Source organism: Podarcis erhardii (genome assembly GCF_964252035.2).
Source record: "Podarcis erhardii genome assembly, chromosome: Z".
Taxonomy (NCBI): domain Eukaryota; kingdom Metazoa; phylum Chordata; class Lepidosauria; order Squamata; family Lacertidae; genus Podarcis; species Podarcis erhardii.
The window spans coordinates 28,233,243-28,521,600 of record NC_138504.1 but is presented as its reverse complement, the minus strand read 5'-3'; the positions used below and the strand labels follow the sequence as shown (position 1 = coordinate 28,521,600).

The window sequence follows — 288,358 nt, the reverse complement described above, 5'->3', positions numbered from 1 at the left end:
TTTCTGGGTTAGCGGAGTCTGTAACCTGAAGCATCTGTAACCTGAAGCGTATGTAATCTGAGGTACCACTGTAGTAAATGTTGTTGGCAGACAATGACCGCTTTGAGAAGATGCGGCATTTGCATTTGCAAAGATTTATATCACATTGTATAGCAGAAGTTTAGTCCTGGGTCATGTTGCTCAGATTGCTGTGAGACCAGAATTAGCACAGGATTGTTGAATTTCTGGGTTTGTGATTCTGGTGATCCATTGTTGCTGGCGATAAGATGACTGTTGAGAGGTAATTTAGAGCTGAATGAGACCTTTAAAGAGCTGATTGTTGGGGGGAGAGAGAGAAAGAGAAATATAGACAACATGACAATGGGATACTGAAGTTGGATGCTGCGTTGCTCATTCATAAAATCCAAGCATGTCAGGGCAAAACTGCTCAAGGATGGCAACAAAGGCTTTTTATTGCCATGTGACATGACCACATGCCATTATAAGAATCCATTCCTGCAATTCCTGGGGAGTAAAAAAAATAAATCCCTTTGTTAATGATCCTGCTTTTAAAATAGTCTTTTGCTACTGGGTGGCCTGGGTAGCACATACACACTTCAGAAATGCTGTTCACAGTGTGCTGGCATTCATCACAGCCACTTTCCTAAGAGAAAGCTCCTCTTTACTATCACAGTGGCATACAATTGCATAACATAATGGATGGCATAATAACAGAAAGCTGTCAAGATCATGTTTGGAAATAGAACAAGGCATAAGTCCCACTTGTCTGGATGGAGGAGAGGGAGGGGGTATGTGAATCTGTGTAGACAGCAGCCTTCTTGTACAGAGGTGAATTGTACATTGGCTGCCCCACCCACTTTTGCCTCTAACTCTGCCCACCACTGGCATGCAGCCCCTAGATTGGTGCCTAGAAGGAAATGTGGCTCCAGGTGGAAAAAGCCCCTGACCCCTGGGTTACACTACTGCAGGGGGTTTCCCCTTTTTATTTCCTGTTTCTATGACAGCATTTGAGTCGCAGCTTTGCAGCACAATATATCTAACTGAGTTCAACGGTTCTACTCCCAGGGAACTGTGTGGAGGATTGTGTTTTCAGTCAATTAATTAATTGGCTAGGTTAATCAGTTAAAACATTTAATTGGACAAACTGTAACTGTCAAGTGCTATCTTGGAAGAGGCATCACCCCCATTTGAGTCAGAATGGAGCTGCAGTATGGGGTGGGTATCTGTGGGAGAAAGAGAGAGTGAGTTGCAGGGCGTAGTGGTTTCGGGTATTCATAGGGGATTCAGTGTGTGTGGAGCATACACACTGGAGCATGAAGGGGCTGCAGCATAGAGTAGGGTATTTGAGGGTATGGACAGAGGCGGATTTAGGGCTGAATAACCGGATCCCCTGCACAGGGTGTAAGGGACAAGGGAGTACCTTCTCATCTCCTTCCCAAAGCCTAGTAAGTACTGGGCTTTGAGAAGAAGCTGTGAGGGTTCTGACAGGTTCTAGAGTCCTCCTTCCTTCCCAAAGCCTAGTTAGTACTTGCCTAGCTTTGAGAAGGAGGGGGGGGGCTAGGACCCTGCTGGAGTCTCACATCTCCTTCCCAAAGCGGGCACCTCACTTAGCCAGCTTTGGGAAGGTGGCTTTGGGATGGCATGGGGGGGGCAATTTTGGTCTGCCCCAGGGCGCCATATTACCAAGGTCCACCCCTGGTGCATATGTGGTTGTGGGGTGCATTCTCCATGACCCTGTTGCAGGTTTCCAAATAAGCTGGTGTGCTTATCTAACAATTGCACAACACTATCTTATTACAGGGACATGGGTGGCGCTGTGGGTTAAACCACAGAGCCTAGGACTTGCTGATCAGAAGGTCGGTGGTTCGAATCCCCGTGACAGGGTGAGCTCCCGTTGCTTGGTCCCTGCCCTTGCCAACCTAGCAGTCCGAAAACACATCAAAGTGCAAGTAGATAAATAGGTACCGCTTTGGCGGGAAGGTAAACAGCATTTCCATGCGCTGCTCTGGTTCGCCAGAAGTGGCTTAGTCATGCTGGCCACATGACCCATAAGCTGTATGCCGGCTCCCTTGACCAATAAAGCGAGATGAGTGCCGCAACCTCAGAGTCGGTCACGACTGGACCTAATGGTCAGGGGTCCCTTTACCGCTTTACCTTACGATCTTATTCCATAACTGAATGACTAGGTTAGGGGTCAGCAAACTTTTTCAGCAGGGGACCAATCCACTGTCCCTCAGACCTTGTGGGGGACTGGAGTATATTTTGAAGAAGAAAAAATGAATGAATTCTTATGCCCCACAAATAACTCAGAGATGCATTTTAAATAAAAGGACATGTTCTATTCATATAAATATACCAGGCAGGCCCCACAAATAACCCAGAGATGCATTTTAAATAAAAGGACACATTTTACTCATGTAAAAACATGCTGATTCCCGGACCATATGCGGGCCGGATTTAGAAGGTGATTGGGCCAAATCCGGCCCCCGGGCCTTAGTTTGCCTACCCATGGAATAGGTTGTGGCACAGTAGTAGACAATGTACTTTGCATACAAACATTTAAGGTTTAACACACAGCATTTCCAGGAAGGGAAAGGCCCTGTCTTAAACCCTGGAGAGATGCTTTAGTGTACTGAACTAGATAGACCTATGTTTTGACTCAATTGAATAAAACTTTATTACGGACACAGACCAGCATAAGAGGAACATATGAATAAAATAGCAGTTAGGATTTAAACCGGTAATTGTTAAAGCAAATAAGAACAAAGAAACAAGCATAGGATAAAACATGTGAATAGGGACGCGGGTGGCGCTGTGGGTAAAAGCCTCAGCGCCTAGGACTTGCCGATCAAAAGGTCGGCGGTTCAAATCCCCGTGGTGGGGTGCGCTCCCGTCGCTCGGTCCCAGCGCCTGCCAACCTAGCAGTTCGAAAGCACCCCCGGGTGCAAGTAGATAAATAGGGACCGCTTACTAGCGGGAAGGTAAACGGCGTTCCGTGTGCTGCGCTGGCTCGCCAGATGCAGCTTGTCACGCTGGCCACGTGACCTGGAAGTGTCTGCGGACAGCGCTGGCTCCTGGCCTCTAGAGTGAGATGAGCGCACAACCCTAGAGTCTGTCAAGACTGGCCCGTACGGGCAGGGGTACCTTTACCTTTACCTAAAACATGTGAATACGAGATTAAACACAGATAGTTGATGAATAAGAATTGATAATTAAAACAGATACGAACTAAAAGACACGCAGTTAAAACAACTATAAGGGGTAGAGCTTAGGGGAATATTGGTCTTGCAATATGGGCCTTCAGTTTAGGACTGGTTTCTAGCACAAACCATCCTTGGGCGAATATCCATCATGGCAGCGCAAAATCTAGCAACTGAGTATGTAACATCTGGGTTTTCATCCTGGAGTAGTAGGGAGATGTTGAGTTGTTCTGTGCATTCTGGGAATTTGTGCAGGATAGGCAGGATAAACCTGGCTCGTATGTCTACATAGTACTGGCAATGGAAAAGGGCATGTTCTGTTGTTTCCTGCTGCCCGGAGCCCCTTGGGCATTTCCTCTCCTCATATGGTGTCTTCCTATAACGTCCTTCCTGAATGGCTGAGGGGAGGGCCTGACAACAGGCCAGAGTGAAAACCCTTCACTGTTTTGAGATTTCAAGGTTGGTTATATATGGCATTTGGGAGGTGAGGTATCTTCTGGTTTCACTGATTAGAAATTTTGGGGACCTAGCTAGGCCAGCTTGGCGTTCTGTGTCTTCCACATGCTGTTTAATGTTTCTTTTAGGTTGTTCATGCCCCATGTCAAGTAAAATCTCTGTGTTGAAGCCTAGAGTAGTGATTATATTTTTCACAGCTCGTTTCCATGTTGATTGGAAATCATCCTTAATAGTCAGGGGAGCAAGGCCGCTCAGGAAGAAATATAGTCTCAACCAGTAATTAAGAGTGGCAAGCCACACTCTGGCCTCAATTCTTATGGATCCAGTTTCAAGATGTATGGTAGCATTGGAGACATGTTTAGGCACTTGTAGAACACCATATAACAGCTGTGCAATCAATTTAGCCTCAAACAATTTGAGGGCTGCAGGTATATCGTGCCCACCTGAGGTACCTGAGGGTAGCATTTGTGCTTCTGTGGGCATTCCCTGCAATGTAGTCACCGTGGGCTTTTCTGCTTCCCGATGAATGTGGGGCTAGACCCAGGTATTTGAAGCAGGTGACCTGCTCGATCTTGTGCCCATTGATGAACCATGCAGTGGTTTGGGCCTCTTGGCAAAAACCACACTTTTGGTTTTCTGGTAATTGAGCTCCAATAGGCCCTCCTTGCAATATGCTGCCAGTGTTCTCAAGAGGATTGCTATGTCATCTGCATAAAGCAGCACCGGAATATGCTTTCCTGTGAGTTTTGGAGGGTGGAAATTCATATTGTGGAGGTGGGGAATCATATCAATTGTATAAAAATTGAATAAAGATGGGGCCAATATGCATCCTTGCTTGACTCCCTTCTCGGTCTCTATTGCGTTGGATAGATGTCTTGGGGGGAACAAGGCACTTTCAGCAAGGTCCCTTCATGTGCTGTGTGTATTAAATATAGCAAGTGTCTGTCAAGTGTGGAAGTCTCCAGTTTTCCCCATAGCTTTATTCTGGAGATGGAGTCGAAGGCTGCTCTGAAGTCGATGAAGGCCACATAGAGAGAGACAGTATTACTAGATGAGTACTTCTCTATTAGGTGTTGGAGAACTAAGCCTTGGTCAAAGGTTGAGCGTCCTTCTCTGAATCCCACTTGTTCATCTGCAAGTATATTTTCTTGTTGTAGCCAGTCTTGAAATTTCCATTGTAGGTCACTTGCATCCAGTTTACTTATTATGTTAAGAAGACTGATTGGTCTGCAGTTGGCAGGATCATCTTTCTTGCCTTTTTAATATCTTGGGAGAATGATTAGGAGTCCCCAGTCCTTGGGAATCATTTTCCTGAATAAAATTTTCACCAAAATTGGAAATATAGTATAAAAATGATTAAACAATGGAGTTAAAAGTGCCAAAGTGTGAATTCGCAGCACTTTCTAAGTTGCTGTTAACTACAGCATGGAGGGGGGCACAATTTGGAATTTGCAGGTTTGTAGACCCCTTGAAGTACCATAGGTTTTGGCGTATAAGATGACTTTTTAACTGTGGAAAATCCTCTAAAAAGTTGGGGCTTGTCTTATATGCCGGGTCTCCCCGCCACCCACTGCTGCTGCCCAGCGAAGCTGCTGAAGCTGCAGTGGGTTGTGGGCGGCAGGCTCCACTCCGCGCCAGAAGGAAGCCACCCAGCGAAGCCGGCTTAGCATCGCTGGGCAGCTTCACCAAGCAGCTTCCTCCTGGCGTGGAGCCCACCGCCTACAGCCGCTGCCCAGCGAAGCTGCCACGTATAAGACTGGTCATCTTATACGCCCAGTCGCCTAATACACCGGAATCTACAGTAAATCTTGTATGCCAAGTCTTATGTTATTGGCTATACAGTTGCTAATTTTTAATATATAAAATATAGGATTTTGAACTTTATTATGATGGAGCACCTTTTTTACCTTTATCTACCTACATACCAACTTAGTAATTATTTATTTTGCTGCTCACCTTAACTTAAAAAGGCACTTTGATATCTATATCTATATCATCTTTATCTATATTATTATTATTAAAATTTGTATACCGCCCTTCAGCCATGAATCTCAGAATGGTTCATAACTTAAAAATACAACATAGAAACACATAGCACCCCCTCCCCACATCCTTCAATAGGCAGGGAGTTCCAAAGGATAGGTGCCGCCACACTAATGGACCAAGTTCTTACAAAAATAGAAGGGTATTATGTGGCATCTGTTATAGTGCCAATTCCGCCAATTGAAGTGGTTGAGTGAGCACAGGTGGGGTAAGGCAATCTTGGAGATAAACTGGTTGCAAGTTGTTAAGAGCTTTATATACCAATAGTAACACCTAGAACCTGGCCTGGTAGAAAATTGGCAAACAATGCAGACCTCTGAGCACAGGTAATATATGCTGACAAGGTCTCACTTCTATCAGCAATTGTGGAGCAGCATTCTGCACTAACTGCAGCTTCCAGATCAAGCATGAGAGAAGCCCCGCATAAAGCATATTGCAGTAATCCAGTCTTGAAGTAAAGGTAAAGTAAAAGATAAAGGACCCCTGGATGGTTAAATCTAGTCAAAGGGGACTATGGAGTTGCGGCACTCATCTCTGCTTTCAGGCCAAGGGAGCTGGCATTTGTCCACAGATAGCTTTCTGGGTCATGTGGCCAGCATGACTAAACCACTTCTGGCACAACGGAACACCGTAATGGAAACCAGAGCACACGGAAACACTGTTTACCTTCCCACTGCAGCAGTACCTATTTATCTACTTGCACTGGTGTGCTTTTGAACTGCTAGGTTGGCAGGAGCTGAGACAAAGCAATGGGAGCTCACCCCATTGCACCAATTCGAACCGTTGACCTTCCAGTTGGCAAGCCCAAGAGGCTTGGTGGTTTAGACAACAGCGCCACCTGTGTCTTGAAGTAACCAGTGCATGAAGTGTGGCAAGGCTTTCGCAGTCCAGGAAACCAATCACAATTGGTGAGAGGAACGTCCAGTCACTGAGGCTACCTGAACCCCCCAGTGACAGGGCTTAATCCAGAAGCACACGCAAACTGAGAGCCTGCTCCTTCAGGGGAAGTGCAGTCCTGTGAAGTGTAGGCAACTGACCAATTTCTTGGATCTGAGAGCTACTCACCCACACTTCCTTTGTCTTGCCAGAATTCCAGCTCAGCTTGTTTTTACTCATCCATTTCACCATTGCATCCAGGGACTGCACAGCCTCTCCTGATTCAGATGTTATAGAGAAGTAGAGCTGACTGCAAATGACTGCTCCTGGTGACTTCATGAAGATAGCACTGGAGATAAGATAGATCCCTGTGGCACCCCATATTGTTGCCACCGGGGAGTGAGGGGGGAGCAAAAAGCACTCTACCGATGCTACTCTCTAGAGGCAAACCAGGCTCCCTTGCACCTTTGGCAAGGAGCTGTATCAGCCCCCCTCTCTGTCCTTTGGGTCCTTGGCTTTTTAATATGTAATGTTTTATTGTGCTTTTATATATGTTGGAAGCCGCCCAGAGTGACTGGAGCAACCCAGTCAGATGGAAAGGGTACTACTACTACTAACTGGCAAAGAACAGTATCATCACCCCTACATCCCTAGCAGAGTCCCATGCCTACCCATGCAGAGCAGCAAAAGAGTGGCCTGGGGAGCAGGCAGATGGGCTCCTAGTCACTCCTAGTCAAAGTGGAGCTGCTTTCTGGACTTAGTCCTGAAGGTAGGGTTGGAATTTATGTAATACAATGCCCACATTTCCTATTTCCTGGAACCAGTCCAGGAGGATACCATTTGATGGTATGGGATTGAATCTCACCCCAAAATAGTGACAGCTGACAAGTATACCTCACCTGCGCTTGGCATCGAGAGTATTCAAGCAGAGAGAGGAGGAACACAGAGGAATCAGCTGCAGATCTTGACAGTGCAAGTTCTGAAAGCAGAATGGACTTGCCATGGAGAGTTAATACAAACTCCTGGGCTTCACAGGGGGAATGTGCCTTTTGGAATGCAAAAATTACAGAAGCACCTCACCCCTTCCAAAAATAGTGTGAGCGCTTCATTTTTCTCTCCGCTATCAATGTTTTGAGTTCTTGACATTTAGCAATGCTAGGAGGCCTCCAGCAGTGCAGCTGCGCTTCTCACATGGTGAGTTGGAGAGAAATGCCTTTGGAAGGTGGTGCTGATGTTTATGGTTACAGAACCAAAACCTGATTTGAGTAATGGTGTGCAATCAATCAATTCTGCTTCAAGGAGCCACTGTGATTGCAATGGCAAATCTGAAAGGGCCCAGGCCATGTGTCTTGAGGACAGAAGGCTGGAGTCAGGGGCCCAGGGCAGAACCTGTACAGAGCTATGTTATACACTGGTAAGGATTAAAGCCCCTTCATGGATCACTGCCTTGCCGTGGCGAAGGGGCTCGAATAACTCAGAGAAGCTATGAGCTATGCCGTGCAGGGCCACCCAAGATGGACAGGTCATAGTGGAGAGTTTTGACCAAACGTGATCCATCTGGAGCAGGAACCAGCAAGCCACTCCAGTATCCCTGCCAAGAAAACTCCATGGACAAAGACAACAGGCATATAAAAGTTATGACGCTGGAAGATGAGCCCCTTAGGTCGGAAGGCGTCCAACATGCTACTGAGGAAAAGTGGAGGACAAGTACAAGTAGATTCAGAGCTGATGAAGCGGCTGGGCCAAAGCCGAAAGGATGCTCAGTTGCAGATATGCCTGGAAGCGAAAGGAAAGTCCAATGCTGTAAAGAAAAATATTGCATAGGAACCTGGAATGTAAGAACCATGAACCTTGGTAAGTTGGATGTGGTCAAAAATGAGATGGCAAGAATAAATATTGACATCCTGGGCATCAGTGAACTAAAATGGATGGGAATGGGCGAATTCAGTTCGGATGACCATCACATCTACTACTGTGGGCAAGAATCCCGTAAAAGAAATGGAGTGGCCCTCATAGTCAACAAAAGAGTGGCAAAAGCTGTACTGGGATGCAGTCTCAAAAATGATAGAATGATCTCGATACGAATCCAAGGCAGACCTTTTAACATCACAGTAATCCAAGTTTATGCACCAACCACTGGTGCTGAAGAAACTGAAATTGACCAATTCTATGAAGACTTACAACACCTTATAGAAATGACACCAAAGAAGGATGTTCTTCTCATTATAGGGGATTGGAATGCTAAAGTAGGGAGTCAAGAGATAAAAGGAACAACTGGCAAGTTTGGCCTTGGAGTTCAAAACGAAGCAGGGCAAAGGCTAATAGAGTTCTGCCAAGAGAACAAGCTGGTCATCACAAACACTCTTTTGCAACAACACAAGAGACGACTCTACACATGGACATCACCAGATGGGCAGCATCAAAATCAGATTGATTATATTCTCTGCAGCCAAAGATGGAGAAGCTCTATACAGTCAGCTAAAACAAGACCTGGAGCTGACTGTGGCTCAGATCATCAGCTTCTTATAGCAAAATTCAAGCTTAAACTGAAGAAAGTAGGAAAAACCACTGGGCCGGTAAGATACAATCTAAGTCAAATCCCTTATGAATAAACAGTGGAAGTGAGGAACAGGTTTAAGGATTTAGATTTGGTGGACAGAGTGCCTGAAGAACTATGGATGGAGGCTCGTAACATTATACAAGAGGCAGCAACTAAAACTATCCCAATGAAAAGGAAATGCAAGAAAGCAAAGTGGCTGTCCAACGAGGCCTTACAAATAGCGGAGGAGAGGAGGCAAGCAAAATGCGAGGGAGATAGTGAAAGATACAGGAAATTGAATGCAGGTTTCCAAAAAATAGCAAGCAGAGACAAGAAGGCCTTCTTAAACGAGAAATGCAAAGAAATAGAGGAAAACAATAGAATGGGAAAAACCAAAGATCTGTTCAAGAAAATTGGAGATATGAAAGGAACATTTCGTACAAAGATTTCCATAATAAAAGACAAAAGTGGAAAGGACCTAACAGAAGCAGAAGACATCAAGAAGAGGTGGCAAGAATACACAGAGGAACTATACCAGAAAGAAATGGATGTCTCGTATACCACAGGTAGTGGGGTTGCTGACCTTGAGCCAGACATCCTGGAGAGTGAAGTCAAATGGGCCTTAGAAAGCACTACTAATAACAAGGCCAGTAGAAGTGATGATATTCCAGCTGAACTATTTAAAATTTTAAAAGATGATGCTGTTAAGGTGCTACACTCAATATGCCAGCAAATTTGGAAAACTCAGCAGTGGCCAGAGGATTGGAGAAGATCAGTCTACATCCCAATCCCAAAGAAGGGCAGTGCCAAAGAATGCTCCAACTACTGCACAATTGCACTCATTTCACACGCTAGCAAGGTTATGCTTAAAATTCTACAAGGCAGGCTTAAGCAGTATGTGGACCAAGAACTCCCAGAAGTGCAAGCTGGATTTCGAAGGGGCAGAGGAACCAGAGACCAAATTGCAAACATGTGCTGGATTATGGAGAAAGCTAGAGAGTTCCAGGAAGACATCTACTTCTGCTTCATTGACTATGCAAAAGCCTTTGACTGTGTCGACCACAGCAAACTATGGAAAGTTCTTAAAGAAATGGGAGTGCCTGATCACCTCATCTGTCTCATGAGAAATCTCTATGTGGGACAAGAAGCTACAGTTAGAACTGGATATGGAACAACAGATTGGTTCAAAATTGGGAAAGGAGTACAGCAAGGCTGTATATTGTCTCCCTGGTTATTTAACTTATATGCAGAATTCATCATGCGAAAGGCTGGGCTGGATGAATCCCAAACCAGAATTAAGATTGCCGGAAGAAATATCAACAACCTCAGATATGCAGATGACACAACCTTGATGGCAGAAAGTGAGGAGGAATTAAAGAACCTTTTAATGAGGGTGAAAGAGGAGAGCGCAAAATATGGTCTGAAGCTCAACATCAAAAAAACGAAGATCATGGCCACTGGTCCCATCACCTCCAGGCAAATAGAAGGGGAAGAAATGGAGGCAGTGAGAGATTTTACTTTCTTGGGCTCCATGATCACTGCAGACGGTGACAGCACTCACGAAATTAAAAGACGCCTGCTCCTTGGGAGAAAGGCGATGGCAAAACTAGACAGGATCATTAAAAGCAGAGACATCACCTTACCAACAAAGGTCCGTGTAGTTAAAGCCATGTTTTTCCCAGTAGTGATGTATGGAAGTGAGAGCTGGACCATAAAGAAGGCTGATCGCCGAAGAATTGATGCTTTTGAATTATGGTGCTGGAGGAGACTCTTGAGAGTCCCGTGGACTGCAAGAAGATCAAACGTATCCATTCTTAAGGAAATCAGCCCTGAGTGTTCACTGGAAGGACAGATCGTGAAGCTGAGGCTCCAATACTTTGGCCACCTCATGAGAAGAGAAGACTCCCTGGAAAAGACCCTGATGTTGGGAAAGATGGAGGGCACAAGGAGAAGGGGACGACAGAGGACGAGATGGTTGGACAGTGTTCTCGAAGCTACAAACATGAGTCTGACCAAACTGTGGGAGGCAGTGGAAGATAGGAGTGCCTGGCGTGCTCTGGTCCATGGGGTCACGAAGAGTCGACTAAACAACAACAAGGATTAAGGTGACATGAAATTATGTCATGTTTTATTTTCAGCGTGGAACAATTATGGTTGTATTGTTTTTTTAAAGCCATTGCTGGGAGGGAGCTGTAGCTCATACACAGACTTACCATGAGTCTGGGTTCAATTCCTCACATTTCCAGTTATTATGGTAACAAGGAAACATCTCTGTCAGTCCCTAACTGTGGCCATTAAATCTCAAGCAACAATGTGTGTAGAAGGATGTGCTAGATGGCTAAAGAGACTACTGTTTCTCTCCGCTCTTCTGCCTTGTTGTTGTTGTTGTTGTTTAGTCGTTTAGTCGTGTCCGACTCTTCGTGACCCCATGGACCAGAGCACGCCAGGCACTCCCGTCTTCCACTGCCTCCTGAGTTTGGTCAAACTCATGCTGGTAGCTTCAAGAACACTGTCCAACCATCTCGTCCTCTGTCGTCCCCTTCTCCTTGTGCCCTCCATCTTTCCCAACATCAGGGTCTTTTCCAGGGAGTCTTCTCTTCTCATGAGGTGGCCAAAGTATTGGAGCCTCAGCTTCACGATCTGTCCTTCCAGTGGGCACTCAGGGCTGATTTCCTTCAGAATGGATAGGTTTGATCTTCTTGCAGTCCATGGGACTCTCAAGAGTCTCCTCCAGCACCATAATTCAAAAGCATCAATTCTTCGGTGATCAGCCTTCTTGATGGTCCAGCTCTCACTTCCATACATTACTACTGGGAAAACGATAGCTTTTACTATATGGATCTTTGTTGGCAAGGTCTCTACTTTTTAAGATGCTGTCTAGGTTTGCCATCGCCTTTCTCCCAAGGAGCAGGCGTCTTTTAATTTCGTGGCTGTTGTCACCATCTGCAGTGATCATGGAGCCCAAGAAAGTAAAATCTCTCACTGCCTTATCACTCTCTTCTGCCTTATCTTATGTCAAACTTGGTATGCCTAGATCAGTGTTGTATACACTGACTGGCAGCCTCTCTCCAGGTTCTCAGCCAGGAGAGTTGCAACGTAAATAATGCAGCCAAACATTAAGTAAGTTTGTAAATAGTTTAAAATTGATTACCTCCATTAGGTGTCTTCTCCTTGCCGTCTTTCCAGTGTACTGAATAAATATGTGCCATACTGTTTTAAAATAGTTTTTGGTCTTTGCGTCGCTGAACAGTGTTCCTGGGCTTTTAGAGTTAAGTAGCAGATGCTTTCATAGAATCATAGAAATTGTAAAGTTGAAAGGGAACCAAAGGGTCATCTAGTCCAACCCCCTGCCATGCAGGAATCTCAGCTAAAGCACCCCTGAAATATGACCATCAAACCTCTGTTTAAAAACATCCAACGAAGGACAGCCAACCACCTTCTGAAGGAGTCCATTCCACTGTCGAACAACTTATTGTCAGAAAGTTCTCCCTGATGTTAAGTTGGAATCTCCTTTCTTGTCATTCAATCCATTGATTTGACCCCATCCTCTAAAGCAGCAGAACACAAGCTTGTTCCATCTTCCATGTGACAGCCCTTTAGATATTTGAAGGTGACTATCTTTTCCAGTATGGTGTTGTTATATTTCCAACTGCAGACATGAAAAAGGTTAGTAGATCCTTAAACAGTAAATTCTTTAAAGGATAGATCCACCTTTACATGCAAATGGAATCAATTTTTTCTCCCATTCTCCCTATGTGCAAGTAAATCCCACTGAAGAACTTCTGAGTAAACATACAAAGGGCTGCACTTTTCAAGTTTCTAGTCCTCCCAGAGAAAGCCTCACATGGAAACGTAACTCTTTCCTTTTCACTCTCTTTAGCTGCAAGCGTTCTGGATGTGCATTCGCTCTATTCAGCCTTTGGGGAGCTAAAATAAAACCTGCCTTGATGTGATGCCTCTATTTATATGCACCCCTCTCTAGCTCCTTACCTCCCCCATCCTCTTTTTTTAGCATCTTGAATTGTCACAGTGAACCACACCCTATTTTAAATAGCATTTTTAATTGTGTGAGTATTTCTTATGGCTTTGCTGGTGGTGCCACATCTCCCCCCCCCGCCCGCCCCCGCCACTGCCGCCTCATTGGGAAAGCCACATATCAGGCCCTTTCAAAATGTTGCTTTCAAACTGAGTGGGAAGAATAGAGCTGTCAGGGCCTCCCTTTCAGCTCATGAGCTACCCTTTCTCCTTCTTAAATGTGGATGTAGCAAAGGAAAGCGACACTGACTGACTGGTGCTCACTGCCTCCCACCCCCCTTTTGCCAAGCAAGCACAGCCTCCTGGCACACCTATGGCACACAATAAAAGCCTAGCCACCTTTTAACAGGCTACCTGAACTGGGCTCCTTCGTGAGGAAAAAGCCATCTCAACTTGAACAGGTGACAATGAAACCCAGCTGCTTTTTACTTTTCCTTGAATGCACAAAAAAGGGAATTGATAGCCTTTTCATTTGTTTTGTTCCCAAGTGAACAAAAGAGCAGGCCAGGCTCCAGGTCAGGAGTCCCCATGTGCTTTACCAGCTCAACAGAGATGAGCTGCTTATCTATTTATTTATTGCAATTATATCCCACCTTTTTCTCTAAGGAGCTCAAGGTGTGGTATACACAGTTACCCCCCTTCTCATTTAATCCCCACAGCTACCCTGTAAAGTAGGTTAGGCTGCTAAGTAATGACTAGGCCATGGTCATCCAATGAGCTTTGTGGCCAAGTGGTAGATTTGAACCCTGCTCTTCCAGGTCCTAGCCCATCACTCTTAACTGCTGCACCACACGGGTTGCCTTTTCAAACAGCCCACCCCTATAAAGACGTCCTCAGGCATGAGGACCCCAAAGTGAGTTAAGTTGGGTTCAGATTTGTGCTCCATTCTTAAATTCTGAGTGACTCCAGAGTAGTTACTGTCATATCTCAAAGGGCTGTTGTGATGACAAAACAAGTTGCTCTGAGGCATGTTGTCAGTGTGTGGTGAAAGATACTTTGGGTACAAGTGGGATATGAACAGTGAGTTTTTTCTGGGGGTACACAGGGGTACACATACTCCTAAACATTTTGTGAATCTAAGTTTGCCCTCGTTGAGGAGCAGTATTTCAACATGAGTAGGAAAATGAGAACACCCCTAAACATTTTTTTTAAAGCACTGGATATGAATAATTTAAAATAAATATATAATATTGAGTCAAATTATTTACCTATCCAGGTCAGTATTGACTGGCAGTGGCTCTCTAGTCTAGGATCCTGGTAGAGGTCTTCCCCATCTCTATATGTGGGAGCTTTTTCACTGGACATGCCACAGGGTTGAGAACCTTGCAACCTTCAGAGCATGAGAAAGTAGATAAGAACTTTTGCAAAGCGCTGAGCTGTGCCACTGGCCCCCTTCCCAGGAAAGCTGACCTCTGTGCTTCTCTAACAGGGTCTCTCCGTCTTTGTACAAAAGCATTTCACCTTGCAACTTGCGCAGCATAATTGTTCTCTCTTGGAAGGGAACGTCATGAGCTAGAAGAAAATAAACAATGGGAGGTATTTTCTGCACAACGACACGGGCACATTGCACTGGCCACCAGGCATGAGACCTGATATTCTTGGAAAGCCTGATTGCATAGATGAGAGACCACCCACCCACACGTATGCTGTACTTTTTAAAAGTCGGTGATGCCCCAGTCTAACAGCACATCCCTAAATGGACTACATAATATCCCAGGTACAAATCAAATGAGTAGTACAAATCAAATGAGTAGTGAAGGCAGCATTTGTATCACAAGCAATCAGATGTAAGTGGGAACATGCTGCAAAATATTGCAGTGTGAAATGCTCCTGTTCAAGGATTCAGTCAGCAAGTTGCATCCTTTTCCAGGACACTCCATTCCATTTGTTCTCCTCATCCCCACCCAGAGTTTTCAATTTTTCCATGCAGACCAAGTATGCTTAAGTCTCATTGGGCATTTCTTTTAGAGTTGCTCTGTTAAGCCCCCCCCCCCCCCCGAAAAGATTAGTTTTGCAAGTTTGCAAGTTTGCAACAGAATCCAGCACTGATTGACTGGTGCCCTTGATATCAGCATGAGAACTCCTGCTCCAAGCTCACAGTGGTTTTGTATGGGGTGAATGAGAAGGAGGTTCCTTTTTATATTAATAGAGTGATTACTGAATAGAGAAATGGCTAAATATATAACTGCAATGCTTGAGGAAGGGAGGGATTAAAAAGCAACATCTGAAATATGGGTGAAGGGTAAGACTGATGCTGAATCAGAATTTGGCCCATGGTCATTTGCAAAGCAAGGCAGGTCCTGGGCCTCCACTACAGATGAGTCCGCTTAAAAATAAAATAAATCTATGGTACTATTGGCATGTAGTCATTAAGTCTCTCTTCAGCTGAGTTTATCACTTATCACAAGAAACCATTCATGTATAAGTGAAATATCACCCCCCCCCATATTTCCAAGGAGAATACAATGAGTAATCACTATAGCAACAAGCAATCTGCTTCTCTTTGGCAAGTGACTCATCACACACTATTACATCGATAGAACAAGGGTGATGGTGACAAGCTGCTCTGAAAGGGCAGATGACCTTTGGGTTTCTCTGGCTTGTTCCAGAACAGAGGGGAGGCAGGTGGCCTCACTCCTTTGCTCAGCAAGGTTACTAAAATACTGAGAAAGCTATTTGGGAACCTAGACATTTTGAGCATCGTAAAGTCTACATCTAAGGCTGGTTCGCAATGTTGCCCCACTTTTTGGAGAAAGACCAAACCAATAGATTTCAGTAAAGTTAGTTAGATAATTTGTATATTAAACCAGCATCCCACAACTTGGTGCCCTCCAGATGTTTTGAACTACAACTGGGTTACTTTGTGAGGCATGACCAAATATTTTATAAATAATAAAATAATTATAACTCCCATCGGGGGGGGGTGTGCTGGCTGGGGTTGATAAGAGTTGTACTCCATATCATTTGGTGGGCACTAGATTGGTGAAGGTAGTATTAAACAATTTACACTTTAACATGCTAATCCTCACTGTCAACCTTCAGACATTTATTGAAACTTTCTTATGCCAACACATTTATTCAGCCGTTTCCTTTATACAGTATCATCTATCTATCATCTATCTATCTATCTATCTATCTATCTATCTATCTATCTATCTATCTATCTATCTATCTCTATCATCTACCTACCTACCAACTTACCTACCTACCTACTTATCGATCATCTACCTACCTACCAACTTACCTACCTACTTATCTATCATCTATCTATCTATCTATCTATCTATCTATCTATCTATCTATCACCTATCTATCATCTATCTATTCATCATTCATCTAAGCCCATCATTCCTGGGATTATTTTGTACCGTTTTACTGTATTTTAAGACTCACACCACCTTAACTGGGTAGTTTATAACTACTGCTTATAGGACTGGAGGGGCTGGCTTGGATGATACATGTGGGTGTCAACCAAGCCTGTGATTTTGTATATCTAAGGTGGGAATTTGCCATAGAAGATATGGCTTAACTGGTGAAACCATTCTCTTTGTTAAGGTAACAACCCTGGTCAAATCTGCTGGACATCCATTTACATATCTAAAGAGTTGGTCAAGTATTGATGTGTTGCCATAGAAACAGAAGAAGAGAACAGAAGATGAGCCTACTAGATAAGGTTGATGGCCTATCTAGTCCAGCATCCTGTTCTCACAGTGGCCAACCACACGCCTGTGGGAAAACTGCATGCTGGACCTAAGAATGCTTGACCTCTCCAGTGGTTTCCAGCAACTGGTATTCAGAAGCATTGCTGCCTCCAACTGTGGAGGCAGAGCAAAGACATAATGGCTAGTACAGTGCTATCTTGTGTTACAGAGGGGATCCGTTCCAGAGGCCCGTCCGTAATGTGAAATGCCTGCAACTCGAAGCACTGCATCTGCGCAGGCGTGTGGTGCAATTTGGTGCTTCTGTGCATGTGCGAGGTGTGATTTAGCGCTTCTGTGCATGCGCGAGTGGTGACCCGTTCCGGGACTTCTGGGTTGCCGCGGGATGTAATGCGTAAAGATGCAACATGAAGTGGATGCAACATGAGGTATGACTGTAGATCAATAGCCCTCTCTCCTCTATGGATCTGTCTAATCTCCCAGGCCTAAGACATCTATGTTGGGGCCTTTGTTGCCTTCCATGGGAGCAAGTTCCATAGTTTAACTAGGTGCTGCATGAAGAAGTCCTTACTTTTATTTGTCCCTAATCTTCCAATATTTAGCTTCACTATCCACAAGTTCTGGTGTTAAGAACGAGAGAGAGAAAAATGCCTATCTACTTTCTCCATGCTAATCATAATTTTATAAACTTGTATCATGTCACATCTTATGTGTTTTTTCTCTAAACTAAAAAGTCCCAGATTGCTGGAAGTTTTCTTCATATGAGAGTCTCTCCATCCCCTTGATCACTTTGATTGCCATTTTCTGAACTGCTTCTAACTCTACAATATCCTTTGTGAGGTAAGGCGACCAGAACAGCACACAGTATTCCAAATGCAGTTGCAATGTAGATTTGTATAATGGCATTATAATGTCAGCAGTTTTATTCTCAGTTCCTTTCCCAATGATCCCTAGCATTGAATCTGCCTTTTTCATAGCTGCCACACACTGCATTGACATCTTCCTTAAACTACCTACTTGAGGTCTTCATCAATCTCCAAGGTCATGATGGGTTTAGCCAATGAATGATTTCACAGGTAGGTGGAGACACCCACCTGTCAATCACATAATGTCATTATGACACCACTAGATTGACAGGTGGGTTATCCCAGCCAGCCAGCAAAATTCCTTGGACAGATTTCCAAGCATTAGAGAACCACAATGCAAGGGGAGTTGGTATCCTTAGACTGAGGGGAGTGAGGGTTATCACACTGCAGGTGGCCCAGGGAAGTCCTGGCACACTGAAGGAGGCCAAGGAGGAGCAGGCAGTGGTGGTGGTGGAGCACGAGGAAGGCAACAAGGGAAGGATATAAGGAGTGGTGTGTTCCTTGGGGTGTGGGTCTGCTGCCCCTCCCAGACTGCCTCATGAGCAGCCAGCCCTGTGAAGAAGGAAAGGACTTGTCATTTAAACGGATTTATTGGACTGTGTGTGTCTATTCCTTTACTGACAAGTAAGGGTTAAATTCTAAATTAAGTTCCCAGTAGGAAATGGGCATGGATGGTGCAGTCAAATGTAGGCTTCTGTCTCTCTCTACCAAAGAACTGTGTTTCCCGGGGCAGATATCATTTCCCCACCACAGCCATGTCCAATACTACCAATACTACCAGCCATGTCCAATACTAGCAACTCCTTCTAAAAGCTCAGTCTTCCCTACCCCAGTTGGTTCTCCCCATGACTCTCCTGGCAAAGCTTCCCTGCATGATGTGGGATGAGACCCTACACTGCATCTCCCATAAGAGTGTGTGAGAAAGCCTGCAAGTAGGCTTCTCTTTTCTCTCTCAAATAACAGCTCTGGGAAAGCAAAGCTTCCCTGCATGATGTGGGATGAGACCCTACATTGCATCTCCCATAGGAGTGTGTGAGAAACCACTTGGATAAGGATGAACCTTGGGAAAAAGCTGCTGACCTTGGAACTGGGAGAGGGTGAGATAAAGTCTTTATTTTTGTGGTCCTCATCTCTGCCTGCCAAAGCAACACTGGGCATTGTTTAATTCCTACGCAGCACCTGCTTCCCAGGAGGAGAGGAACAAGGAAACCTGATCCTTGCAAAAGGGGTTCTTTCTCCTGCCCGACCCCCTTCTCCTTCACAGAGCAATGTAGGAAAATAATAGGTCTATTTCCTTTTGCAGCACACACCTTTTCCCAGAGAAACTGAGCAGGATTTACCCCTGCCTGTTACGTATCTGTTAAATGAGGGTTAAATCCTGCTGCTTCTAGCTGCCAGCATCTCTTCACTACTGGGAACAGGCAGCCACAACAGTGCAGAAGTGAGCTTCACTCCCTTCTCCCACCCATTATGTCACAAGTGCTGTTGGATGATTGATGGGTAGGTGTGGTTGGGGGGGAAATGGCCTAGTGGACCAAATTGGAAACCCTGGTGGGCCATGACTGGGCTATGGGCAAGAGGTTTCCCAGCCCAGCCTAGGGGTAGGAGAACAAAAGGACAGGAGCTTGTCTTTGTTTTAGTCTAGACTGAAGGTGGGAGCTAGAAAGACAGAAAGACTCATTCTTTGTGCCAAAACCAAAGCTAGAATTTTGGGGAACCCATTAGGAATTTAATATGGAAGCCATATCAGGGAATTGGGTGTGTCCAGCACTGGTGACAGCAGTGGGATTATGGTTCCTGGAGGAGGAAGTGTGAGCCTCTCCTTCCTAGATGACTTTCTAAACTATGTTGTTGTTGTTGTTTAGTCGTGTCCAACTCTTCGTGACCCCATGGACCAGAACATGCCAGGCACTCCTGTCTAAACTATAGAATGTGGCAAAAGCCATTGGTAGTTTCTGGATTTCTTAGGTGCTTTGGCAAATAGCACTGTCCTATATGTTATAACAGAGGGATGCGGGTGGCGCTGTGGGTTAAACCACAGAGCCTAGGACTTGCCAATCAGAGGGTTGGCGGTTCGAATCCCCATGACAGGGTGAGCTCCCGTTGCTCGGTCCCTGCTCCTGCCAACCTAGCAGTTCGAAAGCACGTCAAAGTGCAAGTAGATAAATAGGTACAGCTCTGGCGGGAAGGTAAACCGCGTTTCTGTGCACTGCTCTGGTTTGCCAGAAGCGGCTTAGTCATGCTGGCCACATGACCCGGAAGCTGTACGCCGGCTCCCTTGGCCAGTAAAGTGAGATGAGCGCTGCAACCCTAGAGTCAGCCACGACTGGACCTAATGGTCAGGGGTCCCTTTACCTTTACCCATATGTTATAACAACTTCTAAACTGCAGCTAACCAGTTTTTCCTGGCTCCTGAAAAATTCAGATAATGAACACCTGTTAAAATATCAGCACTGTTATCCATTTGACTCCAGAACAAATAGCACTTTCAGCACTGTAAGAATATGTTGCTGAAAGACATTGTTACGCCATCTACTAAAGACTCATTAGTGTGATTGTACTCGTATTTCAAGGCATGTTCATGAGCTGATTTAAATTGTTTGAAAGATTTAAATCCATGGTTGATGAATATAAATAAAACGAACATGAATATGTTTTAAGAGTATTGGTTGCTTGTGGAGCTGAAACAAACATTCACACAGAAGTTTTGAAATGTCTGGCTTTGCTACTCAAATTCTGAATGTGCAATGAATCTGTGAGTGTTTTAGAGTTAGGATGGACGAACTCAGGTTTCTCCTGGTTTCTCATTTGTCCACAATTTTGCATCACTATGCTCATCCTCATGATGATCTGTTATAGCTTATTAAATATTTATATCCTTTTGTTCCTAATACAGTGGTACCTCGGGTTAAGAACTTAATTCATTCTGGAGGTCTGTTCTTAACCTGAAACTGTTCTTAATCTGAGGTACCACTTTAGCTAATGGGGCCTCCTACTCCTGCCACACCGCTGGAGAACGATTTCGGTTCTCATCCTGAAACAAAGTTCTTAACCCGAGGTACTATTTCTGGGTTAGCGGAGTCTGTAATCTGAAGCATCTGTAACCTGAGGTACCACTGTAGTGTCCAAGGAAGCAAACAACAAAGCAGCAAAAGCAATATAAAACATTCAAAACTTTAAAAAAGAACTGTATGTACTTTTGAATTATAAACATATTTCTGCAAGCGGTCTGGTTGTTGGTTTTTTGGTATGTTAGGTTGACTAATGCGTGCCCTTCTAGACACACTTTCCGTAATAAATGCATTTTGTAACATAATTTCAGGTGGTTGGAAAATTGCATTGCAAATTCAGAGATGAGCACTTTTAAAAGTTTATCTGAGTTCTACTTCTCCTGGTAACTGCAAATTAGGTAGGTTTATATTAAGATGTGAACCAATCAAATTTCTACTCTATCCACACTTTGAACTTATTGACATTTCTTGATGGCTTTTCCTGAATCAAATAAGAACTCTTTCAATGTAATCATAGGTCAAATCCTGTCAAATCCTGAATAACAGGAAATGTCAATGTTAGATGTTGAGCTCAAATACTGTATTTAGTTGGAATACTCATAGGACATGCATCAGCAATGTTCTCAGAATGGCATATGAAAGGAGAAAATCACTTTTGAAAAACAAAAATTGCAAACTTTGTTTTAGGCCAAGCAAGGTATCACAAAATAGTGTGCAAACTTTGGCTTCTCCAGAACTTTTCATCAGAACTATCATGGTGGTAGTGGTGGTGGTGATGGCAGGGAGATAGACTGTTGCTGAAGCCATGGAGTTTGCATCTGGTCACAATCTTAAGATGGAATTTGAGACGAGGTAGTAAACATTCAAATTAGGCTATGTGGGTATTAGGTTGCAACAAGGCCTGTTGGGAACAAGAAGCATAATAGTGGCTGATTCCCCATCTTTGAAAAGATGTAACTAGGCTGTGGGGAAAACCAGTTCAGTTTGCATTTGAAGGCAAAGTTACCTGAATTGTGCTTTCTGAAGCATTATGCGAACCAAAATGCAGCCATCTTTCGAAATTTGCATTTCTTGAATTTTGCAGTGTGGTTCTCCAGCCAAATAATGTGTACAAAAAATATGTAAAGTGCTCATAAGAATGCACATATCACTGAAGATGCAAATATGTGCTTGTTAGACAAAGATGCATATAAAAAAAAATGTGTATATTGAAATAAATTCAGGCATAAATGTTGATGAATTTTCATGAGGACTCACTTAAACAACAACAGTCCCAAAGTGGTGTGAAAATTTGGAGAACTGAACTAAAGTTTGGTAGAAGTAGAAACTGAGAGAAGCCAAAATTGACAGATTTGCCAGTACCTATTTGTGACCTAGATCCGGCTCCATTTCTTGGCAAAATACATGGGAACCAGGAGAAACTAGGCAGATCTTATATCAGTGAAGGTGGAAATTGGTTTTACGTGGTGTGCTGGACAAAAAGCCAATAGAAACCAGATTGGGGAGCCTTACCTAGCAGCTGGAAGGACTGCTCCTTTGGAGCACCAAGTCCCACCTTCACGTAGCATGAAATACTCTTCCTCTAGTTTACAATCCCACTAGATCAACCTAACACCTCAGACAATTAAAAGACCTGCATAATTAAACAGCTTTCTGTGTTGCCCAAAGCAAAAAAAGGATGGTGCCAATAGCACTACTCAAGAGAGGGAATGCAAAGAGACGAGTAACACAATTTAAGAAGCTCTGCCTTCAGTCATCATTTGTCTCACTGCAGGATCTGGAGCAGGCTTTCAAGAGGTGGGTCTTAACAACTGAGTACACTCATAAGACAGCAGGCTGTTCAAGTAAACTGAGCCTTATTTGTGCATTCAAAAGAACTTATGAGAGCTCAAGCTGGTGAGGGAGGTGTCTAGACATACTTACCCCATCCCTCATTTTAGGAAGTGGGAATGAAGAGGGCTTGTAAGTACCTTTAGATGAATCCATTTACAAGGTGCCCCCCCCAAAGTAAGGTTACCAGATTTTTTTCAATGAATCTAGGGACACTTTTCAGCTTCAATGGATTTTGTATGGAGACTGATTTGTAAATCCGGGGAACTGTCCCCGGGAAATGGGGACGTCTGGTAACCTTACAATAAATAATTCTGCATTATCGGGGTTACTGTTCATGAGGAAGGCTTGTAAGCCAAATGTGCTTACAAGCCTCTTTCAGACCCTGTCACTTAACAATGGAAGGTTGGGAGTGAAATGGGCACACCTGGTGCAAGTGGGAGTGGTGAAGTGGTGCACCCCAGTTTAAACTCTCATTCATTATTTTAGATATGCATTTAATTAAATAAAGTACAATGCAAACTTGTTAAAATAAAATACAAACCATTGATATGCTGGAGCTCTGCAGCCTTGTTCTTTTGTAGCAGCATATTGAATAAAATTAAACCAAGCAGCAGAAAATTTGCCTGACTTCTAAATATGTCTCTATTCTCTCCATCTGATAGTGCAATTTCCCACTGAAATTAGATCTCATATTTGTTGAAACCAAAACAAGTAAATTAGCAACAAGGGATCACCAAAACCTGGTAATGGTCAACCTTGCTGCATTGATCAGATGAATAATATGGTCTTACCAGGTGAGATATTGGGGGTTTGCATCAAATTTGGACAGAAGAGCAATTTTTGAGTCTGGGGCTATAGTTTATTTTGCAATCAATTCTGGCTCGTGAAAGGTTTTAATACAGAAGTCTTTGGCCCAGGGGCACCATGTCCATGCACACTCATTAGTGGGCAGCATTGCAGCCAGACCCCAGGCCCACAAGTGATCCAACAAATGGTGATCCTTGGTCCCCACAGTTCCTCCAACAAGCTGTGTTATTTGTTTTAGAAACCCTACTTAGAAAAAGTGGATACATCAGTTGAGTGTTTTTAGAGGATTTTCACTAATTGTAATGAGGAGAGAAGGGGGGGGGGGATTTTGTCCCAAGACCATTCCCATGAAGTATTGCATATTTTTATATCAGGATTTAAAACTAAGGAGGTTTGAAGATATAAGGGAATATTATCAACTTAATGAAGTGTTGAAAAGAAGGGTTTTTCAAATAAAACCTCCCAGTTCAAAAGGGATTTGTTAGAAAATAAAATTAAATTAATTTCTAAAATGTATAAACTTTTATTAGAGTGGCAAACAAAAGACAAACAGGTTACATTGGTTATGATCCACTGGGCCAAGGATTTTGGTTATAGCACAGAATCAGCCATGTGGGAGAGACTATGGACAACAAAATTAAAATTTACAGCATGTTATACTCTGAAGGAGAATTGTATGAAAATGATGCATCGCTAGCAAATTAGCTAAGATGTACAAATCAAAGTCTAAAATGTGCTGGAAATGTAAAGAAAAAGAGGGTACTTTTTATCATATGTGGTGGTCATGTAAGATGATAAAAGACTTCTGGGAAATGATATATAACGAACTGGAAAAAATGTTGAAAAGAACTTTCCCTAAGAAACCAGAAACTTTTCTTTTAGATACCGTATTGGCCTGAATATAAGCCACACCTTTAAAATTCAGGGGGGGGAGGGGAGAGAATATCTGAATATAAGCTGCACCCTTAAAATTGGGTTACAGGCTGAAAATCGCTGAGGTTGGTAGAATTGTAACTCTGAGCCAGTTTAAGCCTTTGAACTTGCAAGCCCGCAAAATTTACCGTACAATCAGTAAATTCACAAATTGCTATTCAATCGCTACAATTCCGCAGGCACTCAAGCTTGCAAATCGGCAATAAAACATTTTTTGTTCCATTTTACTGTATGTCTGTTTCAGCAGCAATATTGTAAAAGCCAATTTTTGTAAGGTCGTGAATTTAAGCCGCACTTTAACTTTTCACAGTCAGAATTTGGAAAAAAAAGTGTGGCTTATATTTGGGCCAATACACTTGTATAGGACCAGAGATCCTGAAGGACCAGACGAGACTATTTTTGTATGTGACCACGGCTGTGCGGACTTAGCCCAGAAATGGAAAGATGGTACAACTCCGACCAAAGAAGAGTGGCAGACAAAATTGATGAACTATGCCGAGATAGCAAAACTCACAGGAAGAAATCGAAATCAGGAAGAGGAGGTCTTTAATAAAGCATGGGGAAAGTTTATAATTTATTTGAAAAGCTATTGTAAACAACTACATATATTGGTAGGATTGAAAGAAAACTTGTAGTAAAAAATTGAAGTATGGATTGACAAAGGATTTATAAAAATAGTTATCAAGTCAAGTACTTTATTACGGTCATAGACCAGCATAAACAAAACATATACATAGATAGTATAACAGTATGAATCCAGGCGAATAATTATTAAATAAATAGGGGCTAGAACCAAACGTAGATTTAAACATATACATAGAGTACTTAATTAAGGATAGACAATGGGTCTAAAAATTTATAAGAAAGATTAAAAGATTAAAAGATCAGTTAACACAGCTATATGGGTTGGGCTTCAGAAGTGCGGATCTAATAATATGGGCCTTCAGTTTAGGATTGAATTGTAGCATAGATCATTATTCGTCAAATATCTATCATGGCAGCGCAAATAGTTATAATAGAGTTATAAAAATAGTTATAATAGAGATGCAGAGGGGGGAATCATTATATTAAGATCCACAAGGGGGGGAGTCAGAAGCGATTATATGTTTATGTTTTTAATTCATTTGTTTATGTAAAATAGAAAATGCTATATATATATATATATATATGCAGGTTTTGGTGTCCTCGGGTGTCTTCCCGTGTAAAAGTTGGGGTGTCTAGGCGACGTTTCGATGAGGTCTCACTCGTCATCTTCAGGCTGGTGCTTTCGGCTTCTTGTTACTGGAACAGAGCAGGATCTCAGTGTTTGAGTTCCTATAAATACTGTAGAGGGGGTGTGGTGTATAGCCTCCAATGTTCTGGGCAGAGAGGAAAGCAAATATATATATATATCTACGAAAGCATATATATATATATATATATATATATATATATATATATATAGGTATATATAATGTTATGGGTTAAGGGGGCTGCTTGTGCGTAAATGGTTGAGCTCTAAACTCATGCAATCAGTTTCTAAACTCTCCCAGTCAGCGGAGCCATGGGTGCATGGCTACCTCAATCGCTGGCAGAATCCGTCAGTGGGCGTTTCCGGAATTTGCGCCAACATAAGAGTTCTTTGACGGAAACTCTCCTTCGGGATTCTTGGCGTGACAGTTTCCTGCGCAGAGTAGGCGTCCCCAGCGGAGGTCCTGAGCCTTCCGCGCTGTTCTCACTGGAAGCATCTAGGAGCCATCCCTCCGATTGAGTTTCTGCAGGAACTCTCCCTCTCCCCCTGCTGGTTCCTTCCTCCGCATCCGAGGGTCTCTTAGCCTCTGTGAGCCCTTCCACCACCTGACTCTCCGATGGCAGTTCCCTGACAATATATATATATATGAGAAGTATTGCATATTTTTCCTCCCTTAAGTCTTGAGCTTCTAAATTAAATAAGGAGCTCACTGAGGGTTGTAGCAAAATGCTATAAAACCTCCCAGACTCATGCTTTCTAGGTGAAGGACAAGAGTAGAAGAGGAAGAGCCTTTATAGTATCTTTTGTTTCTAAACATAATTTATCTGGAATTCAGATTACAACCCTACCATCACACCTCCATTGGAGTATTCCTGACATAAGTCTTGAAAAATGCTATTTATGATACTTCATATTCTATTTTATCCAGGGTCTTTTTTTCAGCCGGCACTTGCCGGAACTCAGTTCTAGCACCTCTCAGATGGGCACCATTGCTTTTTAAGATAACAAGATGTTCATGGTGAGTTCTAAGAGGGATGCAGGTACTGATCAGAAGGTCAGCGGTCCGAATCCCCGCGAGGGGGGAGCTCCCGTTGCTCGGTCCCTGCTCCTGCCAACCTAGCAGTTCGAAAGCACGTCAAAGTGCAAGTAGATAAATAGGTACTGCTCCGACGGGAAGGTAAACAGCATTTCCATGCGCTGCTCTGGTTCGCCAGAAGTGGCTTAGTCATGCTGGCCACATGACCCGGAAGCTGTATGCCGGCTCCCTCGGCCAATAAAGCGAGATGAGCACCGCAACCCAAGAGTCGGACATGACTGGACCTAATGGTCAGGGGTCCCTTTACCCTTTACAGTGGTCAAAACAAAATAAAAAAATTCCTTCCAGTAGCACCTTAAAGACCAACTGAGTTAGTTCTAGGTATGAGCTTTCGTGTGCATGCACACTTCTTCAGATACCATGCACACGAAAGCTCATACCTAGAACTAACTCAGTTGGTCTTTAAGGTGCTACTGGAAGGAATTTTTTTATTTTGTTTTGACCATGGCAGACCAACACGGCTACCTATCTGTAACCTTTACAGTGGGTTCTGGCACCTCTTTTTCTAGAAAAATAGCACTGATTTTATCCAAAACATGCTAAACCTTTGCATCAAGTCATTTTTAAACAAGTGCTTTGTAACGTTTCTGGCACTTTTACCCTTCTTTGGTTTAAGACAAAGATCTCTCTGTAGCCTTTCTATTTCTTCAGGCTGGAGGTTTATCTCAAGGAATAACCGATTTATCCAGGCAATGGAAGCAACTTGCAGGCTATACTCCCCAATTTTCTTTAGGTGACCCGTAGCCCTAATATTTAGGTGGCAATCCTGATCTTGAATGTTCTCCAACTGCAGTAATAGGCCGATTTGTGAAGGTTTCATTCCCTTAATGGAGGCTTTATTTTTCAAACTGAGCTCCATTGCTGCATTGGCTCTTTTAGATGTCTCTGTTATGCTGCTGGTTAATTTGACTGTCTTCCTTCAAAGAGGCATTTTGTCAAATACTGCGCCAACTCCTTGCTTATTTGAGATACCAAACCCAAATGATCATTGGATTTATGCAAGATCGCTGCTTCTGAAATACGGTATGTGCCCCTGGACAGAAAATTCTATCAGATATGATAGGCAGATAAAGTGAGAGATTTGCAGGGCTGGATATTACTGTGCATAAGGCAATGAAACAGTAGTAAGGTCATAAGAAGTCCTAATGGTGGTTGCCTGGAGATATTCAATCCAAAGCATAACACTTAGCTGGTTTGCTGTTCTTTCTTTTGTTTTGTATGATTTAATTATGTGCTTGAGTTTCTTTTCTGCTGGATGATGTATATACAATAATGTTTCCCTGGCTCAGAGATGGGGAGCTTGTGGTCTCCCAGCTGTTGTTCAACTCCAGCTCCTATCATTCCCAACCCACTGCCATACTGGCTGGGGCTGATGGGAGTTAGGATTTCAGTAACATCTAGAGGGCAGAGGTTATAGGTGATTTCCAATTATTTCTTACATCTGCTAAGACTTGCACACTAGTTGTTTGCAATGATTTTATCATTCTGAGTAGGTACTCTACACATTAATCTGAACACAGATAACTCTTTTAGAATACCTTGATAATCTCACCACAAAAGCAAATCTGTAAGAGGCAACTCACCCTCCAGGTGGCTCACTGCAACCTTTAAAAGCATTAGGCATGACAACTAAATCTGCAACAGTAAAAGCAGGAAGGAACAAACTCAACACACTACTGGTTATTCAATTCCAAAAGCCAGTTTTGAATAGCAACCTGCTGGAGACTTGCACTGTGATATTCGAGAAGAGGAAGTGCTCTGCTATAGTATCCTTGTTGTCTTAGGAAGACAAAGCCCATCACAGCAGCTAGTTTAGCAAGACCAAAACTGAACTTGTTCCAGAGCTTGACAAAAGTGCAACCTATCCTTTGGAATTACTGGAGTCCGTGGCAAGTGGTGAGAACTAGATTTTTTGAAGGGGAAGGAAAAAGGCACAGAAAAATGTTTGCATCGTGTCATACCCTCCAACTTTCCTCAGATGAAAATAGGGGCATTCTATTCTACACCAGTGTCCTTCCCTGCACCCCCCTATATATGCACACAGTTGATGGAATGCAAGGAAAGGGCTGACAGGCTGAGCTGTCTGAACAGCTTTTTCTAAAGGAGTATGTAACAATACCATACAGGCAAATGTCTTGGTTATATGCTTCTGATTGTGGAGGTGGGATATAGTCATCATGGCTAGTAGCCTTCAACAGCCCTCTTCTCCATGAATCTGTCCAGTCCTCTTCTAAAGACAACCAACTTGATGGCCAACACTGCCTCCTGTGCAAGTGAGGTCCATAGTTTATGTCCTGAATGAAGTACCTCATGGATTTGGGAAAGGTACTCACTATGTGAAGAGACCTTGCAATGGGTCTGCACAACTACCAGTAAGCAGCTGGAACCAGGAAAACTTTAAAAGCTGTATTTATTTGTGAACCATGGACCATCAACGCAGCAGGGCAGCTAGCACTTGCTACACAGGCAAGACTAAGAGCTTATCCACAGTTATCTCTCCTCTGCGCTTTTCAGGCAATTTAAAGCTCTGTGTTCAAATGCCCCCACCCACACTTTTGCTCTGGAGCTTTCCCTGTGAAAACCTGCTCTTTAAAGCTGAATCAGAACAAACAGCAATGCACAGAAACCTCAAATTTCTGTTTGTTGTGCTTCAGCTCTAAGGAGTTTAATCACTGCCCCCAGCCAGCATGCCACCAGAACTGGCAGAAATGATTCTTATGGCATTGGCTACTGCAGCCTCTTAACTCACAATCCCAGGAGATATGAGACACATAGACAAAAAAAATACTCAACCATGCTATCCAGGCCCAGCTTTGCCTCTTAAGAAATTGCCTCTTAAGAGTGAAATACTAGGCAGTACATATTTGTCCTGATTTGAGGCAGTCTCATATCTGTATGTATTTGCCACTCGGTTTGTGCATAGCCCCACCTACCCTGTATGAACCTGCCATGTGATTTGACATGTTTTACCTTAATGGCATGTCTTACGACAGTAGAGGCTACTAAGTCCAGGACCTCCCTACACTGTACTTCACCCAGTCTGTTTAAAAGGGATGAAAAATTCTACATTCTGTTTAAACACTTGGCAATCCCAAGAAACCAGAGTACAATACATTTAGAACTAGTGGGAACTGCCCGACACTGCCCAAAAATTTGTAGAAAACCACCACCAAATGTGGTTTTTTTAATGGATAGTGTAATTTGTGTTCAAAAAGTTGCTTTCTCCCCAGAGAAGCATTAGCTTCCAAACATGTGGGTCAAGTCCTGCTTTCTATTCTAGAAAAAAAGGTGTGGAAATCATTAATTTAATCAAAACCCGTGCTCTTAATAGAAGTTATGTGCAAAGAAACGGGTTGAACATAAAACTCTTATTACAGACACACAGAGATGAGACTGTTGTCACAAGGACAGTTGCTCACCAAGGCTATCCAACATTCAGCATGAAGTTTTGGAGAAATAAATGGTCAATGTAAAGTTTTTTGTTTGACAATCCATGGTGGCTTTCAAAGGTGGGGAGAGCCATTTCAGGCTAGACCTCCCCAAGGGGAGAAACCCAATCCAGGCATCAGTGCAGTGGGCACTACAAGTTGCCCTTACACTTGCCTACTGATGTATTATGTGCTAATGCCAGGCCTGAACATGCCTTCTAAGAGGCTGAGCTGTGAACCAGGAAGCTTCCATTTCAAATCTTACTTCTAGCTCTCTCATATGCAATATGGCTATATTACCAACATACCATATAACAAACAAGGGTAATCAGCATGGAACACTCCAGATATTCTGAACTATAACATATATCTTGTACTGGCATCAGTCAGGCACCTTTGTTATATCTGTTTTGGCACATACTAAAATCTCTGTTTGGGCAAATCTACCCAGACACGTAAAAGCTGCCATGAGCTTTAATTTCTAATTTTAAAAAACGGCTTTCACCTTTGCTAATTTTAATCTATACTTTTGTTTTGCCGTTTTGTCAACAACTTACAAGTTTTATTTACAGGTAAGCAATACACACATTGTGCTAAATAAATAAATAAAAATATATAACTGGCATGAGTCACTTTATCTCAGCACAGGGAGACCACACATACCACCTTTCAGAGGATAGAAATGGAATAAACATATCCCCTAGTCTAGCATTTAAATTCAATTTAAAAACAGCAACAACGCACATACATTTGAGGCATTTCACCTTCACCATACTCAATCTTTTATTGGAAACATTTCGGCAGTCATTTAATTATACAGAAGCAGCATCAAACCACTCTCTTCACAATAGAAACTGTAGCAAAAGTGCACTTTTAATCTATAGAATATATATCTCTTAATATTTTCTATTTCTTACAAGGCATTTTATTTGTAAAAGGATTATCACCAATTATACAAAATAGAAGTGGGTGGTCCTAAGTTCTGCCTTATGTTCTCCTACATTACTCTGCCATTTGCTGTTTAGTGCGTGCCTTCACACCTGTGACCTTCCTCTGAAGACCTACAAGATGACAGGCTTTACTTAACGGCCCCATTTTGGGTCTTTACGGGTGGATTTCTAGCCAAGAGAACATTCACTTGTAGAGCATTATCAAGAGCCAGTTGTCAAAGACTTATTTTATTAGTGATGACAACCTCTGAAGAAAAGATTACTTTTGCATATTTTGGCATTAATATATTAGGCAACATCAGTTTTCTCCCTGAAGTGGTTGAAGTGTGAATGCTGAAACCTGACAGTTTGTCCATTTTTAATTGCAGAATTTGTTGCTAGCAGAATTCTGCCGGGGAGACAACTGCGTAAGAAGACATTAAGAGAATGTGACGTGACGGCACATAATGGTTGTTGTTTTTTTTTGGGGGGGGGAGAACCAGAGCACAAGTTATGGAATTGCAATTAAGTAGATCTCCTCCTCCTTGACAGTGAGCATGATACGGAGGGCTGCTTTGGGACAAGCAGAGGTGGCTTTAATGTTACAACCAAATGGAAGGCTGAATCTCCACTTCCACTCATGTGTCCCAGTACAGAGTTCCATGTGCTCTAACGCTTACAAGGAGCTGCTGCGCATGTTTCCCATTGCTACAATGGAAGCAATCCTGATGTTTTTAGAGGACTGCTCAAAGTGTCTCCCCTCCACTTGAACATGCTGGGAAGCCATTTCAGGTGGGAATGTCAATTTAGGCACAACAAAGACTCCCCATAGCCAAAACTGGTCACTGGATCCTGGACCACCCCACCCAGGAGGCACAGTGGTGACCAATTCAGGTGGCAGAATAAACAGGGGCAGCAGATCTGGTAAACAGACACTAAGTGAAATTCAGTCTTCATGAGACAGCCTTGTTTTTCTGTTGAAGCAGCAGACAATCGAGAACTGGGCAATTATACATGGTCCTCAGCTTAAATTGGATACTTCTCAAGGCATCGGTACATGTTGACCTCAGTTATTTCTTCTTAAACTCCCGCTGTTTGCAAAACAAGGATGATTTGTTCATTAATTCTCAGAATTAGTGTTGCCTCTTAATAGGTATTTATAGAATGTAGATTCATTCCAAAAACTGCCTTTTTGTTTGTGTCTGTAGAGTTTGTTATACGGTGAAACAAACAACAAATATATCTATTTTCAGTAGAGGGCACTTTTGGCTTATATAAGAGCTCCAAGAAATACAATCAATTCATCTTACAGGTCCTCAAAAACTTCCATCTACTTTTTGCTCCCTTAGATTCTGCAATATTGCGGCTTTGAGTAGATAATACATTATAAAGCACATAAAAATAACATTTCAATAAGATTTTTTGGGGGGGGCGGAAACAAAGTGGGGATAAATGAAGAAGAAGAATAGTGTTGTTTGAAATCAAAATGATTTCAGAATGAAATCAAAATGATTTCCTTTGAGGAAATTCACAACACTATAGGAACAACTTTTTCTTTTTCTCTTGCCACACACAGAATTAAAGGCATGATATTTCCAATACAATTTAATCTGGCAGCAATCCTGTTTTGGGCCACCAACAGCAGTGAGCAACTTTCTGCAACTTACACCCTAAAACAGGTCTTGAGCTGACACTGAAGACTGAAATCATTCTGCTAGAATACAGAAAAAAACAGGAGAAATAGAAACCAAGGGACAGTCTCAGGCCATCAACCCTGAATGATGAACTAACTGTATAATACTACTGAAAAGCAAGAAAATATTTCCTTGGTTCTTGAATGTTCAAGCAGGCATATTTCAAATAGAGGTAACACAGATTTGGGAAGACAACAGGTATAAAATAACCCAGAAAGAAATCCAAAGCAAGATGCCTTCTTGCTAATGGCAGTTGTCGTCCTTGAGAAAATGTCCCAGTTTATGTCCTGGTGACGTCCTGTGGTCCTATGGCAACGATGAGGTATTGATTTTACTATTGCTACAATGTCCTATCTGAGCAGGGGCTTGATTCCTTTTCTGAAAACATGCAAGATGCTTCAGGGTTCACTGTCTTAGTGCCTTGATTCATAGAAGAGGATATATGCAGATTCTGAGTTTTTGGAACCGTCCGATGTTAATCCATAGAATTCTTCAATTGCTTTAGCATCAATTTTCTGCAATTTAAGACAACAAGAAGATTAAGGAGGGGGAAATAATATCACTACCTGTTGAATCTCACTTAGTGTGTCCCCCCCCCTTTAAATTCAGCAAAATATTTCTGGGAGGTGGTGGTCACAGAAAGACTGCATCAGAATTAAAAGACTTGGAAAATTCACTTGGATTATGCAACCAGCTATTTAATTTGGATTATTTGCCACACATTACCTCTAAGTATACTACAGAAGGACAAAAATTGTTCAAAAACAAATATTTCCTAGCCTAAAAAGGTACCACTGATTAATCAAGCAGGACTTTAATTAAAAAGGGGGCTCATTTTAAAATATAAAAGCTTTCAATTTCTATAGAAACTTAGAAAATCATCTTAGAAAAGCTACAGTGGTACCTCGGGTTAAGAACTTAATTCGTTCCAGAGGTCTGTTCTTAACCTGAAACTATTCTTAACCTGAGGTACCACTTTAGCTAAAGGGGCCTCCCGCTGCTGCCGCACAATTTCTGTTCTCATCCTGAAGCAAAGTTCTTAACCCAAGGTACTATTTCTGGGTTAGCGGAGTCTGTAACCTGAAGCGTCTGTAACATGAAGCGTATGTAACCCAAGGTACCACTGTATTTTGCTTTAGGCTATGGAACTCTTTGTAATTAGAGACCATGCATCCTTTCCCTCTTAAGATGGTCTATTACACTGGTCAACAACAAATTTGTTGTCTGCGTTTTTTCAGCTGATTTAGGATAAATCTGATGCGCTGAATCCAAAAATCACATTGGTTTTGCTCAATCAGGTCAAGTTTTTGAGCTATGGCCACATGTCTTTTTTTACGTTTTTGTTCACATGTACGCTTGTGTGGAGCATTTTAGAAGAAGTTGGTGGGGGTAAAATGCCTTGTCAAATAATTGTTTTGATTGGAAATGATTATTTTAATGACAAAAAGTATTCAGGTCCGATAGTTCTGGGTGATTATGTCGAAAAGGGATCAGTTTGAAGTCATAAAACCTCGAAATCTTCCATAAATTGGTCCAGCAAAGCATAAAGTTGGGGGATCAAAACTAAGTTAATGGGGCAGCCGCCCCACGAAGTATCCTGATCTTCAATCATCATGTCGTCCTGTAGCTCATTGTGATGAAATTCCAATGCCTATCTTCGGAGAACTTCCTAACATTAGTGACAAAGATGCCTCCAGTGTTGAAGGACATGAAGAAGAAGAAGTGGTTCTTGAAGAAGATGCTCCACATCCATTTTCCCAAAAGGAGTTGAATGATCTAGTTCGCGACCTGAGCTTGTCAAAGGACTCTGTCGAACTGTTGGCATCCAGATTGAAGGAAAAAAACCTCCTCTCTGACAGTGCTCGCATCAGCATCTTCCGCAACAGGCATCAAGAGTACCTCCATTTTTTCTCGGAAGTGAAGGACTTGGTGTACTGTGCAGATATTGCGCAGCTTCTGCTCAAGGTTGGAGTGCCACAGTATGAACCCAAAGATTGGAGACTGTTCATTGACAGCAGCAAGCAATCACTGAAATGTGTTCTGCTACACAACGGCAACCAGTTTGCCTCTATACCCCTGGCTCACTCGCGTACACTGAAGGAGAACTATGAAGCGGTGTAGTACGTGCTGGAGAAAATTGGTTATGATCAGCATAAGTGGTTTATTTGTGTTGACCTGAAGATGGTGAACTTTTTGTTGGGACAACAGTCTGCCTTCACCAAGTACCCATGTTTTCTGTGCATGTGGGATAGTAGGGACCGTGCTCAGCATTACATGAAGAAGGACTGGCATGTGCGGGAGGAATTGGTGCCTTGCAAAGAAGGGAACGTCATCAATGACCTTCTGGTGGACAGAGACAGAATACTCTTCCCACCGCTGCACAACAAGCTTGGCTTAATTAAGCAGTTCACCAAGGCTCTGGACAAGGATGGTGACTGCTTCATTTACTTGTGCCAGGCTTTTCCAGGATTGACCATGGAGAAGTTGAAAGCTGGCATCTTTGACGGTCCTCAGATCCATCAGCTCATCAGAGATGCAGAGTTCGGAAACTCAATGAACGAAGTGGAACTGGAAGCGTGGAAGGCATTTGTTCTGGTAGTGAAGAACTTTCTTGTCAACAATAAGGCCAGAAACTACGCAGAACTTGTCAACAACATGCTGACTGCTTTCAGAAACCTGGGCTGCAACATGAGCGACAAGATGCACTACCTATTTTCACATATGGACCGGTTTCCTGAGAACCTGGGTTCAATGAGTGACGAGCAGGGGGAGAGATTCCATCAGGACATGAAAGAGATGGAGACCAGGTATCAGGGTCGCTGGGACGCAGTCATGATGGCTGACTACTGTTGGACTCTGAAGAGAGACCTCCCTGCCGCTGAGCATTCCAGGAGTTCCAAGAAACAGAAGTTCAAGCCCTGAAGTTTGAAAAATGGTGAAGCAACATGCAATTTACGTGTACTTACCTTTATCAATGCCCACCATTCAGTTTACAGAAAACCTGACCTGATGGAGAGAAACGGATGCCATTTCCTGATTCAGCAGTGCAAAAATATCCTAAATCAGTTGTAAAAATCTAGACAACATTCAAAAAGTAAAAAATTGTTGCCCAGTGTTATCAACAGTAAATTGCATTAATTCTACCCTGTAGTTACTTACTGGCATTGTGACAGCTTATCTTTTCTTTTTTAAAAAACAAACAAAAAAACCACTGATTTTACTTTCATATGTTTTTTCCTGTAACCTGCTTGTTATTACAATTTAATTTAAAAATATTTCAAAATGTTAAACGAAATGCATTCCTTTAGATTCTCCATGTCATCGATGGGCAGGAGCCCGAGGAGTGGGGGCATGTGTGGGCAGAGGAGGCAGGTGGGAAGGATAATCTAAGGGGAGGGCCAGTGATTTGTGTGGTTCTGTGGAACCGGTGAGACAGCTGCCTGTGGCGGTAGAAGAGGGGAGTCTGGAGGAGGAGACTTCGCCACAGGAGGATTTATCACCAGTGCTAAATCCATTTCATTGATAAGGCCCATACAGTAATGGAAGGTAACATTTGGATGTATAGGTAAAAAAATAAGCAGACATTTAATTTATCATAGCTAGCACAGTTCTTCAGAAACTGGCAATTACTGGCAAAAACCCCAAAATATAAAGAAAACTGTTAGTATTGATCTACAGTGCAAAAGTAGATTTTGGGTTTGATGGATACAATCCAACAGCCCCCCTTTTTTGCACTGGGGTGGGGGTGGGCTGGATTGGGCAAATGGATGACTGGAAACCCCAGAAACAAGGTGTGTGAAGGGCCTGAGTTAGCCTGGGATGCACAGGACCCAGAGCAGCACATGATACAATCAAGACTCATCTGGGACTAAAAAACCGTGCCAGTTTCAGGTTCACAGCATTTTGTCTGCCTGCCCCGTTCCCTGCCTTCTGCCCTAGCACAAGAGGCAGACCTATGGATGTTATGGTGGCCCCATCTTTTCATCAAGCCCCATGGCTGCCAAACTGGGGTTTCCATTTCTGTCCAAATCTATGTTGTATTAATAAGTACCACCAATATTGAGTTAGAGATGGGTAGCCGTGTTGGTCTGCCATAGTCCAACTATGTACACGAAAGCTCATACCAAGAAATAACTTAGTTGGTCTTTAAGGTGCTACTGGAAGGAATTTTTTTATTTTGTTTTGACCAATATTGAGGTTTTATATTCTTAAAAGATGTGTTAAATAAACTTGGGAGCACTGTTTCTCATAGCCAACGCTATTCTTTATTAGACATATTAGGACCCGAAGGCACAGTCGGATCTCACCAACCAGTTCTGGGCACCACAGTATAAGGAGGATATTGACAAGCTGGAAGGTGTGCAGAGGAGGCAACCAAGATAACAAAAGGTCTGGAAACCAAGCCTTATGAGGAACGGTTGAGGGAATTGTGTATGTTTAGCCGGTAGGAGAGGAGATTGAGAGAGGGTATGATAGCAGTCTTCAAATATCTGAAGGGTTGTAATGTGGAAGATGGAATGAGCTGGTTTTCTGCTGCTCCAGAGGGTAGGACCCAAACCAATAGATTAAAATTAACACGAAATGAGATTCTGACTAAACCTTATTAAGAACTTTCTAACATTAAGAGCTGTTCAGTTGAACAGACTCCCTCGGAAGGTGGTGGGTTCTCCTTCCATGGAGGTTTTTAAATAAATGTTGGATGGCCATTCTGCTAGGGATACTGTAGCTGTGATTCCTGCATTGCAGGGGTTGTACTAGGTGACACTTCTATGATTCTTTGAAATGTTTGATTATGAAGGTGAAAAGGGATATGGGCATTTGGGACTTGCAATGACTACACCACAGGAGCAGACCTGTGATTCAGATCCTTGCCAACCTCCTGTTGAGCCAAAGCAAAAACAAGTCAAAGACTGGACAAAAACAGCAGAAGGCATAACCAGGCTCTCAGTGTCCTGAGTAATGGTGGAAGGCAGGCAACTGATACCAATGTCTGATTTAACAGAATCAACTGGGTAGCAGAGGATATGATATAAGCCATCCAACAAATTCAGGAGGAATCAGACAAGTCATGTCAGGAGATACTAGCAGGTGCTGGGAGGCAAGTTACTAGGGAGAAAAAGGGAGAAGGTGATTAAATAAAAATTGAGAGCACTCACAGAACATCACAAAGAAAAACAGAAAAGGCAGCTGGGAAAAGATGAGCCAACACAGGGCTCATAATACAGCAACAAGAAGTCATTACTCGAATTAAACCAATGACAGCTACTCAGATCCAGGCCCTAACCAGGAAAATAGAGCCACTGACAGAATGAACAGTCTTCTGACTCACATGGGCAGTGAGGCTGTGGAAAAGTCATGGTAGGTCTGCTGGGACTTTAAATGCACTAGCAGAGGCTAATGGTTCAATAGATCCATTGCACCCCTACCTGTTTGATACCAAGATAAGAATTCCTATGAAAAGTGGTTCAGGAGCCCAGCTATAGTAGTACTGGGGGAGCTGGATACAAGCTATTTCAATGCAATCCAGCAGAGACCAACTCAGATCCTGGATGGATATGTAGCCATCAATAAACCAGCAGCTGCAGTTACTGATTTGGTGACACATAAATCTGGGGAGAGAAACTGGGTTTCTGAGGACTCATACAGGCAGTGGTGGGAGGATTCTTCCATCCCATCCAGGCATTTGCCACTTTCAATGTGGAGCAGGATCCAGATGGTGACCCTAGAGCACCAAGGCTTGCCAACGACACCCTAACAGAAACTATAACACTGACAAAGAATACCTGTAGACACAGAATTCCATTTCTAAAAGAAAAAAGAGCAAGAACAGCTGTCCTCCAGAGTGATCTGATGACTCTCCCCAGTGGAAACCTCAGAAACCAACCTAGCCCCAGGACACTAGACTGGCAGCAACCCATGCCACAAATGTCAATGCGGAACCTAAGATAGGTAGGCAGGTGCCACGGCAAAGGGAAGGGTATACACTGTATTTATGGCTTGATGGAAGATGTGGAAGATGTGGTCCTGGAACGATATGGAGCCAGACCCATATAAGAGAAAAGAAAGGAGGCTAAGCTCTGTCTCTATGGGGTTATAGGCATCAGATCTAGAATACACTGTGGTCCCTGGGAGAAGACCTTTCCACAACCCATCAACCAACCAGCTGATTACCAATTCTGTAATAAAAATGAAGAACTGATAGGGGAAACCTGAGGGTCCCATAACCCTGACCAGTGGCTAAATTGCGGAGGCCTCCCCTCCCCACCCAACAATAAGCCACTTAATTAACCACACAGCTTGGTTGCAATATCTTTTCCTTTAAACAAACAGAACTTTCTCCACACATGAAAAAATCTTTCAGTCTAAGAAGTGAAAAGGAAATGGCTTCCAATTTTCATTGCCAGTCCTTTCAACAACAGTTCTTAAGAAAAAATAGCCAGAGCATGAAAACAACTTCTTCCTGTTTCCGCAGCTATTTTTCACAATCTGATAAACACTTTGACGCTGCTGGCGAAACTATTGGCTTCTGGAAGTGAAAACACATCAGTCTCATGGCAACCAACACCCTTATGTTCCTTGCCCTAATATCAAGAATACTGCAGGATCAATACTGTATTTTTGGAAAAGTTACATCTTCATAGCCTTGAAACTTAGAAGTACAAGTTCGGTGTTGACTCAGAGTGTCTTTTCTAAATGGCCTCCTTTGTCTCTCCGGTGGAAAGCAGTGAATAGTGACAGCACTCTGACCCATTGACTGCTATGTCTAGACATCAACAGATGTTGCTCCAATCAAACAGGGAAGAGAAAACATGATCTAGACCAGTGTTTCTCAACCTGTGGGTCCCCAGATGTTGTTGGACTACAACTCTCATCATTCCTAGCCAGCATGACCAGTGGTCAGGGATGATGGGAGTTGTAGTACAACAACATCTGGGGACCCACAGGTTGAGAACCGCTGATCTAGACAGTGGACAGTAAATGGGATCAATTTTGTCCAGTGCAGATGTAACATGGAACTGGAAAGGAACGAAAGGGTCCCTCCTTTTCCCCCACTCCAGGATGATCATCCTCTTTTATTCTGGATATTTAACTGGGATTTTGCACTACCTGTGCATCTATGTAAACCATTTTAAATGGAAGTCACAATTCCTTTGTAAATGAGAGATTGAACACATGCTTTGAAGTGGGTTTGCACACCATGGTTAGAAGAGACGTTTGAAATTATGCTGTGGCCTTTAACAAGGCAACCAACAGAGTGTAATAATTTAATCACTTTTCAATATCAACCACCTTCAAGTCAGGGCACATGTATCAGTTGACTTCAGTTGTTCCAGGACCTGCACTGAACCCCAACCTTCAAGATGGAACTTTATTAATTTTTGCCTCCCTTCTCCTTCCCTTCCCTATCCTGCTCTTTGCTTACTTATGAAGCCCATCCAGGACTTCTGCACTTGTTGCTATGCAAAAGCACCTGGTGGCAGATCTCTTAAGACTTCCTCCCCCCCTTTGAACCCTTATTCTTCTGTGACCATCAGTGGCAAAGAATGAGAAAACAACAGCAAAATAACCAACCACCAAAAGTGTTTACGGGACTGGTAAAAGCAGCTCACTTTTCACCAGTCAAGGTAAAACGCCTAAATAATGTGTCGTGACAATGACTTACATCCAAGACACCGTGAGAGTTATCACCAGAGTGTGAGAAGTTGGCGTAATATATAGACCTACCTCTACAATATCATCATCAAACAGCAACCAAAAACCATGACTCTTCACAATGGTGATGTAATGTCCACGGTTTGGACCACTGGAACAAAACAAAAATGTTGGTGCTGACCTTTAAAGCCCTGAACACCTTTAACCCTGTATATCTCAGTGTCCTGAAGGAACATTTCCACCTCCATTGGACACTGAGAACCAGCTCTGAGGGCCTTCTGACGGTTCCCTCCCTGTGAGAAGTGAGGTTATGGGGAACCAGGCAGAGGGCCTTCTCAGCAGTGGCACCCGCCCTGTGGAACGCCCTCCCATCAGATGTTAAATAAATAAACAACTATACAACTTCTAGAAGACATCTGAAGGCAGCCCTGTATAGGGAAGTTTTTAATGTTTTATGTTTTACTGTGATGTTTTAATTTGTTGGATGTCGCCCAAAGTGGCTAGGGCAACCCAGTCAGACAGGTGGTATATTAATATCATAAATTAATGGTAGTCACTGAAACCTACAGGTTTTTTTAAAAGTTTGTGCGAATACAGGATCCACACAGCAATGTAGGCCTAATTCTTAGCAACCTGGGAATCTGTGTCTGTGCTCTACCACTTCAAGCAGATGGCGGTTCACAAGACTGAACAGCCCTCCAAACGAAAACATATCATGTGCATGGCAAACTAGTCAGGGTAGAGGTTAGGCTGCAACCCTTCTCATTGGCATTTACTGTTCTTTGGGAAAGGGCTGTGTGACTCAACAGCAGCACACATGCTTTGGATGCTGCTGGCCCCTGACTCAACCCCTGGCCCCTGACACAACCCCCAGCATCTCCAGGCAGGGCTGAGAGGAACTCCTGAGCCACTGCCAGATAGTGCAGTCACTACTGAGCTAGACTGACCAACGGTCTGACCATGTCTAAGGTAGCCTCCTATGTGCAGGTAATGCTCCCTTTTGCCATTTTTAATTGGCTATCCTTGTTAACTCGGTGCTGATGAATTCTCACCAGGTGGCGCTGACTCCATGAAAATATAAACCTTTAAAAAAAATTGGTCAGACTATACTGCTTTAAATAATTTCATTGTTCCAATAATAGATTTTATTTCAATTTCCTTTTCAGAGAAGATGGGAGCAGCCTACACCTGGCTTCTACAAATAACTCAGCATTTCTAAACGATCAGTCGAAAACATTAATTCATGTATAATTTGTGCGCGCATCAAGCAAATGTCTTAAATTACTGTAGGGGGCGGCAGGGAGTGGGGGAAATCCAACAATAGTTTTTTGCTTTTTAAAAACAACTTGAGAACTCTTCCTTGATTGTACAAATGAGATGGAACACATTAAGCTACTGTAACATATAAAATAGTTATCAGTCATCTGTCACCTGCAGTCATGAGCAGCCATTCCCTAGTGAGCTACCCTCTGAGATGCAGACTTATTATTATTACTAGTATCACAACCACATTTATTACTTGCCCTTCACTAGCAGGGCCCAGGGTGGGTGACAACAATTTTAAAAATCAGTATTAAAAACAGTTAAAACAAACTACAAGCACAGGATTAGTGTGCATCCTGAAAACATACTTCTCAAGCCGTAGCAAAGAGGTGCCTCTTTCACATTTCCTGAAATCTGAAATTCCACAACTTAGGGGTTGCCAGAGGTGATGCCCTCTGCAGGGATACAACCGCCACCCCAAACTTCTGAGGGCAGTAGAACTACCAAGACAAACTACCAGGTATTCTGCTGATTTTACGCCTGGAGTAAGTCTGTAGGGAAGGAGGGGGTCATTTGGTGCCTAAGTCAATTAGTATTTCAAACACTAGTGTGAGCCCATTGAACTAGGCCTAGAAACAAACCTGCAGCCAATGCAGCTGTGTCAGAACAGGGGCTATATGAGTTCTATAGGGAAGCCCAGCCAGTAATCTGGCTGGAGCATTGTGAACCAGATGAAGTTTCTGAGTTGTCTTTAAGGGCATGTTGGAATAATCCAATCTGGAAGTTACTAGAGCATGGAGTACAGTGGTTAAGTCATCGCTGTCTAGAAGGGGCTGTAGTTGGCAAACCAGCCACAGCTGGAAGTAAGCATTCCTAGTCACTGAGGCCATCTGAGCCTCAAGTGATTATGTTGAATCCAGCAGTACACCCAAGCTACAGACCTGCTCCTTCCACGAAAGTGCAACCCTGTCCAGAGCAAGCCATCTTCCCACGTCCTTGACTTGAGAACTTGAGAACTTGGAACACATAACACATAACATCTCTGTCTTTTCAGGATAGTTTCTATTTCCTGGTCCACATCCAACCCACCAATACCTCCAAACACCAGTATAGCACCTCAGCCACCTCTCCTGACTCAGATGGGAGAGACAGATAGCGATGGGTGTCATCCACATATCCCTGCAAGAACCCTGCAAGATATCGCAGGAAAGCTCCCACAGTGTCAAACAGTAGCTTCCCATAGTTACTTTGTGGAAATGCCCCTGAAGATATGAGCAAAACTACTGAAGTACAGTGTGCTCAAGTCTCACTTTTTTGAGCCAATCCATCAACAATGTCACCAAACAGGGCAACTGAGGCAGTTTCAGAGCAAGACAGAAATGGATCCAGATATTCAGTCTCCTCAAAGCATGCCTGAAGCTGGACCAACACCACCCTCTCAAGTACCCTTGTCCCAAAAAGTGATATTTGTAAACAAGTACCGCCCCAGCGGGAAGGTAAACAGCATTTCCATGCACTGCTCTGGTTTTTCCAGAAGCGGCATAGTCATGCTGGCCACATGACCCAGAAAAACTGTCTTCAGACAAACGCTGGCTCCCTCAGCCAGTAAAGCGAGATGAGCGCCGCAACCCCAGAGTCGTCCGCAACTGGACTTAACTGTCAGGGGTCCTTTACCTTTTTAATGGTTGCTTAACACTTCCAGGTAGAGGGAGGTTCTAAGGAGGTTCTAAGGAAGTTCAGAGTGGGTGGTACCTCTCCCTCCTCAAATGAAGCACTGATCACTCCCTGGACCCACCTAGTCCATCTACTATGGCCAACTTTAAGAAGCCAAGATGGTCAAGGGGGTAGGTGGTCAACCACACTTCTTCAAGCTGGTCTTCATCCTCAGACATGCAGGTCACTAGAGTACAAAGACAACCTATGTGCTCCACAGCAATGGTGAGTACACTCAGGAGAGATCATGCTGATGGCTCCACATAAATCACCATTCCACAGTGTGATGAGAGTCCCAACATGTCAACTGGAAAATCCCCCAGAGCATTCAGGAATCCACCAGACTCCATAATTCTGAGGGTAGACCATCCTATGGGAAGTGCCATCAGCTGGTGAAGACAGGTACCAAAGAGCAGAAGCAGAATGAACAAGAGGGGGACTACTTTGCACAAGAGAAGAGAGGTGAAAGCTGGAGGAAGATTTCCTTTAAAATGTTTTGAGAGAAGGTTTGTAATAGAGAACATGCAAGAGACTCTTGTGTTCCTCCAGGTATTGCTGGACCACAACTCCCAGCCAACATGATCAGGGAACCAATTATCACAGGCGAATTATCTTGAATCTGTAGTTCCGCAACATCTGGAGGGCCACATTCTCCCCACCCCTGAAGTAAGAGAAAGCTTGAACAGACCAAAGACTCATGCAGTCCAGCACCTGTTCCTACAGCGGCCAAGCAAACGCTTATGGGAAGCCTACAAGCAGAACGTCTCCAAACAGACAGAGAACAGACAAATATTTCCCCAAAATACATAGCAAACGCTATATCACATGGTATGCATGTGATCTCTCATAGTTTACCTGCCGCAATGAATAACTACAGCCACAAGATCATACATCCTATCTGGGTTTGAAGCATCTCCTGAAGTGTTGAAGAGTCGAAGTTCCAAAGGAAAGACTACACGGTAGGAAAGTTTGGTATATCGATGCAGATGGTCTATGTATTTGAATCTTTTCAAGTGCAGAGAAAGAATCATGGGCAACTTTTTCACTCGCATCCTAGGTCCACAAAATAAGACCAAAAGAGAATGAGATGGTGAAGGGTGGAATCCATGTTATGAAATCACTCTGAATTCTAAGAAAGCTTGTTTAAAACAGTAAACATGGTAAATTATTCAAATAAATGGATAGCTTTTTCAATATTAGCAAATCTGAAACATTACTCAGTACCTCTTTTGTGCAACATTGGGAAGAATCAGTGCGGCTGTTTGCCAACCTGCTGCCCTCTAGATGTTTTGAACTACAACTCTCATCAGCCTCAGCCTACAAGCCCTCTTGTGCTGGCTGAGGTTGATGGAAGTTGGAGTGCAAAATATCTAGAGGGCACAAGGTTGGTGAAGGCTGAGAAAGAGCATTATGGAGCATCTGGACTCAAAGCAACTTCTTATATGGCCCAAAAGCATCCGTCTCTCATCACAACAAGGAAAGCAGAAGAAAGAATGAACTCTGCCTTTTGGCTCTGGCTGCTATTGACTAAGAAATAAGAACAATTGATTTTCTCCTGTATCCTTGAGAAAAGTAGGAGGCAAAAGTGGTAACACTTACTCTTACCCAACCATGCAAGTCAGATGGCTTTAATTTGTTTTTGCAGGTTATCAGTCGGCATTTTCCAAAAGGAGAAAATATTGAACAGAAGATATTTGATTGGCTCTGCTTCAAAACACAAAATATGTTCCTGCTTTGTATTGAGACATGACAGCTTTCTTTTACATAAGTCACACAGGATGAAGCTTATCAGGGTCGCAGCCTCCACATGTAAACCTTCAAACACTCTGCATCAAGAATACGAAGTTTTGTGCCTGCTGAATTCTGCAACTTGCTGAGTTCAGTCTCTTATTTTGCATAAATCATTCATCACCTTTTATAAAAACAGGTTTGAACAATTGGTTGAATCAGATTCTGAAAGTCATGCACAGAGCTTCTTCAGTGCACCCTCAACCAATGCCCGACTACTGGAAACTTAGTTTAGTCATCCTTCCACCACCTGAGATTTCAGCAGGCATAGTTTCAAGAAATCCATCACAAAAGTGGGGCACCCCACAAGCAAGCAAAAAAAGGGGGGTTCAGCGACAGAAAGTCTAGGGAATACAAATTGTTCCAAACTGCAGTTGCTTTGAAATAAGTGCTGCTTTGTAGCATGGAGAGTTCCCACCACCACCACCACCACCACCAAAGCAGTAAACATGCAATATTATGTTTGGTGTTTTTCTGTACTCATAGTATTGCAGCAGACACACCTGGCTCTCTATATAATGTATTGTCCCTAATTCAAACAAAAGAGAACTGTAACCAACCTATCTTATTTTTATTGAGAACCAGGGTGGTTTAATGATTAAAGTGCTGGACAAAGGAAGACACAGGTTCAGATTCCGAATGGACTTTTCTATCACTTTTTCTTATCCTAATCTACCACACAAGGCTATTGTAAGAACAAAAGGGGATGGAGAACCATGCCTACTGCCTTGAGCAGATTGGAGGGAAAGTGACATAAAAATACAACAATCAATAGCTTTTAGGCTTACCTCTTTTGCGCTTCCTGTTTGCTGCGACACTGCTCACAGTAGTATTTTTGATCACTGCACAGAGTCTCAGAATTACTGAATTTCCTGTAAAAATGGGAAGTTAAATCAGAGTTAGGGCAGTTAGGGCAATTAGCGAATCCCATTTTTCAAAAGCCAAAGCCATGGATCCCCTACTTTTGAAAATGTTGGTATCTCTGTCATAGTTTTTGTTATGTGAACAGCACTCAATGAGTCCCAGTGCAAAACCAGGATGTGAGTCTTCTGCACCTTGCTCCTGTGCAAATCATGTTACCCACACAAGAGCACAGCCCCCCAAAACAGGATGTTCCGGACAACTGACGGGTATGTGCCACAGGCCCCCTGGGTGGGTTACATGGACCACCAATTGGCAACCACTGAGTTAGCACATTCAGGCGTTTCACCACCAACCAAGAACTCCTGTTTGCTCATACCTCATACTGGGGAGCAGTTTACCTATGAGAGTGCCTTACCCCATTTGCACCCACTCAACCATTTCAATTGGTGGAACTGGCACTGTTTCAGGTGCCACATTAATACCTGCTCCGCATTTGTAAGCACTTAATAATAATAATAATAATAATAATAATAATAATAATAATAATTTATTATTTATACCCCACCATCAGACTGGGTTTCCTCAGCCACTCTGGGCAGCTTCCAACAGAATATTAAAAATACATTAAAATCTTTTAATGTGGCAGCACCTCCATTTTGGAACTCCCTGCCTATTGATATCAGGCAGGCGCCTGCACTGTACTCTTTTTGGCACCTGCCAGAAACACTTTTATTTAGACAAGCCTACCTAGATATTTAGAAAGGTGGTGCAAGTTTTGTTTTGAATTTATTCATAATTTTAATTTTTTGAAAGTTTTAAATTATTGTTGTTAATTCATTTTCATATTGTTTTGTTTTGTTTTGTTTTGTAAAACACATTGTTTTGTTTTACAATCAAGCAGTGTATAAATTTTATGAGATAAATAAAACTGTTTTTTTATTTATACTATAGAAAACTCAGGTTCATGGGAGAAAACTCACATCCCATCCGGCCCACAAACTGGACAGCCGGCAGGATGAGGCTGAAGCTTCCTCTGTCACATGATTTATTCTGTCACATGTTCCTAAGGCTCCATTCCTCGCATTTCTGCACCACAGGGATAGGGAACTTGTAACTCAAATCCCAGCAACTCCAATGAGAGCTGAGAATAAGATCTGTGGAAAACCACTACTAGTCTGCACAGGCGATAATGTGTTGGATGAGGGTAATGCTATCAATGGTGGAATGCTGGAAACCACAGAGTGCTGTCGCATTCATGTCCAGCCCTGTTACTCAACTCAGTAGAAGGCAGATGATCACCTGATTGACTGAACTGATATTGTGCCCTTCCTTCCAAAGGAGCCCCAGGTGACTTCCTATGTTCTCAAGGCTTCCCATTTCTAGCATAAGTGAACTTGCTCGTTTTCATCCCTTCATTGGTGTGATGTGAACAATGGGTTAAATGACAGTGCTTGGGCTCATGTCTGGAGGAAGCACATCCCCTAAGTCTGGATGCTCTGAGATAAGGGTGCTGAGTCATTCACCCTCCCATCGGTAGGTGCAGAGATGGATATAATAATCTCTAGCTTTCAGTATGTCTTGTGTATGTCCTGAGGTCCATGTTCTGTCCTGATGCTGTCAGGATCCAACTCTGAATCTGTGAGAGTCAAGAAAAGAGGCTGTGGTTTTTACATGGTGGTAGTGCTAGCGGATTTATCTGTACACATTATCTTTACTTCAAAGCCCAGAAGAACTTTATGTAGAAGATAGTACTGTTTCACTTTGCTTTGTACCTGGGGACTCTGGAAGCTGTTCTGCTGGAAGCAGGAAATCTCTGAAGATTCTGCTGGGGCTCTGTATGCTTTGCTGATACATCACACTGGCTGAGGTATGGTGAACTACCAAACTACCTCAAGGACTGCCTCTTCCCATATGAACCTACCCGGACCCTGAGATCATCCACTGAGGTCCTTCTTCAAGTGCCTCCTCCGCGAGAGGTCAGGAGGGTGGCAACACGAGAATGAGCCTTATCTGCAGTGGCTCCCCATCTATGGAATGCTCTCCCCAGGGAACCAGTTACAGATAGGTAGCCGTGTTGGTCTGCCATAGTCAAAACAAAATAAAAAAATTCCTTCCAGTAGCACCTTAAAGACCAACTAAGTTAGTTCTTGGTATGAGCTTTCGTGTGCATGCACACTTCTTCAGATACACCAAAACAGAAGTCACCAGACCCTTCTATATAGTGAGAAGGTGGGGAGGGGTATTACTCAGAAGGGTGGTGGGAATGGGTGATTGGCAGATAGCTGTGATGAGCCTGTTGACGACTCTTAACGGCTGCAATAGGTCTTACAGGAAAAAGCAAGGGGTGAGAAGGTGAAAAATGGCTTTGTCATGTATAATGAGATAAGAATCCAATGTCTTTGTTGAGACCAGGTCTCTCCATGGTTTTAAGTTTGGTAATAAGTTGCAATTCAGCAGCTTCTCTTTCCACTCTATTTCTGAAATTCCTTTGTAATAGAACAGCTACTTTGAGATCTTGTATAGAATGTCCTGAGAGATTGAAGTGTTCTCCTACTGGTTTCTCTGTCTTGTGATTCCTGATGTCAGATTTATGTCCGTTTATCCTTTGGCGTAAGGTTTGGCCTGTTTGTCCAATATAGAGAGCTGAAGGACACTGTTGGCATTTGATGGCATACACAATGTTAGACGATGAGTAATTAAATAGTCCCGAGATGGTATGTGTGATGTTGTTGGGGCCAGTAATGGTGTTGTCCGGGTGTATGTGGCAGCAAAGTTGGCATCTGGGTTTATTGCAGGCTCTGGTGCCAGTGTCCGTGTTAAGTCTGGTTGTAGTATTATTGTGGGTTAGGAGTTGTTTAAGATTGGGTGGCTGTCTGTAGGCAATGAAAGGTCTTCCTCCCAGAGCTTGAGAAAGAGAAGTTGCTGAATTGCAACTTATTACCAAACTTAAAACCATGGAGAGACCTGGTCTCAACAAAGACATTGGATTCTTATCTCATTATACATGACAAAGCCATTTTTCACCTTCTCACCCCTTGCTTTTTCCTGTAAGACCTATTGCAGCCGTTAAGAGTCTTCAACAGGCTCATCACAGCTATCTGCCAATCACCCATTCCCACCACCCTTCTGAGTGATACCCCTCCCCACCTTCTCACTATATAGAAGGGTCTGGTGACTTCTGTTTCAGTGTATCTGAAGAAGTGTGCATGCACACGAAAGCTCATACCTAGAACTAACTTAGTTGGTCTTTAAGGTGCTACTGGAAGGAATTTTTTTATTTTGTTTCTCCCCAGGGAAGTTCGCCTGGTGCCTTCACTATACACCTTTAGGAGGCAGGCAAAAATGTTCCTTTTCAACCAGGCCTTTGTCTGACTTGATCTACATCCTATACCCTTTTTAAAAATGCTGGCTCTTTGGGGCTTTTGTTTTTTATTGGGTTGTTGGTTTTGTTTTGATTTTATGTATTTGATATTTTATGCGAACCACCCTGAGACCTTCAGATATAGGGAAGTATAGAAATTAAATTAATACAATAAGAATAATAACTGACTTGCACAAGTCACCAACATGCTTGCTATGCGGACTCTGGCTTTTCTCCCCACTCCACCCATCTGTCAAAATTTAGAGGATATGTTCCTTGGGGAAGGATACAACTTTTTAATGACATCTCTCAGTAAAACAGTATTCATGGTGACCTCCAAACATTTTGGACTATGACTCCCATCAACTCCAGCGAGCACAACCATCGCCAAAACATCACTGGCAGTTTCTAAACAGAGGTTGGATTGTCACCTGCCAGGGATTTTTAAGCTGTAAATCCTGCACTGCAAGGGATTGGCTTAGACCCTTGGGGTCCCTTCTAACTCTTCAATTCTAGGATTCTATGATCCGGAGGTTAGCAAAAGGCTCCTGTAAAGTGTCATATATTGACAGCATTACACAAGTGCTTATCTGGGAAGCTCTTGAGGTGTTTGGGTTTTTTTAAAAAAAAAAAAATACCTCAAACAGTGTGTTATTGATGTATTTTGTTCCACATCAATTGAAAGGTCCAGAAAGTCCTCATCTTTGCTGCTAACCTTGAAAAGAAAAAAGAAAAAAAGAGGCAGGGTAAATGGAATAAAAATAAGCAAGTTTAGAAATGATAAAACGTAAGAAAAGTCTACTGGATCAGACCACTGGTCCATCTAGTCCAGCATCCTGTTCTCACAATGGCAAACCAAGTGTCTGTGGGAAATCTACAAACAGGATGTGAGCACAAAAGCACACTCCCCTCTTGCAGTTTCCAGCAACTGCTATTCAAAAGCATCACTGCTTCTGACTGTGGAGGCACAGCACAGCCACCATGGTTAGTAGTCATGTTTCAAGTTTAAGAAAGAAGACATCTTTAATACAGGCAACTTCCGGTTTAGGCATGTCGGAATAATGTGCAATCACGCAGACTGCCAAACCAATTGCACACTGCCAAACCTGGAGGTAGCCCCCAAACACCACAAAAACATCATGCAAAGGGACAGAGCGGGGGCAAGCGGGCTTATGCAAGCTCTGCCAATGCACGCAGAACCCCCGCACAGGATTGCCTATACTCAAATGGAAGTATGAGTAGGGGTGGCCACAGAAGCAATGAAAAGTGGTAGGAAGGGGAGAACCAAACAGGAGTACCCAAGAATCCTTGGCAATACTGCACAGAATGATGGACATGGCTCTTTGATCTCATGCAGTCAAGCATCATTTGACACGCAGCATCCTCTCGCACTCATAAATCAATACCACAGCTTATAATACAGATTCATATGCTATAGATCAGCTTTCCCCAACTTGACAGCCTCCAGATACTGACTGGGGCTGACGGAAGTTGTAATCTCAAACATCTGGAGGGCATTAGACTGAGGAAGGCAGCTATGGACCACTGGCTTTCTATTAATGGGTTGCAACCCCCAAATTAGTCATGACCTGACCTCAGTAGGGGCATACCAGTTCCACTAACATTTGTTTTTTTATTAATTTTTTCATCCTTATTTTTTTAAAGAGATAAACAGAAAGGCAGGGAAGAAAGGAAGGCAAGGAAGAAACAGACAACAAAATTATGTGACATAACTCCCCCTGCCCCCTGCAAACCCCAGGGATTGTAGCTTGCTCCCCTGCCCCCACACTACCATTCCTAGGGTTTTCCTGCAGAGAAGGAATGACTGTCAAACTGGTATGTCTGCAGTGAGAAATAAAGACAAGGAATAATTAAAAGATGCTAAAGATTCAATGATGAGCCCCATGGTGCCTCTTATTGCCTCTCTTCATATACTGGGGGACATGTTGGATCAATTGCTGGACTTCAACTCCCTTCATCCCTGACTAGTTCCCCTCCCCTGCTGTAATAAAACTTCCATGTTCAGAAGCTATTGTATTTTAAATCTGGTGCTCAAACAAACAAACAAACAAACAAACAAACCAGGAGGCGGGCTATTGCCCTCACAGCCTGATGTGGGCTTCCTAGAGGAATCTGTGTAGCCACAATGGGAAGCTGCAAATGGGTTCCAGTCTAAGATTCACATTGCTGGTTGGAGTTAAAGGTTTCAGGTCTGAAAAGGTTGAAGACTGCTGAAGATAAGAGCTTAAGAGGAGCTTGCTGGATCAGGCCAGGAACCCATCTAGTCCAGCATCCTATTCTCACAGTGGCCAGACAAGATTCTTGTGAGAAACCAGCAGGCAGGATCTAAGCACAAGAGCACAGTCGCCTCCTGTGTCTTCCAGCAGCTGGTATTCAGAAGCATTGCTACCTCTAACTGTGAAAGTAGAGCACAGCCATCATGGCTAATAGCCATCAATAGGCCTCTCCTCCATGAAACTGTCTATTCCTCTTTTAAACTCATCCATGCTGGTGATGATCACTGCCTCCTGTGTGAGTGAGTTCCATAGTTTAACTATGCACTGCATAGGAGTACTTCCTTTTATGTGTCCCGAATCTTCCAGATAGCTGCTCAGCCTCTTCTCAAAATAAGGGGCAGTTGCAGGCTACATGTTGTTTCATCCACTCAGAACACCTCCCCATATAAAATGACAAACTAAGCAGAACACTATTTGTCCAATCAGCAATTCCAGTGGTGCAAATGGAAGCCTTCTTTCCAGTGCAAAGGCATGTGCAACTTCCCCCATCCAATCCAGACAGGGACTGCAGCTGGGCATATTCAGGTTTAAACCCCTCCCCACTACTCCCTTGATTGGCTCTGAATTCAGCTCACCTGTGATTGCTATTTATATTTTTAAAAACAAACCATTCACACAACTGTTAATTGTGTGAGTGGGGTTATATTTAGTTTGGCCTTTGGAAAGCCTTGCATTGGCGACAGGCAATTGCCGCAGAACCAAATTTTCACAACCTGCGCCATGTCGGCTGAGAAGATCCCTTTAGAATGGAGCAGGTATCAAAACCAATGCTATTTTTAAAGCACATTAAGTTTAAAAGCCCACTCGAGATTCCCCCCTCTGCTTAGGACTTCACTTTTCCGAAATAGGTCAGGATTTAGAGAGCTATTTTAAGAGCCCCACACACGTGCGCATGTGCGCGCGCGCGCGCACACACACACACACACACACACACACTGCTTTGGAAGCTCATCTCTTGTTTTCAAAGGCAATTCACCATATAGCAGAAGGGACTCTTTGAGAAACACATCCAAAGTAAGTCATGTAGTTCCTTGGATGCAGGACATGCTGATTGACTGGATTTGTTCCAGGAAACGATGCAAATTAATGGCTGGCTGACTTAACTGGTTCCTATTTCAATCTTCTTCAGACTGAAATGCATCTTAAGAAGAGCCCTGCTGGATCAAGTGAAGTAGATTTTAACTTCAAACCTGTTTCCAAGAGTGATAAGGCAGATGTATCAAGAAAATCTCAAGTACGATGGCAAAAACCAGCAAAACTGATAACACTGACTGTTCCATATAGCTGCCATGGCTTACAGCCATTTGTCTACTCCAGCCTTTGCCCGCCTGGTGCCCTCCAGATATTTTGAACTACAATTCCCATCAGGGTATCGGCTGCAGCTGATAGGAGCTGCAATCCAAAACATCAACAAGGTATCAGGCTGTGATGAAGGCTGCTCTACTCCTTCAGTCTATGGGGAACTCACCTTAAATCTCCCCTGGTTATCTTAGACAGGTGACATCCACACCACACATTAAAGCACATGGCTCTCAGTTCCCAGAATCCCGGGAGCTGTGGTTTACTCTTAACAGATCTGAAATACAAAGCACCATTAACAAATGGCATTTTCCAAGCTTCTTCGCGGGGAGTCATACGCATGAAATGTGCTTTAAATGTATGGTGTGGATTACCTTAGATCCCCCCCCCAAAGTAGTCAACATAATCATACCTTCTTATTTGACTCATTTTTTCATTTCGTTAGCATACTAGCCATGAAGCTAAATATACAAGGCCTTTGCTGGAATACCTAAGACGTGCCACCAATCACCTAGCTTGATGGTCTTGGTGTTGCTGGGCTTCTGGAACCTGCTTTTTAAAAAATCACTCATCCTCCCAAGCTTTTGGAGTTATCTGATTGTTCAAGGTCTCTGTGTAGTTAATGGCCATTGCAAAGAAAGTTTGCTTGACACTTTTCTTTTAATTTTTTTGGCGGCTGCTGTGTTCCTTATTTTATTATACTGTGTTTTATTGTTTAGATGTAGCAATTGTTTTGTTTAAATATTATTTGTATCCCATTGTGGGATCCAGAATGAATGAAGAGCACACTTAAAATGTAATAAAACAGGTAAGACCAAAGTTATCACCATACTAGACTCCCCAGCATTTACCACAGGGATGGAGAATGTTTTTCAGCCTGAGGGCCATATTCTATTTGGGCAACCTTCTGGGGGCCACACGGCACTGGTGGGTGGTGCCAGAGGTGAAGAAGGCAAATAAACAGATGTGAATTTCTAGCATTCATCAGGCAAACATGCTAGGACACATTCTAGCAAAGCAAAAACACTCAAGGATGGTGAGAAGCAAGTCTGGTAATGGATGTGGCCTAGGAAGAGTTCTAAGGACCAGATGGAGAAGCCTGGAGGGCCAGATTTGCCCCCACTCCCCCAATGAGGTTCTTCACCTCTGATCCAATACTGACACATCACACTTCTTGCAAAACTGCTTTCCTACATCATTGTGGGACCTTGTGCCCCTTCTGTCTGGTATCCCATAACAGAGTAAATTATTGCAAACAACACACAATAAAAACCCCTCCTCTGTGATCGTGAGGAACCAAGAAGTGAAAAACAGGCATGCACAGGAGGTGGTAGCATAAGTCTGAATCACACCTCACCAAAGGAGAGTGTTACAGTCCAGTTACAGTCTCTCAGCCTAACCTACCAGGGTTGTTGTGAGGATAAAACTGGGAAGGGGAACCACGTATACCACCTTGAGCTCATTGAAGGAAAGGCAGGACAGAAATGAACAAAAAGAAAAGAAGTCATATTCTGAGTAGGCCCACTGAAATCAATGGACCAACATACTCTAATGGCTTATTGTTGGATAAGGAAGAGCTTTGGGGGATTTAAAGAACAACAACATACAGATTCACAGGTAAGACATCTGGTTTCATTGGTTAGTGTTCCCTGGAAGATTTCATGGACCCAAGTGCGGTCCACCTTCTCCCCTTTGCTTCTATTCCACAGCTTGCCATTTTGCTTTTCCTGCTTCTTCTCATCTCGTAGTAAGTCAGCAATCCTGTTCAGCAGGTAGTTCAGTAATTCATGTGCGTCCTGTTGCATGGTATTGTTGAAGAGTTCTGGCAATGAAGATGTGCAAGACAAACAAAAGGAAGGGTGATTAAAATGCTGTTAGGTCACTCGCAGCGTACAGTTTCAGTTACTTCCAATATGAAGTATGGTGGGGCAGAAGGGGGTGAAATGCACTGCGTAATACTGTTCCTCTTAATCGTGCCACATGATATTGGTGCTCCACTCTGCCTCATTAAGTCTGGAGAGTTATTTAGAGACTGACAATGGACACAAGGCTTAGGTAAGACACAGCTGACTGGCTGAGGCACAGAGCGCTTTTAAACTAAGCTGGATTGATTACTGCATTTATTTTTATACGCATATATTAGATCTAGCAGAGAAAGTGTGGATCCACTATGGAGATTCCCAGTACTAAGGCATATAAAGTCTTAAAGAACTTAGAAGCAGGATACCTAGCATACCACTTCCCCTCAGACATTCCTGGCCAATGGATAAGATCTTCAGACAAAGCCTTGCTGGCTATACTGAAGCCTCTGGGATGCTGCCCTATGACACCTAGGGAGTGGGTCTTCTTAGTACGGGCACCAACCTCCTGTACACCCTCCCAAGGGCAGAAGGTGGTGGACACAGTAGTTACTTTTAAATGCCTCTTGAAAACACACTCCCCTGTTTCAGCATTCAATATCCAGGCTGTACGCTATTCACAAAATTAGTAAAAGGGAACAAAGTATTAGAAGTTGCTATCTGTTGGCTGTTATCTCTTAATTTAGTTAATTTTGGCATCATTTTAGTTTTCCAGACTTCCATTAACCACTCTTTCAACACTGGATATGTACATTCATGCCATCCCTTCAGGATCATAAATTTCAGCACTTGTCAACAAGCGCCATATCAGCAGCTAATTTCCCATCTCAAATATCCAGGTAATGGGCAGGATCCAGGCTAAAGCAGCTGCACTAAAGTCCCACTTATTTCAACGAGGGACTAAGCCATGGCCATCTTGTCCCATTGATCTCAGCAGGATCTAAATTATAAATAGTTATAAACAGTTCTAACTTATGTTTTATTGTGGGTGTGCATTGGGAGGGGTGAATAACAAAGCATACTGGAGTGAACTGGCGAGTGGCTTCTTCTCTCCTGCAATAAGATCAGGGCCCCAACAAACCTCACATCACTCTGCTGTTTTTGGCCTTTTCTGTCCCATACATGTCCCATTCTTTCTTACAGATTTCTTTTTGTTATTGTAAATTGTTTTAAACTGTTCTTACAGTTGTGCTTTAATATTGTAACCTGCTCTGGGACAATAGGGTGAAGGGCGGGTACTTAACAACAACAACAACTTGTTTGTTTGTTTGTGGCTCTCTCCTCCTTGTTTAATCGCCACAACAACCCTAAGAGGTAAGTTTGGCTGAGAGGCAGTGACTGGCCCAAGGTGAGCTTCATGGTCAAATAAGGATTTGACCTCTGGTCTCCCAGATTCCAGTTCAACACTCAAACCAATACATTACCCTCTCTGCACCCCCCCCATCTCCATGTTCCTCTAGGAAGCAGCTCCCAAGCCACTAAAGTAACACCTGAAAGGCCCCCAAGGATGCATAACACTGAAGTGGACATGGAGATTTAAGAAGTCTAGTTACCGTTGTCTTTCTGCAGCTGGGAAATAAATTTCTTGGGAGGGATGACCCCCACCTTCATCTTTTGTGTGGCGATGTCGTTGAAAAGCTCTGAGAGGCATGTCAAAAGGGTTTCCTTTTTGTGCGGCTGGACCTTGTAAGCCAAAACCTTTTCCCGAAACGGACGACAAAAGTAAAGTGCCTGCAGAACAGAGTTGCAATAGCAGGTATTTCCAAACTAAATGAAAGAAAGCCGGGGGCAGGGGGAGAGAAAGAGAGCAAAAAAAAGAAGAATTTTTATTCAAGGTCTACTAAAATGGGGGGGGGGGGGTGAGGAGGCAAAAAGTACCTGAACTAGTTGCAGTGAAAGGGCATGAGGGAAATAAGCAGAGTATGACAGAGGCTGACTGTACAATGCATGTGATTTCATGAAATGGGATGGAGGCTAGCTTAAAATTATCTGTTTACCGGATTGCCCCGAAAATAAGCCGCACTTGCCCCCCAAATTCTGACTGTGAAAAGTTAAAGTGCAGCTTATATTCAGAACCGAGCGCTGCGCTCCCAGCTTCTGGCACTACTGCCCTGAATGGGGAGTTGGGGGTGGGGCAGCCGGCGCTGGCGCTGGCGCCGGCTTGGGGAGGTAGTACCAGGAGTTGGTAGTGCTGGAAGTCAGGCATGCAGCGTGCTCGGAATCGAGCACTGGCACCGGTGTGGGGAGCAGGGCGCCAAGGCCGGTCACCCCCCATTCAGGGCAGTAGTGCCAGGAGGTGGGCCACACCCGCAAATTTTAAAGGTGCGGCTTATTTGCGGGTATGATTTATATTTGGACCAATATGGTATTATAACCATTATTATAATTATATTTATTATAAGGCTTAGTTCTCCAACACCTAATAGAGAAGTACTCATCTAGTAATACTGTCTCTCTCTATGTGGCCTTCATCGACTTCAGAGCAGCCTTCGACTCCATCTCCAGAATAAAGCTATGGGGAAAACTGGAGACTTCCACACTTGACAGACACTTGCTATATTTAATACGCACAGCACATGAAGGGACCTTGCTGAAAGTGCCTTGTTCCCCCCAAGCCATCTATTCAACGCAATAGAGACCGAGAAGGGAGTCAAGCAAGGATGCATATTGGCCCCATCTTTATTCAATTTTTATACAATTGATATGATTCCCCACCTCCACAATATGAATTTCCACCCTCCAAAACTCACAGGAAAGCATATTCCAGTGCTGCTTTATGCAGATGACATAGTAATCCTCTTGAGAACACTGGCAGCATATTGCAAGGAGCATATTGCTCCGTCTTAAAGAGCAATGTGCCAAACACCCCTCATCTTGGAAATCCGTCATTGTCCTATTCTTCTATGCCTGACCTGGAGTCTTCAATCAGTGCGGCCCAGTCAGATGACTGTACATCCTCGTTCTCTGCTAGTCAACCTCTTTTGGTAGAACCTTATTTACCCGCAACCTCTTCAAGCCAACATATAAACGTCAAGGAAGCTACTGCGCAAAGAGACAGCTCAGGTCTTATTGAAGACCCTGCTGGCCACATCAATCAAATTACCACCCCTTCGATACCTTCGGCAATATCACGCCTGGTGCCGTCTCAGACCCTCGGCAATGCCTCTCCCACCAGTAACCAGAGTAATTGACTAGCATATAGTCCCTCTTTAAACTGCTTTAATGTGCTATCCTGGAATGTGGCGGGATGGTCGTCCAAACAGGATGGTGGGAATATGAAAGAGTTTTTAGCGAAATTCCAGATTATGGGTATACAAGAGACCTGGTGCCTAGAATCGTCACCTCCCCCATCCCTACTGGGCTATGACGCCTTTGTGATTCCTGCGACCAAAACACATTTGTATGGGCGCCCTAGTGGTGGCCTGGTAACATTTGTTGCGCAGGGCCTTCAACTTAATATCTCTCCTCTCTTTTGGTCAGAGAGTAATTCCATACAAACTTTACACATCACTAACAGCCCGGTTGGGGACTTCATATGTGTAAACTTGTACAATCCATCTACCTCCTCCCATTCTCATTCAAATCAGCTTTGGGAGGATTTAAGATTTATCCTCGATAAATCCATGGCTGAATTTCCAAAGTCAGAGATCCTTATAATGGGGGACTTTAATGCCAGAATCGGAGCAGATATAAGCTCATTCACCCATAAGTCGCAATTATTCATTGAAGAGGAGTGGTTTCCTACGTGGAATTCACATGATAAGACCATCAATAGGGCTGGCATCATACTACTGGAGTTTACCATAAACTGCGGGCTCCGCAGCTTGCATGGCACACCCAAAGACTGGTCCGGGAGATTCTATACTTTTCTAGGATCGAGAGGGGCAAGCGTTATAGACTACATCTGGTCCTCCTCGGCACTTAATGATAAGGCATATTGTTTCAATGTGTTTAATAGAACCGAAAGTGACCACCTCCCAATCGCCATCTCCTTCCTCCACACACAGCTGGGGCTTCCCAGCTCACTCCACCTTCAGGACCCACTGATCTTAGCCCCCGGACGTAAGAAGTGGGATACCTATCTGGAGCAAGACATAAAAGTCCTCCTAAATTCCCCTGAGATCCTAGCCTTGAAAGCTCAGCTGTTAACAATGAATGTGAATCATTTCTCAACTTTTCAGCAAATTCTAGCCTACTTGCTTCCTTCTCTCACGAAACCTCCCCATGCGATTCCAACCTGGAAGAATCAAACTTGGTTCGACCAAGAATGCAAACAGTGCAGAAGTTGGCTTAGATCTCTTCAGTCTGATTTGAAATCAGACAGCACCCAGAGCAAAATCAGGGAGGTAGCCCAATTCCGTTCATACTACAAGAAGCTGCTTCAACATAAGAAATTGCTCTTTGCGAAAGAACGCTGGACGGCGCTGTCAGTGGCCATTAAAACCCGTGACGACAAGAAATTCTGGAACTTAATTAATGCAGGTTTAAGACCCCACTCATTCATCGTTAATAACATCACAGCAGCCAGTTGGCACTCTCACTTTGCTCAGCTGTATTCTGCCCCAGATCCAGTAGTAAACGTAGTCTCTATTCTACCAGCATCTGCCTTGCCCACCTGGGAACCAGTTTCCCCAGAGAGATGTTTACAACTAATCAGCATGCTTTCAGGGGATAAATCCCCGGGGGAGGATATGATACCACCGGAGGTATTTCTATCGAACCAGACGTGGTGGGCCCCTATTTTAGCATCTCTCTTTACCACTATTAATGCTACTCTTAAGATCCCATCTAACTGGAAACAGAGCATAGTCATCCCAATACATAAAAAAGGGGACCCACAAGATCCGCGTAACTATCGACCTATCAGCCTGCTGGATATCTCATACAAGGTTTATTCTAGATTCTTGCTAGAGAAATTAATCGAGTGGGCAGAAGAAACAAAGCTATTCCACCCGGAACAGGCTGGCTTCCGTAAAGGTCATAGTACATCTGGCCAATGTCTTGTTCTATTTACCCTGATTGATAAATACCTAAACAGGTTCAACTGCAAACTACACGCGGCTTTTGTGGACCTGACCTCCGCTTTCGACTCCATCCCTAGAGATAGGCTATGGCAGAAGCTTAGTTACACCAACATAGATAAGAGGCTCCTCCACCTTCTTATGGAAATTCACAATGATATATCGGCCAGAGTAAAATTTGGCCCTCTGGGAGCCCTTTCTGATTCTTTCCCTCTGAATAAAGGGGTCAAACAGGGCTGCCTCTTGGCCCCTTTTCTATTTAATTTCTACATCAATGACATCGTTACAACCATGAAGGCCCTAAACCAATCTGCCCCCTCTTTACAACAGCTCAAGATCCCCATATTACTCTACGCGGACGACATGGTGATACTGTCTTTAACCAAGCAGGGCTTAAACAACATGCTCAGAGGGCTCATGACATATTGTGATACCAACTCCCTCAAAATCAATTTCGCCAAAACCAAAATTCTTACTTTTGGCACGAAAACTCGGAAGCCATTCTGGAATTTTGAGGGCCACTCTATTGAATATTGTTCAGCATTCAAGTATTTGGGTATCACTTTTCAGTATGGGCTTAGCTGGTCAGCTCACCTAAATATGTCCATCCTGGCTGCCCGTAGAACCATCAAAGCTTTGGAGAAATTCTTCTATGCAAAAGGCGGCCAGTTGGTTCCACCAATCAGAAAAGCATTTATCAGCAAAGTCCTCCCGATGCTACTGTATGGGGTTGAAATCTGGGGGTGGAATTTAAAAACACTACAACGGCTCGAGATTCTATAAAACTCCTTTGCACGAAAGGTACTGGGTCTCCCCAAGGGCTCGGTTGCTGCACAGTTAAGAACAGAACTGGGCCTCCCCTCCATTGTTGCGAGAGCCCACATTAGAATTATTAGTTTTTATTGTAAATTAATCAAAGCCCCAGGTTCCCTTTTAGCCAGGCAAGCCTTTTTAACTTGTTCTCACAGCAATAAATGGTCCAAGGCCATGGAGACTATTACTGCATGCTACTTCCTCCCAGATCTGGACATGCTGTCAGCTTGGGATCAACATAAAATCCAGGCCTGGATTCTTACTAGAAACGAGGCCATGGACCGGGCACAGTCCACCACAGCTCGCCTCTCCATGTGGCTCCCTAAAGTGAAAGTGGTAAGATCACTTGCCAACTACTTGATAGACCTGACGGAGCCCAATTTGAGATGAGCGTTTACCATGGCCCGTTTCCATTCTATACCCACGGCCTTCCTGCAGGGGATTTACTCTAAGACCCCTATTACTCAGCGTCCATGTCCATGCACAATGAATGAAGTAGAGGACTTCATACATTTCTTTTTCTACTGCCCTATTTATGAGCTAATAAGAACTAAGCTCCTCCTCTTGATCCCGTCCACCATCACATCTAAGGAAGACTGTTTGAAATCACTTCTTGTGGACGCAAATCCCCAAGTTATACGTGGGGTGGCAATCTTTATAGTGCAGGCCTTGAAACTCAGGGCTACTCTGACGGGGTAGTGTGTCCTAGACCTGGACCTGTCTTAATTCTTTTATTACCTTTTTAACCTAATGTCCCGAGCCTATTTTGGGGCCATTATATGCTTTATATACATTCACAGTAATATCGCTTTGAATTTTGTTTGGTTGTTTGTCTCTAGCATTTTTATTTTTATTTTTTATTTTATTTTTTTTATCCTGCTATGGCTGTATGCTAATGCAATAAAGGTTTGATTGATTGATTGCAAGGAGGGCCTATTGGAGCTCAATTACCAGAAAACCAAAATTGTGGTTTTTGCCAAGAGGCCCAAACCACTGCATGGTTCATCAATGGGCACAAGATCGAGCAGGTCACCTGCTTCAAATACCTGGGTCTAGCCCCACATTCATCGGGAAGCAGAAAAGCCCACGGTGACTATATTGCAGGGAATGCCCACAGAAGCACAAATGCTATCCTCAGGTACCTCAGGTGGACACGATATACCTGCAGCCCTCAAATTGTTTGAGGCTAAATTAATTGCACAGCTGTTATATGGTGCTCTACAAGTGCCTAAACATGTCTCCAGTGCTACCATACGTCTTGAAACTGGATCCATAAGAATTGAGGCAAGAGTGTGGCTTGCCACTCTTAATTACTGGTTGAGACTATATTTCTTCCTGAGCGGCCTTGCTCCCCTGACTATTAAGGATGATTTCCAACCAACATGGAAACGAGCTGTGAAAAATATAATAACTACTCTAGGCTTCAACACAGAGATTTTACTTGACATGGGGCATGAACAACCTAAAAGAAACATTAAACAGCATGTGGAAGACACAGAACGCCAAGCTGGCCTAGCCAGCTCCCCAAAATTTCTAATTAGTGAAACCAGAAGATACCTCACCTCCCAAATGCCATACAGTCATACCTCGGGTTACAGCTGCTTCAGGCTGCGTTTTTTCGGGTTGCGGACCGCCAAAACCCAGAAGTACCAGAATGGGTTACTTCCGAGTTTCGGCGGTTGCGCATGCGCAGAATCGCAACCTGCGCGTCCACTGTATATAACCAACCTTGAAATCTCAAAACAGTGAAGGGTTTTCACTCTGTCTTGTTGTCAGGCCCTCCCCTCAGCCATTCAGGAAGGACGTTATAGGAAGACACCATATGAGGAGAGGAAATGCCCATGGGGCTCCGGGCAGCAGGAAACAACAGAACATGCCCTTTTCCATTGCCAGTACTATGTAGACATACGAGCCAGGTTTATCCTGCCTATCCTGCACAAATTCCCAGAATGCACAGAACAACTCAACATCTCCCTACTACTCCAGGATGAAAACCCAGATGTTACATACTCAGTTGCTAGATTTTGCGCTGCCATGATGGATATTCGCCCAAGGATGGTTTGTGCTAGAAACCAGTCCTAAACTGAAGGCCCATATTGCAAGACCAATATTCCCCTAAGCTCTACCCCTTATAGGTGTTTTAACTGTGTGTCTTTTAGTTCGTATCTGTTTTAATTAACAATCCTTATTCATCAACTATTTTATTCATATGTTTCTCTTATACTGACCTGTGACTGTAATAAAGTTTATTCATTCATTCAATCTTCGTTTTTAGAAATAAAAAAATGTTATCCTCAGGTATAACATGTTATTTTTTTATTTAGGCCATGGATCCCTTAGCAATGACAGACTACGTGTCCTCCTCCTCTTGGTACTCACTTAGTAAATCACATAACTGTATCCTATAATTTTTTTCCTGGAAATTGTGACAACTTACTTTTAAAAAACAGTTTTTCTTTATCCCCACCCCCCAAAACCGATTCATTACTAAAATTCAATAAAATATATATTTCGAAAAACAGGAGGGGGATTTGGGGGGGGGGAGGCAGCTTTGTTTTGGCAGCAAATGTTCTTGCTACCTATTATTCCCCTCCCTGAATGCCCCTTGTAACAATGCAACATGATTGCGCAACAATATTCCAAGGGGGGGGGAATGGGGGGGTTAAGTGTGGGTAGTAGCTCCCATAATGAAACCAGCAACAATAGAAAAGGTAAAGGGTGCAGCTGTGTGTGTAGCTTCAACCCCCTCCACAATTTCAAACCAAGAATTCTCAAGAGAACTTTTGGCTCCGGTCTAAAATTAGATATCCTGTGATCTTGAAAATAGTTCCATAACAGCTGAGCAAGTGGGGAATAAACATTTTTGCTAGCATCGGAAAGGCTAACCTGATTGCACAGATTGTGGCAAAGCACCTGGTTTGTGGGCAGAAAGTCACAAGTCACAATCTCTTCTCTCCCACCAGCTGAAGGAGGTAGAATAACAGAATCACAGAACTGGATGGGAACCCAAGGTCAACTAGTCAAATCCGCTGAAGGGGCAGGGAAAAAAGAGAGCCCTGCTAGCCAGTGTAGAAGCAACTGCTGGCTAAATGGACTTATGGCTTGACTGTATAATTCAGTCTCATATGCACACTCTCAGAGGAGGAGGAGAACTCAGAAATAAATAGCACATACTGTGGAAACAAAGTCATTGGTGCAACATTTAAAATTGCTAGCTCTGTTAAACAAGTTGTGTTTCCCGTTTTGGTCAGCCTTCCTCAACCTGATACACTTATAAGATTTAAAACGAGGAATTCTAGCGTAACTTGTAGAGGCTTGGGTGAAGACAACTCCCCCCCGCCCCTTGTAAAGCCTTGTGATGTGGTTTGGCAGAGAAGGGGAAAAAACAATTGTCCTGCTAGATGCCGCTCAAGAGGGAGCAGACGCAATGCTTTTGCCGTGGGTTAAGACTAGTAAGCAGCTAGCTGGCTTGTGGGGAGGGCAAAGATTGTGGTTTCTGACACACAGTGGTACCGCTGAGAATACCCACCTCTCACCCCGAAACATGAAGCTGATATGATTGCTCCAAATAATCAAGCAGGCTGAGGTTTTCCCTCTGGGCCAGCTTATAGAGGGGATAGGTGGGTGGGAAACAATTCAAAGTTGCTGGTGTTTGACAGGGAAAGATGCCTTTGGGGGCAAAATGAGACATCCAGTTCACATTTCCTGTTTACAAGGATATATTGGCAATGTGCCGGAGATAGCTAGAAGCAGCTGTTTTGCATCTGTCACATTTGAAGGCTGTCTCATTTCATGGAAAAAAGGAGGATAGGGGCTGATGAGATACAGAATCTAGCAAGGAAGGATGCATCCTGGAGTGCTTGACCCTCAAGCCACTGAAGAATTAGATCCCTTTCTACATCAACAGAAGTCAGCCTGCTAGTTGTAAGAACTCTGCATACGGCACTTTCATCCCTCCCCCAAAGACACTGCCAAACATGTCACAGCATGATGGTTCCTTCACATCATCTGCTGGGCCAAGCTGAAGGAGGCCCCAACTGGAAAAACCCCACTGGACAACACTCCAAGGTCACAACAGTGGTGGAAAAATAATGTTTGCCACCATCCCTGCAAAAGAAAAGGTCCAAGACCAATAGCTCATCACAGAACCATCAGCTGCCTTAGAGAAATGTTGTGGCAGTTCCTACCCTACGGCTGCTGAAGACCTGCATGCTCTAACAGAAATGAAGGACCACAGGCCAAGGAGCACACATATCAGCCTGTGGTCAGGGAGTACACATATCACCAGCTCCCAGTTGGCGTGAGAGCCTCTGTGGGTCTTTGTTTTATATCATGTATTTGTTTTAGTGTTTTAATATTGTGAACTGCCTTAGTTGCCTTGGAAGAAAGGTGATATGTAAAAACAACAACATACCACCGAAACTCCCCTCCATTGTCCCTGCTGGTAATAAGTGCTCTGAATGGACATAGCCAAGCGGGGCGGGCAGTTGAGCGCCCCCCCCCCAATCAAGTGAAAATAGAAATACTTAACTGACCAATCACGTTGGTTTTGCCCCCACCCTGACAAAAGTCCTGCTCCTTCCTAACAAAAATCCTGGCTATGCCTATGGTGCTCTGTGAATCCTGTTACTGCTTCCCTACCAATCTGTTGTTTTATAATTAGGGCACCCTGGAAAAAAGTGAAAACTGCAGCATTTCTGCACTTGCAAATGAAAAACTCTAACTTACTAGATCATGCAGCCAAATAATGTGTGCAAAATGTATTTCATTTATTTAATTATTTATTTCTCCCTGGAGTGATCTTGCTGGTGCATGATTTTCTAGTTGTGGCATCTGAGTTTTCACCTTCCAATAAGAGTCCTAGAGATATAAAAGCATGCAGCCCCAATGGAAGATTCATGCTACCCAGTGCTAGGCCAACATATCTACCCTGCCGAACACTAGACATTTGTACAGGGCCCATACATAGAGTGCACAGGTCCAATAAAGCCCCTCAAACTTGGGGAGAGGGGGGAAAAATCTACACTTGCCCAGTCATTTCTAGCAATGAATAAGTTTTTGTAAATTGACAAAAATAAGGAGCTGGTTCTTTCAGACTGTCAGTGTAATACAAATATTAACGTGTAATACAAATATTTTAACGCCATTAAAAGTGTTTGCAGGCTAGTTAACTTATTTAGAAACTTTCTTTTCTTGTTTTTCACGTCTGAAGGCTTTCCAAACAGCGAGCAGTAATTCAAAAGCACACAAAGACAACAATAAAAGTACAGCACCTAATGTTCTATAGCATCAAGCAAACTAAAGAACATAAATATCTAAAAGGTCATAAACAGGTTTTCACTTGACGCAGAAAAGACATCAGTCCTGTTGCCAGGCAAGCCTTCCTGATTCCAAGACTGGGGAATCACAACTCATAAGGCCCTGTCATGGTTCAACTCTGAAGGTCAACACCAAGGGTGATAATAATACGTAGGTGTGTGTATAAGACCCTGTGTATAAGACTATTTTGGGGGACTACAATTTAAGAAAATGGGGGGAGATGTCTCAGAGTTGTTGAGCTTCTTTTGGGGATGAAGTTATTGAGGTGGGGGGGGGATATGCCGATAATCACTCACCCAACTGACAAACACTACCAATCGCATGAGCCACAGAGCACTCAAAGTGTATGCCGGCTCGCCACCAGAAGCCAGCAACCGCACACCCACTTGCCACAGCGGTAGCCAATCCACAGCAGCCCTTGATGCAAACAAACATAACCCATCCAATTTACACAGCAACAGCTAATCCAAAGCAGCCCTTGCAGCAGACACCATTCACCCACCCAATCGCCGCTAACAAACTCCTGCTCGCGGCTGCAACTAATCCACCGCCCCCCCCCGTACTATCCATGTATAAGACGACCCCCCATTTTTAACATTAATTTTGAGTAAAAAAACTCATCATACACGGAAAAGTACAGTGGTACCTCAGGTTAAGTACTTAATTCATGCCAGAGGTCCGTACTTAACCTGAAACTGAAACTGTTCTTAACCTGAAACTGTTCTTAACCTGAAACTGTTCTTAACCTGAAGCACCACTTTAGCTAATGGGGCCTCTTGCTGCTGCCGCGCCGCCGGAGCACGATTTCTGTTCTCATCCTGAAGCAAAGTTCTTAACCTGAAGCACTATTTCTGGATTAGCAGAATCTGTAACCTGAAACGTATGTAACCTGAAGCGTATGTAACCCAAGGTACCATTGTACGGTATCTAGATATAGATATAGGTATAGGTATAGGTATAGATATAGATATAGATAGATATAGATATAGATATAGATATAGATATAGATATAGATATAGATATAGATATAGATATAGATATAGAGATATATATTCATTCATTCTAGGCATAATATATCTAGGCAGGTTCATGCAAGAGAACCTGCCTAGATGTATGTACACTAGTTTCAACACATTAGGTCCAGTCGTGGCCGACTCTGGGGTTGCGGCGCTCATCTCGCTTTATTGGCCGAGGGAGCCGGCGTACAGCTTCCGGGTGATGTGGCCAGCATGACTAAGCCGCTCCTTACGAACCAGAGTAGCGCACGGAAACACCGTTTACCTTCCCGCCGGAGCGGTCCCTATTTATCTACTTGCACTGTGGCATGCTTTTGAACTGCTAGGTTGGCAGGAGCAGGGACCGAGCAACAGGAGCTCACCCCGTCGTGGGGATTCGAACCACCGACCTTCTGATCGGCAAGTCCTAGGTTTTGTGGTTTAACCCACAGCGCCACCCGCATCCCTTTTCAACATATTTAGGGACTTACAAAAGTAGAAGCAGTACATTAGAATGAGTTTAGAAATGGGCCTGCAGCGAGAGCAGTTCTTTTGATCTGGCAAGATGTGATCCATATGACCATACCTTCTCAACAGGTGTTTCCAAAAGGCAGCCCGCAAGTGGGTGTTGAAAATTCCATAGAGGTCCATTATTGCTTATTTGTTAGGCAATTTGAAGTCAGAATCATTCACATCCACAGTGACTTGGATACCACTGTTTGCAGAGTTGCCAATGAATGTGCTCAGAGCATTGCCTAGTCATGTATTGTTGAATGAGTTTCAGTCTTGAAACCTAGACACAGATAAATTGCCTGGAGCAGTGTGGATCACCTCCTGCCTGCTAGATCAGACCAGAAGCCTATCTAGCACAAAACCGACCTCCTACCCAAAAGGAGAAAATACACAGGTACATGGATTGAATGATCCTCAGGATCCCTTCCAACCAGTGGTAGAAACTGAGATATGAAAGCTAGGACCTAAATGGCACCTTAAACGTAGGTTATGGGCACAACAATGGAATGTCTAGGTGTGCTTTTTTATAACAAGGAAACAAAGCTTAAAATGAACGAACTGCAGCTAAAATATTATGTTAATTTTTCACATGGTCTAGTCCTTCCCCTGCCCACCTCCTAATATTCTTAAGGGGGTCTCTTCTCCAGTCTTCAGAAAGTAGCTGGAAGTGGGGAGGCAGAAAAAGGTTCTCCTTTCCTTCCACTCTGCAATTTTAATCTGAAATCTTAGGCGCAGTATTGTGCCCAGAGCTCAGAAACTGCTCACACTAATGAAATTCCCTGTCACAAAATGCGCCTAGAACAATAGGAGTTTCGAACATTGCTTCTAAATCTACAGTTCTATGATTCTATTATATGTCTTACCTCTTTATTTCTCTGCTACAGGGCTCACAGCTTCAGAGAGGCAATTTAAATAGGATAACATCAAAGTCGGAAAAGGTTAAATACCTCCTCTAATACTAATGCACTGATCAAAACTGGAGTGCTCTGCACCTGCTTCAAAGTTGAGTGTTTAGCATTTGCTTAAATCCTGCAGATTCATGATGATATCTCCCATGTCACATCTTAGAAGCAGCCAAACAGGCAACAAAGAAGCAGACAAAAACCTCAGCTTGCTCTAAAGCACTTGAGAGACCTGCAAGAAGGCTTTAGCCCTGGAGCTTAAAACCTGGCTGTAAAGGAAGCAAGTCGTCACGGTGATGGGCTCTCGCAGCCATCCCATATGCGTCTACGAAGATAACAAGTGGAAATAATAATAATAATAATAATAATAATAATAATAATAATATTTTTTTATTTATACCCCACCCTACCCAGCCAAGGCCGGGCTCAGAGCGGCTTACAAGCAATAATAAAAACAAGATGAATGATTGCAACTTTAAAACAAAAATAAAATGCAACATTAAAATAATGGAACATTAAAATATTAAAATGTAGCCTCATCGCAGAAGGAGAAGGAAAAGAAAAAAGAAAGAGAGGGAGGGAGAGAATCAAATTGGCTCCAAGCCAAAGTCCAGGCGGAACAACTCTGTCTTACAGGCCCTGCAGAAAGAAATCAGATCCTGCAGGGCCCTGGTCTCATGAGGCAGAGTGTTCCACCAGGCCCTGGCTCTCGTTGAAGCCAATCTAACTTCCTTGGGGCCCGGGACCTCTAGGGTGTTGCTATTTATGGACCTTGAGGCTCTCCGTGGGGCATACCGGGAGAGGCGGTCCCGTAGGTACAAGGGTCCTAGGCCGTGAAGGGCTTTAAAGGTCAAAAGCAGCACCTTAAATCTGACCCTGTACTCCACCGGGAGCCAGTGCAGCTGGAAAAGCACTGGGTGAATATGCTGCCATGGCAGAGACCCCGTGAGGAGCCTCACTGCAGCATTCTGCACCCGCTGGAGTTTCTGGGACAGCTTCAAGGGCAGCCCCGCGTAGAGCGAAATGCAGCCTTTAAAACTTGGCACACTTCCAGGAAGTAATGCTGCCTTTCAAATCATTACAAAACATGACGGAGGACCTGTAAGGATAATAAAACAGTAGGACTGAAGAAGCAGCTCCTTCTGACCAAAAAAGGCAGGAGGAGGAGCAAAAAACCACTGCAGGAAATATTATGTCAAACATTTCTCCATGTGAATACTGCGGGTGGTAAGAAGCATTTTTGGGGATCCTCTTCCTGCTATCCTGCTATTTGTATTGTAGCCAAAGCTTGCCTTCCATCTCCCCCAATGTCAAAGTTCTAGAATGGCTGTTGTCTACCCCGAGGGAGGACAAGCCAGCTTGTAAAGTTGTTTCACACCTGAAATTGTTGTCACAAAACATGCCACCAGTTTCATCAATTTGACATGACAACTGAACAAAAGTTTTGAAGTCTACACTGCGCCTTTGAGGGAATACTCAATCAAGTTATCCTTGCATGAAATGCTCTTTCCTCTCCCATGCCAAAACAACATCCATGAGTTGCTTCTGACTCCTTGCAAAGATGTAGCCTTCTGCCCAGGTTTCCACTGACCCATAAGGTTAGATCCTGCTATTATTGAAATTCTGTTTTTATCTGTACAATATTGCTTTAATGGTTTCTATGTCACATATCTGTTTTATTGATACTGTCTTACTGTTTTATGTTTTATACATTTGGATACAACTTAGAGATTATTAAATATTAAACAGTTGAAAAAAGACGTTTAAATACATAAAACTACTTGGGAGGCAGCCATAGGTCAAGACTATCTCAATAAGAGGTCCAATTTGGACAATTTCCTCAACCGTGCCCACCTGCCAATCAAATAACATCACATCAGCTGATGGGCAGGAGAGTGGTTCTGAATTTTGCATTGTTGTGGTTGCCTTTTCCCAGCAGGACTTAATCCCCAATTAACAGCTGACAGGTGAGTGGTTAAATCCTGCTCAGTCTGGCCTCTGACTGATTCAACATTCTACAGCCATTTGGGGGGGGGTGTTTTGCTTTGTTTTTGTTTTATTGTGTATTTTGTGTTCTCATTTTGTATTTTTAAGCGGTGAACCACCCTGTGATCTTTGGATGAAGGGTGGTCTATAAATTTAATAAATAATAATTACAATACATCAGCGGTAAAAAGTTTCGCTGAAATGTAATCTCTACTCTAGCATGTCTTTGTAAATACTTAGCATTTGCCCCAAAAGGAAAGCAACAGATATTTAAAAACCAACTCTCTTTAGTTTGCTTTTTTTTAAGCTCATCAAATAAATATAGATAAAAAGATGGAGCTTGCCCATCACAGGGTGCTAATTTAAGCCTCTTTCAATTTTGTATCAGTAGCAGCACCCACAGACTGAAGCTGCTCAGGAACAAATACTTTTCATTTTAGAATCCAAAAGGTGGAAGTAAGAAGGTATTATTAAATACAAACCCAGACCAGACACAGAAAAGCTACTCACATTAACCAAGCCAAAGTAATTTTCATCCCCAGGAATCTGTTCTACACCAATCTCTTTCTCCACAGCAGACGCACTGGAGCCCTGGAAGACAAAGGAAAGGAGTAGGGGGGGAAAGGCTTACATCATTTGCATCTCTAAGCAAGGAGAAATTATTAATGAATACACACAGAGATATAGAATATTCTGTTGTTATATAGGGTTCCCAGTAGTCTCTAGTGATCTTGTCTACAGCTTTCTAGTTCTGCAAATGCTGCAGACATCAGATGTTCTTATACCATGTGCTAAACTGTGATTAAAATGCCCTTAAGATCTACTGAACAGGGCAGGTATATGGCATCACAGATGCAAAGTCAAAGCAACATATATGTCCTTATGAATGTATGCATGTATATTTCAACCTTTCCACAAGGATCTCAAGGCAGCATACATGATTCTCTCTTCACTCCCACACAATAACCCTGTGAGGTAGGAAAGGCTGACAAATAGTGACTGGCTCACGATGATCCACAGAGGAATACCATCATCATCATCATTATCATCTCACCTTTTCCGCAGACTGGGTCTCAAGGAAGCTTACATAAATTTAAAAAACACAGATAAAATACAAAAAGCTAAAAGAGAATCCAATAAACAGAATCATCAGGAAGTCAGTAAACTCCACTAGAGTTAAAACAGTATAAAAAAAAATCTGTTAAAATACAAATAATAAAAAAGCACAGCAGAGAGTCCTTTCCTTAAAAATCAGTCAGCTCCAAAACGCCAATCAGAATAAAACAGTCTTCTCTTCTCTTCTCTTCTCAGATATATAAGTTTTAAATGAGAAATAAGATTAAATAAAGTAAAAGTGGATGGCTAATTGGTAAAAGAGAGAATGGAAAATTACAGTATATTAAGATAAGTTATAAGGATAAAAACAAGGATGAAGGATTTGCTGAAATATCTATTTGAAGTAGAATACAAAGAGGGGAGGTGTGAGGAGGTCAAGGAAATAAGTTAAGAAAGGGAACTATATTAAGGTTGGTTTTTTTATTGTATTTTTTTCTTTTTGGCTGTTTTTTGCTTTTTTATCTCTTTATTTTACTTTTCTTTTGGATATGTTGTGTTTCTGTATTCTGTGTTCCTTTTTGAATTTTTTTTTTTTTTTGAAAATTTGAATAAATATTATTGGGGGGGGGACAGTCTTCACCTGCCAGCGGAAGGATACCAAGGAGGGAGGCAGTCTACCTTCTCTAAAAAGGAAGTTCCAAAGTCTGGGAGCAAACATTGAGAAGGCCCTCTCAGGGTTAAGTGGAGATCTTAGCTTGGTCTCCCCAGACCTAGTTCAACAAGAACTTTGCACCAACATGAGCACTTTTTCCCAAGAGGTACTGAAACAGAAGGGTTTCCTGTAACCCCAAAAGCTAATGGAAGACTGTGTCATTACATAAAGTGCCCCCAAACCGCGCCAATTTAATGAAATTGTCTGTAAAGCAATTTAGGTCATGGAGAGACACTTCACACACATTTTTTTCCAAGTGGGAGAAAGGGGGAAGAATGCACTCTTATATAGGAAAATAAGAAGCTATCTATCTAGTTAGAACACTGTCTCCATCAAGCTTCCCCAATCTGGTGCCCTCAAGATGTTTGGGCCTACAATTCCCATCACCCCTAATTACTGACCATGCTGACTGGGGCAGTTGGGACTTTCAGTCTAAGACATCTAGAGGACACAAGGTTAGGGAAGTCTGCTCTACACTGATTGGGGGGAGCTCTTCAAGGTTTCAGACAGGAATCTCCTATTTGGAGATGTCAGGAATTGAACCTAGGGAAGAGGGAGGGACGTCTCATGAGCTAAATGGAAGCATGCTCTGACCCTCACCACAAATGTAGCTCCCCTAACCATGCTAAAACAACCGGAGTCACCAAACATTTCACATCCTTTGTTGGGACTACCTTGTGGGCTATTGCTCACATGCAAGAAACTCCTCACAACTTATTGTTCAGGTACTTGTCCCACTTGGAAGACTGCTACTGTGACCAAACAAGGCCTCCAATATGACTGCCAAGGCAGGAAACCAAGAAAGCCAGAGAGAGAAAGCCTTGTGACATTGATATAAAAGGAATTTGCAGCATAGTATTTCCAGCAACTTAAGGGCTTCTCAGAAGAGCTGGTTTAATGTTTAAAACATTTAAGAAATCTAACTAACTGCCTTCAAATCATTTTTGCAAGAAGTTAAAACAACTGTGTCAGAGGACCTTGACTTTGGAATTCACCTATCTGCTCAACTTCAGCGACTCAAGGTTGCAAACTTTGAACTTCTACTCAGTATCTCCAATTTGAAGAACAAGAAGCAAAGGAAGAGTCTTTGTTCTCCCCACTTCATCGCTCTTTCTGACCTTGCATTAACATCCTTTGTTCAGTCCTACAGTAAAGGCCACTTTCTAGATTATTCACACAAGCTGGTCTCATGTAAAGATTTTTATTACAACTGATCACCTCTTATACATCAAAAACTGTCAACAAAATTTACTATGCCTAAGTTTAAATGCCTGCCTTAAGAGTAAAATATCAAGGATATAGAGGTGACTTGCAGCTTGTGCACAGATAAGACTATGTGATTTCAACTTTATGCAGTTGAAGCGTCGCTAGTTGAAATCACACAAATTAAATGCAAAGACAGCAGCAGAGAGCTTAAAAGCTCTTTCTGCACCAGGTTTTCTTCAATAAGTTTGGGAGCTTAAAAACAGTCATCATACACCAGTAAGTGCTATACTGTGCTTTTTACACACCATTTTCCAGTTTTTAAAAGGTTGTTTTGACTATACGTGGTTTCATCCCAAAGCATAAGATGCCAGTCATCTGTATACAATGCTCCAAGGAGGGATGTTCACTTCTGTTGCAAATTTACGTGCCGTGTGGTAGACAGTTTTGAGAGAGCAAATTGATAAAGCATTATAGAATGCAATTTTATTCATTAAACCATTTAAACTGTATCAGCAATTATTAAGGATAACTCTTTGAAAATGATCCACAGATGGTACTACACACCTGTCCAAACAGCATATATTCAAAGCTTTGAAGAAATGTGGGGCAACTAACACATACTAGCATCTCTGGTGCTCTTACCCATGTGCCCTCTTCACAACTGTAAGCTGGGCAGTGGGGTGGGGTAAGTGATGACAAGCTACAACAATTAACTACTGTATAACATTGTTCGCTGCATTTAGGTTCCTGAAATTCATACTGATTGTGCAGCTAAAATATAACTGATAGAATTCTACAGGATTAGTGTGTGAAAACAGTCACGATCCAAGAATCCCCAGGCACGCACCTCTTGATGGTGGAGATGTCAGCTGCCATCCTGGTGCCTGGGCATCTTCACTTGGTCACAAGTGGCCAATAGTCAGGTGCTAAATGCGCCTGATGCCTGGCTAATTTCGAACACTGGTTTCAGTGCAACAGGTGTCTATAGATAGGCTTTATTTCCATTAAAAACCAACCACCACAACCAGAAAGCTTTGTTATTTTGAAGAAGCCTGCTGCTGCTGCTCCAGCAGCTAGTATTAATGCACTCCAGTCATTTCAGAATCCAAGGCCAATTGTTCACCCTAAGTGACAGGCGCAACTTTCTTTCACTTCTATTTTAAATGCACCTTTTTAAAGTGGTATTTTATTTGAAGAACAAGCTGTGGGCAACATGCATTTAATAAAATTAATAACCAACAGGAGGCAAGGAGCAAGCAGAAGTGACCTTTACGGGGAACATTATGGTTTCCTAGGAAAATGACAGGGCAGCGGTTAGCTAAATGTTTCAGAAAGCATCTGAAGGATTACACAGGCTGGCCACAAAACATAATGTGCTACAGGGCCTTTGGATTAGAAAATGGTTATTTAAGGCCAGGGGGTTGGGGGGCTACTTATAAAGGTGAAACCAACCCACCTTTGCTACTAAACTTCATACATACCAGGAGCTTCAGCCAATTTAGGGCAAGTCTTTAATACAAAATGTTTTATGATTATTTGTTTCATTTACACACCGTATTTTGAGATACATACTTAAATAGATATTACATTTTGCTTAAGAAGCAGCTCCTAGGGGAGACATTCCAAAGCCCTGAAAATTGAGCAGGTAAATGGGTGTTCACATTGTTTCATAGTGTTTTCCAACTTCATTCATACACCCATGATAAGAATGTGACTGTGGGAGGCAGCCTGCCGCAGAACCAAAACACAGTCTCTTGCTCAGGAGAACAAACATGCATTTCCCACGCAGCTTTCGTCATACAAATCCTTGGGGCAGAAGGATCAGGTATGAAATCCAACAGACCCTAAAGAGAAACGGCCAAGGCCAAAGACTACCAGAAAACCAGCAGGGCTGAGAAGTCAAAACAACAGCACACGATGCAGAGTCCATATATAGACTGCTGTATTTTCCAGTTTGAATTCTACAAGCACAAACTACTTCAAAAAGCAATTCAGTGACAGAGTCTAGCCCAAGCCAGCAAGCTGTTAAGAAAACCAGCAACAACCATCTTTAGCCAGACATGGAAGAATGCAGGATACTGGTTTATTTGACAAGTATGTTAGTACTCCCGAAGAGGGGGATTTAAGAATAACACTATATACAGATCGTAAAAATTGTCTATAGAATGTCCACATGAAACCAGCTTCACAGGCCCTGGAGGAGTCTTATCAGAAGCAAGTGACTCATAGCTGCACTTAAAGCTCAAAAAGGCTGGATCTAAACCAGACCCAGGTTCTTAATACAAAGCACACATTTGCCATGTTACTTTACTACTATGAGATGCAACAAAACTTCATCCAGTTATTTAAAGCCTCCTTTCCTACTTTATTTGCTGAAGAACTTCTTGTTCTCTCCCATCTTTCACAGAGTAATTGCTTTGCTACAACAGTTCATTTTACAGTGCAATGAAATCCATTCATGGGCAAAGTTAGAACTGATTTATTATCCTTGGCACATATAAAACCTTACTGTAAAGATTCTGAAGGCACATCCTCTGTTTGTGGTTCAAGGATGCAGAAGCCTTGCTCTTTTTCTTTTTCTTTTTAAAGACACTGCTCTGAGTAAAATATAAATTGCCACTTCTTGGCCATGTTTGCAGGTAACAATAAATCATAATGTTTAGTAAGTCACACCGTGAACTGCCCATGTGCTCCCGCTTCACTCCCCTCTTTGCGCAAGCGGATAAATGAACCACAAATGATATAGATTATCAGAACCTGGGATCAGGGTTTGTTTCGCCCCCAACAACAATCAGTAGTGAGCAGGGCCAGAACAACAAATGTAAATGTTACTTTTGTACAGCAGACTAGTTTCTATCCAGGAAAGGAAGAGGTATGGTCAGAGTTCTAGGACATATTCCAGACAGGCAAAACCCTCAAGAGCATGGAGCAGGCCAATGAGGGGTATAGCCAGGGAAGGAGTGTGGCCTGAGGAAACTGCTGAGGACCAGACAGAGAAGACCGAGGAGCCACATTTAGCCCCCGAGCTTGAGGTTCCTTACACCTCCTTTATGGCATAGTGCTATGATTCTATGTGTGAACATGGCCTTGAGTAAAATGTTGGGTTTTGTCAGCCTATTTTCACTTCAACGATTTAAAGAGTCCCAGAAGGTATTTACAGACAAAAGTCTTCAAAAAGAAATGCATAGTTTAAAACAAAGCAGCTAATTACAGCAGCAAAATTCACAGCTTAATTATTTGTATGTCTGGGAAGAAGTAAGGAAAGTGAGTATATAGGATTGCAGCCTTAGTATGTTAAGACAAAGCAATTTAAAACTTACGACTGATGAAAAAATACCCCAAAATGGTTTTTTAAAACATGTTACCTTTAATTTCTATTGCTTGTATAATTACAAACACCGAAGAGGGCATGTACCATCTTAAGGAGAACGCCTCCTTTATCTCCCATGCAGGATGCAATGCTTCATGCATCATCTAGAACACTGATATTCAACTGGTGGGCCTGATCCAAGAAGGGTTGCAACAGGAGCACTACCAGCATACAAATATATGGTTAAAGATTAATAAATGGGTCCTCAAATGCATGCTTGGGTTAAAAGTGGGTCCTAGGTCTGAAAAGGTTGAAGCCTACTGTTCAAGAACAATTTCCCTATTCTCTTTCCAAAATATTGTTTTCTTCCATATGGAAATTTAATAATTACTCAACTAAAACTCATGGGATAAGTCACTTCTCCGTTTAATTAGGTGATAACCATCCTAAATATTCTGGCTTCTCCTCTCTTTCAGCACACATGTAAATCTAGAATAAAGACTGCTAACATGTTATTTTTCCCAAGAGGTTTTATTGAACTTTGAAAAAAGATATACAAAAATTAATACCGTATATCCAATATCTTTCCAGAATTTTAAAGATAAAAAAACTAATCTAAATAAAAACACAAAGAAAAAAGAAAAGAAAAAAGAATAATTTCCCATTTTTGTCTGTCAGCTATATAGAGAGAATTAATCAAAACATCCACTCCAAGTGGATCCACCCAATTATTACACTTTCTGTAGACCACTAATTTCTTCAATCCTCAAACCCAGATATCACATGCTCATTTTCTTTTCACGCCAAAAATCTATAACAATCTTTAGTAAACTTCAACAATGATTTTTCTCAAATTAAACACATCAACTTCACCACAAATATCCATGGCATCCAAACCTCAACTCACATCCTTCTAGTTCCAAAAATCTCTTATTTCTCAATGTCAGCCATTCCTTCTTCCACCCTAAGCAACAAGCTGCAAAGTACAATTTCAAATCAGGTAAACCCAATCCTTTGCATCTTGCAATACTTTGGTTTTTTCTCCTGAAATAAAAACTTAGATTAATCTTTCTGTCATTGTTTAAACAGAAATCATTAGTCAAAATAGGTATTGTTTGAAATAAAGGCATCATTCTAGGCCACGGGTGTCAAACACAAGGCCTGCGGGCCGAATCCGGCCCGCCAGACCTTGTCATGTGGCCCATGTAGCCACCACCGGCCGCCAGCCTTCACCTTTTATTCTCGCTTTTTTTTTTTTTTTACACAAGAAAGCCGCCTCTTCAGCGCATGCGCGGCAGCCTACAAGCCAGAGAACGTCTGCCCTCTAGCGGCGCCGGCCGTTCTACACAGGAAACCTCCACTTTACATGCATTCAGGAAACCTCCACTTGTTTTTATATTGAGCGCATGCCATCCTGTGATGTGACAGATCCAACGGCTGCCTGAACCCTTCTCTCCTGTACTGTAAGTACATATGATGTATGGGGGGGGGGGGGAGGTCTTGATAGGTTAACCATTTCTCTTTGCCTGTCACCTCTTTTCTATAAAAGGCTTCTTGTGGTGAAATCCATAACAATGTCTTTGTACATCACCTAGGTTTATTTCTATTCCAGATTCTTAATAAGGCACATCTAATAAAGTTATTTTTGAAATCCACATTAACTTTTAACTTTAACGTACCACAAAACCAGAAATAGTGTCTTGGTTTGAGAATTTTACCTCGGTCTAAGAATGGAATCTGAATGGTGGAAGGGCACCAACGGCAGGAGGCCTCATTAGGGAAAGTGTGCCTCGGTTTAAGAACGGTTTTGGTTTAAGAATTGACTTCCAGAATGGATTAAGTTCGTAAATCGAGGTACCACTGTACCTTGGTTTTCAAACAACTTAGTTCACAAACAACTCGGAACTCAAACATCACAAACCCAGAAGTAGGTGTTCCAGTTTGCGAACTTTGCCTCGGAAGCTGAACATCCGGCGCGGCTTCCAATTGACTGCAGGACACTCCTGTGGCCAATCAGAAGCCGTGCCTTGGTTTCCAAATGTTTCGGAAGTTGGACGGATTTCCGGAACACATCCTGTTAGAAAATCAAGGTAGGACTGTATACCATTGATACATCAGTATATTTAAAAAATCTTTAAGACCATAACACAATGTAAATCTTAGCACTTTCATCCACATATGTTCCATCTATTACAACCAAAAAAATTCCACATTTAATCAAGTGTTAGATTAAATTTCAATTTCAACCAAAGTTTATACATTTTTGCAACAACATGTTCATCATTTGTACACAACTGTATTTCAAAATGTTTTTTTGTTCTACACCAAAGTCTTTTTATCCAGCTTGATTCTCCGCTAGTTGTAGATGAGAAAACCACTGGAAGCTATAACCTTCCAGTGCTAAAAGTTCCCGTGTTTTAATTTTACCATCTCCTTGGTTCCACTCTTAAGAAGTCTTGATAGGTTAACCATTTCTCTTTGCCTGTCACCTCTTTTCTATAAAAGGCTTCTTGTGCTGAAATCCATAACAATGTCTTTGTACATCACCTAGGTTTATTTCTATTCCAGATTCTTAATAAGGCACATCTAATAAAGTTATTTTTGAAATCCACATTAACTTTTAACTTTAACGTACCACAAATATCCATGGCATCCAAACCTCAACTCACATCCTTCTAGTTCCAAAAATCTCTTATTTCTCAATGTCAGCCATTCCTTCTTCCACCCTAAGCAACAAGCTGCAAAGTACAATTTCAAATCAGGTAAACCCAATCCTTTGCATCTTGCAATACTTTCGTGGTTTTTTCTCCTGAAATAAAAACTTAGATTAATCTTTCTGTCATTGTTTAAACAGAAATCATTAGTCAAAATAGGTATTGTTTGAAATAAAGGCATCATTCTAGGCCACGGGTGTCAAACACAAGGCCCGCGGGCCGAATCCGGCCCGCCAGACCTCGTCATGTGGCCCGTGTAGCCGCCACCGGCCGCCAGCCTTCACCTTTTATTCTCGCTTTTTTAAAAAAACACACAAGAAAGCCGCCTCTTCAGCACATGCGCGGCAGCCTACAAGCCAGAGAACGTCTGCCCTCTAGCGGCGCCGGCCGTTCTACACAGGAAACCTCCACTTTACATGCATTCAGGAAACCTCCACTTGTTTTTATATTGAGCGCATGCCATCCTGTGATGTGACAGATCCAACGGCTGCCTGAACCCTTCTCTCCTGTACTGTAAGTACATATGATGTATGTGGGGGGGGGTCTGCTTATTGGGGGGGTCTGCTTATTATTTTGCTTAAAATTTTATGATAATAAAGAGTGGACACATAGTCCTACAGATACAACCGCAAGATGAAGTTAATCCGTTCCGTGAGGCTCTTCGTATAGCGGTTTTTTCGTCTTGCGAAGCAAGCCCATTGACAGCTTAGCGGATTAGCGATATTAGCGGTTTAGCGGCTTTTAGCGGATCTGCTGATAAGCGGCTTATCAGCGGATCAGCTGATAAGCGGCTTAGGGCTTAGGAAAAGGGGGGGGGAGGGAAAAAACCCCACAGGAACTCGCAAGACATTTTCGTCTTGCGAAGCAAGCCCATAGGGAAATTCGTTTTGCGAAGTGCCTCCAAAACGGAAAACCCTTTCGTCTAGCGGGTTTTCCGTCTTGCGAGGCGTTCGTCTTGCGGGGCACCACTGTACAATTTGACATTTGACATAACAACATCCAAATATTTTACTTTTTCCCAATTTGGAGCCCTGGTTTCTTCAACAAAACCTTCTGATCTTCTGTTGTCATATTCTTTATTAACATTTTCATTTTCTGGTGATTAACCTTAAAGCCTGGTAACATATCAAAATTAGTTTATACATAAGAATCTCTACTCCCTGTAGCAGATTTTCCAGAACTAACATCAAGTTTCCATCAAATGCCTGTTACTTATAAGTTTCTTTTTGGATCTTTACTCTCATCATTCTCTCATATTGTGTAATGTCTCTTAGCAAGACTACCAAGACCAAAATGAAAAGCAGTGGGAACCATGGACACCCTTGCCTTGTCCCCTTCTATATTTTGCATGGTTTTATCAGTTCTCCATTAACAATTATCTGGGCCTTGTGTGATGTATAAATAGGTATTATCCATTTAATAAAGTTATCTCCAAAGTTCATTTCTTGCTATACTCTAAACAAGAATACCCAATTCACATTGTCAAAGGCTTTTCCTGCATTCCAAAATATCAAAGCAGCTTGCTTCTCACTGTGGCAATTCAGATATTCCAAAATACATAATGTGTTCCAGGCGACGTCTCTTGGCCAATAGCCACATTGATCATGAATGAAATTTTTTAAAAACTTTTTAAATCTTTGTGACAAAATCAATGTAAATAATTTATTATCATTGTTCAATAAAGGTCAATAATTTTTCACTAAAGTAAACCCTGGAATGTAGTTCTGTGAGCCAATTTGCCCAGCCACTGAACCATTATCTCCCACATGTGAAGAACTGTGGGCATTCCACTCCTGTACACAGAGCATAGGCTGGATCATGCTTGTCCTTCTCCTGTGAAGCAATCTTCTGAGCATCAAGAACTGTCATGATGGCTACGGTCTCCCTCCGTTGCTGGAGGCAGCAATGCTCATGAATAGAAGTTGTTGGAAACCACAGGAAGGGAGAGGGCTCTTGTACTTGCTGGTTTCCCACAAGCATCTAGCTGGTTACTGTAAGAACAGGATGCTGGACTAGAATGACAGCTTGGCCAGATCCTGCAGGACTGTTCTTAGGTTCTTAATCAACTCCTGCTCCTTACCTGATCATTCCTCCTTCATTCCTATCCCATAGTCAGTGGAAGAAGAGACTAGGACACTGCAATTAAGCTTCACTTCTCAAAACATCTGAATCACAGGTCTTTCTCCTTTAAAAGCTATGAGCACTAGCCAGCTTTAAAAATGGCTTGTTATTGGCTTATGAATACTCACTTATATTGGAGACACCACAATCCTTGGCTCAGATGTGGTAGGGAGTCATGCTTGTTTGTCATGATTGTTTTTTGTGCTTGTGCCAAGGGAGAAATGAAGCAAGAGCAACCGGGCAGTGTGCACAAGCATGCTGCTCATTTCCAAGAAACCAGGGCTCGAGGTAATCTGTCAAGGGCTACATGCTGGGTAGGACCAAAGCAAGCAGTGGTCTAGAACACCAAGCAAAGTATGTGTCTGCCCCTCTTTCTTTCTTTCTCCCATCCAATCCCTTTTCTCTTTTTCTGACATTTCGCTATCTCTCTCCCCCACCTAAGCCTTCACACCGTGCAAGATATTGGACATGGGGCAGATTACTCTTGCAAGAGATCTGAACTGACTGCTTGCTGAAGGCTTTTGAAATTAGGAACAACAGGCTGCCTACCTAAGCAAGAAATGGGGCATTCTGTGACATGCAACTACAATTCCCTTCACTATTTTTTTGCCTTCAGAAATGAAATTAATAGTTATTATTGTACTGTTACTTGTTCTGACACTCTGTTTTGACTCTCCTGCTGTTATTCCTATTTGACTGCTGCTATTTTTGCCAAATGATTGCTAGATTTATTTTTAAGACTGTAATTGCGTGAACTGTTTTGAAATCTCTTTTTCTTTTTTGTAAAACCACATTGGGGGCAGTTATGGTGGAAGGATGGTCCATAAATACAGCAAGTAAAATAATCATCAATAATGTCTTTCATTATAAAATGTATAGCCAGTGCAGTTATTCACTTTTCTGGTAAAATTCAAAAGGATATGGATTGAGGGGTGTGTATTTATAAAACAAAGATAACTACATTCTCTTAAGCAAAATAGGCTGGGGAAGGTTGTCAGGCTATTGCAAGAACAGATGCAGCCAAGAGCTACAGATAGAAAGTACTTTGCTTTGGAATCAAAGTGGGCTTCAAGAGCACATAATTAATTACACTGGAGCTTGAGAATGTTCAAAGCATGGATGGAAATGGGAGAAGATGGGTAGAGCATGACTCCTTGGGGAGGGAGTATGGAGATATGAGCATGCCACCTTTGTCCCATCTGTATCAATACTTCTTCAGATTTACTGTTCTCTCAGCCCTCCATCTGCTATGCTTAATTGTGGCAGTGCATGCAAGTGCTCTGGTCATTTATATTTAAGGCAACTTAATGTCAAGTATTATTATTACTATTATTACTATTATTACTATTACTATTATTATTACTATTATTATTATTATTATTATTATTATTATTATTATTATTATATTTATCACATTTCTATTCCACAATGGAGATAAAGATGGTTTACATGGTGTTCCTGGGTGTTCTCCCATCCTGGCACAGACCAAACCCAGACCTGATAAGCATCCTTTCAACCATGCCTTTTCCCTTGATGTTAATCAGGTCCCACTTCATTAGAATGGATCACCTTCATAGTTTTCCATTGCCAAGCAAGGGCTTGATCTCCCACACAGGATGCTTATTGTATCTTTTTAAATTCTCATTTCTCTTTTTCCTCCATGGTTCCCAACTATAAATCCATCATCTCAAGACATCATTAGACAAATGCCACAGCAGCATTATGCACTCCAAAGCATTTTAACAGATGTACATATTTTTAACAAGCAACAATCACTCCCCTCATAATCTCCCTCTGCATGCTGAAGATGGAGAAAAGCTATTGGGTGTCAGAAGGCAGAACTGCTCAACTCAACAGCTACTTTGCTTCTGTCTCCACCCAAAATGAAGGCAGTACCCAACCTGGCAATAATAGAATAAACGATGCAAGGTGGGGCTGCAGCCCAAGACAGGAAAAAAGGTGGTAAGGAAACATCTAGCTGCCTTATATGAATTTAAATCTCCAGGACCTGATGAGATGCATCCAAGGGTACTAAAGGTGCTTCCACATGTAATCTCAGAACCTCTGGTCTATAACCTTTGAGAATTCTAGAAAAGGTGAGGTCCCTGCAGGCAGGAGGTGGGCAAAAAGTTGTCCCCATCTTCAAAAGGGAGAGGAAGAAGTCCCAGATAACTACCAACTAGTGAGCTTATTGATAGAAGGAAAGGTCCTAGAACAGCTTATTAAATAATTGATCTGTGAGCACTTAGAAAAGGATGATGTGATTATTAAAACCCAGCATGGGTTTCTCAAAAACAAGTCAGGCCTGACAAATAACATTTCTTTATTTGATAGAGTTACAAGCTGTGAATGTGGTGTATCTTGATTTCAGTAAGGCTCTTGACAAAGTCCCCCATGATATTCTTGTGGAGAAACTGGTAAAATATAGACTGGACAAGGTAACCTTTAGGTGAATTTGTAGCTGGCTGAGTGTCTGAATCCAGAGAGTGCTTACTAGTTATTCGTTGTTATCCTGGAAAACAGGGACAAGTTGAGTATTGTAGGATTCTGTCCTGGGTCCGTTTTTGTTCAATGTCTATCTAAATGAGTTGGGTGAAAGAACTGAGACGATGCTGATCCAAACTGCAGATGGCACTAAACTGGGAGGGGTAACTAATGCAGCTGAAGAAAGAAACAGGATGCAATATGACCTTAACAGATTGGAGAACTGGGCTAAAATGAACAAAATAAATTTCAGTAGGGACATACGTCATCTTCTGCACTTAGGCAGGAATAACCAGCTGCACAAAGATAAGATGGAGGACACCTGGCTTGCCAGTAGTACATGTGAAAAGGATCTGGAGGTCTTAGTAGACCACACGTTTAACATGAGTCTACAGTGTGATGCAGCAACAAAAAAAGCTAATGCTATTCTAGACTGCATCAACAGAAGTCTAGTGTCTTGATGAAGAGAAGTAATAGTACCACTTTATTCTGCCTTGGTCAGACCACATCAGCTATGAAAAGCCACCTCACAGGAGGAGAAAGATCTGGAATAACTGAAGATGACACCAGCTCGAAAGAGAACCTGGAAGAACTTTCAAGGGAATTGATGAGAAACCCAGCTTTTGCTGGACTCCAGCTCCCAACAGCCCCAGCCAGCATGGCCAGTGGTCAGGGATAACTGGGGGTGTAATCCAGCAACATATAAATGGCCACAGGTATCCTACGTGTTCCAGGGTATGACTACAAAGGGCAGGTGCAATAAAGTTTCCGGGAAGTATCGTGAGGGCCTAATTATATGTTAAGCTGCATTACTCTGATGATGGGCCCCCCTACACCATTGCAAAAAAGAAAGATGAAACAGGAGAAACTTTGCAATAGAGAACAGCAGTTCTTTAATCCTTCTCTTTCCGACTTTTCCCATACCTGTTTCATCCCCAACAGGGTTCCAGAGGCAAATGTAGGTAAGAAACACATGAAAGAACAAAAGCAGTGTGGAAAGAGTCCAGGAGAATGGGTACACATTGAATAATGATGCATGGACTGAAGATGCAGGATACGGCAGCCTTGCTGGTCAATGCTTGGATTCCCTGGAAACATAATGCACAACACTGCCCCGAGTTCCACAATGGAAGCAAATTGGGATATAAATGCAATAAATAAGATTAAGACAGGTACCTAAAAAGAAGAGAACAAAAACACCAAGTAGGAACTTCTGATATTTACTGGAGAAAGTTTGGCATGGAAAGTATCTAGGAGAAAGGAGGATGCTATACAAAACAAAGGTTGGGAAAGGGATATTGATGCAACCTAAAGGTACAATATCCATTACGGATTGCACAGAGAAAGGGAAAGAAGGAACCAGTGAGTTCTGATTTGGCAAAAAAAAAAAAAAAAAAAAAAAAGAAGCTTTCAGCAAAAGATAGGAAGATGAGGAAAAAGAAAAAAAATGCAATCTCTTCCACTGTTTCCAGAAATTTGACCTCTACTTTCAGCTTCCTGCTTCACATATCCAGCAAGTCCCACCCAGAAAACAATTAAGTGGAGAAAAGTATGTTAGAAACCCTTTTGTCAGTTATTTATAATTCACTGACCCTCCACATCCAGGCTGCAAACTCCCATTGCAGCTGCGCTCCACGCATAAAGCTAATTCAATGAATACATGCATGATCCCCATAGATGACAAATGCACAGACTTGTTTCACACCATTTCCTACACATAAATGTTTTGTACATGAAATAGCCTTAGGATAAGGGGTGATATTAACTATGGGGGGGAAGGAAGGTTTACAAGAGCTTCTTCTTGAAGCAAACTTTCAGAGGTAAAATCTTGGCAAGCCAGTTTGATATGAAAGGTGCAGACGGGTGGTATTGCTAGGAAGAAGTAGGTAGAATTTTATTCTCAGCTGCAAAAATGGGAGGATGTAAAGCCAGAAAACAAACACAGAGATGCACAAAAAAATAACATGTTTGATAATCTTCCCTATTTTCAAATGTGTCACTCTTGGGAAGGGAGACCGTTTAAACATATTTTTTTAAAAAAAATCAACTTCATCCTTTTGAAATGGATGCTGTCCTTCATGAGGCAGTGTGGGACAGGTGTGCCAGGAAGTGGAGGAACAACTATGCATATGTGCTAAGAGCTACACACTTTGGGCTGCACCCAACTAAGTTCCACTCAAAACGTACCCACTGAGATTCAGACATGACTATGATTTCAATGGGTATACTTAATACCCACCCAACTTAGTTGGATGCACAGTCGTTTCTTTTAAAAAAAGAAAAAGCTGATGCTTCCCTTTAGCGGGTGTCGGGAGGAAGTGGAGAAGAACTCTGCATGTGCTCAAAACACACGCGGGACAACAGAATTCGGAGGACGCGGAGTGTTTAAAAGTTGGTCGCCGTAGTCCTACAGGGCAGGGCTTTCATTTATTTTATTTGTTTACCCACCTACTTATTGCCCTCTCCAGTTTCTATCCCGGCCAATTTAAGAAGGGGAGTCATGCTTGGAGAGGGAGGGAGAAGGGTGCTGACAGGGGGCGGGGAGGAGAAGGGGAGCTCCTATGGGGTAGAATCCCCCTGTGAGACAGAGGGGGGATTGGAGCCCATTCTCCACCCCTTACCATGGTAAGGCGAGTTTTCGGACCGTCACCGGCATTACCATCCACCCGCCATGGTGGTTCCCGCCGTCACTAGAGCACCCGCTGAAGCGCTCCGGGCAGCCACGCGTTCTTCGCCCAAATGGCTCCGGCGTCCCTTCCACAAGTCCGAAATATACCGTAAGTTCCGGCGTCCCGTTCCCACCTCCCCGCACCTCCTTGTGGGAACAGGAGAAACTCATCCTGCACCTACTTCGCTGCTTGTATTCCGCCTTTCCATTTCCACTCGCGCCTCCGTTTACAGGCGGACTGATTAACTATTAAGCCTAAGCCATGGTCCTATATACTGTACAGGGTTGTTTTTATGTTTTTATGTTGTTTCCAACCACTCCCATCAACCACGACCACTGGCCTTGCAGACTGGGGCTGGTGGGAGCTGAAATCCATCGGCACATGGCGGGCCACAGGTTCCCTCCTCGTGCTAGGTCCTCGCGGTTTTTAAAGGAAGCGATGTATTCGATTTCCCAGTGCAGCCACGAAGCTCACTGGGTGATCGTGGGCCATTCAGTCTTTCTTTGCCTTCCCTTTACAGGCTGGTTGTTTGTTGTTGTGGGGGGGGGGTAAAGAAACCCACTTATATACCCAGCCAAATGGGCGATGTATAAATAATAAAATAATTTGTTATTATTATTAACTTTATCTTCAACCCCTTGGAGGAATGACAGAAGAATTAAAAAAAACTGAAGGAACTTTTGCAGTGGATCATTTATGTATGAAGGTTTTCTCTTATATTTCAGCGTACATGGCTTTACAGGTATTTAGGTTGTTCTGCTTAGGCCACTAGCTCCTTTCCTCTTAGCCCCCCAATTCAATCTGGGCTTTCCCCACCCTGTTACCTGAGGACATAATTAGCATTCACCCCCCACCTTCACCTCCATGCTCAACAAGTTTCTTCGGCTGCACTGAAATCAATCTGTCCATCTAAGTTTGCTAAGGAATTGCATTATAGCCTAGGAGTTCAAATGTGTGTGCATCTGCTCAGAGGTAAGCCCCATGGACATTCCTCTGCTGGCTTACTCAGAAGTAAGTCCTTGTTCAGTGGAACTTACTCCCAAATAAGATTGCAAAAAGCCCCACAGTATAATGGGGCATATTAGTCTGAAGTATATAAAATTGGGGTTGCAACTGTGCACACGATACATTTCCGCATTGTTTTGGAAGTGGGTCACTTTCATTTCTGCAGGGATCACATTTTCATGAGACAATCCCCTTATGAGTGTCTACTCAGAAACAAATCTCAGAGACACTGTTGGCCAAAATGGAAATGAGCCGAAATGGGAATATACTACCCCCTGCCACCATGCCCCCCCCCACTTTTACTGCTGCCAGAACACCTCCCTCTCTCCAAACTTGGTGAAAGCAGGTACATTTGCTCTTTTCTGCCCCAGGCACAGAGAAGTTGAGGTGAATCTGTGGGTAAGGTGAGCTTCAAGGGGAGTGGCAAGACCTTTCTGCCCAAATTCAAACTGTTTTTACATACACTTAAGTAGTGTTGAGAGGAGCCAAGACTCCATGGCCACCACCCTATTTTCCAGGGAGCTTACATGGAGATAGAGACACAAAGTGAGAAGGTACGAAAAACACGTCGTGGTGGTGGTGAGAGAAGGAGTAACTGGGAAAAGGCCAGATTCAGATTAAGCTCTGCCTCTCCTCACAGATTCTCCCCTTTCTCAGTCAGCTTCCCCTTCTCTCTGCCTCCTATTCCTTTCCTCCATGTCAGTGCCAGCTGCAAAATCAGCAAGAAGGAACTATCTCCAACCACTACAAGGCCACCAGTATCTCAGGGATATGCAACAGCAAGGTGAAGTCGGGGTATCTGCAAATCCTGTTATGTTCTGGTCCACCAGAACATAACAGGGGTGATGACAACAAAGTGTTTCTCCCCTTCATCCTGCCGCCACCTCGGCCAAGAGAAGAAAGCCTCAGGGGTGGGAGTGGGGAATGAACAGGAATGAGCATAGATGGAGCAAGCTATGAGGGGACAGGGAGTGGGGTTGTGGAAACTGCGAGGGGATGGGAGAACGGGCTGTGTGAACTCCACAGATGGATGCAGTAATGCTTCTGAATACCAGCTGCAAGAAACCATGGGAGGGGAGGGTGCTCTTGTGCCCTGCTTAGGGTATATGGTTGGCCACTGTGAGAACAGGATTCTGGACCAGATGGACCAATGGCCTGATCCAGCAGGCTCTTATATTCTTATCTAGGAGGGAGGGGAGGGTTTCGGGGGTAAGCTGTAAGGGAAGGGCTTTGGGGCGAGGTGTACAGGGAGGGGGTTAGCAAAGGTTATGGAGCTTGGGGGGTGTGACAGGAAGGCAGGGTTGGTGAGCAATGTGAGCAGAGGTGGCAGGGCCTACTGAGTTTTTAAGAGACACAGCACTAGATATCCCCCACTTTCTCTTTGACGCCTAATCCTAGCCACGTTGATATGGAAGATCAACTTAGATGGCTTCAAAATGGAGGATATGATGATCAATGGCTACTAGCCACAATGGGTATGGTGTACCTCCACTTTTGGAGTCAATATACCTCCGACTACCAGTTGCTGGGGAATCACAGGTGTGGAGTGTGATGTTATGCTCTGGTCCTGCTTGAGTGTTTCCCATGGGCACCTGTTTGGCCACTATGAGAACAGGTTGCTGGACTAGATGGGACATGGACATGATCCAACAGGGGGCTGCTCATGTTCTTCAGAGAGTCTCATTGATTGCAGTGGGTCGGGGTTCCTAATAAAATTGCAGCCTTTCTTTAAATATCTGCATTGGTGGAAGGGGGTGGCAGCTGTGGGAGAAGTTTTTCTAGTTGTGTTTGCAGAGCATTTCATCATCATTAGAGTCTGTGTTGCTTTTGGCTGTGGATTTAAAAATGTGTTTTTAGTTATATTTTGCTTGGCACCCAGGCAGCCTCAAGCAACAATAGAACTCCAAAAATAACATTTTATACTGCTTTACACTTGAGGCTCTCAGTGTATTTTTAACAATTGCAATTAAATTGCACTGGAACAAGACTATTGTATTTGCAGAACAGAGCTGCACAGAGGCACAAGCAGGAGAACAGAGAGGCTAAAGGGATTTCTGTTAATCATGTCAGCAAGAACTAGGAGCGGAAATGTTAATCTCTCAGGCCTATCCACACTTACCTTTCCTCTGCTCTTTCTAGGCACGGTCCACATTTAAAAGCTCCATGTCTGAGTGCTTTTGTTTTTGTATTGTTTTGTTTACCCCACAGCTTTCCCCACAAAAAGCTGCTCTTAAAAGCTCAATTGGAGCAAACAGCAGTCCACGGAAAAGCCAGATTGCTGTTTGGTTTCACTTCAGTTTAAAGTGTATATTTCCACAGGGAAAGTTGGAGAGGAACCCACATTTGAGCACAGAGGATTAAAGTGTAAGAATGAGGCAAAAGGTAAATGTGGATAAGTTCATCTTCGTATTCCAGCCACAGGCAATCTGCTTTTCTACTCATTAACACTTGGAACACCCTTCAGTTCTATATTGTAGCCCTATCTGGGCATTATAACTCTGCTTAAATAATGTGTGTCAGGGAAATGGGGGCAGACACCACCCCCACCATTCATGCATGTGTGTCCTGCCCACTGAGCAAATACATTTGAAGGTGGGGGATATAAGACTGGAATTAAATGGAAATTGGAGTTGGTACCACAAGCGAGCATAGTTGGGCATCTGTGGATGGTTGCTCCTCAGCAGGGGGCCCACTAACAATAAGTCCCTTGACCTGCTGCAGTGAAGCAGGTCACTTCTGTGGAAATTTTATTAGATGCACGCAAAATGACCACAGTGGCAATAATTCATGATATCGCAATCGTTTTAGCATTGCTGAATAAAAGTGGCACCATACATTAAACCAGCCTACTCCAGCCTGATGCCCTCTAGTTTATGCTGTTGGACTCCCATCAGTCCTAGCCAGCATGCAACAATCGGAGGTGATAGGAGTTGCAATCCAACAGCATTTGAATGGTATTGGGTTGAGGAAAGTTCATCTAAGCTCTAACTGAATTGTGAGACTGTGATATTTCCATTTTATTGCCATTTAACTCCATTGTCTACATCCCCCCTAACCCTACATTCATGTGGGCATAATACACCAGAAAACTGCAGATCATAGCGCAACACGAGTTTTAGTCTACAGCCATCATAAAATGTGCTAGTTCTTAATGTGCCACAAGACTCTTTGTTGTGTATTTGAGTTTTCTGCAAGCACAGAGGCTACCAGTCTCACAAGTTTAATAACCTTTGGTTAAATAACCTTTGAACCTTCAATTTTCCAAAAAGACTTTTAAGGGAATATTTTTATCCCAATGTGTTGCTACTGGAAATTGTTTAACGTGTGATTTTATTGTAAAATCACTTCAGGGTGTTTTATGAGAAGCAATTCATAATTGAATTGAAATCTAGTGCTAATACTAATGACTAAAAAACTCCCTTCCATCAGGGTATTTCCTATGTTCTTTCAAACATTCCAAACTTGTTACTTGTTTACAATCCTACCACTTAATCAGGGAATGTTCTTTTTTTGGTTTTCACTCTGTGGCTGAAGCCTTAGACAATTTGATTCGATTTGATTTACTTTGTATTTAATAATATTTATGTATCACTTGCCATTAGCAACGTAATCTCAAAGCAGTTTACAGATATGAGAATTAAAATACATAAAAACAAGTCCAGTTTATAAACAAACAAACAAAACCCCTGAATATCACAGATATCAAAAATTATATGGGGCAATGGGATCAGTACTGATACTTTATCCCTCCTGGGCCAGCAGCTGTGTTACTGAAGCTGCACTCTGCACTTGGGGTGTGTATGTGTGAAGGCTCATGAACCAAGCACTCACTAGCTCTTCTCAAAAGAGGCTACTTGCAGACCTTTTTGCTACGGGTGCAACTCCCGCTATACTTTCCTACTGCCCAGGGATAGTCAATGTAGTGCATTCCTCCCAAATATTGTTTGATTCCAACTCCTATCAGTCCTAGCCAGCATGCCCAATGGTCAGGGATGATAGGAGATGCAGCCAAACAACATCTAGAGGGCACATCATTGCCTACCCCTGCTCTAGCCTCTGGTACCTGGGCTGGTACCTGGGGAAGCAAAATTGTAGCCAACTGAGTCTTAACTGAGAGTAAATCTAAGAAAATTAAGTCAGTTGTGTTCATTAATTTCAGTGGCTTGACTCTGAGTATGACTAACACTCGATACAGCTAAGCACAGGAGAGAATCTCAGTTCACATTTAAACCGAACCTGTCTAATTCACACTTGCTGAAACAAAATACAAACCCATGTGCAGCTGTCCTTCAATAACGCACACTGTATTTTGAAATGCAGTACTCCAGCCCAGTAATGTGTAGAACAACACACGTATTAGGTCAGAGAATATATAGAAATACATGCATCGTTCAAAATAACATATAAAAAATGTAGCATGTTAGACAAAATAGCTTTGCAAAAATGTGTATATTTTTTATTGATTTATTGATTTATTTGCAGTGCCAGCCTGGTTTACAAAACAGAGAAAATAATAAAATCATTGCTGAAAAATTGTTTACAACCATAACTTAAAACATACAGAAAGCTAATACCACAATAGAACAGACTAAAATAAATTATACAAACCTTCTAACCATCTGTACAGGCTTGTCTAAATAAGAATGACTTCAGCAGGCATGGAAAAGAATATAATAACAGTGACTGCCTGCTATCCATAGGCAGGGAGTCACAAAGTGCCGTTGCTGCCACAGTAAAAAATAGAGTTTTTAAAATGCTGTGCAGGTATTATGTCGCACCTGTAGTAGTGCCAATTCTGCAGATTGAAGCAGTCAAGTGGGCACATATGGGGTAAGGCGATCTCATAGTAAACTGGTCCCAAGTTGTTACACTTTTTCTCTACTAATAGTAACACCTTGAACTTGGCCTGGTGGCAGATTGGCAAGCATTGCAGGTCTCTGAACACAGCTGTTACATACTGACAAGGTCTCACTCCTATCAGAAATCATGCTGCGACAAAACTGCATATGAAATTGTGTATCTTTTTGGAGAAAATTGTACTAAAAAGCTGGTGAATTTTCATGAGGGGGTTTTGTATTTATTTTTTTAATTGCAAAATGATGTGTAAATGTGCAAAACTGAACTCAAGATTGGGAAAAATAAGAAATTTAAAATGACAAATTCACCCATCCCTTGCTACCTACAGTCTCTTAAGGGGACCAGACCTACCTCAGAGTCCACTCATGGCCAATATCTATTTCCGATTACTAATTGTGCTGATGAACCCATTAAAATTTGTAGCCTCAGTGGGTGCCTCCATCCAACTTGGAAGCATTGTTCCAGAGCAACCTCCCTCAGTGTTTGTGGTTTTGCTTATTTAACAAAAGTTTCTGCAGCACAAAACGAAGCCCCTCAGAACCCAGTGGCAAGACATCAAAGCGAATTTTATTTTCTTCTCCCTATCCCCACCCCACCCAAAATGTTATTCCTGATATAATCTCCTCCTGCTTAGTTCCAAGTTTAAACCAGTAAAATGGTCAGCGAAGAAAAAGAATGAGTGAAAATGGCAGAAAATGAGTGCAGTTTACTGTGAGGCCCGGACTTTATGTCCCAAGTAATGGAATGTCATGTTTTGACTTCTGATTGGCTGAGGAATGCAGGAGTCAGTTTTCACTGGGGATGATCAAAACGTTCCCCTCTGCCTGTCGGAGCACAATCTTTTGCGGGGAGAGGGGACTGGCGGCTGCTCTATTTTTCTTCCTCCAAAATGCTGCTTCAATGAAACTGCCGGGAGATTCCATTGTCAGGGTGGCACAAGAGAAGAGAGAGGCAAGGGGGAATTGTGCTTTTTGCTCTGTTCTCTTCCTACCCCATCAGCAGAGCTCATCAGGTCTCCTCCACTGGCATGCCCTTCCTACCTAGGAATACTATGTCACATTACTCCACAAATTTCCTATTACTTCCCATCCCTGAACATCCTGTCCAGGACTGCGCAGCCAACAAAGTCATCAAGCTCGTTGTGTTGGGTGGCAGCGGCGTTGGCAAAACGGGTAAGTCTTCAGAAGTTGCTGCGGAGGCAGCCTGGTCTTTTCTTTCTCCCCCCCTTCTCCCCCTCCCTCCCTCCCTCCCTCTCCTCTCTCCACATCTGCCATCTGATTTTATGTTAATATTTGATGGAAATAATGATCCGAGCCCATGTTTATCTTGCAAAATGTAAAGGTTAACCAGATCAGATTCCCACCCCCACCCCCATGCCGCTATGAAATATAATGCCTGGAGATTTTCAGGCAGATGAATGGGGGGGGGGAGGTCAAGGTTCGTTGGCACTGGCCTACACTAGCAAATTTTGTATTATGTTGCACGGGGTTTCACCGGAAGCTTATCAAGGTTTCATCAATGAGAGGATCCACCATGGTAGAGAAACTTTCTTGAAAGAGGGCTGGGCTACTGCTGCCAGGCTTTCCCTGCAGCATGGAGTTTGGGGTGTTCTAGATTACTCTGTCAGTTCACATGGTGAGCCTAGGGTCGGCTGCGAGGGTCCTTGGGCAAGACCTCTTCCAGGGGCCCCTCTCCTTCATGACACCATTCCTTCACTGTAGCAGTGTTAGAGGGCCCCCTTCCTGCAGAGTGCAGATGCCCAACTGTGCTGACTTGTGATACCAGCCCCAAGTGAGATGCAGCTGGTCTGGCTCCTCCAGTGTTTTGCATGAAATGAATGTATGGAAGAGGGAGAGGAAGCTGTCTTATACCGGGTCAGACTAGTTGCCCATCTAGCCCAGTACTGTCAGCAGCTCTCAAGGGTGTCACCTGGTGGAAGGTTTTCTCCATCACCTGCTTTAAAGAGGAGATGCCAGGACTTGAACCTGGGACCCTTTAGCATGTGCTCTACTGTTGCACTGCATTCCTAGTTGAATATATGGCCCCCTTGCTCAGAGTGAGAATTAGCGATCTTTTGCTCCACAAGTAAAGGCACTTACCCACCACTGGGGATGGGCAGAAATTAGATTCACTTCACATTTAAAGGTGAACCTACCTAATTTGCGCTTTCTGGGACAAGAGACCTTAAACACAGCTACCCTTCAAAATTCGCTCTTCTCTAAATTTTACAGTGTGGTTCTCCATCCAAGCAGTGGGTACAAAAATGCATATAGTTGGGTAAACCATGCATAAAAATGCATTTATTAGTAAAAAAAAAAAAAATCATACAAAAATATATTAAGGGAAATTTATTGGGGAAATGTGTAATAGACAGATACAAGTGTGTCTGTTAGGAGAGATTCACATTAAAAAGCAACAAACAAATGTGACTTAAAACCAGAACATGGTGTGGAACTGTAAGAATGGGAAAAATGAGAAAATCTGAAATGGACTTACCTGACCATCCCTACCTACCACCAATAAGCCACCCACCCTTGAATAGGCCCTGAAATGCTCTGCAATACGCTGGGATTTCTGTACAGAGGAGTGAAAGCAGGGAAAGCCCCCCCCCCACTCCACCCCGCTGTAGGGGGTGGCATGAAAAGAGGGGAGGCAGTAGGGGAGGCATGAAAAGAGCAAACAAAAATTATTATGGCTGGAGCAATTCTGCAGGGCTCTTATGTCCTTATGGTATAGCAGTCATATTACAATAATATTTCATATCCACGGATTCTCCCATGTGGTGGAGGGATGCTCTTCAGGTCTGCCACAGGACCCTTACTCATTGCAGACAATTCAGGGAGACACCCTAGGTTGTTGCTGCACAAGTCATTGGGCCTCATCTTCTGCCTGAAAACCACTGAAGATGGAATTACACTTTACCCTAGCAAAGGTGAGCTCCCAAACCTACATTGACCGTGACATTGCCGACTTGGTGCCCTTCAGAAGTTTTGGGCTGCAACTCCCATTCGCCCTACGGAGTATGCCTGTTGTTTGCAAAATTCCGCCTTCACCAGCCTGGTTCCTTCTTGAGGTTTGTTTTCCAATTCTGGCTGATATGGAGTTGGTGTGCAAAACAAAAGACAGTGTTAGGGAACACTGTGTTTGGGTGGCAGCATTGAGTAGTTCCACCTTTAGCTAGCTCATTGCATCAAAAAAGGTTGCATAAAAACGGTGGGTGTCTGCTGTTGCTTTTCCGTCCTGCGGTAAGCAATAGATGTGAAGTGTGTGTGCATGTCACATGGTTCATTTCCTCATAATATTAAGTTGGGTTGAAAGGCGCTATGGGAATTCCACTTAACATAAGGGAGACAGTGGTGGAAAACTTAGTGTCCCAGACTCCCAAATGCAGGAACGTGAGAAAGCCATGAAAAAGACGATAAATGTGAATGTGAAAACAAATAGATGGGAGTTTTATAGCAGACATATAGCCTTAAAAGCAGCTAGCAGAATGATGTCCTTGGCTGCCAGTCTGTTTACATGTCTATGAAAGTAACTCCCATTGAACTTATGAGTGGGTTTGCATTACAATGCATATGGGTTAGTTTTGTAAGAATGTGCTCTGTTTTGAATACAGTTAAGCTTAAATCTGAAAGTTCACGCTGTGATTGCTGCTTCCTTTGTAGATTAATTATGTGACTTTTCGTCTGGGTTAATATATCCATTTCCATGCTACACTCTGTAAATACACTTAGGGACTTAGGCTGTCTCTCTAGAAGAACTTCACGGGGGAGAGGGGGGAATCAGAAAGAGGGACTAATACTTCATGAACAATTCCCCTCAGTCGTGAATGGCTTAATCTGCTGCATACCTGTAATGCAGTCACCAGGCCAAGCCAAATTGTTAGCCACAAATAATTTATTACATGTGCTACATGGAAATTGTACTAATGAGGGCAGGAGATGATGGCCTAAGAGTCATTTTTCTGTGACAATATATGGAACCCTGAAGAGTTTGGGTATTACTTTTCAAGTTTCTAGCTCTCATGATATTGGCGGCATCTTAGAAAATGTGTTTGCAGCAAAGTGATAAGAAAACCATAGACAAATACTGTGATTTTTAAAGAGTCATGTCAAATATTTTTGAAGGCCACTTCACACATTAAGCATTTTTAGGGGTTACCCTTGAAAGCATAATTGTTATCCTGAGTGAGACCATCAAGCTCAATATCACCTACACTGGCTGGCAGTGATTCTCCAAGGTTTCAGAAAGTCTCTGGGGCCTCTCACAGCAGTTCCTGAATATAGGCAGTGACCATTTTGTGTATGTTCGATTGATGCATGGCTGCCAACACGTGGGTTGCTTTGGGCTTCAGGGGCAGGGCAGGGCAGGCTTATATGCAACCGCTGATGCGCTTAATGACCTGGAAGTCACCCTCTACACAAACAGAGAGTTGCCTGCATGCTCTTTCTGGGACCTTTTGCATGCAAAACATGTGCTCTACCGTTAAACTATGGCCTTCCCAACAAAGGAAGCTTTTCTTATACTAGGTCAGAATATTGGCTTATCTAGCTCAGTACTGTCTAAATTGCCTCTAAGGTTTCAGGCAGGCATCTTTCCTACCTGGAGATGCTAGAGTTTGAACCTTTTGCATGGGAAGCAGAACTACATCTCTTCCCTGAACATGACCAAGACATTCGCAAATGCAAATGTTACTCAAAAACACATATAGGTGTGTCTGAGTAGTATTCCCATTTGATTGCAAACCTGTTGGGAAACCAAGGTTTGCTGCTGTGTAATGCATGAAATGGCCCTGGGAGACCCAATGCAGTTTTGTTTTGGGGCAGACACTTTGAGAATGAGACTATTAAATTATTTATTAGTAGTATTATTTATTAAATTTGTATACCACCCTATACTGGTAGATCTCAGAGCAGTTCACAACATAAAATCACAATATAAAAAACACAATAATAAGTAATAAAAACCAAAAAAAAAAACCCAATAATCCCACCACCACCACAGCATCGGATGTCAATCAGCCAAAGCCCTGGATGAAGAGGAATGCTTTTTTGCCTGGCACCTAAAAGTGTGTATTGAAACCACAGCTGAACCTCCCTGGGGAGAGCCTTCTACAAATGAGGAGCCACTACTGAAAAGGCCCATTCTCATGTTGCCATTCTCCAGACCTCTTGTGAAGGTGGCACATGAAGAAGAGACTCAGAGGGCCTTCTTGGTGGTGGCACGCACCCTGTGTAACGCCCTTCCACCAGATGTCAAGGAAATAAACAACTTTCTGACTTTTAGACGGCATCTGAAGGCAGCCCTGTTTAGGGAAGCTGTTAATGTTTGAAGTTTTGTTCTGTTTAATATTCCTGTGTGAGCCGCCCAGAGTGGCTGGGGAAACCCAGCCAGATGGGCGGGGTATAAATATATTATTATTATTATTATTATTATTATTATTATTATTGCCTTTTTCTTTAAAAAAAAACGTTTAGGGGTACTCTCAATTTGACTCAAGAAAACCACCATTTTATAGTTCACATTGGAAAAAATAAATACAGTAAATGGACAAAAGTACAAAGATTCACAAAATGTTTAGGGGTATGCGTACCCTTGTATAGCCCCAGGGGAAGAAAGCAATGATGATGATGATGATGTTTGCAGGCAGTCCTTGAGGTACTGAGCCATTTAATGCTTTATAGGTCAAAACCAGTACTTTGAATTGGGCCCAGAAATTAATTGGTAGCCGGTGGAATTGGATTAGGATCAGTGTAATATTTTCAAACCATCTTGCCCAGGTGAGCAATCTGGCTGCTGAATTTTGCTCTAGCTTCAGATGCAGCCCTACGTATAACACATTGCAGTAATCTAAATAAATAAATAAATAAATAAATAAAAATGTGATGCCTCTTGTGGTCACAAAACTTTGGTGCATACTGAGGAGTGGTTCTTGACTGCATTGCACATGTCTGGAGCAATGGTCTTTCGTTGCTAAACATGTTCCCATCTAGCACTATTGTCAATGAAATGTGTGTAGCACATGGAATGAAAGCAGGTGTTTAATTACCACTCTGAGCCTGCGGCTGCAGTTTCTGACATTTTCTAACTCTGACTAAAAAGCGGCATTTTTTCCCTTGTTTTGCAGCCCTAATTGTACGCTTCCTCACCAAGAGATTTATTGGAGACTATGAGGCCAATACCGGTACGTCTAACCTTCTAACGCTACATCATTAAAACTAATGTATTTGTGTCTAACTGTCCTGGGGACAGAACGAAGGGTCATGTGGTCAAAATATACAGGTCGAGTCAGGTGAATGGATTGCTATTGCTCTTATGGTTGGAAAATAAAGATTTTAATTTGCCATGTGGCTTAGTTGTTGTTGTTGTTTGCATAGGTCACCCAGCCAAAGGATTTGGGGCTGCTCTGACTTTTAATACCTGGCTCCTTCGGTCCCTCACTCGATGGGTTGAATAGGCTAATTGCTGGGTTCATGTTCTTATGTTTCTAAACCAGCCTCCCCCAACCTGGTACCCTTGAGATCCTGCAAACTACAGCTTCCATCAATCTCAGCCAGCATGGCAAATAGTCAACGATGATGGGATTTTTGCACCAGGTTGGGGAAGACTGTTCCAGAGCCAGCCTTCTTTTCTTTTAGTGCTGTGGATCACTGACAAAAGAAAATGCTAAAACGCTGTCTAAAATGTGCATACTTTCAGTGAACTGCCCCTGGCTATGAATACAATAAATCAAAGCCCAATTATTTACAGCCCCGCTCCTTTTCTTAAGCTAATACTCTATTCACTTTAGCAGAATAGGATCAGAGGAATGAGTCTGGCTGACACACTTCCTATAAAGAAAAAGGATCAAAAGATCGTTGCTTCCATTGACGGACAGAGGGCCAAGCATTATCCAGCTCTCCATTTTCAACAAGCAGTGGAAATGAACACTGTGTTTAAAAAAGCACCAACCTGAAATATAGACTTTATTTCTGTTTTTAGCGCTGTTCAAAAAGGGCAAGACTGAAATAGATGTAAGTGGGTTTGTCAGTTGACCAGCAAAATGGCAGCTTAGCCTGTCCTTGTACATTTAATAACAACAAGGTGACTCTGCCAACTGTCCCCCCAGCTTTTTTTTTTAAAGCATTTGATATGTTATGAGATGGGGGGCAACACTGGATCCCCTTAAATGTGTTATGATTTAGTAAAAGTGAGAATTAATCAAGGTTTGATCAAACTTTGCCGATCACAGAAACCCCCTGGGTTTAGTTATGCCCATGAGCCAAGGCAGCTCAGCAGAGCTAGCTGGATGGGCTATTGGCAGGGGACAAAGGCCAGTGATGACCCAGCAAGGAAACAAAGACTAAACAGGAGCCAGTAAAAACTGCACAGAATCCAGTAAAAATAATTGGCTGCTGAAGGAAGGAGGGCCCATGACAAAATCAAAAGTTTTAAGTAACTTTTCTGGACATGGCAAATTCCACAGCTGAAGTCTGTTGCAGCAAAAGGAGACTTGTGGTATCCAAGAGATTGACAGGCATCTCCAAACTCAGGATTAACTCTTTATGGATCTGATGAGGTGGTCCCTAGTCCATGAAAGCTGCTTACCTTTAAGGTGCCACAAGACACTTTGGCTGCGGTCCTATGACACCTTTCCTGGACACCACATATTCCCCCCACCCAAAATGCAGTGGGTGGGTTCTAAATCAACCTATGTAGGTTTGCAGCCTTTTGTTGTTTAGGTCCCACAAGACTCTTGGAGTGATCAAATGTCAATTCTCCCTCCTGACTGATAAATGAAAAACTGGAAACTTTGCCCCTCTAGCTCTGTCCCTTTCATCTGATTAAAATGCACTGCTGGGCTTTTCATTCCTCTCCTTTGCTCTTAAGGCTGTCAACGGGCTGATCTTTTGCTCATGTACTTGATTTGTTGGTGCTTCTTTCTGTTTCTGTGTAACCATGCACAGGATTTGTGCTTCAAATCTCTATGTTTCCAAGATTTGGCTGCTAGAGAAGCATTGCTGGGAGCTGCATGCTTTTTCCATTAAGCAACCATCCCTTCAGCAATCCTTCAAGCAGAAGCAAATATGTTATAGATCGGAAACAGGTGGTCATATATAACTGAGGCCATGGAGAAATACTTCTTCTCCCATTGCTGGAGGGTAGGGCCAAATATGATTAGTGTCTGGAAGTACCCAGACATCTCCTTTTGATGTGTTATGGAAGTGGAATAATATGCTGTCTGGACTTTGTTTCATAGGCTACTTATAAAATGGTGTCAGCTCCAAGCCAGGTACATTTCTCCTGCCTGTGTATTCACTCTTCCAGTCAGGCCTGGTGCCAGCACTCAGCATGGTGGGGCAAGTGCCGCAGCCACGGGGCTCCCAGAAGAGCTGCCACATTAGAGCAAATGGGACACTGCATCACCACCTCCAGGACTTAATTTCTCCAAACCCATCTGCCTGCTTTCTTACTTAAAACCAGTTCAGGGGAAGGCTCTGGTCTGGTGATGCAGTAAAACAGTGTCTGGAGTGTACCATTTCAATCTGCAAGTACAAATCTGTGTGACTGAATGCTTCCTCCCATTGAGAAGATGAGTGATCATGATGGCTATGTACCACCACCAATATCAGAGTCAACACTATGATCACTACCAGAAAATAATTTATTCATAATATTATTATTATTATTATTATTATTATTATTATTATTATTATTATAAAATTAATTTATCCCCCAGCCCTTGAACCAAGTTGCTCAAGATCCTGCACATGGTTCTTCCCATTTACAACAGGTATAGGGGATATCTGTGGTTCTCCAGATGTTGATGGACTCCTATCAGCCTTAGCTAGCTTGCTGATGACCAGGGATGGTGGAAGCTGCAGTGCAGCAACATCTGGAGGGCCCCAGGTTCTCCATACCTCTCTTACAACTAGCTGCATGAGGTAAGGTTAGAGATCCTTGCAATGCTGTTTATGGGTGAGGAAGGATTTGAACCCAGTTCTCTGGAAACATAATCCAAACACTGTTAACCACTACACCACCAGGACCAATCAGTTAGAAGCAGAGCCACCACGCACCTGGCCTGGCAGTGGGGTCACTGCCAGTTACGAAGAGAGGTGTGGGGCAGCAGGGACATTGCCACTGTTTGGCTGCATCGGTGGAACCAGTTTGGTGCTCCCACTTGATGCGCCCGTGCTGTGCTAACCTACACACCTCGTTGCTCCTTCCTCTCTTGGGAGGAGGTAACAGCTGTGCTGCTGTGAGGCTGGGTGCATGCCAGGACCCCTTCTCACCAACCTGAACATTCCTGCACTACACTATACTGGGTCTTTTACCTAGAATAGTAGAAGTACTGTACACACATTCTTAGATTTATTTGCACAAACAATGTTCTTTTAATATCAAATCCAGATGTTGGAAACTTGGCCATGGGGAATTTATCTCACTGTAAAATGCCTTGATGAGCTCAAAACAAACGTCTTCCACAGAAGAGAAACACCTCCTTCCATGAACCAAATCCTACAGCCTTATCCAACCTGGTGCCCCTCCAGACATTTTGGATTGCAACTCTCTGCACAACTGTACCAAACCTCTGGAGGGCACCAGGTTGGCAAAGGTCCATAGAAGTTATTCTCACTGGGCTAAGCTTCCCCAGTGCTTTGGTAAGTGCTAAATGACTACCTGGTGGAAACATGAGCTGCAACCTTTTACCAAGTGCACCAGAAAAAAAATATCAGATCAGAGTGGAAGCATACTTAGAGATGGAGATAGACATTTTGTGACTGAAGTTTTCATCTCAAGTGAATCCGAAAATGTACTTCCTAAAGCATAACTGTTCCAGATTTTTAACTGGTGGTACTTCTGTGCCTTTAACAGCAGCCTGTCTCCACAGTAGGAAATGTTACACCTGCTCAGGCTGCTGCTGAAAGCAATGGCATTGGGGCACTACAAATATGTATTGGGGTGGGAAACCTGCAGCCCTCCAGCTGTTGGCTGGGCCCAACTCCTATCAGTCTCAGTCACAATGGCCAGTGGTCAGGGATAATGGGAGTTGTAGTCCAACTACACCTAGAGGGCTCCAGGTTAGCTACCCCCTGCGTGGGGGTAGGTGGGTGGGTGGGTGTGTTCCAGGACGCATACTTACAACCATGTCAGCTTGTTGTAGTGATAGTGAAGACAAGGCTGCCTTGCAGCCTATCCTTTAGCAAATCTGCATTTTGCATCCATTACCACACTCAGAATAGGGGGGGGGGAATTAAATATGGGGAAGTAATTTTTTCCCCTAACACTTCCCAATATATGCCAAAAGCTGAATTCTGCGTGCGGTGACAGGTTTCACACTGCCACCTTGCAACCCAATGATCAAGCATATGTTTTTATGTCCCCTGATGCAGTGGTTGACTGTCCCAACCCCTTCCCTTACCAGACCTGTCTTTGCAATCCTTCTTCCCTATTTATATCCATGCATGTGCTCTGAACAACTTGGGGCTCACTCTCACATCTTTTAGTGCAAAAAGAATTTAGCCCAGCTTATGAACTTCTAAATTCCCCCTGTGTACCATGTCCAAAAATGCAGGCACCAGCTCTCTCTGCCAATAAGCATTTGCAGAGCATAAGGAGACACTCTTGGAGCATGGCTGCCCCAGGTTTTTGCTTAGTTACCAGTTGGCTTGTGCAGGCTCTGATGGGAAATATTCCATGTATCCATCCGGTTGTCATCTCTCTTTTTTGCCAGGTGCACTGTATTCCAGGAAATTCACCATCGATGGAGAGCAGCTCACTTTGCAAGTTCAGGATACACCCTTCGTTTCACTGGAGGTAAAATGGCTTTTTAATGTTGAGATGTTTAAAAAGAAGTCTTAATGTAGAAGTAGCCAATGTGATGCTCTTCAGATGTTGTTGAACTCCTCCTCCCATCAACCTCAGCCATCACAGCTAATGGTCAGAGTGCTGGAGTTCAGCAACATTGGTTGGCTTGGTGCCCCTGTTTTAAATTTCCATTATTCTGCCATGACTACCAGTCAGGGTACAGCAGCTATGCCAAGGGTGGGAGCTCAAGTAGACGGCCACCACCCTTCCCTTATGTTTCATTTGGGAAGAAGTGACATTGGAGGGTGCAAGACAAATACCTCAGAGGGAAGGTGAAGAGAGCATCCAGCTTTCCTCTGTCTCGCAATGAGCCCAACGTAGCATGCTTTTCTCTTTTGAGTCTCTCTGATACACACACGTGATGTGAAGCCAAATGGCCTAGGCATGGGGGGATGAAGTTCCCTTTAAGTCACAACACACACAATAACCCCCACAGGCAATTTTAAGGAGTTATGAAGGGCAAAAGGACAAGGAGGGAAGGTACAATGGTGCCTTAAGGAAATAAACAAAATATACTAGAAAGCTAACTAGGTCTAGGAGTTATAGTGTGTAATTAGACAAACTAGAGTAATCCACATTGCCTAGAGCAGGTGTGGGAAACTGTTGGCCCTCCATATGTTGCTTAATTACAGCTCCCATAATCCCCAACCACTGACTATGCTTGTTGAGGCTGAATAGAATTGTAGTTCACTAGTTCAGCAACATTTGGGAGACCAAAGTTTCTGCACTCCTGGCCTAGAGCAAGGATGGGAAAACTATTGTCCTCCACGTGTTGTTGGACTGCAACTTCCATCAGCCCTAGCATGACCGATGCTCAGGAATGATGGGAATTGTAGTCCAACAACATCTGGAGAGGCACAGGGTCCCCCATCCCTGATATAGAGAGGCAACAGAATTGTGGCTGGTAACTGAGGAACAGGAGACAACCTTCCGTCACCAGCTGGCTGTAGAAAGATCAGACTTGGGTTGGATACAGTACTTCTGAAGGTGGAAAGAAAGAAGCATTGCTACTGCTCTTGTAGACACTCAACACACAATGATTTTTGTTCACATTTCAAAAGCCTTTGCAACCTATTTGATCAGAGGTGTGTCTGTGTGGGGTATGCACCAACCTCCCCAGCCTAGTACCCTTCAGACATGGTTGAACAAAACTCCCATCATCTTAGTCATCAGCCATAGTGATTGAGACTGATGGGAGTTGGAGTCAGAAACATTTGGAGGGTGCCATATTGGGTAAGGCTAGAAAGTCTTAATTTGATCTAGGACTTAATTTGATCCAGGGTTTATCACAGATGGCTCAGAAGCAGGGCCAGTTTTCAGTAGCAGGGATAATAACTACAAAATCACTGGGATTAGTATGATGGGAAAGTGCCTCTGAGGATCCACAGAGTGCATTTTTCTTGGTAATGAAAATTGAGAGCCAAGGATTACGGACTTCTGGGCAAATTTAAGCCTCAGGACTTTTCATCTTTATCAGCTAGAAACAGCGCCTCCCGATCATACTACTTTCAACTCTCTTAAAAATGAGCTTTTAAAGGGGCCAAAGCTTTTAAAGTAGGATATTGGTTATGTAATATTACATGCAACCAGATAACTGGGCCATTTTGAGTGCAGACATGACAGGGGAGAGGGATTCTTAAGAACAGTTCCATCACACAATTTAAAAAATATATATTTGGAAAAGTTGGAGTTTGTCTCCAGCCCAAATGCTAAGTAATTTTGTTCTTCTTTGTACCCAGATTAATAGAGCTTTTATTGGCATGGATGAGGGTGTCATAAGTAGAGCAGTGGTAGTTGTGCTTTCATAATTTCGAGAAGATCCAGAGAATACTTCAGACAGGGCATCGGTTTTGCCTAATTCATTATTCTTTGAAAGAGAAAGCCAAAAGGAAAGAGATAATGTAGGTTGTTGGCTGATGAAATGCTGTCTGAAAAGTGCATGGTCAGTAACTATTTGTGTCTCTGGTTGAAATAAATGATTAAGAAGACATTTCCTTTAAAGCAAAAAATAGAAAACCCCCGCTGTCCTTTATCTTTCATTAGGCCACATTCCATTTCGATTATTGCACCAATTTCATTCTGGGCTGCTATCAGATATAACAAAAGGGAAATTTCCAGTTGCCTGTGGACATCATTTTGCAATTTTCTGCTAATCTTTTGAAAATATATATGTATTCACAGGTGTATGTTTGTTTGAAAAATGATCTTCTAATGAGGATCATTTGCCAGTCAAATATAACAGATTGCCACAGCTCACATCTTTCTCTGTAGGGTGGACAGGGGACAATATACTGGGGGGTAGGGGGGAGTCAGTACAGTGGTACCTCAGTTTAAGTACTTAATTCATTCCGGAGGTCCGTACTTAACCTGAAACTGTTCTTAACCTGAAGCACCACTTTAGCTAATAGGGCCTCCTGCTGCTGCCGCGACGCTGGAGCACAATTTCTGTTCTCATCCTGAAGCAAAGTTCTTAACCCGAGGTAATATTTCTGGGTTAGTGGAGTCTGTAACCTGAAGCGTCTGCAACCTGCAGTGCCACTGTATATGAAAAAAGGCATTGAGTCCAGCAGGTCAGAAATCCCCAAAGGGGAAGACTCCTCCTCCAAATCATTATGGGTGATGATACTGGGCCCTAAGAATAATTTACTACTGGGACAAAGAAACTACACTGGTTGCCAGTTCATTACCAGACTACTTCTCTTGTCGCAGATGGACGGTTATCGGGGAGGCTGGTTTAGTTTGAGCTTCTGATTCTCCCTGGCACCATTGTTCCTTCCCAACCAAAATCTTCTTTTTTCTTTTTGGTTTTGTTGACAGGACGAGAGTGACACTATCTGTTGCCAGGAACAAATAAACCGGTCCATCTACTGGGCAGATGGTTTTGTGCTTGTCTATTCCATCACGGACCATAACAGCTACCGCACCATCCGCCCCTTGCACCAGCATATCCGGAAGATCCACCCCAATGCCAACATCCCTCTGCTGATCATGGCCAATAAAGGAGACCTGCTGCGAGCCAGGCAGGTGTCTGTGAAAGAAGGCCTCCAGCTGGCAAACGAGCTGGGCTGCACTAACTACGAGTTGTCTGCACGGGAGAACTTTGAGGAGGTTCACGATGCCTTTAAGCAGCTTTGCCAAGAGATGAGCAGGATGATTGGGAGCTGCAATGGCGAGAAACGCAGAGGGCTCCATCTTGTTCGGCCCAAGTCCCCCAACATGCAGGATCTGAAAAGGCGGCTGAAGCAGGCCTTGTCTTCCAAGGGGAGAACGGCCACAACACTCTGATGTATCTCAGAGTAGCAAGCCTGGCCTGGGCCTTAAGAGGAGGGATAAGACAATGGGATATTTATATCTATTTATGGCATTCTTTTGCCAGCATTTTTTGTACGAAAGAATCCCTTCATGACAAGGTGATATTGGATGGCAAGCTTTCAGAGCTGCGCCTTTTGTGTCGAAATTGTCACCAAGACTAATGGCATCTTAAAGACAGGTTCTTCATCCATGCAGTGAGCTTAGCTTCCTAACTGACATGACATGTAGCCGTATCAGCCAATCAACCTTGCTCTTCCCCCATGTTTCAGGCAGGCAGTCTATCTTTACTCCCTCATTTTTCAGTGCCACATGCATGTTTATTCAATCAAATAACACCTGCCCACATATTAAACAGAGTTGCAAAACTGATGCAGAGATGGGAGGGGTAATTGTTGACTGCAGTGGCACAAGCCAACACACACCCTTCACCATACTGAAAACCTGCACAACTAGGTTTTTAAGAGCTTACCTTAGAAGAGAAAAGTACCAAAACTTCATCTCACCCCTACTGCACTGGCACATTTGAGAAAAATAGTTCTCGTTTTATCTAGGACGGTACTAAAGATTGGACAGAATGCCTCGCTTAGCAGTGTGATCAGCATATGATCAGGGGTCAGGAAACTTTTTCAGCAGAGGACCTGTCCACTGTCCCTCAGACCTTGTGGGGGGGCGGACTATATTTTTTTTTGGGGGGGGGGACAAACGGATTCCTAGGCCCCACAAATAACCCAGAGATGCATTTTAAATAAAAGGACACATTCTACTCATGTAAAAACACGCTGAATCCAGGACTGTCCGTGGGCCGGATTTAGAAGGCGAATGGGCCAGATCCGGCCCCCGGGCCTTAGGTTGCCTACCCATGAATATGATGAACAAGAACTTGGCAGTGCCCAATAGGCCTAGTTAATGGTGCTTAAGTGAATAACGCCACTATAAAATTGTTAAGACAATGTGTGCTTAGCTCTGTATAAGATTCTGGGCATTTTGCGTACGCTGGGATGCGGGTGGTGCTGGGATGCAGGTGGTGCTGTGGGTAAAACCTCAGCACCTAGGACTTGCCGATCACATGGTCGGTGGTTTGAATCCCCGCGACGGGGTGCGCTCCCATCGTTCGGTCCCAGCGCCTGCCAACCTAGCAGTTCAAAAGCACCCCCGGGTGCAAGTAGATAAATAGGGACCGCTTACCAGCGGGAAGGTAAACGGCGTTCAATGTGCTGCGCTGGCTCGCCAGATGCAGCTTGTCACGCTGGCCACTTGACCTGGAAGTGTCTGCGGACAGCGCTGGGTCCCGGCCTATAGAGTGAGATGAGCGCACAACCCTAGAGTCTGTCAAGACTGGCCCGTACAGGCAGGGGTACCTTTACCTTTTTAATGCCAATTTAAAGGAACATTTGCCTTGTCCCAACTGCAATTGCCATATCACCACCATCCCACCATCTACTTGAAGTAGCTACAAAAGGTTTATTAAATGGATGGAACTATATGTTTGATTTTCACAGTGATGGTGATCAGGCTGCAAGTATACACAACCCAGTTTGCTGGCCTAATTCAGCCTTCTCCAACTTGGTGCCCTCTAGTTTTTGGTTACAACTCCCATCAATCCCAGCCAGCATGGTGGCCTTGGCTGATAGGAATATATCTAGAGGGCACAAAATTAAGGGAGGCTAATCCATACTGGACTCATCACTCTTGTTTTGCCATGCAGTGCTGGGCTGAAATTTTCAGCTGGGGTGAATTTAGAATAAAATGAAGAGCTGTGCTCAGCTTTCTCCCTCTCCCAGAGAAAGACGGCCAATTTGCTTAACATTCTCTGCCATTCCTGCCATTTGTAGGATACAAAAATGGGCCCCAGATTGCCAACACAGGAGTTCTGTTGTTGCTACCTATGTTAGCAGCAGCAAAAACCAAAACACTTATAAAAAAGAGTCCTCAATCGTGCCACTGCTAATGATGAGGTCTTACCCCCAGTGCCTCTGAAACTGTTGGGGAATTTTCCACCTCACTTCTAATAATATTTAGAGAAATATCCCACTTACCCTAGTTTTGCCACCTGAAAAGAAGGTGAAGAATTTTGGGAAGCCAGCTTTGCTCAGTACTCAAGTTATCTCACCAGCCCACTACAACCCCAAAGGCTTGTTCCTGGTTTGATACCACCAACATGCCATGGATGTATATGTGAAATGAAGGTTTTTTTGTGGGGGTTTTTTTTTTTTTTGCCTCAACATGCATCACTTTACACTTGTTTATATTGAATTTCACTTGCCATTTTGCAGCCCAGTCACTAGTTTAGAGAGATCCTTCTGAAGCTCTTTGCAATCTCTTTTTGCTTTAACGACCCTGAACAATTTAGTATCATCAGCAAACCTGGCAATCTCACTGCCCACTCCTAACATTAGGCTGTTTATGATGAAGCTAGTTTGCTTTCAGTGGAAGGTATTTTTTTGATACAATATAACTGGGTCAAACTGGACATTATGTGTTTGAATCTTGTTCTTCTGTTTCCTCAAATCCAACTGCTCCTTGCTCAGTGCTTGGACCCTAATTCAGTTAAGTTTGTAGAGACCGGGAATCTTATCCTAAACACACTTACTGCATGGAGCCTGCGTCAACAAGACTCACAGATTATTCTCCTGGGAAAAGGACAGAAAAAAAGTTTAAAGTTGCTTCATCCCCTCAACTGGACACATGGTCTTGGCGCTATTTTGGCACATGCCCAATAAAGCTCATGTTTTATATCTCTCATCTTTGCAAGTCTCTCAGTCATCCCATCTCCTCAGTAGGGCTGGGCGATATAGCAATATATCATCCAAAACTGGTTTCAAGTCCATATCACAGTATTGGCTTCATAATTTTTGACCTGGCACTACATTGTGAATCGTGATGTCTGTGTGTGTGTGCGCATGCGCGCGCGTGCTATGCAAAAAAACACAATGTGGGGGAAACCATGAAGCCAGCCAAGGCTTCTACATAGCTCCATCCTTATTTCAGACATTGTGATATGTCAGTATATCACAATGTTTAGCTGCTGATATATCACAAAATTGGAAACCAGCTCCATCCTTTTCAGACACATTGTGATATATTGCAGTGTTTAGCTGGTGATATATTGTGATGTTGAAAACCAGATATCGCCCAGTCTTACACCTCAGAAGGGTGCCATGAAAAATGATTTCACAATATAAAAGACTCCTGTGAGGCCTCCACAAAAATATCTGGCCACAGAGGAGGCTGCCCACCACATCTCTGCATGCTCTACTGCTCTGGCCCTACCTTTGTCCATCTCCTGTGCTGATTGATCATCTCTGGATAGCACAGCCAATTCCAATGCTATATAGGTCCCAGCCCTGTCTCCAGGGGTGAAAAAATGTTTGGAGACAAATTCCTATAGGAGTGACTGAGGGAGGACAGAAGATGCCACTGAACCTTTGATTTGACTATATTTCCCTGGTAATGAACTCTAGTCAATCAGGAGTCCCTCAGAAATGACGACTCCATGGCACTATTTCATTTTATTTATACCATTTATTTGCAACTTATCTATAGTAGTCTCTAAGCAGTATACAAAGATACAGCACTTATAGTGCAGGACTATGAGAAGCCTCCCCACCCAATCAGATGCATGCAGTTCAATCTGCCAATCGGATGCATGTAAAATCTGCAAGCTGTGCTGGCTCTTCTCCCAGCTTGCATTGCTGTTACCTCACATATGCAATCAGCTGGCTAAAGCAGTAGGCAGTAGCATTTTTTCTGTGGCCAGCCTACCAGCCTTTGAAGGAGCAGCAACAAAATACCAGTGTGAACAGGGACAGCCAGTCATGAAGCACATTCAGAGCTTTTTTTTCAGTTGGAGCACACTGGAACACAGTTCTGGCACCTTTTTCCGGAGCCCCCAAATAATAACTCCTGGTGCTGAGCCCCGGCACGAACCAATTCCTGAACTCATCTTCCTCCTCCCCTCTCATACCACCCACCCCCAATCCTGACATGGCCTTGCTTCTCCCCATGGGCAGAGGCTGCTGTGGGCAACGTCAAGGCCTACCCAAAGGACACCAAGACATCCCTTCTTCCTCCTCCCTCTGGATGCTCTTGCAGAAGGCAGGAAGCCCGTGGTGCTGGTGGAAGAAAGCAGGAAGAGAGAGGGGAGGGGAAGCCAGGCCACAGCATGAAGGGATCACTGTGAGGAGAAGGAAGGTGAAAAAGAGGTGCTGTGGGGGAGGCCTCCCTGTCGCCCTGGCCCAGGTGCCCAGGGACACTGGGCGCAGCATGTCTGCCAGCCTATGGATGGGAGATGGGAGTGAGGGAACAGTGAGTTGGCTGTTGTAGGGCAACTCCATGGCTGGGTCAGAAGTTTCATGGGAAGCAGCAGAGGGAGGGACAGACATACACATAGCTGTCAACTTTCAGATTTGAAAATAAGGGATCAGCAGCCTCGAAAATAAGGGATCAGCAGACTCACCTGTCCCGGGGAGCCTTGAAAATAAGGGATCAGCAGCCTCTCCTGTCCTGGGGACAGTCTACGGGATATCTAACAATCCGGGATAGAAGCAGGAAGCAGCAGGAAATGGTGCTGGAATAAGGGAATTTCCCCCCAAAAAAGGGAAGGTTGACAGCTATGGACATACAACACCGACCCTCATCTTTGCCGCAGGGCACGCTTTCCTCTATTCCCCCTCTACCCTCAAATAGTTTTCTCAGTCTGCCTTCAAATGGATGCTCTTTGCAGGCAGAGGCTTATTTGTGGTGGCCATTTCTCCCATGGCTTACAGGGTCTGCTGTGGCATGCAAACAGGGTGGCTACCCTGGTAATCACAATTTTATCATCATCGTCACCTGCTGGGAGAAAAGAAGAACTGCAGGCACACCAGAAGCCCATTTTGGAAGGTCTTGCAGGGTGAGTAGGAGGCGCAGGAGTGAGCAGGCAATTCCACCACCCCCTACATTAGACACCTGCCCTCAGGTGCAGTCAAGGATGCTAACTAGTCACCAGTGTCAAAACAAAATCACATTGTCAGTCTCGTGGGTCTCTGTATATGGATTAGGGATGCAGGAAGGGAGACAACCATATTGACCCAGTCTGCCTCAGGCAGCAAAATGTCTTGGGTTAGCTTTATGTTTATTGTCCAAATGTGCAATCAGGGTGGAAATGGGGGTATATATTACTGGCCATAAAGGCCTTTGTTTGGGGCGGGGGAAGCTGTACAGCAGTGTGGGTGCTATATTCATTGAAAGCCCCTTTACTGGCAGGAGTGGGGAGGGGAACAGGAGTTCTGTGGTTGGCAGCAGCAACAGAGGGCAGGTGTGTTGTTAGTGCTGATGGGGCTTTCCTAATTATTTGGGTGTGGGGGAGAATATCTTGCCCCCTCCTCAGTTCTGCACTCCATGGCATCAGCAGGCCTTCCAGACCTCAGAAGGATTGCTTTGGGGGAGAAGGGAAGGAATTGCCCTGTGTAGGTAGAAGGAGGACTTAAATTTCCATCATATACTTAGCAGACATCTCAAGCTGTCTGGGAGAATGACTTATGAGCCTTTGAGGCTGAGGCTGGGAGTTAGGCAAGGCTAAAAAGATTTTCTGGTGTTATTAGAGTTCACCTATTCTAAACAGGCCTCTTAGAATCCTTCAAACTCAGAAATGCCAGGCTCCGACGCAATTTCAGTTAGCATTGGTAAAACAATCTGAACACTGCCAATAGTCTTAGTCAAGTTAAATTCCATGTGCTATCAGGTAAGCCAGGGTCCAAGGACATCTCCTTGTGTGTGTACCAAATCAACTAGCAGATATGTATAGAGAAAATCACCATTGTAGCTGGTGCTTTGTTTGCAGCATAGCCTCTCCTATTAAAAAGACTTGTTGTTTTTTTAGTTTAGAAAATGGAGTGATTTTAATAATAATGTGTTTTCTATTATGACACAAACAAGGAGAAAGTACAACTATGTTATATGCTATGTATTGCCTTCTCATAAAGCTACCAAAGGCACCCTGCTAGCCTCAGGGCTGAATGGGGATTCGAAACCTAATCTTCCAGGCCCTTGCCCAATGTTCTAACCATAACATTTGCAATTACAGATGCTCATTTTAACTACTTTTTTTTTTAATGCCCAAATGTATGTTTTCTCTCCTTTTACTCTTTAGTTCTTTACATGATAGGGTTGGCAGTAGCACTTGTGTGCATTTAACAGCTGTGTATGAGATGGCAGAAAATGGTATGAACTAAAGAGTGCATTTGATGAACTTGAACGGACCTATTTGTTCCTTTTTTTAAATGAACTTTCCAAAACACTGGTGGTTACTAACACAAACCTATTCAGAAGTAAATAAACTCCACCATGTTCCATGGGGTTTATTCATGAGAGCTAGCGTAAGACTAGAGCAGGCACCCCCAAACTCAGCCCTCCAGATGTTTTGAGACTACAATTCCCATCATCCCTAGCTAACAGGACCAGTGGTCAGGGATGATGGGAACTGTAGTCCCAAAACATCTGGAGGGCTGAGTTTGGGGGTGCCTGCTCTAGTCTTATGCTAGCTCTCACGAATAAACCCCAAAAGACTAGAGTATTGTGTTGTACCTACAAAATGTGAGTTTCCAGTAACCCACTCCCCTTGAGTGTGTGGCTTTAGAAAGGACCGAGAGAGAGAGAGAATCTATCACTTGAGGAGCTTGTCTCATTCTCCTAATGGTAGGGCCAGCCCTGGGACACAAGACCCAACTCCTACTATCAATGGCAGATCTACATTTTTGAGGCCCTGAAGCTTGAACTGTTATGGGGCCCCTACACAACCAGCAACAAGGTCTGGGTAACCATGGTTAACTTCTTCAGTGGGTTTGTTCCATGACAGATCATCACCCAAAAAATTTTTAATAGCTACTACATCTCAGATTTTGATTTAAAATTGCTGTACTGGATTATTTCACACGTCAAAGTCACTGGTGTGTGAATAAAAATTTCCTATGCCTTACAGTTTTCAAGTTAGAGCTCATTTGGTAGAGTGTGAGGCTCTTAATCTCAGGATCATAGGTTCAAACCCCACATGGGTAAAATATGGAGCTTGGACTAGATGATCCTTGTGGTCCCTTCTAACTATTCTATGGGGGAGGAATGAAAATTGGGGGAAATGTTATATGCATGCATGATGCACTTTTCACAGCAAAAAAATTAAGTAATGTGGACTTAAATAATTTCTGGGGCTCTTCTGGGATTAGAGGCCCTAAAGTAGGGGTGGCCAACTCCCAAGAGACTGTGATCTACTCACAGAATTAAAAACTGGCCGTGATCTACCCTCTTTTTGGGGGTTCAGGTCAAAGTTCTTGAGCTTTTTTTAGGCAGGAGGAAAGCCCCGATTTTTGAGGATTCAAGCCTAAACTCAAGGGAGAAAGGAGAACAACCACTCATCAACAGATCGCTGGGTAAACAAACAGCCTCACTGAGTAAACTCCATCTTCCGTTCTCCAGATTGTGCAACAATGGAGGGCAGGGCGAGGGGCCAGATTCTCTTTTACCAACGCTAAGGAAAGGGACCCAGCGATCGACTGCGATCTACCAAAACCTTCCGGGGATCTACCAGTAGATCGCAATAGACCTGCTGAATATCCCTGCCCTAAAGCTTAAGATTCATTCATTTCATAGGCGATCCTCACCTACCTAGTATTTATGTACAGTCTAGTTACCAACATGTTCCATCCTATGTTGTTGCATATTCTAAGCTTTGGCTACGTAGAAGTTTGAGGACTTCTACAGAAAAGTCTACCTCCCATCATGGGGTTCCTTGATTATACCGGAATCTCATTGTCTCCTGGAAGCAAGGCATATCCTTGTTATTCAACAATGTTTCATCTTCAGAGAAATGGGACTTAAAGAAAATCAACGCAGTTGGGAATTTTGTACTGAACATATCAATATCCATTCCAAGCCTTTGTAGTGAGGCAGGATATACACTGAATTATATTTGCCGGTGGCAATTCAACCCTGGGGCTTATTCAGGCACAGGACAGCAGCAGGAGTTAATAATTTGAAGGAAATCATTAGAGTTTATCCAAGAGCCCTGTGACTCATCAGCAATTAAGCTATACAGCCATCCGCTTCCTGCTCTTTTACACTTGAATGCAGTTATGTGGAAAAGCTGCTTACCTTTGCTTTTTTTTTTTTTAACCATCCCAATGTAGCCATAAAAGCCCCACAACCTTTACAACGCTGTAACAAGAAATGATTTCACTTATGCAAAACCACCATGTAGTCTACATTTGCTGTCATTAGTTTTAGTGGGGGGCTAGATAAAACCTCCTTTACTAAGATAGTTGCAAATGACTCAGTATATGGATTTAAAATACCTCTCCCAGTTGTTGTTTTTCATGTACAATCTCATTTCTGAAGCTTTTTCCACTGACAGTCCACCAAATTTCAGGTCATGGTGACAATAAAAGCTCATTATCATGTTTTGTGAACAGAGTGGAAAAAGGGCAGGTTGCTGTGCCCAACATACATGCTATATTTTTTTTTAGACATTATTGTAAGGATGAGTGCTCTCTTGGCAATTAAAAAGAAGCAAAATGCATTAAAACAGAGTGGGCTGCTCAGAAGAACTAAATTGTCCAGAAAACAAACAAGGCCCCATCCTTATGCCAGCAAATAGTACCTTGTGTTCAGATGCATCCTTCAATGAGCTCAGCATTGCATATGCCCCCCGCCCCCATTTTCTGGGTGCCCTGAAACAGGATCAGGCCATTCAGGATCAGGCCTGCCTGATCTGCTGCCTAGGTAATCACTGCTCATTGGCCAACTCCAAGCTTTAAACCAAGCATGGATCAGACCATTTTTAAACAGAGGACACATTTGAATACAATGGTACCTCGGGTTAATAACTTACGGTAATTCGTTCCAGAGCTCCATTCTTAACCTGAAACTGTTCTTAACCTGAGGTACCATTTTAGCTAATGGGGCCTCCTGCTGCCACCGCGCCGCCACCATGCAATTTCTGTTCTCATCCTGAAGCAAAGTTCTTAACCTGAGGTACTATTTCTGGGTTAGCGGAGTCAATAACCTGAAGCGTATGTAACCCGAGGTACCACTGTACAGGACTATCCTCTACAGTAGTGGACCTTGGGGGGCCTGTAGCTTAAACTGTTATGGGGCCCCCTTCAAAACCAGCAATGAGGTTTGGGTAACCACTGTTATCTTCTTCAGTGGGGTTGTTCCCACGAGATATCACCACTATTATTTTTTAATAAGTACTACATCTCAGATTTTGCTTAAAATTGCTCAAAACATTTACAACATCTGTGCCACTGACTTTGGAATTGTTGAGCTATATGTAAAAAATTAATCAACTACTAAATAAAAAATATATATTAAGCAATGTGGACTAAAGTCGCTTTTGGGACTAATCTGGGATTAGGGAACCTTCATTAGTTCTACCCATGGCCCTGTAACAACACTTCAAACAGAGGAGGATTGTCCTTTGTAGACATATGGCTGCCCTAGAGCCAGGTCAACATAAGAACATGCCTTAGAGTCACCCAGACCATTGACACATTTAGCTGAGAGTTGTTTGTACCTGTCCTTCATCAGCCTGGTGCCCTCTTGATGTTTTGACTATTGTAATCATGGGAACATAAGAAGCTGCCTTATTCTGAGTCAGACCATTGGTCCATCTAGTTCAGTATTGTCCACAATGACAGGCAGCAGCTCTCCAGGGATTGAGACATGGGAGCATTCCCAGCCCTATCTAGAGACGCCATGGATTGATGCTGCTGGCTGGGGCCTATGGGAGTTAAAGTCCAAAACATCAGGAGAGCACCAGGTTGGGAAAGGCTGCTCTAAACCTTTTAACATGTTAATGGACATCTGTTTTCTAGAGTGTATGAGAATTTCCATCAGAGGAGGCTACTTTCTTTACTTCCTCTTAAGTCACTGTTCCAACATGGCTGTTGTGATTAAAAAAAAGGAATGAAGCTGAAAGCAGTGACTCATGCAGAGACCCAACGGGCATCTGCTTCTGTGAGCAAATTATTCAGTCACATCTGTGCATTCAGAATGATTGACTAATAATATTGTACCCAGTTCAGAGATGCAGTAGAATTACCCTTTGCCAGCAGAGGCCAATTGGAAGGGGGCATGGCCAGCACAGTAAGTCATGCAGAGTTACAGCAGGCAGCCTCTGCTTTCAATTGGTTATTTGATCCAATAGGAGAAACAATTAAGAAATCCCTTTCTTAGTCTCTTGTGGGTGGCACAATTTGTTAATTATTTTTCTGCATCAACACCAGAGACTCAGAATAGGGCACATCCATTTATCTATACGTAATTGAGCTGGCACAGTTTTCAGACTACAGGGAGAAAAAAGTAATTAGATGTAGCAAGAACAAAAGAGGGAGGTAAGATGCTGAAATTATGGGGACAATTAAGTTTCCCTTTAGATCATAACATTTGAACTGTTAACATTAGATTGAGTATAGAATTTCCATTGTGTGTTGACCGAGAAAGACACAAATCCCCAAAAAGAGCTCCCAGGTCCTTTGGAGGTGGGCCAGTACATACCGTATACAGAAGACAATAGGAAAGAACATTTATGCCAGCAGTGCAATGTTCCTATGCATTCAAGCATGGGGTGAGATGGGGTGAGGTTTGCTGTTTCAAATGAGCTAAACAAGGCAGGTTGGCAGAGAAAGTGACAGAGTGCAGGGCAGCAATTCCCAGTTTGATGCCTTCCAGATATGGTTGGACTCAGTGCTTTTTGGGGGGAGGATGCAGGGGTACACATACCCCTAAACATTTTGTGAATCTAAGTTTGGCCTCGTTGAGGGACAGTATTTCAATATGAGTAGGAAAATGAGAGTACCCCCTAAACAGTTTTTAGGGGGGGGGAAGCACTGATTGGACTACAACTCCCATCATTCCATATGGTTGGGCATTGCCAGCTAAGGCTGCTAGCAGATCTGATTCAAAAGCACCTGGAAAGCACAAGGTTGGAGAATGCTGGTTTGGGGGAAGAAATATAGTAGCGCCGCCAGAGGAACTGGTGCACTGAAATCTTAGTAGCAGCCACTGACCAATTTTCTTTGTAGTACAAAATAACTGGAAGGAACCAAGTTGGGAAGGGCTACTTTAGGGTTGCAAGTCTTGAGATGACTAGTAACCACTTGATAACCAATGTGGTTCTGTACGACTGCTCTTTTCAGTCATATTATAGGTGAGCAAGCTCTCCAAACTTTACCTTAGATTAACTCAGAAGTTATCGGAATTATTCAGGGCGGGGGGGGGGGCAGTTGGTAATTTAATCTCATTTTTCTCAAACTCTCCTTTTGTAGGGTAAAGTTAAATGGCACAAGGACCCCTGGATGGTTAAGTCCAGTCAAAGGTGACTATGGGGTGTGGCGCTCATCTCGCTTTCAGGCCAAGGGAGCTGGCGTTTGTTCACAGACAGCTTTCTGGGTCATGTGGCCAGCATGACTAAACTGCTTCTGGTGCAACGGAACACCATGACGGAAGCCAGAGCGCACAGAAACGCTGTTTACCTTCCCGCCGCAGCGGTACCTATTTATCTACTTGCACTGGCGTGCTTTCGAACTGCTAAATTGGCAGGAGCTGGGACAGAGCAACGGGAGATCACCCTGTCACGGGGGAAGGACCCCTGGATGGTTAAGTCCAGTCAAAGGTGACTATGGGGTGTGGCGCTCATCTCGCTTTCAGGCCAAGGGAGCTTTCTTGGTCTGAAAGCAGAGATGAGTGCCGCAACTCCATAGTAGCCTTTGACTGGACTTAACCATCCAGGAGTCCTTTTTAACCCTCTAGTATAACTCAGTTAGTTCCCAAACTTTTTTGAGGTACTGACCTCTTGGTTTCATAAACTCACTCCCAGTGCCCCCTATCCTATAAAAAGCATTAGTCAGAATTGCAGTCTGTATGACTAAGGAAGGTAACAACACAATAAAAAACAGTAAAAATTAATTGACAGTTATTCAAAATCCTATTAAAACTATTTAGTTTCATTAATTCCACAAGATTGAAGAAGTTAATCCAGTGATACCAGCTTTGCAAAGTCCGATAGTCATTTAAGCTTCCAGTGCCTGCTGCCACCCCATGCCTCTTAGTGTCTCCCTAGGTAATCCCACCCTCCACCTCCTGTACACTTTGGGAACCACTGTCCCAGGCACCACATCAGACTGAGGCCATTGGCTAGTCCCAGGCAAGATTGTTGCTTGTCTGTTCTTTTTATAGGCCTGTCTTGTGTCCTAATCCCTTTTCCAAATCCCTTAGTCACTGCATATTGTGGCCAGGGCTTGACATATTTCTTAAAAGTTTCCAAATCTTATTCGCTGAGGACCTGCCAGGCAAAACCTTCCCCACCACTTCTTCCTTTAAAAAAATACATTTTAAAGCATTCTCCATTTTAGACAAATTTCTCTATGGCTACATTTCTGGAAACTATCACAGGATACCTTACTCAATTCCCCTGCAGTCAGAAAAGCAAAGAACTCAGATCCTTTTTCTAAATTTGATGGCTGAAGGACTACACAGGTCTTGAGCTGTTATTATAACTGATTGCTCTCAGGCTGCTTTTCCAAATCAGGCGGTTTCCCCACCCCCTGCCCCATCACTCTGCTGAGAATCTTAGCAATCTGGGGCAGGTCATGTCGCAAAGGAAGGCTTTCACTCACTGAAGTGGGAGGACATACTGTGCTTTCCCCTGCTAGCCAGAAAACGTGACAGATCTGTGTGGGATGGGCAGCTCTGCAGCCGTTGGAATGCTCACAGATAAGCAGCTGAATTGCATACATCTTGGCCATGATCCATACTGGTCCTTGTTCACTGGACACTGGACATTAACTGAATTCCACATTGCTTGAAAATTCCCAGTATTCAACTTCATTCCCCAGGAAAGCATAAGTGTTTTTGTTTGTTTGTTTGTTTGTTTTTTACTTTTGCCCTTTGGGAACTAGGCACAGCATGCTTTCCAAAGGAAACTAGTACTGTAAGAAAAGTGTGACTCAACAACACTGTTAGGATCACACTAGGGCTGCAAACCAGAGGTATACCTGGGGGGACAAGGGGGCACTGGATAATACCTGAGTGTTAGCCTCCAGTTAAAAACACAGCTACAGAAGCTAGTTGTGTTGTTGTTGTTTTTTAATGGTTTATCAAATATTTTCTTGGGTTACAAAAGTACATACAGCGTCTGTGCTTTCAGTTCATAGAGTCCTTTCTACAGATCAGTTATATTCAATGTGAGACACTAATGTTATATAGACAGCATAAGGTTGGGTGAGAAGAGAGGTGGGGAGAGAGAGTGGGGGGGGAGAGAAATGGGGGGAGGTAAACTTTCATTGTGTCAGTGTCACATGGGTAGGTTCTATTCTATTCTTTCTTTCTTTTTTATAGTTTTTGTTGGCAGTGAGAGAGATTGGGGGATCCAGGTTGGTTGCCTTCAGTTGACTGCAGTGAGTTTTGTTTGTGTATATGAGGGGGAAGCTACAGATGCTAGCTGAAAAGTTGGCCACTTTACCAATAATCATCCAATCCACTAGCCACTTACTGGTAGGATGGGAGTCAAAACTGATCCAAGGTGCATCTCAACAATGGTACCATAACATAGATATGGTCAATCTACCAGAACATAGATAGATAGATAGATAGATAGATAGATAGATAGATAGATATAGATATAGATACAGAGATATAGATATAGATATAGATATAGATATAGATATAGATATAGATATAGATATAGATATAGATATAGATATAGATATAGATATAGATATATAGATATAGATACAGAGATATAGATATAGATATAGATATAGATATAGATATAGATATAGATATAGATATAGATATATAGATATAGATACAGAGATATAGATATAGATATAGATATAGATATAGATATAGAAATATAGATACAGATACAGATACAGATACAGATACAGATACAGATACAGATACAGATACAGATACAGATACAGATATAGATATAGATATAGATATAGATATAGATATAGATATAGATATAGATATAGATATAGATATAGATAGATATAGTGTTGAATAGTAGGTAGACATAGCAGACGACACAGCAATTCTTCAAAGCATCTCTTTATTTGTAAGCTGGAACAGAACTGAACAGCACACAGCTCAGCCGGCCTGCTTTTATAGGCAGCCGGCTGTCAACATTGTAGCAACAACAACCCAGGGTTTCCCGCCTAAAATAACTGACATGGACCTGAGTGAAAACTACATACACAATACTCCTGGTGGCCAGGGTGAGAACTTCAATACATAACATACAGATATATAGATAGATGATAGATAGATATAGATAGATAGATGACAGATAGATATAGATATTTGTTCCTACAGCCCACCCTTCACTCAATGGTCCTAGGCCAGGTTGCAAAAATATCACAATTAAACAAAATACCAAAGTAATCAATAAGAAGTTAAGAGAACAGCAGCAATAATATTAGCACAGGAGAAAGGAAGACACTCATTCAACCAAAGGCCTTAGTCAAGAAGCGCATCTTGATCAGCTGAACTCAGTGAGGTGGTCACTTTCTCTTGGGCCAGTGCCCTTCATACTGTTGTGGGGGTGGGGGGGGCAAGAGAAAGGGAGCAAGAAGGGAATGAGAGAGGAGGTGGCAGAAAGAGAAACAAGGCCGTGTGTACTTTGGCCTCTGGTCACACCCACTGCTGGATTTGGTGCTGCCCATCACCAGCATGTAACCTCCAGCAGATTATATTAGAGGGAGTGATACAGAGGTGTGGCTGTCTTCTAGATGGAAGCCACCAGCAACATACCCTCCAACATTTGACAGATTACAATTGGGACAGATGTCCAAAGCCTCCCCACCTTCCCCAAGCCCCATAAATGCTTGCCGGCTTTGGGAAGAAGTCAGGGGGACTGTAGGATCGTCCCTGGAACCTCACCTCTACCCAGGCAGCTCAGGTCCAGCTCCATTTTTGGGAGATTTCTGGATTAAATCAGAAGCCATCATGGCATCCGTATTTCTGGGAATGCCACAATGAAATCATGGCAGTTGGAAGGTATGCAACAGTCTTCCCCCACTTGTCTGCTGTGATAACAAGTTTGCAGAGATTTACAGTATTACGGTATTTTACAAGCTAGTTAGCAGGAAGTTCCTTCTTCAAATCTTGCCTTTGCCATGAACCCAATATGTGCAAGCCAGTCTTTCACAGCCATCAGCATTTTAGTGTACATTTCTCCTAATATACACAATTTTGCTTGCAGTTTCCCCTAATTTTGTATGTTATTTTCACTGATATATGTGTTTTTATGCACAGTTTCTCCTACTATGTGCATATTTGTTTACATTAGTTTGTTGAAGAACTGTATCACAACATTTGGAGAGGTGCAATTCCTCCCCAAAAGCTGGTTTTTGGTTCTCGTATTGCCTCAGGAAGTGCAAATTAGGAAATTTTGCATAAAAATGTGATCGAATCCCAATATCTCCCTTTGATCCCTACTTAACTTGCATGGTTGCTGTATGGATAATGCAACTGGATAATGTGTGCGAAGAATTTGAATGCTAATAATAATAATAAAATTTTATTTGTATCCCGCCCTCTCCTGCTCAGAGCAGCTAACATCATATTAACAGCACAATATACATAAAAACAAGCAAGCGATTGATTAAAATGCATCCCAAAATTAATTAAAATAAATTAAAATTAAACTAAACAAATGGCAGTCCTCAGGTTAAATTGAAAGTGGTTAATACTCGCCATGGGATGCGGGTGGCGCTGTGGGTAAAACCTCAGCGCCTAGGGCTTGCCGATCGCATGGTCGGCGATTCGAATCCCCGCGGCGGGGTGAGCTCCCATCTTTTGGTCCCAGCTCCTGCCCACCTTGCAGTTCGAAAGCACCCCTAAGTGCAAGTAGATAAATAGGTACCGCGTTATAGCGAGAAGGTAAACGGTGTTTCCATGTGTTGCGCTGGTCTGGCTCGCCAGAGCAGCTTCGTCATGCTGGCCACGTGACCCGGAAGTGTCTCCGGACAGCGCTGGCCCCCGGCCTCTTAAGTGGGTGCACAACCCTAGAATCGGACATGACTGGCCCGTACGGGCAGGGGTACCTTTACCTTTTTAATACTCGCCAGGACCAACTGTTTCCACTAATATTATGAGGACCTGTGAGTGGGCTGGGAAACCTCCTTCGTGCTTGTTCTTATACAAAGAGAAAATGCTTCAAAGCATGGTGCAAATGTCCAGTATAATTTTCAGGGTTACCAGTTGACCTGTTCAGTCAGGAATGACAAAGTAAGGTATGGAAGCCGCTGCTAATATTGTGACATGCTTCACCATATTATGATAGCCAACTGGGGAAATGGCCAAGAGGAAAAATAAATAAGGCAGGCTGGGGGTTGGGGGAGAACTGTGTACAAAATTAGTAAGCTAGCTTCCCAGAAAAAAAAACTCCAGCTCTGCTAGAAGGGTGAAGAGAGTGTGGCTGACCCTGAAGCATTTCCTGCTCTGAAGATGGGAGTGCAGCTTTTGCTCCAAATATGGTTCCCACGCTTGCATGCAACATATTCCTCACTGGGTTCCTCCCACCCAGCTAGCCAACGCTTCCTTTCTTCTTGATCCTGTTCCTCTCCGAAGACTAAGTGGCCTCTTGCTGTCGCGTAAAGCACGTCCAGCCATTTGGGATGCCATTTAGGGTCAATAATGATTGTTCCATAATAGCTAACTGCTGCTGAAGTTTGACAGACGTAAAGCGGGGGATGGGATGGTGAGCCCTCTCCGCTGTCCCCCCCCCTTAATACTTTCTCTTCCCTCTTTTCCAACTCAGAAGCTGAGCTGGAGGACAAAGAGGCACTGCTCTGCTCTGCTCTGCAGTGCCTTCTTCCTTCCTTCCTCCCATCCTTCCCTAACCCATCACCTATGTTATGAGAGGGGGAGGGGGCAGGGGAGAGGAGAGCTGTTATTGTACATGGAGCTGCCACCCCTGCTCACATTGCCTACCTACCCCCCTTGCCAACACCCCACATCTCACCCAATGACCCCCACATCTTACCCTCACAGCTCCCTCAACTGCCACAACTCTGCCTACCCTCACTCCATTGCCAACCCCTACCCCTCGCACAACTGGTCCTCCCTCCCCTCCCAGCTCACCCTAATCCCAATATCCTGCTGCCACTTGCAGAGGAGAACAGAATGAAGAGAGAAGGAACACCGACAGAAGGAAGTGGACAGCAGCACAGGGCAAAGGGAAGAAAGAGATGAAAAGGAGGAAGTCTCTATACATGTCTGTAACTGAACTACAGTCTGCTTAGTACACTGTAAAGCAGTGGCTCAGATCTTAAAAGTGCAGATAGATTCGCTGTTTAACCTGTGGTTCCTGAAATTTTGCAGACCACCGCCCCCTTGGTTCCATAAACTCATCCCCAGTGCTCCCTACCACACCCTATAAAAAACATTCACATAACCCACTAAGGAAGACACAATAAAATTCAAAGCAGTAACAATTAATTGCACATTTATTCAAAATCCAGTCAAAACTCTTCTGTTCAATTAATTCAACAAAATTGATGGTGATTCAGTGATCATCTGATCATCTGATCGTCTGATCATCATTTACATCTCCGGTGCCCCCTGCTACCCCCTTGCCTCTTGGCACATACTCCTAAGTACCGTAACCCCATTTTGGAAACCACTGCTTTGTAGTATCCTAAAGGAGGGTCTGGCTGCAATGGAAGCCTGGTGATGAACACTCCTGTTGGGAGATAAGGAAGGTATGCTGCAACATTTGATATGTATACAAGGTAAGGATCTACAACACACTGTTGTAGCATATCTAAATACAGTGGTACCTCGGGTTAAGAACTTAATTCGTTCTGGAGGTCTGTTCTTAACCTAAAACTGTTCTTAACCTGAGGTACCACTTTAGCTAATGGGGCCTACTGCTGCCACCACGCTGCTGGAGCACAATTTCTGTTCTCATCCTGAAGCAAAGTTCTTAACCCGAGGTACTATTTCTGGGTTAGCAGAGTCTGTAACCCGAAGTGCCTGTAACCTGAAGCGTCTGTAACCCGAGGTACCACTGTGGTGCTTCTCTTCAGAGCTCAAGCCAAATGCCATTTGGGGTAATCACAGGCCTGCACAGAGCTCCAAGTCAAGGTTGAGGGCAAGCTGAGGTCACATCTGGACCACATATTTAAAGCACATTGCTTCCCCAAAAGAAAACTGGTAGCTGTAGTGACCTCAGCCTTAAACCTCTGCCCCCAGGCTTAAGCACCTTGCAGATTCTTAAAGGGCCAAACCACTGATGTGAAGACTCCTCCTCCATTCCAAAGTCTTGTGCCTGGCAAGCTCATGCACTAGTGGACCAGTAATATCTTATGGGAGGCATTGGATATCTCAGGAGAAGGCTCTGCAGGGTGTTGGCGTTTTCTTCTACGGGCTCATGTAAATCAGGCCCAGTGACCTCCTGATCCCCAGAAGCAGGCTAAGACCCCTGGCTCCTTCGCTGGAGACTCTGCACCCTCTGACTTGATTGCTTCTGATGATCTAGCCCAGGCACCCCCAACCTGTGGTCTTCCAGATATTTTGGCCTACAAGTCCCATGATCCCTAGCTAACAGAACCAGTGGTCAGGGATGATGGTAGTTGTAGTCCAAAACATCTGGAGGGCCAAAGGTTGGAGATGCATGATCTAGCCCAATCCCCTGAAATGCAGGAACCACAGCTAAAGTTGGTCTTCCAACTTCTGTTTAAAAACCTCCAAGGAAGGCGAGTCCCACACTTTCCAAAGTAGTCTGTCCCACAATTCTTTTCATCTGAAAGTTCTTCCTAATGTTTAGTTGGGATCTCCTTTCTTGTCATTTGAATCCATTGATTTGGGTCCTACACTCTGGAGCAGCAGAAAACAAACTTCCTTTATCATCCATAAAATACAGGTTTCCTTCCTTGGGGTTCAATGTGAATAATTACAGCTTTGGAATATGCAGCAGTCAGGAGAGAAGATCAAAATCAGAAGGAGCTGAAGGGTTAACTTTCCAAGAAGGCAACCTGCAACCACATAAACCCATTATTGCATAAACATTACATTGCAGAGAAATGGATTTTGATAAATAATCTGCTTGTTGTGCCAACAAATTTGCAGGAACATTTGGCTCACTTTTCCCTTGAAGTGTGTGGGTGGGGATTTGCATCAAGGAAACAGTCCAGGGGGGATTTAACCTTTCCGCAGCAAAGAACTAAAGATTCAAAACAAAGTAGCTGCATTTACACTTTCAAAAATGGTAGGTGGTTCAATTGTGGATCTCACCCTCTGCTTTGTCTGGGTATGCCTTAAAAGACTTGAGGGTTTTATAAACAAATCCTGGTGACAGTTTTATTGCGCTGATGGTATGGCTTATTGTCTTATCAGTGGTCCTTAACCTTAGATGTTGAACTCCAACACCCATCAACCCTGACCATTGGGCTAAGATGGTTGGGAATTAGAGTGCTGCAGTTCAGCAACACCATGAGACCCAAGCTTGGAGAACATAGGTACACAGTTCATTAATGTTGCAATCCCACCCCTGCTTACCTGGGAGTAAGGTCCAGTGAATATGGTGAGACTTAGTTTCTGACTAAATATTCATAGGATTCCCATGGAAGTTACTGTTGTCTGGTGTTGGTGATTGCCTGTATGCTTGTGGTTGCATGTTGTTTGATGTCTTGTTTTCCTCTTTCCCATTCTTCATGATGCTGAAGTAGGTTCCTAGTTCCCAGTTCCACATAGAGATCATCAGCACACCCCACATCACACACTCTGCAAGCACCCCAAAGACATGCACACAGGCTGCCACTGCCACTGCCACCACCCCCCGCCCTCCCGAACACACAGCACACATGGGGAGAAGTGCAATGACTTTTTATTGAAAGCACCCTATAAGATAGGGGTGCAATCTGGGTATTTTTGTACTGGTTCAGTTGTCGATTAGCCAAATGTGTTGCTTGTCCCATCTCGTCACAGTTCCACTAATATTCCCATTCTGATCTTTTCCATTGTTGAAAAATAGCTTGTCATTTTTTTCCTGAAGATTGCAACCATTGTTAATTTCAAAAAAACAACAACAATGAACCAGTAATTGCCCAGGCTAGTATACATCTTGCCTCAGAGTTGATGCAGTTGTTGATGTTGTTACAGGTATGTAATGTTGAAAAATTGAAACTTGAACAGAATGTAGCTTCAAGCAGTGCACTCTGTTAGAAGTTAAACAAGGACTGATAAAACTTAAAGAATGGAATGTATTTTTAATTATTTGGCTCACTCACTCAGATGGCCAGTGCATTCTTTCCATGCCTCTCCCCCCCCCCCCAAACAACACAACTTTACAAAGCAACTTTCTATTCACAAGATTACCATCTTCTGCGGATGGCAGGGGAAATGGTAATAATCACCCACTTTACAAAGCGATAAATGGAATGACCTAGAGACATGCCTACGTTAAAAGTGGTATTCCATTGTCTCTGTGTGTGCGCAAACTGCATTAACTGTCTCTGTTTGCAAAGCACAGTTGGCCACCAGCCCAAATCAAGGTGTAAAGGAGACACTGTTTTAGTTGTGTGAGTCAGTCTTTCCTATCTTAAAGAAGGCAAACTGAAGTGGTACACTGGGTGTCTGTCTGCAAGACAGCTGAATGCATTGGGTTAGACCAGATTAAAATATGGTATAATAATGTAGCCCAGTGGTGCTAATACCCTCCGCATGTTGCACACACTAAACTTGGGCATGGCCTGCAAGTTGCAGTGGATGCATTGTGCATCCCTTGCAGTCATTTACCCACCTATTCTTACAATATGGAGAGGCTGCTGCTAAAGGTGGAGGCTTCATTGTTCAAGACAAGTGTTAGAGATGGACCTCTGGGAACCATTATTCTTTTTTTAAAGTGGATGTTTTAGAATTATAATGAATTGGGATGGGGACTGCCTTAAGTTCCTCAGTAGGAATTTAATGGGGGATGAGTGGGACATTAGCCAACTTTATATAGAAATGATTGTGGGTGAAGGAGAATCCCTGAAAGGAAATCAAATTGATTCGGAGCCTGAACTGGTGGGAAATGGGTAGTGATTGTAAAATGAATTGTAGAGGGGTGCTGAATGGGGCAGGTTGCAAAATCCCAGGGGGATACTGTGACAGTACAGTACGAGTAATGTGACTTGCAGTAAATGACTTCTATAAAGCTATTAAGTAACACTGTGTTATTAATTTACAGTTCAGACTGCTCTGCCTCCTTTCTTTTAGCAAATGTTTTGTGCCACTGGGGAAGTGGTAATTCTGTATTGATTTGTTTTGGATGTTTGTATGTGATGCCAATAAAAGGTTTGATGATGATGAATTTACAGTTCAAGATTTCCGCCTGCCCCAAAAAAGAATCCACTTTCTTAGTTCTAGAATGGCACAGCTTTCAGGGTCCTGTGAGTTTTAAATTTCCCTCTAACAACCCACTTTTCACAGAAAAAAGGACAAAAAATACAATTTGCATGGATTGAAAAAAATAGTAATTAATAAGTATAAATGAGGTGAAAGAGAAGTCAACTGTTTATTAAAATATTATTTATAAAAATACGTGCATCAGGCTCACATTCTAACTAAGAAAATACAAGTAAAGCCCAATTTATTTCTTTAAATCATGGAAGTATGAATAAAATAATTTCTTTTAAAAAATAGATTTTTAAAGAAATAAAATGGCTTAATCCACTGAAAGCTATAAAACAAATATTAAGAGGAGCAATGCCCATTGCTGAGCAAGGTTGCTAAAGTAACAGTGACATATCCCTACTTGTTATATATTGCTGCTGGATGACTTGCTAGGGAATTGCAAGGGAATTGCAAAGTGATAAAAAGGTAGAAAGTGACAAAAGGGGAGTCAGAAAGAGCTAACGTGAGAGAATCAGTAAGCTAGAGGGAGTTGGTACTTAATACTACATGCAAACATGCCCCAGAAAAGGCATCCATGACCAGTATTGGTCCCAGGAATATTTGTAAGACCATTGCTTCCTCTGGTGCTCCTATCCACTCTCATCAAAGTTCAGCTGCTTGAAAGATGATAATTCCTTTTAAGTCCCATTTTCAAAGTCTTAGAAAGGCTGGGGGTAACTTAAGTGCCAGTTGATATACTGCTGCTCTTTGTGTCAATGTTAACTTTCCCACTATGGCCTGGATACTGCACCCAAAATCTTCTTCACTCCTAGAAGATCTCCTTTTTTCTACTCTAGATGTTCAGTGATGAAAGCAAGAACTTCTGAATGGAAAAGAAGAGAAACAGCACTTAAGGGAAGGGAAACTATTGTAGGCACCACATCCCGCTACACACTGTTGGCTACAATAGGATGCTTGTTTCAAGCCTAATTTCAAAGTGGGGAGGGAACACTGTGGGCCCAGAAGAGGCACCTCTCTGTTCACATGTGTGCCCATGAGTGGCACATTCACACCCCTGACCTAAATACTGCACCACATGAACTCTCAGAATTAGGCTTTCACTTCAAAAACAGTGAGGAAGTTGGGGGTGGTACTTTTTGCCCACTCTTCTGGCCACAGGAAAACTTCCATGGTTGATGGTTCGTTCTTGAAGTTCTTAAGTGAGTAAATCAAAACTGGTGGACTCAGTAATTCTATTGATGTAAATATAAGGTCAGAGAAGAACTTAAATGGTTATCACCCTTCCTCAAATGTGACCCCTCCCAATTCTTATTAAATCAGAGACTATTTATTTATTATTTATTATTTATTAAATTTATTAGTCACTTGTAACCCAAAGGTCTCCAAGTAACTTACATTAACACACACACATACACAAAATGCCATAAGGGAGGGGGGAAAGAAGGGATCATATAATACATTAATATATTGTCTAACATAACACTTATGAAAAAACAAAAAATCACGCTCTCCATATAAATAATAACAGCTGTTCCAATGTGTTCTAAAAAATGTCCCTTTTTAAAAGCACTTCTCAAGCTGTCCTACATCCCTAGCACAGAGCTAGACATTTGGTAAGTCATAAAATAGTTTACTTAACAAAACTCTTCAAAGGTCAGATTCATGTGCTTTCTTTAATTTACTAACAACTTACCATCAAATGACAGTATTATTAAACAGTTAAGTAAATAATAACTAATAGGAAATGACTAAATAAATAAGTAGCCATGTAAATAAATAAGCACGTAACTAAGTAGGTAAATATTGGCTTTGTGGTTTCATTTCAATTGATAGTAAAATGCAGTGAGATCTAGATATTGTTGGACTCTATTTCTCATGATCTTCCACCAACATGACTAAACGTCAGGGATGGAGTTGTAGGTGAGCAACTTCTGGAGGGCCAGAAGTTAGCTGACTTTGGTCATGGGATGAGGAACCTGTGGCCTTTCATGTGGGGCTGGACAGCATCTCCCATCATGCCAACTATTGGACTTGCTCTCAGGACCAGGGAATCCCCCACACCCGCCCGCCCCCTGTCCCCCAAAAACAGTACTTCTGTCTTGTCAGGATTCAACCTCAATCTGTTAGCCGCCATCCATCCTCCAACAGCCTCCAGGCACTCACACAGGACCTTCACCGCCTTCACTGGTTCTGATTTAAAGGAGAGGTAGAGCTGGGTGTCATCTGCATGCTGATGAACACCCAGCCCAAACCCCCCGATGATCTCTCCCAGCGGCTTCATATAGATATTACAAAGCATGGGGGAGAGGACAGAACCCTGAGGCACCCCACAAGTGAGAGCCCAGGGGTCTGAACACTCATCCCCCAACACCACTTTCTGGACATGGCCCAGGAGAAAGGAGTGGAACCACCATATAACAGTGCCCCCAGCTCCCAGAGCCTCTAGATGGTCCAGAAGGATGTTATGGTCAATGGTGTCAAAGGCCGCCGAGAGATCCAGCAGAACTAGGAAACAGCTCTTACCTTTGTCTCTAGCCAGCTGGAGAAACTGTGCGACCTAGGTAGTTTCAGTCCCATGGTGAGGCCTGAATCCCGACTGGAAGGGATCCAAATGGTCCGCATCCTCCGGGGGTGCTTGGAGTTGTTCAGCAACCACCCGCTGAACAACTGAAATGGTTTTGTATTGGACTATTCTTATAATAATGTGTTGATTTTCATTTCTGTTCTCATGTGAGCTGCTTTGAATCCTTTTTAAAGTGGCATAAAACTCTAAATAATAAATAATGATAATATAAATAAGCAGGACATGAATACAATCGTTCTCCTCCTGTGTGGAATTCCCATCAGCTGGTAATCAGAGGCATACTGCCACTGAATCCAGAATGTAACCTGTGATGGGATAATGAGCTGCTTGTGCGTAAAAACTTGATCCCTCTGGGGTTTGGCTGGTCATCCAAACCGATGCACTAACGGAGCCCCCAAAGCATGACTCCGTCAGTCGCTGGTAGAATCTGACAGTGGGCGTCTACGGAATTTACGCCAACATAAAAGCTGTTTGACGGACATGCGCCTTCGTGACTCTCTGCGTGACAGTTTCCGGCGAAGGGTGGGAGTTCCCAACGGGGGTCCCGTTACCTCTCCACTACTCTCACTGGAAGCATCCCAGAGCCTCCCCTCCACTGTGACTCCTGCACTCCCCCTGCTGGTTCCCTCTTCTGCTGCAGATTCTCTCCTATTCTCCTGGAGCCTGTCCACCACCTGTCTCTCCGATGGCAGTTCCCTGACATCCACCTCCCCCCCAGGGCCCCCTTCACCCCCTCCCGCCTCCTCTCCCACTGGCGGTGAGGGCGGAAAGCCCCTGAAGGAACTCTCCTCATCGTCCGAGGATTCTAACACTTCTAGCCACGGCGTACCGTCTCTCTCCCAGTCTTCCTCTTCTTTGTCGGAGTCGGCTTCTTCACCCACCCCTGACTCTGGGAACCCTTCAAACTCTCCTTCCTCATCGGTGGTCCCAAAGTGTTCCCTTCTAAATCGAGCCACGGGTTGCGGTTTTCTTGGGAAACGCTGATGAAATGTTTCTATTAAAACCTCGTCATTGACTACCTCTGCTGGTACCCAAGTGTTTTCCGACTCTGCTTCCCCCTCCCATTCTACCAGATATTCCACCTGATTCCCCTTCCACCTGGAATCAATGATTCCTGCCACGTTCATGTCGCGCGCTCTCTCTTCTATCACGGGCGTTTGGGTGGCCTCTCTCTCACGCTCCCCCCACTCACGTCCCTCTCGATACGGCGACAGTAATGACCTGTGAAATACTGGGTGTAATTTCATGTGACTGGGCAGCCTGAGTTTGAATGCCACTGGGTTGACCTGCTGTATAACCTCAAAGGGTCCCAATCTTTTGGGCCTCAATTTCTTACTCCCGCCCTTGAACGGTAGCCCTTGGGTGGACAACCACACCCGGTCCCCCACCCATATAGTTTCACCTTCCCTCCTATTTCTGTCTGCTTGCTTCTTATATTCTTCCTTGGCTTTCTCTAAGTTAAGTTGAAGCTGACGGTGGATCGCCTCCATCTCTTCAAAGAAATATTCTGCCGCCGGCACGCTCCACCTCTCCCCTCCCTCTCCTGGGAATGCCCGGGGGTGACACCCATAATTTGCCAGGAAGGGACTCATCCCTGTGGACACGTTCTCTGCGTTGTTGTAGGCAAATTCTGCTAGAGGTAACTTATCCACCCAATCATTTTCTCTGTCTTTTACATAACACCTCAGGTATTGTTGTAAAACCCCATTTGCCCTTTCCGCTTGCCCATTGGTTTCTGGGTGCCGGGCAGTTGAGAAATTGAGTTCTACGTGCAGTAAGCTCATAAGTTTCCTCCAGAACCTGGAAGTAAATTGTTTCCCTCTGTCGCTCAAAACCCTCAAGGGGGTGCCATGCAACTTAAAAATATGTTCTACAAACAACTTGGCGGTTTCCTCCGCTGTGACTGCATGTGAACAAGCTATAAAATGACACATCTTGGTTAATTGATCTACCACCACCATGACAGCTGTTTTGCCTTTGGATTTTGGCAGGTCCGTCATAAAATCTATGGATACTGCCTCCCATGGCCTTTCGGGCGTGGGTAAGGGTTGTAATAGCCCCGCTGGCGCCACCCTCTCTCCTTTCGCTCGCTGGCACCGGTCGCAACCCCTGACATATTCCCGTACATCCTCCCTCACCTTGGGCCACCAAAACTCCCTGGTAACCAACCACATGGTTTTGTGCTGTCCAAAATGTCCCGCTGTGGGGCTGTCATGCAACTGCTTGAGTACTCTGCCCCTCAGTTCCCCGTCGGGTATGTACAGTGCCCCTTTGTAATACAACGCCCCGTTCTTTTCTTCGAACCCCCCTGTGTTCTCCTCTGTCCTCCGGAGCTCTCTGAGTTTCTCTTGGGCGTATTCATCGTTCTCCGTACCCTCTATCAGTTCCCTCTGCCCCACCAATGCCGCCCCACACACCCAGCGGTCTTCAGGGATTACATGCCTTGCCTCAGGCGCTCCCTCCCCCTCTAAGTACTCAGGTTTCCTGGAAAGAGCGTCCGCCCTCACGTTCTCGGAGCCGGGCACGTAACGAATCTCAAAGTGGAATTTGGAGAACTCCTGGGCCCATCTCACTTGTCTCTGGTTCAGCACTCGGGCTGTTCTCCAGTATTCCAGATTTTTGTGGTCAGTTCGGACTTGAACCTTGTGCTGCGCCCCAATCAGCAAGTGCCGCCATTTCCGGAATGCTTCATGAATGGCGAGCAGTTCTCGGTCGTACACTGTGTAGTTCCTCTCGGATTTGTTCAACTTCCGCGAGAAGAATGCACATGGTCTCCATTCAGACGTATCTTTTCCCGGCTGGAGAAGAACGGCCCCCACCGCTCGGTCTGACGCGTCAGTCTCCACTCTCATTGGTTGTTGTAGATCCACGTGCAAAAGTTGCTCTTCCGACGCAAACGCCTGCTTTAAGCGTTCGAACGCCCTCTGCGCTTCTCCCGTCCAAACAAATTTCTTTTTGCTACTAAGACAATCCGTGATGGGCGCTGTTAAATGGGCAAAGTTTTTGATGAACTTCCTATAGAAGTTTCCGAAGCCCAGGAACCTTTGCACGTCCTTCTTGGTCTTTGGTGTTTTCCATTCCAGTACCGCTTGAACCTTGCTGGGATCCATGGCCAATCCCTTGTCAGACAACCGGTACCCCAGGAATTCCACCTCCTTGGTATGAAACTGACACTTCTCCAGTTTCACCCACAGCCGGTTTTCTCGCAGCTTGCTCAGTACCTCTCTTACATCTCGCACATGCTGCTCCTCATTGTCTGAGTACACCAGGACGTCATCTAAGAACGCTACGCAGTTCTTGTAGAGCAGTGGCCCCAGGACGTGATTCATGAATGATTGAAAGCAGGCGGAGCCCGCTTGTAATCCGAAAGGCATAACGAGGTACTCAAAGGCCCCCAAGGGGGTGAACATAGTGGTCTTCCACTCATCCCCCTTTCTCACACATATCAAGTTATATGCCCCCCTAAGGTCCAGCTTGGTAAAAATTTTCCCTTTTCTCACCCGTGTTAGAATGTCATCAATTCTAGGCATAGGGAAAGTCACTGGTTCTGACACTGCATTTAGGGCCCTGAAATCACATACAAGCCTGGGCTTGCCCGTGTTTTTTTTGTCCACAAAGAACACTGGGCTGCCCCCCACCGCTCGTGACTCTCTGATGAAACCTCGCTTGAGATTCTTGTCAATGAACTCCCTTAACTCCTGCATCTCACTGTCTGACATTGCATACAGCTTGCCCACTGGCAATTGTGCTCCTGGGAGTAAGGTAATTTGACAATCAAAGGGTCTGTGCGGGGGCAGTTTATCTGCTTCTTTTTCGCTGAATACGTCAATCAAGTCAGCGTATTGTGGTGGCACCCTCCCCTTGTCCATCACTTCCATCCCTGCTAGAGTGGCCCTGGTACCTGCCTGAGCCTCTCCCTCCTTGCAGTGTTCTAGGCAATGTGCTGATCCAAAGGAAACCACTCTCTGATGCCAGCCTACTAGCGGATCGTGTAGCGCCAGCCAGCTCATACCCAAGATAATAGGAGCTCCTCCCAAGGTGGCTACGTTAAACGCTATCAGTTCGGTGTGTCGTGCCACCCTCATTATCATTGGTACAGTCTGTTGGCTCACTTCTCCTCCCAACAGCTCCCTCCCATCAATCGTGGTAACCTGCAAAGGCTTACTCAATGGGATAGTCTGTATCTGGTGTTCAGCTGCAAACTCTTTGCTCATGAAATTACATGAGCTACCTGAATCCAATAGCGCTTTTATCTTCAGTGGGTGTCCGTTTGCCAGTTCCAGCAACACCTCTATCACAAGCGCTGGTCTTGGAGGTTCCGGCGTGGGCACATTCATTACTCCCTGGCCTGGCTGCTGTGCCCTGATGTTGGCAACCAGGCGTTGGCTTTTACTTGCTCCGTGATTTCTTCTTCCTCCTTCCCCCCAACAGTTCCCGCCATCCCTTGCCATTCCTTCCTTTGCGGACAGACTCTGGCAAAGTGACCTGGCTGTTGGCAGAGATAGCATCTCTTGCCGCTCTTTCCCTCCTTCTTCCGCCCTTCACTGGTGTTTGAAACTGCGCGCGCGCGCGCTGTTCCAAGTTCCATCGGCTCTGCTGGCGGGAAAGGCTGCTCCGGAATCTCTGGAATGCGGAAGTCCTTCCAACGTTCCCCCTTTCCTTCCCGCTTTTCCATAGCTCTAGCTTCCTGGCGTGCCCCAATGGACAGCGCTGATTTAGTCAGCTGATCCATAGACTCCGCCCTAGGCGCCCGGGAAAGTTCATCTTTCACTGCCGGAGAGAGACCTTCTTCAAACAGCATTTGAATAGGTTCACTAGCAAGGTCCCACCCAAGTCTATGAATCAGCATGGTGAACTCAGTCCAGTACTCACGTACAGATCGGCTCCCCTGTTTACACGCCATTAACTGCCTGCGCACCACTCCCTGCTCGATCTCGCTGGAAAACATCAAGTCCATGGCGCGAAAAAACTTCATTGTGTCCTTTAAGATTTCATTATTGGCTGCCATCAGGGGCCGAACCCAGTCCTTCGCCCCTCCCTCTAGATGGCCAATCACGTACGCCACTCTAGAGTTCTCGTCGGGGAAGTCATCAAACAGTAGATTGAGAGCATATTGCATCTCTGTCCTAAAGGCTTGATAGTTCCGGGGATCCCCCCCAAATTTCTGCACCAGTCCAGGCACCCGTCTGGCAAGTGGGGTGGTCTTCCCCTTATCTGCATCTTGAGCCCTCCTCTCCTCGAGCCTCGCCGTTTGCAGCGCCAGCTGGACCTCCAACGCCCTGTACCTTTGTTCCAGGCTTGGACCTGCTCCAGCTCCAGCTCCTGCTCCTCCGGTTCCGGCTGGTTCGCTCATGATGCCTTCTGCTTGCACAAGCTGCTTTCAAAGACTGTCAGATTGCTGTGATGGGATAATGAGCTGCTTGTGCGTAAAAACTTGATCCCTCTGGGGTTTGGCTGGTCATCCAAACCGATGCACTAACGGAGCCCCCAAAGCATGACTCCGTCAGTCGCTGGTAGAATCTGACAGTGGGCGTCTACGGAATTTACGCCAACATAAAAGCTGTTTGACGGACATGCGCCTTCGTGACTCTCTGCGTGACAGTTTCCGGCGAAGGGTGGGAGTTCCCAACGGGGTCCCGTTACCTCTCCACTACTCTCACTGGAAGCATCCCAGAGCCTCCCCTCCGCTGTGACTCCTGCACTCCCCCTGCTGGTTCCCTCTTCTGCTGCAGATTCTCTCCTATTCTCCTGGAGCCTGTCCACCACCTGTCTCTCCGATGGCAGTTCCCTGACATAACCATTGTGGCTAGTAGCCTTATCCTCCATGGATGTGCCAAATCCTCTTTAAAAGCCATTCAAGTTAGTGGCCATCACTATCTCCTGTGGAAGCGAATTCCACAGTTTAACTATGTGCTGCATGAAGATGTATGTTCTTTTATTTGTCCTGAATTCTCTAATGCACAGCTTCATTGGATGACCCTGAGTTCTTGTATTACATTTTCTCCATACCACACGCAATTTTATATACCTCTCTCCTTTCCAAAAGAGATGTTGTGCCTAAGGCAGAAAAACAGAATAGATTGGTTGGAGGGCTGATAGTCCAGGAGCTCACAAAAAACCCGAAGCTGCAACTTCCACCTCACCCCATCCCATGGAGGTATACATGATGATGCCATTGTGAGTCACATAGTTGTCGGGTCAATGTAATGGTGAGAAAAGTCAACTGTATCTTTCTAACAGCAGCAGGCACAAACGGAAAAGAAGGGATCTGCGGTTGAGCTCTAGTTGAATATCACATGCCACCCACTCTAACATTTTGCTCTGTGAAGAAAATAGACACCCATCCAGCCGGAAATGCTCATGACCTCTGAATAGGGCCATTTGGTTACCAGGAGACTGGATGCAGTATCTAAAGCTACCTTTAACTGATTAACCACTTGATGATCTGCTTACAAGTTTTTCACTGTCAGTGGTTAGTAGCTAGAGGCTAAATAAGCTTTTCCCAGCCTGGTGCCCCCCTCAATGTTTTGGACTACATCTCCCATGGTCATGCTGGCTGGAACATAGGAGTTGTCATTTAAAACATCTGGAGGATGTCAGTTTGAGGAAGGCAGAATTAGCTTAAGCTTCCACCTTCAGAAGCTGCAGTTCTGCAATGAGGGTACACAAGAGCTTGTTTCTGTGCAATGTATTGTGAGTATATACAAAAACAAAAACCTTTTTCCAGCTTTCTTTCTTTCTTTCTTTCACATAATCCTCACAAAAAAATTATCTGATACACAGGCTACCAACTTTCCCCTGGAAACTTTCCACAGGAAAATAAGGCATGCAATCCCATTCCCTCTCCCTGCCGCACAGCTAAAGAATTGCTCATGTTCAAATAAGTGAATTGTCACATAGCAAATATTCCACTTGCAGGACCAGTGGGATGATAAGGAACTAATAAATTTAATTAATTAATTAATATTATTTGGTCAGAAATTGTGGTCCATATTCACTTGATTCATTTCTGTTTATTGTAAAGCTTCTGGAAATCAAATATGATCATTGCATGTCATTTAACAAACATTGCTAACTGCCATTTCATGCCATCTATCAAAAGCTGTCAAATTCCATTGCATGTCAGCTATCAAATGCCAGGTGTTTGGATTCTGACATAGACTCAGATCAGGAATCCTCTCATTCAAGTAGCTTTGCAGAGGAAAAATCTGGTTCACTCTCTGGTCTTTCCCGCATGCATCCACTGGCACTGGAACCCAAATCTGATCCCTCGAACCCTAAATAGATACCTCAAACATTAGACTGATAGCTCAGGCGAACCCTGAGGAGCCTTCCTCAAAGAAACCCCTGCAGCTTGGAACTCTATTGTCTAGGAGAAGCCAAATGATTCATAAATGGCACAGTACTCTTAACTGCCCAATGCAGTACTTGGGGCAGAGTTTTCTTTTTTTCCTTTTGAATGCTTCCTATTGACTTATTATTACAACACACACACACACACACAACACTTAAAGAACAAACTAAAAAAAGAAAACACAAAACAAATGGTAAACATATATCCATAAATCTGCAAGTTTCTACACACGGACTTACGTTTTCCTATTTTCTATTTCCTATTCTTATTCTATTCTGATAGACTTCCTTCCTCCTCAACGTGGGTCTGATTTTATACTTGATAAACTGTTTCTTTCTTGTTTTTTCTACCTTTTCCTACCTTTCTTTCTTGTCTTTTCTACCTTTCTCCATATGCTGTACTTGTAAACCTTATTTTGTTTTGCAAAAATTACTCGAAGCAACTCCAAGTTTTAATTTGAGGGCACTCTTTTTAAAAATAATCTCTGTACTTTCCCCACTCTTTTTGAAATTTTTGTTTAGACTGTCCCCTAATCGCATCCATCATTTTTGCCAATTCAAGGTAATAAAATAGTCTATCTTGCCACTCTTTTTGTTGGTACTGTTTCACTTTTCCATTTTTTTGCAATTAGTATTGTTGCTGTCAGGGCAGTCAGGGGGCAGAGTTTTTATCTTGACTACCTAGTCCTGGTTATAAAGCTCTGCTAGCTACTCCAGGCTAGTGCTGAGATAACCTTCTCTTCTCCCTCAGCTGCAGGACTGCTAACCATGGTTCTGAACCAGTCCTTGTCCAAGGTCTGGTGTTGCCTTAAGCTTCTGGTCTGTTCCACAATGCTGAGCCTACTGTTTATTATCTTCCTTGTGTCATCTTCCCATGGTTGTAGACATCACATAAGACCAGTTCTTAACACCTAATAAATGTCTAGAAGACTGACTTGGTGTTAGTTTGTGGAGGAGTTGCACTGGGGCCCAGTCTCTATTCTCTCTCTTTTTTTTTTTTTAAATGGTTTTCCATTTTTAACATTAATATAACATCTTATTTCCTTTTACAAATTTTTAGCTCCACTCGACTTCCCTCCATTCCATCGTCTGGTTTTTGTATACCTACATCATATTTCCACACATTTATACCATTTCAATTCTACCTTTTTCCTTAATATTATTTTAGTCTTTAAGCACATGTAGAAGCTTCTTTCTATTAAATGTTGTGAGATTTATCTAAGTCCTGCTAGTGTCTTTATATGTTTACAATGATTGTCTATATATAGAATAAATTTACTCCACTCTCTCTGAATACTTGGTCACTCTGGCTTTGGATTTTCCCCACCAGCTTTGCCAGTTCCACATAGTCCATCATCTTCATCTGCCATTCTTCAACTGTCGGTGATTCTTGTTGTTTCTACTTTGGAGCTAATAAAGTTCTAGCTGCCGCAGTAGCATACATAAACAATTTCCAGTCAACTTTTGATATTTCCTCTCCTGTCATACCCAACAGAAATGCTTCAGGGTTTTTTGGGGGGAAAGTATACCTAAACATGTTTTTTAACTCATTATAAATCTTTTCCCAAAATAATTTAACTTTATCACATGTCCACCACATATGGTAAAAAAATCACCTTCTTTAGCATTATATTCCCAACAATTCTTATTTCTCATTCTATACATTTTAGCTAATTTAGTTGGAGTTAAATACCAAATACCATCTATACATCCCATGCCCCTGGGACATGTGCCATGCCCCCAGGACATGCGCCAGCCATGCCCCCACCTGCTCTCCACCCCTGGTGCCGGAGCATGAAGCTCCGCCACTGATCTTGTAGTTCCAAAACCATTTTTCTTTTGTCTTTGTTAAATATATCATTTATTTGATAATATTGCAACCAACCTGTTAATACATCACCAACTTCATCAAATGGTTTCATTTCTAACTCACTATCGGTTTCCATCAAAATCTCTCTATAGGTGGGCCATTTTCCTTTCATATTTAATCTTTTAACTTTTAATCTTTTAACAGATATTGCTTCCACTGGGGATAGCCACCAAGGTGTTTTTCTTTCTAACAGGTTTTTATACCTCACCCAAAACATCATATATGGATTTCCTTATTGGGGCCCAGCCTCTATTCTCACTCTACCCCAACAATATGGGAAGGAAACTCTCAGAGTTTCAATCTGAATCTGCATCAAAGTGATTTTGCTTTGCTGCCTGAATCAGTTACTGCAATGTTTATCCTTCTGGCCAGATGAATTTCCTGTTCTGTAAATCTACACTGACATCTGCTGGCAGGCTTGAGGTAATTAAAAGCAGAAGTTTTTGAGTAGAGATCCGTGATTGTCTTGACTACTATCTTACCCGCCAAAACATTCTCCCCTCCTTAAACTTTCAGCTTTAATTTTTCTACCCAGGAAGCTGTTTCATACTGAGTCAGACCAATGGCCCTTTTAGATCAATACTGTCTACTCTGGCAGTTCTCTAGGGTCTCAACATACTTCCCCCTGAGCTCTACCTGGAGGTAAGAGAGATAAAACCTAGTTGAGTTTATCTTAGGCTATTACATTCACACCCTGCTTTTTCTTCCATCACCGAACCCAAAGCTGTTTCCAGTCAGCCAACCATTCAGGTGCTGATCAGAGTGAGACCTCCTTGGTTTCAGCCAAGTAGTGGCCTCATGTATGTAGCTTTAGACTGTACCCAGGGCCCATCTGCTAGGGGAAATAAGCAGCAATCAGTACTCTACCCAAATATTCAGAAAGAAGTAAGCATGTTCCTGATTTCTAGAATTCCAGCCAATGAGTGCAAAGATCAAGGGATAGTTGAAAAAATACACTTTAAACTTATTTTTGATTATATTTAAATGTTGATTCTATTATTGTGTCTTACATCACTTTAAAGATACACTGTAAACAATATTCAGATCGTTTCACATTCATTGTGAAGATTTCCCAGTACTCCCTTCATCTTGTCAGCCACATTTCTGGCCACAAGCCTGTGACTGAGACTGGCTGGCAGCTCCTTTATGGAACTATAAATAGAATAATTTTCCATGCCAGGAAAGTTGATAGCTCCAGTTTTTGTGTGGAAAAGACAGTATATAAACCTTATGTATAAAGAGATAGCAAACCCCTTTCTCACTGATGTTGCCAGGTTACACCTGTTCAGAGGGGTGATGGCTGTAACTTCCATTGCTACCAAACAGGGAACCTTTGTGATTGTAAATATAGAGAAACACTTGAGTCCAGTTTTCCTCCAGCCTGGTGTTTTGGACTCCAGTTACTACCAGCCCCAGCTAGCACAGCCAATTGTTAGAGGTGATAGGAGTCACATTTGGTAGGCACCAGGTGGTAGAATGCTCTTGATGCTCTGCTACAGAATGACCATTTTAATCTACACTGAAACTGTGCAAAGATCTCACTTGAACAAACTGGAATGCTTGTAAATTGAGTTGTTGGCACAAGTGAAAATGAACAAAGCATAAACCCAAATGTTCTATTGGCAGCTTTCTAGTTTGTGCCCAGTGTTGGCCAGCACCCATTGAAGCTGGTAGGGCAAAAGGCAGGGAGACAAATAGTAGGTAGAGGCAGAGGCAATGGCAATGGCGGGCAGAAAAAAATGATTCTAATGTTTTCCCCTATCCTCCTCCCCAGTGAATTCTATGAGGGCAACACTGAAGCTACATACTCACATGTTTGTAGCAAAAAATGCATTATTTCTCAATATGGAATTGTTCATGCTCATCCTCAATTAATCAATCTAGATTTATTCTAGATCCTGACATCCACAAGGGTGGGTGTACATGTTCCCTTATCCCAAAGAAGTCCAATAAAGAAGACAACTTTCATTGTGCAGCCTTAATTTGCAGCTGTGTGATTGAATTGCATTTTGAAATAGTGACAGTCTAGAAGTGCCCTAAGCTTCTGCTGGCATGTTTTCTCTTCTTTGTACTGGTGTGAGTCTTCCCAAATGTCCTTTTTTGATTAATTTGTCTCTGAACCTTTGTATGCATGCTAAAATCTAATGTAGAAACTATTTTAAAAGAGCAGATTAACCTTGATTTAACAGCAAGCAAATTTATAAAAAAAAAAAATCCATTGCCCTTAAATGGGTAAAAAGTCAGGTCAAGTTCTGCTTTGGGAAACTGCTGTCATCTTCAGCATTAAGCATGCCATATACCATGATAACACTGCAAACTGACCACTGACTTGCAGACACTACTTCCTGAGTTTCATTAAAAAATGAAAAAGACCTGTTTTAACCTTCTCTGCCTACTTGAGTTGTGTTCACCTGACCCCCTTAGACTATCATAAAGGGTTTTTTCCCCTTGGTGCATTACACAGTTTTCCTCTCATCCTGTTCACATCAGAACGACTTCATTCATTTCTGTTTTTGTTCATACAGCAGAGGGTATCTTCAGTCTGTGTAAAAGTGCTTACCCTGGCTCGAGACAAATTCAGAGTGGTTTAGGGACTCCAGTCAATGTCACTCTTGCTACAACATGGCTTTGTCACTGTGAGTCTCCATCTTTTTCCATTTCCAAAAGTAGTGATGCAGGCCTTACAAATCCCAAATGGACATTCAGTTTAAGAGAACAATGTGCAAAATAGCAGGGCTTTTTACAACAAACATGGGCATTTTCCCCACAACACGAAACTTGCAGAGGAGAAAAATACAGATGTGGTGGTAACCCTTTATGTATATTTTTAAGACCTACTTTTCCCCTCCCCATTTTTATTAGATTTGATTTGATACAATTTTATAAAGCTAAAAATTAAAACAATAAGTAAGGCATAATAACAGAAAAGGAACATCCCATAGTCCCCATCCTACCACCTCCCTAGCCTGCACAGTGTTTCTCACACTTGAGTCTCCAGCTGTTGTTGGACTACAACTCCCATCATCCATGACCACTGATGGGAGTTATGGTCCAACAGCAGCTAGAACTCAAGTTAGAGAAACACTATGTGATTCAGTTGGATTACAAATTAATTAAGAATTCTGATGCTTATGGGTAAGGAAAGGCTCTGGTGTAAGGACACTAGCAGCTTCTAAAATATTTTATCCTATACATCTCCATTGTGCAACTTGGAGTGATTGGAAGGAATCTGGGTGGAGTTTCATTTGTCCACTGTAGTGGAGATGAAAAAGACAACCATTAACCTCTCTAGAATTGCTATCGGATGCTCAGATGTTGATGTTATGATAGTATCTGTTGTTGAATGGGTGATAATTGATCTGTCCTGTGATTGTCATTAATATATAAAATAAGCCTCCAAATTGTAAAGAAAATGTCTAGTTTCTCTTTGCTTTGAGCAAAATGGAATGTGTGTTACCTTTTTGAGAATAGCCAATTCCGTTTTTTTAATAACATAGTGGTACCTCGGGTTACAGACGCTTCAGGTTACAGACTCCGCTAACCCAGAAATAGTACCTTGGGTTAAGAACTTTGCTTCAGGATGAGAACAGAAATCACATGGTGGCGGCGCGGCAGGCCCCATTAGCTAAAGTGATACCTCAGATTAAGAACAGTTTCAGGTCAAGAATGGACCTCCAGAACGAATTAAGTTCTTAACCTGAGGTACCACTGTATGCAAGTCTTTCCATTTTGGGGCAACAGATAGATCTCAAGTCGTGGTGTGGTGTGGTGTGAGGTAATCTCTTCCTTAAAGACTGAGGTATTGGCGTTAAAGTTGTTTATGTTTCAGAAAGCAGACTTGCTTGACAGAGTGTAAACCATATAAGCTTCAAAAGTGAGACATCTCATCTCCAGTTTACAACTGATTCCACCTAGCTCAAGTCCCCTCATTTGTGCACATGATTCATACATCTGAGGCTCTATCATGCTCACTGACCCTATTTGAGGATCTCTCTAATTCTGGCACAAAACAGCAATGAGGTCTCAATTCTACACTATTTAAATTCCTAGTGGACCTCAAGTATGAAAGTGGAAGCAAAGCATGTCAGGCATGGGAAAGAGATATTGGGTTTAAATTTATGAATTACCGTATTTTTCCATGTATAAGACTAGGTTTCCCCCCCTAAAAATAATGTCAAAAATTAGGGTGCGTCTTATACTCTGGGCCATCTTTCCCCATTTCTTAAATCTGAGTCCCCAAAATAGAGGGCATCTTATACATGGGGGCATCTTATAGATGGAAAAATACAATATGCCTGGGAAAGTATGTAGTCTAGTGCTTACCTTGACTGCTACTTCCATAGTCATACACAAGGCACTTTAAAATTAGTATATCATTGGCCCTTGATTCAGGTGAAGATCAGTCATGATCATACCTTGTTTTCTCTGTTTTACCAGAGGGGTTGTGAAGTCACTGGTTCATATATGCACCTATGGTAGAACTGTTGAAAATGAAGGGGTTTGGTAAAAGATAAGCAGAAAAATGAATTTTAGCTTACAAGTTTAGCCTTTTTAGGTGAAATATAACTAACACTAAAGCAAGTAATAATATGCTTAGAAAATCCCCTTTAAAAGCACAACTGCTCTTTTAGATACACATTTTTTTGTACTGCGTCATTACAAAATGAAGTTTAATGGATACTTGTCCTTATATATATTATACTCATGTTTATTGAATATGTATTTCCACAAGGCAACAATTTGGCAACAATTTGTTAGCTAATTGCTCATTTTATATGATGCAGCCGTTTATTTGGGAATCTCAGTTGCGGCACATAATAATTATTCAGACATTTAGATTTATCCCCCTGCCCTTTCACTCTTACCATGTTGCAACATGAACAGAACCTTTTTGGAAACATCATGTCCCTTCACTTAAGCAGTGACAGAAACGTAGGTGGAACCAGCCAAGTGCCTCTTCATTATCTCCCTGTATCCTTTTTGTGTCCTCTCCAAGTTTTTCTCAAATTTGTTCTGCTGTCCATTACGGTACTTTGTTATTTATTACAATTAACATATAATTTCCCCGCAGATATGGCAGGCAGGCACTTATGTTGCCTGCTGAAATTGCTTTAAATGTCACTGTTGTCTTTACATCCAACCTACTTAATGTTCCCGGTGACAAAGAAAGCAAATATGAGGTTTTATGGAAACAATTACAGGCAAATGAGGCTTTTACATCAGTCATGATGTATAACAACACCTCTCCATAGAATATTACTCTGATCTAGCCATCAAATAGATAATACTTATTCATAATATCTCAGCCCACATGATCAGCATGCATTTGCTGCCTTAAAAACCTCTATCAACTTGCTCACTCGCTGGATCATCACCTTATCGTGGTGCATGGGCTTGCACGTCCCTGTGATCCTTGTGAGCGAAGCCATTGGGAGTCTCGTACTGCCAGCAAGGTCACCCAAGGCGGTAAGGTCAAAGGAGAGGAGCTAGAGCAGTGGTTTTCAACCAGTGTGTCATGGCACCCTGGGGTGCATTGAATCATGGTCGGGGTGTTGCAGGCAACACTGGCCTCTGTCCCTCTTTCCTTCCCTCCCTCCTCTGATGTCCTCTGCGTCTCTGCTTCCCAAAGGCTTGAACAGCTGTTTATTGCAGCAGCCATGGCTATAAGCTCCACAGGTGAATAGTGCCTCTGGGAGGCACCTCTCTTTGGGGGGAGGGGCAGCTCAGAGACCAGGGATGGCAGCAGCTGCTGCCTGGAGGAAAGGGAAGAGGAAAGGAGGCTGAGGGAACACTCCACAAGGAAGGGTGTTTGAAAAAGGATGAGAGGCTGCCAGCTCTGCAGGCAAGGGGTGACATAACTGGGCTTCTAAGCTCCACATGGGTGCTACAGAAAGACTGTAGTTGGTTAAGGGAGCCGTGGACTCAAAAAGGTTGAAAATCTCTGAGTTAGACAAAGAATGATCTAAGAAGTCCTCAGCATCAGAACAGGCAGAAAATAATAAGCAGCATGTTACAACGGCTGTGAAGGTGGATGAAGGCTACAGCAGATAAGAATCTACCTGTTGTCATGATGCTCATGCTATCAGAATAGAGCCTTACTGCATGAACTGATCTCGACTCATAAAAAATATTCACACACAAGCATCTTCCAAAAACCCACCCCAAAACCCACCCACCCCAAATGAACTTACTAGGGGCTGACAACCCAGGTTGCTTTGCTCACCAATTCCCTAGCCCCACCAATCCCCTTCCAACCCTCATCACCAAAGTCCATCCCTCCTTACTCCTTGCCCAAGCCCCCTCCCCTAATCCCCTCCCTTTACTCACCAAACCTCTACAGCTTCCCCATGATGCTGCACTGCCTCTCTCAAACCAACTACCACTGCAAGCCCAGCTTCCTCACCCACTTCAACCCCCTGCTACAAGCCCAGGTCTCTTGTCTGCTGCCTCTCTTCCTTACCTGTTCCTTGCCTATACAGTATAAAGAGAAACTAACATACCTATTCCAAACTCTTCCCAATTAGAAACATACAGTATATAATTGATAATATCCCAACCACAGTCTACCACTTCTTTAAAACTAGAATTAAAAACACTACTACTATCAAAAATAGATTACGCAAACTATGTTTAATGTATGGAAGGAGAAAATAGGAGCATTGTCTCCAGGTTCGTCCCCCCCGCCCCCCGCTCCCTCTAGCTTTCCATCCATTCTTTTGTAAATCTCTTCACCAACTCTCTGTGACAAGATGGAAAGCCAAGAGTCTATACTACTTAATGAACATCTATAAGAGCAATACCCCACTAAGGGTACAAGAACTGCAAACTAAATGGGAAAAATTCATATATCATGGCTACTGTGCTACCAACTGGAAGTTTTTCTTCCAGGTTGTCTCGTGCCCCCCCCCCCCCCGGTACAGGGGCAGAGGAGCACAAAAATCGCACCACTCCACTCTGGCTCGGAGTGGCTAGGAGCCTGCCTGCCCATTCACAAGCTCCCCAGGCCACTCCTTTGCTGCTGTACAAGGAGGGAGGCACGAATACATCTCATTGCCAAGTGAGTATGGGATTGGGGTGGGGTGGGGTTTGCCATGATACAGTTCCTTGCCAAGGGCACAAGGGAGTCTAGGTATGCCTCTGTTCCTGGCATGCTACTCTGTCCTGCTTTTTACTAGTTGAGCTGACTATTCTACCTCTATAGCAGGCTGGGATTTTTTAAAGCAGATTTCTAGCTGCACAAATGCCCTTCCCTATAAAAGTGGGAGAGCCAAACAAAAAAGAAAAAGTACTTTGTCCCTTGGTTGCACTCTGTATCAATGGAGGTTTCTTCATAGGACTCAGTGGCTCCTATCTACTTCACAACAATGATTCATACATTTATCTACTCCAGTAACTAACAGGTGCAAAAACAGGAAGATACGATGAAGCGTTACTTGCACAGCTGTAAAGGATGAAGAAAATGAAGTTCTTATCAAAAAGTAGAGGATGTTTTCATTTAGCTTGGGGAGTTCGTTTTAGGTATGGCAATTGAGCATAAGTAATTTATTGCAAGTTCTGTTGCTTTACTCTCAAAACAATGCAAGTGTGAAATTTAAATGAGAGACTACCATCAATTCCTTAGCAACTATATCATAGTGGCTCCCTATTTTAAAGAAGTGAATAATGTTTCATAGTGGAACAAAATGAGAGGAAATTAAATATTAATTTAAAATAATTGCCATATTTCCAGAATTAAATTTAAGCTTGCCATGAGATCATGATGACTGCATAACTACAGCAATTATAGCATCGGGTTTCATTTAAAAGATTATTAAGTGGACATGAATATTATTAAACTGAATAACCTTAAAAAAGCCTGGTACATTATTAATCTTATGCTATTTTCTTTTTTGTAAAGTTTTCTATTATTATATGTTACAATGTATATAAAACAGAGAGAACAATTATTATAACAGATAAAAATTAAAAAGATGAAAAACAAAGTTATAAAACAGGCATGAAGAATGAGTATGATTGCAAATGGGTTAAAAAAACAAAGTCCAAGTTTGTTGTTGTTTAGTCGTTTAGTCGTGTCCGACTCTTCGTGACACCATGGACCAGAGCACGCCAGGCACTTCTGTCTTCCACTGCCTCCAGTAGTTTGATCAGACTCATGCTGGTAGCTTCGAAAACACTATCCAACCATCTATCAAAGTTATCATACTATCAAATCTGCTTCCAGATTTGCCAGAATTACAATGAGGGCTGCCTTGAAAATGATGGTTCCACTGTATATGCCATAAAGGAATGCCAAATCACAGAAAAAGTGTGTGGCGGTTCTAGCTCTTGTCAAAATCTCAAATTATTTGTAATTTTTTCCATTATAGCTATATTCCAGAGTGATTGATACCAAGCATCCAATGCAAGATTTGGGGCAGTATTCCACTGAATTGCAATTACTACTCATGCTGCCCAGATCATAACCTTATACTACTAATCTTTATACTTGGCATGCAAGCCTCAGTATTATGGGTTACCTTCCTATTGAGAAAAAGTATTAAGCTTTCCTCCTAGATATGAATATTTGCCTTTCTAAAAACAAAGCACTGAGAAGGAAACATACTATATCCATATTATGTTCAGCACTTTAAAAAGTATATAAATTATAAATTATTTCCTACCAGACTTAACATATTGGAAAGAACATGAATCATAACCAGTTGGGTCTTATCCCTCAAAGATATATAGCTGATCTGAAAGGTCTTTAGTTTCAAGAAGTTCCATAAAATACACAAAACACCCCTAATTCTAGTGGCCCTGGATGTATAAAAAGTTTTTGACCCTGTTAACTGCCATATGCTATTTATTCAACCTACCACTGCATAGATATGAGCTAATGATCTAGATTTGTGTGTGTGTGTGTGTGTGGAGAGAGGGGGGGGGGTACCAAACAGGGCTGCCCACTGTCCCCCAACTTTTCATATTAGTCTTTGAATTTTTGGCTAACACTCTTTGGTCCAACCTTAGTATCACAGGCATTAATGCTAATGGCACAGAACAGCTGTTAAACTTTTATGCTGATGACATTCTGCTCATCCTGCAAGGCCTCCAGACAGTTGTTCCCCTACCTCATATATGAGTTGGAAACTTGTAATGAGGGCAGGCTTTTGAGTGAATTTTGGAAAGACATAGGATGTCAGATGATGTCTTTGAATATATACCCAGGTACCCAAATTTCCTTATTCCAGATATTAGGTATTCTTCTCTCTATAATTAATACTTTTGGGTATATAAACATCTGCATAAATCTTTTAGAGCAAATTATTGTGTCATATGACAGAAAATACTTCCAGTGGAACAGACCATGGGTGCAGCCAGGGTTTTTGGGGAGAGGAGGACTTTTGTTTCGGGGGCAGAACTGAGCTATCTGTGACTCAGTCAGTCAGCTTAAGGTTTTTTTTTTAATTAACTTGTTTGAGGGGGTCAGCTGCCCCTCCTACGCCCATGGAACAGACTAAATTAAAAAAATTCCAGCTGTCTGGCAACTATAAAGAAAGTAATCTTCCCGAGCTGTCCTGCCTGTATATTTTTGTTTTTAACAACAGTGATTCTGTCCTTGATACTAAGCTGCTGGCAGAGTATAGTTGAATTCTTAACTTTTAAAAGTAGAGATCAAGAACCTCTAACGTTCATAGATACAGACCTGCCTCTGAAGAAGGCTGGGACATTCCTCTATTTAAGATTTATTATGAGTCAAACCAGATTCAACATCCAATTTATTTCATGGCAAGAAGGCAAATAAATCAGTAGGTGTAGGTGGAAAAGGGAATCTTAGGTTGGATTATACAGACAGCATTCATTTTGTTAAAATGGTGTTATGTCACTTCTCTGAAAAGAAACAGACTGCACTTTGGCAGGGACTCTACAACTTTGGAAACACAGAAAATAAAGGCTTTTACCTAACATATCCTTCTAAATCATGCTACACTATTACCTGGACTCTGCCTCATGTGATAGGCAATTTAATATTATAAACTTTGAACAGGGAGGTCTTTACAGATTTAGATATTTCATCTAAATTTCACTTGCCTTAGCTAGGGATTTGCCCAAATCTTTAAATTACGGTATATAATTTAAAGGAGAGTGTAAGCAAATGCCGGGTCTTTGAGCCACTATCCTTAGTAGGGTAACAACTGATCAATAAAGACTTTGGCACAGTGGACAAACTGAAGGAAGTGTGGGAATCTGATTGGTCTATTAATCTTGAAAATACCCATTGGTCTTCTATTTTTGGAACCTTTATTTTTAAGTCAACACCTGTATCCATCAAACAGACAATGCTAAAAAAAATTCTTTTGCAGCAAATACGTCAGTCCTTCTGCTCTGTGTTGGAAAGGATACAGAGAAGTTGGCTTGTGCTAATATATGTGGTGGCTCTGTTGTAAGGTTTCCAAATTTGGGGATTTTTAATGAAATAAATAGAAGAAATAACAAGGCAAAAAACTGTAAAATCCTTTGATTTGGCATACTTTTGGCCCTTCCAGGGAACAAATGTGGGACTGCTGTTTAAACCTCTTATTGGACGCTTATTTGTGCCAGCTCAGTTGGTTATCACTGGATACTTGAAGGATGGCACTGGAGCCACCATGGATAACTGGCATAGTAAGGTTGGGCAAATTTTATTATTGGAGGAGTTAACTAACCAACAGCATGCAAAAGTGTTGGTTGGCCCAGCATTGGCATGCTGTACTTCTCCTGCAGTACCCCTCCTTAGTGGCTCAGCTATGCCTGGGTATGAAGCCCACCCATGCCCATATATCCTGGTGTGGGGTCATACCCTGGATTCAAAACTATTCCACCCAGTTAGGACTCCTCCTGTAGTTCTTAGTGTATGTTGCTATGTCTTGAGGATGGAGGCAAAAGAAAATGACCCATGAAGTGTCTGCATATTATCTGCTGCTGTGGCTGAATAATTAGGGAATTGCTCTGTGGTGCAATGAGCTGAAGCCTCTCCAAAACTATCCATGCATTCTTAAGGAGAACAAGTAACACAGTTCTAGTGGAAATGAACCTCTTAGCTCTTATCCTGATAAGTAGGGAAATATTCTTTAGGTATTCTTTAAAACAAAAAAACACAACTGTGAGGTTGCACAGGTACAGTTTTATCTGTAGGTATATTTCTAACTTCAAAAACAAACAGTATCTTATGAATAAAGCTTAATTTAGAAACCATTATTGTACTCTACCAACATAAGTATCTTAGTGAACCTGGGGGATTTTTTTATTTGGCTCTGTATCCTGTGGTTTTAGCTCAAAGCAAACTGTTTCATAAACAGTGCAGGTGTCTCATCTTATTCAGTAGGGTGTGTCCATTTGTTTCAGACATATAGAGACATATGACAACACAGAACAGGAAGAAAAATGAAAGACAAACCTACCCACCTACATGTTAAGAGATGCAGAGACACAGGGTCTAATGCTGAGAAATGGGCAGGTACTGAAGAAAAGCAGAAGGTAAGGGCATCTGCTGAGGTTTTCAGCTGAGTAAAATTTTGAAAGTTGTCTGTGAGGTTTTGAGGAATTTAAAATATTATGTCAAAATGAATTAACAAAATGAATTGGATTGTCATATGTTTTGAAATGAAGTGACTGTAATTGTATTGATGTTATTTTTATCCATTTTTCTATTATGCTGTAGGACATCTTGGATATATTTATGTGGGGAAATGGTGAGCAAATAGAAGAAGAAGAAGAAGAAGAAGAAGAAGAAGAAGAAGAAGAAGAAGAAGAAAATTCTAGAGAACCTATTTAAAGGATTTCAGTTGCAGTGATATTTTATGGTAAATTTTGAAATGCAGCAGTTCATCATGACAGCCCCAATAGCAATTTCCCTTGGGAGAATTAAAAATGCAGATATATTGATCTAATATTTACACACAAATATGCACATACAATAAAGACCAGTTCTATGTGGCATAATACTCCATTTATTAGAAAAAAGCATGACTGCCATCTTATGCATAGCCAGTCACCAGGGAATAAGCTCCAATAAACTCAGTATTATGTATTTATGACTGTAGAGGAGGAAGAAGAAGAGGAGGAGGAGGAAGAGGAGTTTGGACTTGATATCCCGCCTTTTACCCCCTTTAAGGAGTCTCAAAGCGGCTAACAATCTCCTTTCCCTTCCTCCCCCACAACAAACACTCTGTGAGGTGAGGATGAGAGACTTCAGAGAAGTGTGACTAGCCCAAGGTCACCCAGCAGCTGAATGTGGAGGAGCGGGGAATCGAACCCGGTTCACCAGATTATGAGTTCACTGCTCTTAACCACTACACCACACTGCACTCATTAATGCCAGTAGGGACTTCTGACAAGAGCTTCACAAGATCATTTCTTTCTGATAGCAAAGCCTACTCCATGTATTCAACGTTCTTGTTCATGTATTCCAGAAGAATGTGTAGCCTCCTTTTTCTTCCTTCAGTTGTCCCTCTCCTGCTCTTTGAATTTCTTGAAGCGCTGCAATATCAATGTTAAAACGTCGCAACTCTCTTGCAGTGATGGCAGTTCTGTGTTCGGGATGTTCATTATCTGTGTTATTCAACAAAGTCCGTATATTCCATCTTCCAAAGTTCAATTGTCTTACAACCACTGGGTGGTAACCCCACTGGGCACAGTAATCCATTCAGGGGAAAAGGAGGGTAGACTATGTTTAGGGAACCTTTTTTAGCCCCTCCACCTTTTTGGGGTGAGCTCAGTCATGGACACAGCTGCCGAGCTGCTCAACTGACTCATTCCTTGTGTCAGAGTGACTGAATATGTATCCACTACCCATGTGCTGGTTCATGACTAGGGGCTTCCAGATTTCATGGTCCTGCCCGTTACCATTTGCCAATCACCATGGGACTTTTTTGGGTTTGGGATGGGGTTTTGGAAGACACCAATGCACAATCTCCGATGCATGAGTATCACAAAGACTGGTAGATTCTTCTGCCTGTTCTGCCGTTGAGGACTTCTTGGATCCTTCTTTGTCTAGCTCCTCCCCTTTGACCTTACTGCCTTGGTGACCCTACTGGGAATACAAGACTCCCGGCAGCTTCGCTCACAAGGGTCATAGGAACATGCAAGCCTACTCACCACGATGAGGTGATGATCCAGCAAGTTAGTCTGAAAATCACAATACCAGTGACTGCATAGAGTAAGATGAATTCCAGATGATAGCTATAAGAATGAATGATATTGATCAATATGTCTAAAATAATGAAGAACATTTTTAATTATATGATTGATCTTGTATCTTTTATTTTTAAATAAACTACCAAGAATGAGGGATAGCTGGGACATGGACTGAATGGCATAAAAGGAATATTTGGGTATCCTTAACTGTGGCCCTTGTGCATCAAGGGGAAGATAGTGTGGGATATTGTGCAAATAAATGATAAGCAGAGAGAAATGCCAGTTGTTGGGGAGGATGACATACAAATGTTATACATGGGTTAAAAGGGGAACAGAGTAGTGCTAGGTAATGGGTATGCATCCAATATATTGCTAGAGGCTGGTGAGGTAATGAAACTATGAAATGCCAAATGTTTTCTGTAGTACAGTGCCTGGGGTAGTGAACAGATATGTCTGCCAACAAGAATAGCACAAGGATCCTAAAAACCCCTACAAAATATGAAATTACTGGCAAGAAAAGGGCTAGAAAGTTTTAAGAATTCCTCTCAGGTAGCATCTCATAGAAGATGTTGAAATTGGTTTTTGTATTTCTTAAGACTGCAGTTTACTCCTCCAAGTTGGTCAGAATGTGCATTCATTTTAAATTGTTTTTCTCCGTGACACGAGCAATGACTCTGAAGCTCTCTCACATTATCTCTGCCAAGAATGAGCATTGCTAAGCAAGATTGAACAGAGCCATGTGTCAATCAAAGGTAAATATATGACCTAATGTAAGTTCAAGATTATTGTTATATTTTCTTGAGCAATTCAAAGACCAATGGGCTAAAAAAAGGTTAAAACTCCTTTTCATCCTTTCTGATAGGGGCTTTGTTTCATCACACTCTTCGGCTGGGAGTTTCATTTTCTCTTATTTGCTGTTTTTGTTACAACAGCACTATGAATTTTGTTTGCTCCTTGGATTTATGCTAATTCTTTTTATGTATATTGGCTTATATTTTAATATTTTTGTCTTACTGTAATATTACTGCTCAGAGGCCTCTTGATGAAAAGGCACCCAGAGGAAAAATGGAAATCTAGATAAGCTTGCAAATCTGAACACCATAAAACACTGGCTGGATAGTTTGACTTCAAGGTCAGTTCTCTGACCGTGGACCAGCTGCTGTTTTTCTCCGTTTAGGTCACCTCACAGAATACTTTTATGAGTTTGGTGCAGAGGAGTAGGCTGTATGCCAAGACCCAAGTGTTAAAATATAAACAAGGATTCAAATTCCTGGTGAGATGAAAGCCTAATTAATGGGCCATTAAGTGAACAAAAGAAGTGAATCTGTGCCAGACAATAAATGGGTTGAGCCCTTCCCTCAACTGGCTGGTAGTTAGAAGGACAAAGGCTAGAGAGTTAGGAGATGTGAGCTAGGAGCAGAAAGCAACAGGATGGAAAGCCAGAGAGTTGTGTGATTTATGTTTAAATCCAAGGCTGTGGCTATGGGGGAAACAAAGCCCTCTTGGAGTGTTAATGCTATGAACCCCTCCATCTAGTGCCAGGTGGCCTTTTAGGAGCCCCACGACAATGGATCAAAATGGATTTATTAGAATTATTGGTTGGTAAAATAAAAAACATATTAGGAGATAATCTGCAACAGGGGCCTGGATATTTGGACTGCCTATGGGCTTCCACAGGCTTTAATCTGGCACTGCCTCCATCGTTGTACAGTGGTACCTCAGGTTACAGACGCTTCAGGTTACAGACTCTTCTAACCAAGAAATAGTACCTCAAAGAACTTTGCTTCAGGATGAGAACAGAAATTGTGTGGCGGTGACGCAGCAGCAGCAGGAGGCCCCATTAGCTAAAGTGGTACCTCAGATTAAGAACAGTTTCAGGTTAAGAACAGACCTCCAGAACGAATTAAGTTCTTAACCTGAGGTACCACTGTATATATGTGTGTAAATAAACCATATAACATAGAGATACCAGTCTCCGCTGTGTCTCATTCTTAAGGAAGTGATTGGAACCCATGGAATCTCACACCACTTGGAGACTGGGGTGGCATGCAGCAATACTTTCTAGAGTTGCATATAAATGTGTGATGCAAACTTAATAAATGATAATAAACAAATATAAAATGGGCACAGTTTATGTAACACCCCACCACTTTTTAGGACTGATGGAGAAACTGTGTAGTCAAGAAAAACAAAAGTGCATTGTGTTCAATGGGTCTGACTCCCTAGGATGATGTGTTTAGGATTGGGCTACAAGTGTAAGTGCAGGAACCCATCAGGAGGTTTTAGTGTTTTAACTTTTGTATGTTTTAAAGTAGCGTTGCAGATTTTGCCCACCCCCACCCAATTTAATTTTTTTATCTTTTCATAAACAGCTTGCGTGTGTGTGTGTTACAGTCAAGCGGTGTATAAATTATATGAAATAAATAACTCTCCCCCTTTACCTGCAAGGAGCATAAGGTGGCCTCACAACAACTCTGCCAGGTAGGTTAGGTTGAGAGCAGGCAAAGACGACCAGGGGGTCATTCCCCGCGGCTTGAACCCTGGTCTCCCAGGTCGCTCGAACCGCGTCTGCACCGCGCTGTAGCCTGCGATTTGGGGCAACATTTTGGCCAAGGGCGGCGGCATCTGAGCCAGCCATTCATTTTATACATCTTTTGCGTGTGTGATACAGAGAGAAAGGAAACTTATAGGGGAGGGGAGGGGGCACCTGGAGGACAACCAGCCGGGCGCGCGTGTGAGGCGTTGTTTTGAGGGACGGCGGCAAAGGCAAAGGCAGGCGGGGAAAGAGGCGGCGGCAGCGGCTGTTTCTAGGGGTGGAGGCGGGCAGGCTGAGGCACCTGAGCGGCACCCGCCTCCTCTTTCTCCTCCCTCTCTCCGCCCTCTCAGTGGTTTCGTCTTTCTTTCTTTCCTCCGCCCGGAAACTCACAAGAGAAGCAGCCACGTTGCCTCAGCCCTACCGACCTGGGCCGGGTTCGGCGGCGGCAGCGGCAGTGGGTCTCCTGAGGAGAGCCGGGAGCCCGCGCTTTTCCTTGGCGCCTTTCCCGCCCTCCGGCGGGTCTGAGGAGCCCTCTCCCCCGCGCCTTACCTCCACCAGGTGAGTCCGCCTCCCTCCTCCTCCCTCCTCCTCCTTCTCCCGAGCTGCCGTGGGATTGAGACCGGGTCAAGCGAGGAGGGGGAGACGCACCCAACATCGTTAATTCTTACCACAACACACACACAAAGTTTCGGGGTTTGGAAGGGAAGTGTTGCGGCTTCTTTCAGAGAGGATCGCCGAGTTCTCTCGCTCTCCTTTGACCACCTCAGGATGACTTCCGTGCCCTAAGAGGGGTGTGGAACCAATCATAATAGTAACAACAGCAGTAACAAGGCATAAAAAATGACTCATGTGGTCAGGAAGAGCTTCAAAATCTTACTTGGGTTGTGGTGAAGATGAGTTCTGTTCTGTGTTGTTGTTTTAACTATTCGCTGAGTTCTGTTTTAAGAAAAATCAAGCAGGCGATTTGCAAAACTCCTCGGATTAAAAATTTAGGTTAGTGGGGGAGGTTAATTTGAATAGGGGGTTATGCTTGGGGGGATTATTATTTCCCTGATGTCTCCTCCCCCCCAATAATTCCCTTCATGATACATATGTTAATAATTGTATAGGTGAATTTATAGTTCAGAGCTCTGTGACGTGTTTGTCACTCTCAGTGTCTTTAGGTTGAGCTAAGAGTTAGCAATTGTCCCATCTCACAGGGTGGTGGTTGTGAAGATAAATTGGGGAGAGAGGTTCCATCACTTATGTGGTCCTGATCCCCCATGGAGGTGGGGCAAGATAAAAATGCAAGTAGTCAGAATTGTTCAACAGGGTTTAGAAACTATGTCCTCAGTTCATGAGCAAACATGAATGGGAAGGGTGGAACTCAGTAGAGCTTCAGGTGTATTTATAATACATATATATTATATTATTAATATTAATCTTATTGGAATGGTTGTGATCAACACAGAAACCAAACCATGTTTTGAACCACCCAGCAGCAGTGCAAGAGCAATTATTATGGATTAGTGACTTCTTAATAAGTTTTAGGTGCTCTTTTTGCCTTGTGACATAAGAAGTGGGTTTATTCCGTCATTTGATGCAATAGCAATAGTTTAGATTGTACAGAGCAAGGAGGCCATAGGTGTAACAACTTGTGATCTCCCCAAACTGGAAGCAACCCCGCCAGTCACTGGCAAGTTATTCTCTGTTTTTTTCTTACCTGCCTATTAAATACTGGGTGATGGGGATGGGTTTGTCAGGCTAAAATAAATACATACAGGCTGGTATGGTCATATTTGGTGTCTCACAGTTTGTGCAGCCTAAGTCATGGCTATCACAAACACTGATGAATGTGTTTGGTATATTTCTATCCAGCTTTTTAAGACAAGCACTCACAAACATGTAAAAAATTAGATTTAGAGCTAATTAGGCTTAACTAAGCGTTAGTCCCATTGAACTTCTGAGTTGGTATGCTGTTGCTATAGAACTAGGAGATAGCAGTTTTTAGTTATGCAGTGAGCGTTTCCGGAGAAGCAAATCACATCAAGGTCACTGGGATTTGTTTACCTTCTAGTAAGTGTTTAGTCTTTCATCCTATTTAGGAGTCATATGCAAGCCTACTCAGTGGTTCTTCCTGTTTAGAGAAATGCGTATAATATTGCAGTCTAAATCCTGATTAATTGTGATGTTATGTATTAAAATCTAACAGTTGCTTCTGAAAATGCAGTATCACAACACGCCCACCCCATGTGCTCTTCTGACTAACTACACAGTATATTTACTCCTTCCTAATTTACCATTTCCCCTTTTTTGTAGTGCCAAAAAAAGAAAAAAAAACTAGTTGCAAAGCAAATGTAGAATAAATAGTATTCTGAAATAATGTTGTGATTCACAATTGCCCTTTTCTGTGTAAATCTTAGTTTGGACTTTGCCCTTTTTGATTAGGTAATCTTGTTTGCCTTCATTTTCGTGAAACAGGTAATAATTGAATTGGCTTTCTTTTGTGGAGTTCTTTGGAGCCTCTGTACAAAACCTATTGCTATGTAAGCATTACTTCACTCCAGGTACAATCCAAAACCTGGCTGCTACCCAATGGGCTTTTTGAAGTGGCCTCTCCCTGCACCTCAAAATGCCATGTTTCAGGGCTATCCACTGCAAGCAGGCAGAAGAGACTATTCTGTGCCAGCAGAGTGATGTTGGTGTCATTCCACAAGTGCAGAAGAACAGGACTGTGCCTCCACTCAATCTAACCCTCTTCTAGCCTGGCAGAAAGGGAATTTGGCGGCTTGCACAGTTTGTCTTGATTTTTAAATGAGCAATTACACATTTGTGCAATAAACACAGTGATCCAATTCACACATCATGGTAAACCATAATTAATGGTTTGCTCTGTATGCTCCTTGCTAGTGCTGGGGGGAAACAAACAAGCATCCCTGGCACTGCATTACATCTGAGCCAGGGATCATCAGTGGCGTAGCGTGGGGGGTGCAGAGGGGGCCGGCCGCACCGGGCGCAACATCTGGGGGTTAGGGAAATCCACGGGTTAGGGGGCGCAAATCCACGGGTTAGGGGGCGCAAATCCATGGGTTAGGGGGCGCAAATTACTTGCCTTGCCCCGGGTGCTGATAACCCACGCTACGCCACTGGGGATCATGATTTGCTTACTCTGTGCCCTCTTAGGCATGAGCATGGTAAGTCATTAACCATGATGTGATGTTCAAATGGCGCCAATTTCAATGGCCTTTGTTTTCGAAATACGCAAGTGAGAAAATAAATAGTGACACAATAACAAAAAGAACAATGTGTTTTGGCACCTTAATGACACACACATTTATTATGGCATTTGCTTTTGTATAATACAGCCATTTAATCAGATGTATGAGGTGTTATCCTGAGTTGCAGGTATATATATACCCATGGGGTGGCATGTTGGAATTATAAACAGTCAGATCAAGAGTTCAGGATAAAACTTCATGTATCTGATGAATTGTATTGTGGACCATGACAGCTTATGCCATAATAAATCTGTTAGTCATTAAAGTGCCACAAGACTCATTTTGTTGTTTTTGCTGCAACAGACAAACATGGTAATGTCTCTGGACAATGAATAACAAAGTGAAAGATGCATGAAAAATGTAAAGACAAGGAAGAAGAAATGTTTTTCTGATGCTGTTTTACTGGGGTAGGACTATTGCGATACATCCAGTCTCTTAAGTGTCATGTATTGCTTCCTTTCTTATGAACAGTTCATCAGTTTATTTTTCTGTGAGCTGCTTGAAGTTGTGATGAATATATCTCCTGTCCAAAGTCTACTTTTGTAACTCATAGTCAAAAGATGAGAGACATAAATATGATTCTCTCATTTCAGCTTCCAGCTAGTGATAAATGAAAGAGAAGGATTGTAGAGCTCTACATATATTGCAGATAAAGATGGCTTTGTGCTTTCAAAGACCTCATCTTCCAAAAGCCCAAGTCTTACAGAGGAAATTGCTGGTTAAACCCCTGACTTTGCCTTTTGAGACAATATAATAACTATGTTTCTTCACTGAAAAGGATGGTTGAGGAAGAAAATTAAATAGAGCCTTACCTACATATTATGTGGATTAACCACAGAGAAATATAGAATAACAGAATTGTAGAGTTGAAAGGAACCACAGGGGTCATCTAGTCCAGTCCCCTGCAATATAGGAATCATTTTGCCAAATGTGGGACTTGAACCCATGACCCTGAGATTAAGAGTCTCGTGCTGTACTGACTGAGCTATCCTGTGGGCATCGCAGGAGCAGAGTACTGTACATACCGGTAATTTTTTTAGTCACTTGGGAGGTGTCTTCTTGATGGTAACAAAGACCACTTTATATACTATCCATAGCATTTTTATTGAAATGTTAGCGTGAGAGTTCTGTAAAGATAATGTTAAGGGGAGCAATCATGCTTGCTTTTCTAACTGTATAATTCTTGGTGCTCTTTGTGTATCCTAGAACAAATAAGGGAGTGCCTAATAATCCATTGTTTGTAGAGAGAAAAAGTGAATTCTGATGTATGGGATACCAAAGTCTGGTTTGTTGGTTGAATGTCATGCCAAGCAACAGTTTGCCCAAAGCCTCATTTAAGGTTTGGTTTAACAGCTGCTCTCAGCCCATTGTTTGTCAGATGTTGTCTGTTTGGTCAAGGTTGGCTCGGTGAACAATGTCAGGACCATCTCAGTATATGGAACTATGGAGTGATCCAACACAGAACCTGAAAACTGTTGGGAGTATTACTACCTAAAAGCTCTAATATGTAGTCGCTTACACCTATGACATAGCCAAGTTTAGGACTGTGAAATTGTGGTGATTGCTGATATTTTTCCTTTTCTTCTGCTTAGATGATGCCATGGCCTTTGGCTAGTGTAATGAAAGTTTACTGATTACTGAAATTGTATAAATTCAGTAATTTTTAATACCTCGGCTTAAACCTTAGACTGGGCCTTAGGAATTCTCTTGAAACTGCTGTGGCTGTTGCAATCCACACAGTTTACCTATGTAGTGGTACCTCGGGTTAAGAACTTAATTCATTCTGGAGGTCCGTTCTTAACCTGAAACTGTGAACCTGAGGTATCACTTTAGCTAATGGGGCCTCCCACTGCTGCCCGGCTGCCACCCTGCCATTTCTTTTCTCATCCTGAAGCAAAGTTCTTAACCCAAGGTACTATTTCTGGATTAGCGGAGTCTGTAACCTGAAGCATCTGTAACCTGAAGCGCCTGTAACCTGAGGTACCACTATATAACCATTTTTTAAGCATTTCAACCCATAATTTTGTTCTTACACATTTAAGTAAGAGCCATTCTGCTGGATCTACCACTGGCCTATCTAGTCCAGTTACTGTTTCTCACAGCAGCCAATCAGATTTTTATGAGAAGTCAACAGCCGGATAGGGAAGCAAAAGTACTCTTCCAGAAAGTAACATATTGCTAATATGTCTAGTAGACATCAATCTGTCTTACTCTCTTTCGACATCATCACCACATCTTATGGAACTAATGTCCATAGTACAGTGGAATGAAGACATATAATAGTGATTGTGTGAATGGTATATGGAATTGTGCATGATAGTATAGCTGTGTATGGAGTTGTGCGGAGTGTTGAGACCTTGCCCAATTAACATGGAATTTGAGAAACTGTAAGGGGGAAGAAGAAAATTCACAGTATCATTCACAGTGTTATTTCTTCTCATTGTTCTGTTCCTGGCATGCACTATCTATTTCTGCTTTGTTACGTTAATGAATGTCTGGCTAGACGTTCTGATTAACATTTCCAAATTATATTAGATAAGGAACATTTCTTACTGTGCTGTCTTGAAGAAAGATAGGTGAGGGAAGTGTACAATTATGACTGTTTGGCTAGACGTTCTGATTAACATTTTCAAATTGTGTTAGATAAGGAATATTTCTTACTAGGCAGTCTTCATGAATGACTAATTGTGATAGGTGACAAAAAGTGTGTGCCTGTGATCTGTTTAAATGGACAGTTTCCCAATGCTGTTGGAAGTACACGTCTGAGGCTGCTGACGCTATCTAGTGTAGCATGATTGGACAGGAGTGAAAGAACATGCTAGAAATGTGGCTGTAGGCATTATAATTTGCTAAAGCTTCATAAGGTAAGGTAATTACTTAGCATTATCTCTCTTAAAATTAAGTAAAGTGGAATTTTCTGATAAACATATAGGATGATATGTGTTTTGAAGTGGGCTTTTCAAAGAAATTAGGTAGTAGACATACGGTCTCCATTTATTAACACTTTACCACATCCTTGGAAGGTAACCATTCTGTTGGCAACTCTTCTTTTAGCTGCAGTTACTTGGATAAATCCTAGGTTTTAACTTTTGCTTTTAGTTTGGATTTTGTATGTTAATTGCAGGAGACATTATTTGTTCAGTCTTGAGCCTTAAGTTTGGTTGTTTTCTTTGTGAAGTCACTAATATCAATAAAAAGAATGAAGAGTCTTGACGACACTTAATGAAGTATGATATATAAAAACAGCTTGTTAGTTCAAAGCACATTTGGCAATGGAGGACAATATTTTTCAAAAGGAAAAGTTGTTTAGTTTGGAAGACAGAGTAGAAACATTATTTAGCTGCTGATTGTGAAGTTTAATAGGGTCATTTTCTAATATATTCACTCAGGCTTCCATCCTATACATACTTACTGTATGTATACATACATACTGTATACATACATCCTATATATACATACTGGAAAGAAGTTTCATTGAACATAGCTGTATACCTCACTCCTTAGTCTGAAGACATTCTGAGTGTTTTACAGAATTCTTAAAAACACCATAAACAACATCTTTAATATCACAAAACCCAACAGTACAGTAAACGCAGCATAAAAGCCTAGAAGACTAAAAATCTGAAAGACTTGGGCAAATAAATAGTTCTTACCATGTATGCAAAAAATAAATCAGTGCTGGAAGCCTTCCCACATTAAGTGTTCCATAACTTGGGTACCTCTTCAGAAAAGGTCCTCTCATTGGCCATTTGTCTTCTTACTTTTGGAGGTGTAGGGACCCAGAGTATGGTCCTTGAGGAAGACAGGTTTGTGCAGGAGAAGATTGTCCTTCACATATCTGGGTCCTAGCCTGGTAAGATGAGAACTAGCAATTTGAATTGCTCCTGGAAATGGACTGGGAATTGGTGCCAATATTTCACTGCTGCTGAGATGTGCTTCACATGCTAATCACAAATCTAGTTTCTTTGTTTTCTACCAACTGAGGTTTCCATGTTGTCTTAAAAGGCAGCCCTTGCACAATGCATTATATAGTACTCTTAAGTGAGCTTTTACCAGAGCATGTCACACTATCTCTTTCTGGGCATGTTTAGTATCATCATTAGTTAGTCAAATGTTCTTTATGATACAGAAACTACTTAGGTCTCTAAATTTAAGGCTGGGTATAAGGGCAGCTCAGCATCTGGTTCTGATTCATTAGGGAGAGAGCATTCTATGTAGAAAGGGATCCACCTCTGAAGCCAGATGAACCACTCACCATAACTTCCTCCATCTTAATCCAACTTCAGTTTATTGGTCCTTATCCAGTCCATTACCAACTCAGGGACCAGTTCAGCACTTTCACAGCTTCAATCTAAGAAAAAGCAAAATAGAGTTGTACATCTACATATTGATGACATCTCACCTCAGATATCTAGATGAGCTTGTTCAGTGGTTTCACATAGTTCAGAGAAGGAGAACCTATTGACCTCCAAATATTACTGGATTACAACTCCCATCAGTCCCAACCAACACGGTCAGAGGTAGGGATCATGGAAATTGTTGTCTAATCGCAACTGTAGGCCACAGGATTGATCCTCACCCCCAGTGCAGATATTAAATAGCCTAGGCAACAGTATCAGAATTTGCATGTTATATAGGAAGAATGGGAATTATAAGAAGCATATGAAAAAGAAAGTTCTTAATAAGGGTGAACTCATAAAGAATATGGGAGACATTTTGACCTTCAGGGAACCATTTCTCCATAGACTCATCTTCCGAGGAAACACTTAAAACATTTCAGAGCACTCTAGGTCATGATTCAGGGTAGACAGTAAATTCACAGGTAAGTTTCCCTGGGTGTCCTCATTGTACCGTATGAAGTGTGCATGCTAGAACATGTCCACAGCTTGACACAAATATTAGTAATGGTGGGCAAGCTGTCTCTCAAGAGAGCTTGTGCATTATTACTTCACACCGAGGAACTCCTCATAGACTTCCAAGGTTTTCTTGGAATAAATTATCATAGAGTCAAAGGTTTTCTTGTAACAAATGTGCAAATCACCAGTATATGAGCAATTGTGTGCCATCTTCAGGGTGAGGGCCATAGCTTGGTTGTAGAGCAGATGCAAAAAATCCCAGGCATCTCCAGATGGGTGAATAAAGCTTCCTGTCTGAAACGCTAATCAGGGTAGGCAACACTTAACGTAGGACAAATGGTCTGACTTTATAAGGCAGCTTCCATTGTGGATAGCTACTATTCTTCCTAAATTTACTCTGCTTATTATCTATTGGCTTTTTATACGCTTCCACCCACAATATGTCAGATAAGCATATGCTGAACTGCTTTAGTTCTTCCCTTTGACCTCTTTCTAAACTTATGCCATGACTACATTCCTGTGTAACCTGACTCACAAAATTCCTGTTTAGATCTTTAGGGTAGATAAATTTAGGTGGCTAGGCAGAAATTTATTTATAGGCATTAATAACTGGGAAGGGAGAAAATCCACAATAACTTTAATTTATTTCTAGGCTCAAATAACTCCATGCTGGGAAAAGTAGAAGATTGAGATTGGGCAGATTGTTTACCTGGTTAGTAGACCATTAAAGGTTACATGATTGTGTTGTTGTGTCCTCCTATATGTGTGGTAACAAAATGTGGGTGGTTAAAACCACCTCATTTCTCAATTTGAAGCTGCACATACCTGAATAGTATTTGTCGGTACTGACATCTATTTGACCATGATTGTGCAGAACAGCATTAGAGTATCTTGTTGAATCTTTCTTACTTTGAGGAAAAGGCTTCTGTAGAAATGGAGAGGCAACAAGGGACAAGAGGAACACTTACATTACTATCATTAAAGTGAATTTCCAGTGTTCAGAGTGCCCTGTGAGAGGCTGCTCAGCTCCCTCAGAATGTAGAGACTGAAGCAGCTTGGTTCAAGCTAGGCAAGAGGGGAGCCAGAAGGAGCCAACTGGTTGGTAAGCTGCCACTTGACTACCCCTTTAATAAATCAGGTAGCCAACATGGTGACCTCCAGGTGTTGTTGACCATTACCCCTGACCATTGGCTGTTATGGCTGGTTGGTTATTCCTGCCATGAGGTATGCTGAACCCTTGCAGTTTGAGGCTTTGAAGATAAATGCCAAGAAAATGATAATATGTGAAGCTGAAAAAATACAAGTGTTTCCTTTTGTCTTTCCTGACTCGTCCAACATTATGCTTCCTTGGATGATCCTGGGCTCTAGTATTATGACAGTGGGCAGCAAAGCCTCTCTTCATCCACACCATGTATATTTTTATACACTGGTGTTTTGTCCAGGGAACGTTGAGCAAGACTTATTTTTCTTTTTACTTGATAAATTTATTATTCCCTTGAACAGATGTTAATATAACTGGCCTGTAATTTCTTGGATCCTCTCTGAATGCCTTTTTAAGAGCTGATGTTACACTGACCACTTTCTCGTTCTTGGGTATGGAGGCTGATCTTATGGATACTTTTCATAGTTTTGTTAGAAGATCTGCACTTTCACATGTCAGTTGGGTCAGTTGGGTAGAGTTAGGCAAGTGCTGGCCTAAGGGATCTCCTGTAATTATGCTTTGCCCCGGCTTCCAAGACTCTCTAGGTCTAGGACTTCCTGATAAGTTAGCTCATGCACAAGGATCTGCCCTACATCTTCCACAGTGAAGAGAAAAACAAAAAATTTCAGCTTCTTGCCAATCTCCTTTTACTCAACATTTTAAGTCCCTTCTATACCAAAAGTTCAACCACCTCCTTAGCTGGTTTCCTACTCCTAGTATATTTAAAGAATTGGTGGTGGTGGTGGTGGTGTTAATTGTGGGCTTTGGGAAGGCATGCATATGGAAGACTGGCATCCACAGGAAAATAGCAGGAGGCTATAGTGAAGACTGCTTCATATGTTGCTGTAACACCTGAAACAGTGCTTCATGAATATAGTTAGACCAGGAAACTGCTTTGAAGAGTTCTGGAAAGAAAACCATTTAAAAATAGCCACCTCTGGAGGCTAAGGCCCTAAAAAGACCCAATATGGAGGCTAAATGGCCAAAATATTGGGAAATATTAGAAAAAGATGGAGACAATTGGAAATTGCAGAGTTTAGAGAAAATGAAGGATAAGGTGCGAGACTGGTTACATTATGCTCAGATTAAAGAAGTTTTTAAAAATGATAAAAAGTTAGGGTTCCAGGTGGAGAAATCGAAGTTAGAAACTGAATTGTTAGAACCAAAGACTAAGGTATTATCTAGAATGTATAACTTGCTGTTAAAATGGAATACACAAGACGAAATGGTTAAATCGGTTATGATAAAATGGGCACAGGACATTGGGCATAACATTATGTTTGAGGACTGGGAAAGGTTGTGGACCACTGGGCTGAACTTCACCGCATGTAATGCTCTGAAGGAAAATGTAATGAAAATGATATATAGATGGTACATGACCCCAGTTAAACTTGCCAAAATATACCATTCGTCTGATAATAAATGTTGGAAATGTAAAGAAAACGAAGGAACATTCTTTCACCTCTGGTGGACATGCCCTAAGGTGAAGGTCTTCTGGGAAATGATATATAATGAGCTGAAAAAGGTATTTAAGTATACCTTCACTAAGAAACCAGAGGCCTTCCTTCTGGGTATTGTCGGCCAGAAGGTGTTAAAGAAGGACCGAACATTCTTTATGTATGCAACAACGGCAGCAAGGATACTCATCGCAAAAAACTGGAAAACTCAAGATCTACCCACACTGGAAGAGTGGCAGATGCAACTGATGGACTACATGCAACTGGCCGAGATGACAGGCAGAATCCGTAACCTGGGAGAAGAGAAGATGGAGGAAGACTGGGAGAAATTCAAGAAGTATCTACAAAAACATTGTAATTTGGTTGAATGCTAAGAAGGATGCTAGATTATAAAAAACTGGCCACCACTAAATTAGATTTGAAATTTGATGATAAGTGAGACTAAAGAAAATATAAAATTTTTTGGAAGAAGTGCTAGATTATATTTGAATGAGTGGACATGAGATTGTAAACAAGTTGATAATTTGTTTGGAAAAAACTTTTAACGATGTAAATGGGAGCGGGAGACGTGAGGAAGTCCAAAGAAGTGATGAAATTATGTCTGTGATAGAAGTAAGACTGTTTATTATTTGTGCATTTATATTTAAAAACTTTAATAAATATTTATAAAAAAAGAAAAAAGAAAACCATTTAAAAATAGCAGAAGAGATGGCAATGCCTCTGTTTAAAGACCGCAACACCTTGGGAGAGGTTGATTTATCAGCTTGTAACACAACTTAATAGTGAAAACAATCCAGCATGAGAGTACAGTGGTGCCTCGCAAGACGAAAAGAATCCGTTCCGCGAGTCTCTTCGTCTAGCGGTTTTTTCGTCTTGCGAAGCAAGCCCATTGACAGCTTAGCGGATTAGCGCTATTAGCGATTTAGCTGCTTTTAGCGGCTTAGCGGATAAGCGGGTTAGCGGCTTAGAAAAGGGGGGGGGAGGAAAAAAACCCCGCAGGAACTCGTAAGACATTTTCGTCTTGCGAAGCAAGCCCATAGGAAATTCGTTTTGCGAAGCACCTCCAAAACGGAAAACTCTTTCGTCTAGCGAGTTTTCCGTCTTGCGAGGCATTCGTCTTGCGGGGCACCACTGTAGTTGACAGGAAATGCCCCTTCTTGTACCTTCATAGGACCACATGTTTATGTCCTTTCACAATGTAGCCATTCTGAGATAGCTAAAGATGTAGTCTATGTCCTATTTTGTTTCCAAAAGAAGACTGTAAGAACTAGAGTACTGCTTCTGTTGAGGCAGGCTGGGTGACTAAATTCCTACCAGAAGTTGTTAGTCTTTTTTTGCCCCACCCCCACCCCACCCCACTGTGTTCCTGGTGAGCACCCACATTTCAGGAGAGAACAGAATAGTTATTACTCTGGTATTGATTCATCTCTTAACCCACCAAAAGAAAGGGCAGAGAAATATGATTGTGTTGGGGATGGGAAATAGAGTTTCTGGGAGCTAAACTCTCAGAACTGGTCGCACAAGTATTGTGGCTGAGAAACAAATTTGATTGCTGGCAGGCAAGGTTTTGCTACCCAGGAGCAAGGTAGCAGGGGTGTTGTATCAAAGGGTTTTGACACCACTTAGTGTTTTAAGGCTGTGAAATTGGGCAAATACCTTATGCTTCCTCCAAATTTCATGGGTATTAAAAGACTCTTGGAGAGTTTGTCTGTTTTAAATGACAGTGATCAAGAAAATAGCATCTTTCCTCCACATTAACACTCCGTATAAAATCTCCTTTGTTCTTGACCTAAGGGCCTCAGCCCCAAAAAGTGTTTGGCTGGGGGGAGACTAGAGGTTGGGAAGAGTCAGCTGCACACATATGAACCATAGTTGCTGCATTCCCATAGTTGCTGCATTCTGAACATTTTCAGTTTGGAAAAGTCCCTTTAGAGCTCTTCACAATTTTGGGGGAAAGATTCCTGCATTGCAGGAGGCTGGACTAGATAATCGTTGTGGTCCCTTCCAACTCTGCAATTCTATGATTCTATGATTCTTTTGTTTTAATGACTCTGAACACCATCAGCAAACCTGGCTGCCTTACTACTTGCACCTCATTTTAGATAGTTTATGAACAAGTTACTTCTTAAATATTGATATTACATTGACAACTTTCCAGTCCTGAAGTATGGAGGCTGATTTGAGTGGCAAGTTACATATTTTTGTTTAGAAGATCAGCAATCTCACATTTGAGTTCTTTGAGGAAAACTAAGGTGGGTACCATCTGGACCTGGCTATTTGTCAGTTTTTATTCTATCTAGGAAGATTAACAAATTCGGTGTTGTACTTAACAAGGTAGTGCTAGTCATGAGCAACCAAGAATTTCATGCAGGTGGATATGTAGGAAAGTTGATGGCAGAAGGATCATACTCACATATTTCTTTACAAGACTGAACAAATGTATTACGGTGTAAGTTTTCACAGACTAGAGTCAACCTCATCAGATACAAGAAATGTTATCCTAGGTTGGCAAGTATATATATACAGTGGTACCTCGGGTTAAGTACTTAATTTGTTCCGGAGGTCCGTTCTTAACCTAAAACTCTTCTTAACCTGAAGCACCACTTTAGCTAATGGGGCCTCCTGCTGCCGCCGCACTGCTCCCAGAGCACGATTTCTGTTCTCATCCTGAAGCAAAGTTCTTAACCCGAGGTACTATTTATGGGTTAGCGAAGTCTGTAACCTAAAGCGTATGTAACCTGAGGTACCACTGTATATTCATATGGGTATGCATTGAAAAGCTTAAACCAAATAGCAATGAAACTGTTTTAGTAAATATTTTGCTTAACACTTTATCAGAATTCAGATAATCCTCCAAACCAAGTCTCTCAAGTCCTAGTTTTGATGATGAGGCATGAGCCATAGACTTAAGTTCTCCATCTTTCCAACGCTAGGGTTCCAAAATTTTGACTACAAATAACCAAGCTGACGTAAATAGTGACAGTGACAGTCGTGGCCTTTTGTCTGACTGTCAAAGATAGAAGTTGGCAGGTTGGCTGGAATACATTTTTTATTACTGGTAGTTAGCAATATCTGTAGGCTGGTTTTGCAAGATTGTGTGATCATGGATAGGAAAAAGTGATGGCAGAATAGTGCTGCGGTTTACTCTTTTGGGATGATGCTGATTACATTATACGCATACTTCCACTGGTTTTTCTAGTTCCTGTAGGACACTGGGTTTGTGGCACATAAATTCTGTTGCCATGTCTAATCTGTTTGTCAATATTTTTGCCACCTGGACTGTGAAAAGGCTCAAGACATATAACCTTCTCATGTTCTTATCAACTAGTTATCCCTTAACACTGGGCTTATCTTTTGATCTACTCACAAAAGCACACAAGGACTGCTACACTTGTTTATTTGCTAGGCAAGGAACTGGAATGTTGCATATCCTGTCTTCTAGGATGAGGTCCATGCTGCTTATGCAATGTACTATTCTATTATACAGTTGACTTAATTGAGGAATTAACTATGTGCAAATCTTGAAAGTTTGAGGATTCCACTTTTAGCATTTGGTGAAATTTTAGCAGGATTAACTAAAATTCTTTTATTGAATGAGTGTTTTAGTTAATTTCAAAAGTGCATGTTAACTAGTCTAATATATGTTCAGAGTTTTTCTTACCCGATTCTTGTATTAGCAACAGCATAAAAAGGAATAAATTCCAGGGTCTAAAAATGAGTCTATTGAAATTCATCTTGTTAGTTTTTGTCCACTTCTCCAGTCTGTTATAAAGTCATATTGAATCCTGTCTTCTGCAGTATTAGCTACCCCTCCCAGTTTTGTGCCATCTTCAGATTTGTTGGTTATCCCCTCCGTTCCTTCATCTAAGTCATTCAGAACCCTATGACACTGCACTTGCTTTTTTTCTGGGGAGGTGAGAAATTGTTAGTGAGCCATCTTGGGTTTGGTCAGTCAACCAGCTACAAATCCACCTAAGTTACATTGTTAGTTCCATGCTTCCCTAAGCATTTATTTCAAGTATAAAAAATGAGGTGCCCATTATACATGCTCCTACTAAACAGGCTTATTCTGCTTTGTAGCAGCCTAGTACTAACACCTCCCACCTTGAAATTTCTGGTTTGTTTGTTTTTACTCCCTGAGGCCAGGATTCTATTTTACTTTTCCTTGAGGTATATTATTTTGTTTGATAGAAAGAACAGAATATGATTTTGCCTGTAGGATCTTAATAGCTAGGTGTTTTACAGTTGAGCCAGCAAAAGTTGAAAAACACTGCTTTAGTCAGCATTTCATTCCTTGGATTTCTTCCTAGATTTGAAGATTAAATAAAATGCAAAATGAACTGAAAGACTCATCGTTGTCTTTATATTTGGCATAACTAAGTTATTAGTATTCTATAATGCCATAGATGTGTAAATACAAAGAGAATATGTGTGATTCAGCAAATGGTGAAAGCACTGTAATTTGACATGATTAGAGGCAAGAGCAGACAACTTGCTGCTATTGTAGGGAAAATTTTAAATTAGCAAGACTATAAAGCATAATGGGTGCCTCATTTGGCTTTTTATAGCTAGAAACCAGCAGCATGCAATTGTTCTTTTATTTCAGGCATCAGGGGTTATTAGAACAGTGGTAATGATAATGTAAACTGGCCCCTGGAGTGGGGAGAGAACCCTGCTGCTTGAAAGTAACAATAAGGACTGAGCAGGTAAAAATGCCTGGAGTCTGCACACGGCACTCTCCACCACTGATGCATGCTTAGGGACATCCTTTAATTCCTACCACCACCCTTAAGCTCTGACTGTTGTTGGTCAGGGCTCACTGTTTAAATTTATTACAATGCTGTGGAACTCTACTACATCAAGGTTATTGTGGAAAGTGATGGCTCCCAACTGCCTAGCTCTTATCATGGCACTTCTGCCTGCTAGACAGTCTCTGCAACCACCACCAGGTAAGCCCTCTATGGAAAATCCATATAGGAATAGCCCCAAGAGACAGGACTTTGCTGAGGAATCGTTCAAGCCTTTAACTGGTCAGGTTGGCTTCTGTAGCAGCCTTTGTATAGCCACTGTTAATGCTACTTAAAAAATTATCTTTGCTTTTTATGTTATAGCACAGCATGGGCAGGTTTTCAAAGGTTCTTCTGTCAGGAATCCATTCCATATTGACTGGGAATCCTCAAGTGTCTGCTGTGGAATTCATGATACTGAAACGAATCCAAGGGTGTAGGTAGCTCACATGGAACACTGGCCAATCCTGTTGGGTCTCATCAGTGTATCCTAGGATGCATCCAACACACTCTAGCTGCTGCACATTGCTTGGGAAGAACAAGTAGTGGACAAGCTTTTAGAGGAATTTCCTCCTTGTTACCAATCTTGTTACCAAACACTCAAGCTTGCATAGAATGCCAAGCTCTCTTGGAACACAGCTTGAAAACCAATGAGCTGAATAAAGCCTCATTTCCTCTATCAGTAATCAGGGAACTTTTAAAAGCTGAGTTTCTTTAAACTTTAGAGCAGGGTTTTCAAACCAGTTGTTGGGACTACAACTTCCATCATCCCTAGCTAGCAGGACCAGGGGTCAAATATGATGGGAATTTTAGTCCAAAAACAACTAGAATCATAGAATCATAGAGTTGGAAGAGACCACAAGGGCCATCGAGTCCAACCCCCTGCCAAGCAGGAAACACCATCAGAGCACTCCTGACATATGGTTGTCAAGCCTCTGCTTAAAGACCTCCAAAGAAGGAGACTCCACCACACTCCTTGGCAGCAAATTCCACTGTCAAACAGCTCTTACTGTCAGGAAGTTCTTCCTAATGTTTAGGTGGAATCCAACTAGAGACCCAAGTTTGGGAAACCCTGGTTTAGAGTAATAAAGTACTGCGAATACTTAAGTTCTAGCCTGATAACTGTAGCATATATAATTTATATTGTTCTTCACATTTTTAAAAGAAACACCTAAGCAGTTCACAAATATCACAAGCAAAGTACAAAAAATGCTATAAAATATTAGAGATAAAAATCAAAAATTATAAATACATTGCAGAACTTCCATAATTTAAAATACATTAACACCGCCAGTAACAGAACAGTTTAACTCTCCTAAACATCAAAAAACACAATATGTGAAACATTAAGTAGATGGGGCTTCGGGAATCTCTTTTAAGAGGTTGCTCCAGAGGGTTGTTGAAGCAGCTTAAAAAGCTTGCCATGGAATTTCATGCACACTGGTGAAGGAGAGACAGGGTGCTGCATCTCCTACCTGTGCCCAGCATAGGCCTACTCACTTTTGTAGACCCAGAACAAGTTGCTTTTTATTGATTATCAGCTTTATGCAACTGCATAGGAAAATGAAAGTAACCACAAGAACACTAATGGGTGGAGTCTTGGCTCCAACCTATAATACCTGGAGACAATGTTTAACTTGTATCATTACCCATTACTACAGAAACCAGTTGGGCTGCCAGAGGAGGCAAAGCCCTTCCTCATTCGTCATAGAAATTGCAGGTAGCTGCTAAAGGAGAATCAGAACTCTTTTTAGCCTAAGAAGCATTTTTTTGTGGGGCAATAACTTTTGTGGGTTCATTTACAAGCCTAAAATAATGCCCAGTTTTACACATATGTTAGTAAAGAACCAATTCAGAAACTCTTATTGAATAACACCATATGGAACATCTGCTTTCTGATTCAGTCACTGAGGACTCAACAGACTAGTTCCAGCTTGCCATGCTTAGGAGGGCTTTTCACTTTACCATCGTGCAGACAGGTGTGGATTGTCTTTCATCGCTAAGGTCAGGTCTGAGTTTTTAACAGTCTGAGCAGCTTCCTTTTATGGACTTAAGAGAAGTAATGAGGCACTTTCTTGGATGTTAGAACTCTGAGCCTCAGTGGTTAAGAGCTACTTTGATTTGATCTCCAATAATTTTGTGTAAAACTTGGGCAGTAATGGAGTAAAACATCAGTATTTGAAAGAAAGTTTATTTTACTCTATTTTTTTTCCTGTCAGGACTTCAAGGTGGCTGACAACAATGAAGAATTTAAACAGAAGCTGAAATTGTATGTTGGGCAACTTACGGCCCTTCCCCCTTTTTTCTGTACGTTATGATGAGCCAGCATAATTTTTACCCCATTGAATGCAGACCTTGGCCAATCTAGATGGGTTGCTTGAAGTGGTAGTAAGTTGTGATTGGCTTGATGGGTCACAAGGTGCTCAGGGCTGTGTTAAATATGTAGAAACCTGAGGGCATAAAGCAGGGATGGGGAACATGTGGCCCTCCAGAGGTTGCCAGATTACAACTTCCTTTGTCCCTGACCCATAGATTGACACTGATGGGAGTTGGAGTAGTATAACAACATATGGAGAATCTTACGCTCTACATCCCTGGCATAGAGACTGGCCTTCCATTGCTCTGATATTTCATTTTGTTGTGTTGGGGAAATACTGGGGTTCCAGACCGATACCCTGGGCTGCCTGGAACAGCCAATATCAGTCAAACAGGAGGTCATTATTTAGCATTGCAAGGGACACTAATTAGGCCGAGAGGAAAGTGCCTCATTGGATAGAAGATACAGCAATATTTATACTTTAAGAATTCCTAAACAACAGCTATGTGTCTGGCTAAGTCATGTGGCATATCAACTGACATAGCAACAGACTTCAGCCTTACCTCCTTCTTCCAGCAGTTTCTCCTGCAAACACAATATTCACATTCATTTCCTCAACCCTTCTCTCACACATTTCAATTCTATAATGTCAGTTTCTCCGACAACATATTTTTAGTCCTTTTTCATTGCATCTCTGCCCTGTTGACCAGTCTCTTTCCTCTTAAATTGTTATGAGTCTCTATCATAACAAATATTAAAAACAGATGTAAAATATATCTTTATTATGTGATTATGAAATGGGCTAGGTTGGAAATGTAAAATAAAGTTACATAAATACGCTAGAGTTAGATATTTTACTGAGGGTTTGTACTTTGTTTATAATTACCATCTGCAAGGGTCACAATGAATATTTGCTGAATATGACTTTAGTTACTTAATGAAGGGTGTTAACTGCTTGCAAAGTTAATAATCTTCTTGAATGTGTATTATAAGATGCTTGGGTGATAACAAAAATATTCTCTTCTAAGTTTGTATTAGAAATTGTCTATGGAAGTGACACAGATATCTGTATCTGTTTATAGTTGCAAAACTGCTCAGCTTAAAAGCATCTCTTCTCAGACAGCTTTGTCAATGTCAAGCAATAAATCTGTCAGCAGACTGAAAATGAGTTTTGAATTGGATCATAAGTTGCAAAAGTAGCATTAATGTACCCAATGACATCAGTCTTAACTGGGTGGGTGGAGAGTGGATCAATTGCAGGTAATTTTAAATGGCCTTACAAACAAATGTCTTCAGTTATCTAAAGTACATTACTTATATGTAAATATTGTATCTTTTACTACATGAAATTTGTATACATTGCAGAGTAAAGTAGTGATCTCATCTTTTTAATCAAAAATTGATTTGATGGTTTGAAATATTACCTAATTTTAAATTTTTCCTTTCTACCTTATCAAGTAGGAAGGGGCAGAATTTGTTCTGTAAAGATCCTTTGCAGCACCTCCCGTAGTTGGAAATATTGGGATAATTTGTTGACTTAACACATTTCACACAACTCCTGCCACTGTTACTGAACAGTGGTTCATAGTTCTTATTCACATCAGTAAAGGTTTACCAACCCTAGCCACAAGGCAGAGAATGTAAAGTCAGACTAATTAGTGACCTCACGAGAAGTGCACATTGCAGGGGAAGATCTCTAACCATGGAGAAGCACTATCATTTGCCCTCAATCATTTTCTTATTGAGGCTGCCCTGGTGAGAATTTCATGGATAAAATTTGAAAAATACTGTCTACCACTTTTTTGTTAAACATATTGGCCCTTATTTCATCAAAGATAAACTTTTAAAAGTGTACTTAAACAAAACAGGCAAGGAAACGAGTGACCTGTGACATCACAGCTTTCTCCCAGAAGACCAGACTTGGATCAGTCTGCTAGTGTAACATTCTGATAAGCATTTGTTTCTTCATTTTAGGTATCTTCTCTTCACTACCACCAAAAGACCTGCCTTGCCCCCTGATTGTAAACACGCCAGATGTTGGGTGCCATGGCTGAGACTGCAGGAGAAGAACCGGTCTTCAAACTTGGAGAACGGTGCCATGAGTGTGGGCAGCTCCACTTGTTGCTAGACAATCATCTTTATAACTTCCAAGATGAAGTGGATGATGAGCTCACTTGCCATATTTGCCTTCAGCCTTTGCTGCAGCCTATGGACACACCTTGTGGACACACATACTGTTTTAAGTGCCTTGAGAACTTCATGCAGGAGTATGACTTCTGCCCTATGGATCGGAAAAAGCTGTCCTTCCAGCAGTGCCGGAAGTCTTCCCTTTTAGTGCGGAATTTACTTGATAAGCTCATTGTCCTCTGCCCCTTTCAAGAAGATTGTAAGCACACTATGCAACGGTGTGAGTTAGAGGCTCACTTGCAAAACAGGTGTGTATATGGTTCAGTAGTGCCATTAACTATACTTGCATCTTATCCTCTCTGGCTCCTTCACCTTTATTAGTAACTTATAATTTCTGTTTATTTTTGGCCTGAATATTGCATATATTAACAATAGAGGGCAACTGAGCAGCATTCTTAGTTAAGAAATAGATCGCTTGACTGCTAAAATATGTTAATGGGCTAGTTCCCATTTTTCGAATGTATGTATACATGTGGAAGTTTTCTGTTTCTTTTTTATAATAATATTTATTAAATTTTCTATTTTAACAATCCAATAAAAACCACATTAATAACATTCCAAATTATACAATAATCAAACAATCCAAATTTTATGCCAAATTATAAGTCTCTGGTTAGCTTTCCATGCCCTGAGGTTCGGGGGGTGATGATGATCTCACATTTATACTGCTGCTCTTAATTAGTCCAGGTAGTTCCAATAAAACAATCCGATGTTAATCCTTCATTTATTTTTAACAGCCTCTGAGTTCGTCTGGCAAGCAGGTTAGACCAATATAGTATGTTTCTGTGTGGGTGTTTTAAATAGCGGGCCAGTCTTATGAAAGTGCCATCCTTCCTCTTTCTGGAGTAATTTTAATTCCCCTTTCCTTTCCTGACATAATCATAGTCTTATGTTATGTGTATGTGCTAATGTAAGCCATCTTTCTCTAAATTAAAATTTTGACTAGTGAAGAAAGCTATATGGATAGTTTCAACAAAAATGTTTTTACATTGTCAAACATAGGAAGTTTTTTACTACAATCTTAGCCTCACTTCTGAGTAGACAAGGTTAGGATTGTACTGTTAAGTTGCAAAGCTGCTGATGGCTCTCACAAGCACCTGCATTTGAAGAGCTGCTGATCTAATTGTACTTTAATTGCTCATTTGGCAAGTATTCACACAACAAGCTGATAATTTGTATTATTTCCTATGGGAACATTTCTAATCCATGAGATGTCTCTTCTCTATCCCTCCCTGGTTTTTGCCTGAGATCGCTGCAGCCAATCAGGAAAGACCAAACAAAGGGAAAACATCTCTCCTCCCTGATTCTCCAATCTCTCTCCCTGCCCCCTTGAAATAGTTTCCACCAACCAGCAAAACACAAGAAAGAAGTGGCAAACTCTAGCTGATTGGTTATTTGAATTCTTTGTGTTCAGATAACTGCGATTTCAGATACTGAGCTTTCCAGTAGTGGCACCTGCATGTATTACAGCCTTTCCACTGTAGGTTGTGGTGTGCCTATAACATTTATTTCAGTACTAGACTGTAAACAGAACCTATCGGGTTTAACATATATATCATACATATCATGAGCTAATAAAAAGAGCAAACATGTTTCAGTAATTTGAAGGCTACATGTTTGTTTCTAGAAGAACAACACACTTGTTTTCTGTAGCTGTAAATACCTTTGCTCCTAGTTAACTACTGTTGATAATGGATCTGAAGACAAATCATCCTATAAATTAGCCATTAAGGTGTAACATAGCAGACTGGTGCTGATACAGCCAGACTGACTGAAGACTGTCCAGAGGGCAATTGAATTAGAATTTGGGTATGTCTGAATGTTACTTTTTTAAAAAGTTATTTTTTCTGATATAGTGCACACTAAAAAATATTTATTTTTTTAAAAATACCAAAACAATTCATAATTTGTAAAACAGCATTGCAAACAAAGTCCAAAAATTTAAAATATTCTAATATTTTGTCCTCAATCTCTTAATTTTATAATGTTTTGGCGAACTAAGACCTTATTAACTGTTTCTAATTAGGCTATGTATTTAATGAGCCCTGTATCACTCCTTAACTGATCCAAAAATGATTAAGTTGTCTCCAACTAAGTTTTACTCAGAGTAGACCTAATGGACCTAAATTAGTCACGTTAATTATTTTGAGTGAGTCTGCTCTGAGTAGGATGTGCATTGGGTACAACTCACCCTTCCTCAAGCTGGTGTGTGGACAGCTTGTTATTCTGAAAAAAACATTTTTTAGATGTTTTGATTTATTGTTTGTTTCGTTACCACCCTAGGCACCTTTGAAAGGATGAGCAGGATATACATCTAATAAATTAATAAACAGAAACGGTAGTTCAAGTCAGACTATCCTGGAAATGGGCCATGGGTTTGTGACTTCCCTCCTTCCTTCTCAGTTGGCTTGACTCTTATCTTATTCAACACAAACAGTAGTTTGAACATTTGCCATCTCTGCAAACTGAAAGTGAAGCCGAGAGAGTAGGATGGAAGAAAATATGTGAGACTGCTGCTAATTTGGCTTTTCAATTGAGCCAATGGGTTATAAATGGATAATCTATTTACATTTAAGACTTAAACCCACCTGGTAACACCTGGTACAGAGTCTCAATAAACATGAATAGTTACGCTTCCTCTGAAACATGGTTCTCCTAACTAAATAGTGTAGTTCTAATGTCCTTCTGAATCAGTATCATTGAGTATTTCTGAAGTACGGTATATGGCTTGAGGATTTTGGTCATAGTGCTTTGGTGGGCTGTATGGAAACTTTTGAGTTGAGGAATATGGATGCCAAGTCAAATATAAAGATACACTGGAGATATAGTAGTTCACCACTAGCTGATGGATTTTTTTTAATTTAGAAGATGAGATGCTTCCTAGTTAATTTTTGCCCTAATTGTCAAAACTGAAATACACACTAATGATAATGCTTGGCAGCATCACTGATAAACCAAAGAAAAAAGGGGAATCCTTATTAACATAAATGTGAACTTAGTGCCAACAAGTCCTAATTTTGACTCATCAATGTGCACCCCCCCAAATACCCCAAAGCTCTAATGCATCTGGGAGTCTAATGCATCTGGGAATGCACTGGGACAACCGATCTCAGTGATCACGGGTAGGAGGAGGAGTTACGCTAAGACCAGACCATGTCATTACAGAGGAGGCAGGTTTAGTCGTTGTCTGAGGACTATTCCTGCCTCCGGGTCTGGTCCTGACCGGATGGATACTAGAATCAGCAAGGGATACCCACATGACCTGAAAGTGTTGCTGTGCAATGCCAGGTCAATGATTCATAAGACCACTGCAATCCATGACTTGATCATGGATGGAGGATTTGATCTGGCATGTGTAACAGAGACTTGGTTGGATGAAGCAGATGGGCCTGTCCTTGCCGCTGCTTGTCCACCAGGTTTCTCTTACGCACAGCAACCCAGGTCATGTGGGCGGGGAGGGGGGGTTGCAGTGATTTTTAGGAAGTCATTAGTCTGCACCAGGCGTCCTATTGGGAAGACCCAGTTTTCTGAGTGCATGTTCTGGAAGTTGGGCAATAGGGGCAGTACAGGATTCCTATTGGTGTACCGACCTCCCTGCTGCACCAAGGATTCCCTGCCCGAGCTGCTTCAGGTCGTGGCGGATATGCTCCTGGAGACACCTAGCTTGGTTGTCCTGGGGGATTTTAACATCCATGCCGACACAACCTTACAAGGGGCCGCTCGGGACTTCGTGGAAAGCATGGCCTCCATGGGGCTGTCCCTGAATAAGTCTGGCCCAACTCATAGCCACGGACATGCCTTAGACTTGGTGTTTACCTCTACGGATGCTGGTGATCTGACATTAACTAAAAGCGAAACAAAAGAAGTGCCATGGTCAGATCACTTCCTGGTGCAACTGGACTTCTCCGCAACCCTTCCCCTCCGCAGGGAGGTGGGACCGATTCGGATGGTCCGCCCCCGCCACTTAATGGATCCAACTGGCTTCCAGAGAGTGGTAGGGGATGCTTTATCCCAAGTTGATGGCCTTTCAGCTGATTCCCTGGTGGCCCGCTGGAATGCGGAGTTAACCAGGGCTATTGACTGTCTGGCTCCGAAGCGCCCTCTCCGATTGCATGGAGCCCGGACAGCCCCGTGGTTTTCCCCGGAGCTGAGGGTGATGAAACAATCGTTGAGACGGCTAGAGCGCCGGTGGCGGAAAACTCATTCAGAATCAGACCGGACACGGGTTAGAGCTCAACGTCGAGCCTACCAAGTGGCAATGGCGATGGCGAAGAGGGCCTTCTTCACCGCCTCCATTGCATCTGCAGAAAACAGCAGCAGGAGACTTTTTCAGGTGGTTCGCAATCTATCAGAACCACCTGTACCACCGGGGCCTGGTAGGGACCCCAAGATCTCCTGCAATGCTTTTGCAAAGTTTTTTGCAGATAAAATCGCTCAGATTCAGAAGGAGGTAGACTCCACCGTGGGAGCAGGGCCAGGGCGGGAGAGTGCTAGAGTTCTGTCTGGTCCTGTTACATGGGATCAATTCCAATCTGTTACCTCCGAGGATGTGGACAGGCTGCTTGGACGAGTGAAACCGACCACCTGTCTCTTTGATCCTTGCCCATCCTGGCTGATAAAAGCGAGCCGGGAAGGGCTGGGCGATGGGATCTGCGGGGTGGTGAATGCTTCCCTCTGTGAGGGAGCCTTGCCAGACCCGCTGAAAGAGGCGGTCATTAAACCGCTTCTTAAAAAAACATCTTTAGACCCGGCCAATTTGGCCAACTATCGCCCAGTCTCAAATCTGCCATTCTTGGGCAAGGTGATTGAGCGGGTGGTTGCTGAACAACTCCAAGCACGCCTGGAGGAAACGGACCATTTGGATCCCTTCCAATCGGGATTCAGGCCTCACCATGGGACTGAAACTGCCTTTGTCGCGCTGGTTGATGATCTCCGGCGGGCTAGGGACAAAGGTGAGAACTGTTTCCTAGTTCTGCTGGATCTCTCAGCGGCCTTTGACACCATCGACCATAACATCCTTCTGGACCGTCTAGAGGGGCTGGGAGCTGGGGGCACTGTTATACAGTGGTTCCGCTCCTTCCTCCTGGGCCGTGTCCAGAAGGTGGTGGGGGGGGGTGAGTGTTCAGACCCCTGGGCTCTCACTTGTGGGGTGCCTCAGGGTTCTGTCCTCTCCCCCATGCTTTTTAATATCTATATGAAGCCGCTGGGAGAGATCATCAGGGGGTTTGGACTGGGTGTCCATCAGTATGCAGATGACACCCAGCTCTACCTCTCCTTTAAATCAGAACCAGTGAAGGCGGTGAAGGTCCTGTGTGAGTGCCTGGAGGCGGTTGGAGGTTGGATGGCGGCTAACAGATTGAGGTTGAATCCTGACAAGACAGAAGTACTGTTTTTGGGGGACAGGAGGTGGGCAGGTGTGGAGGATTCCCTGGTCCTGAATGGGGTAACTGTGCCCCTGAAGGACCAGGTGCGCAGCCTGGGAGTCATTTTGGACTCACAGCTGTCCATGGAGGCGCAGATTAACTCTGTGTCCAGGGCAGCTGTCTACCAGCTCCACCTGGTACGCAGGCTAAGACCCTACCTCCCCGCGGACTGTCTCGCCAGAGTGGTGCATGCTCTAGTTATCTCACGCTTGGACTACTGCAATGCGCTCTACGTGGGGCTACCTTTGAAGGTGACCCGGAAACTGCAATTAATCCAGAATGCGGCAGCTAGACTGGTGACTGGGAGTGGCCGCCGGGACCACATAACACCGGTTCTGAGAGACCTGCATTGGCTCCCAGTACGTTTCCGAGCACAATTCAAAGTGTTGGTGCTGACCTTTAAAGCCCTAAACGGCCTCGGTCCTGTATACCTGAAGGAGCGTCTCCACCCCCATCGTTCAGCCCGGACACTGAGATCCAGCGCCGAGGGCCTTCTGGCGGTTCCCTCATTGCGAGAAGTGAGGCTACAGGGAACCAGACAGAGGGCCTTCTCGGTAGTGGCGCCCGCCCTGTGGAACGCCCTCCCATCAGATGTCAAAGAGATAAAGAATTACCTGACGTTCAGAAGACATCTTAAGGCAGCCCTGTTCAGGGATGTTTTTAATATGTAATGCTGTATTGTTTTTAATACTGATTGGGAGCCGCCCAGAGTGGCTGGGGAAACTCAGCCAGATGGGCGGGGTATAAATAATAAATTATTATTATTATTATTATAAATTTGCTGCCTTGTTCATTCCTTGGCAGCCCTAGACAAAGCGTAACAGTTGAAAAAAAATATTTGAGCTAAGCAAACTTAAATAAATGAATCACTGTAACCTGTTATATAATTGACTTGACAGAAATCATTAGAAAATATATGGGCACCTCTTGAAAACTAAAGGCATGGACTACCAATATGCTTAATTCACAGCAATTCTTTTGCTCTTCTTCAGTCTCAAATATTTGCTTATGCATTAAAAGATGCATATATTGTAAATAACATACAGTGCTTGATTAGCAAACAAGGGAGCAAATGAGAGTTACTCCATAGCAAATGAAAGTAATCCTTTTCTCTCCTCTCTGATTTCTTAAACTTACTGATTTATTTAAGCTGACAATGACATCTGCATGTTGGATAGGCAAACTACGTGAGAGAAAACATCCTGTCGGTGGAAACTGTGTGGTTGTCAAAACTTGTGTTGCTTTGTGAAGTAGTTTCATGTCCCTATCATAATGGTGTGTAATGAAAGATACATCTCCTTTCATAGATGTTTGCCTTCTCGTGCAGGTGTCCTGGGTTCAAGAAGTTCAAAGCTCATCTTGAGAGGAAAAAGAATCCTCGCTTCAGGTTGAAGGCAGATTCTCTTTCCAGACAGGAAGCGAGTACTGTAAAGGAGCCTGAGATATTGAACGCAGTGCCGTCCCTTGTTTCTGGAAGTTCAATAGCTGCAGTGGTTTCCCTGGAGACACCGGAACCTGGATTGATTAATCCAGCCTTTGATGGGAGTGAAGAAGGTATGCATTCATCTCTCAGAATGAATTCTATGGTCAGAGAAAGCAAGTCTGCCTTTGCAAAAATTATTTTAGTTTTCATTCCATCTGATAAGTTTACAAAAATGCATTAGTTTGTGGTAAAATAGTCGAAAGCTACAGTTTTATAAGCAAGGCTGCTCAAATTGTGGTACAGTCAGACCTCAGTTGTCAAACGTAACCCATTCCAAAAGCCTGTTTGGCTTCCGAAATGTTCGACAACCGAGGCACGGCTTGCGATTGGTTGCAGGAGCTTCCTGCACTCAAGCGGAAGCTGTGCTGGACGTTCGGTTTCCGAAAAACATTCAAAAACCTGAACATTTACTTCCGGGTTTTCAGCGTTGGGGAGCCGAAAGTTCCAAAATGGAGGCGTTCAGAAGCTGAGGTTTTGCCGTACTGGGGGCAGAACCCAATTTTCTAAGAATCTTGACTTTATTTTTTTTATTTTTTTAAAGGTAAGTTGCAAAGATACATGTTTGAAAGTGTGTGAACAATGCATTTGAAATCTCAGAAGCCAAATAAGTAGCTTTGTAGGATTTCTAGTAGCTTGTAAGCAGGGATTCAGTGTCTTGCATAGATTTTTTACTCTCCTATGAATAATAAAACCTAAATAAGAGGAAATAGTGAAATAGTCATTTGCATTCAAAACAAAATAAAAAAATTCCTTCCAGTAGCACCTTAAAGACCAACTAAGTTAGTTCTAGGTATGCGCTTTCGTGTGCATGCACACTTCTTCAGTCATTTGCATTGTTTATATAGATTGCATAGTTCAGATTTTCTCAGTGCAGGAGTTCCATTGGAGCAGTATTTAAGTTTTTAAGAAGTGTAGAATACATAGCCCTGTTTACTGTATTTAAGTTTCTATTTCAGTTTATTTATTTCTGTCCATAATAAGCACAGGTGCTGTTGATTGTACTGTATTTGTACAATACATATCCACAGATGAACCAAGGAGAGGGGACAAAAGTGCACTTTTGGAAACATTCTGTATAGTACACTTTTGTTTCTGTTTTGCTAGGAATAAAGGAAAATTACTGGTAAGTCTTAGGAAATGGAAAGTTATACTTACTTTGCATACTGGGCTGTTCAGAATCAGTGAAATAGGTCACCAGTATTTAAAATTTCTAGATGTGATCTGCAAGTGTGTCTCCTTTGTCTTCCCTCTCCCATCTCTGATTCTCACTTTCAGATTTACCCCAAAGAGCCAGTCTTTTAGCAGAGACAACTACAATTGAAATTCACCGAGAAGACCCTGAGGAAGAACTTGGGATGCGGATAGTTGGGGGTAAAGACACCCCACTAGGCAACATTGTTGTCCAAGAAGTTCTTCGGGATTCAGTTGTTGCTGCAGATGGAAAAATAGCGCCTGGAGACCATATCCTGGAAGTAGGTTTGATATAATTAAAAGGCTTCAGAGTAAAATTACAAATCAATTCCAGGACACTAAAATGCAAAATCATGTTTGAAAATTAGTTTGCAAGGGGAGGAGATATATGGGAGCATTTTGAAAGTATTTAAACTGGTGTAAAGATTTGGAAGAAAATAATATCCACTATAATAAGAATCTATTCATTTAAGTGGATATCAAACTATCCTTAAAATGACAAAGTGACAAAACACTAGGATTGGATGGATTTCCCACTGAATGGTATAAGTCATATATAGATATATTGGCACCAAAACTTCATCAATTATATGATGAGATACTTCATGAAGGTATTTTGTCAACAATATTTAATCAAGCTTACATTACAGTTATTCCCAAACCAGATAAATACCATACACAGTCCGCAAACTATTGCTCTATATCCTTGATCAATGTTGATATAAAGATCCTAGCAGTGATTCTAGCAAATAGAATTCAGCAGGTAATAGCAGCGATTATCAAGAGTGACCAGACTGGCTTTATAAAAACAAGATAAGCTGCAGATGATATTAGTGGTGGATTTGGTAGCTCTAAATAAAAATAAAGACCATTTGTAATCACATCGCTAGATGCTGAAAAGGCTTTTGACAAAAATCTATAAACAGTATATGGAAGTAAAGATAAAGGTACCCCTGACCATTAGGTCCAGTCGCGGATGACTCTGGGGTTGCAGCGCTCATCTCGCTCTATAGGCCGAGGGAGCCAGCGTTTGTCCACAGACAGCTTCCGGGTCATGTGGCCAGCATGACTAAGCCACTTCTGATGAACCAGAGCAGCACACAGAAATGCCTTTTACCTTCCCGCTGGAGCGGTACCTATTTATCTACTTGCACTTGATGTGCTTTCAAACTGCTAGGTGGGCAGGAGCAGGGACTGAACAATGGGAGCTCACCCTGTTGCGGGGATTCGAACCACCAACCTTCTGATCGGCAAGTCATAGGCTCTGTGGTTTAGACCATAGCACTACCTGTGTTAAGTAGCTTTACTTAAATTTGGATTTTCATTGGATTTTATAAAATGGATTAAAGTAACGTATGAAGCACCTGCATCAAGAGTCAAAGTGAATGGTATGATGTCTGCCACTTTTCCTCAGGCCCGAGGAACCAGACAAGGATTTCCACACTCACCATTGCCTTTTAACATTTGCATTGTGAGATTTACAGTGTAGTTCATAATACATTCAAATATAAATTAGTTTTATTTGCTGACAATATTTTGTTTATTTTGAAACCTCAGACTAGCATTCCCATTTTGATGCAAATGATTGATGCCTTTGGTAAAATATATGGTTACTCTATTAATTGGTCCATATTGGAATTGATGCCAGTAGGTCAAAATCTGATTACACATTCTTTCAAGAAGTACAGTAATACCTCCGTGAACGTCTGCCTTGTCTAGCGTCCATTCTGGCGAACATCCACGGCAAACCCGGAAGTACCAGAACGGGTTACTTCCAGGTTTGCTGCATGCACAGAAGCACTAAATCACACATGCGCAGAAGCACAAACCGCTCCATGTGCATGCGCAGACGTGGTGCTTTGCCCTGCGTCCTTTTCGGCTAGTGGCCAGGGCTCCGGAATGGATGCCAGACGCAAAACAAGGTACGACTTATCAGTTCTGGATTTGTTCTGAATATATTAAATATCTAGGCATCCTAATACCAAGAGATATAACACAGATAGTTAATATAAATAAATTAATAAAAGAGATTTATTCAGATATAGATAAATGGGAGTCATTGAACCTTACCCTTTGGGGAAGAGTTAATGCTCTTAAAATGAATACAGTGGTACCTCGGGTTAAGTACTTAATTCGTTCCGGAGGTCCGTTCTTAACCTGAAACTGTTCTTAAACTCAAGCACCACTTCAGTTAATGGGGCCTCCCGCTGCCGCCGTGCCGCCGGAGCATGATTTCTGTTCTCATCCTGTAGCAAAGTTCTTAACCCGAGGTACTATTTCTGGGTTATCGGAGTCTGTAACCTGAAGCGTCTGTAATCTGAAGCGTATGTAACCCGAGGTACCACTGTATTATTCCCAGACCATATTAATATATATTTTGAGAGGACTTCCAGTTTTTATGTCAGGATCATATTTCCAAAAGATAAACTTCCTGTTTAGAAAAACTGATAGATGAGGAAGATGAGTTTTACAGTTATATTGTTTTAAGACAAAAATATCATCTACCAGATGGGGCCCAGTGGCAGTACCTTCAGTTACAACATCTCCTAACTAGTTTATATGGCCCAGCAGCTTTCCGAGTCTTAATCTTATATTAAGACTAATACAGCAGAAAATAATATTTAGAATCTATTGGACTCCTTCATGTCTGTATTTAAAAAAGGATTTGCCAAGATTGCAAGATGCTGAAGATGTGGTTCCCCCTAAAAAGTTTCCCTCTACATTTTATAGAAAATGTGCTAATTTAAAAATAATATGTACTATAAAATAACAGTTGTAACAGTATATTAAGGCAAACATTTATCAGTTTTAGACCTTTAAGTTGTAGTAGCAGTTGCCAGGACATTGCCCTGTTTGCCTCTACATAGTTCCATCCTCCGAAGGCCTTCTGGTGGTTCCCTCACTGTGAGAAGCAAAGTTACAGGAACCAGGCAGAAGGCCTTCTTGGTAGTGGAGCCCTCCCTGTGGAACACCCACCCTTCAGATGTCAAGGAGATGATGAACTACATAACTTTTAGAAGACATCTGAAGTTAGCCCTGTATTGGGAAGTTTTTAATGTTTGATATTTTACTATGTTTTATATATGCTGTAAGCCGCCCAGAGTCGCTGGGGAAACCCAGCCAGATGGCTGGGGTAAAAATAATAAATTGTTATTCTTAATTTTTAGGCATTGTGATATATTTGTATATCATGATGTGTAGCTGGTGATATATCGTGCTTTTGAAAACCAGACATCACCCATGCCTATCACCCAAAGGGCTTTTGTTTTAGCAGGATTCAGTCTGTGTGCTTCTTTGCCCTCATCCAGCCTATGACTGCGTCCAAGCTCCAGTATAAAACATGCACAGCCTCTCCTGATTAAGATGTAATAGAGAAATAAAAATTGCTGAGGAAATTTGAGAAGCAGGAACAGACTGGTTGCAAGTATCATCAGATAAATGATTTGTTTAGATAGGACAGGTGGAGGGGTTTTATGACCCAAAGCTCACATTTTTAAAGAAAGATTATTGAGAGTAAAGGAAAAGTGGTTTTCAAAATGTACAAGTTATTATTAGAATGGGAAACAAAAGATGAACTGGTAAAATCAGCTATGATTCACTGGGCAAGAGATATAGGTCATAATATAGATATGAGTGCATGGGAGAAACTATGGATTCTTTTTTTTAAAAAAATTACAGCATGTTACACATTGAGGGTGAACTTTATGAAAATGATTTACAGGTGGTATCTGACACTGAGTTAATTAGCGAAGATGTATAAATCTGAATCACATATCTGTTGGAAATGTAAAGAAAAAGAAGGTACATTTTATCATCTGTGGTAGACATGCAAAAAGTTAAGACTTACTGGGATATTATATATAATGAACTGAGAGAAAATGTTTCAAAAGACATTTGTTAAAAGCCCAGAAATGTTTCTTTTAGGTATAATAGACATAAGTGTATTTAAAGACCTGAAATCACTTTTTATGTATACAACAGCAGCAGCATGAATGGTATATGCTCTGAAGTGGAAAGAAGATACAATACTAACAAAGGAAGAATGGCAGATGAGGTTAATAGAGTATATAGATATGGCAAGATTGACAAACAGAATAAGAGACCAGGATGAAAAAGTATTTAAAGAAGAATGGAATGTTTTGTAGACTATTCGAAAAATTCATGTAAACATATTAAAAAGTTAACAGTAGAAGAGTAAATTCAGCAGTAAGAATTATTGAGATATAAAATTGAGAAAAAGAAAATGTTGGGAAAATTAGAATATGCAATGGAAAAGAAATTAATAAAATGAACCATGGAAGTGGGGAAGGGAAGTTGAAAATAATTGTGTGTTTTATATTTGGATTATTCTTATTGCTTCAGTTGTAAAAAGAGAAATGATTTTTTAAAAATTGAAAGAAATTCTTGAGGAAATGAACTGCTCCTGTAAAGGGCGATCTATCTCCCTTCATTGCTCTTATTCTATATTTTCTTTTTCTTTTTTTCCTGGAAGAAGAGAGGGACAGGGTATCATAGTACAAGGCTCTGTACCAGGTAGTATAGTGATCAACTCTTTGTTTTTATTTTCTTCCAAGGTGAATGGCATCAACATCAGCAGTGTGACCCATGCTCAAGCTATCTCCTTATTGCGTCAGCGCTGTGCTGTGTTTCACTTCATAGTACTGCAAGAGAAAGGGTTTACCACCAGAACTGGGCAACTGGATTCCAGCCGTTCAGTAAACCAGGAAGTGATCCATGTTACCCTTGTAAAGAGAGACCGATCTGAACCTCTTGGCATCAAATTGATCAGAAAAACAGATGAGCCTGGGATTTTCATTCTGGACCTTCTAGATGGAGGCTTGGCAGCCAAAAATGGGAAACTTAGTCGGAATGATAAAGTTCTCTCTATAAATGGCCAGGATCTAAGACAGGGAACTCCTGAAGCAGCTGCACAGATAATCCAGGTAACTAAGTCACAGGTGGGGAATTTTGGGCCTGTGGTTGAATTTGGCTCTCCAGATTGCCTTACAAAGGTAAGTGTTGTATTTGTTGCCATGGGCACTTTTTGCCTTTGGCCCCCAGAATGTTAGCCATGAGGGAATTCAGCACTCTGGCTGAAAAAGATTCCCCACCACTTGCTTTAAGGAGTGCCACAGTCAACACTCTAATTAAACTTATTTGAATTTTCAAATGTTGCAAGAGGGAAGCCTTGGTAATATGAAGAGATCTCTTTCCCAGACCTGCAAGTGGGATCTTTTTATTGATGATAATTGAACCTGGTTTATTTACTATTTATTTTTAACTCTCACAACAAAGCAGTGATCTGTCTCTTCCTTTTGCAAACTTGGAAGTTCAGTCTTCAGCTCGTTGTCTTTGCATATACTCTATGTATAGACACACAAACAAAAATAAATTGATTTCACAGTTTGCCCCTCTCATTTCTGTTTTAATGCAATATGCCTGTAAGCTATACAAGTGAAGAGTTTAAATTAGTGCTTCCTGTTGAATATTTAAATCAATCCACTCTGTTTGCCCACTTCGTTGCAGTGCTGTCCTGTGCTTGATATGTCAAGTTTTAGAATTAGATAGGCATTGATTGAAATATGAGTAAGCAAGGGTTGTTTCCTGGTTTGTAAACCATAATTTGGCTTGTATCTGCACTGGAACTTTAAAAGAACCTGGCAGCCAAGTGCTGAACTAACTTCAGCATTCATATTATAATTATATTATAATATTGCTGACATCTTTCTCAAGAGACAGTGGAAGTGTGTGCCATCAGGGGTAAAGTCAAACCGTTGGAGAGTTACAGCTCCTGTTGTGGCTGTAGAGACCAGCATGGAAGGGACATGTTTTATTTCAGCTGGGGCAGATGAAGGTGTCTGGTTTTGCTGGGGCAGATACACCATGATGTTTCTTCTCTCTGCGCTCCTCCCAGCAGTCATTTCTCCTTTGGTTTTTGCTGTCGTCTCCAGGCACTACGGTCATCTGCAAGGGATTCCCATATGGTGGGATTAATCTTGCCAGCCTTCATGTCAGATCGCATTTAGCCAGTGCTTCCCGCCCCCCCCCCGGGGGGGGCACTCAAGCGTACGCAGTACCAGCACTTCTATTTTTGTTGTTAAAAAGTGTGGCACTTATGTAACTATTTCATGCACCGGCACCTCTTTTTGGGGGAGGGGGTGTTAAAAAGTGTGACACTTAGAGTAACAATTTCATGATAAGTATCTGCAACTAGTTTTCTAGAGAAAAAGCACTGAGCATACCATTGGAGATCCTGCCATCTTCCATTCTGTGTACATGACCAAGCCAGTGTAGATCTGGGAATGTGGGCTTAGAAAAGCACTTATTTGTTTGATACTGTGTCTCAATATATATAACTTAATATAATATGTACATTATAATATACAAATCACCTATTATAAATTTTCTAGTGACACACTGGAGAGATCCTGCAAATTTGCATACTTGAACATTATCATTTTAAGCTTCCTTCCTTTTTGGCTTTCTTGACAGACTTGTGAAGCGAGAGTAAACTTTGTTGTTCTCCATCAGTCTGGTGTGCAACTCCCAGAAACTGTTGAAGATGGCAGCGCATCAAACACCAGCAGCAGTAGCAGTGGAGGAAGCCCAGTGCATCGTCGCAGAAGACCTGAACAGAATCATTATCGATGGAAGTCCAATTACCAGAAGGTATTGGTGATTTTAAGTTCTGGTTTTGGGTAGGGATTGGCTTGATTCCTTTCCTCCTTGAGTACTGGGTATTATGCACCCCCCGTTGAGCCCGTGAGCTCCCGTTGCTCGGTCCCTGCTCCTGCCAACCTAGCAGTTCAAAAGCACATCAAAGTGCAAGTAGATAAATAGGTACCGCTCCAGTGGGAAGGTAAACGGCGTTTCCGTGCGCTGCTCTGGTTCTCCAGAAGCGACTTAGTCATGCTGGCCACATGATCCGGAAGCTGTACGCTGGCTCCATTGGCCAATAAAGCGAGATGAACGCCGCAACCCCAGAGTCAGCCACGACTGGATCTAATGGTCAGGGGTCCCTTTACCTTTATTTTGAGAAAGGTGAACTGAAAATGTTAATTGGAACTTGGTAGTAATTGGGTTTGTTCACACAGCAGTAGTTTAGTGCTGTGTGCGCAAGCAGGAACAAAACCATGAAAAGCCTTGAGTTCATACTAGCATTTAGTTTCATTTTCACAGAATCCCAATTAACGAACCAAAGCTTTTGGTTTAAAAACAAGCTGGTCAGCTTCTTAACAAGCCAACTTCAAAACATGGCTAAATGCCAGCCAAGTGCTTTCCACTGCGTGGGAGAGTAAGTGGGAGGGCTTCACTGTTAGGCAGAAAGGCACTAATTGGTTTTGTAATTTGAAATTATTAGTAGGAATCTACAGACTTCCCTGTAGAATGTGAGCCAAAAGCAGTTGCAGTTTAATCACTATGTGATTGATATAGTTGTCATATTCTATTGCTTTTCATATATATATCAATTTCCCAAATTTTGATTATGATTATTGTTCATTCATGTTGGATCCACACTGCCTGACTGCTAAAACTCTTATAACTTGAAGCACATATCCATTAAATAACACCACAAAAATTATGTGTATGCTGCGGAAATACTATAGCCAGTTACTACTCCATGCTGTGCACACAACAAGGGCAAATATGATCTAGTCATTCAGTGTATTAAAATATTGAGTAACCATATGTAGTATCATCTGGGTCACATGGGGTCCTTTTGCAATTCAAACAAGCCTGGTTTCTGTGAAAGAGGTGCTAAAGTTGGAAACAAAGTGTGCATCCCCAATGGTTTCTTCCCATCCATTTCCCATTCTCTTTAGCCATTTCTAAATATATGATCACCACACAGCCCTTAATCCCTTAAGGGCGGCTGGCGGGAAGAGAGATAGAGCAGAAATAGCTAAAAGTGATGATTCCTTATCCTAAAATATCAGGGTTTTAAAACACTAGCTTCATGGAGTTATTTCCCCCCACATCCTGTTTTTTGCTATCTTATTATATACATGCTGTTATTTCTCTCCGTTCTCCTCTTTCAGGCACTCCCTCAAGGTTACCTCAGCCAGGAGAAGTTAGTTAACATAAAGAAGGAGCCAAAAGAATCTCTGGGAATAACTATTGGAGGTGGAAGAGACAGTAAAAATAAACTCCCTATTTATGTAACTAGCGTACAGCCTGTTGGATGCCTCTTCAGAGATGGTAGAATTAAGAGAGGTAAGATGCTTTGGAGTGCCTGCTTTTTAAATTTGGTACATGGGCTAGCATTAAGAGAACAAAGTGCCATGTCATTTTGTACTAAGGAAATTGCAAAGGTTTAAATAGCTATACAGTGGAACTTCGTGTTACAGACGGGATCTGTTCCAGAGGCCTGCCCGTAACATGGAACTGACACAAACCAAAGTGCCGCATCTGCACACACGCATGGTGCGATTTAGTGCTTCTGCGCATGCACGAGTGGCAAAACCTGAAAGTAACCCATTCCGGTACTTCCGGGTTGCCGCGGGACGCAACATAAAAGCACGTAACCTGAAGCGGACACAACATGAGGTATGACTGTACAAAGAAATGGTGTTTTTATATATATTCATATATATCCCCGCGGGGTGAGCTCCTGTTGCTCTGTCCCAGCTTCTGCCAATCTAGCAGTTCAAAAGCACACCAGTGCAAGTAGATAAATTGGTGCCACTGCGGTGGGAAGGTAAACAGCATTTCCGTGCGCTCTGGTTTCTGTCAGTGTTCTGTAGTGCCAGAAGCAGTTTAGTCATGCTGGCCACATGACCCGGAAAGCTGTCTGTGGACAAATGCCATCTCCCTTGGCCTGAAAGCGAGATGAGCACCACAACCCCATAGTCGCCTTTAACTGGACTTAACCATCCAGGGGTCCTTTACCTTTTTACCTATAAATATAATGTTATATATTATAACTCGTCCTTTTTTTTTTTTTTACAAAACAGGAGATGTACTGTTGAGTATAAACAATGTTGATCTGACTCATCTTAACTACAGTGAAGCAGTCTCTGCGCTGAAATCAAATGCAGCACTGCACACAGTGACATTGAAAGCCTTGGAAATTGTGGTAACGGAAAAGACATCTGAATTTACTGAGGCACCAGATACCAGAGAAAGTGGGTTTAGCTGGGCTAGCTGGGCTCCTCTCTGGATCATGTGGCTTGGATTGCCTAGGTAAGTCTTTCTGCTTGATGTTACTCTGGGAAATTTTCCCAATAATGGTATGTTAGTTACATTTTAGTTGATCTATTTTGGTTAAAATATTGTAAACGAAAGTATGACTTGCTTTGATCAATTAGTCTTGTCTATGAAACTAAAGCACATAAGAAAACCAAAGCTTTCAGTACTCCCAGTCGTGCCTTTGGAAAGTGATGCTTGAAAGTATTTTCAAAAGAAAAGAATTCTAAAATGTACTGAGAAATCAGTGACTAAGAGATTGAACCAAAATTAGCTTAACTATGGTTTGGTCTGATGTCTGAATTAACAAACCATGATTAGGGCCATTGCCCTGCTTTTTCCCAGAAACTGCAGGCGAGAGTAAAGTTATAAAATTTAGAGCACAGAATGCAAAAGAAGAGAAACAAGTCAGTCCATCCCCCAGTTAAGGAATTCAACTGATGTAAAGCAAATCACCTCCCTTTGCTCATTTAAATGGGCCTTAAATATCCATTTTCTTACCATGGCTTTGGGAGGCTAATTTGTGTTGCCAAATGCTGGCTTTTTTAATGTGCTAGATGGGCTTTTTGTTGGTACACTGACTTGCATATTTGTGAGATGGAATTGGATATTACTTTTAACTGGTTTAAAAATTGAAGTTTAGGGATTTATATTTGTATGTAGCTGCAAACCTGTTTGAGTGGCATCTTTGCTAAAAAAAATGGTCTAAAAGCCTTTTAAATATGTCTTTTTAAAAAGTTATTAAAATAAACCATATTTTCCTACCTCTCAGATGTTTTGAAACCATGGTTTGAGTTCTAACCTGTGATTACCAATTATTAGAAATCATAGCTTGATTGAACTGATCCACTCTGTCTTAGAAGGCAGAATCAACATCAAGTTGATGTGGCCTTTGTGGATTCAGGCTATAAAATATACTCCAGGAAGATGCTGCCAGATGTGAAGACAAAAGTGAGTTTGCCATCAAAGACTCCTGCATCTCTCCTTTGTCCATAATATGTGATACCACTCCATTGTAATAATAATAATAATAATTTTTATTTATACCCCGCCCTCCCCAGCCAAGGCCAAGCTCAGAGCGGCTTACAAGCAATAATAAAAGCAAGTTGAATGAATACAACTTAAAAACAAAATTAAAATACAACATTAAAATATTGAAATATTAAAATGTAGCCTCATCACAGGAGGAGAAGGAAAGGAAAAAAGAAAGAGAGGGAGGGAATCAAATTGGCTCCAAGCCAAAGGCCAGGCCCCGCAGGGCCCTGGTCTCATGAGGCAGAGCGTTCCACCAGGCTGGAGCCAGAGTTGAAAAGGCCCTGGCTCTGGTTGAAGCCAATCTAACTTCCTTAGGGCCCGGGACCACTAGGGTATTGCTATTTATGGACCATGAGGCTCTCCATGGGGCATACCGGGAGAGGCGGTCCCGTAGGTACAAGGGTCCTAGGCCGTGAAGGGCTTTAAAGGTCAAAAGCAGCACCTTAAATCTGACCCTGTACTGTACCGGGAGCCAGTGCAGTTTGAAAAGCACTGGGTGAATATGCTGCCATGGCAGAGACCCCGTGAGGAGCCTCGCTGCAGCATTCTGCACCCGCTGGAGTTTCTGGGACAGCTTCAAGGGCAGCCCTGTGTAGAGCGAATTACAGTAGTCAAGCCTGGAGGTGACCGTCGCATGGATCACTGTGGCCAGGTCGGGGCTTCAAAAATACACAGCATAGTTGCAGCAGAAGAGCTAGTGGAGGCATGATTGACAGAAGGGGAATGGAGTGGAGTGTTGGGTGGCATTAGAACGAGTGACTGTAGAGAGTGTTGATTTGGAAACAATAGCCAGCCTCTCTTTGACTGTTGATTTGAGGACTGTTTATACCTTTTCTATTTTAGAAGGCATACACAACAAGCAAGTTGTTCATATAGTGTGGGGGCAAGGCTTTCAACCCATTTTGAAGAAATCACCAATAATTTTTTTTGGTAGTTCCAAAATGTTTAGAAAAAATGCCCTCTCCTTTTGGATTGGCCCCAACTTTTTTACAATATTTTAAAAAATCTTATATGGAGAAAAGAATGGACAAGTTCTTTTCCAACCAAGGTCACAATTAAGCATTTTACAGGCATAGCACTGCATAACATAGTTTTCAAAGCTGGAGCAGGCTTCCTGGATGTGTGTTCCTTTCTCACCTTCTTTCTAGCCATTAACCATAGCTTCATGTAACATGGGCACTGACACAAACTATAGTGCTCTTATAAACCAGTGACTGTAGCTGTTGTTTGAGATGTGTTTGCAAACCATTACACTCAGGCATCACTTTCCAAACACAATGTGTTGCCAGTCAATTGTTTGTTATGTGAGCATTCGCATAGCAAGCTATTTCCATTATACCCTATGAGAACATTTCTAATCCATGATTTGTCTGTTCTGCCTCCCTCCCTCCCTGGTTTCTGCATGAAATGGCTGCTGCCAACCAGCACAATTAAGGAAGTGGACAAACTCCAACTTTTTGGATATCTGAATCAGCTGTTTGTGTAGTGAGGTTTGGGTATAATTCTTTGTGTTCAGATAACTGAGATTTCAGATGAGCATTCTGATAGTGGGATCTGCATGTATTATGACGGAACTAAGGTATGGGGAAATTGCTTCAAAAGAGGGGAGGAGGGAGCATTTGTTTAGAAAGCGCAGTTTGTAGGTCAGTGTTACATCTTCACTTGTCACAGTATATTGTGATGGTGAAAGGGATCCAAAATTTATTCTCAAATGCTGGGAATTTTGTGACTTTGGAGGGCATTTAATAATTCTGAAAATCCACTCCAGCCCATATTGTTACACATATACTATATATATATTTAAAGTTTAGTACAAAACTCCATTTCAAAGAAAGGTCCTGATTTGGGTGTTTGATCAAGGTGGCCTTTTCCAACATCGTATTTGCTTTTGATCAAAGAACCTGCATGCTGAATGCAGTCTTTGTTTCTGGTGCATGATCCACCAGAAACCAGATATTGATTCTCAAGCAGCAGTGCTGCTACTGACAATGATCTCATAATTGTATTGATTTCAAGGAATGCTCAAATGTAGCACAGACTTGGCATTTCCTGCTTAGCTTCCTCTAACACTAGACGGGGTTAAGCCAGGAATGCCATAAAGGTGAAAGTTAATACAGTCTCCACATAAAAAACAAAATGGGAATTCTATATGGAAGCCAAAGAGTGCTCTCTGTTTTCTATTTCAGTCACCTCCATTGCTGTCAAGACATTATCCTGCGTAAAAGCAACTCTGAGAGCTGGGGATTCAGCATAGTTGGTGGGTTTGAAGAAAACAAAGGGAACCATCCATTCTTCATTAAAACCATTGTGCCTGGAACACCTGCTTTCTGGGACAGAAGACTGAAGTATGTACATACACTATTGTTTCTATTACTTTTGCATTCTTTATGAAATATCTGGTGTTGCAAGGTAATGACTCATTTTGATAAAACTACTGCCCCGGTTACTCAGAGTGAGATGGGTTTTTCATAAGAGTGACTGGTGAGGGCATTTTATCCCATAACACCTGTTGCAGAAACAGAGAAATTGCCAATTTTTAGCAGAAGTATACAAAGCCAGAGAAATAAATCTCTCTGAGGTTTGGTAACTCTGTTGTGCTCCTGTACTGCGTTGAATTATCTAATTTCTCCCTAATTACAGTGGTACCTCGCAAGACGAATGCCTCATAAGACGAAAAACTCGCAAGGCGAAAGAGTTTTTCGTTTTTTGAGTTGCTTCGCAAGACGGATTTCCCTATGGGCTTGCTTCGCAAGATGGAAACGTCTTGCAAGTTTGTTTCCTTTGTCTTGAAACCGTGCATTCGGGGGGTGCAGTTGTGACTTGACAACTCATAGCACACGGTGTGGTAGCCTTTTTTGAGATTTTTGAAGACTTTAGTGATTTTTGAAGCTTTTCCAAAATCCGTGCTTCGCAAGACGAAAAAACTTGCAGAACGAATTAATTTCGTCTTGCGAGGTACCACTGTACTGTAATGAAGGCTGCTTAGAGGTATGGACAGATTTCTGAATTATGCACTGGGACAGCTACCTCACAATGGGCAAGTTCTTTGGGCTCATGAGCATTTCTAATTATTTAAAAAGGTCAACTAGCAAGTCTGTCATTTTTTGCTAAGCAATGTACTTGATGTTTTAACACAATCAGTGTAGACCAATTGCTGCTGTACCAATAGGGACATATATCAAGAGCATTACTAACAGTACTTTTGCCTTTTTCTTTGACTAGATGTGGAGATGAAATTGTGGCTGTAAATGGAGTGTCTGCCATGGGAATGAGCAATGCTGAATTGATTCCCATGCTGAAGGAACAACGGAATAAAGTAACTCTTACTGTGGTGTCCTGGCCAGGAAGCCTTGTTTAAGACATAAACTCAGTATAATTTTGGGACTACTTTGGTACCAGATTTCAAGGCTTTGAGTGATGAACCAACCAAAGAAACAGTGAACTGATTTAAGATGGCTTTTCTCAAGACTGTGACCTGGAATCCTATTCCTATGCCAAAGGCAAACTGCTTATTTTATTTTATTTTTTATTTTATTTTTTTACCCAGCTTCCTGACAGACAGAAGCCATGCTTCAGTGATCAGTTAATGTTTTTGTTATGTAACTATTGGACGTTGAACATATGAAATCTAAACTACAGCCTGTTTCTCCTCAACTCACATTTTAATCCCCCGATAAACTGCTTTGGAGTTTGTTTTTACAATCAAGGGGTATATAAATTTTATGAAATAAAAATAATATATATATATGAGTACAAGAGAAACCTGTAAAAAAGGTTTTCATGATTACTTATGGCTCCTGGTAAATTCAGTAAACATTGGCTAATGTCGTAGGTGGCACTGCAGGTTAAACCACAGAGCCTAAGACTTGCTGATCAGAAGGTCGGCGGGTTGGAATCCCCGCAATGGGGTGAGCTCCCATTGCTCCGTCCCTGCTGCTGCCAACCTAGCAGTTCGAAAGCACGTCAAAGTGCAAGTAGATAAATAGGTAGGGAAGGTAAACGGTGCTTCCGTGCACTGCTCTGGTTCGTCAGAAGTGGCTTAGTCATGCTAGCCACATGACCCGGAAGCTGTACGCCGGCTCCCTTGGCCAATAAAGCGAGATAAGCGCCACAACCCCAGAGTCGGTCACGACTGGACCTAGTGGTCAGGGGTCCCTTTACCTTTTAACTTTAGTAGCTTTAAAGATGTTGATAAATAAATCCTGCAAGTCATTATTAAGGTCTGCCTTACCAAAACTATCATCTCCTTTTCATGCTTGGTAGAAAGGATATGTGAATGCCAACTTTTGGGTAAGACTCACAAGATGTTCTTCCTCCTTTTTTCTGCTCTTCTGTGCCTTGTTGAACTTGAGACCATTTGCAATGTAAAGCTTGTCTCTGAGCATTTGTGTTTTTTGTGTGAAGACATGATGCACTAGTGTGATGCCTACTGCACCAGCCTTCTTCTGCTTGAAGACAGGATCTTTATTGCTGATGAAAATGAACTGAAGGACCAATGGAATAATGTTCCTGTTGATGCATTAGCAAGTAGAGATCTCTCCACATTTATTTGTGTTACCGCTGCTTGTTGCAATTCAGGCGCTGGGTGGCAAGTTGCATCTCATTCCCACTGTCTCTCTGAAAGAGTTGGGGATTGGCATCTAAAGCCAGTGATGGGAAAATTCTGCAACTTGAAGAAAGTTGAATGGATGGCCCCTGTACCAAGAACAGAGACTGTGTGCAAAGACTGAATGTAAGAGAAATCTGACAGGACTTTCAGTGAACAGATCATAGAACCAAAATAAATGTAATGGCCGCAGACCCATGTGCAGAATTAGGTCTGCTGCAGAACTGTAAAATACTGTATGTGAAAATTTAAACCCCAACACCCCTTCTCACAACATACTTCTTCAAAAAATTATGGCCATGCTTATACTTCCGGTCACATAACTAGCAGGGCAAAAATGGCTTAAAAATAATAATAATATGGAGGGAAATGTATGGTTGCTGGAAAGCATGCATATCCATCCAGAAATGCTGTGTTTTAAATTGTCTCCTCTGCATCCCCTACTCCCAACTTTGTAAGGGATCTTGCCACTGTACTATCTAGTTGTGTCCTTGTGGAAGGGGAGACAAATAGCTGTTATGGCAATTTTGTGTAGCTTGGGGTGGAAACCCCATCAAAGCCTATCCATTCTGCTATTGTCCTTTTCCCACCCCACAATGTGATTTTTTAAATGGCATTACTTCTCTCAGTATTGGGGCTCTCCTGCTTCAATGTTTTAGTGTTTAAGATCCAAGTAGGAAGGGACATTGGAAGCAGCATTCTACCAAGTCAGAACATTGGTCCATCTGGCTTATTATTGTCTACACTGACTGGCAGCAGTTCTCCAGGATTTCAGGGAGGAGTCGCTCCCAAACATGAAGTGCTGGGGACTGAACTTGGAGACTTCTGCCTGCAAGGCAGATGCTCTAGCACTAAGCCGTGGCCCTTCCCTGCAATTAGGTATAACATTCCTTTTTTTGCCAGAGGCTGCTGTTAATAGTTGGATAGCATGTAGAAATTGCTGGGCCAGACAGTTGATACAGATGTGTGGCATCTGCAGGTAAAATTCAGCTACGCAGTTACCAAGTACACCTTGCGGGGTGGGTGGGTGGGAATGGAACCCCTAATGTTGACAGGACTGTTGATTTCAAACTTAGTAAAGATATACTCTTCTTCCCTGGGCAACCACAGTTCTAAGCTGGTCTCCAAGTGTAGGCTCATTTCCATGATTCTACTAGCTTGATTGTAGACTACAGACAGTAAGTTTGAAGAAACTTCCATAAGGATGGCAGTGTGGGGTGCTCCTTTGTTGTTCTAAGATTGTGGTTTGCTTAATGTGAGTCTCTGCCCCTGTGAAAACTGCTTGCTTTACCTGTATTCTATAGGGCAAGTGTAATGCTTAAAATAACTTTTGGTCCAGCATTTCTGTATACAGTGGTACCTTGGGTTAAGAACTTACTTCATTCCGGAGGTCCGTTTTTAACCTGAAACTGTTCTTAACCTGAGGTACCACTTTAGCTAATGGGGCCTCCCACTGCCGCCGTGTGATTTCTGTTCTCATCCTGAAGCAAAGTTCTTAACCCGAGGTACTATTTCTGGGTTAGCGGAGTCTGTAACCTGAAGCATCTGTAACCCGAGGTACCACTGCACTAGTATATGTAACTTGTATAAAATGCAGGTTGAAATCAGACTAACAGCTATGTGTGAAATACAAGTTCAGTGGTCAACTTTCAGGAGGAGCAGTCCATCAAATCTACATGTTTAAAGAATCCAAAAGGACCCGAGGAATGATTCAAATTGCCATCTCTGATTTAAATGTCTTCACTGCCTCATTTGGGTGTTGCAAGCTGTTGTTATTGCCATGTGTGAGAGGACATTGATCTAACAGGGCATGCAATTTTCATGTGGGTGAGGTGTTCCTGCAAGTCACAGCATCAATACTGAGTGTTAATGCCTTCATGTAAATGTGGTATTAAAAGGAATTGCCATTTACATCTCCTTGCAAGGGGTGATTACAGAATCCACAAGACCCAAGGCGGAAGCCAGGAGTAATATTTGCCTCTTGCAATGACTGTAGAGAGGAAATTGTATGCTTTTTCCAAATGAAGGGTATGTGCTGCTTCAGCAGCACTATTTCACTATGTTGTCTTATTTCAAGGTGCCTTTAACAATCACCAGTAAATCTACATTGTTTTGCACCAAAGAGATTATAGTACATTGTTAACAACTGTTATTATTTTGATGCATTTATAAATTATTCTGAAGTTATTGAAGCTGTTTTGATGATGTGTTATTCTGATCATATTGGCTTTCCTAGCATGCAGCATCCCTACAACTAGCTTCTAGCTTTTAGAAGTCAGACTCTAAGCTAGCTGTCAGGTAGGTTATTGTGATAATTTTGTCATAATACTTTCCTTTTTTGGACAAAGCTTCATGTGGCTGTTACTGTTCTAAAAAATAAAAGAAGTCAATGATTTGCCAAGTATTGTCCTATATTCTAAATGCATTAGTTTGCACGGAAGCTATCTCCCATAAGAAGCCATGGGATCTCACATGTTGGTAAATAACTGCCTTTTTTTGCTGCCAGTTTTCTCTCTCCAAAAATCTGTGAATGTGGTCTTCTTTCACAAAGGGGAAGCTTGTGCGCATGTTTGGTTGCTAATCATTTCAGCCGTTTAATGTCTCAGGGGAAGAAAGTCGCCACAGACAATCTGGCTGTAAAAGTGTCACTATTCTTTTTGGACCACAGATTTGCTCCTTCATGAATCCTGTCCATTTCTCTCCAGTACACCTTCCTCGTGGCTTCTCTTTCTTCTTGTGCTTGTGATGCTTGTGCTTGTGATGCTTGTGGTTTTCACATTCTTTGCTCTCATGCTGCTTACTAGGATTGGACAAAAATACAAGAAGAATTAATGCTTTGCTCCTTATCATAGAAATACAACAGAATCCTTGGTGGCTTTTAAGCAAAACTCTAAACTTATCTGTCAGATTTTCTAATATTGTACTGCCAACATCTCAATGCAAGAGAGAATATTATAGTGAAAAAGTAGTTTAAAAATGGAGAGGCAGGTGATTGGATGCAAAGCAATGTTATGCATCAGCTCTGGACTACAGCCATCCTTTTACAGAAAAACTGGTCTTAGAGCTCTAACATCAAGAGGCCTTTTCCACATGCTGGGGAAATGTTCCAGTAGGAACCTGAAACACATGGTATTTCAGGAGGATCAATCAATAAGAGACTAACATAACACTGATCAGTGAATTTCTACCCCAAGGGGGAAACTGATGGGAATGCAACACACACATACCCAAGTCAATTTTATCACAGCTGTGGGGCTCTCACAACCATTGCTGCACCTGAATGATGCAGTAGCTGTCAGGTATGCTCCACATCTTTGTATTCCCAAGGCTAGGCTACAGTTAACAACCTCTATGGGGCTGTCTTCTAGTGCCTGGAAACTTCAGCTAGTGCAGGAAGGAGACTGAAAAAATATATATTAGTATGAATCAGACTGGACCACAGTTTAACCCTACATAATTTAATGCTATTTGGCCTGATCCCAGCTAGAGGCTCCAAACTACCAATGGGAAGCCTCTTGCCACCATGATTTGTGTTTGCCTGCTTCCTCTTTGTCTCTGTGCCTTTGCTCCCGATGATGGTCTTCTTGCTCTCTACTGTGAAAGCCCCACACAAAATCATAACTACATTCTTGGCTATAGTAACCATCCCTTTCATCTTCACTGAAAGGAAAGAATGAGGAATAGTCACTTGGAGAAGAGACTTATTCTAACAAGAAAAAGGTTTCAAACACTCTTCTCTCTTCAGTTTCATAAATAGGTCACAATATTTACCTACTGGAACCTCATCATAAACTCAGTTGTTTCAAGAAATGTAAACAGTTGGAAAGTTGATCACAAACCATGTGAAAACACCAGAACCAACAATTTTAAAATTTCTTCCATTGTTTTAGCAGGTATGGGCATTTCAATGATAGGAAGGGTATACAAAAAGAGCTCCTGCCCCAACCCTCCCCCAAAGATGGATGACCAATGGCTGAACCAAGTCAGAACAAACCTAAGTCAGGAAAGGTGAAGCCAAGGAGGGCTTCCAGAAACGTCCATGCAAGCCTGGCAGGCAAAGCCTATTCCTTTACAGAAGCATAGTCAATAAATCTTGCCCTAGTATAAAATTTGTCTGTAAACATCCAGTTAAAACCAAATTGATATTATAGTTGTCCATTCTAACATGAAATTCCTAGATAGTGACCTCTAATGTTTTACTATCATAAGTTTAGCCACTGCCAAGAGAAATAGGCTTAAGTCTTAGGGTATTAAAACCTCAGTGTCCATTTCTGAAATATACAGCAGGACCAATCTAGGGTTGGGAGTCAATAATTGATTCTATAACCAACCAATATCTTTAATTATTTTGGTCTATAAGGACCTTTGGGCAGGTCTACCACATGTGGTAGAGAGATCCAGCCATCCCTCCTACACCTATTACAGCCTTTGTCCATTCTAAATTATAGATAAAGGCCAGATTGGAACACAGTTTACCCCTACATAATTTAATGTTCCTTGGCCTGATCCCAGCTAGAAGCTCCAACCTACCATTGGGAAAAGCCTTACCACCATGATTTGTATTTGCCTGCTTCCTCTTTGTCTCTGTGCCTTTGCTCCCAATGATGATATTCTCGCTCCCAACTATTATCTCTACTGTGATAGTCCTGCTCAAAATTGTAGCTGCCTTCTCTGCTATAGTAATGATCCCTTTCATCATCACTGAAAGGAAATAATAGTGAGTTAGAGAAGAGGCTTTGTCTAACAAGAAGAAAATTTCAAACACTGTTCTCTTTTCAGAGTTTCATAAGTAGGTCACAAGATTTACCTATTGGAACCTCATCATACACAAACTTGCTTCAAGAAATGTAACAAGAAATGAAAACACATGGAAAGTTGATCACAAACCATGTGGAAACCCCAGAACCCACCTTTTTAAAAACTGCTTTACTGTTTTAACAGATATGGGCAATTCCAGTGATAGGGTTTACAAAAAGAGCTCCTGTCCCAACCTTCCCCCAAAATGGATGGACAATGACACAGGAAAAAAACCATGTGGTAAAATGGCTAAACCAAAACAAACCCAAGTCAGAAAAGTGAAGCCAATAAATTCTTCCAGAAATGTTCACATGAGCCTGGCAGGCAAAACCCACAGTCCTTCACAGGAGCATGGCCAATAAGTCTTGCCTGAGTAGTGTAGTTGTAGTTCTAATGTAGTTCCTGCCTAGGGTGAAACTGTCGCTGAGGGACCTGAGGTGGTTTCGCCTCATGGGGCCAGTGCAACCCCTCTAGCTGATCCAGAAGGATACCATGGTCAATGGTACCGAAAGCCACTGAGAGATCCAGCAGAACTAGGAAACAGCTTTTACCTTTGTCCCTACTGGAGATCATCAACCAGTGCGACCAAGGCAGTTTCAGTCCCATGATGAGGCCTGAATCCCAACTGGAAGGGATCCAAATGGTCCACATCCTCCAGGCGTGCCTGGAGTTTTTCGTTAACTCCCCGCTCAATCACCTTGCCCAAGAATGGAATATTTGAGACTGGGCAATATTTGACCATAGTCACTGGGTATACATATGCTTTTTTGAGAAGTGGTTTAATAACCACTTCTTTCAGCGAGTCTGGGAAGACTCCCTCACAGAGGGAAGCATTCACCATCCCACAGAGCTTTTATGAGCTAGGATAGGCAGGGATCAAGGAGACAGGTGGTCGGTTTCACTCATCCAAGCAGCCTGTCCACATCCTTGGAGGTAAAAGATTGGAACTGATCCTATGCACCTTGACTAGACAGGACTCTAGCACTCACCCGCTCCGGCCCTGCTCCCACGGTGGAGTCCACCTCTTTCCAAATCTGAGCGACTTTATCTGCAAAAAACTGCAAAATCATTGCAGGAGATTTTAAGGACCTTACCAGGCCCTGATGGCATTAGATTGTGAACCACCTGAAAGAATCTCCTGCTGCTGTTTTCTGCAGATGCCACTGAGGCGGTGAAAAGTTCCTCTTCGTGGTCGCTATTGCCACTTGGTAGCGTCGACGTTGAGCTCTTACCCGTGTCTGGTCAGATTCAGAATGAGTTTTCCACCACCAGTGCTTTAGCCGTCTCAGTGATTGTTTCATCACCCTCAGCTCTGGGGAAAACCACGGGGCTGTCCGGGCTCCATGCAATCAGAGAGGGTGTTTCGGAGTCAGACAGTCTTCTGGGTGTTGAGTTTTGTGCCCAGTTTCATGCTTCAGAAGTCTGCTGTACCTGTAGCTCCAGTTCCATTCCAACATAAGAAACACCAGCACTTACTTGTATTCACTGGTGGCAGATGTCCAGTCACAATCTCTTTCCCCTCTTGAGCCAGAATGTTCCCAGTGACTGGAAATATTGGAGGCTGTAGTCATCCATGGCTTGTGAGATGTAGAAATGGGAGGGTAGCTTATAAAACCCGAAGCTGTGGAAAAGGAAACAGTCTTTCACTACCCAGTTCAAACAACTGTATGATGGAGCTGGCATGTGCCTTGGTCCTCCACAACATCCATAATGGAACTTGCAACAAACTCTCCACATAGATATAGCCAAGAGAAAGTCCTTCCTTCCTTGTTTGCTTTCTGTCTATCTCTTGAAAGAGAACTAGACACAACTGTGTAAGCTGTCCAAGTCATATCTATTGCAGAAGTTAACTGGTGTTTCAGTGGAGTAGCTGACGAACAATGCTGATTTGGAAACTCTCAGGAACTGCTTCCCTAACCCTAAGGAAACTGGAAGATTCTAAGAATCCACCCTTGAAGCTTACTCAATAAGTGCTAAAAGCAATGGACTGTACAGAAGTGGTTCCAGAAAAAGGCACTCATCTGACACAACCGTTTTAAAAGATGTAGATTTTGTGTTTTGTATCCCAATGGTGGTAAAAGGCCTGCTTCATGTTCCAGAAGTCTTTGCCCCTTATGAAGTGGACACACAGAGCAGAAAATAAAAGCACGGCTGGGCTAATAGATTATATCTAAGGTACTGCAGCAGCCTTTGGCTATAAGCAATAAACTTGACTGACTGTCTGACTATATCTAAGGTATAGGGGACTGACAACGCAAAGCACTTTAAAATCTAGAACCAGTGTGGCCAATGGTTGGGAATGATGGGAATTGTAGCCCAAAAGATTGGGTGGACCCCACCTATTTGACTGAAATGAACACAGTCTCCTTTCTCATCAGCATTGACCAGCTTCCTACACGACTCTTACCTCCATGTTAGCTCAGAGCAAGTATCAGTATCTTCCACTTGTTAAAATCAAGGCTTGCATTTGAAACATAAAGTGAGTGATTCAAGTAGCATCAAAATGTGGCTAACATGAAACTGTCTTATGGGTACAGAGGGAAGAGTAACCACAGTGAAATCTGCAACCAAGTGTTTGAAACCCTGTTAGGCTTTGCATATAAGGCCACTGCCTAGAAATATATGGGGGTGTGGTGTGGTGTGGAAGAGCTCAGCAAATTATTCACATGTAGATATAGAGCAGTATTAATATGGAGTTCCTCAGCAGCAGATACAGAACTGGGCTTAAGCCATCCACTTCCTACAAAGTAAGGAGAGAAGCAAGCATTATGTCTTCATGGACGATGGCAGGTGCTTTGGCATGTTCCTGGCAAACATACCTGGAAGCAGTAACTGACTAATAAAATTAAGCATGGGCAACATGTTAAAAGGGTGATTACACTGACTGGTGCTGGTATTTTTCAAGTGAATTTGGGAACATGTTAAGGCCAGGAAGATCAGGCAGGGATATGCAGGAGAGAAATCTCAGGAATATTGTAACATTCATGACATCCACCCCACCCACTCCAGGCTTTAGCAGTTGGTGGGAGAATGAACAAGGCAAATGCTGCAATGCAGGGAGTCACACAGGAAGGGGCAGCTCAGACATGGCTAGCATAGAAGGCACATCATGGGGCATAGTGGCACTCCAGCTCTTCTACACCTGCCAGTTTGCAGAGGTTAGCATTTAGTGGCAGCTCATATCCAAGAGTAGACAACCTGTTGCCAGTCATAGAAGATGGACCTGCCTGGGCTCTGAGATCTTCAAGGGAGGCCATTCTCAGGCCTGCCACCCTCACAGGCATGCTTGTTTTATGTTTTATGTTTTATATTTTATATTTTAATTCTACTAATGTAAAATTGTTTTTTTAAAAAACAGATTTCTTTTTTATATATGTTTTTAGCTGCTTCTATTTTAGTTGTAAGCTGCCTTGAGTCCTGCCAGGGAAACATGTGGGATATAAATACTGTATTGGCACAAATACAAGCCGCACCTGAATATAAGCAGCACCTTTAAAATTGGAGGGGGGAAAGAAAAAAAAGGAAAAAATATTCGAATAAACCCACTCCATTCCTCGCTGCTCCTGGCTGCATATGGGGGGCGGAGCCGTGCTGTGTTGCTCTCTCCCTTTCTGGCCTTGGGGGAGAGGACGGGGGACTACATGTGAGGTGGGCACTGCTTTGCCGCACTTCTAGGGCTGTTTGCCATGCACTCCTGGCTGCATACTGTAAAGTCATGAATATAAGCCTCACTTTAACTTTTCATGTCGGAATTGGGGGGGAAAGTGAGGCTTATATTCAGGCCAATACAGTAAATATAACAATAATTAAATAGAATGGTCTAAGGCTGCCCAACAAGAAGCGAGCGGGGAAATCCACATAACCCATAATGGGTAGCACAGGACGCTAACTGATTTCAGGCAGCATGTCTAAGGGGCTCACCTGTGGAGTTGTAGCCAAATGGAAGTGGTTGGCTGTTGTTGTAGCTGGCAGACTGGCTTTGAGAGAGGGAGGGGGAGGGAGCACAACAACAACTGGTTAGTATTATCTAGTCCCCCTGTCACCCATTCAGAAGGAGAAAAATTAAAATCAACTCTTCTAAAACAGAGCATCATTGTCCCAACTCCCTTAAAGAGCTTCTCTCTTATTGACTGTGGTATAGTGGTTAAGAGCAGTAGTCTCGTAATCTGGGGAACCGGGTTCGCGTCTCCGCTCCTCCACATGCAGCTGCTGGGTGACCTTGGGCCAGTCACACTTCTTTGAAGTATCTCAGCCCCACTCACCTCACAGAGTGTTTGTTGTGGGGGAGGAAGGGAAAGGAGAATGTTAGCCACTTTGAGACTCCTGAAGGGGAGTGAAAGGCGGGATATCAAATCCAAACTCCTCCTCCTCTTCTTCTTCTTCTTCTTCTTCTTCTTCTTCTTCTTCTTCTTCTTCTGTAAGCCACCTCTTCATCAAAGGTGCTGATTCTTTCCTAGTCCTACCATGCCATCTCTCCTAGCTACTACCGCTTTCTTGTCTATCCACTAGGAGCACAACCTAGGAGTGCTGAGTATGCAGAGAGCTAGACACAAGAATACTGAAGAGCCCTGTTGGATGAGACCACCTAGCCCTCATCCGGCTTTCCACTTTGAACACCAAGATGCCTCTGGGAACAAGCCAGGCATGCTATCACCCTCTCCTGCAGGTCCCTCCTCCCCAAGTGACATAAATATGGACGTCCATTTGATTATCATGGCTGATGTCCACTGAAATCTATAAAGTTCCCTGTAAATTTGTCTAATCTAGCCTTTCCCAACCTGACACCCCTCCAAATGTTTTGGACTCTAAGCATCTGTGGCAATTACCATGCTGACTGATGGAAGATGGGAATTGTAGACTAATACACCTGAAGGTTGCACCAGGTTGGGGAAGATAATAGTCCCATTGTAAAGCCATCTCCACATTTTGCCAAATGAACTCCATAAACTGACAATGTGGGGAATGAGTGTGTAAGAGTTCTTAATCTAAGCTCCTGTCTTTTCTTTGTACAAACATTTTGCTCATGAAAAACCTTTCTCCTCCCCGCCCCAAGGCCATTTGCAGTACATTAAAACCAATGAAACCAGTGTACACAAAATAAAATCCAAATATCTAAGACCCAGGAAAACAGAGAAAAGCTAAATCCTTAAATCTCATAATTAAACACCATTAAAATGCCTGCCTAAAAGCTGTTAGCGGCAGGCCAGTCTAACTTATCGTGGAAGGGAATTCCATATCTTTGGGGAGGGGGGCTGTCACAGAAAAGGCCCAATCTGCCTTCCTACTAAACTAACCTCTTCTGCTGATGGGACACAAATCAGGACATCACAAGATGACAGTAACCTATGGTGAGCTGAGGCTGCGTTACAGATATTCCTGGACAGGTAACAACCAGCATCTAGAACTGGGACCAGGAAAGTGGAGTGGGAGAAAGAGAGAACCAGAAGCCAGTGCAATTGATATAAGACTAGTGTAATGTGGCTGGAAAAGTGCTCACCATGAAACACTGTGGCTGCTGTATTTTTCTGCAGTTTCAGATGCCTCTTCAAGAGCATCACCACATTCTCTGCACACCACTGGAAAGAGCCACAAATCATCCCAAGGGTTCTGCTCTTAGCAACTCATGAACTGGCAGTCTGAATGCCACTGCTCAGCAGTAGCTGGAGGTACAAACTGCAGGGAGATAAGGCACACTGAATAGGCATGAGCAGTTCAGTTGATAGTTGCTGGCCCCTATGAAAGCTTTCAGGTCAGATTGACTCACATGGTCTGAGCAATCTGGAATCTATCACCAGAGAAGCTACAGATCAGCTGGCTCTCTCCATCTGCTTTTGCCTCCCACCACTGCCCTCAGCTATGGCTTGATCTGGTAATCTACAAAATTGGGATTACAACCTTCCAGGTAGAATGGAGATGGCAAATAAAAAAGGGGGGACACCAAACAGCCCTAGCCCTATCTCCAAGAACCCTCACTAATATTATAATTTACAAGTAGTGCAATCACAGTGGATCAATAAACTGACAAAAGACAATGGTGACCAATCTCAGCCTAAGGTTAAAAAAACGGGTTGATGTGCATTTGAATGGTGATTCTGCTAATGTCCACAATCATATTCAAAGAGCTCTTTCTCAACCACAAAGTAATGCAAAACCACAACCACAATTCTGCTAGCCTTTTGCAGCCTACAGATGAGACAATATTAAGAGAGATGTCAGTGTGGCATAGTGGTTAGAGTGTCAGACTAGGACCTGGGAGACCAGGGTTCAACTCTCCACTCAGCTGTGAAGCTCAGTTGGTGACCCTCAGCCAGTCACTGGTCTCTCAGCCTAACCTACCTCACAGGGTTGTTGCGGGGATTAACTGAGGAAGGGAAGATCCACATGTGCCACCTTGAGCTCAAAAAAGTTAGGATATAAATGCAACAAATAGAGTCACTTACCCACCATGTGTTGGAATCAAAAGGAGTGGCGGTGAAGCATGAGGTGGAGGAAACAGACCTGTAGACACAGTCATACTAGTTTAAATGTGTGGAGAAGGGGAAGGGAAGCTTTCAGACCCCTTGCAAATGCTGCTACAAAGCCTGGCAGAGCTGAAGGGCGGTATGCTTCAGCCTCTCCCATCAGTCAAGAGCTGTGGGAAAGCTGTTCCTCCTGCTCCCCGAAAGAACATAACACCAAAATGGAGGCCACCCTGGCCTCATTTCTCAGATGATGAAGAAGGAGCAGCACTTTTAGTGAGCTCACTTGCTGCCTCTAAAGGAAGACCCTTCAACTGCCACTGAAGCCTTCTCTTTCCTCACTGGTGTTTTTTCTTCAGAAGCATATAATGTTGTTTCTTTGGCCACAGAATGGGGACAGAGCAGGTCCCTTGAGCATGTTCTTGTGCTCAGATCCTTCTTGTGGTTTTCTTACAGGCACCTGGTTGGCCACTGTGAGGACAGGATGCCAGACAAGATGGGCCACTGGCCTGATCCAGCAGGCTCTTCCTAGAACTTCACTATGACAATTAAAACCCTGGTACCATCTCCATCCTGTTTGGTAATGTGCCATAAAGCATACACCTGTCTCTGAACTTCATGTTTCATCTCCCTGCACCCCAACCAGCTGCTGTCAATAATGCAAGGCAGGAAACACACAATGTGATAATATCAGCATATATTCACTACATATTAGTGAAGGAAGAGAGATGGGACTCAACAATGGACTCATGTCCTACCCATACTGTGCAATTCTGCTATCCCACCTGCAGTTCCCAGGTAGCTTTCCTTCCAGGTGTCTACCACATCTACTTCTGTCTCAGGAACTTAGACACTTTCAGACCTCACTTGCCTATTCCATTACTCTTTAAGGTGTTTCCCCACCCCATAACCATTACACACCACAGAAGTTAAAGATTTCATAGGTTGGTGCCCAATGAAATCTGTAACTTCTCTGATGTATAATGGTCACAGGACAGTCCCCTCTAGATGGTTCTTGATTCCAGCTCCTATCAGCCCGATCTAGAATGGCTAATGGTCAGAGATGACAGAAGACTTAGTCAAGAAACATGTTGACAAGACCATGTTTGATTAGCTACATGTGTTCATCCAATTAAATGCTACCCAGATTTCTCTTCAAAGGCTTTAATTTGAAGTGCTCTATTCTCCAGTAGGCCAGATTGAATTTGCTACTCTTATGCTTAAACAGAAGTACTTACCTGGAACGGGAGCTGGGGGTGGCATACCTAGGCAATAACAGAATACTTGTTAAGCAGGTTTACAAATATTGTTTAGAGCAGGGGTGGAGAATATGTGGCCCTATTGCTGGACCCATCAACTCCCATCAACCCCAGCAAATGCCACCAGCAGTCAGGAGTGATGGGAATTGTAGTCCAGTAACCTATTGAGGGCCACGTATTCCTCAGCCCCACTGTAGCTAATGTGAAGAATAGAACAGAAAGCACTGTAAGTATCTACACCACCAAAGAACCATTGGGCATAGCTCTGCACATGCTGCAGAACAAGGTGAGATCGAAGTGGTATAATCCTGAGATTATTAGAAGCTTTATAATCTTTAAAGAAAGGATCCTGACCTTCCGTCTGTGGCCCAGTCCTTTCACTTTGCTACTGTGGACACAGGACAACCAGTGAGTGCTCTTTCAGGCATTTCCTATAATCAACTGCCTATGGCAAAGTGGGTTTCAGACTGTGATGGTAGGGTCTATCTAGCTTTCTGGAACAGTCTTCTATACTAGCAGGCACCTACCTGGATGATGACGAGGTGGTGGGGAAGAAGTAACTGGCATCCAAGGAAGGAAAAAAACAAGATGGAGGTGAACCACCTACTGATGGTGGAGGACTCGTGGGTGGCACCAATAGCTGTTGTGGCCCTGGTTGCTGCAGTGACCTTGTGGGATGTGCCTTGCTCCCACTGTCACCAAGTAACTTTAAAAGGAACATAAAACAGAAAAGGGATTGGTTAAAAAGAAAAAAGAAAACACCTAACCTCCCCGTTAATTGCAGCCAAACTGATTCCTGTACCAGGCCTTACACAAAGCACATATCCCACATGGGAGGACTGCACTGTGCCATTGGAGCACAGAAATATGGCAGAATGTGGTCCTGGATGTGGAGTTGAGCTTAAATGGAATTCTGAACTTCTCCTTACTTTGCTTTTGAGTATGCGGACTGAATTTACCGTATCTTTCCATCTATAAGACGCCCCCTAGTTTTGGGGACTCGGATTTAAGAAAATGGGGGGAGATGGCCCCGTGTATAAGACGCCCCCTAATTTTTGACATTTTTCAAAAGGGGAAAAACCTAGTCTTGTACACGGAAAAATACGGTAATAAAAAGGGTATGCAATCAGCCCTAAAGGAGGCTCCTTTAGACGAAGGGTGTGATATAAATTTGAGAACCAGTGTGGTGGAATGGTTGGACTAGGATCTGGGAGAGACCAGGGTTCAAATCCTCCCACTTGGCCATGAAGCTCTCACTAGGTGACTGTGGGGGCCAGTCACTGCCTCTCAGGCCCCCCCCCCCCACCTCACAGAGCTGTTATGGGGATTAAATGAGAAAGAATGCACCACCTTGAGTTCCTTGGAGAAAAAGGTGGGATATAAATACAATAAATATATAAACAAACTAATCCACTTGTACTCAAAAGTGAGTTAGATAAGAAAGCAAAGTTCATGCAGTCTGGACAGATTTCTTACCTGAATTGAGTTTTCCTCTGAGCCATGCTTATCACGACGCCTTCCTTCCACTCTTCTAAGAATGCCTGGCACTCCACCTATCACATCAATGGTCACACTTAGCTTCCTGGTTAGAAAAGGGAGAGAAGCAACATCTCAGATTCAGCATAAGCAGGTGACAGACAGATGGTCCAGGTATACGCTGAATGCTCCCCCTCATTCAGCTATGCAAACAGGGAAGAGATGGAAAGCTTTGAGATTTACCAACACGTAGGTCATATACTGCACCAAGCTCCACTGTATAGACCCTTGGCCCTTAGATCTTCCACAGGAAGGACTTGGGCATTCTTACCCAGTCTGAATGAATAAACAAACAAACGAATGAATGAATGAATGAATGAATGAATTCAAGTGCACAGTAAGATTCATGGAGGGAGCATGGCATCCCTAGCAGCCAATTAGGGAGGCCCAAAGACTTAACTGCAAAGCATTCACTGGCCCAGACACACGAGCACCTCATCTAATAACAAGGGTTAAGGTTTTCCCACACCTAAAGCTTTTGCTGAATGTTGTAGGGTTTTCACTGCCTTCTCTTGGGGTCTCCAGGGGACAGAATAACACTTTAAGGCACAGGGTCAGGAACAAGTAGACAGGCATTTCCTGCTTGGCTTGGGAACTTTTGTTATTTTACTATGTCCCCCACAACTACATCCACTTGGCTCCACCCAGAGGCAAAAGGCATGCTGTGTCTTGGCACAGTATGTGCGGCATTAGGCTACATTCCTTTCCCAGGAATGGGTAAATTCATGGAGGATAAGGCTATCAATAGCTACTTGCCATGATGGCTATGTTCTTATCCTCCCCCATCCTTAACTCAGGAGCTCCACCCCTTCATTTCCAGGCTGGACATTGTGCAACTCAGGTCAACCCTCAGGAACCCTGGTGACCTGAGGGGTTGGGGTTTTCTAAATCCTCCTCTGGGCGCTTTCTTTTCCTCCCCCTCATCTGAATATCACTCTTCTCTTCATGCCCTGCCCTGCCCCAAACATGAAGAGCTCACAGTGATGCCTGGCCTCTGCTCCTTCTAAGGAAGGACAGATTATGTAGAGTCTTATACATCCTGCTGCACGTTCAGCCTGGTGGGGCAGTTGGCAGGCCCCTGAAAAAAGATACGTTTGCAGGGAATCAGAAGATGATGGACCATAACTTCAAAGAAAGTAACCACAGTTAAAGTTAAAAATAACATAACCTACTTAGTGTACTTGCACTTGCAGATTAAAATATACAATGATACTTAAGCTGCTAAAACATTTTACACAGATTAAACTATTGCAGACTAACTAACTCTGACTCTGAGGCAGACAGCAACACATCAAAACATAACCTGCTGCTCTGTGAAGACTGTTCAACTGACTGAACCAACTGTACCAACTGCCATAACTGCCTCAGACGTATGACATCACAGAGTTCTACAGCTCTTGCAACGATCCCTTTACTATATGCATTTTGGATACCAACATCCTGGCCACCCACCTGCCAAATTTGACATGTGAGGCGGATCCCAAAATGGATCTGGCCCATGGAGCCTAAAAAGGTTCCCTGCCCCTGCAACAGGATCAAGCCTACACAAGAACAGCTTGGAGCCGACCTGGCGTAACATAGCATTTAATTAATACAAGAAGCTTAAAAACAAAAAAAAAGTGGTTGGTGTACCTGTTTGGGGGAGACCCGACTTTCACCTGCCCATCTACTCGGGCCATAAGATCTGCTTTAAAATCTAGTTCTTTTTCTGAATTTCTAATTCTTCCTTGTTGAACCTAAGCAAAAAAATTTTAAAAAATTTAAAACCAATAGCATAATACAGCCTTTGTTAGCCAAGGCACAAAAAATTGAGGTTGGAAGTTTGTTTTGTTTATATAACCAAAGATGGCGGTTAAGGTAAAGGTAAAGGTAAAGGTAAAGGGACCCCTGACCATTAGGTCCAGTCGTGATCGACTCTGAGGTTGCTGCGCTCATCTCGCTATACTGGCCGAGGGAGCCGGCATACAGCTTCCGGGTCATGTGGCCAGCATGACTAAGCCGCTTCTGGCGAACCAGAGCAGCGCACAGAAATGCTGTTTACCTTCCCGCCGGAGCGGTACCTATTTATCTACTTGCACTTTGACGTGCTTTTGAACTGCTAAGTTGGCAGGAGCAGGGACCGAGCAACGGGAGCTCACCCCATTGTGGGGGTTGGAACCACTGACCTTCTGATCGGCAAGTCCTAGGCTCTGTGGTTTAACCCACAGCGCCACCCACGTCTCAAGATGGCGGTTACCTGCAGGGAAACTTTCACCAATCTGGAGACTCTCCAAATGGTTTGAAGCACAGCTCCCATCAGCCTCTGTTGCTGTCCAGCAACATCTGGAGGGCCTCAGGTTGGGGGAGGCTATTTCAGAGTGTGTTTAAGAGTCAAAAGTAACCATACACACACAGTGCAGAAACTCAACATTCCGAGTGTTGCTGCATGAGTCACTGATCTGAGCATGCCTGTAACTGAACTCCCCTCCCTGCAATGACCCCTTCACAATTGCAAAGCCTTCTCAGGGTGTGGTGTGGGGAGAGAATCTGCACTGGGAAAGAGATAGGAATATAAAGAGCACTTAACCATTCTCCTCCCAATTATTTTTTTTAGCATGAAATTCTCTCCAAGCTGCTTTTACCAAGTGGCTACTACACCATGTACGGAAACTCGTCCTGGCAGTGGAAATGAATTTCTACATATATTAGTTGACTGACTGAGGAAGTGGCTGGAAGCAAACTCTGCAATAGTTTTTTGTTGCTTGATGTTACCATCATTTGTATATATACATATTATATTTATTTACAGAATTGTGGCACAATGATTTTTTTTATTTAAGATTAATAAAATTAATACATTTCATTTAAATATGTATGTGTGGACTTCCGGTCGCAGCCACGGACCCGACGCAAGCGGGATTTTCTCGGAGAGGGAAAATCCGGGCTTTTGGGGAAAATCGGGGGTGCTACAGGGCACGGTAGCCCCCCCCAAACCCCTCTGGAGGGAGACCAGAGGGTCAAGATCCCAGTGGAGCCAACAGCGGATCGCCTGGCCATCAAGTAACTCTGTAAAAAGGAGCGAAGAGAACGGCGGGCGGAGAAGCAGGCACCGGGAATCCATTGTCTTCCCCCCGAAAGCGCAGCCCCAGGCTTGCAAGGCGAGTGGGCGGTTCTCAATTAACAAGAAATTCGAACCAATTTGGATTTATAATTGGATTTTTACAAAAAGGAAGGTTTCGGAGTAAAAAGAAAGACTGAAAAAACGGAGGTCAGCTTCATCTGAGATCGAACAGCAACGCACAACTGAGAGCAGAGTCGGAAACGAGAGGTTGGTGAAATAGCAAGCAGTTTGAACTTCTTCCTCTGAGAAAGTTTGTAAAAAAGTTATATACAGTGTTGCAAATAGTTGCAAATAGTTGCAAAAGCGGGTAGAGGAAGCAGAAACTTGTTTATGTACGACTGTGGAGGGGTCTTCGTGTAACGATTGGTTTGACAGAAGGAAAATTTATAGAGGCTTCCCGATACTTTCGGTTTAAAAAGAACTGCGCAACAAAATAGTGCTTTTGTATCTCCATTTTGCTGAAGTTTAGCGCGATCTAGCAACAGAAGGAAGAAAGTAGAAAAGAGATAAAAAGACAGATTGATGGATTGACCGGATTACATTGAGCAAAGCACTTCCCTTTCAGCACCTTCTTATTTTTCTTTTGTTTAAGTCCTTCTAACTTTAATTTCCAACTTTCTAAGGATTGCTGAGTCTGCATGAAGGTTTTTTGCTAATCCCCTCCTCTGAATGGTCTATCTGGTTATGTTTTGACAGAGTCACTTGAAATATATAGGGACTAGATGCCTATTCGGATTTGAATTAAACTGAGATTTAAACTTCTATAATTTTGGATTATTTTTAGCTCCCTCTTTGTGTTTTTAGGGGGATCCTGTTCTCATTTTTATTTTTTATTTTTTACTTTATTCCCCCCCCCTTATTTCTGTTTTTATTTTATTTTTTATTTTATTTTTTGTTGTTATTATTATTCTTTTTCTACAAATTAAATGCATGATTTGCTAAGAGGATTTTTACAAGTATATTAGGACATTTAGGCAATTGGAAAATATTCAACATTTGGACTTAATTTCATCAACTTAATATAATTGAGCTCGGTATTATTTTTTCATTCCCTTTTGCCTTTTCAAGACACGTCTGGCCATTTTGTTTTTTGGTTTCTTCTTTGTTTTTCCCTCTTCTGAGATAATACTATTGGCTAGGGAAATGTATTGATTTGGATATGATCATTATTTAATCCTGGAGTCTGTGGAGCTTTAATCGTGGTTTGGAGTGGATTTAGCCTAAGTGGTGGCAAGAAGAAGGAAGAAAATTTATTGGCCATCCTGCCCATCGGGTTTTGGGTCCTATAACAATTTTGGGAAAAATTAAAGGAAATTGAAGTTTGACATTTAAACATTCAATAGGAGGGTTATTCTGGAAACTTTTTGAACTATAATTGGAATAGATAATTTAATTGAGATATAAAAATAATTTTTAAATATTTTGTTATTGGGCCTAAGAATATTTTGAGAAGTGTGGGAATATATTAATTTTGTTTCTCTAGGAAAAGGGTTGTGTTTACATTAATTTGTTAACGACTATATATTGAGTGGGAAAGAGTTGAGATTTGGTAAAACTATGTCTCACACACAGAAGAAAGTGAGCGAAAGTGGAACTCCGGTGGACAGGAGAGGTTCTAAACAGGAAACAGACTTCAGAGGAGAAATTTTGAAAATGTTTGCAGAAATTAAAAATGATATTAAGCAGAGTGAGAAGAATTTAAAATCCAAATTAGAACAAATGGACAAAAGAATGGGCCAGATGGACAAAAAAATTGATGAAACAGTTAGTGAACTGAAAGGACAATTAAAGGACGTGAGTAGGAGGACTCAAACTTTGGAGGAGGGAATGAAAAGGAATAAATTGGAGATGAGGGAGGTGAAAAAAGAAGAGGAGAAAATTAGAACAGGAATGTCGGAAATTAATAAGGCACAGGAGGAGGTCTGGGACGTGATTGCCATGAATGAACTGAGACAGCAGGAAGTGAATCTGAGATTTAGGCTTGTCCCAGAGGTGCAAGGAGAGAATATTAAAGAGAAATTAATAAAGGAGATTGCACAATGGATGGAGCTGCAGACAGAGGAGGTTGCAAAGACAATACAAAATGCATTTCGAATCAAGACAAAATCAGTGAAGGCAAAGAAGTTCCCAGGAGATTGTCTGATTACATTTAAAGACAAAGAGATGAGAAACTTGATACTTCAAAAAAATAGAGACAAGAGATTGAACATGGATGGAAATTACATAGTTATTTTAAAAGATATCCCAATTAGGCTGTTAAAACGAAGAGACCCATACAAAGCAATGGTGCAAATCCTCAAGAAAAACAACATAGAATTCAGATGGGAATTTCCGGAAGGAATTTCTTCTACAAAAGCGAAAGACACAGACTTACAAGTCCGGAGGAAATAAGCAAATTTTTGAGAAAATATAAAGAGCTACGAAGTGAAGATGACGAGACAAGAGGTACAGAACCAGGGATGGAGGCTGCAGGAGGAGTAGACTTGAAACAGATAGAAGAAGAAGAAAGGAAAAAGTTAGAAGAAGAAGAAGAGGAAGAAGAAGAGGAGGAGGAGGAGGAGGAGGAAGAAGAAGAAGAAGAAGAAGAAGAAGAAGAAGAAGAAGAAGAAGAAGAAGAAGTAGACAGATTATAAAATTTGTAATAAAATTTCCAATTTGGCAAAGATGGCGTTGAAATTATGGACATGGAATATTAATGGGATTAATGATAAAAAAAACCGGAATAAGACTGAACAACATTTAAAAAAGAAGAATTTGGACATTATTTGTTTGCAAGAAACTCATGTGGCAAGAAGACATAAAAAAGTTTTTATTAACAAAAGACTAGGAAATGAATTTATATCATCGGATAGGACTAAAAAGAGAGGGGTAGTATTGTAGATCAGTAAAAAAATTGAAACTCAGCAAATTTTTAAGGATGAAGAAGGCAGAATTATTGCAGTCCAGATCAAGTGGCAAGGAGAAAAAATAGTAATCTACGCACCTAATGGTAACAAAACAGACTTCTATAAAAGTCTAGAAGAAAAATTATTTGAATACATGGACCAGAAGATCATAATAATGGGAGACCTAAATGGAGTGGTGTCAACGGAAATGGACAGATTAAGAACAACAGGGATGAGCAAAGATGGAAAACTACCCAAGACCTTTTTTTAATGATAAAGAACTGTAACTTGATTGACATCTGGAGACTTAGACATCCCCTGGAGAAACAATTTACATTTTACTCTGAGTCAAATCAATCCATGTCGAGAATAGATCAAGTATGGGTCTTGAACGAATTAACTCCAAGAATCACAGACATTGAAATTCAACCAAGAGTGATTTCGGATCATAGTGCAATAAAATTTGAATTAAAAGGTTATGAAGAAAAAACCTTTAGATGGAGAATTAATGACTACCTTTTAGATGATCAAAAAGTTTTGGATAGTGCACGAAGGTGTTTGATGGACTATTTTGTAAATAACTGCAATAAGGAGACAAAAATGAACACGGTATGGGATGCCAGCAAGGCCGTGATGAGAGGTTTCTTTATCCAGCAAAATGCCTTGAAAAACAAAAATAGAGAGAAAGTAAAGAAGGAAATTTTGAGACAAATAACAGAGAATGAACAAAAATTGATAAAGAAACCTAATAATGAGAAGATAAAACAGAACATAAAGACTCTACAAACACAATTTGCAATGATAATAAACAAAGAAGTAGAAGGAAATATAAAAAGGTTGAGACAGAGAAATTTTGAGTTCGCGAATAAATCAGGAAAATGGCTGGCATGGCAGTTAAAGAAAAGAAAGGAACAAAACACAGTGAATAAGATCATCATTGAAGGTACTGAGATAGATAATCCGAAAGAGATTAGAAAAGGATTCCTGGACTTTTACAGACACCTATATAGAAGTAAAGGCAAGAACAACATGAGAAAAATAGAAAGATTTTTAAAGTATAAAGAGGTGCAGAAGATCCCGATGGAAAAAAAAGATAATTTGAATGCCCCGATCGAAATGGAAGAAATAAAAGAGGCAATAAAAGAGATGAAAAAAGGTAAAGCTCCAGGTCCAGATGGATTTACAGCCAGCTACTATAAAGAAATGAAAGACATCCTAATCGTACCTATGAAAGAAGTCATGAATAACATTATGAGAAATAGAGAAATCCCAGAAACATGGAAAGGGGCGTATATTACATTCATTCCAAAACAAGACTCAGATTTAATGCAAGTTAAAAATTACACACCTTTTTCATTATTAAACACTGACTACAAAATTTTCGCAAATATTTTAGCAAATAGAATGAAAAAGGTTCTACGAGAAATTATACACAAGGATCAGACAGGTTTCCTTCCTGGCAGACAGATGAAAGATAATATAAGAAATATAATTAATATTTTAGAATATCTGAATGCCAAGAATGAGAAACAAGCTATGATGATTTTTGTGGATGCTGAAAAGGCCTTTGATAATATATCATGGGATTTTATGTTAAAGAATTTAGAACATATGGAAGTGGGTAAGGAATTTTTTAACGGAATAAAAGCAATATATACAGAGCAGAAAGCAAAGTTGATAGTAAACAATATTACAACAGAAGATATAAAAATAAACAAAGGTACAAGACAGGGATGCCCGTTATCGCCACTATTATTCATCTTGGTTCTGGAAGTTTTGTTAAAGTCAATAAGGAAAAATGAAGAAATAAAAGGGGTGACTGTGGGTAAAAATGAATATAAAGTTAAAGCGTTCGCAGATGATCTGGTAATAACAGTGGAGGAACCACTGGGAAGTGTTAAAAGAGTACTAGAAGAAATAGATCAATTTGGTCAAGTTGCAGGGTTTTATTTAAACAAAAAGACAAAAATTATTGCGAAAAATATGAAACAAGAATCAATAGAGGTAATGCAACAACAAACTGGAGTAGAGGTGGTGAACAAAGTGAGATATTTAGGAATTTGGTTAGCCCCCAGAAATATAGATTTGTTTCAAAATAATTATATACCTGTGTGGAATGGTATAAAAAGGGATTTGGAGGTGTGGGGAAGGTTGAAGTTATCCTTTTGAGGGAGAATATCAACGATAAAGATGAGCGTGCTACCAAAGATGTTATTTTTATTTCAATCACTCCCGATAATTAAGGGGACATCAATATTTAAAGAATGGCAAAAGATAATATCAAGGTATATCTGGCAGGGTAAGAAGCCAAGGATTCAGTTTAAGTTACTAACAGATGCGAAGGAAAGAGGTGGCTTCACCCTGCCAGATTTGAAACTATATTATGAAGCATCTTGCTTATGCTGGTTAAAGGAGTGGATTACATTAGAAAATGGAGAATTGTTGGATCTGGAAGGGTTTGATAATAGATTTGGTTGGCACGCCTATATATGTTATGAAAAGAAGAAAATTCATAAAGGGTTTGAAAACCACATCTTCCGAAGGTCGTTAATAAATGTATGGGACAGGTATAAAAATTTGTTGGAATTTAAACTCCCACACTGGATTTCATCCTTAGAAGTGATGAGCGTAAAAAAGATCAGTATGAGGGGGTGGTGGATAACATATGGAGAATTGACAGTTAAAGAAGAGGGGAAATGGAAAATGAAACCCTATGAAGAAGTAAAAGAATTTGTCTATGATTGGTTGCATTACTATCAGGTCTGTGAAATGTTTAAAAAAGACTGTAAAATGTATGGATATGGAGAAAAAGAATCAACATTTCAACTAGAGATATTGAATAATGAGTATAAAAATTTGTCTAAAATGTATAAAATGTTGCTGGAGTGGTATACAAAAGATGAAGAGATTAAATCGGTAATGATACATTGGGCCAGAGATTTTGGTTATAATATACAATATGATGAATGGTCAAAATTATGGAATGAAAGACTAAAATTTACGGCATGTACTGCGTTAAAGGAAAATGTGATGAAAATGGTATATAGATGGTATATAACGCCAGTAAAACTAGCTAAAATGTACAAAACATGTAATAAGTGTTGGAAATATAAAGAAAAAGAAGGGACATTCTATCATATGTGGTGGGAGTGTAAAAAGGTGAGAGGCTTCTGGGAAATGATATATAATGAATTGAAAAAGATGTTGAAATATACGTTTAATAAGAAACCGGAGGCCTTCTTATTGGGATTGGTAGGAAATGAGATAAGTAAGAAAGACTGTAAACTTTTTCAATACGCAGTTACAGCAGCGAGAATACTTCTGGCCCAAAAATGGAAACAGGAAGAATTACCGACGGTGGAAGAATGGAGACTGAAATTGACTGATTATTCAGAATTGGACAAACTAACAGGGAAGATTCGGTATCAACGAGACCAAAAGTTCATCGAGGACTAGGGAAGATTTACAGATTATCTGAAAGGCATATGTGATGAACAGATAATGTTTGTTGGTTTTCAGGAGACTCTGTGAAAAATAGAGGAATATTGTTAAAAAGAAAATAAGAGGAGGGAAGGAGATCTCTAAAGGCAATACTAAGTTAAGAAATGCGTTAATAATATTGATGCAAACGAAAGATTGGCAGAGGAGCTGAGGGAAGTCAAAAAAAGAGATGAATGTGTGATAAAATGTGAATTGATTGTATAAAAAATGGTTTGTTTTTTCTTTTGTGGAAAATGAATAAAAATATTATTAAATAAATAAATAAATGTGTGTGTGTGTGTGTGTGTGTGTGTGTGTGTGTGTATACACACACACACACGTGCATATATGAATAAGCTAAGTACACCTGAGTGCGCTCTCTCTCTCTCTCTCTCTCTCTCTCTGTGTGTGTGTGTACCTCCAAGTAATATTAATAATAGTAATAATTTTATTATTTATACCCCGCCCATCTGGCTGTGTTTCCTCAGCCACTCTGGGCAGCTTACAGCATATATCAAAGCATACTAAAACTTCAAACATTAAAAACTTCCAGATACAAGGCTGCCTTCAAATGTCTTCTAAAAGTCACATAGTTGTTTATTTCCTTGACATCTGATCGGAGGGTGTTCCACAGGAAGTCTGCCACTATTGAGAAGGCCCTCTGCCTAGTTCCCTGTAACCTCACTTCTCGCAGGGAGGGAACCGCCAAAAGGCCCTCAGCGCTGGACCTCAGTGTCCGGGCTGGATGATGGGGGTGGAGACACTCCTTTAGGTATACAGGACCAAGGCCGTTTAGGGCTTTAAAGGTCAGCACCAACACTTTGAATTGTGCTCGGAAACGTACTGGGAGCCAATGAAGATCTTTCAGGACTGGTGTTATATGGTCTCGGCAGCCACTCCCAGTCACTAGTCTAGCTGCCACATTCTGGATTAATTGCAGTTTCCAAGTCACCTTCAAAGGTATCCCCACATAGAGCGCATTGTAGTAGTCCAAGAGGGAGATAACCAGAGCATGCACCACTCTGGTGAGACACCCTGCAGGCAAGTAGGTGGAGTTGGTAGACAGCTGCCCTGGACACAGAATTGACCTGCGCCTCCATGGACAGCTGCGAGTCCAAAATGATTCCTAGGATGCACACCTGGTCCTTCAGGGGCACAGTTATCCTATTCAGAACCAGGATGTCCCCTACACCTGCCCCCCCCAAAAACAGTACTTCTGTATTATCAGGATTCAACCTCAGTCTGTTAGCTGTCATCCATCCTCCAACCGCCTCCAGTACACCTGAGTTCCACCACTTACCTTGATCTGGTTTTCAGCACTGACAGGGGCGGATGACTTCAAGCCAAGTTGAAACCAGCGCTGCTTTTCACAATAGGCTTTCCATGTTTCCTCATTGAATCCATAATGGAAGTAATCAGAAAGGTCAGCACCTGGGAGGGAATGAATGAATGAATGAGGCAGGTTCCATATACCTAGTAGAACGAGATGGCAGAATCTCGAGGTGGGAGAATGCGTCATCCCACTTCAGTCTGCAGTGGAGGGCCTCATTTTAAAATGTGTTCCTATGTTTTAAAAACAGCAGAGCAATCTACACACAGAGAGAAAACTAGCATAGACAGAAGCTGCTGATACATTAATTTTCTACTTAATTTTCTACTTACAGAGGAGCATTCATAAATGCTCACTGTCCAAAGTTGTATTGTCTACTTTACCACTTCATTCTCCTGCATATGTAGATCATTTCAGACTTTGAGTCATAGAAAAATTAAAACATCCTCAAAAAAATTAGCTCTGGGGTTAACATGGCTGTGGTGCTATTATATGTTGTGGTGGGATACAAAGGAAGTATCAAAGTCTGGAACAATCTAGCAACCTCAGAGACAAAATGTATTTCATTACAGTAAATATCAGCATTCTCATTAACAGTCATAATCCCAGACAAAAACGGGTGAATTTCTGAGAACCAAGGCACAACATTCCACAGTTAGTGGTTGACCTGTGCTAATTTTCTAGAAAATGAGGTGATGGAACTCACCATGAACGTCTCCCTTGTTCTCTTATAATGGCAATGGCTGAGGGGGGCTGGAACCGAGTTCCACCTGAAAAAAGTACTGGGTTGACCAGGACTAGCCTCTTAACTATGGACTGAAATAGATTTGGAAACCATGGTAATGAGACAATCCTACCAAAAGCAAACTTTGAAAAAACAGAATAAATCCATGGTGATGGGAGGGAGTATTTGAGTCCACTAAACCACAATTGTATTTGTAACAAGCTCCAAGGCACATCAGTGAATGGCCCTGTCATGATTTAATTGCATTTGTCTAAAAAAAAGGAGGAATACTTTAATTTGGGGGCATTAACCAAATCAGTCTGGGATCATCAGCATGTGAACATTGCCATCCTAATGTTTGACTATAGAAATCAATGCCTAAAGTATCTAACTTCTCTTATATAAGCAAATCACACAGAAGGAATTAAATAGCATTTCAGTTTCACAGCATTGCCTGATCTATTATTGTGCCAGAATTATATTTTTGGTTCAGTTAAAAAGGAAGGGAGAAAATCCAAGCTGCAATGTAAAACGCCAGGGCTGCCAACTGATTTAAGGAATTGGTAATAGCCAACTACACTTGAATATATTTTGTACATTAGCATAGCCCCAATTTAGATGTCTTTCTGATATAAGTTAGGAAGTGAAAGACAAACCAATCAGTGTCACAAGGAAAAGCCATCTCTAATATTTGCTTCTGTGAGGGAAAAGCCTGGTTTCTTGCTGCTCCATTTGCCTTGTGGGAGCCAAAACACAACCTACGTCAACAAAATGATTCAGACTGTATCACAGAAAGATTGGGGTGGGGGTAGGAATCTGGGCAGTAATTGTCCACCTTCATCTAATCTCAGTGGAGTGTTAATCTTTGCCTGGCAAGTATGCCAGACTTCTGATTTGCTGGAAACTGCCTGCCAAATGGGGGTCCTGAGCCCCTTATAAATGGACTGTGCTATGTAGCCTTTGTTCTCTCACATCAGGATCCATCCCACCCCCATCAGATAATCCTGCAACTGACCATCCTTGCTACTCACCTGATCCCAAGTAGAAAGTTTAGGATGAGATAAATTAGAACCACAGATGCTCCTTTTAGTTTTCCTTGTTCTTCTGGGTCCTGTTGACATCTTCATTTCCCTATCTGACTTTTAGAAGACATCTGTGCAATCCCCACATAGGTGTTTGAGTGAGGGTCCCAAGATCTCCCTCCTGACTTATGTTATGGAGGAGGGGTGGCAGCAAAAACCAGACAGCTGAGCCATAACTGGCCTACTCTACAAGACAGTTGTGCAAGGAAGGGCAGAAACAAACTTTCCTGAGCCTCTTGCTTCCATTACAGCTTTTTCATCCTCTAGTCCAGAAACACACCAGAATCAAAACAGCCTGCATAAGGAAATATGTATGTCCTTAAAAGTTCCACTGATTAAAACTGGCTTCCCCTCATTAATCAACTAAAGGTTTGGTTGATTTGATGTAATGATTAGAGCTTGGACGCCTAATCAATTATCCAGTTATAACACTGCTGCTGCAATGTTTTCTGCAACACACATCAGCGAAACATTCTCCTCAGGAGCAAATATTCCTGGGGGTCTTTTGATTTAGTCAAGACTTCCATAAATTAAAGTAACTGGAAGCTTTAAAAATGTGTTCAAGCTACTTCAAGATCATATCTGATACTGCTACGCTTTGGCAGATGAGTTTCACCAGTTACACTGTCTACCAAATTTAACCCTTTCACCAGCCTTTCAAGGTTAATTAACTTGCTCAGATCCCTGGTCTGTACCTTTCACACTTAAATCCAGTGAAGAGAGGGAAAATTCAGAGCGGAGCTTCAGTTTATTATACAATGGTGCCATTCTAGTTCTGGGATTTTAATGATTCAGCCAGCCAAGTTTCCCACCCAGCAATTGTCCAAGAGGCTCATCTTTAACTTTTCACTTAAAAAATCCAGTTTCACAACCATCTGATAGAATTCCCCCACTCTCTCTTTTCCCTTATCCCTGCTATCCTCTGCAAAATGTTTCACTTATTTGAGTCTACACCAGGGAAAGGCAAATTTGAGAGAGATTCATAGGGGAAAAGACCGTTTTCTGTTGTCTCTCCCAACGGTCTTGCCAGGGCTAGGAAACTACTTCCTGAAAGTTTGTCCCAAGCACATGAGTATATTTAATTAGTAAATTGGGAGCACTTCAACAGCCAATATGCTTGCGACAATTTTATTTATTTATTGCATTTATATCCCACGTTTTTTCTCCAAGGAGCTCAATGTATGTTGTACATGGTGTTGGAAAATAACTAGGGAATAACAGTTAATCCTGAAGTCCCAATAGCTGATTACCTAAATTCAAAAAAAGCATAGGGCTTGACTCACTGTCTAGCCCAAAGAGCCCCCAGTAGAGTTTAAAACTAAAATATATGTGCAGTGTTTGCAAAGGATGGGCAATATAGGCTGTTATACCTTTAAATGTACCAGTATTAAGCACTGACAATTGTGCTCCCCCACCTCTACCCCTCTAGGAGTGAAGAGACCACAACCTTAAGTAAGTTTAAATGTTTTACTTACAGTAATCAGAGGTCTCACTCATGCATCGTTCAATGCTACAGCAGAAACAACACAGGTAATGTATTCTTGGTTACAAAATACAGAAGTTGACCTCAAACACACAGACTGAGTCTGGAGCCCCAGCCTCAGATGTTTGCTCAGTTACATGGTTCAAAGAGAAGACAGAGAGAGAGAAGAACAGGAAATAACCCTTGCATCCTCCCTCCCCAATGGTGAGGGGTCATGACCAATCTGAGTCTTCTCTAGCAATTAAGAACTCTGTGATCCTTAACCCCTTTCTTACTGGTAATTATACAGTTATGTTTGGCTGCATAAATCTCCCATAAATCTGCATAAATCTCCTCCTCATCCAATCCCCACAACAATCCAGTAAAGTAGCTTAGGCTAAGAGGAGTGACTGGCCCAAGGTTACCCAGTGAGCCTTCATGTGGCTGGGAGGAGATTTGAACCCTGGTCTCCCAGGTACTATCCCAACATTCAACTACAAGAACAGAATGACTCTAGCTTGGCACCGATTGGTTCTTGGCCCTGACAATCAATGAAATGGGGGTGAGCACACAGCACAGACATGTTCTGGGGACCCCAAAGGACTTATGCAACTTGGCCCAGAGGAACGAGAACACATGGAAGCTGCAGGATACATTCCAGTGAGAGAGCTGCATCCATTGCCAAGATTCCATGAGGGACACAGAACTTGGCACTGGATTCGGAATTCTGCTTCCTGACAATCTCGGGTTCAATTTCATTTTTAAATTAAAAACAAGCAAACAGATTTCCTTACAAATGGTTGAGAGATGCTTAAAAGCACTTGGACAAGAACTGAATGAATCTGAAGACATCAGACGAGGCAATAAATAAAATGAAGTATGAGCCAAATGTTTGCAGCTGGGTAATTTTTTAATGTCTGATTGAGGAGCACACTTATAAATCACACATCATGCTCTCCTCCCATCTACCCCGTAACTCCTGCTGCACACAGGCCTATGATGTGAAATGCAAAGCAAAAAATAAATCAACTGATAGTATTGACCACAATAAACTTTGAGGCCCCACCTGGTTTCCTCCATGGTTTGTCATCAGCTGAATCCAAATCCATGTCTGCTTCAGGTAAGCCATATATATTCCCAGGAGCATCTAAATCATTACCTTTGGGTTGCAACTTGGCTTTGAAAGAAGGGAAACAGATGTTTAGTGCCAAGACTCTGTTGTTGATCCATTCATTTGCTGAGCAAATTGATCAGGGTTTCTTTTTTCTCTCCCCTCCTTTTTTAAAAATCCCCAATGGATTTAGCTTCAGTTACATTAATTATTCCCATCTGTGAGTTCAATCACAAGTTGTTGCTTTTGTCAAAATTATTCTGTTTCCCCTTCTTAAAAAAATTAGTGGGTTTCAGCTGCTTAGCTAAAGAAACAGATAAGGGGGGAAAGACAGAAAAACTTAAGACATCTTAAGACTGCATTCATATGCAGGGATAAACTATATCATGAATTGAATGAGTCTCAGGTTCATGCAGACAACCTACCACTCTCCTATGCAGCAGGAATGCTTTTGCATTCCATTACATTCAAATACAGTGGTGCCCCGCAAGACGAACGCCTCGCAAGACGGAAAACCCGCTAGACGAAAGGGTTTTCCGTTTTGGAGGCGCTTCGCAAAACGAATTTCCCTATGGGCTTGCTTCGCAAGACGAAAATGTCTTGCGAGTTCCTGTGGGGGTTTTTCCCTTTTTCCCCCCTTTTCCTAAGCCCTAAGCCGTTTATCAGCTGATCCGCTAAAAGCCGCTAAACCGCTAATAGCGCTAATCCGCTAAGCTGTCAATGGGCTTGCTTCGCAAGACGAAAAAACCGCTATACGAAGAGCCTCGCGGAACAGATTAATTTCGTCTTGCGAGGCACCACTGTACTAAACTATGGTTAGTCTTAACTATAGTTGTAAAGGGAAACAGTTTCGCCAATCCCACTTTGTATAAACACAAATTCAGGTATTTGTGCTACCTTGCTTTTAATATTGCAGGGTTGATGGAATTCCCTCCCACAATAACACAGATTTACGCCATAGGATACTTTCCTGCCGCTGCCCACTCTCTTAGATGCTTAGAATGCCTTTAAATTTCCTTAGTAGTTAGGCATAATAGGCTTAGCTGTGAAATTATTATATTGATTGTTATGTTAGAGTTAAACTATTAACTACTAGAGGGAATACTGGTAATTTATTCTGAGGTCTTCCATGTGCTCAAGAGAAGCTGTTGCTGACATCAGCCTCTAAAAAGCTGCTACAAATTCCCTAAACCTCCACCTAAACCAAATTCTGATGGACCCTGATAGATTCCGTCAAGCCTTGCGGGACCTTTCTCCCCCTGGCGACTCATTGACTGAGCTTGTTGAGGCCTGGAATACCCAGCTCCTGGCAGCCATCAATGAGATCGCACCTAAGCGCCCTCTGCGACCCCGCAGAAACCGGGCTCCCTGGTTTACCGAGGAGCTCCGGAAAATGAAGCGGGACCTCAGACGGCTAGAGCGAGTATGGCGGGGTGCCCGTGACGGAGCCTCAAGAACATCTTATAGGGTTTTTATGAAAACCTATGAGATGGCAGTGAAGGCCGCTAAGAAGTCTTACTTCTCGGCCTCCATTGCATCCGCTAGCTCTCGCCCGGCGCAATTATTTAGTATAATTCGGTCTTTAACGTCCCTCGAAGGACAGCCAAATTTAAATAACAATTTGACACACAGCTGTGAGGCATTTGCGAGCTTTTTTGCGGAGAAGGTCTTGTTGCTCCGCCATGACCTCCCTGCCAATTTGGATACAATAAAGGAACTGGAGGCCCCTCGACTGCCCTCGGGTTCAGTATTGGACCACTTTGACCGGATATCCCCAGCCGATGTGGACAGACTCCTCCGAGCTGGAAAGCCCACCACATGTCCTCTCGACCCGTGCCCGTCCTGGCTGATTAGAGCGTGTCCAGACGAGGTGCGGGCCCCCCTGGGGGATATCATCAATCTGTCCCTTGGCACCGGGACATTCCCAGGGGAACTGAAGGAGGCAGTGGTGCGCCCGCTCTTAAAGAAAACATCATTAGATCCCTTAGATCTATCCAATTACCGCCCGGTTTCGAATCTTCCATTCCTGGGTAAGGTGATTGAGAGAGCGGTTGCTGAACAGCTTGGTAGGTTTCTGGATGAAACATCGGCTCTGGATCCATTCCAGTCCGGCTTCCGCGCTGGTCATGGGACTGAGACGGCTCTGGTCGCCCTAACAGATGATCTCCGCAGGCAGCTGGATCGAGGCGGGTCGGGGCTGCTGATTCTTCTAGACCTGTCAGCAGCCTTCGACATGGTCGATCACGAACTCCTGGACCACCGCCTTGCCGACGTGGGGATCCAGGGCACAGTCCTTCAATGGCTGCGCTCGTTTCTCTCCGGTCGGGGACAGAGGGTGGCGCTTGGGGGGGAATTGTCATCCCGCCACTCCTTGGTGTGTGGTGTGCCCCAGGGTGCAATACTCTCCCCAATGCTTTTTAACATCTTTATGCGCCCCCTCGCCCAGCTTGTCCGGAGTTTTGGGCTGGGCTGCCATCAGTATGCTGATGACACCCAACTCTATCTGTTGATGGACGGCCACCCGGACTCTGCCCCAGACACACTGATCAGATGCTTGGAGGCTGTGGCTGGATGGTTACGTGGGAGCCGGCTGAAGTTAAATCCTTCGAAGACAGAGGTCCTCTGGCTGGGACGGGACGACAGGGGGCTGAGGGGGCAACTCCCATCTCTTGCGGGGGTGCAATTAGTGCCAGCACCGTCCGTTAAGAGTTTGGGTGTAATCTTCGATACCTCCCTCTCCATGGAGGCGCAGATTGCAGCTATAACAAAGGCGGCATTCTTTCATCTCCGCCAAGCTAAGCAGTTGGCTCCTTACCTCTCACGCCCTGACCTAGCCACTGTGATCCACGCGACGGTCACCTCCAGACTGGATTATTGTAACTCGCTCTACGTGGGGCTGCCCTTGAGACTGACCCAGAAACTCCAGCGGGTGCAAAATGCTGCAGCGAGACTCCTTACGGGGTCTTCGCTTAGAGATCACATTCATCCGGTGCTATACCAGCTGCACTGGCTCCCGGTGGAGTACAGGATCAGGTTTAAGGTGCTGGTTTTAACCTTCAAAGCCCTATACGGCCTAGGGCCCTCGTACCTACGGGACCGCCTCTCCTGGTATGCCCCACAGAGGAACTTACGATCTTCAAATAAAAACATCTTGAAGGTCCCAAGCCACAGAGAGGTTAGGCTGGCCTCAACTAGAGCCAGGGCTTTTTCGGCTGCGGCTCCAACCTGGTGGAACGCTCTCTCACAAGAGACAAGGGCCCTGCAGGACTTGACATCTTTCCGCAGGGCCTGCAAGACAGAGCTGTTCCACCTGGCCTTTGGTCAGGGCGCAGCCTGACTCCCTCCTCTGGCAATCTTTACAAAACTTTAGTTTATGGTTGCCATCAATTTTGATTTTAATTCATTTTAATCCATTTTATAATGTTTTATAATGTTGTACTGTTTTAGTGTTGTTAGCCGCCCTGAGCCCGGCTTCGGCTGGGGAGGGCGGGATATAAATAAAATTTATTATTATTATTATTATTATTATTCATTTAGCACTCAGGTCTAGCTAGTGGGGACAATCTGCCTCTGATCCCAGAGTTCCTTCAGTTGTACTTCCAGGTTGCTTTGACAGTTTAGTGACTTTGAAAAACCTCACTTGTACAATCTTCTGGCAGGACAGGGAAGCCTATTAGTCTAACACAGCCACTGGCTTCCTTCTTCTAATCTTCCTCAGCAATGTATGGTTATCACACAAGGGATGAACAGTATAACATTTGGGCCTCCGCTATCCACTTTTGCCTCAGATTTCTCTGGGCTTTGCATACAAGTAATGGCAAGGCAAGAGACACAAGGTGTACTGAGCAATGGAGGCTACAGTCCAGACATGCAGAAGTCATGGGGGTTCTCTACACACTCTTTCATCCAGCCAAGAAAGAGGCACTCTCAAAGTCAGACCAAAGCACTCTAGCAGGGGCTAAGCAGAACCAGTCAGAGGTGGGGCCCGAGGAGCAGGAATGTAGCTTGGAGTGAGTCCCGAGGGCCAAACAGAAAGGTCTGGAGGGCAGGCAGAATTCAGCCTGCAGGCCTGAGGTTCTCCATCCCTGCTATACAGGACCCATCTTGACTAACTGCTTCGGAGGAGGAAAAGCCCAGTGGGAGTAATAGGAAGACCAGTACCAGTTGTGGTTGCTTCATAACCTTGGTTATTTTTTAGACTCATATTCCTGGGGCGCTCTCAAGGGAGAGAGAAAGGACCAAAACACATCTGCATTCATGGGCATAGCCAAGAGAGAGCCAGCTGCCCCCCAGAAATCAATAAAAATATATAACTGAGATTCTGCCCCCCTCCCCAACAAAAGGCCTGCCCCCCAAACAAAAATCCTGGCTACCTTCATGCCTGCATCAGACAGCTGGAACAGGCTTCTGCTGAATTGCACTGTGGTTTGGCTTCAGTGAGCAGCTACAATAAATGGACAGGCTAAGATGTGAGGGAGAGAAGCAGAAGGCAGCCAAGAAACGTAGCAAGTCTAATCACTTCCTAGTTCTGACATATTACAAGGCATATGACATCTTTATAACTTCACATTCACTAAAAGCCAGTTGAACAGTTATGAAGAGCATTGTCCAAACCATGGTGAATGGTGATGAGCTTATGTCCTCCCTCCTTTCTTTGCAGGCCCAGCTTAATCAAACACTTCCTAATTTTCACCAAACCATGTTGATGTCTGAACTGGCAATTGCAGTTCAAGCAAGCCCTTCAAACTTGCACTGAAGCTGGGGTGGGGGACTGTATCCAGCTCCCCACTCACTGTGGATCACTTTGAAAGGTGGGCAGGACCACCCACTTGTCAGTCACCTGACACCAGGTGATTAAACTTCAAACTTCAAAGGTAGACTTGAGAGCATACTCTTAAGTTTAAGCCACACTTACTAAGGAAGATGTTTCCTTTGTAGCCCATCTTGAATTTAAGCTGGCCTGCAAAGGGAAAATTCAGAGAGTACTCAAAGTGTGCTTCAAATTTTTCCCTTCCAGCTATAATTCATTTGCGCTTCATGGCTTACTAAAGTTAGCCAGAGGGATGAGTTCAAGGTCTGGTGAGTGTGTCTTCGTTTGATGTAGTGGTGTGGATACTCCTGGAAAACCTGGACCTGATGGCATTTAACAACTATCATCAAGTCACAGATTTCCCTCTCCTTTTGGGCAAAATATTAGAGAAGGTTGAGACAATGCAGCTGCAGGGAGTCCTGAAGGAAACTGATTATCTAGACCAGGTGTGGAGAACCTTTTGCATTACAGATCTTACTGAACTATGACTTTCATACTTGCTAGGAATGATGGGAGTTCTAGTTCAGCTCCAACTGGAAAGCTAAAGGTTCCCATAACCTGTTCCAATCTAGGGTCAGACCTGGGTTTGGGACAGAATTCATCTTGGTCACCCTGATGTTTGACCTCTATCAGGAAATGGATGGGGCGAGTGTGGCTAAGTTCTTGCTAGACCTCTCATTGGCTTTGATACCATCAGCCATGGTATTCTCATGGACCATCAATGGCAGGAGTCTTCCAACTTTTCAGACCAAGGTCCACTACTACCGGTAAATCTTTTAATTTTTGCTATACAACTCTATTTAGTCTTTCTTCCCCTTTTCTTTCTAAATATAGCAGAAAACAAAACCACAGATAAAACCAAGAGCAGAATTCTGACACCTGCAGACGTACATGAAAGATGGCCTTCTTGTTGTGATATTGCCAATCATTACTTGGATGTAGTCATCACTGTCACTATCACTGTCTTCCTCGTTGTCTTCTCTACCTGAAAGGGTCTAGGAAGGAGACAGAAGACATGCACAATGAGAAGACAGTTTTTAAAAATACATACCTAAGCAGCAGCACAAGTTAGCTTGTTCCCAATAAAGTTAGCTCACCTTCAATTGCAATAAATTTGATAAGTTAGGCATGACATTACTTTTAAGTCCTGTTCGACTTTGTTCACAGTGAAATCTCAACCATGCCTACAAAAAGTAACTCTCCTGTAACTCAATGGGGCTCTCTCCTATGGAACTGAGGTTAAGACTGCAGCCTTAAGCCTGAGAAACATTCAGAGGCTTTTTTTTTTTTTTTAGTTAGTTACATAAAACTTCAAAATAGGAATGCTCAAGAGGTACCATCCCCCTCCCTTCTCGGTTACTTGTGCTGTAAGTATGTAATTTATTTTAATTTATTTGTGCCAGCAATCATGGATGATGAGTGAGTTGAGAAGGATGGGCAGCTATTTATTTATCTGTTGATTCAAATCTAGGAAAGAGAGTCCTTTTTGATCGAAAAGCCACATTTACTTCCGGGTGACTGGAAGAATAGCAACAAATGCATATTTTTTTTTACCATTTGCTACTTTCTATACACACTCACCGCTCTATATTCTCCATCCAGGCAAGCAAGAGGCATTAATCCAAGTTCAAGAACCCATCCCAGCCAGGAAGAAGCAATAAAGGGCAAAGCATGGTTGGTAAGCTGATATGTGTTTGCAGCTAGGCAAGAGATATGGGCTAGGGAGAGTATTGAGGCTTAGAGGGCTGCATTTGGGCCTCTGCCCTGAGGTTCCCCAACCCCTGATTTAAATAAACAAATGCAATGCAATGCAAAAGCACTCTACCTTTATGAGATAGTTGACTGTATTTTGCCAGCAAACTGAACAACTGCCCAACCATTCTGGGTCTCCTCTACTTCTGTTAAGCTTGGCAAAGAGCTAAACCATTCTTCTAAGCCAGCCATCTCCAACCTGGTGCCTTCCAGATGTTTTGGACTCCAAGTCCCATCAGCCCTGGGTAGCACACCTGTATGTTGTTGTCCGGGGCTGATGGGAGTTGGGAGATCTAAACAACAGAGGAGCACTGGATCTCAGCTTGATTATACCATACTACTTACTTGCTGTAATAATTCTCGTTCTTCATCACTGACAATCTTTTTCTCCTTGGGAATGTCTTTTAAAGGATGAGGTTCTGTGTCCCTGATAAACAAGGAACACACACACACACAGAGAATAGAACCTATGTTGGCTCCTTCTCAAAACACATCTCAGTCACAATGATCAGCCAGTCTGGCAAGGCAACAGAGTAGTGATTGGTAACCACAATCAGCAAAAAAGACCAAATACATACATACATACATACATACATACATACATACATACATACTGTTTTCCATTTTCTATTCTCCCATGCAGCTGTTAGTTAGCAAAAGACACTAGCAATGTTGAGTAGGGGAGGTTGCCAGGGTTACAGAGGGTGTGATGTCCATACAGGGGGGTGGGGTGTCCTTTTATACAGAGGTTTTTGAGCAAGGTTTTGGGGAAGAAGTATGGAGGAGTAGAACTCCATGTGGTGTTGGCTGGAGGAGGCTGAACCAAGAGACCAGGGGTCATGCCTGGCTTCTGCTCTGGACCAAAGCTTTCTGAAGCTATGAGATGAGCAACAAGATACACTACAGGGATGTAATTTTCTGCATTCCCTCCACCTAAACTCAGGTGTAAATATGTATAAATAAACCATATTTCTAAAAGATACTACAGTCTCCAATGTATCTCATTCCAAAGGGGTGGCTGGTAACAGTATGTAAACCATCCTGGCAAATGTACTGCAACTGTCCCCCCCCCAAAAAAAATGCATTTGACTCTGAATTACAAAAATAAAATAAAATTTACCCAGGAATTGGTCCATCATCTTGATTACCAATGTCAACTGCAAATATATCAAGAGGAGGAAAATTTTATCAAAGCTTCAGAAACTTTTAGAGAGAGAACATACCGCTACATTTGCATACATTCCTCCCTAACAAATCATGCAAGATGCTTATGTCACTTTTCCCCTTTGAAAAATTCAGTACAAAAAATAATAATTGCCGCTGTAGTATGCTAATGAGACACCCTGCCCAATGGAAGGGAGATGTGTCCGGAAACACAAAGAAGCAGCACTAACTCTGGATTGGCTTCATGCTTTGCCTCACTTTCATTTCCCAGGGCTGTCCCTCACTCTAGGGCACACGCAAACTCCTGTCATCCCTTTTGCTTTCTCTTGGCTACCATGACTCTTTTATCTTCACTTTCGCCACTGCAGCACCTGTTGCATACCATTAAAAGCTCCCAGTTGGTCATATAGAAATCCTGCTGTATAACTTTTTCCTTCCCCATTAGTGGTGTCTAAACCTGCAGGAATACAGAGCCAATGGGGAGTTTCAAGAATGCCACTCTGCCTAGCTGGCTGCCCTTACTAAGCCTCCAGACAAGAATGTTCACCTACTGCCTTCTCTTAGCATACATCCCCTGAACATGACGTTCACCTTCTATGAGAAATAGGGACTCATATTCAATGCTGTGCAAAGTAAGTGTCCTGCTGGTGCAAGGATTCCTTCTTGCACAGCATAACTCACTCTCACATCTATTTAGTGGTGGAATCCTTGCACTGACAGCATGCAGCGCACTGGATACAAGGGAAAGTCTTTGGTACACACTCACCTAGGCTGTCCAACTCCTTGGCTGTTAATATTAAGCAGGGGTCATCAGTACTTTGCTTCAGACCCTTCTGCTTATACAGGCTTTTTCTGATGTATAGCTCAATTCATCTGTTATTGCATATCTTAAAGGTAAAATACTGAAGGCACAAATGCAGACAATCCCAACAAGAAGGAAAAAAGTGGGAGGCATTTAAAGAAACCGGCTCAGAGATGAGCTGAGATTTAAGAAGGAAAAGTATAAGAAATGAAGGAAAGGGAAAATCACGAATGAGGAATATACACGAGTAGTCAACAGTTGCAGGGAGGAAGTCAGGCAAGCCAAAGCTCAGAAGGAAAGAGGTTAAAAATAACTTTAAAAGGTTTATTCTGCTTTGTTCAAAGCAAGAAGCAGAACAAGCAACTAGTAAGCCCCCTAGTGGAGCAATACTATTGAGTGACAGAGAAGGTGGAACAGCTCGACACCTGCTTTGCCCGTTTTCACCCAAATGGAAAGCAATGCTCAACATGGGCGTAGCTAGAATTTTTGTTGAGGGGCAGGCATTTTGCTGGGGGGTTGTCCCTCCCTGCCCCCCCCAGCTATATAGCAACCTGGTGATACGCAGCCTGGAGATAACATAATAAATGATGCAAGGAGAGAGCTGCAGCCCATGATAGAAAAAGAGGTGGTAAGGGAACACCTAGCTGCTTTAAATTCAAATCTTCAGGGCCTGTTGAGCTGCACCCAAGGGTACCAAAGGAGCTTGTGGATGCAATATCAGAACCTTTGTCTACACAGTAATCTTTGAGAATTCTTGGAGCTGAGGTCCCTGCAGACAGGAGGCAGGCAAATGTTGTCCCCATTTTCAAAAGGTGGGGGGGGAGAAGACCCATGTAACTACCAACCAGTGAGCTTGACACCAATGCCAGGAAAGATCCTAGAATAGATAATTCAACAGTCTGTGAGCACTTGGAAAAGAAACCCAGCATGAGTTTCTTGAAAACAAGTCATGTCTGATGAAACTTTTCCTTTTTTAAAAATGGAAAAGATCCACCAGGCTTTTAACTCTAACTCTACAATTCTATGATTCTAACAAGACCATAAGCAGTGCCTGCTGGATGAGGCCAATGGCTCATCTAGTCCAACATCCTGTTCTCACTGTGGCTACTCAGATGCCCGAGAAGGAAACCCTCAAGCAGGATTTGAACACAGGTCCCATCTCCTGCAGTCTCTGTCTTCTTAGTCTAATTTAACCCACCCTGCTGCTTTCAGGGGTGCCTTCCCATGCCCAATTTAAAGTGCAAGGTCTAACCTTTAAAACCCTGAACAACTTGGAACCAAGTTAATTTTAAAAAACTGGGCTTTTTAAATAAATGTGGTCTGGATCTATCAGTTTTTAAACCTATGTTTTAACTTTGGGGGGTGCAGTGAATTTGAGGGTTATGTGTGTTTATGTTGCTTTTGATTTTAAAGTTTTAGGACATATTTGATACTTAAACTGGTTACTTACTTGTCAATTGTAATACACCCATAAAACTTTGCATTATGGGGCAGCATACAAAAGCCATTACAGCTCCTGTTATTTTAAAGCCCTACTAATTTGCTATTTTGGTTTGCAAGGTGCTACAAGAGCTTTGGCTGAATACTGCGAACTTTAAACGAATGAAGTTGCATCCCCTGTACTCAGCCTTACCTGGGAGTCTACGTCCCACTGAACTCTGCCCGGCTTACTTCCAGGATCGCCCTGTAACAAATGTGCAAGCTCCTCGGGGAACGAGACCTCTATTTAAAAAAAAATATTATAATTTTTGATTGTGACGCTCTGCAGTGCCCTGAGGATGCGAGTCAGGCATTAAATAGCCATAGTCACTACACGGCAGGAGGCTACCTACGACTCCGTGAGGGAACCGGATAGCGAGGGAAAGATGCTCTCCCTCCGAGTTGAAGTCCAAAGCGACCCTAGGCAGACGCCCCCGCCGCCGCCGCCTCCTCCTTCTTTTCCTCTCCTTCCCTAGAGCAGGTAGGGCAGCGGCGTAGGGAGCCTGCGGACCGGTGGGTTTTGCCACGCGCTGCACCCCGGCGGCGGCGCAGCGGCTCTACTCTCCAGGCAGCAGTCCCAGATCTCCGGCCCAAAGGGGCGGTGTGGGAGGGGCCAGAGGAGAATTGAACGCGGCGCGGCGGGTAGAAGTTTGCAAAGGCGCCGCTAGGTCGGCATCCTCCTTTGTTCCACCGCGCGCGCGCGCTCCTTTCCCACCCTCCAGAGCAGCAAGAAACAGAAAGGAAAAAAGGGGAAGGATGGGGTCGGGGCTGCCACCGCCGCCTGCCAGCCTGCCTACCTCCATAGAGCCATTGTTCCTCGTCCTCCGTCTGCATGGCACTGCTTCCCAGATTCGTGGCCATGGCGGAGCCGGAGGCACTTGGCTGCGGAGCCCAGGAAGGGAAGCGGGCCGGGAAGAGGTTGCAGAAGAAGGGAAGGAAGGGATCCAGCGAGCGAGGCCTCTCAGCAAGCGCAGCAGAGGACTCCGGGGGGGGGGGGATTCAGAGAGGGAGGTGCGCCTCAACCGGCCCTATCCTCCGCGCGGAGCTATTGGAGCAGTAGCCCCCCACCGGGGCTGCTGAGCCAAAGTGCCGCCATCCATCGCCCTTTCTTGGGCTTCTAACCCCGGAAGGAGAGGGGGTGGGAAAAAGTGTGCGGGGGGACACCTCTCAACGTCGGAGCAGCGGAGACAGAGAGGTGGTTGCGGCTGCTGTTGCGGGAGGAGCGGCCGGGTCCTAGCGCCCAGCCGGGAATATCTCTACTTGGCTTTGGGCCAGCTTTTCAAACGAAATTAAAATTTAAGATAACCCGGGGCTAGTGAGTCTGATCACAAGCGCGTTTCCTCCCAAGAAGGCTGGTTGCTGGGTAGGTGGGTTTGCATGGGAAAAGATGGTCCCGTAAGAAAGGAAAAGTAGCGTGACAGGCTGCTGCTCTCTGAAGTCAGAGCTTTCCAAACTTTTCAAGCTGGTGACACGCTTTTTAGACAAGCATAGTTTCATGGCCCAGTAAATTCAGTTTTACTAGCGAAACAGAGGTTAAACTAACCCGTCATAAGAGCGCAGGGAGCGTTCGCGCGACTTACATACAGTGGTACCTCGGGTTACATACGCTTCAGGTTACAGACTCCGCTAACCCAGAAATAGTGCTTCAGGTTAAGAACTTTGCTTCAGGATGAGAACAGAAATCGTGCTCCATTGGACGCGATGGCAGCAGGAGGCCCCATAGGCTAAAGTGGTGCTTCAGGTTAAGAACAGTTTCAGGTTAAGAACGGACCTCCGGAACGAATTAAGTACTTAACCCGAGGTACTGTATATGCACTGTCGCGTTCCTCCATGAGGACATGATGAAGCGAAGTGTATGCGTTCGCGGACCTATGGCTCCTTTAATCTTTAGAATTTATATGGAGCTTTTGAACCAGTCAGCTATCAAGGTGCTTCTCATACAACAGCCCCAGGAAGGTTATCCAGTGTCAGCCCCACTTTTCCAGTTCAGAAGGCAGAGAATGAAAAATAAATCTTGCTTAAAGCGCCCCTGGCAGGCGGGAAATTTGGAGCAGGGTCTAACACAATGTTAGACGATGAGCAATTAAATAGTCCCGAGATGGTATGTGTGATGTTGTTGCCCCATCGTCTAACATTGTGTATGCCATAAAATGCCAACAGTGTCCTTCAGCTCTCTATATTGGACAAACAGGCCAGACCTTACGCCAAAGAATAAACGGACATAAATCGGACATCAGGAATCACAAGACAGAGAAACCAGTAGGAGAACACTTCAATCTCCCAGGACATTCTATACAAGATCTCAAAGTAGCTGTTTTACTACAAAGGAATTTCAGAAATAGACTGGAAAGAGAAGCTGCTGAATTTATGTGATGATGGGCTGATGTGCCCATCTAGTTTACAGTGGTACCTCGGGTTACATACGCTTCAGGTTACATACGCTTCAGGTTACAGACTCCGCTAACCCAGAAATAGTGCTTCAGCTTAAGAACTTTGCTTCTGGATGAGAACAGAAATCGTGCTTCAGCAGTGCGGCAGCAGCGGGGGGGGGGGGCATTAGCTAAAGTGGTGCTTCAGGTTAAGAACAGTTTCAGGTTAAGTATGGACCTCCGGAACGAATTAAGTACTTAACCCGAGGTACCACTGTATATGTAAAACAAACACACAAACATTGCAAGAAGAAAATATGCACAGAAAGGAGAATGCTATGCCAGAAACAGCTTCTGTGATGGGTTTTCTACTTGCATTGCTGGTTTGGGACTAGTGTGTGAGTGTGTGTGTGTTTCATTTTGAAACCATAGGGGAACATTCAACATTGGTATGCCTCACCTCCTGCTGGCTGAAGTGGCCCAGCCTGCCAACCGTCCCCTGCCTCATTCTGCTGCATTGGTATGCCTTGTCTTTTTGTCTTCCAGTTTACATACATGAATAGTTGTATATGTTATTGAAAAGAAGTGGGTACCCTTCTCTTTAAAAGACAAAACAGGCACAGATAAGCAGAACTTGAATGCAAGTTCATTATTGCAGGGGTAAAACTAGGCTCATTTTTGCCTGGGTGAAAGATCCAGTTTGGCACACACACACCCCATGCATGTTTACACACACACACACACACATGCTAGGAGTCTCAGTGGTGCCCTTCTGGAAGCTTCACGCTGTGGAAGATCACCAGCATTGCATACCAAAGGTCCCAGGTTCAATCCTTGGCATCTCCAGCTAGGAAAGCCTCTTACCTGAACCCAGGAGGGCCACAGTCAGTGTAGGTAGGCAGTATTGAATAGGCCGGAAACAGGTCTTCAGTGGGGGGGGCATCTTTGGAACCCACTCCCTTTAAATATTATATACAGACTTTATTTGTTCTTTCCACACCTGTTGCAGATGTTCCTTTCTTAACAGTCCCTTCTAAATGAATATTGGAATTGGTATTGGATTTGAAATTGAATATATATGTGTGTGTAATAGTTGTTGCTGCAGTTGTTTTGCGTGCAATTCAATTATGTTTTTATTGCATTGTAAATTACTTTGTGATGGATGTTCCTTAGGAAATGATTCATAAATGAAATAAATGTTAGCCAGCGTGCTATGCTCACAGCCAGAGGGAAGGCAGCTATCTTGGCAAAGGCCACACAAAAGTTTGGAGCCAGCCTTGTATCAGTGACAAGGCAGAAGCCCCCCTGCTTCGGGCAAGGAGCTTTAGATTAATAATGTACTGTTATGTACAGTAAAGTTGAAATTAAGCACACTCAGTATGGCACAGCCTGTATGACTGCAGCCACCAAGCAACCAAATCACGTAACTCCCAACACTTGTGCACAATGCAAGATCTCCTTTGATATCCCTGTCTGCCACAAGTAGACTGAGCAAGCTTTGTAACATCTGTCCAGCCCTATCTGTCTAGGCTGTTTTGTGCCCTCGTTATATGCTGATCTTTCAGGTGCTGAAATAAAAATACTCAGCATTTTCCTAAAAGGGGAAGAGCCTTCAGTATAACTTATCCTTACCCTGCATAGTAAACCTACCCTTCTCATTACATGCCAGCCTGATATTGCACACACAAATACAACATTATCCCATCAAGAATTAGGAGCATAATGCCTGAAAAAATCATGAATGGCCAGCTACTGGGAACATGCAGGACAAGATTAGTATTGTGCAATCTATGCCAATGGTGCAGATTTGACTGGTCATTATACCAAGGGCTTTTACAGTCTAAAATAATGTCATTGGAAAACGAGGCAGGTGGTGTAGAAATGTTTTAAATATCATATTTTTCCATGTGTAAGACCACCTCTTTTTTTTTGAACCCCAAATCAGTATTTTTGGGTTGCCAAAGTTGTTGATCGCCCATGTACAAGACAACCGCCCATTAAGAAAATGCCTTATACACACAAAAAAGTAGTAATTGTGGGAAAGCCTTTCCATTTAGTATCAGTAGAATCACAAGCACTTGCTTGATACCAGTGTGTTTTATAGAGGTTCCGTCAGGCTAGGACAGGAGAAGATTCAAGGTCCCACTTTGCCATGAACCTTCAGCCCATCAGTATCAGCCTAACCTACCTCACAGGGTTGCTGTACGTGATAGAACACCATTTTTGTTGCCCTACGCCAGGATATAAATGAAGGAAACTACATTGCAGAAACTGTGTTCCAAATTAAAATAGGCTAAAGTAGTTTTATACAGCAACAGTTGTTGTTGGTATCAGTCTCAAGATAGTGGAGTGTGCTCCCAGGGGTGAAGTCAAACCATGGTGTTAGTACCTAAGTGACCTCTCCAGAGCAGTGACCAAGCCTGGGCAGTGTGTGGAGGTCCTGGGCTTCCCAGATGACAAGACCACCCTCTCGGCCTCACTGATGTAGCCCAAAGAAAAGCAGAGCAGTATGTTTGGCACCAGCTTTGTTGGAGGAGTTGCTGGAAGGAAGTGTACAAGGCGCCATCCAACCACCTTAGGGACAGGTTTGTGTAGGGTTTACTGCTTAGCCTTTTCTTCTCCCAAAATGTCCTGCAAGGCAGCGGGTATTGATTTTTCCTTGGGTGCACTCCTGAAGCCTTTTCACAAATGAGTATAGCCGTATGGCAGTGGAGGCTTAGGATTAGAGTTTTCCTTTTCCTAGATGGGCTACCTTCCCAGGCTGATGAGTCCCATCTGCCCCTCACTTCCATCTGCAGCAGATGCAGAAACCGCCTCCTTGAATGTTGGACCCACTACTGGGTCCGTTCAATCTGCTGGAGCCTGTCTTTGCATGCAGGGGTAGTTCCTAACTCTCTGAGGATTTGAGACCCATTGGCTACCCTCACCTGGCTTAACTGGCCAGCTGAAATTATTTCCTATGGTATGGCTACTGTAGCATGCTGACAGCTTCTAGGAGCCAGAGCTGAGAGCTGAGTGCAGGGTGGGGATCAAAGGTGGACACATCCAGTGTCTACCCCTCCTATACCTACTACATCCCACAGCAGCAAATTTGTATTCGTTGTGCTCCATATAGATGGCCAGGAAAGTCTGACTGTTAGGCTAATTTGGCCTTTGGTCTGACTTGACTAAGCCCAGCCATTTTTAGGTCTTCAATGTCAAGGTTACAGCAAGCATTCAGAAATGACTGAGAGGAAGAGGAGGAGGAGGAGGAGGAGGAAGAAGAAGAAGAAGAAGCAGCATTTGGATTTGATATCCCACTTTATCACTACCATAAGGAGTCTCAAAGCAGCTAACAATCTCCTTTCCCTTCCTCCCCCACAATAAACACTCTGTGAGCTGAGTGAGGCTGAGAGACTTCAGAGAAGTGTGACTGGCCCAAGGTCACCCAGCAGCTGCATGTGGAGGAGCGGAGACGTGAACCCGGTTCACCAGAGTCACCATCAGTTTTCAAGGGCCTCTATATCCTCCAAGCATTAGTCTGGAGGCCAGAACAATCCCAACACCTCACCTTGTGGCTGATCAGACTTCAAAGTGCTGGTTGACAACCCTGAAAAATAAGGTTATCACTTGTATGGATCAATGAATGATCTCAATATTATGGATGGAAAGACTGAAGCATTTTATTCAAGAGGTAGATTAGGCATGACCTGAAGGCACATGAAGCTACTGCTCAAGGAGATCCAGGTCTGGTCAATACTTGAATGGGAGGCTGCCTAGGAACCACACGTGCACTGAGCTTTGATGATGGAAGATAGGCAGAATAGAAATGTACAAAAATAAACAGTCTGACCACCAGGGGGCAGTTGCTTCAGGGCTATGTTAAGACTGCAAGTTGACTTTCCCCTTAGTGCATATTAAGTACCGTATACATGGATGCAGCACTTGTGAACACAGCCTGTTTACGGACTGTTGTCTGGTTGGATCCTATAAAGAAACCAAAGCAGCAGAAAAGCTCTCATCGCAAAAAATGGTTCACCAGTAAATTATTTCCAAAAGCAATTCACAGTGGAAATACCTAGCATCCATATGTTGGCTAAAGGAGACATAGGGCAATGCAGGAAGTCACAGACACAAAGCTTAATTAGTTTTTTATTTTAAAAACTTCAAGGCATGAGATCATCCTATTTAAAAAGTGGCTGTTAATTCGTAAACTGAATAGAAGTATTGAGGACTTAATTAAAATGCATACAGTTTAACAAGTTTCATGAGTTACGAATAATTATAAACAAAAAATTCACAAGATTACAGAATGTGAACATATTTTAATGCAATGTTGTTTACTAAAATGGTAAAATTATTTACACCATGTATCAACCCACTGACCCCTTCCCCTTATTGCTCAATTCTAGTGTTTTCAAGTGAAAGTGATCAGTCATTGTCAGGACACTAAAATGCAATATTCACAGTTGAGCATGTAGAGTTCTGAATCTTAAATCAGGACAAGAAAATGGATTTTTGAATTTATCAGTGTTAGTCATATTCAGAAACAAACCCACTGAAATCAATGGGTTTTTCAATGGGTCGGTTTCAAGTGTGACTTAACATAGGATATCTATAATACATTCCACAGTTTGGGGTGGGGCAGAGCCTCCCAGTTCTGCAATACTGATGCAAATTGAACAACCAGTATACATATTATATACAAAATAAGGTGGTACACTTCTGGACTGTACCAGAAGTCTGCAGGTGTGCAGTATCCAATATATGAATGCTCTCCCAAATTAAAAGAACCCGTACATGTAGTAAAATAATGCATCAAGGAGATAGTGTGACCCACCCCCTGTGGTTCTAGTTTAGTACATGCGGAAAGCTTTGTTACTTATAATTTGGAACATATGTAGGACACTCCTCACCTATGGAATTCTACCACCTCTCCTATACCATACAAAATGGCTTTAAACCTTGTAGGGAACAACAGCATAAAATCAGTGACAGCGTTTGGCTTGGGTTTTCCAGTTTGCCAATGAAATTCCATAGCTTTATGTATACAGCTCTGTACATCTGAAATGTTCAAGGCACTTCCTCTTCCACTACTTGGGCATGTTACTATAGATCAGAGATGGGTAAACCTGCAGCCTTCCATATGTTACTGGGACCACAGCTCCCATCATTGGCCATGCTGGCTGGGACTAACAGGTGTTGGGAGTCCAACTTCTGAAGCCCTACAAGTTTCCCACCTCTGCTGTAGATCTACTTGACTGTTACAGGTTATGAAAAAGAAAAGAGGAGCTTCTATCGTGGGGATGGCCCAACTGCACACAAAAAATCAACTAAAGAGGCAGCATGGAAGGAGCAACCAATTCAAGATGTAAAGCACTCGAAACAGCACTAGGGAATGCTGAAAACACAGTAGGGAATGTGAAAACCAAGGAGATGCTCCACAGAATCATTTGTAAAGCCACTAAGTATACTGGGATGCACCTCTCAGGTGGTGTGTACATTAACTCAGAATAGCAGAACGGCTTGAGCAGAACTTGGGTTTTTACAGAATTAGACTCTGAGGTGGTATTCTGTCCTCACAATCCTACTCAAAGTAGACCCACTGAAATTAATGAACCCATTAGTCATATCCCTTACCCTAATTTCACTGGGTCTACTCTGTGTACGGCTGGAGTTAAATACTACCCCAAATATAATTTACTTTCAGACTGAAGGCTACGTGGTTCTATCTTACAAACATTTGGATATTAAGAAAAAGATGACCAGATCATGAGCCAAGTAAAGTTTTCCACATTCATGGGTATTGAATACAATGTTCTCAAGTGTTGGAAGGGAGAAGTGGACAGTAATAAGGATGGGGGTGGGAAAATCATCCACGGGCTGCATCTTGGCTCCCCATGTGGAACCCTCAATCCTAGAGCAATCTGAAGGTGAAGAGGAAGTCAGGTTTGGGGCAATATTTGTAGCTTTACACAAAGCTCCTGCAGCTTACTGAAAACTGAAAAGGCTGACATCCCCATTCCTCATAACATTTCACTGCTGTTGAATCAGTATGAGGACAAGAGGAAGGGGGGAGGCTCACACTGTGTACACATGCCTCAAATACTACCCCAAATAGGATGAATTGGGTAGTATTTTACATCTGTAAAAATGCAATATTTACATTATTTGAATCAACAAAATTCTGCATTCTACTATTAGTAGCAACACTGTTGGGCCATGTTTCTTTCATTAGAAATTGAATTAACAAACATTTGGCTCTTGTACACCTAACAGGTAACACGTATGGACCCTTTGTCAGACAAACTTTGGAATTCAACTGAGCTTTTAAACTGTCTGGGACTTGGAAGATTTGTAACCTAATCCTACAAAAGAGGAAAAGAGAGATTAATTGGAAACAAGTCACACTAGTGTCTATGGAATTAGCTTCTACATAATATGATCAGAATGGGAAGGTGGAGGTGTTTTTGTACAAGTCTTAATTTAAGACATACTACCAAAATGAAAAAGCTCCAAGCCTGGCACAGTGTTATGATTATTTGAAGCAAGAATGGGGTGGGTTGAGAATTCTACTATAACCACTGAGCAAAGAAATGACATGCATCTAAAAAGACACATGGATAGTATTCAGAATTCATTACAAAGAGTGTCAAACACACACTCAAATCTTCTCAGTGCTAAGATTTGTGGGGTTTGGGCTATTCTGTGATATTTGAATGTGACAGTTAATGCACTGTAGCACAAGAAGCTTCAGTTACATCAGGCAAGAAACAATATTTAGAGTTACGCTTTTTGGCAATACTGTACATAACTCTCAACACCCTTTATAATGAATGGAAAACCACTACACTGCATTTCACACTGTGCCACGTTATTTGGCTATTCAAATATTCATTCTGCTTTCCAATACTCCTCTGTTCAATACCATGAACATTTTAACAGAATGTGAAATACCTACACTGAGTAATAAAAAGGTCTAAGTAGCAAGCAGCACCTCAAAAGTTCTATTTAACTGATATTCCATTTTTAATACTCAGTGTTCCATTTTAAAATCCAACTGGATAGCTCTTGCCATCAGGAATTTCCTCCCGGAGCCAGAAGCCTGGGCATCACTAAATATTTCAAGGTTCAAGTTATACCACATACCTTAGAATCCTTTGCTTTCGCAGCTGTGCAGTGTAAAGCATACTAAGGAGCACCCCGTTCAAGTCCATGATATTAAGGATTCCATAGGCACTCTGGTGCATGCACAGAGCTCCAAGTAAGCAATGGCTCCACCATTCTACTAAATGGGCAACCCTAAACATGCAAGTGGTATATGCATACATAGATGCATGCAAGTTCTTGATGAAACAGGAGCTCTGGTCTGCACAAGAAGCTGCAATGCAAGGCTCATGATGGTAGTAGCTTGCTTTCTTCATCGCCACTGTTACAGCAGAGCCACAAGCAAGCAACATAAAATTGCAGGCACCTTCCGATCCCATTTTAGTCACAATTATAGCAAAATACTGAGGTAAAACTGGAATATGTAATGTGAAAATACATGTAAACCAAACATTCCAGAGTCAAAGCTAACATATTCATCAAAGAAATATTTCTGATGAATTTTTGGCTTCCCAATTCTTGAATCCTACCCGGCACTCATTAGAGGCTTTTCAGGTATAAGTGGCCTTTTGTGCTCAATAATATTCAGTCCACTGGACAGAGAGATATTCAGAGATATTCACAGAATCATAGATCAACACCTCACCTCCAAAATCAATCTGTCAATGAAAACCAAGCAAGGCAAGAGCCACCAAGCTGAGTGCATGTCTTGACATATAATTATTCAAAGAGTAAGTTATTGAAATAGAGGAACCTGGTGGCTTCCAGATCTGCCATGCTATTTCAGTAGTACAGCTTACCCAGATTCTTTGAACTTTTTTAGAGGGATAGTCTTCATAGAAGGATGAATCATGTTATGTTGAACAAAATAATATTATAAGAGAATACCCAAGTACAACTCTGCTAAAAAATTATTTTCTTTACTGTATTTCAGTTCTGCCATAGTCCTTAAAACATAATGTAGATTACAATCCTACTCACTACAATGTCTACTCAAATATAAGTCCCATTGAATCCAATGAGGTTTCAATGGTAAGTGGAGTTAGGATTGCAACTTTAGAGTAGACCATACTCAGGGGGATTTTTGATGTTCTCTCCATAAAAGCAGACACTCACCCCAGTGCCATATCATAAAATGCATTTGAAAGTTCCCCCAGTTTCAATGGAAGCTAAGAGGCATGATGTAAGAATTTCAAGCCAATAATCCCATTGGGTTTGTGACACCTTGAAGATATACAGGTGTTGCAATAATACCTTTATAAATGTGATACATTTTCGCATTCATTTACTAACAAAGTGCACCTGAGTGGGACTTTTGGTAGCATGCACAAACCCATTACTGGCTTCATAGTATGGCACACTAATGGGTCATACAATCAGAAGAATGCTTACAGACATAATTCATAATAAATCTATGTAGAACAAATGTAAAACAATAGGAATTATATTACATTTTGTAAACCTTCATGTAGTATCACACTTAACATTATACAATGAGGCAATAGTTATAGACCCATTGTCTATATTGCAAATGAACCCTCACCTTGCTTCCAAAATGTAAAATGAGCAACTTTGCAAGTGCAGGACAAAACCAGTGCTGCTGTTCATTGCAAGTCTTATACAAGTGGATTATCAAAACTGTATTAATAGTTACTGAAAGCTAACCTTGGTTGTTTCTGTCAAGAATTTAAGGTAGTGTGAAACTGATGTACTGTGTCAAAAAAGGCTACAAGCAGCACTGATTCTATATCAATAGTGGCTAATATATCTGTAGTGACAACTCTGCATCATTAAAGAAGTTTAAAATAATAATTCAGGGTACACACAGAAGCCTCATTATTTAACATTAAAAATGTGCAAATTGTTTTCTTCTTAAAACAAAAGAAAGTAACATAGCAACGAAGCTACTCTACTAAAGAACACCTTTGTGTTTAAAAATCACAGAATAGTAGACCATCTTCTCTCCAACATCCCCTACAAGGCACTACAGGTAGGAAACGATAGATAACATGAAAGGTAATACTGCTCCTCAGTCAGGTCGAAATATGGGATATTTTGGTAAGAATTCTATTAGTATTACCTATAGAAGGGAAAAAAACACAAACATATATTAACCAATACATTCAGCTCATTAGTGTACAGAATATTAGGTAAGCTACAAGTAATTAAATATGTTGGGTAAAATCACGGACAGTACTTTATACCAAATCAATCACTGGCCCATTTAATTCAACTCTTCTATACTGACTGTGCTAAGGCTGTTGGGTGCTAAGGCCCATGGTGAAGTGTACCCAATTGACAATACAGTGGTACCTCAGGTTACATAGTGCTTCAGGTTAAGAACTTTGCTTCAGGATGAGAACAGAAATCGTGCTTGGGCAGCGCGGCAGCAGCAGGAGGCCCCATTAGCTAAAGTGGTGCTTCAGGTTAAGAACAGTTTCAGGTTAAGAACGGACCTCCGGAACGAATTAAGTACTTAACCTGAGGTACTACTGTATTTCAGACCTTGCTCCCCCTAGTGGATCCTGAAGGTGCTTTTTCACTGAATCTAACTTGGCAGTTTTCATCTTCTGAGTTACAGCTGCTTTCCGGTTGTTTATTCCTCAAGTGGCACCACCAACAAAGGGAGAGTTATCAGCAGTTTGTTGCCTTATATAGCACCTGAATGATCAGTGCAATGTGGGAAATGAAGCTTCTGCAACAATGTGGCAAGTCCATAAAAAGGGAAGCTTGAAACTTCCCTGTTCACAAACTTGGCAGCCACTGTGGCACCGTGCACCTCCTCTCTTCCCACTGCTCATGCATGGCACCAGTGAGCAAGTACAGGGCTGGTTACAACAGGTGACTCTGCCAATCTGAAACCTTTCCTGAACAAATTATGCCCCTAAACACATGCAGAGGTCCTAACTAATCCAGGAGGAGGTGAATAATTCAGCACTAAAGGCTATGGGAATCTGAGCTAAAGGTCTGCACATATATGCATGTAACTGAAAATTCCCTGAGTGCCACAGCACTCTCAGTCTCAAATGTTCAGAAATTCCAGTACGGTTCTGTAAAATTCAAAAGATATAGACCTTGTAATGGAAGGTACATGGCTAATACCTTGTTGCTACAACCAGCTTGCTTAAGAGCCACAGCTGAAATCTGTGATTTTAAAAAAGTCTGACGGGCCAGTCTGCATCACCTCAGGACCTAAGATGACCACATTTACTTAAATATATATATGAACCAGAATGGTTAATGATGGGGGGGGGGGATGACAACGGCGACAAAGGTAAATGTAGATTCATGATATCCACAGGACAAACAGACAACTTCAGAAGAAAATCAATCTGCACCATTAGCAGCATGAGGACCCAGTGCCAAAAATGTGGAAGTCCAATACAGCATGTACGGTAACTGGTGAAACCAACATATATGGAATGAACAGAAAGGAAAGGGGACCGGGGGGGGGGGGAGGAGAGGAGCGGAGAGGGACAGCTCTTTCCCACCTATCTAATTTGCACCACATGAGTAACTGGAGGCAAGGAACTGGTCTGAAACTACAGCTTGGAAGCACAATACAGTGGCAACTCGGGTTACAGATGCTTCAGGTTACAGACGCTTCAGGTTACAGATTCCGCTAACCCAGAAGTAGTGCCTCGGCTTAAGAACTTTACCTCAGGATGAGAACAGAAATCGTGGTGGCAGTGGGAGGCCCCATTAGCAAAAGTGGTACCTCAGGTTAAGAACAGTTTCAGGTTAAGAATGGACCTCCAGAACGAATTAAGTTATTAACCCAAGGTACCACTGTATCATATTAACCATTCTTCCCAATGCTACCAACTTTCTTCAAATGTTGAAATAAGGCAGACTTTTTAGAAAAGATAGTGCCCCAGTGAATTAAACAGATGGATACATAACCAATCCTATCCAGGTTTACTTAGAAGGATTTCCTACAGATTTCAGTGGGGCTTATTCCCAAATTAGTATGCACAGAACAGAAAAGCCAAGAGTGTTTTGTTCAAAGTAAGAGCAATTAATTGACAAATCAGTCAGAAAAATAGGGAAACACCTTTGTAACCAACAATCTGTTAACAGAGAAGTATAAAATACTTACATACTCCATCATATTGCTAGTTTCGCATTTCCTTTTATTCAACTTCCAGTGCAAACCAAGCTAGGAAAGTAATATAATGTTTAGCATTACCTTAATGGGAGCATAATATTTAGCATAATGTAACATGATTATCTGTGTGTATAGTTATTTTATCTGTCCATTTGGGATATTAGCATTTGTAAGGTTACAACTGGGGCACATAAGCAATACAGAAGCATCTTTAATCCAGCGATGTGTCTTTGTTAATTGCATACTACTTGCTTATAATAAATGTATTCACACTAAAATTGAAAAAACCCTGAAACACTCCACCATGATTAAAGCAGCCACTTCCCTTCTTACCTTATGATATAGTCTGTTATTTTCCCATTCTAACAACTTCTCAATTGATCTTCTAGTCTAGGAATGATGACCAAAATAGCATTAGAATATGGATTCAATCAGTTTCCTTAAATATGGCCCATAAAACTGGCCCATGTGTCTGTTGCAATTGACAAGGAATTCTGCAAAGGATCTCTCATCTCTTTGGCTCTACACAAATAGGATGAAGGAGAACACAACAGAAGAAAAAACATACAGTCTTCTCCAGTTTCGATATAGTCCACATTGAACACTGTTTGCTGTGAAGAACAAGAGCGGAAAGTGTTGTTGTGCTCATACCCTGTTTGTGGGCTTCCTAAAGGCATCTGATTAGTCACTATGGGAAAGACTATATTGGCCTTTGGTCTCATCCAACAAGGCCGTTCTTATATATTTTGTTCTGTGAACCATCCTGAGACTTCTGGGTATAGGAAGGTATATAAATTCAAGCAAGCAAGCAAGCAATAAAAATTAATATAAAATGAAATATATGACCAGACTGCTTGCAGTATTTACAGAAGTTGCACAGGGGTCAGGAATTTTGATGATCATTAGTGTCTAGCCTCAAAGTAAGAAGTATATCTGGACTGTTCCAATTCAAGATAGATGACAGTGGGGAAACTATATTATGAATGTTCACTATATACGTACTTGTTCCTAGTCATATTGCTGGGGAACAAGAGCCGAAGAGTGCTATTGCACTCATATCTTGCTTGTGGGCTTCCCATAGGCATATGGCTAGCCATTGTGAGAGCAGAATGCTGGACCAGATCCACCTTGGGCCTGATCCAGCAGGGGTCTGATGTTCTTATGCTGTGTAGGAAGGACTATGAAACAAGAGAGCAGCTTTTTAACAAAGCCTTCTCCAGAAAATTTTCTATATACAGGGACTAATTTTTTTGCTGGAGGGAGCATTCACTCATGCCACCTCTAACTGCAGTCTGAAGTAGTACAGCCGAGAAACATATTAGGAGTCATAAGTTTATATCAGTGCTGGGGAACCTGTAGTCCTCCAGATGTTGCTAACTCCAACTCCTATCACTGCATGATCATTGTCCATGCAGGATGGGGCTGAGGAGAGATGGAGTCCAGCAACATCTGGAGAGTCACAGGTTTTCCACCCATGGCTTATGCCATATTATGTAAAGTATTTCTATCCTAATCTTGCAGTCTGAAGACATAATACATAAGGGGAAAGGGAGGAGGAGGGGGAAAAGGAAGGCGAGGCACCAGTTCTTAAAGTTACAGTTCTTATAAAACCAGCTGTGATGGAAACAGTACAGATAGCCTGACAGAAGGGCTCCCACCAAGTGATAGTTGATGGGAGGGCCAAAGGCCTGTTAGCAGGGGCTACGGAACAGCCTGGTGGAGTAACTGGAAATGAGAAGGGGTTAATTTCCTTCATGAGTGTAAATTATTCCATGGATGAGCTAATCATAGGTACAAGGTCAGACAAGCCAGTGTTCTGACTATATCTGTGATATGTCATGGCAGCTCCGTATGTCAACCAGTTTGTCTGTCTGTCTGTTGGTTAGTATTAGTTACAGATAGGTAGCCGTGTTGGTCTGCCATGGTCAAAACAAAATAAAAAAATTCCTTCCAGTAGCACCTTAAAGACCAACTGAGTTAGTTCTAGGTATGAGCTTTCGTGTGCATGCACACTTCTTCAGATACACATGTTGGTTAGTATGTCGATGTTCCCTGTCCACTGTTACATCTTTACAAGTTATAAGTTATTTAAAGTTATTTAAAGCAACCAAAATACAAGTTATTTAAAGCAACCAAGATACTCTACTTTGTAGTTGTATGCATCTGTATATATCTACAGTATCTGCAAAAACCTACAAGCTGTATATATCTACGTCCACAACTGCTTTACTGGGCCTTATCTTCTGCAATAGTAAACTATCTGAACCTTTCTCAGCTTACATGTGGTTACTGGTACTGGAAGCAACTTCCACTGTGTGGGTATCTCACCTGAGACTCCCATCATAGCCCTGCTTCTTTTCTCCCCCTCTGCTCTATGACCTGATGGAATAGTCCTATGGGATTCAGTTGCGACACTATTGGAGTTTTGGCACAAGTGCACAGGGTGATCTTGGTGGCAACTGGTTTGAAGTGAATTAACACTCAAGCAAGAATAAATTAAATTAATACTCTAGCAAGAATATACCAACCAGATTTAATACTGGGCCTACTGAAATAGCTCTAATTTCTCTAATTTAAAGTGAGTAGAGGTTCCTAGAGATCTGCCTAAAACAGGCATAATTCTGTACCTTCCTTATTTTCCAAACCTGTGCTGTCTTCTGCTCTCTATTAAAATGAATGCATTATGACCAATTAGCTAAGGTTTGGGTGACAAGAGCTTTGAAAGCCTCAAGAAGGCAAAACCAAGGCACTTAGGGTTTATTGAAAGGACACTGAACAAATTCAGGCATCTAGAAGTATTGATTGTATTTCTACAGAAATAACTTAATAGGCAAGTAAAGAATTTAAGGCCACGAGTCACACAGGACTGTTTAGAAAAGAAAATAATGTATGAATCAATTAATTAAAAGAATAAATTCTGCATATCATGGTGTTGTAATGAATTTTTATCATTTGGATATAAATCAGAGTAACAGAGTTGATGTTGTTTGAAAAAATAATGAGAAAAATGCTGACAGAAAAGGACAGATGTTCTAGGGTCAGTACAAGAAAGATGTGAATTATTTTGATATATATTCAAGAACAAAGGTTTGTGCAACTAATGATCTAAAAGCAATAAAGAAATTAAGAGGTCAAGCAACTTTAGGTAGCTGCTGGTAACACTAGCAGCCTTGTATGTGTACTTACTCTTTTGTTCAGACAGACAGCAGGCCACAGACTGCAGCCAAGTGTGCAGCAGCAGCACAAACAGCCACAGAGAAGCCATTTTACACTGATAGGGAGATTCTTCTTTAAACATACATTTACACGACTGATACTTGTCTTGAATTCTTCCGGAGCAACCTGGAAAAACAAGAGATAAACCCATACTGGGAACCATGTATATAGAGAGGAAGTAGAAAAAGAAAATATAATTCTGGGATTTATTTATTTCATAAAATTTATATGCTACTTGATTGTAAATATATATATATATATTGTAAAGGCTGTCAGGAATTAGAACTCTACTGCCAGTTTGTGTGAGAGAAAATACAGTACTCACTAAGGATGAAATTTTTGTTTTAGTTACTCTACAGACACTTTTGGTATTCTTACTTGTTTTTCTTGCCTGCATAAATAGATTTAAATACTTCAACTTCATACCAAATCAGTTATTCTTATTATCATCATCATAATCAATGTTCAACACAGTAAAAAGTGAACTCTCTCTCTCCCCCCCCCCTCTCTGCAAATACAGTTTTAGCAGGCTACGGTAAGCCCCACAGTCCTTAGGATAATGCTGAATGTGTGAATTATGGAATGCTTTTCACACAAAGGTCGCAAGGTACGGAAACGTGATGGTCCTCAAGGAGCAAGTGACCACAATAGTGGTCCTCAGTAAAACAGTGTTTTAGGAAATTAGAAATTTTCTGGAGGAAAACAACCCAAACACCCAGACAGCATTCTAAGAGATTCCTTTTCGGCCCAGTACACCATAAAGGGGAATAAAGGTGAAGGGAAGGGTCATAATATTTTACAACAGGATACAAGAGAGGAAAGGAGAAATGACCAGCAGGCTCCCTTTCCCTTCTTTGGCCATCATAATCACAGCCCAATCAATCACGCCTTGTGCCAAATTACAATACGAAGGGAATGTTTTATGACTTACACTTCCTTGCACTGGACACCAATTTCCCCACAGAAGTCCTTGTTGTTTTAAGATCAGGACAGGAAACTGGACTTTCCCCCTAAAGGATTATTGATTGATCAAGGTGACAGGGAAGTGGCAGATTTAAGGCCATATATCACAAACCAATATTTTCATCCATCAACTAAGAACTGAAAGCTAGGACTGAGACTTCTTGCCTGAACATGCAATTCTGTTGCATGTTGAGACGATTACCAACATATCCACTAAAAGAATTAAGTGAACAAAAAAAAAGGGACAAGAGTTCGGGGTGAACTTAAAGATTTACCAAGGAAAACGAATGATTGTAAAGTTGAAGAGGAGGGAAATAAAATTTATTGTTAGGGACTATATTTTGAGACCTATCCCCATTCTTCATCTTGTCTTTTTAAAGTTTATCATAGGCTTCCTACTTACAAACTTTCTTTTGTACAAATTAAAACAAAATCTCAATCCAGTTATCTCAGTTAAAAAAATAATTACACAAAATATGTTCACATTCTTTATTTATAAAGATACTTTGTATTATCAACATGTATGATCAATAATATAAGAATTCAAATATTAAAAAGCAATCCAGCAATCTGAAATGTGGAGTTTAAACGTACGGTAATTGTTCTGTTGCATCTTAATCCTACAAATATCCTTTTTAAATATAAAGGTAAAGGTACAGGATTAAATATACTGTATAAGGAACAAAACACACTCAGCAGAATATCTTCACAATACTTCCTATAACTCAGCAATATCTTACTATTGCTAAAATTAGTATGTATTGGCATTGTTATAATCCAGAATTCCATGATATTAAAAGTGTTGCATGGTAATTGCTACTGACTTTAACTTAAGTATTTTAAATTATGCCTGTGTTGAAAATGAAATGGATGGTAGTTAGAGAACCAAAGATAATATGTGTTCCAGACAGCATCATCATTTATAAATTGTTAGTGCTTAAAATGTACAAGGCACTTTACATTTAAAAGTGTACAGATCCCTATTGCACAAGGTATTAGTTGTGTGCCAGGACATTAGAAAGCTGAAGCAAGATTTGTGGAAATTATAGATGTAAGAGAGAAGAAATAAAACAAAATGAGGATTCTGGGAAGAGCTAAATGAACCTTGAATCCAATAAGATGAAGTGACTAAGATGTCAACGAACCAACACCTGGTACTCTGCTCCACAACACATTAACTTGAATGTAAATTCCATGAAAATCAGTGGCTGGATCTCAAAATATAGGAGTACAGGTCAGGATCACCAGATCTTTCAGTTCTTTCAACATTTAAGACATTCAGCCGACTGAAAGAAAAGCATTTTTGCAATTTACACGGGGTACATGTGCTGACTTACCTTCCCTGTCAGAACAGAGGGAAATTCGGTGTCAAACTTGTTGGTTAAGCCAAACCTTAAAAAACAAAAGAGAAAAAGTATTTCCACCTAACTTGTTTCTAACACCATAAGTTATATATCACTGCTACTTTCCACATCAGCTTTCAAGTGTTCATAGTACATTTTAAAGTACTACTGAAAACGTGCAGAGAACATAGCTCCTTTTATTAACACTTAATTTAAAAGCCACATCCAAAGGCATGCACCTTCCTCCCACTTTCATGGTTATAGACTATTAGGGCAATTGATGTTTCTATTTGTATTAAGTAGTGACTATAAAGTTCATCCGTTTCTTGCTTATGCCCACAGCCTGATGAACTGTAAAGAGTACTTTGCTGAGATTATTGCAGAACCTGAAAACTAAAGGAGGAATTCAACATAGCTCTTGACAATTGTTTCAGACAGAATGATCCCCCCTCTTCTCTCCCCATATCCTATTCCAGAGTTTCTCGTCACCCTCATAGAGGCAATTTGTGGGGGGGGGGCATGTGGGGGGAGAGGGTTAAAGCTGTGCAGTCCTTTCTTGGGATTCTGCTAGTGAGACTCATCAACTGAATATGACTCTAGGAATTAGGGGCATAATCCTTTCAACAAAACTGATGCAAAAATTATTGCACTTTGAACACCCCCCCCCCACACACTTTACTGTTGAGCTCCCTTTGGATGACAAAATGACGCAACATCTTAACAGTAATCCCAGTGGGTCCCTCACAGGATGGAATCACAGCAGTGTTATTTTGGCTTTGCTACCTGCCTTGCATACACCAGGGCTAGGCGATGTCTGATTTCCAACATCAGGTTAGATATCACCAGCTAAACTTCACAATAAAACAATGTATCACAATGTCTGAAATAAAGATGAAACTATGTGGCAAAGAGATAACCTCCTTCTTTAAAAAAAAATCAAGCTTTATTTTTAATAAGGAGGGAAGCTATTTATGGGGCGCCAAAAACGTAAACTCCAGAAAATGGAAATGAAAACACTTCTCTCCTTCTTTTTCACCAGTGGGTGTGGGCCAGAGGGAACAAAAAGGAAGGTGAAGAAGCACATAAGGAAGCATAGGGGGTGTGGGAGGGGAATGTGTGAGAAAGCAAAGGGGCAGGGGAATATTAGGGAGAGTACGATGGTAAGGAGGAGAAAATGGGGAACGTAGAGGGGGAGACACATACATGTGTGTACACACAGAAGCGGAGAAGAGAGGAAAGGGACAAAGACATGAGGGATACACAGGCACACATTCATGAAAAGATTTTGGTTCTTCTCAAGCCACCATGGCTTGGCCCCCATTGCAGGAAAACTTTGCAGGAAAAAAACCAGCAACCTTTCATAAAGTGGCACTGTGCACTTGGCGCCCCCAGATGGATTTTCTCAATTTTGCACCGCCTCAGATTTTTGAATGCATGAAATTAACTACCGTATGTAAAAACGAGAACAGAAATAATGGACTGCAAACAGTGTTAAGTACCCCAAGGAAGAAAAAACTCTGTAAGAAAAGCAGGTCCTACATGCAATGTATCATATGATAAATGACGCTCTGCTCCTTGAAAACACATGGAGACTGATAAACTAAAATGAGCACCCTACATCAATATAGGTCAGGCTGTAACTAGGGCTGGATGATGTCTGGTTTTAAAAATAGTCGTATATCACCAGCAAAACATCACGATATACCAATATAGCACAATGTCTGAAATAAGGATGGAATTATGAAGAGGTGAACGGGGTCCTGGCAACTGCTACTACTTAGGGGTCTGAAACTTAATTCCCCCCATGTTTTTAACATATTGTTGCCACTGTTATTTTAAAATACAAATAATTTTTAAATTAGGACACTTTCTCTAAAATTAAAGTTGTAGAAGTAATTAGTAGCATGGATATGAAAGGAAAGGTGGGAGGAGGTTCCCTTACAGACACAAGGGAGACAGACAGAGAGAGAGAGAGAGAGAGAGAGAAGCTGAGAAGGCACGAGAGAAGATTCAACAGAGCAATGTTTATTATTATTATTATTATTATTATTATTATTATTATTAACTCATAAGTAAATAGTTGCCATTTATTTTTCTATGGAACAAGTGGTGACTTCCAAGCCAATCCCAGCTGAGACCAGCAGCAGTTCAAAGGCAGCACTGGACAGCTCAGCTCTTGAGAAATGAGGCAAAAAAGACTTTCAAGTTTAAGGAGCTGCAGAGCAATGGAGAGTGAAGGAAACCCTCTCTATTTACTCCAACACAGAGAAACATCGGAACCATGGCATAAGGTTTTCCCGGCTTGGTTTTCCTGCCTTTGTTCTGTTGTTCCGCCTGCACTGCTCTGGCTCTGCGAAGGAAGGGTTCTGGCATGGTCCTAGAGCCCTTCCCTCCTTCCCAAAGATGGGCAAGCACTTACTATCCTTCGGGGGAGGGGGTAGTGCCAGGGGTCTGGAAGCCAGACAAAATGGAGGCAGTTTGTAATCTTTCACAAAATGGAGCCTTTGCAATGCTAATATCTGGTGCCCCCAAGTGGATCTTCTCAATTCTGAACCTTCTAGGACTTTTGGATTAATTAAATAGCATAGCACTGTGTAAAAATAAGAACGACAATAATGGACTGGAAACGTTAAGACCCCCCCCCCCCCGTTCCCCAAAGCAGATCCTACATGGAGCATCCTACAGAAAGGAAAATGGCTGCAGCTAGGGCTGGACAATGTCTGGTTTTCAACATCGTGATATGTCACCAGCTAAACATCGTGAAATGAGGATGGAACTATGTGGCTATGTCCCGGCAACTGCTATTCCTTAAGGTTCTGAAACATAAATATCTACTTACCTTTAACATTAGAACACATAATTTTAAAATTATTACACTTTTTCTAAAATTAAAGCTGTAGAAGTAATACGTGGCATAGATATGAAATGAAAGGTGAGAGGACGTTCCCTAACAGACACAGAAATAGGAATGCAAGAGAGTGGAAGAAAGATTAAACAACAGGACAAGGTTTATTATTCTTATTATTTATTCATATGTAAAATAACCCATCTATTTTTCCATAGGACAAGACTTTGCTTCCAAGCGAGCCCCGGATGAGGGCGGTAGCATGCTTCATTTCAGAGATGAGGCAGAAAGCACTTTCAAGTGTCAGGAGCTGCAGAACAGAGTAAATTGATAAATGGAGAACAAAGGAAACCCTCCTTTGCTCTCATTCCCACCCTCAGAGACACCTGAACAAAGCTGTGATCCCATAAGGTTTTCCGGGTTTAGGGAGGGTGGTGCTAGAGGGCATCCCAGAGCCCTTATCTCAATTTCCCAAAGGTGGATAAGATAATGGACTATAGACGATCTATTGAAAGATACAACTGGAAAGATATAACTGTGGATGAAAACCTTGGGCACAGCTCTGGCTCAGGGAAGGAAGATCCAGGGCTACTGCGGGGTCCTAGAGCCCTTCCCTTCTTCCAAAAAATGGGCAAGCAAGTACTATGCTTCCGTCATTGGGAAGGCAATGCCAGGGCTCTGGCATCCCAGAGCCCCTGCGCCACCCTCCAAAAGCCAGACAAAATGGAGGCACTGTTATCTTTTATAAAATGGCTGCTTTTGAGTCCGCTATTTGGCACCCCAAGTGGATCTTCATAATATTGCACCACTTAGGACTTTTGCATTAATGAAAAAGCATAGTGCGGTGTAAAAATGAGAGCAGCAATAATGGACTGCAAACAGCATTAAGCACTTGAGGGATGAAAAATCCCTACAAAAAAAGCAGGTCCTATATGCAATGTATCATATATGAGGTTCTGCTCCTTGAAAAAGCATGGAATTGACAGACTGAAATGAATATCCTACATAAACATAGCCCAGAAAGGAAAATGGCTGCAGCTAGGGCTCGACGATGTCTGGTTTTCAACATCGTGGTACGTCACCAGCTAAACATCGCGGTATACCAGCATAACACAATGTCTGAAATACGGATGGAAGCAACTGCTACTTAGGCATCTGAAACTTATACATATCTCCTTGCCTTTAACATATTGTTACAACTGTTAATTTATAGTAAGGATAATATTTAAATTAAGACACTTTCTCTGAAATTAAAGTTGTAGATGTAATTGGTAGCATAGATATCAAAGGAAATGTGAGAGAATGTTCCCTGATAGACATGAGGGAGACAAAGACACACAAGCATGCTCTCAAATACAGAAGGGGAGAAGGGAGAAACAAGGCTTAAGCAACTGAAGGCAGCAGTTATTCAAAGCAGCACTGGACAGCAGCATTTGCATCTCTTGCCATGTGAGACAGAAAGGGCTTATGAGTCTCTGGAACTACAGAGAGAAATAAATAGATAAATGGAGAAGAAAGGAAACCGCTTATCCATTTACTTATTCCCCGTACACAGAGACATCTGCGCAAAGGCATAAGGTTTCCGGACTTTGGGAGGGCGGTACCAGCCACCCTCCCAAAGTCAGATAAAATGGATCTTCTCACATTTTTGCCACCTCAATTTCTCTGTGCTGTTCTTCTGTTCTTCTGTCTACGAAGAAAGATCCAGGGCTCTCAGAGATCACTTGCCCTGCCCTCCCAAAGTCAGACAAAATAGAGGCACATTTGAGGAAACCCAGAAAAAGGAACACACAGAGAGAAGGGGAGAAGGGAGGAATGAGGCTTAAACAGCAGGGTAAGGTTTATTATTATTATTATTATTATTATTTTGAACTCAGAAGTAAATGACCCCAATCTATTTTTCCATGTGAGGGACCCAGCAGGGCTCAGGTGTTAGGAGGGGTGTGTGGGGGAGTAAGTAGATTAATTTAAATAAAAGGAAACCCACTCTCCATTTATTTATTCCCACACATAGAGACACCTGCACAAAACTGCAATCTCATAAGGCTTTCCCAGCTTTGGAGGGCAGTGTCAGGGCCATGGCAGCACCTCAGAACCCTCATACTGTTTTTCCAAACCTTTTGAGGCCAATATTTCTCACCCACTAGTGGAGTTTCTCAGTTATGGATCTTGCAAAAATTGTGGCATCTCAGCCTGGGGAACTGTACTGTTAGCACTGCTCTGGCTGTGGGAAGGAAGATTCAGGTCTCTGTTGTGGTCCTAGCGCCCTTCCCTCCTTCCCAAAGATGGGCAAGCACTTCTTGAGCTTCCGGCTTAGGGGAGGCTGTGCCAGAGCCCTTGCACCACCCTACAAAAGCCAGACAAAATGGAGGCACTCTGTTATCTTTTATAAAATGGCGGCTTGTGAGTCTGCTATTTGGCACCCCCAAGTGGATCTTCATAATATTGCTCCACCTAGGACTTTTGGATGAATGATTTAACACTGCGTTGTTTAAAAATGGGAACAACAATAATGGACTAGAAACAGTGTTAAGTACCTCAGGGAGGAACCCCTGCCCCCAACCAGAAATGTAGGTCCTACCTGTAATGTATGTTTTGATAAATGAAAATGCATGGAGATTGACACACTGAAATGGTATCCTACAGAAAGGAAAATGGCTGCAGCTAGGTCTGGACGATGTCTGGTTTTCAACATCGCGATATGTCACCAGTTAAACATCGTGATATACTGATATAACACAATGTTTGAAATAAGGATGAAATTATGAAGAGACAAACGGGGTAATGTCCTGGAAACTGCTGCTACTTAGAGGTCTGTATTACCTTTAACAAATTGTTCCAACTGTTGTTTTATGGTAATTTTTAAATTAGGACACTTTCCCTAAAATTAAAGCTATATAATTAGTGGCATAGATTTCAATGGAAATGTGAGAAAATGTTCCCTAATAGACATGAGGGGAGACACAGGCGCACAACCCTGCACACATATACAAAATGGGAGAATGGAGGGAGGAGGCTTAAACAAAAAGCAAGGTTTATTATTATTTTTAACTCAGAATTAAATAACCCCTGTACAGGATTGCCCTTGTTCTGTGCAGGAAATCTGCGGCACTGCTCTGGCTCTGGAAGGAAGATTCAGGGTTCTGGAATGGTCCTAGAGCCCTTCCCAAAGATGGGCAAACACTTCTTAGGCTTCCGTCATTAGGAAGGCAGTGCAAGGACTATGGCAACATCCCAGAGCCTCCACCCCGCTCTCCAAAAGCCAGACAAAATGGAGGCACTTTGTAATCTTTACAAAATGGCACCCTGTGTGAAGCTAATATGTGGTACCACCAAGTGGATCTTCATAATATTGCACCAACTATGACTTTTGGATGAATGAAATAACACTGTGCTGTTTAAAAATGAGAACAGCAATAATGGGGTTAAAAACAGTGTTAAGCACCTCAGGGGAGAAAAAAACCCTGCAAGAAAAGCAGGTCCTGTATTCAATGTATCATAAATGAAGTTCTGCTCCTTCAAACCGCATGGAGATTGAGAGACTAAGTAGGTCTGGACGATGTCTGGTTTTCAACATCGTGATATGTCACCAGCTAAACATTGCAATATACCAATATAACAGGATGTCTGAAATAAGGATGAAACTATATAGAGATGAATGGGGCAATGTCCTGGCAACTGCTGCTCCTCAAAGTTCTTATATTTACTTAGCTTTAACTTATTGTTACCACTGTTATTTTATTGCACAGATAAATTTTAAATCAGCACACTTTTTAAATATTAAATCTGTAGAAGTAATTAACAGAACAGGTATGAAAGGAAAGGTGCGAGAGGGTTCCCTTACAGACACAAAGGAGACACATACAGAAGCACACACAGAGAGAGAAGGGGAGAAGGGAGGAAGGAGGCTTAAACAACAGAGCAAGCTTTTTATTATTATTTTTAACTCAGATGTAAATAACCAGAAGTGAGCCCTGGCTGAAGGCAGTGCTGGACAGCAACATGAGCTGCTTTTGGGAGGCAAGGCAGAAAGGGCACGGGCACCTGTACAAAGCTGTAATTGCAAAAGATCTTTTCAAGGGTGTGCCATCTCCCTCTAGCTCAGGGATGGTCCTAGAGCCCTTCCCTTCTTCCAAAAAACGGACAAGCACTTACTATGCTTCCGTCATTGGAAAGGCGGTGCCAGGGCTCTGGTGGCGACCAAGCCCTTGCGCCACCCTCCAAAAGCCAGACAAAATGGAGGCACTGTTATCTTTTATAAAATGGCTGCTTTTGAGTCCGCTATTTGGCACCCCAAGTGGATCTTCATAATATTGCACCACTTAGGACTTTTGGATGAATGAAAAAGCATAGTGCGGTGTAAAAATGAGAGGAGCAAAAATGGCATGCGAAGAGCATTAAGCACTTGAGGGATGACAAATCCCTACAAGAAAAGCAGGTTCTATATGCAATGTATCATATGAAAGATGAGGTTCTGCTCCTTGAAAAGGCACAGAGACTGATAGATTTAAATGAGTATCCAACATCAAGTCTGGCTTTAAACACTGTGGTATACCAGTAGGTGAGCATCATGATATACTGATAAAGCACGGTGTCTGAAATTAGGATTAAACTATGTAGAGGCAAATGGACTCATGTCCCGGCTACTGCTACTATTTAGAGGTCTGAAACATAAATATTTACTTACCTTTAACATATTGTTACAACTGTTATTTTCTGATACAGATAATTTTTAAATTAGCACACTTTCTCTAAAATTAAAGCTGTAGATGTAATTGTTAGCATAGATATCAAAGGAAATGTGAGAGAATGTTCCCTGATAGACATGAGGGAGACAAAGACACACAAGCATGCCCACAGATACAGAAGGGGAGAAGGAAGAAACAAGGCTTAAGCAACTGAAGGCAGCAGTTATTCAAAGCAGCACTGGACAGCAGCATTCACATCTCTTGCCATGTGAGACAGAAAGGGCTTATGAGTCTCTGGAACTACAGAGAGAAAGAAATAGATAAATGGAGAAGAAAGGAAACCGCTTATCCATTTATTTATTCCCCGTGCGCAGAGACATCTGTGCAAAGGCATAAGGTTTCTGGACTTTGGGAGGGCGGTACCAGTCACCCTCCCAAAGTCAGATAAAATGGATCTTCTCAAGAGAGACACACACAGAGATACAGAAGGGGAGAAGGAAGAAACAAGGCTTAAGCAACTGAAGGCAGCAGTTATTCAAAGCAGCACTGGACAGCAGCATTCGCATCTCTTGCCATGTGAGACAGAAAGGGCTTATGAGTCTCTGGAACTACAGAGAGAAAGAAATAGATAAATGGAGAAGAAAGGAAACCGCTTATCCATTTATTTATTCCCCGTGCGCAGAGACATCTGTGCAAAGGCATAAGGTTTCTGGACTTTCGGAGGGCGGTACCAGCCACCCTCCCAAAGTCAGATAAAATGGATTTTCTCAAGAGAGACACACACACAGGAGCACACACAGAGAGAGAAGGGGAGAAGGTACAAACTAGGCTTCAAGAACAGAACAAAGTTTATTATTATTTTTAACTCAGTAGTAAATAACCTGCCTATTTTTCCATGTGACAAGTGGCAGCTTGTAATTCATCCTAGTTCAGGGCAGCAGCCATTCAAAATGCAGTGTTTGACTGCAATGTATGTGACTTTCAGAAGGCTTAGCACAAAAGGTCAGGAGCTGCAGAGGGAAGCAAACACTAAACGGAGAGTGAAGGACACCCACTCTCCATTTATTTATTCCCACGCATAGAGACACCTGCATAAACTAGGATCACATAAGGTTTCTGCTGGCTTTAGGAGGGCGGTGCCACAGGAGGGGAAAAAAACCATACAAGAAAAGCATGTCCTGCATGTAGTGTATGATATCACATATGAGGTTCTGCTCCTTGCAAAGGTTTGGAGATAGACAGAGTGAAATGAGCATCCTGCATATGGTAAACCCAGAAAAGAAAAGGACTGCAACTAGGTCTGGACACTGTCTGGTTTTCAACATCGTGATCTCTCACCAGCTAAACATCTGATGTAACACAATGTCTGAATACATACAAGTGTGCACACCTACACAGCAAGGAAGGAGGGAGGAAGGGGGCTAAAGCAACAGGGCAAGGTTTATTTTTATCTTTAACTTTAGAAGTAAATAACCCCAGCCTATTTTTATATGGGACAAGTTTTGACTTCCAAGCAAGCCCCACCTGTGAAGGCTGAGTGAGGATCCGAGAAGGAAGATCTAGAACTCTGGCACAGTCATGGAGACATTCCCTCCTTCCCAAAGATGGGCAAGCACAGAGCCCTTGCGCTGCCTGCACTTTTGTAATCTTTCACAAAATAATGCATTAAACCAAGCTAATATGTGGTGCCACCAAGTGGATCTTCTTAATATTGCACAGCTAGCACTTATAGTGGAAAGAAAAAGCTTAGCACTGTGTAAAAATGAAAATAGCAATAATGGACTAGAAACAGAGTAAATACCTCAAGAGGAAAAATCCCCATGAGAAAAGCAGGCCCTACATGCAATGTATTATATGATGACCATCTGTCATGGATGTTTAGCTGAGCTTCCTGCACTGCAGCAGGTTGGACTAGATGACCCTTGGGGGTCCCTTCCAACTCCACAATTCTACAATTCTATGATTTATGAGCTTCTGCTACTTGAAAAGGCCTGCAGATTAACAAACTGAAATGAGCATCCTACATAAACAAAGGTCAGAATGGGAAAGGGCTGCAAGTAGGGGTGGGAGATGTGACATGTCACCAGATAAACATCATTATATACCAGTATAATACATTGTTTGAAATAAGGATAGAATTATGAGGCAGAGAATGGGCTAATGTCCAAGCAACTGTTACTACTTTGGCATCTGAAACTTTAAAATGTTTACTTACCTTTAACATATTGTTACAACTTTTATTTTACTGTATGGATAATATTTAAATTAGCACACTTTCTCTAAAATTAAAGCTATAGATGTACAGCATGGATATCAAAGGAGAGGTGAAAAAACATCCCCTAACAGACAGGAGAGAGATGCACAAGTCCCCTAATAGACAGGAGAGAGATGCACACACAGAGAAGGAGAGAAGGTAGAAAATAGGCTTGAACAACATGGCAAGGTTTATTTTTATTTCTTTTAACTCAGAAGTAAATGACCCTAGTCTATTTTCCCATGGGCTTCCAAGGTGCCAGGTTGCTCTCAGCCGTTCAATGGCAGGGTTAGGCAGCAACACGTGCAGCTTTTGGGAGGCAGGGTAGAAATGGCTTAGAGTATCAAGAGCTGCAGAGGGAAGTAAATAAACAAATGGAGAGTGAAGTAAACCCCATCTCTATTTATTTATTTATTTATTTATTCCCATGCATAGAGAGATTTCCCGGCTTTCGGAGGTCAATGCCAGTGCTGGCCCTATGCCCCACCCAATGATGGATAAAATAGATTTGCCCTCTGAAAGCCGGACAAAATGGAGGCAGTTTGTAATCTTTCACATAATTGTGCCCAGTGGGAGACCAATACTTGGCACCACCAAGTGATTTTCTCAATTTTGTGCCACCTCAGGCTTTTGGATGAATGAAATAGCATAGTATTATGTAAAAATGGGAACAGTAATACGTAATGGATTGCAAACAGAAAACAGTACCTCAGGGAGGAAAAAATCCTACAGGAAAAGCAGGTCCTGCATGTGATGCATTATATAATATATGAGGTTTTGCTCCTTGAAAAGGCTTAGAGATTGACAGGCTGAAATGAGCATCCTACATAAACATAGGTCAGAAAGGAAAAGGGCTGCAACTAATATAGCACAATGTCTGAAATAAGAATGTAACTATGAATGTATTGGTGGCTAGAGAAGGAGGTATGCTGAGCAGAACGCAAGAAAAGCAAGTACTCTGCTTAGTCTGAATGAATATTGGCCTGGTTCCCACATAATGCTAAACCGTGGCTTATTAAACTATCCCCCGACCCAAGCTTTGCACCACCTTCAAGGTTAAGCCAACGTGGAAATCTTCCAGTTCCTCTGACTGATACTAACACAGCTGCAGCTAATACAGGAGGGCCTCAAAGAGTGACTCTAAAGAAATCTCCACTCCTTAGGAATGTCAAGGAAAGAGCAATGATAAACATAACCCTAATTAACTCTATACTAGAGGAAATTGAAGAAATAACAAACAGTATTCAAGATTCGATGCGTGACCTCAACAAGCCTAGGGTAAACCCCCATGAACCTGCTCATGTGGGCAGCAGGAATATGAATAATGATAGGTCTGGAAAAGAGGAGATACTGGCCTTTCTACAGGAGGAATCCCTGGTAAGGGACTCACCCAACCAAGAAAGGCAGGCATTTGCAGACCAAGGGACTGGACCCAACTATACGCTGAATTAGCATGTATGACACTATAGATATTTCATCCACACTTCTGGCAATAGAACAGACTTTGCCCCCAGTTAAGGAGGATGAGCGAGCAAGGTGAGAAACTACACAGATGTCTGGGGAATTATCTGAACTCGATCAGGAGATGCACACTGGGAAGCCGGTCACCCCGAGAGCTGAGTTGCGATTCTGCCTAGCTGAGGACCAATCAGAAACTTCCGCGATAGGTAACATAATGCCTAACCTGCCGGATGTATCAGAAACTACTAAGCAACCTATTCTCCCACCTGTGTTCCAGGACTGCCTCAAAGCCCATCTGCAAGAAGTTAATATCTTAGTACATCAACCTTCATCTTGCCTTGCAAATGCTGACTTGGTTATGCTGGCACTAGAGGACACCTCAACAGAAGAAGAACCCCCGGGAATGATTTCTGGGATGCATATTCCCGTCGATGCTCTCAGTCCTAGCAATCTCCCCCCCCCCCCCAAATTGGCTACTCAACTTCGAACAAAGAGTTGACAGCAGACAGTTCAAGAAGCGTCGACACCAGGAACCATGGTCTAACTGGCGCCCCTGAGGCACTAGAGGAAATGCTACAGGTTCTGCCCGGGGCCCCTAGTGATAGCCAATCTAATGACATCTACTTAGACTGACTTTGTGCCAAGGCGGGAAACCCGGTGCAACACTCTTCCCTGAAGTTGCTATCATGGAACGTGGCAGGATGGTCCTCAAAGTTATGCTATCCCACTTCCGGGTTAGCGCCATCGACTAATGGCGGATTCCCTCCGAGCTCCGGAGGGAATCGGCTCCGCAGGACTGGGTCTTGCCGCTGTGGTGACGCGGGGACCCTTAAAAATCACAGGTGCAGAAGCCTGTGAGCGTGGTGACTCGGCGGGCACCATTTGTGGCCCCCCCCAATCTGCGAAGGAGCCTTTTTAAAGGCTCCGGAATGGGGTCGGGGTGCGGCACGGTGCTGAGAGTAGACTGCTTCTTCTGCGGAGTGAAGCCGCAAGCCATTATCGGAGAGCGCTGACATTTTTCTTTGATCAATTGGACTCTAAAGCAACAACCCATGAGTAGTACGGAAACTGGAACTTTAAAGAAAATTTTGATGAATTAGGAACGAGCGGGGAAGGTTTAAAAAGGAAGTCCGCCCCCCCCCCTTTTGTAAATTATTTAAAGCAAAGGACCTGCTAACTAATGTCGAGAGAATCCTTTCTTTCTTTTTTGTAAAATATTTTAACTTCATGGTTTGATATTACAAGAAATTTTACTGGAGAATAAAGAACTAATTTTGGGAGCTGAAGTGTCACCCCCCCCGGACCCGGGAGAGTTCCGTGAGAGAGCCTGTTGATGAAGCACTGAAGAGTTTGACAGCTGTCAAACTAGCTGTCAAGAAGGAAAAAGAGAACTTTGTTTCCGTTGTTTCTGCTGGTTATATTTGTTACAATTTGTTGAAAATAAGGAAGGGCTGATACAAACTAACTTGATTTTTGGACTTGAGCTGAAAGGAACATTAAGGAACCAAAATCCCCCTAGAGGGGGTTTAGGGACATTACAAGAATGGCTGGAGGAGGGAAAATCCAAGCTGAATTGAACAGAGCATTTGTTCTCTTGGGAAAGTTACAAGGCCAAATTGATGTTTTGGCTACAAACGTTACAACTCTGGACTTAACAGTAAATAACACTGTTAAATCTGATAAGGATTTGAAAGAGGAAGCCTATTCAATTGGACAAGTAGAGAAACCTGAGAGCTTTGAAAATATGGAGAAGGAAATATATGTTGCCCCTGAAGAAAAGGAAGGAGGAGCTGAAATTTTGCAGATGTTAAAGGAGAGCTGTAATTTGAGGCCTGACATGATGGCAACAAAGCAAAATAAAAACTTGATGTGGAAAGTCTGGCCAGAATTGGAGAGTGGAAAATTGAGAGATCTCCTTATGTGGAGATCTGAAGTCCGAAGGATTATAAATTTGATTAAGGCGGAGGTTGGAGCTATGGGGACATTTGGACTTGAAAGGAGTATGAAACAAGATTTGGAATACCCCATAGGTTTCATTTTTAAGTATGGAGGTCTAGCTGGAAGAAACATAAATCCTGTTGGGCCGGAGCCTCTCCGAGATTTGGGGTTTAACATTAAGGACTATCAAAAAGACCGGCAGAGAGGAACTGAGAGAGACTTAAGAGCCTCGGATGTGAGATCTCCAGGCTAATACTATATTGAGACTGATGGACATTTGTTGGGGACTGAAACCGGGAAAGGGGTGGGTGGAGTTTGGGAATCCAAAGGGTATACAATTGTAATTTGTTTTGTTTTTATATTGTTTTGCTATTGGTATGAAAATTGGGAAAGCCGTGGAAGGGAAGTTTGGTCGACATTAGGAAAAATGTTTAAGAATGAGTACTGATGTATAAGTATTGATGTTTAAGTTTGGATAAGTTAAAATTGGTTTCTAAAATGGTTTAAATTAAATGAAGATAAGGTTTGTAAAAATAAATTAAGGAAATGGAAGAAAGAGAAAAAGTAAAATAATAACATGTTAAAATCAATTATTAATTAAAGTTGAGAAATAAGGAATAAGGATTTGCTGAGCTAATAATTTAAATTGGAATACAAGAAGGGGAGGTGAGAGGAGGTCTGAGAAACAAGTTAAAGGAAAATAAGCAATTGAAATTATATGTGTTTTTAATTGTTTTTAAGTTTTGTATTTTTGTATTTTTGTCATTTTTCTTTTTGTTTAATTTTGTTTTTGTTTTGTTATTGAAAATTCTAATAAATATTCATTTAAAAAAAACAAAGTTATGCTATCCTGACTTTGTTAAGTTAATAAGAGAGAACAATATAGTTTGTTTACAAGAAACTTGGTCGACACGGCACATTGACTTTGCCGACTATAACGTCTATGCGGTTCTGGCAGTCAAACTCCACAAGAAAGACAGGCCCTCGGGTGGCTTGCTAACCCTGGTGGCCCCCCATATAAAATGTGAACAAAATCTCTTGAATTCCTTCCAGTAGCACCTTAAAGACCAACTAAGTCAGTTCTTGGTATGAGCTTTCGTGTGCATGCACACTTCTTCAGATACGAAGAAGTGTGCATGCACACGAAAGCTCATACCAAGAACTGACTTAGTTGGTCTTTAAGGTGCTACTGGAAGGAATTTGTTTTGTTTTGACTATGGCAGACCAACACGGCTACCTATCTGTAACATTCTCTTGACTAATGCAAATTGCAAAATTTTAGCAACAAAGATAGAGCTGGAGAGCCAGGAAATGTTACTAGTCAACGTGTATAATCCTCCCACCTCTACTGTCATATCCAAGAACCATCAATGAGATCTCCTTGCACACGTGCTCAAGAATCTGGACACTATTTGCCCCAATTTTCCCATTGTCTTGACAGGCGATTTTAATGCCCGCCTATGCCAAGGGCGGGAAGTATATACAACAGCTTGGGAGATCTTGGACTCTACTGCTCTTCCTGACTTCTGCTTATGGGAACAAGAATCACAGGACTTAGAAATCAACCTGGCAGGATTACAGCTCACCAAGCTGACTACCACCAGGGTTTTGGTGTGGCTTAATGGGCTGCCAGACTAGGAAGGCTCTGGGAACTTTACCTTCCTCTCCTCACAAGGAAATAGTGTGGTAGACTATATTCTGGTCCCCACTAAATTGCTGCCCCAAGTGGTTGAGTTCCACATAGGTGATCCTATGCTTAGTGACCATCTCCCTCTTCAATGTAAATTTGTCTTTCCATCGAGAGTGCCAGAATATATAATCAGTCCACCCCACCCCCAGGTACAGTGTCCTCAGTACATAAGGATTTGAATTAACAAGCATACACTATCGTCTTTCCAAACCTTGGTGCATTCTGATTGTGTGATTCACTTGATCTTGGTAGGGAGTGGTGAACTTTCCCCAATAGCTAGAGTCACTTGGTTTGAGGAGCTTATGGACACTCTAATAACCAAATTGCCCCATTCACACTCGCACAGGCCACCTAAGAAACCAGGGTTTGGCGAGTGGACTGATAACGAAATCAAAGGCATTATAGTAGAGGTTAGGAGAATATTTGAGAGTCTAGAGAGGCAGGCACCTCTCAATTGCCTGACATATATTTCGTTAGGGAGTCTATCCAGCTTAGCCAGATAAGATACAACCAGGCTTGCTGGGATTCACTGCTTTCAGCCATCCTTACCAATGATCATAAGAAATTTTGGAAGGTTATTGCAGACCCCCCACAGACCCAAGATCATCGACTGACATTGATTCCATCTATGCCATGGGTAGAGCATTTTAAGGCGATCTTCTACGACGATTGTATTCCATCAGACAGCCAAGATCTTGCCCCTTCTTCGACCCTGGTTGAGTGGCCCCCTGTCTCTATTACTGAAGTCGAAAATTTAATTTCTCAGATGAAACTAGGCAAAGCCGCAGGCCCTGATGCCGTCCCGCCTGAACTAATTAAAACCAAGCCAGACTGGTGGGCTCCGATTCTAGCAGAACTATTCACTGTGGTGGACAGAATTGGAATTATGCCTAATTCATGGCAGAAATCCATAATCATCCCAATCTTTAAAAAGGGGGACAAAAACATACCGTCCAACTATTGACCAATAAATCTATTGTCAAATATTGGGAAATTGTACGTGAAACATCTATTATCCGAATTAACCACGTGGCTTGACGTGAACAACATCATAGGCCCAGAGCAGGCAGGGTTTAGGCCAGGCAAATCCACTTTACATAACTGTATAGTGTTATCCCATTTAGCCGCCAAGTACAGTGGTACCTCGGGTTAAGTACTTAATTCATTCCGGAGGTCCATACTTAACCTAAAACTGTTCTTAACCTGAAACACCACTTTAGCTAATGGAGCCTCCTGCTGCTGCTGCGCCACCGGAGCACGATTTCTGTTCTTATCCTGAAGCAAAGTTCTTAACTTGAAGCACTATTTCTGGGTTAGTGGAGGCTGTAACCTGAAGCGTATGTAACCCGAGGTACCACTGTACACGCAAGACCATAAAGAAGGCCTATATGTGGCCTTTTTAGGTCTTAAGGCTGCTTTTGATTCAGTTGATAGAGGGCTGTTATGGTCCAAACTGGAGTCATTGGGCCTAGACCCTAGGTTACTTTACTTGATTAAAAAGCTTTACTCAAATAATACCTGTCGTATAAGAATACAGTGGTGCCTCGCAAGACGAAAAGAATCCGTTCCGCGAGTCTCTTCGTCTAGCGGTTTTTTCGTCTTGCGAAGCAACCCTATTAGCGGCTTAGCGGATTAGCGCTATTAGCGGCTTAGCGGCTATTAGCGGCTTAGAAAAGGGGGGGGGAGCGAAAAAAATCGCAAGCCCATAGGGAAATTCGTCTTGCAAAGCGCCTTGAAAAACGGAAAACCCTTTTGTCTAGCGGGTTTTTTGTCTTGCGAGGCATTCGTCTTGCGGGGCACCACTGTAACCCCAGGGGACGAGGTGTCAGACCCTGTTGTTATAAATAAAGGTGTGAAACAGGGCTGTGTTCTTGCTCCCTCTCTTTTTAATCTCTTCCTAAATGTCCTTGCCCCATTATTAAAACTGGTGGATGCTCAGAGCCCAAAACTCAATGCATCAAAAATTCCCATTCTCCTATATGCAGATAATATGATTCTGCTCTCATGGTCAGGAATTGGCTTAAAGCATCTGCTAAATGCCTGTATCGACTATCTGTCTAGAATGAAAATGAGCATGAACTTCGATAAAAGCAAAATAATGGTTTTCAGGAATTATCGTAAGAGCTACAGTTGGGTTTTTGGTGGGAAACACATCCAGCAGGTATTCGAATTCAACTATTTGGGGATCATTTTCCCATCACATGCTCCGGTGGTCTTTGCACTGTGCAGAGGCGGCAAACGCCAGCAAGCTGTCTATGTAGGCCATAATGCGCTTCTTTGCAACAAGAGGTAACCAACACATCACTTCTGCCCTTAAGGTTTTTAATGCCAAAGTTAGAGCTCAACTGCGCTATGGAATTTCAGTCTGAATAATAATAATAATAATAATAATAATAATAATAATAATAATAATAATAATTTTATTATTTATACCCCGCCCATCTGGCTGGGCTTCCCCAGCCACTCTGGGCAGCTTCCAAAAAAAAAGATGTCAGGAGTTACCCAGTCAATGGAATGAGTGCAGGCAGCCTTTCTATTTAAGATTTTCGCTGTCCCACGCTGTGTACCTTACGCAGCCCTGTGTCTAGAGGGAGGCCAACATAAGCTAGAGATCGTTGCCTGGATGAGTTTTCTTTTATGCTGGCTAAACATTTGTTTTTCAGCAGACAAAGATACTTTACTTAGCAAAGTTCTGTCAGACTCCTTCCCTTCCCCAGGGCTACAATTGTTTTGCACAAAGATACAGCAACTCGGGCTTTCAGAGGATCTCTTGGGTGCTGTGGCTTTTCCAATCGCCAAGGCCATGTTAAAAACTAAGCTGTAGGAGATAGATCACCAGGAACCAATTTCAGCTGTGGAAAAAACATGTTCCCTTCTTTATTTTCGACTCTCTTGGGCGCAGGAATTTAACCTCAATTATCTACAATTTTTGTTTAACCCGCAAGAAAGAAGGGCTTTTTCGCTGGCTAGGTTCAATTCTAATCCTAACCTCCTTTGGGGTAGGTTTGAGGGTATGGCAGAAGGAGATAGGATCTGCTCATGTGATGCCCACCTGGTGGAAACTCTAGCTCACATGGTCCTTAAAAATGTATGATGATCTCCACCAACAATTTTTAGACCAACTATGTATCCCAATGTATGTATCCCAATATGGAAACCAGAGACAGAGGTCATTCGCTTCTTATTACAGGCGAGAGACCAGGAGCTCACCAAGACAGTAGCTAAGTTCCTCTACAGTGGTACCTCGGGTTAAAGATGCTTCAGGTTACAGACGCTTCAGGATACAGACTCCGCTAACCCAGAAATAGTGCCTCGGGTTAAGACTTTGCTTCAGGATGAGGCCCCATTAGCTAAAGTGGTATCTCAGGTTAAGAACAGTTTCAGGTTAATAACAGATCTCCAGAACGAATTAAGTTCTTAACCCGAGGTACCACTGTATTACGCTACAGGACCCTGCCCTTGCTGGAGACCCACAGAGGTGAAATAGATTGCTCGCCACTTCTTTCCTTTGGCAAATGACTGTACTGCTGAAATGGCAACGAGATTGCACTGGCCTATTTATTCTGAATGTTTGTAAGTGATGCTAATAAAGGTTTGATGATGATGATGATGTTATTAAACTATAATTTATTAAACCCCAGTTAAACATTATTTATGAACCAAGCTCCCCACCTCAGTAATGGTTTGTTTACTAGCAGGCCACAATTTGAAGATGCAGTTTGTGAATGGCTTTTGAATCTTGGTTTGCATTAGCTATGGCTTCATTATGTGTGATTACATGTGAACTTGGCACTCTTCCTTAACCAAGGTTTCCTCAGACACTCACTGAACTACAAGCCATGAGGCAAGAACGGTTGGACAATAAATCAAATTTGGGAAAAACAAGCCATGATTTGTTTGATTGTCTGTGGGAAAATTCATGATTTGTTCAACAAACCACGGCTTAACCATGCAGACAGTCTATTCACCAAACCACCACAGGAATTAATTAGTGTATTAATTTAAACATTAAATTTAATGTAGCCAGTGTATTAATTTAAACATTTTTTTGTAAATAATTCAGTGATTTAACAAGAAATGAGATGCATAATGGGGAACTGAATGTATTCATATTTCTCAAAATGAACCAAGGCACAGCTTAAGCCAGTGATGGCCAGACTCGGCCCTCCAGCTGTTTTTGGACTACAACTCCCATCATCCCTAGCTAACAGGACCAGTGGTCAGGGATATGATGGGAATTGCAGTTCCCAAAGCGCTGGAGGGCCGAGTTTGACACTGGCTTAAGCAAACAGGATGGGAATACAGAAGAAAGAAGGAAAATATACTGAGATGACATATAGGTCAGTAGGAAAACAAGAAATACAAGATGCAAACGCTACTCCCAAAAGGAGTAGATATAGCAATAATGTGTGATAAAGGTTTATTAAATAGAGTAGAAAAAAATGAAATACAGAGTGGGTGCAATCCAAAACATCCAACCTGATGTTTGTAAGAAAACAGCTGAGAAACAAATGGACAAATACTGTGCAAAGTACGCTCACTTATTTCAAAGACCAAAGAGTCTGAGTGCAAATCCAATAAATATAAAATGATAAAACAATGCTTATGGTGTTTAAAAGACTACAATTATTAAGGATTAATAAAAGGTTTAGAAGATGCTTTTTAAAATGATATGGTAAAAATCAAAAGTACAGTGGTACCTCAGGTTACATACGCTTCAGGTTACATACACTTCAGGTTACAGACTCTGCTAACCCAGAAATAGTGCTTCGGGTTAAGAACTTTGCTTCAGGATTAGAACAGAAATCGTGCTCTGTGGGGCGGCAGCAGCAGGAGGCACCATTAGCTAAAGTGGTGCTTCAGGTTAAGAACAGTTTCAGGTTAAGAACAGACTTCCGGAACGAATTAAGTACTTAACCCGAGGTACCACTGTATTTCTTAGAAATAAAAGATGGTTCCCTTGTTGTATTAAGATGTTCCTTTTCTATTCAGTAGCACAGTATACAACACTGACTATCATGAACCATTTTTGGAGAAGTGTGAGTAAAATTCAAGAGCAATATTAACAAAGAAGTGTAGTTTTCATAGCATAAAATATCTTTTTTAAATAAACAATACATGTATTTTTTTTCAAATGACCCTATTTGTGTAAACTATCAGCAGTTATGTGAGACTCAAGAGTTTTTGTTCTAATCCAAAGAGAACAACTTCTGAACTGTTGCTTTACTGAAAGTATCGGCCCTGTTCAGTTGCTAAACTTTGCAATATTTCAATAAATTTTATGTACTGCTCCAACCTATTTTTAATTTGTATATTTCTTTTAAAATGTTGGTTGCTTTTAATAAACATGCTGCTAACATTAAAATGGAAAGGTGGGATCAAAATGCCGTTATGAATAAAACATGCAAAACCCATATAGCTGTGCCTTTTGCCTTTACTGCAGTACAGAACTCAACTGGCTAAATTAAGCTAGACGAAAAGTTAGCAAACCAACCAGCCTAGAGGGGTTGATTCTATTTTGCAGTCATTCAGAAAAACCCAGGATTCTTATGACAGCATGACCAGATTGTTTGGAGCTGTCCGTTTACTAGTCCTGCAGGCCTCAAATCAATCTAATTTTACTTGCCTCAATAGTGTTTTATTGGAGTAATATAATTATGGGTCCTCTCCCCAGCCCAACTTAGCAATTTTTAAGCAAAAGTTTTAAATTAACAGGGTTTTTGTTTTTTAATGCAACCAAATGAGAGAGAGGCATAACTGAATCCCAAGGCATCTAAGGGGATGTGGCAGGTGTCTGTGTTGTGGGGTGAGGAGTTGTGCTGTATACAGTATTTATTGTAGGTTGACCACAACTCATTCAATTAAGCCTCAGTGTGTTATCTCTAGATTTGCTTCATTCCGCAGCAAACCTCTTTTCCCCCTTCCAAGGAATAAAATTGGGCACTCGTCATATATCCATTATCCACACGTGCGCGTATAAATCTGTACCCCAAACACCTTCTGATCTGAAAGCCCTTCTGCCGTTCCCAGCCCGCCTCCTCTGCTGCACGAGGATTTGCCAGAAAAAGGGCGACAAATGAAAACACAGTACAAAGCTGCTCATGTGGATCGCAGGGCCCTAGTGCCGAGTGAGATATTCCAGGAGGGACCCCCCGCATAACCCTCCCGAGCTGCAAGCACTTCCAACGAGAATGAAATGAAATGTGCTGCAGGAAGGGACCTCTGCACCTCCTCCTTCGCAAGTTCTCATCCCCACGAAAGAAAACGAAAAACGGCTGCACGAATGGCTCTCTGCACACACTCAGGGGCTCCCTCTGCTTCACGGAGTTCCGAAGCATCTGATGAGTTGAATGAGGAAACTGCGCTCTCTGCACCATAGCTGTCAACCTTCCCTTTTTTTGCGGGAAATTCCCTTATTCCAGTGCCGTTTCCCGCTGCTATCCCGGATTATTAGATATCCCATAGACAGGTGAGGCTGCTGATCCCTTATTTTCAAATCCCTTATTTTCAACTTTTCAAGTTGACAGCTATGCTCTGCACTTCCTCAGAGGCACCCTTGGCGCCAGGCAGGCCTGTAGCCAGCGAACCCAAACCCCTCCTCCCCCACAACCCTCACCCGCGTCACCGCTGCCCTCCCCTTCTTCCCTCGCCCCGCCCCTTTCGCCCCGCCCACTGCCCAGTCCCGTCAGCCAGCAGCCGCCCTCTCCCTCTCCCCGTCACCCCTTCCCCAGGTTCCTTACACAGTGATTTGCCCGGCGCCCCTCACAGCCACAGGTTCAGGCGCGTCCCGGAGCCGCGGCAGCTCCTGACTCCTCACCACAGTCTCGGACTCCTCCTCCTCTTCGTCTTCCTCCTCCTCCAGCTCATAGATAGTGTCAAAGTCAGCCATGTTGGGGAGCAGGACGCTCATCGCCCCCCCTCCCTCCCGGCTCGCGATCTGGAAACGCGCGTGCGCCCCGCTCGCGGGAGATGGGGGGGGGGGGGTGGCCCAGGTTGGCGGCAGTTAGTCGCTGGCTCGCGGGAGGCCTGTGGGCATGCGCCGAGTGGGGCCGCCGCTGCCGCCGAGGCTTTTGGAGACGAAACCGAAGCTGAAGACAGCTTAGAGGCCGGGAAGCACCTGAAGAAGTAAGAGGTGGTGTGATTTCGGATGCGACGACCCACATAACCTGGTCCTGTGAATGGTTTCCCGGCTTTCTGGGTTGAGAAGTTGTCTTCATCACCCAGCAGTGGAAACACGCAGGTGGTTTGACAAGGGATAAGGAGTGCGGAAAAAATCGTTGGCTGGCACGTCAGATGAAAGTAAAAAGCAGCCAAGTGAGAGACTGAGCTCCTTGCCACGTGGAAGAATGGAGTTTCTTCGTAAAACCCACACCCCCAAAAGCAGCGGTTCTCCACTTGTGGGTCCCCAGATGTTGGACTACAACTCCCATCATCCCTGAGCTCTGGCCTTGCTAGCTAGGGGTGATGGGAGTTGTAGTTCAACAACATCTGGGGACCCATAGCTTGAGAAAGGCTGCCCTAAAGGCAGTGGTCTTTAAATTATTAAACTGAGACTATACCTATCTGTATAAAAAGCAAGTAAATGCACAACCCCAACTGCTAAAGGAAGGGCTTGTGGAAAAAATGAAAAAATATCCTCTTCAAGGTCTCCACCTTCTCACAAAGCAATGAGCAATAAAACTATTCCCCCCCCCCAAAAAAAATAGAAACCACAAATGTTGACTGAATTATTGTATCTTTATTATTATTTGGTTCATTTAACTATTTGTTAAATGCAAGAGGGAGAGTTGGCAGCAACTGAGGTGCAAATGTGGACTGCTGTGGCAAAACTTGCCTCACTGTTCATGAGAGAGAAGAATACAGAGTGCAGTCCTTTGTGCAGGATCCACTGGTTGTGGAGCTATAGGATTTGACAAAAGCCCTGCTATGACAGCAAAACAATAGTCTGCCACCAGTGGAATATATTGGCAGCACCATTCCATCAATGAAGGTATGTTGACAGAGGGAAGTCAGCAGCAGCATAGAAAAACACTCTGCATCCAAGAGATTGCCAGTGTGATTCTTGGCAGGCACCAGTGTGCTTGCCAGTACCTCCTATGGCACTTGCTAAATGTCTCAATAAATATCACCTCAAAAATCTATAGAGCACAAGACACTGTTTGCTCTTCTTGCTTGGTTCATATTTGCACTGGCTTAGCATCCTCTACAAAGAACACTTCCTTAACGTGCCCACATTTCATTAGGTGTCATTAGGCAGAAGAGGCGTATAAAAAGCTTTCCTCTGAGTGCAGCCGCGGCTGACACTGGTGCCTTTCCTTCATTAATGGTGTGGGGACATGGCTGCACCATTTTGTGGGCCCTTTTCTGCTCTTTTAGAAGTGGCAGCCATTTTGTGTGATGTCACACATCCCACAACGGCCAGTTAGTTGTGCCACACACCCTCAACAGCTGTTATGTGACCAGGGTCTACTGCACTAATACACCCATTGGCCTCCAAACATTGGTGACTCCTATTTGATGTATGTTATACTCCTTACTGCTTGATAATGCCTTTATGGATGGCATAACTTTATACAGGGAAGCTCTTTCCCATTGACTTAAAAATGTTGCATAACAGTGCATAGTAATTCAGCACTCAAGAACAGCACAACGCCACCAATATATAAAACCCCACACAAGGAGACTAAAACTCGGGGGACAGGACATCTGCCATATTGCTACATCTCTGGCCTCACTAGGGATAACTTTGGTAATGGGAGAAAGGTCTTCACAACACATGGGAATGGATGAGTTTGCTCTGTAAAGAGCCCTTTGCCTGTATTGCAGCTGCAGGGGGAAAGCAGTCAAAGTGGATAATAAGGGTGATCCGTCTAATTTTGTGCCAGATCGGTAGGTTCAGGCCCCAGGCTGCTAGTTGGTTAGCCCTTGTTCCAGACAGAAGTAGAGAATTCAATACAAAATGACTGCATTTATTTAGGCAAATGTTTTTACCACTATAGCTGTAAATCTGTAATAATGTGGTAGTCTTCGTCTTTGACAATCACTCATAGCTGAGTAAGATTGTCTTCCATGAACACTGTTTTAACTGAGACCGAAAGTGACCGTAGAGGCCAATTCTGGATCCACACGTCCTTCCACAGTGGGGAAATAGGTTTCTGGCTGGGAGTTGATCACAGTGAGGGTTTGCCAAGCGTACCTTCCTCTTAGCACATTTCTCCCTTTTGTCCTGTGGTAGTCCAAGGTACATAGTATGCATTTTATAAGTGTGTTGAAATGATATTTTACAATCATAATTATTTTGACAAAAATAAAACATTTCCTTGCCGTTACTTATGTAATCCTCCAAGACATTGCCGAAGAACCATAAAGAACCACCAATGAAATAACATAATTGCATATTTAAAAAAACTATTATTAACTCAGAAATTCATCAGTTTATCCATGATACAAATTTATAATAAAAGTTGAGCCAGTTGAAAATACAATCCTGCAGGATTGAGAAAATATTGTATTCAAAAGATTTTAATAATCTCCATATGATTACTTACAGTGTGGAAAAGTACTTTCATTTGATCATGTACAATCTTATCAAAATGTAATCCTAAACATGTATACTTAACTCAGAAATAAGTCCTGTTGAATTTAGTGGGGTTTACCTCAAGATAAATGTGGCTGGATTGCAGCCTGAGTGTAATGTACTTCTATTTTAAACCATATTTTAATTAACTGTTTGTTTGTTGCTGTTTTTTCTATTACGTTTTATTGTAATTCATATCTGGTGTTAGCCACCATGAACCCGGCCCTGGCTGGGGTATAAGTAAATTTATTACTACTACTACTACTACTACTACTACTACTACTATTTTACTTCTCATGGGCACAACTTACAAGGAAGCTCTTTTGAGAAAAGCCTCTTCAACACAAATTTCCAGTGGATTGGGCTCCATGTATTTAGAAGTCACTGTTCAGACATTTGCCTAAACACACCAATGCTCAACATTTCAAAAGGGTAGGATCCATACAAAAATTCTGCCTGCAATATTTGGTCCCCAACGTTCCCGGCATTGTGTGAGGAGGGGATTAGGGGCCTTAATCATTTACTTTTAAAAAAAGAGGTTTACAACAGTATAAAATAAAACATTAAAATTTCTGATAAAAAGTTAAAACCAATTTTTTTTGAAATCAACACTGACTAAAAATAAATAAAACACATGTAACTTCTACAGTGTTGATTTGGGTTCTTAACAAACCTTTCTGATCTTCCCAGGTTGTTTTGATGTGAAAGTTTTGGAACAAACTGTAATGCAAAGTATCCTTTAAAGTAGTTCCCTAAACTCCATTGAGGTGTTAAGATGAAGCACATGCCACACAAAAGAGCAGCAAGAAGTTCTTATTGAGACCTCATTTCACATTCAGACACACAAACCAATTGGTTTGGAATTTACAAGCCCTAAACAAATGTCAACTTCTCTTTCATCTCCAGGAAAACAAGCGACAGAAATAGATGGATGCCTAATTTCTTTTACTGATTTCTGCAAAATCTCAGAATGGAACCCTGTTCAACTGAATCTGGAAGGTTTCTTTAAATAGTGCACTGAGACATATTTTGCTAAAATAGCTAAATCCTTTTGAGTGAAATCCCTAAAGGTGATTGTATAATTTCCGGCTACCTACCTGAATCTGTATAATTTTTTTGTTATTGCTCATTTAATTATTATAACTTGCAGACCAGTCATATGAATATTTACTTTTAAATCACTGGAACCTAATTCATTAAGACTCCTTAACAAGTCTGCACAAGTGTTCACTTATACACACAGTTACTTAGAAGTAGATTCTTCAGATCTCACAAGGACTTACTTAAGGGTAAGCAAACCTAGGATCAGTCTGTAAGGCTGCTATGCACATTTTATTGGGGTTTAGCCCCTTGAATTGAGTGTGGCTTCTTCATAAGCATTCATAGAATTGGTATACATGGGTCCTATTTCATCCAATGCTATTCATACTGAAGAGCAAACTAGTTGAAATTAAGGATACAAATAAACATAGGCTTCAGCTGGTTTACTCTGAGTATGATTCAGTTGGATACAATCCATAGTATGTTCACAGGGCATTTCAAATGCTCAAAGCAGTTCCTATGCATTGGATAAGATTTGTTAAAATATCTATAATTTCTGAGTAAGAAAAACCTTTCTGTGACAGATAATTGCATTTCAAGTTACAAAGTATAAAGTCTTAAAATTGCAAATGCAAGAGATAAAATTTAAGTGCTCTTATTCTAACACCTCTTTAGTAAATAAGAATAACAGAGACGAGGGAGGGGGAGTTTAACCTATTCCCCCCTCATAAAATTCACAGAACATTTCTTCTAAAGACAATAAAGCTGAAAGAAACTTTTTTTTTATTTGCTGTGAAGATTAGCACCCTTTCAGGCAATTTAGCTGCTGAAGAAAAGAGAAGGAAGACACAGTTCTGCATATCAAAGCTGTTTAAAAGAAGTGTTAAAAAGGTCTGTGGCTCACTATGAGAGGTCTTAAAACCAATGGCACACTTGGCTAAGAGAAAGTTGGCACAGCTCACTTGCATTGTGAAATTAATATTCAGATTATACACATTTTAGAAGTATAGGAAGTTGTGTTATATCAGTTCAGACCATTGATCCATCTATGCTGATTTAGCAGGGAATCTCTAGGGTTTCAGCCAGGAATATTTCCCAGCCCTTAATGGAAAGGCTAGGGATTGAACCTGGGACCTTTGTCTACAAAACATGTGCTCTACCATTGAGCTATAGACCTTCATTTAACATACAGAAACATAGGAAGCTGTCTTATACCGATTCAGACTGTTGCATAATCTAACTCAGTATTGACACTGACTGGCAGTGGCATTCTAGGGATTCAGACACATTTCTCTAAGCCCTACCTATAAATGCTGGGGACGTGGCCCTTTTGCATGTAAAACAGTTGTACCACTGAGCTATAGCCCTTCCCCTATTTCTTGTGCCTTTGCATTTTTATAAAAAAATAGGGGAGGGGCTTTTTATTTCATCTTTTCAGCAACCCATTGTATATGCTCTTGTAGCTGTTTTTTTAGAGAAACCATTTAGGTAAGGAGTTTTGTTTCTCACCAAGCTTCCCATCACCTGTGTTTATTCCTCAGGAAGACCTAGATTTCTGATGATTCCTGGTTCTAAAACACTATTGTTGCAGACCATATAGAATCTATGCAACACATCCTTGCTTAACCAATTCCTGGCAGCTTCTTCTATTGGGCAAATATTTTCCCCTCCTGATGCTAACTTCTTTTAAATTTTTTTTTTTAAAAAAAAAATATGCTATCCTGCCTTTCTTTTAAAAGAGAGCTTTCCAAACTTTTCATGTTAGTGACACACTTTTTAGACATTCATCGTTTCATGACACAGTAATTCAATTTACCGTATTTTTCGCTCTATAACACGCACCTGACCATAACACGCACATCGTTTTTAGAGGAGGAAAACAAGGGGAAAAACATTCTGAATGAAACAGTGGATGTATCATTTTTGTGCTTCATGCTGTGGCCACAGACATGTGATCTGATGGTGAATTTGGGGTGACCCAATGCAAAAATCCTGAGAATCCCTGTGGATCCATGCTTTGTAACCACGTTTTTGCACCATTGCAGCCCCAGGCAACAGTGGGTGCGTGATTTTTGGGGGGCAGGCTGTAGCCATGGACATGCTATGTGCTCTGATGGTGAATTTGGGCTGACCCAATGCAAAGATCCTGAGGATCCATGTGGATCCATGTTTTGTAACCACGTTTTTGCACCATTGCAGCCCCAGGCAACAGTGGGTGCGTGATTTTTGGGGGGCAGGCTGTAACCATAGACATGCTATGTGATCTGATGGTGAATTTGGGGTGACTGAATGCAAAGATCCTGAGGTTCCATGTAGATCCCTGCTTTTTAACCACGTTTTTGCACCATTGCAGCCCCAGGCAACAGTGGGTGCATGGTTTTGGGGGGGCAGGCTGTAGCCATGGATGTATCATTTTTGTGCTTCATGCTGTGGCCACAGACATGTGATCTGATGGTGAATTTGGGGTGACCCAATACAAAAATCCTGAGAATCCCTGTGGATCCATGCTTTGTAACCACGTTTTTGCACCATTGATGCCCCAGGCAACAGTGGGTGCGTGATTTTTGGGGGGCAGGCTGTAGCCATGGACATGCTATGTGCTCTGATGGTGAATTTGGGCTGACCCAATGCAAAGATCCTGAGGATCCATGTGGATCCATGTTTTGTAACCACGTTTTTGCACCATTGCAGCCCCAGGCAACAGTGGGTGCGTGATTTTTGGGGGGCAGGCTGTAACCATGGACATGCTATGTGATCTGATGGTGAATTTGGGCTGACCCAATGCAAAGATCCTGAGGATCCATGTGGATCCATGCTTTTTAACCACATTTTTGCACCATTGCAGCCCCAGGCAACAGTGGGTGCGTGATTTTTGGGGGGCAGGCTGTAGCCATGGACATGCTATGTGATCTGATGGTGAATTTGGGCTGACCCAATGCAAAGATCCTGAGGATCCATGTGGATCCATGCTTTTTAACCACATTTTTGCACCATTGCAGCCCCAGGCAACAGTGGGTGCGTGATTTTTGGGGGGCAGGCTGTAGCCATGGACATGCTATGTGATCTGATGGTGAATTTGGGCTGACCCAATGCAAAGATCCTGAGGATCCATGTGGATCCATGCTTTTTAACCACATTTTAAGTGGGGAGGGAAGGAAAAACACAGAAGGGGCAAGGAGCAGGAGAGGGGTGTGCAGAGAAGCAGCTGGCTAAGAATTCAGGAGAGGGGTATAACGGGAGGGAGGAAAGGAAGGCAAAAGTTTTCCCTCACCTACCCACCCAAGCCAGCCAGCTCACGCTCTCTCTCTCTCTCTCCCTCCCTCCTGCATGTTTTCACTCTGCTTTCCCCTCTGCTTGCCTGGAGGGGAGGGGCTTTCCCTGCTCTTTGTTCCGTTTGAGCAAACACAGGAAGGAAACAGAGGTGGGTGGGCAGTAAGACCCTGAGGCAGAATGCCGGAAAGCAGCCGCTTCCTCTTTTCAGGTTTCCCTTCTAGGAGACGCGCAATTTGATTTTTGCCTGCTTTTTTTTGCCTCCCCTCGCACCATTTGGCTCCAGGGACCACACATTCGCTCAATAACACGCACAGACATTTCCCCTTCCTTTTTAGGAGAAAAAATCTGCGTGTTATAGAAGGAAAAATACGTTAACTAGCAAACTGGAGGTTAAACTAGCCCCTAGAGGAGTTTAGGGAGTGTTTTTGCAACACACCTACACACTGCAAGCGACACACTAACATGTAGCACAAACACAGTTTGGAAAACTCTGTTTAAAAAAGTAAACCAACCCAAACCCTTCAGGTTTCACATGCATGGTTACCCTTGGAAACAGATGTCTGGCACTCAGACCCTCAGGTGGGGGAGAACTTAGACACCTCCTCCCCTTGCCCTTCTTCATCCCCCACCCCTGCTTGCTTTGTCTTAAGTGGAGCAGTTATTGGGTTTACTTACACAGTAGTTATGTGAAACATATAAATCTGCCCTGTGCAAATGCCCCTGCGTTAAAAAAAGAAAAGAAAGATTAAGTTGTATCCAATGTAGAGGACTTTTTGTCTATAAAATGTATGTTGTTGATTGTCTGTATTTAGTATTGCATCTTAATTGCAATATGCAAAGCTCTATACAGTGGTACCTCTAGTTACAAACTTAATTCGTTCCGGAGGTCCATTCTTAAGCTGAAACCATTCTTATCCTGAGGCCCACTTTCGCTACTGGGGCCTCTTGCTGTGTGTGTGCCTCAATTTCCATATGCATCTTGCACACAATTTCCATTTGCATAGAATCATAGAATCATAGAATCATAGAGTTGGAAGAGACCACAAGGGCCATCGAGTCCAACCCCCTGCCAAGCAGGAAACACCATCAGAGCACTCCTGACATATGGTTGTCAAGCCTCTGCTTAAAGACCTCCAAAGAAGGAGACTCCACCACACTCCTTGGCAGCAAATTCCACTGTCGAACAGCTCTTACTGTCAGGAAGTTCTTCCTAATGTTTAGGTGGAATCTTTTTTCTTGTAGTTTGGAACCATTGCTCCGTGTCCGCTTCTCTGGAGCAGCAGAAAACAACCCTTCTCCCTCCTCTATGTGACATCCTTTTATATATTTGAACATGGCTATCATATCACCCCTTAACTTCCTCTTCTCCAGGCTAAACATGCCCAGCATCTTGGGGCAAAGTTCGCAACCAGGAGCAGCTACTTTCGGGTTAGTGGAGCTCGTAAACTGAAGCATTTGTAACCAGAAGTGTTCGTAACCATAGGTACCACTGTATTGTAATGCACATTATACCCTCCAACCTTTGTTAGACTCCAACTCCCATCAGAGTCAGTTAGCATTACCAATGGACAAGGATGATGGAAAGCTGTAGTCCAAATCAGCTGAAGGCCACTATGTTGACTACCTCTGCACTAAGAGATAATCTAATAATGGTAGTAAAATGTTTGGTAGTGATTGGTTGAACTGCTCTAATGCCACAGAATCTTAGATCATAAACAGAACCCACTGTCGTGGAAAATCTCTCATCTCACTAAACGTCCCCCCTCCAAATACACAGAAAAATAAACGAATACCAGATAAATAAAGCAAAGGCATGCAGCTGGAGGTGTGAAATTTTTGCTGCAGCAAAAGGCCCTTTGCTTGAGCTTGTTATTCTAAAGCAGCAATGCTGCAGCAAGCAAAGGCTCTAGCAGCTCAGTCAGCTGCTTGTGGCTGCAAAGCCAGACAGGATGTATGTGACTGTTGCCATGGATACAAAGGGGCAGTCCATTCTGTACTGAGCACCGGATGTTAGCTCAGTGTGTGTGTCATATGACCTGTACAGGATGTACATGGGTGGAGTTTAGAGTTTCTCTCTGTTTGTTGAAGAGAGCAGACATCTTTTACTGTATGACTGCTAAAGACAGGAATAAAAGCAATGTAGATACATTTCTGTCTGAGTCTGATTCCCCTCCCTGGGGATATGCTGGGGAGGAGAAGGAGGAGAAGCAGTTGGTGTGTTTTTCTCACAGCCTGAGGAAAATCGCCGGAACGGACCTCGTGTGTTTTTCCTGCCGGGAGTCGCCGGAGGGAGGTCAAAAGAATTCAGCCGGTGCCTGGAGAGATAGGCACATACCTCTGACCGAGCCTGATTTCTAACAGTGGTACCAGAGCTGATGGTTTCTACGATCCATGGAAGTCTGCAGAAATAGTAGCAGAGCTGCTATTTTCATCCCTCTCCATGGAAGCCTGAAATGGGGGCTGATTCTCTGCAGCCAGGAGCTGACCAGAAGAAGCTGAAAGCCAAGCTACGGAGCCCAGGTATGAGATTTTCGGGCTTAGAAGTGTGAATGCAGATTGATTCATTCTCTGCTTCAAGGGAGCAACGTTTGGGAAAAACAGCTCCGAGAGAGAAGAAGCCTGCATTCTAAACATTCCTGTGGTTTTTCCTGTCCAAGGAAAGGAATGCTGTTGCTTAGCAACGCAGGCCAGTTTCAAGATAAGGGCTGGAAGTCAGGCTGAGCCTCAGAGAGGCAAAAACAGCTCGTGTTTTGACTAGGCCCTTACAAAGGAACTCTTGAAAGGGACTTTGCAAGCGGCCAGTGTTATAGCTGCCAGGTGCACAAGAGTGCAAA

General features: G+C 42.6%; 5 protein-coding genes and 2 long non-coding RNA genes across 13 annotated transcripts; 3 read left to right on the top strand and 4 right to left on the bottom strand.

The window, feature by feature from the left end:
* Positions 1–32,446: 32,446 nt before the first annotated feature.
* Positions 32,447–87,113, bottom strand: LOC309333537 (ubiquitin carboxyl-terminal hydrolase 12-A-like). 4 transcript variants are annotated; one of them, XM_081847206.1, is made up of 9 exons: positions 86,507–87,113; positions 70,793–70,873; positions 56,287–56,500; positions 54,482–54,696; positions 49,917–49,993; positions 45,842–45,925; positions 44,121–44,318; positions 40,362–40,440; positions 32,447–33,151 (listed from the first exon to the last, which is right to left on the bottom strand). In XM_081847206.1, the coding sequence occupies exons 1-9, from the start codon at positions 86,507–86,509 to the stop codon at positions 33,050–33,052; spliced, it is 1,053 nt and encodes a 350-aa protein (XP_081703332.1). In that variant the 5' UTR covers positions 86,510–87,113; the 3' UTR covers positions 32,447–33,049. The 4 variants fall into 4 exon arrangements, with proteins under 4 accessions (XP_081703332.1, XP_081703333.1, XP_081703335.1 ...); XM_081847207.1 differs by lacking the exon at positions 40,362–40,440 and having other exon boundaries at positions 86,507–87,111; XM_081847209.1 differs by lacking the exons at positions 70,793–70,873; positions 86,507–87,113 and adding an exon at positions 62,578–62,613.
* Positions 87,114–93,154: 6,041 nt separating this feature from the next.
* LOC309334208 (ras-like protein family member 11A-like) lies at positions 93,155–107,170 on the top strand. Its single transcript, XM_081848388.1, has 4 exons — positions 93,155–93,588; positions 98,544–98,600; positions 103,134–103,216; positions 106,085–107,170. Exons 1-4 carry the CDS (start codon positions 93,444–93,446, stop codon positions 106,550–106,552), a joined length of 753 nt encoding a protein of 250 aa, XP_081704514.1. The 5' UTR covers positions 93,155–93,443; the 3' UTR covers positions 106,553–107,170.
* A 48,203-nt stretch (positions 107,171–155,373) lies between these two features.
* Positions 155,374–200,842, top strand: LOC309333481 (ligand of Numb protein X 2-like). 3 transcript variants are annotated; one of them, XM_081847038.1, is made up of 10 exons: positions 155,374–156,013; positions 175,305–175,765; positions 182,268–182,494; positions 183,699–183,895; positions 188,189–188,557; positions 190,107–190,283; positions 191,654–191,828; positions 192,569–192,797; positions 196,022–196,180; positions 197,058–200,842. In XM_081847038.1, the coding sequence occupies exons 2-10, from the start codon at positions 175,365–175,367 to the stop codon at positions 197,191–197,193; spliced, it is 2,070 nt and encodes a 689-aa protein (XP_081703164.1). In that variant the 5' UTR covers positions 155,374–156,013; positions 175,305–175,364; the 3' UTR covers positions 197,194–200,842. The 3 variants fall into 3 exon arrangements, with proteins under 3 accessions (XP_081703164.1, XP_081703165.1, XP_081703166.1); XM_081847039.1 differs by lacking the exon at positions 155,374–156,013 and adding an exon at positions 173,265–173,282; XM_081847040.1 differs by lacking the exon at positions 155,374–156,013 and adding an exon at positions 174,572–174,590.
* LOC309333664 lies at positions 196,197–197,051 on the bottom strand. The gene is made up of 2 exons (XR_014152654.1): positions 196,795–197,051; positions 196,197–196,465 (listed from the first exon to the last, which is right to left on the bottom strand). It is a non-coding gene; the product is annotated as an uncharacterized lncRNA (long non-coding RNA).
* A 168-nt stretch (positions 200,843–201,010) lies between the features above and the next one.
* Positions 201,011–238,825, bottom strand: LOC309333502 (uncharacterized protein). Its single transcript, XM_081847128.1, has 16 exons — positions 238,470–238,825; positions 235,348–235,384; positions 234,573–234,654; positions 233,363–233,470; positions 231,827–231,881; positions 227,621–227,731; positions 223,257–223,387; positions 214,124–214,227; positions 212,432–212,537; positions 211,483–211,661; positions 210,935–210,961; positions 209,683–209,736; positions 207,160–207,215; positions 204,715–204,859; positions 202,990–203,142; positions 201,011–201,241 (listed from the first exon to the last, which is right to left on the bottom strand). The coding sequence occupies exons 1-16, from the start codon at positions 238,531–238,533 to the stop codon at positions 201,028–201,030; spliced, it is 1,626 nt and encodes a 541-aa protein (XP_081703254.1). The 5' UTR covers positions 238,534–238,825; the 3' UTR covers positions 201,011–201,027.
* Positions 238,826–246,707: 7,882 nt separating this feature from the next.
* CHIC1 (cysteine rich hydrophobic domain 1) lies at positions 246,708–278,570 on the bottom strand. Of its 2 annotated transcripts, XM_081847303.1 has the most exons (6): positions 278,374–278,570; positions 256,752–256,806; positions 254,422–254,577; positions 251,569–251,625; positions 251,227–251,286; positions 246,708–249,207 (listed from the first exon to the last, which is right to left on the bottom strand). In XM_081847303.1, the coding sequence occupies exons 1-6, from the start codon at positions 278,541–278,543 to the stop codon at positions 249,157–249,159; spliced, it is 549 nt and encodes a 182-aa protein (XP_081703429.1). In that variant the 5' UTR covers positions 278,544–278,570; the 3' UTR covers positions 246,708–249,156. The 2 variants fall into 2 exon arrangements, with proteins under 2 accessions (XP_081703429.1, XP_081703430.1); XM_081847304.1 differs by lacking the exon at positions 251,227–251,286 and having other exon boundaries at positions 278,374–278,565.
* A 66-nt stretch (positions 278,571–278,636) lies between these two features.
* On the top strand, positions 278,637–284,060 carry LOC309333611. Its single transcript, XR_014152582.1, has 3 exons — positions 278,637–278,768; positions 282,126–282,499; positions 283,050–284,060. It is a non-coding gene; the product is annotated as an uncharacterized lncRNA (long non-coding RNA).
* The last annotated feature ends 4,298 nt before the right edge of the window (positions 284,061–288,358 follow it).

Coding starts and splice junctions, on each gene's coding strand:
- LOC309333537 (XM_081847206.1), bottom strand. Junction 44,319..45,841: donor AAACAGGAAGCGCAAAAGAG/GTAAGCCTAAAA, acceptor TTGTGGACCTAG/GATGCGAGTGAAAAAGTTGC. Junction 40,441..44,120: donor GTAGTTATTCATTGCGGCAG/GTAAACTATGAG, acceptor GTTTTGTTCCAG/TGGTCCAAACCGTGGACATT.
- LOC309334208 (XM_081848388.1), top strand. CDS start 93,444: ATGCCCTTCCTACCTAGGAATACTATGTCACATTACTCCACAAATTTC. Junction 98,601..103,133: donor AGACTATGAGGCCAATACCG/GTACGTCTAACC, acceptor CTTTTTTGCCAG/GTGCACTGTATTCCAGGAAA. Junction 103,217..106,084: donor CACCCTTCGTTTCACTGGAG/GTAAAATGGCTT, acceptor TTTTGTTGACAG/GACGAGAGTGACACTATCTG.
- LOC309333481 (XM_081847038.1), top strand. CDS start 175,365: ATGTTGGGTGCCATGGCTGAGACTGCAGGAGAAGAACCGGTCTTCAAA. Junction 183,896..188,188: donor CTGGAGACCATATCCTGGAA/GTAGGTTTGATA, acceptor TTTTCTTCCAAG/GTGAATGGCATCAACATCAG. Junction 190,284..191,653: donor GGAAGTCCAATTACCAGAAG/GTATTGGTGATT, acceptor CTCCTCTTTCAG/GCACTCCCTCAAGGTTACCT.
- LOC309333502 (XM_081847128.1), bottom strand. CDS start 238,533: ATGGCCACGAATCTGGGAAGCAGTGCCATGCAGACGGAGGACGAGGAA. Junction 234,655..235,347: donor GATGATGGACCAATTCCTGG/GTAAATTTTATT, acceptor CTTGTTTATCAG/GGACACAGAACCTCATCCTT. Junction 203,143..204,714: donor TCTGCCACCAGTGAATACAA/GTAAGTGCTGGT, acceptor ATTTCCTTTCAG/TGATGATGAAAGGGATCATT.
- CHIC1 (XM_081847303.1), bottom strand. CDS start 278,543: ATGAGCGTCCTGCTCCCCAACATGGCTGACTTTGACACTATCTATGAG. Junction 256,807..278,373: donor GGCGCCGGGCAAATCACTGT/GTAAGGAACCTG, acceptor TTGTTTTTTAAG/GTTTGGCTTAACCAACAAGT. Junction 254,578..256,751: donor CCTCTGTTCTGACAGGGAAG/GTAAGTCAGCAC, acceptor TTGTTTTTCCAG/GTTGCTCCGGAAGAATTCAA.